Here is a 234222-nt window from a genome sequence, read left to right as displayed (position 1 = left end):
GCTGTCAGGCGATACTTTAACGGCTCCTCTTTTCGTTTTTCCATTTCCACACGCAAACAAAAGTTTTTCGATAAGATAAATTTCACAAAAATGTCGATGAAATCCTTTGTGCTATCAATAACCAATTTTTTGTAACAGGTCGCTGCAACCATCAATGCTAAATTGTTTTACTTATTTCTAAATTATAAAATCTGTAACCAAAAAGAAGAGAAAAGAGAGGGGAAAATAAATAAATGCTCAGAAAAAAGTAACAAAGTTTGATCAATTAGATGACTATATTAGAACAATAATTAAGTTAATCAATTAACATAGTTAAAAGCAAACATCTTGAAAAGCAACTTAAATATTAGATGAAAAATATTTTCCTCCGTGTATAGAAAGCGAATTTCTTGGGGATATTCAACACGACAATGCCAGATTCAGAGGCCAAGTCACACCGTCGCATTGCTTTGGGCGCTATGTAAATTTGCCAAAGTGAATGTGTCCTCCTCTGCATCCTGTATCTCCTTTACTCTCACTCCTTCGTCCTTTCAGTTTGAGGCTTCAAACAGGTGGGCGCTACAATTACTAAATGTTGCTGCAGCTTTTAAATCAAATGAATATTTATTAAAGCACTGCAGCTAAGCAAGCGGACAAAGGCAAAAGCAAAAGCAAAAGCAAAATCAAAAGAAAACGCGAAGGCAAAGAGCAGCTCCAAAGCGGCGAAACCGTAAAAGACGTGGGCACTGTGGCTCAACGCGTTTATGCCTCAATAAGCTCATGATTAATAGCCCGTCTCGCTGGCTTTGTAATGAGCAAAAGGCGAACGAACCAGGCAACCGAGCTGCAAACGAATCAACCGAAGGGAAAGCTGAAAAACTGAAAAATGTAAGGGGATGAGGTGGAGTCACTCCCATTTTTTCCCTGCCCTGGAACTTTATACAAAAATCCCAGCTGGGAGTACGAGTTTACGATGAAATGTATGTGTGGGATACAAATTGCGCTTGGGGAAAAGAACGATGAACCGACCAGAGAATTAAAATCTGGATAAGAATCCTTCAGTCCGATTAAATGCTCTATAGTTAGGTGTTTATGCAAATATAATAGAAAATAGTTTTCATTTTACTGGATATTATTATATAAAAACAATCTTAATTAAATTTAATACATTACTAATACTTCCTTTTAGCGGAATCTAGCTATACAATTTTTGAAAAATAAATTAACAAAATAATTTTGTTTGTCTTAAACAAATAAATCAGCTATGAAATAACATATAATGGATTGGATTGTAGTATTGAAATGGTAATACTTCGATTGGAATTTACATAGCACAACCAACTGATTCGCGCTCCGAACCAACCGATAATTCCCACCCAGAATCTCTCGTACCTCCAAATGAGGCGCAAGGCATTTGGGCTATGGATATTTGGCTGCCGAAGTGCGCGGTGCTTTGAGGGACTTATGCAAATATTGGAGGAGTCATCGCGAGCGTCAACGTCAACTTCAGCGTTATAGCCATCTCATTGGCATCGTCACCGCAAATCGTCGCCTCACATGTGCACATGGTAGGAGAAATAGTGGCCGGGATCGGTTGGTGCTGCGTACACCTTAATGCTTTTACCATTACCATATGGAATATGGCATCCGCCTGCCCAACTTCTGTTCTGTTGGTTTCAGTTTGCCTGTTGATTTTGCGTTTTTGGTTTTCTGTGTTTTGTTTGCTTCGCTTTGGGTGTGGTTCGCGATTCCTGGTCCCCAGCTCTCAGTTCTCAGTTCTTCGGCCGACTCGCTGACAGCAGTTAATGTTACGTGTAAATGCGCATTTCCGCTTCCCGACGGCTGTTTTGCGCCCCCTATAAACCACACCTGGCCCCCCAAGCACTTCAGGATCCCATCCACATCGTCTTCGAAGCCTTGGCACATATGGCATTTGGTGGTTTGTCAAAAAGCCAACTGTTTGTCAGGAAGCTGCGCAAAGAAATTTAACAGCCTGTTTGCAGTTCACTTGAGCAATAACAGCGCAAAACGACACTTCACAGTTGCGCATAATTAAGGTTAAATAAAGCTTAGTGATTCAAATAAAGGCATATTAAATAAAGAATTTAAGGCCATAAGAGATTTTATTTGCTTTCAGATATTAGATTTAGATTTAGCACCCTGGGCTAAGTCAGATAAAGTTCTATTAAGCAAAGAAACATGTATGAACATCATTCTGCAAAGAGTGTTGACCAGGAGTTTTTCAAACTCAAAACATTTGTTTGCTTTTTTTTACTCACTATAGATTTTTTTTAAACTCTTTTTAAATACTTCGCCTGCTAGTTGATTACCTTTTATTTTCTGCCGACTATAGTTCAATGACATTTTCAATTGGCATGATCTGTCTTTCTTAAGTTTTTTCCTACACTTTCCACTATTTCTTTAACTTGGCTGGCCCGTTTATAATGAATTTAAATTTTCTGTAAAAATCCCTTGGAGCGATTGCGCTTTTCTGTTTCTCTGTGCTCCTGCCATACACTGCAATGCCTTTTCCCAATTTTTTTTTCCACTTTCTCCCCGTATCTCGGACATCGTTACTTTCATTAGCAGCTACCACTTTTTTTAGTTGCCTTCCCTTTGGCTTTTGTTGTTGTTGTTGCTTTTGAGCACTTCCTGCGCCTGAAATTGAATTACAATGTTGTCGCTGCAGTTGCCCCAACCTCCTTCCTCTCGTCCTTTTCCCCCTGGCCCTTGTTGTTGTCCCTGCAAATTTTTTTGTGTGTAATCAAATTGCAGACAATTTTTTTTTGGCATTCCCTTTTGGTCCGGTTTTCGTGGGCTTGTCAAGTCATTTAATTTGCTTTTTATAAAAGTTCGCTAGGCTAAATGATGGACGCCTACGATGTTTTTTTTTTTAGTTTTCAAAGGGGTGTGAACAGTGATTTTGTTGTTTTTGCTCAAATTGCACTGACTGTGTGCTAGTTTTTGTTGCAGCTGCAGTTGCTGCAGTTTCATTCGGGGTGCAAAATGAGTTATTAATTGAGTTATTTGTTCAAACAAGCCATATATATTATTGTTGATAGTTGAAAGATATTTTTTTAAATTATGTGCGGTAATTTGGTTTCAAAAATGGTATTAGGGCAGAGCAAAAGCATGATCCAAAGCAGGGAAACATATTTTAAACGTTGTAACACTGGTGAATGAAGAACATAGAAATTAAAATTATACAACTAAATTTTGAAGTAATATCTGCTTTAAGATTTCAAGAAAGAACAATTTTAGGTTAATAATAATTTTCGAATTCGAATACTAAATAGTTTTATGTAGGTTTTAGGAGAAAATGTTTTAAAATTGAACCTAGGTTCCTCCCTGCTAATTATCAATTTTCAATTGCCATTGTCAGACAATTCATATTCTTAGTCCTCATTGTTCGGTCTATTGGATTTATGAATTTCAATTGCTGACAATCGCTAGAAAAAAAAAAGTATTTGGTTCTGGCCAAACAGTTTGCCGCATGCAAATAAAAGAAAAATGAACACGGAAAGCGAATAAATGGAAAACTCATCGGTAGCTAGATCCGCAAGCTGCGCTTCGCTATCGATAAATCTTCACGCAGCAGCGGGGGGCGGGAAATGGGAAAATTTGTTGGCGGGGATGGGAGCAGTCGATGGAAAACGCGAACCGTGCGCTTTTCATTTGTTATTGGCGCAATATGCGCGTAAATCGCGATTTCAATGGCTAAATATTGATTGAACGAATGAACTCAATATGCATGCCAGCCATGCCCAACTAAATATGCATCCCATCTATCTCTGGGCATCATCTATATCCCAACCGTTGGGCCAACTATCCATCCATCTGTGTGTTTCAGTTGCCGTCTGTCGTGAACTGTGCCTGTTAGTTGCCGACTGCAGAAGGGCGTGCTGCATATTTGCTCGCTACAGGCACACACCCACACACCCACACACGCACCACACACACACACACACACCACCACACCCACCAAAGGATCGCAACACGCACTGACAGAGTTGCATTTTGGGCCATGTTATTGCTATGAAAATCGCTTTAAGCTGCCAAATGCAAACTGCATTTTCGGACTATGAACACCGACCCCAGCGACAGTAAGGGGGATGGGGAAGGGGAGGGAGTCCTGCTGGCACAAGCACCTTTAAACGCTCGCTTAAAATCATGTTACCTGCACGTTTCGGCCATCTATCCAAAAGCGCTAAAACCTATCCCAACCACACATTCACTGAAGAAAATATTGCAAATGTTATTTTTAAGTTGTTCTGCTTTTTATTTAATTAATTAATTAAAACCTTTATTACATTTTAATTAGTTTAACTATTATTAGATCATTTATTCGTTATAGACAAGATTAAATCTAACATAAACATAACATATGTCAACTCAAATGCTTTTTCCTATTTTAAATTTAAAAAAAATCAAAGTCATACAATTTTGTTTACCTTTAAAATTTTTGAATTTTGTGCAGTGCATAACCTATGCAGGCTGCCTACTTTTGGCCGCATGCTTTTGTGTTATTGTAGAAGCGTACGATTTATTGAAATGCGCACACAGACGCACAACACTGAAAGGGTGTGCGTGTGTGCTTGGGTTAGGCTTTTGAACAACGTTTGGCAGGCGCTCAGCGCTTGAGCTTCAAATGATGCTGTGGTCACGCTTTATTTTCATTGCAAGCCCAATGGGTGCACCCAGCCCCCCATCCCATGGAAAGCCCTTGAAACCCCCTAAAACCTTTTGCACAAACTGTGTGTTCGGCGGTCCCCGGGTCTGCTTTCCGTTTTTGGGTCGGATGTCTCGGATGTGCAGCCTTTATTAGACCCGCCCCATAAACGCAGCTAAACAGCAATTACTTAAGCTTTGTGCCGCACCAAATCGAACTCAACCCAACCCAACAGTGAAGCTGGTAAGGATGCCATTATGGGGGGCATCCCCAGAGCATCCCGAATAAATGATGATTTCGTTGAGCCCCACAAGCGAAGCTGTCAACCGAACCAAATGTCATCCATCAGACATGGGCATATGCTAAAGTGCATTAAACTGACATCAGCAGTCGGTTTATGTAAAATACTGGCCCAGGATGTCTACACTATGCAATGTTTTCTGTTTTCCTGAAAATATTTGGATTTATTTGGGTAAACAAAAAAAGCTTGGTAGAAAAATAAAACATAATGTGGCAAAGGATACTATTTTCTGTGAATAATAATGTCTTGCCCTTTTTAATTAACAAATTATATTTAAATAATTTAATTCATAATACACTGTATACATATTGTTGCGGGGTGTGTCTTCCTCTCTCAATCAAATTCGATTGGAATATTTATGTACATCAATACAATTTCCAAAAAAAAGTTGTTTGAAAACATTTCTATGACACCTTAACGAGGGCGTCTTCGAATACAATTTATTAATATTGTATTATTTCTACGATAACGAAGCATCAAAATTGAATTCATCAGAGGTATAAATTTAATAGTTTTTTTTCGCAGCCTGAAATAAGAATAGTACACCGGGAAGAAACAACGGAGGTCAAAAATTTGAAATGCAGAATCTCAAGTGATAGAAAAACAAGTAAAGTTACGTATTTGAATAAAAATACCGATACGGTTTTAGCCAATAAACCAAACATATGGGTAGGCAAACACACCTACCTCTGCGCGAAATCACGCATACGCATCATAGGCATACATATACTATACACGCACACACACTGTAAAGACAAACAAAGGCTAGCAAAAGTGTTGCCTTGTGACTTTTTGCTATAAGTGTGTGTTTGCGAATAACGCTGTGTGTGGTTGTGTGTATGTTTTATGCCTGGCTTCCTTACCCACACACATGACATTATATTTCGTCCTTTTTTAAGTTTTCGCTTTCGCTCTTTGGTTGGCTAGAAAGAGAGAGGGGAAGAGAGTGAGAGACGAGGGCAGGGGAATATGTAAAATAAATACAAATATCACGCATCGCTATGTTTTACAACCTGCCATCATACCTACATATGCATGCGGATTTGTATATGTTTTTATCGCTTGGTTTTGATACTTTTTTGTGGTTTTAGAATTTTATAGCAACCCATCTTGCACTCTCCACCAAACGTTTTCCCCCCACTCTTTCAGTATTTATGTTTGACTCTATCGGAGACATGCAGAACGTTCAAATTTCATATGCAACTTAAATATTTACATTCGACTTAAATATGCGTATTTTCGCATAAATTACAAAATATTTCGCATTCTATTCCATTCGTGAGCCACGCAATATATTTGTAAAATTCACATGCATGAGAATATATATATTTATCACGGGTATAGCAAGTTTTATGACATTGTTGTAATAAAATTTATTGGATTTTTTTTGTGGCTTCTGCTGGCTCTATTTTTCCTCTCGCTTCGGTTATGCAGTTGGTAATTTGCTTTTTATAAGAGCCTGCTTTTTGGCCATAAAGCCAAATGGTAAATGCTCTGGGCTAAGGGTTGCAGTACCTAGATATCAATACCCTATCCACAAACAGTCGGATTAAGATGAACACTCTTTGACCAGGTTTAAAGTTACCTTCGGTGAAGCCAATCAAGTGAAAATGTATTGTTGTGCTCAAATCTGTATAGGAATTGAAATAAAAAACCTCCTAAGCTACCTCAAATGCTATTGGAATGAGATTTTTTTTATTAGAGTCGGTAAAAAAAATGGTATAGTTTTTATGGAGTATTACATTTAAAAATACTAAAAAAAAGGTATCGCACTTTTTACAGTTTTGCTTGTTATGTTTTAAATTTCTCCCGAAATATTTTTTATTCCATTTATTTCCATTCCATGTATTCCATATTTCAGTAACTTACAGTTCTATTTTAAACTCCATAAAATTTTTTTTTTTTGTTTATAAAAATAAATATTTATTTATTTATTTATAGCTTAAAATTGATAATAAAACAATTAAAATATATTAGAGTAAATAGTTTACTGCTTTCCACAGCATTTAATAATAACATAGAAAAAAAAATAATTTCCTTAGCAATGAATGCTTTTTTTGCTACCAGAAATTATTTTCCAATTTGGCTTAATTATGTGCAATTACTTTCAGATAACTATCATTCCCACCCGGATTGCATTTGAAATGAAATATTAAATTTTTTGTTGTTTACGCACTCCTAAACCGATTTCCATTAATTTGGAGCTGACAAAACTTTTTTTCCTGAAGCGGCGGGATGAAGTATAGGAAACAGCGTTGAAAATCACGACTAGAGACGCCATTTTTGGCTATTTCGCACTAAAATAAACCCACTTCACACTCAAACAGAGACACATCGAGAGACATTGAGTGGGAGAGAGACTTGGATGGAAAATCAGGGGGCGCGACAGAGACAGCGACCGGGGCGCTAAGCTAAATAAGGCTTTCGCTAAAAATCAAACAAAACGAACCGGGACGCGAGTGGAAATTGGTGGGGCAGAGTGGAGCTGGGAAAAAGGAAAAGCGAAATTGAATCGTTTTGTGCGATGCAAATGCAAGGCGCATTGGGATTCACAACCTGTATGCGGTTCCCAACCACCATCCTTACACTTCGGGAATAAATGGACAATCATTGAATGTACAACCTTAAATGGAAATTACCTTGGTAAAATAGGTATTTTATCTGACAACTTTCTTTAATTGTATTTTAATTTACGATTACACATAGTGAAAGTAGTAAAATCAGTGATGAGACTAAATTATCCAGAGACAAATAGAAATGAAAGGAGTAACAACTGAAAAGCTGTTGTTCAAAATCCAGCTATATTTATCTGAAATTCAAACGCTTGAACATTATATATTTAAGACTAAATATTTTTCCGTGCGTTCCAGACCCTAAACAGCGAGCTCTTCACAATTGCGGTTGCCACAAACGGCTGTCTGAACGTCGGCAACGCATCGAATTCGACTTTTATGCAATCCATTGGGCTGGCAGCAATGCAGCTATGCTGTCACCTTTCTCGCAATTAACTTTTCATTGCCTACTAGGGCAAACACAATTAGGGGCCCTCCTAGGATGAATAAAAAGAATACCAGTAGCAAAAAGACAAAAGGCAGGGGAAACTTTGACAATTATTTTACGGCGACGACTGTGGGACGAATGCAAAAAGGCCAAAGTTAATATTTGGCCAACTGGACAATGGTCCAGTCGAGTTTCCGATCCTCCTACTCTTTACCCTTTCGGAAAACCCCTTTTCTGAACGCCAGCCCCGCTGACTTTCCAGTTTTGGGGGACACATGGCTTCGAAGCGAACTAGAGTAATGTCGTGGGAGCAAAAGATAAATAACACTTAAGGCAGCGATGGGCGGGGCCAAGGGATATGGGGGCTGGGGGCTGGTGGGCGTGCCAGGCGGTTTGGGGTCGGGGGAAGAAACAATTTGCCGTTTGTGTTTTGAAAAATGCATGAGCCAAAGTAAATGGAAAAAGTTCAACGAGCAAGCCAAACACAAAAGCAACACAAAAAACAACCAACTGAACCGGACCGAAAAGCACGGCCGTGGGAGTGCGACAAAGACGAATAGACTCGGCGGTAGAGTGAGACGGGGAGAGCCGCAGATCGCCAGGCAATAGTTTTTCTTTTTCCCTTCCACCGCTTTTCCAGCCCACGAAATATTGCGGTCTGCTTTTAGGCGCAATTTGACATTTTTAACCCAGCGGAGGACTCTTTCCATACCCTTTCAGAGGGTATTTGATCCAGTATACACTTGATGTATCAATTTTGTATATAATATATATATCCTTTATATATAATTTAAGATACTGCTATTGTCTATGTAAGTAAGTTGTAAAGTTACTTTAGATATTTAGCAGTAATCTCTTTAGCAGTAATCCCTTGAACCTTTTATTGATTTTAATTTTGTTTTCAAGGTTTATCTAACAACCCCTTGTTTTTGTCTTAAAGTTCAAATTGCAAACCTTAGAGATATTCCAACTTAAATAGCCCTATTACTTTCCTTTCAATAAAATACAATTTAGTTAGGATATATAACCCGTATAGTATGTTTAAAAATTCGATTTTAAGCCATCGGCAGTGTTCATCTGGCTGTTTGGCTTATTTTTCATTGGTCCCAGTTTTTAGCAGCTTTATTTATTTGTCGCTTTATTTGCTGACAAGAAATATAGACAATATTATGCCCCCACCCGCAAGCACACATAGATACACAAAAACAAGCAAACCAGCAGACGAAGGACCTGCGGAGGGTCAGAGGCCCAGTGCAGACATGACAGGACATGTCGGCGCTGACACTTAACATGCCCGTAGACAGTTATTAGGGTCATTGCAGGAGCAAAACCAACACAGGCCCACGATAGTCCACAAGATAAGTTTTTTGTTGTTTGCCAGGGACTCAAGTGTGTTGGTGTGTGTGCGTTTTAGAGTTTCGGGCCTGCTCGAAAGTATGCTACAATTTATAGAGGCTCCTTGCCCAGTGCCTAAATGTATATATCGACTTTATAGTGGCGACTCTTTGGGGGATTGCTGTTGCTGCTCCTTTTTGCTTTGCTTTTTTTCTATCCTGATAGAAGGGGGTGCAGTCAAGTGTCTTTGTCAATGGCGTCAGGGGAGAATTTACATATGACACTCTCTGGCATCTGTGTGCGTGGCGAGGTGGGAGAGGATAACAGGGGCTGGAATGTGTGTATTTAGTGCTCTTTTGTGCACACACACACGCCCAAGCCTTTTGTGTTATTTTTAGTAAATTGTATTATAGTTTTAGTGCTCCCAGCTTGACATTGTTATTTTTTTTTTTCGTTTGTCCATAGCCAGGCTCTGCTCTGGTCGGAGCTATTTTGATGTTGCAATTTCACGCTTTGGCAACTTTGTCGACTCCAGTGGCACCCCTCGAAGGATGCTGCTTCCGCTCTGGTCAGTGGCTTGGGGTTAAGCTAAAAAATTAGTTAATTTTGCTGAATTTTATATCTGCTTGTTGTCAGAGAAGTGAACGTCATTTGGGAAAAACACGCGCCGCAAATAGGCTGGCAAATTGTATGTCCAAATAAATGGTTTTGTTTGATAAAGTTAAGCTCATTTCATTTTTTATTTGGCAACTTTTTTAAATAACTTATTGTATCGAATTGCATTAAATTTGTGTCATAGACTCTTAAAAAATTATTTTAATTAATGGCAGTATTGGCATCATAAATTTACTCGCACAAAATTTCAACTCAAACTTTCAAAAAACTGCTTGTTCATAGCTCATGGAATTTTGCCCGCATGCCGCACACATTCTGAATGTTTTATTAGATTTGGGTGGAGGGAAAGTTTACCAGACAACTTCACCTCCAAAGTGGATATGTGCACAAAAATGTATCCCTATCAGGGCCGACCAAGTTCTGCAACCAACTTTGGCTTATTTGGCAACTTTTGTTACTTTGGCCAGAGATATTGGCCAGCAAATGGTAACCAACACCTTCTCTTAGGGGGCTTAGAACCCGTTTAGACCCACTCCTTACAAGTGCAGGAATTCATTTGCAAACAAAAATACAACTTTTACATTTAACTGAGTAAATTTTCCAACATTTACGTTGCTTTTTCGCTAACAGTTTTTTTTTTTGCGGGGGTGAATTATTTATTTAACATCGTTTTTGTTGAAAGTTTCAACTGTCAAACACAACATCAATTTGTTCAAAAAATATCCAACGCCAACTTTCTCGCCCCCACCCTCAAATAAACTGTTTTTCCCTTTTTCCATTTGCATAAGTGTTCGTGTGCTCCGATGTTTGTTTGTGTGTGCGTTCTTGTGTGGGTGTGGGAATGCAAACAACAATACAACAATACAGCATTAAAAAGTCACATTGCTGCTGATTTATTTTGTAATTCAAAGCAAACTTTTCGCCTCGGGCAAAACGTGCGAGACAATCGGAAGCATTTATGAGCCGTGGCCTGAGTTTTGCTTTCGTGGGCTAAGCAAACGTAGATATATACTGCATTTTAAGCGAACGCATTTTTATTATACGCTCTATCAATTGAATTGAAAAGTAGTTTTTTCAAGTAAATTTTGATGTATTTTACAAATGTGTACAAAAACCATAAAATATGAATATTCAAACTGAATTCATTGTCAAAACATCTTAAGAATATATAGATGAAACTCATTGCAACGTATTATTATCAATTAATACAGTTTCAAGTGAAATTTAATTAAAAGTCCTGCGAGTTCTGACCCTCGGCCAAAAGTTGGCGTACACTTTTCTGGAAACTATTGCGCAAATTAAGAAAAATACCCAATGCGGTTATCATTTTTTTCCCTCTCCTCGCTCCTTTTCGCTTAGTTTTTGGCTTTTCCCCTGCGGCTTGGGCTGAGCAAAGTTTTTTTTGCTTCCTTTTTGGCCACAAGTTGCGCGCTTGTTTGGCCAAGTTGAGATCTCGGGAGGGCGCCATGTGGATGTGGATGCCTCGCCGAAGTTGTGCACAATTTTCTAATTAAATTCATTTGAGACCCTCACGCACTCAGCGGGGCCAGCGAGCAGTTGCCGCGTGCCTTGCATTCGCGATGGACGAACCCTTTTGTGGATTGACTGCACGGGCTGCGCTTTAGTGAATGGCCGATGTGCAGCCGAGCTTCTACAGACCGCATTACCCCCAGCCTCCACAATTTGCAATTGGAAAAGAAATGGGTAAAATGTCTCTCTTTCTTGCACCAGCACTGAGGAAAAACTATTGCGAAAATTAAACCTTTTTTTCCCAAGATTGGTATTGAAAAAACACGGTATCCGTGGTCATTCAAAATCGTTTTTGGCCAAAATGTGTAAGCTCAAACCTCGTTTAACTCCAAAAAAAATTTCTAAGAAAATACATTATTCTGATAAAATACAACAAGGTGTGTTGAAACCTGGACAATTTTTTTTGTGCATTTTGTCATCTATTATCATTGCTGAAATTTTAGCGAAAGAATAAGATACAAGTTAGTTTTTTAGTTTCGCTTCCAAAAACTCGAAGGAAAAGCCGTTGTTTTTGCGAAAAATTCTTTTAATATCAATTATTGTTTAGCTAAAATTGATAATATTTTTTTTTATGGTACTGCTGCAACCCCCAACCAGCAAAACACCCGGTTCGCAGTCCCGCTCAGTCTGCGGCTGCTGGTGCTGTCTGCTTATGCGGCATCGATGACATTGTGTGTAGCATAAAGTAATTTCCGTCTTGCACAAGCGGCGTTTCCGGTGCGGCAAACGTGCGCCGATTCGAGTCCTGACACTTGCTGCATGTGTTAGAGAGTATGTGTGTGAGGGCTATGCTGTAGTGTGTGTGAGCCATCTCATTCTGGGCTTTCTTCTGCCTTTGCCGCTGCTACTGCTGCTGCTGCTGCTGCTGCTGCTTGGCATCATCATTTTTTTCCCTGCTTGCACACACGCTAACATGGAAATAATCAAAATGTCGCATTGAGATTGAAAATCACTGCATTTGCCAACACTTCCGTTCAAGTGATGAGCCAGTTGTTGCCCCTCTTGTCGAGTGTGTGAGTGTGTCAGTGTGTGCGTGGCCCCAGCAGGAGTATGCGAGTATGTGTGTGCGTGTGCTATCAGCCAAATTGACAATAAGTTGCTGTTAAAGACAGCCGTAAGAGAAATGTGCGGTGTAAGCAATTTTGATGACTGGTTTTTGCTCGTTGACATTACATTTTGGCTTAGCTTCGATTTTACTATGGATGAGCTTAAAGGCGTGGTCGGTGGGCGGGGCTGGGACGTTCCGTCGGCCCAACCAAAAGTGATGAGCGAGCTGTGAGCGATGACACGTGGCGATTAGTGTGGCAGTTAAGTAATAAAGAAACAGGATGTTTCCAAAAAGGATGTTAACCAATTCAATGTTGCCTCTCTGTTGGCCGAATTTTAAAACATTGTATATGTATTTAAATATTGTATGACCTTAAAATGTATTTACAAGATACATGAGAACTGGTTGTGTTTTAATTTACAATCGAAAGGAAAAAACAAACAATTGTCTGACTTTACAGCATTTTCATTCATGTCTTTTAAAACCATTCTCAAGCCAAAATTCGAAAGCAAACAGTGCCGAGGGATACACGCCATAATAGTGGGACTAATGATAAAATAACAAGAAGAAAAGACCAAAATCTACGTTTTTTGGGAGGGGGAGGGGTTCATCAAAATTCGTGGTTCGAAGGCTAATGCAAAATTCGCAGTTGCTTGTTCGACTGCTTAACATATTACGCATACGCCTAGTTGGCCCCGGGCATTAAGACTACGACCCAGCATCAGCCATAAAGAAAACGGCAGGCGGGCTGGGGGCAAAGCAGAAATAATATGGCCAACTAAAAGCCCTACACCCGTCAGCAGAATCAGCAACAACTGGCGGGCAGCTACTTACTTAAAAAGCATTGAGCCTAAGTAAACTTTTACGCCAATCCCCCACGCCCACACAGACTGCACTTAAAGCGGCTGAAACCGCCGCAAGATGATGATGTGGATGGTGGGGAGAGTGGCGAAAGTGGGGAAAGTGGGGATAGTGGGCATGGGATGACAAGGACACGGTTTGGACCAAGGACGCGGCGCTTGGAGAGCTTAATGCAAGCCAAATGATGTACAAACAGTCGCGGCGTCGCTTTTGCTGTTGCTTGTGGGGCATTAAAGTTATGCCAACTGCAAGTGAGAGTTACGCAGGAAAACCCTCCCGCATGAAAAAATATTGACAGGCTCCTTGGCCGCTTGGAAAAGCGGGAAAGCGGGAAATCGGGAAGCGAAAAAACCTTGGCCCGTCGGTGGCAAGCGGCTTATGAATTAATGCAAAACAGATTGCCGAGCGCTGTGGGCGACACTTTGCACCTTTTTCGCAGGCTTCGTCTTCCGTGTGCTCCGTTCTTTTTTTATAAATATATATATATATTTTCTTTTTCACCGCCAGCCCTTAAATATTTACCCAGCTAGGAAAAACTACCCGGCGACTGGCGTTTAAATTGCACGCCCCAAGGTGACTATCCAGCACCTGAGTGGGCTGGCTGTGACAACTGGCCCGCCTCTGATGAGGGTAGCTCCTTGGGTCCGTGCTGTTATCGTGAAGGCTTGATCAGCCGGCCGCTCTCAATTCCAGTATTTTCATTTTCAATTTGAATTTTTATGAACGCCGCCTTGTAAAAAGCAAATATCCTGCTGCCCTGCAAATGTTTGTCGCTGTATTAGTTTATCACAACTTGAGCATCTCCTGGGAGGCAAAAGCAGGATGCAGCAGATGTTCCAGCGCCCATTGTCCTTCATCAGTGCTGTTTCCTGCCACATCTCCATGGCCATCTCAATTTCAATTCCGTTGGCCCGCTTTCTTTCGCACTTTCTACTTATTGTTTCGCCGACTCCTCTTTATAGTCGCTCACATATTTTTTCCACTCGCGCGACATTCTATAAATTAATCAGACGGAGTGCTCTCGACTCAGGCAGAAGCATTTCCTGGCCAGCCAGTCAGCCAGCCAGTCAGCCTGCTAGCCAGCCTCCCGCTGGCAACTCAATCGCGATAAAGCCCCAGGTGAATTATAGTTATTTGATTTTGTTTTGGTGATTTGTTTGCCCGCTGCGAGTTCCAATTCTTTAAAGCCCCGACATCTAATTGAATTGCCCTCGAGTTTAGTATAAGTTTTGCGTTTTCCATTCAACGGGTCTTCCCTTTTTCCTTGTCGAGGATAACATGAAGGCAAAAGAAATAATAGTGGCCAAATTATGTGGCATGCATAAATTTTGCTGGCCAGGAAGCCGCCGACTCGTGCTGCTTATCGTCACGAAAACGAAAACTTTGCATGTGTTAGGTCTTATTGCGCGCGTGTGTGTGTGCAAGAGGAAACTCCATTAGGTTTTGAAACAAGAAGGATTCGTTATCAAGAATTAGGCGGCTTGGTTAATACACTTGTTTTATAATATATAACATGTTAATTTCAATAATATTAAGAAATTCCTTTTTATGTTTGCTTAATATTTATATTTGAGTTTGCATTGTGTCATGAATAACATAATTTAGGGGCAACAGAAAATTTGATATCATTCGCTTATTTAAAACTTAAAAACATTTTTTTAAAACAAAACGATTTATGCATATAAATTTATTAAATTTTTTTTTTTTTAAAGACACTCTGCTCAAATAGGGTTAAAGTTCATCTTTGATAGTGGTGATTTATATAATTAACATTTATGGTTTAAAACGCATGCCTAGTCCTTCAGCTTCTCCTTAAAGAAGAGTATGAAGAAAGAGAATCCTGTGCTGGGGCATTAGGCTGCGGCCAAGAAGGCGGAAGCGAGAGGGCCAGATAGGAATGGGCGGAGAGCGAATGAGATGGCAAGCTCTAACGTTCGCATTCTCCTTGGCAGAATAGCAGTCAAATCTGTGCATACAAGTTGGCGGGATTGAAAGTGCATAAAGTTGAGTTTATTGTCGGCTAAAGTATATGCTTTATGCGCCGTGCTTTATAGTGGTAATGCTGGCCTTCCCTCTTGCTCACTCACACGCTCTCACACAAACACAAACAGACACACACACACACACACACACACACACACACACACACACACACAATGTGCACATGAAGAAATCTTTATCAGGCGGGCCAAGAAATTATGACGGAAATCTAAAAAGTTGTGCATTAAAACTTGTTTGTGGTCGACTTTGCTCCCGACCGGAGTCATAAATATGAAAAGCAAGAAAGGCAAAGAAAAATTGTTGTTCCTTAAATGGATAGCAATTATATGGGGATTTTCTGCCCACCCAACAAACCCCTCGCCTTTGGATTTGAAGAGAAAAAGTTTTAAGAGTACGTAAATTCCAGTTGCAGGTGCATGTGTTAAATGTCTGCCACACTTTTCCAATTGTTTTACGGATAAGTTGGCTTTTAAAATATTTGCTGAGCAAACAAATATATTTTAAATAAAGAATTCTCTCAAATGGTTTAATAAAGTTTTAATTTCCGTCGATGAATATATAAACCGAAAGTCTCTGCCAACTGTCACTCCCTCCATAAAGAAGCAAAGGAAAAAACCTTTGCCTTTGAGGCCAACTGAGTTGAAGCCATTGCAAAATCCAATGACCATACAATATAAATAGAAATGCTCGGCGACAGCTTAGGCTTCACCTGCAGATTCAGCTTTAGTCCTGACATTTCTGACTTTGGCTTTAGCTTTGGATTCCCGGATTCAACTTTGGCTTCAGCCCCACAACCGCAGCACAGAAATATTTTCAATTATGATGCCGGAGTGGGGAACTCTAGAATTTTTCAATTAAGCTGCTTACTGGGGAGCGGCGACGGGGAAACTGCCCAACTCAAAATGGAATTTCTTGGCAGCAACATAAAATAAGTACGAAAAAAGATTGTCTGCAATAGTTTTCGCTGATGTTGTTGCTCGCTGGGTAGTAAAAGTGCCGTACATAAAGGTAAAAGCATTAAAGTTATATGCGATTTAAACTAACAATTTCTGCCGCTGTCGTCACTGTTGTTTTTGATGTTGTTGGTGTTGCTGTTGTTGTTATTCTTTCTATAAAGAAAGAGGGCGGTACTTTTATGTGCCAAGGCAAAAGTTGTCGCAGCTTTAGTGATGCCACCCACCTCCCATTTTGGACCGCCCACAACGTGTCCGCGCGCCATAAAAATTTGCAACAGCTGCACCACTGCACAACCGCCCTGGGGGTGGTGGGTTAGTGGGTGAGTGGTTTTGGGGACGGGGAATTGGACCAAGAATGGGTCTGAGAGTTACCTTGACAGTAGTGAGCCAAAAAGGATTTTAGTTTGGTTTTTCTGCCGGCTTTTCATACCCTATACAAAAAAGTTCGATTGCACAAACAAGTATATCAAATTAGTAAGAAATTCAAGACATCTAAAATTAATTTAAGGAAATAGATTAAGTAACAAATAAAATTTGTTGGTAATTTGTATAATAAGATAATAATATAATGTACCATATTTTACTAAATATAACTAAAACCAAGGATTTCGAAAGAATTTTTCTTTAAACTATGACACATGACAAGATTAAATATTTAGTAAATATGATAAAATAGTTTCCTCTTTTAGTTTAAAAGCCCATATTAAGTTTTTAGGCTTCAGGAGATTTCATGTGCTAGTATAGGGCACACAAATGGTCACAAACCTCTAAGATTTTAGCCGTACTTTCAGATTTTAGCTGGCTTTTGTTTTTGCGGTTGCTTTTGTCCAATAATTCGGTCCATCTAATGGCAGCCCCGAATGCAGCTTGCAACGTATCTTCAGTTGGCAAATAGCCTTAGACGCCCGTCCCTCGAAAGTCTGTGCATAAAATAACAATATAATGCCATGGCCAGAGTGCCAACTGGAAGCTAAAAGACGGTACGGGGGCGGAGGCGATGGAGCGAGTCAGATTGGCAACTGAGTGCTGGCCAAGAAAGCCGGAGTATTGTACTTTGGGCGACTTACTTTGGCCCGGAGGATGTCAAGTTTTTAGTCTCCCATTTTTGAGAATGTTTCGTTTGCTGGAGCTTTGCCACACTGCTTAAGTTGGTTTTGCCTGTGGTCAGCTTTGATGTTAATTTTGGACAGCTGATTCGTTTTGGCCCACGGCCCGATCTATATCTATATATGCGTATATGCGTATATGCGTATATGCGCATCAAAGTAATAAATAACCGAGCAAAGCTTGCCACTTACTTAATTAGTTTCCGTTGGAAAGGGCTTTAAAGCTTATTACTTATAAGTTATACAGATATGTATATATATATATATATATATATAATATATATTTTATATATTAGAGTGTTTTTGAGTTTTTTGGCAACCGAAGCCTTGTGGCTGCTTTGGACGGGCAAATTACGATAATTGTCGCGTTCATTTTTCATTTGACAACGTGCCACAGTTACAGTTTCGGTTACATTCAGTAACCAGTTTCTGTCTTGACAACTCGCGCTCTTGCCAACAAAAATAAAATAAGAGAAAGGAAACGAACCCAAAAGAAAAAATGGCTGTGGGAGTGGCTTTTGTAATAATTCAATGAGTGCTGCTTCATTTGTCACATTGCTCATACGCCATGTGCAGCGGAAGCGGAAACCTCGGCGACCAAGTGAAAGTATTCATTATACTTACATTACTTCCCCAGCTTCCTTCACCCCCACACCCAACTCCTTCCCCCTGCGCATTTCTTTCAGCCATTCCTCGGTCGTCATTTCGGTACTCGCCCTTTTCAGAGCAGCTTTTGCCATTATAATAAATATTTGATTATATATTTTTGCAAGGACCTTAAATCGGCGATGCGATGCGGTGCGGTAAAGCGGGTTGAGCAGCATATAAGCGAGAATTGGCACACCTGCTGAGGGTTGTCAGGATGGCCGGTATGCCGCGATTGCCATCGCCAGCCAGAGACGCGTCGTTGGAATGGAGTACAGTTGACCCAGTTGCCCGGCAGCCCAGCTCAGCTCCGTCCGGATGAGATGAAGTTGGCTCTGTTCAAGGCATGAGCAAATTGAATGACCCCTGCCCTGAACTCAACTCGAGCAGTTCAATGCACCTTGTCTTTGGCGGAGCTTGAGTGGGCTGCCCTTATAGTTCTAGAAATCAAGGCTTAAAAGTACCATACATGATGCGATTTAATCCAGTTCTGTTTACCTTATCAATGCAGAATTTATTAAAAAAAGTTTTAGGTAGATTCAAATTCATTTCTGCTGATATACAAGAATTAGGGAGTCAGACTATGTTCCAGTTTAAATGTCTTCGTAAAAAATCAATTTAAATTATATATATTTAACCATTGATTTTGAAACGCCCTATCATTTTAAAATCGAAACTGTGTTGCCTACCCATTTAATAGGTGATTCTGTGTCTAAGGTCTGCCTGCTCACATGTTTGGAGCCCGGAGCAGAGAGCCCAGTCAATGCATTTTTAAAGACAACAAGGGTTCTCGAACTCTCTGATCAGGAACAGGCAGCTGCACGAATTTGCAAAAGTGCAACGTTATCTGCATGAGGAATTGGAAAGTTGATATCCTCCTGCAGTGGCAGTTGCTGGTGTTGCTGCTGCTGTTGATGTAGCTGCCGTGTTGCAATGGACGTTGCTGCTGCTGCTGCTGCTGCCCTGCCTAATCTCAATGCAATCACTCACAGCAACAAGCAGGGAGAAGGACATAGCTCAGGGGTTGGGCCAAGATGGCCAAGTTGCTCCTACTGCTCGTAGGCTGTTCGGTTTCACATTTGACAGTGGACCGAGAGCAACAAAGTGGCCGCTTGAGTTCAGTTTAAGTGCGGCCTGCTCTTAGCTTAACGCCTCTCCCCTACCGTTAATCCCATAGCCAGACCCTTTTCCTGCCACCCTTTCGATTGCCACCCCCTACATCACACTTCTTGTTGCTGTTGGTGTCAATCACTTGGCAATTTACAAAATGCACTTTTAACCCCCCGAAAAAATGTGGGCTTGAAAGCGAATGAAACTCAGTTTGGAATGTCCTGCGGCTGACAGTTCCATCGTATGATGAATGCCTGCTTGTTTGGGGTTTTGTGTTAGTTTATTGTCTGCCATCCCCTAAAACACCCTAACACTCCATTTCACTATCACTTGGCCGCTGACAGGGAACGAGTGTCGAGGTGTTATGTCGCACTTGAGGCTTCTAGCACGGATTGTCATTGGAAAGGTGCACAGAGAAAAAATAGTATGCTAATGTTATGTAATTTAAGAAGAGATAGCTCAGTTAAAAGCTTAAGACAACTTAAATTTCAAAATTTTACAAATAATTTTTTACAATCGTAATTAAGGTTAGACAGGGAGGAAAATATTTTTGGTTTGCATTTATTTGTGAAAAAAACTAAACATTATTGATTTCTGTCGCAACGAATAAAAGCTAAAAAAAAACCTTGATTGGTAGTTACGAAGTGTGGCTTGGTATGAGAAAAAAATCGTTTAAGAATGATAAAATAAAAAACGTAAGTTAATAAGTAAAGATGACATTTTCGTTTGTGTAGGTGTAAGTTGTGGTCGAAAAATAAAACTGCCAAAGTCTAGACGATCGCCGCTCAGACAAAGCCCTCAAACACCTTTGTATCCGTCGAGTGGATTGGGCAAAGCGGAAGTGCTGTCAAAGTGGGCTTAGATCCCAGATTAGTTGGTACTGCCACCGCTCCTCATATGCATTTAACCCCCTATTGGCGGGGGTGGCAAAAATTAATGTGCCAACAGCTCTCTCGGCTCCATGAACACACTCGTTCAACAATCCACTGCGGGGCGTTGGCATGTAGTTTAAAGTTTGCCGCGTCTCCTGACACTTAGACAGCAACAACTCATCAACGTCACGAACAGCAAAAACACAGCTTGCTGACGAAAAAATGGCTAAAACAAAAAACTACTACCCGGGCACTTGGCAAAAACTGGAAAACAATATTAGTGATAGTCGGGATGGGTTACATTTCATTCCACATGTGTGAATTAAGCGTCAATCACAGTGAACGCCACAGAAGCGGAATGAGCACAAAAACAAATATGAATTTAAGTTTTTTTGACTTTTGGGCTCGTTGACAACTGGCTTGGAATTATAGTGTGATTTTATCAGGATTCGGGATTAGTTGTCCAACTTAAAACTGAATTATTTTGGATACGCTAAAAAACAAGGTAAAGGAATTGCAGAAAGAATAATATTTTTTTACTTCTTGCACTTTAAAAACATGTAAAAACATTTTTAGTTTGATTGTTTTGTTCTTTACATTTAAGCAAAAAAAATTTATTTCCTATAGGTTATGCTGATATTATGGTCCAGCTTCAAAAATATCCCAAAAATCAAGAGTAAAACAAATCCAAAGACTGATGGGTCTGTCCTGAAGGCCAAATGAAACTGGCTTAAAACTTGGCTTACTGGCTGGAATTATTCTGAATGACAGAACAACAGTACGAACGGAAAGCATTACAGAAATGTATATTAAACAATTGAAAAAAATGAGATAACAGGATTTTGTTAGACGGCACTAAACGTCTCAACAATAATTTAAAGCACTAAGTTCTAAATAATTGAACATTTTTAGGGACTATTTGATTTAATTAGCTGTCAAGTGGCAAAGTTGCACACAAAAATAAATAAATTTAATAATTTCGTTTTAGTCTACATGGAGTTAAGTACACTAATCCGTGGATGGCTGTTAAGATAAAAATTATATTTTTTCCGCTCTACTTCCACAAATACATCCAGTTTCCTAGTGAAAATTTAAGCAAGTGTCATCAGGGCTTTAGTAAATGAAATTAATCATGTAATCAAAGCTCCCTGCGAGCTGATAGTGATTCCCTCCCCGTTTTGGCCAGTTTCGCCTGCGGGCTGCTTTTGACGCGATTGGGGGTCTGTCTGTTGACAGTCGGGTCTCGACTGGGCTGTCAACTTATTTGACTCCTGGCCGGGGGAAATGGGGTTACGATGGCCTCCATCGGTTGTCCGGGGGCCTGGAGTTGAGCTGACGGCTCTGGGGGAGTTGGTGTCTTAGTTTGGGACCTCGGGGCCTTCGCAGTGCCATTGTCTTTTCTTTGCTCGCTCGCCGGCGCACTGTCATTAAGTTTTATTTAATTCCGAGTCCTTGTTGACTCGACTCCTGGTAGTTTTTATTGTTGCGACAGTTTTCGCTAACAAATTGCTTGGCGTCAAGTGTCGTGTAATTACGACGGACGGAGCGACGGGCCCACATGTGCCAAAATGTTGTTATTAGATTGTTGGCAGCAAGTCGCTGGGGAAAGTTGCATTTAATTTTTCTTCTCTGCCGACGCTGGCCCACAAATTGATGCCATAATAATAGCTGGCCCCCGTTTGCCGCTGCTAATGATGCCGAACTGGCCAACTCGCCAACTGACCAACTGTGGCCCCGATGCCAGCTGCTAATTATGCGTGGGCTGAACTTTGACCGTACCCATGGGGCAGAATGGCCGTTGATGGACGTCCAGCGATCAGGGGGAATCGAGGTTAAAGCGCTAAAAGAAAGAAAGTTTCGATTCCCTCGCAATTAAATCAACGAACAGTTTAGAGGTGTTGAGTAATCGAAGGGAGGAAAAAACTAAAAAATGAATAGGGTTCAGTAATCACTTTGCTTTGGTGATGGTTAAGAAATCCAATCTTCCAGTCAAGTTTGCTTACTGCGTTGCCAACTTCTGACAGAAATTATAAAACCCTCTGCAAGGGTATAACACCTATAGTTCTTTTTATAAGAAAGGTCATTTTTAATTTCTAATAAACCAAATCACAAAAATGTTCCTTGCCTGCATATATATATATTCACCTGATTACCGCAGCAAGTGTCTCAACCGCAGTAATTTCTTTGGGATTTCGGCCGTCGCTTTTGGCCAGCCCAGCCAACATCCCATCCAATTAACATCATTGGCCGGCCGCAGTGGACAACTGTGGCGGCGAGAGCATTTGCCTGGCCATAATTAAAACCAACTGCAACGAAAAAAGTGAGCTGGTCAAAACCAGAGCGCAGCTACAAATGCAGCACTGTCGTCCTGCGACCTCCGTCCTTCGTCCTCTGCCCCGACTGCTGGCGCTACTCTCCGTGTCCAGTTGGCCCGGCTAAATTGTTTGCCCGTCGCTGGCCGCATAATTACGGAGTTTCGGGCAGAGGCCGCGTGTCAGGCGCCATGGCGACATTTTAAAATTGGCGCATAAAATGTCAATTTGATGTCATTGGATCAACTTAAATGCGCTGCTAGTCCGGCTAGTCCTGCCCTCGCAACGGAGCCTGATGGCTGCCGGTCCTGGCGGGTTAATTTTGGCACCGCGTAACACCCTTACACACAGCACAACATTTTAAAATTAAAAATACCTTTTTTTACTTGATTCAACTTTACTTTGTGTTAAGGTTGGTATATGTATATTTTAATCTTAATTTGTTTAATCAATACCTTACCTACTTTAACTGGTTTTACCATATTTTTTTATAACCGTCATATACTATTTTTTTAGGGATTTGAAATATTTTAATTTAATTTCAATTTGTGGAATGTTAAGTAGCTATTATATTTGCAGTTAGCGTTAAGCAACATTACTTCACATAAGACTAAGTTAATGGAAATTTGTTTCTGTGCACTTGTTCACATGAGTCGACGAACTTCCAACCCCCGAAATGCAAACGATGTGTGTCATGTTGGAGGCAACGATGTGCCATGAATTTTGGGAGGCGATTGGGGGCGGTGTCCTTATGCCTGTTGACATTGATGTTGTCATGTTGTGCTGGGCGTGGCCTTTCGGCCAGCTCGGCAAATACCTGTTTATGTTATGCCTGGCACATCAGGGCCGCCTCACTGACCGGTGTCCACAGTCCAGAGTCCGGTGCTCAGTGCCTGGAGCCCAGTTGCCATCGTTAACTCCGAGCAGATTAGTTTACTTAAATTGATGGCAACTTAGCGCTAATAACAATGCACCGCGATGTGTTTGTAGTAGTTGTTGTTCACTGGAAAAAAATGTAGGTCTTAAGCTAAAAGATTACAAATAAAGCTGTTCAGTTTATTTATGATGAATATGTTATTAATATGTTATCGTCCACATAGTTTTAACATAAATACTATTTCATTTATTTTCCCGGAACTATTAAACTAAAATCAGTATTAAGAAATATTGAAATCAAAATAGGTAAAATGTTTATGAAATTTCACATTTTAAAATATTTTCTTTCCGTAGTGCAACATAGTTGCACATCTTGAGGAAAACCAAAGTGGGTCACCGAGTGGGCGGTGGCTGCTGAGATTCGGTGCATCAATGATGTAGTGGGGCCGCTGAGTGGTCAACAGTGTGGGGCTTAATTAAATGATCTGGCAGGTGCATTAATCAATTTTTTCAACTCTCTGTTCGGCTGTGGCATAAAGTTTGCTTATTTCCCAGGCGATTTCGCCTGCTTCACCTGCCCAGCCACATACATTATTTACCATTCTTATGGCGCCTTTTTGGCATAACTTTGGCTTACTTTGGCTTACTTTAAATAAATCAACGCTGGCCATGCCAGACGCGGCGACTCCCACTTTTGGAACAACTTTTTATGGGTCGCATGTGTGCACGTTTTGAAATATGGCCAACCTACTGGGGAGATGATGACCGCGTTGTAAAGTATGCAACAGTTGATGGGGAGTTGCCAAGGCAGCACACGGAGCTATTGACTGCGAATAATATATGGCCAAGAAACAGAGATGCCTTACCTTACGGGTGAGACCAAATGATAAATGAATGCCTGAAAAACCAGGTTATCTTCTTGAAACATGCCTGTTAAATCTTATTAATCCATTTATGTTTTTAATAAAATATTTCAACTATTAATTAACTTTGAATTTCTTAATATTTAACAGTTGAGATGAAGAACATTTACAATATTTATTGTACATTTTATTTACTAGATAAACAATTTAATCTTTCAAAATTAAATTGGTTGGTCATGACTTTCCACCTCAATAAGTAATGCCAATTCTCAGTACTCCATAATTTGCTTTTTATAGTCAGACAAAATCCGTCGAATTGCATTCTTGTCAATTCTCCAGTGTCAATTAAGAAATATTTAAATTTACTTCGAATACGGCCATTTCCAGTGCACAACTTATTTGTTACTAAGCCACTGGTGACAGCTAATTTACTCAGAGCCAAATCGTTCATAGAACTGAGTAGTCGTTTAATTATTTTTAGAAAATTCACGGGGAAATTATGCAAAGCCGGGCGAAAATGTTCATTAAGTGCTTGCTGCTCATCAGAAATTTAGTGGCAACCGGGCCGAGTGAAAGCTTTTAAAATTCTTGCCAAAAATAAACGAAGAAGGGAGTCGGGCAGAAACTATAGCTATTTTCAGAATGTAATTTTGCCGGCGACGCTGAAAACTTTCCATCCTGACCCAAAAACGTTGGCCAGGTGGAGCAGCTTTAAAGCCTTTGGAGGTTTCATGTGCCGGCGTGTTTATTATAAGTTGCCTCTTGCACCTCGGCCAGCTTTTTCACAGCCACACTGGAAAATGTCTATTCCAAGAAGTTCTATCATTTCAGATATAACAAAAAAATTATTTATTTAAAGAATAATAATTATTTTAAATTATTAAAAATTGTGTTAAATGCCATAGCGACTAATTGTTTTTAACTAGCGTTATAAGCGATTAGCTTAAGATCAAATTTAAATCAGATTAAATCGATTTTATAGTTAATTTTGAAAATATTTTAAGAAAAACACAAAAAAAATATGTTTATAATTTAATGGAAGGTATTTGAGAACAATGGATCGAAAAAGATTACAAATATGACGTTAATACAATTGCGTGAAAACTCTTAGTATTATAAACAATGATAAATTAGTATTAAAAAAGTGTAAGTATTGTAACAGAGATTAGTTCGACTGAAAAAAATAATTGACTGAAAGAGTTGTGTTGAACATGGTATAATTATAAAAATAGGCTTTTGTGTTTTGTTTCTTTATAAAGGATTAAATTGTTATTTTTTCAAGATTATTATTATGAATTTTAAATAATAAACAAATTTTAAGAAAATACTGCTTTTCTTTCTGTGTGCCTTCCTTTTTACTCTCTCGCTCGCTTTTATATTATCTCTCCCAGTCTCTTTAGTTTCTGCACTTGGGTTGAGGAACAACTTTTCATTTTTGTCTCGGGCGCACAGTTTGACACCCGGTGTCAAATGATGTGTCAAAATGTGCACAATTTACCGTATGCTGGACCTGCTAAAAGCTGCCTGATGAGCAGGTGGGCAGCTAGTGAGCAGGGGGTGTGTGTGTGGGTGTGGGTTTGGGTGTTATCTGGGCCGGGTTTTTCGACTGGCCGAGAATATGGGCATGGGCCGGCGCTGTGGGGTTAAGTGTGTGCGGGATTAATAGCCGGCACACGCTGTCGAGTGCCTCTGGATTTGACTCTTGTACCTGTCACCTGGCCCCTCACTCACACCCACTTCCAATGGCACTTGGGCCCCTGTCAACGTGTTTCTTTGGGGGTCATAAATGTTTTGGCAACTTTAATGGAGCATCCGTTTATCCAGCACGTGTAATTGCCGTACAATTTTTCTTATGTGTGCGATATCTTTCGGCACTCAACCGGATCCTTTGGATAACCCATACCACTCACTGTATTATAAATTATGCTTAGCTATTTGGGAAAATTAAAACGCACACGGCACATTTTTAAATGCATGCACGTGCATGTTGTCGTTACTTCAGCACCCTGTTTTCACCCCGTTTCGAGTTTCTCGCACCTTTGTGTTTTGCGCCAACGTCAATTTTTCACATAAAGTTTGCCAAACGCTTGACTTGCATATAAATGACTTGGCCGGAACCGGAAAGCGGAGCCACTGAGGAAGCCGGCGAAGGTGGCAGCCCGGGCGAGGCTCCCAAAAGCATTCGAGTTGTCAACTCTTTCAACGTGTATTACATTTTGAGCTTGAGAACTGGCGATGGGGGAGCAAGCAAGAGAAAAAAATAATTTCCTTTGCGTAATATATGCTGTATGAGCTCCGCTTTCCTTTCAATTTCTTTTTGATTCCGTGTTTTGTTTTTTCAGGCAAAAGTGCACGAACAGAGGTGTGAAAAATGTATGCGGGCTAGAGTTGCAGTTCGGTTAGGTGGAAATTTCAGTGCGGTTTTTAGAGTAAATTGAAAAGCATCCAAGCAATTAAGTGAAGATAAAGAGATAAATAAGAGCAAGTGGAAATGCTTAAGGACTGACAAAATGGCAGCAGTGATAAAATAATGTATTAAGATGCTTTTTATACTTTGGGAACTGAAGTTTTGAAATTTTATTAATATATTTGTTGATCTTAACTTATTAGAACCTATTATTTTATTTAAAGTTATATATACTTAAATATTATTATGATTCTGAGACTCATAAGTGAGATAATAGCATAAGTTATAATTCGAAAACACTTTTATTACTATTATGCGCTTTTCAAGCCAATGGAAGAACCGAATTTGTTACACTACAGTAGGACATAGCTTTAACATGTTAAAAGCTGCTCCCAAAGTGAATAATACTCCCACGACGTGCTGTCATTTTCAACTAAAATAAAAATAAAAATAAAAACACAAATACACTCAAGCACACTGGCACATGCACATTATTCATAAATAGTACGCATATTACAGACAGTCACTAGATGGCTGAAGGGAAATGAGACGGAGATGGAGCACGGGCTCCGCTTCCTGCATTTGTAAGCGATCAAATTTGACGTGCACTTATAAAACAAATTGGCATTCCCCGTGCTGGCACAGGTAACACCCGCTACGTTCAGCTATTTTTGCATAAATACGTTATACAGCCATTAAATTAAATTTTCGTACATTACGCATACGTCATGTGGGTGGAAAAACTGCGAGGCATAAGCGAAACTTCCTCCGAGTGCACAGAATTAAATGTTTGGAAGGCATCTAGACACAGATGGTTTTAGGGGATGCATTAACGGCCTGATCAAAGCCTGAACCAACGCATTTGTCATCAATCAAAGTTAAATCTCACTGTTTATGATTTGTGACAGTGCCACAAACGACAGACAGGATATATAAAACTTCAGCAGATAAATGTGCGTAAAAATTTTTTGTGGTTCCGCGCATTTGTGATTTTTATTTCGACGCGTGTGTGTGTGTGTGTGATGGCGGTGCAAATTATCAATAAATAAATAAAATTACGCACGCTTTGGCTTAATGTTTGGATTTCAAGTTGATGTCTGGCATTTGATTGGTTTTGCTTTCGGCTCCGCTTCGGCCTCCTTTTTATGGCATTCAATGCGATGAACACAAGAAGATAAGTGCTGTGGGTGCTGGAGAACCCGAGGTTCTATTTGATGCCTGATTTTTGGATTTCGATTGAAATGTAATTGGGTAATTATCAGAGATAGGGAGGCGGTAATTCAGGCAGAACATAATTGGGTGGGCTTTTTTAATGGTGGTTAGGAAATCAATACGTACTGCAAATTAAAGAATAAAAGGAATTTTATAAATAAGCCACAATGTTATTGTTTTTTTTTTTAATTTGTCTTCTAAGTTTAAGGCATTTATGTTAAACTCGATTCAGCAGTCAGGAATGAACTTCTTCTCAACTATTTCTCTTATAATCGTCTAATTTAACTTATCTTTAAGATTAAGGAAAATTAGTTTTACCCAAGTATCTATAAATCTCTTTTAAGATGTGAACGCTTCTTCGAACTGAAGACGACCGACAGCGGAGTTCACAACTTGTCCTTGATTAGGCAGTTGGCAGACTCCTGAGCAAGCATATTAATTGCTAATAAACAGCCTCACAATCGCCTCTTGGGTGCAGCAAACTCCTTTCGCAGCCCGGCCATGTTTATTATTCAATGTCATTTGCCACTAAGCAATTACGCGTCCTTGTGCCCCCATAAAAACCAAAAGGCTTAGACAACAAAAGCCCATATAGAACTCTCAGGATGCCAGACTACACCTGTCAGCAAGTTTGGGGCGAAAGTTTGTTTGCTTTTTTACGCCTCTTGTCTGCTGAGTGCGTGTGTGTGTCTGTGTGGGAGTGTGTCTGTGTTAGGCGACTGAGATTTCATGACTTCAACGCAGGCTTTTCAATTTCTTCAAGCGGAGGGAGCGAGGGAAAAAAAACGTTATCAAAATTTATTGAGCGCTGTCATGAAGCTGTCAAAGTCGATATCAAAAACATTTGATTTTTGACTTTATTTTGGCAGCCCAAAAGCAACAAGCAGTCCGGAGTTCCGAGTCCCAAGGCCCGAGGCAAGGGCCCAACCCAATTCCAGAGTCCCCAAAGAAGTCCCAGTCCAACCCCAAAAACCCACCCAACGCACATTATAGCCGCGACCGTATGTGATTCCCCCTTTGTTGTTGTCTCGGCGAAAAGAAAGAAATAATCATAATAAAAAAGCCCATAAAAGAAGCCGTGAGCCATGCAACCATGTCAAAAATTTTCATGCTCTCCCAAGGCGCTGGCACATTGATAAATTAATGATTGCCAAGGCTGGCAAAGAAGGCGAATATAAAGCGACTGAGGTGCAGTCGATGGGGTTAAAAGAGGTGAGCTTGAGAATGGTTGGGTTTTATGGGAAATCAATCTAAATGTATGCATAAGTTGTTCGGAATTCCTCTTTTAATAACGTTGATGTATGATGCGAAAGCTTAAGAGGGTTCACCTTGGGAGGGTGCTTTCAATAAGTTTTTGGAAGTTAAAAAAAAGGAAAACAAATTTAAATATTTATTTGTAATTTATTAACTTTTTGAAAACGAGATATAACAAGAACAAGAATATAAATGTTTAAAAATATTAATAGGCAATACAGATAAGAGATTTGTTGATAATAATAAAAAACACACAAACAATTTACTATTTTCTTTAATTTCAAAAAGTTATAAGAAAGTAGTTTCTTTAAGGATTACTGTTATTTGTTTTTGTATATCTAATATTATTATTATTTTGTATATTTGTTTGTGTGTTCTTATCTCTTTCCGTGATAGATCCTTGGCTTTAATAGGAAATTCTTAGGCCTTCAACCTAATGAATATTAATCGTAGCCTGACTGACTGAGTGAATGCCCAGTGTTCGCCACTCGCACCTGTGTCTATATATCAAGCAACAAAGCCACTTGTCTTATCAGCCGGCGCGACTGTGAGTTCCGATGAGTTGAGTGGGACTATTAACGAAACAAATATAGTTTCAGCATGAGAGGTCCACTGGCGACTGTCGGTTGGCAGCAAGTTTCCATGTTTTTTTGCGGTTTTGCCACTTGAGACGCTGAACATGGCGGATTAATGTCATTTATCACGCTCTTGCTTAGCGGGGAAGGGGATTTTGGATTTCGAATGGGCCTTTGGTTGGCATTGGTATTGGCATTAGCAGGCATTTGAAATGTACAAAATAAATAAGGGACTCGCTGAATCGCAAGCCTACACACTCGGTTACAGTTTAAGCCGTCGATGTTGCTGGCTTTGTTCGCTCGGTTTTGCTTTGTTGCCGCAAAAAGGATAATGACAAATAATCAAGGATAAACGCTTTTGATTGATCTTTAATGGCAGCTCGTTGCCTCCGTTTCCCAGTTGCCTTTGACATCCGCAGGCGAATGTAAATCATATTAACTTAAATGTACCATAAAACAAACCAACGAGCCCATGCGGATTGGGTTGGCTTGCGACGAGAAACTGGGGTGGAGTGCGTGCCCAGGACACTTATCCTTCGGGCCACACACACGGGCTTATGAGCTTGCCACATTCTTTTGCAATTGTACTGTGTAGCGTAAAATGCTTTTCAATATATCAAAGGGAGAGGGCAAATAAATAACAAGCTGAGACGAACCAGCTAATGAAGGAGTCGACTGGGAAATGCCCTTGGGAAAAGAGTATTTGTAGTAAAGTATTATTAAATAAAATTTTCTTTTTGTACAGATCGGCAAAAGCCTTGCTGTTTATTAATTTAAAGATTTTCCTTAGCGAAAAAGTAAATAGATGCCGAAGAGTAGATGTCGATAAGAAATATTTATTAATTAGATAAAGATATGTTTGCTTAAAACCAAGATATTCTATATTTTTGATTTATTGACTATTTTAGAAGTCTTCTTTTATGGAGTAAAAATAAATACCTTGCCCCAGTTAACAGGCTCGACAAAAAACGGAGAATCTTTTGGCCAAGTAGTATCTAGCTAAAATTCAGGGAAAAGCCAATTGGAAAAATCGTTAGATGGGAAATGCAGAGTGGCAAGGAATAGGCAGTAAAAATGGGAGACCAGGGCAGTAAGGAAGAGCCATTCAAAGACGGCGAAATAAAGCAATTAAGCGGCTTACAAATGCCAGCCATTGCAGAAATCCTCTGAGTGTGGGTATCTGAATATCCCAGTACCAAACACAGATACACACACCCACACACGAATGGCACAGACAGTTGGTGCAAACAACTCTGACAAGACTGAAACGAGAATGAAGAAAACATCAGAAAATTAATTTACATGTGCGATTCATCAATCAGCCCCAGCTAGAGTCCAGTTGAAGATGCGCAGCTTTCCTCCGTTTTGGCCAAAAGTCATAAGCGGACATATGTGTGAGTGGTCCGCGCGGGTGTGCGTGAGAGTGTGTGCATGTGTGTGCAGCAGGCCGTGTGTTGATTGATGATAAATACTCCAGTCGGCGCATGGAAAGAATCGCAGTGGTCCTGCTTCAGATAAAGCGTTCAAATATTAAATGATGCAACATGAAAAGTGAAAGGGGGACTTAATGGCATTGAGAGCATGGGATAAAGTGACAAGTACACAAAAAAAAAGGGGAATTATTATTGTATAGAAACACTGGACACAAAATCCACTAATTATATTAGAGGAAATAAGTTAAAAAAATAACTTTTTTTGAAATATGAACAAAACTTTAAAGTAGTTATTTATCTTTTAAATAATTACCCAGAAAAAGTAAAGAGTTCACTTATGTTTATACCCTTGCAGAGGGTATTATAATTTCAGTCAGAAGTTTGCAACGCAGTGAAGGAGACGTTTCCGACCCTATAAAGTATATATATTCTTGATCAGCATCACTAGTAGAGTCGATCTAGCCATGTCCGTCTGTCCGTCTGTCCGTCCGTTTATATGCAAACTAGTCTCTCAGTTTTAAAGCTATCTGCATGAAACTTTCCCAAAAGTTGTCTTTCTATTGCAGGTAGTATATAAGTCGGAACGAGCCGGATCGGACGACTATAGCATATAGCTCCCATAGGAACAATCGGAAAAATAAATGAAAAAAAATTATAACTTTTCTGTTTTTTATTTTTTTGTTTAGTTCTTCGACATTTAGTAATGGTTAAATATTTCCGATTTACGGATTAAATTTCATCAAAGTCGGACGACTATATCATATAGCTCTCATAGGAACAATCGGAAAAATAAATGAAAAAAATTATAACTTTTCTGTTTTTTAATTTTTTGTTTAGTTCTTCGACATATAGCAATGGTTAAATATTTCAGAATTATGGTTTAAATTTTATCAAAATCGGACGTCTATATCATATAGCTCCCTTAGAAATAATAAAAATATATAAAATAACTATCAAATAATTGAGCTGCAAATCATCATAGCTTCAATGTTTTTAAACATATACGAAAGTAAATCATAATTTTAATGTTTTCAAAAATGTTTAATTCTTGCAATAGCTGCAAGGGTATATGAACTTCGGCTTGCCGAAGTTTGCTTTCTTTCTTGTTTTAGTTAAATTAAGTGGCATATTTTAATAAGACAAAGAACAACGGCTGATGATATGTTAACGGACCCTTTTTTTTTAATTTTAACCATAAGACTCTACAAAAATTGAAACGTGTATGTATCTAAAAAGTTTTTTTTACCGCCTAATGAATCCTTTATTGAGTGTAATATTTTGTTGAGTGCAGCCCTTGCCAGTCTCTGGTTATTTTATTATTATGTAATGCTTTGTTCCCCTTCCCCCAGCCGTAACCCATGGCAATCGTTATAAATGACCATTTGCGAGGGTTCTTTGGCTAGTTCCCATTTTTATTCCCGTCCATACACACTCCTACCCCTTTTTTGCCCATTTTTGTAGCCCCTCGTCCTTGTCAGGCTTTTGTATTGTTTGCTAGCGATAACATTTATGCCATTACATAAATATATAAATAAATCAGTATTAGTTGAACTTCAGTTTGTCGCTATTCAAGGCTTAATGTATGGAATTGTGTGAGTATCTACGTGTTTGTGTATGTGTCTGAAAATATTAAATATTTCATTGTATTTTGGGTGGGAAATAAAAATATTATTCGGCTCGCTTTTTTGCCATTGGCGGTTGATTTATGTACATCAATTAATTGCAGGTCAAGATCTCGGTTGTTTAGAATGTGCTTGTGTGTCATTATGTTCTATTTAAAAAATTGGTGAAACTATAAAAAAAATGTGCTCAAAGTAGAGCATTGCCCTTTCACGTATGGTTGACCTTAGTCAAAGATAAAATATGAACAATGTGCATTTATTTAATTCATTTTCTCATTTGTATAATGCGTCTGCCGACTTAAACAATTTGCGACCAAAATACCCAAAGGACTCGTCTGCGAAGGTGTTGCGCCTTTGATGCTCTCCACCCCTTTAAAACCCCCTTAGAGGTCACAGACATTTCAAGCGTTTTGTTGTCGCGACAATTTGCAGTTGGTTGGGCTTGTTGCTGCTATTGTTGTTTATAAAAGGCGGCGCACCCAATTCAGCAATTCACATGCATGCAGCGACCTCAACGGAAAACCCTGTCTGTCCCCCTCTTCCGCTCTTCCCCTCTTCCCCTTTTCCCTTCTCCTTTCTCCTTTCTCCATTTTCGCCTCTCGTCGCTCCTCTTTCAGAAGCTGTTGTTTGACGCGGTTTTCCAACGATGTAGTATTTCCTTTGCTTGTCACCGACAGTTGGCGAATTTCAGTCACATTGGCAGGAGGAGAGAAAATCCTCAGGAGGGAATCAAATAACAATAGCCTCCTCTACACTTTAAAACACTTTAAATATAATAAATCATATACTTATTTGAATAATAATAACAAATTAATGTTATTATTTTATATTTAAAAGACAACTACCAATGCCAATGTCTTATTCTTGTTCTTGATCAAGAACATTTTGCAACTATTAAATGAATTATTATATATGCAATTTCGCAGTAAAAATTATTAAATATTTTTAAATAGTGAATAATTTCTTCTTAATTAATATATGTGTTAATATAGTTGTTGTTAAAAAACTTTTCAGTTCTATTCTCAGTGTAACTCAGCTTCGTGCTAAGCATTTGCATCACCACCCTCAATACTTCCCCAAACCGTGTGCCATTCATAAATTCAGTGTTCCTTCCATCGCTTCGGGGCACCTAATAATAGTCAACCACACCGGAGTGCCACCTGTACCGTCTGCAGCCCCCATACGGGCCTCACAGTTCTGCATGCGAGGCGGGTACAACAAGTTAATTACGGAGGCATGCAACTCGCAGTTGCCGCCATAAATTGTGCGGGCTTCGGGGACCAACTTGATGTGCAGCATTTAATGAGTGTGCAAATGTTGGCTAGGAAAACGGGATAAATTAAAAGGGGGCGGCAACCCCAAGAGGTGTGTCTTTAAAGTTTTTGCCAGCAAAACTATTCGATTGTCAAAGTTGTGCAGATTCTTGCTCAACTTAAATTGTGAAACTCTTCACGGCAAGAACTCTTCTCGACTGAAGCACTGTTCAAAGAAGTTTGGAGCCCCAGAGATTCTTGTCGAAAGTATTTGCGCTCAGGAAATATTCATACATTTTTGGGGGCATCGATACAGGAGCTCATTAGAACTAATTTATTTAAAATGCCTTTAAAATGTTAAGGAAATATAAATAATTTTATTTTCAGCTTAGCCAATTACTCATATTTTATATACTCTTAATTCGGTAAGGCAAACCTGATATTTATTTAGTTCCACATTAAAGTATTTCAATTCATTTCCTCGCTTGTCTTTTGTTTTCCTTATTTCCTTCTTCTTCTTCTTCTATTAATTGCGTATACGCACAGTTAGCCCATCGTCCGGAGAGCTTTTAATCCTGCCACGTGGCAGCCTTCGGGCCGCCCGACTCGTGAGGTGTTCAAATCCAGTCAGCAGCCGGGGAATAGGAATTGAATAATTTAAACGGATAGATTATGTCCGGCATTAAGAGCAGGGGAGATGCCATAGCTCTGCTCATAACTGTTAGCTATCGCTTGCCCAAACTGCTGAATATTCATTAGGTTTTCGGTAAATTACTTGCAAGCATGCAATACAATGCAAAAAGTGCAACAAGGCCGCAGTAAACGGGCGAGGAAAATTAGCGTAAAATCCGACCGAAACTGAACCGTAAACAAAAACTTAACTCAACTCGCAGTTCCCTAACCCGCATTTACTATACATATACCATACATATAGAGTGAGCAATACGGGGCAAAAAGTTGAGAGTGTTTGTCATGTGCCAACACTTCCTTCCAACTGCTTTGGTTTTTTGTGTGTTTGTGTAAGCGCAGGGTAGAGCAGACTAATTTGCGCATAATTAAATATAAATTGTATGCGTCATTGTTTGTTTTGGTACAAGCATTGGGCGTAAATATATTAAAGAAATTGCTGCTCTTCCAGCACGTTACGTATGCGCCATGTATACCGCGCACTTTCAGCTGTAGTTGCATTTGCAGTTTTGTTTTGCTTCTCTTGGTTTCTGTTCTTTTTGCCACCGGCAAGTGACAGGTTGAAGCAAAAGCCAGCAGATGAGGGACAAGTGGGCGGCTAAGGATTCGAGTTTAAGGGGCAGCAGCAGGAATTGCAACGTTTTGGCAACAGCACAAAGAAAATGTAATTATTTACGCTCTTGAGCAGACGACGGCGACAACAACTTCCTCCCCCCTCCACCACCGGTCTGCCACCAAAGCTGTTGTTGTCGCGTCAACAGCAATTTATTTGAGTGTGAAAAAGATGAATTAATTTTACAGCATTGTGCAGCACAATTAAAAATTATTTTCTCTCGGCCCCCGCTTCACATTGCTTTTGGGCCCAATGCCAGAACTGGCCCCGAGCTTAATTGCTGCGAAGTTGTTGTGGCTTAGCCGGTTGGGCGTGGCAGTGGGCGTTGACTGTGGTGGTGATCTTTTTGGGGTGACTAGCAATGCCATTGTCTACACGGAAGAAAGAAATACAAAGAAATGCTGAATTAAACGAAAGTTTATCATTATTTAAAAATTTTGACCAAATGAAATTTTTGAAAAACAATTTTTGAAAAATAGTTTAATTTACTGAAAATACACAATTTTTCGTGAGAATTAACACAATGTATAGAACATATGTAAAGAATCTATCACTGTCACGAATGTAAATATTGAGTACCAACTTTAAAATACATAAAAAGTACAAAATAAATATTACATTTTATATAAATAAAACTTATACATTTTTTTTATTTGTGTGAAATTCTGCTACAAACTTTTCAAATATATTTATTTATTTAAGATTGTTGTTTGACGCTCTTATCCAAAAAAAAAAAAAAACGAAAATTACAAATCTGGGTTTAGATAGCTCTAGTTTCTTCGCAGGTATTAATTATGTTAGCTTACTTATCGCTTACTTTATATTTTTAGGGAACCGCATATTTTTTGGGCGTGGTGCTATAGGAAATAGTCACCATGTTTCAAAGACATTGTTCCCGGTGTTCACTATGTACGCTCTCTCCCTGTTGTCCTGCAGCAATTTATGTTTTGGGCCTGGTCCACCGATTCGGGCTTTAGCTTTTTTCGGGCTCTTTTCGCCCCCTCTCGCTCTAGCGTTTGTCGCCGTCTCACTTGCTCTTCCATTGTTTTGGCCTTTGTTTGTGGTTGATGATGAGAAAAGTTTTTGCCTGGCAGGCAGGCAGGCAGCTGAAGTGTTGGCGACGTTGACGGCGAATGTTGGGCATGTTTTATGCATTTTCTTATGACTTTACTTTTGGCGTAGATTTGTGCGTGGTCCCCACCAACCCCTCCCGCAGCCCAGAGAGTGTGAATTATTATGTACATTTCAAATGTGCAACAACAATAACGAGGAACAACTAAAAGCAATGCCGTAAATTTGTTTTCCTGCCAAGTGGACAAAGTCCATGGGGTCAGAGTGAGACCTGAGACAGGAGATGTACTCTACCATATAAAAAAAACTATGACCCGCTTCCGCGCAGCTGTAAAGTTTTTTCGGAAGGCGTTCTCAATGGTACATTTGTCATTTTGGCTGGCCAAAATTAACCCACGATGGGCGGGGCAAATAACTTAATTAAAGTAAATGTGTTGCGGGACATAAGAAGTTGTAATTAGTTGGGCGTGGCTTTGAACAATATTTACCATCAAGTTGGTCCATAACTTTTGAAAAGGAGGAGCTTTTGTGGACCAGTGAATGTTCTAAGGCATTTTTTGGGCAGGCAAAATTTATTAAGCATACGAAAACCAAAATTAACTAAAATGCTTAAGCAATAACACTTAAAAATATATTTAATAATATTCAACAAGCACGATTTTCTCCTTCACAGAAAACAAAAACAAGTTCTTAAGGTTTTTTTTTACACAAGTCAATACGAAATTAATTTTTTGAACTTAAGAGAGAGATAACTTATTAATTTTATTGCGTGATGAACTATACATTATCAAGAAACTCATTCCTTTAATATTCAGAGAAATTTAAGTATATTTAAAATATAAATATCTATTTATATATATATATATATCTATATTGACTTTGTTATATTATCGTACTTTAAGAAAATGCTCTGTCTATAAATTAATGAATAACCTGTGCCATAAAAAAATCAACATTTCATAGCAAAATAAAAACTAGCTTTTTAATAATCCTACCATTTTATTCACTTTTAAAAATACTATGTGGTGATTTAATTTTCTTCTTCAAATCTTTTAGACCGATTTTGTTCCATAGCCAAATTTAAAATTAATTTACCACTGTCCACATTGGAGCTGAAAAGATGATGAGTGCCAAGTAATTTATTTCTCTCGCCAACTGTTTGATATTTCTTGGTAGTTCCGCTGGCATGCCTTTTGTTTTACCCTCTTTCGTTTTGTTACGTTTTGCTTGTTGTCCGCTCGAGTTGACTTCCTTTGCACTTTGGAAAGAAGTTTTGAAAAACAGGATTTAACAACGGAAAATTACATTTAGCACAGGACGCGACATGCTGCCTCTTCCTGCTTCCTTCGAGGAAAAGGAAAATACAGAAGAGCGCAACGAACGGAGAATGGGAAACTGGGCCTGGTCAAGGGGGCATGAATAAATGAAATGCGCTAACTTTGCTGGCCTCAAACAAAGGCGAACTAAACGCGGATGTAAACGTGCACTTTCCCTCCTCCCGCTTCCGAAAAAGTTTCCCCATGGGAAGTGTAAGAATAAAAACTTGAAATTCACTTCCGTTTCCGGCCAAGGCTGATTGAGCTCTTTAATAATGCATTCGTGCGCTGCCTCTTCCCGGCAAAATGTTAATTGACATCGCAAAACTCGGGGCCCGCAGCTCGCAAATATCAAAGCTGCCTTGGAAAGATTGTTGCTGTTAATAGTTTCGAAAAGTTCGCAAAATTAATGAATCTACCATGACGGGCACACCCACACACATTAACCCATAAATGACGTCATAAAAACCACGTCTAGGGTAAGATGCCGCTTTTGGGACTCATATCCAGGCATTACAACATTGTAAAACATGAAAATGTTATCATTATAAAATAGAAAAACGTCGCGAAAGGGAGCAGAAAATTCTAGCTTTTGTTGTGAATGCCAAGGGGTAGTTTTTTGAGGAGAAATGGGGGTGCAGATTCTTTCATGAATTAGCACAAAATTCCTTTCTATTTACTTTAGACAGACAACTTTCTTTTGCAGCTCAATGAAGATACGCTCAATATGCGTGGGAAGTAACTTTAAAATACATTAAACTTAAGCACAGCCCGCACACAAATATGTGTCAAGTCATTAAGTTCACATTACTCATAATATTTACAAGCATAGAGAGTAAAAGTGCTCAGGACATATGGTATAAAAACCAGAAAGAATGTCAATAGAAAAGGCAGAAAATGTAATTGGCAAAAGAAAATGCAAATAATCCTCAGGACACCTCGTTATCATTCGTAATTGAATTGTTGTTTTATGTTAGTCAAGAAGTTTTTCAGCTGCAGTACAAAAAATATATATTTATTTTTGTATTTTAATCCTAATAAAAAACTTATATGTTTTCGACGTTAAATTATACATTTTTATCGAAATTCCTTTGCTTAAATTGTCAAAGGTGTGAGGAAAATTATTTATTTTATTTTTACTTTTCTATAATAATCTATGAATTTAGTGTTCGATTTAATCACATATGGAAATCCAATGTAAACAAATAATTGTTCGAAATTGGAAATTAAATATGTGTACTCTAATATATGTATTCATTACCCTATACTTTTGATGACAAAATTGAAGTTTTCTACACAAAAGTCCAAGCAATAACATCACCATAATGTCAACTTATATAACTGCAACATTTTGTGCTGTAACGGGAGCTACCTTTTTTGTTCTCGGTGCGCTTGTCCAACAAGATATATCCTGTAGAAGAATTAAGGCTATCATGGTGACTGATCCATATGTTTACCAATGTCGGACACACATTTTTAGGGCCGTAAGTCATATCCTTTTCATTATTATATAATGTTGTTACAGACCCTTTGTATTTCAGCTAGAACTGTTTTGGGGGTCAACTAAAATGTCCGTCGTTGATAATAAAACTGCGAGGAATAGTGGTGTAGAAAATACACCTAGTGCTAAAACGTCTTTCGAACAACCAGATATTGGTAGTGTGTCTTTATTTGAGCAATTCACACTGTGGAGTAGGACGAAGGCGCATAAAATAGTGAGTCCAGACTTAAAAGCCGGGAAAACCGATATTGACTGAATGTTATTAAAGATTGCGTTCATGACTTTTTCCGCCGGGCATCGAGAAGACAACCTAGAAAAGGAAATGGAGCATGTTTCTGGAATTATGAAGTATGGCTTTCCGGGAATGGATGAAGTACGCGTGTATAAAAATTTTGTACTTTCATACGATCGTCGCAACCGCATTGCCCATTGGGTGTGCGAACACATTAAAAAAGAATGTTTAGAACTCAGAGATCCTAAGACGCTGCATAAGCCGAGTCTCTACATAACGGATACTTCCATATTGCCAACATTTTGTGCAACTATGCGGGACTTTAGGAATAGCGATTGGGTTGGAGGTCATATGGCCTCGCCTCAGAACTACAAATGCGACGTGGTTAAATTTACGGAAGCCTACAAATTTCCCAACATTGTACCCATTAATCGGGGACTAAAAAACCACATTTGGCTTCGCTTGGAGAACTATGTAAGGGAATTGGCTCTTAAATTCGGATCGGTCTATGTATATACCGGTCCTCTATTTATGCCACAAAGGATTACATTCAGGAACTGGTCTGTGCGTTATCACGTAACAGGCATGAATACTGTTGCCGTACCAACTCACTTTTTCAAAATCATCATTTGCGATGAGAATGTCGATGGTGCTACACCTCTTATGGAAGGCTTTGTTGTGCCGAACGCTGATGTCGACAAAGAAATGGACCTGCGATCATTTTTATCTGACATTCGAGATATTGAGCACTTTGCAGGACTTAAATTTTATGATGGCCAGCAGCGAGATCAGATAGATATGGTTGTACATGGACCCTCTATGACTGATTTTGAAGAATAATATATCAAAATTTAAATTAAATATTGAAGGGGAATATGAGCTTGAGGTAAGTTGGATTTTTGAAAATTAAAAAAAAATGTGGCAGTATGCACACGTTATATATATTTTTAATAGTTTTTTATTGTGTTGGTGAATTGACCATTAATCGAAGTGAAAAACTCGAGGTCATAACATTATCACTCCCTAGGGAGTGATCCCTTGTCTCAAATTAATTAATAAATAATAATTTATAAATGTATAAATAAAAATATATGCGCATAAAAGTCGTTTAGAGGAATATTTAAATTTTGAAATATCTAAAGGGGAATATAAGCTATGGCTTGTCAAAGTTTGCTTCCTCTGAAGTTAAGTATATTTGTTTATGGTATACCATAAACCTTACGTTCTTTAGCTGACCCGTTATATTTTTCAATTCGATGGAGACAATAAATAACTATTTAATGATACTTAAAATTAATTTAAAGATATGTTATAGTTTACAAAAATTGTTGACTTTCTGAAAAAGAAAGCCTATCGACCAGGATTTTGGCCAGTAATGTCAAGCTAAACGTTATTTCACACGCCTCCTGTTTTACACAGGCAAGTCCCTCCCCTTTCGCTTTCACAAGCTCCTCTAGTGGCTGCTGTTGCTGCTGTGCTAAGCAAAACAAATGAGTTAAAGGGTTTTCACTTGCTAACTGTTGGCGCCACCCAGAAAACCAAAACCACCAACTTATTGTGCATGGTCTGGTGGGCAGTCGGCTCTAGGCTTCAGGCTCCTGGCCCCTTGGCTTCGAAGGAGCCAGAGACCCCGGCATAATGGCCTCAACATAATGTGCACATTAGTGTTCGCACATTTATAGATGTGTCTATGTGGGTGTGCTGCATGTTTACGGCTGTCTCTGTGTGCGCGCAAAGGTTGTGGATGTGCGGCCCAAGGAGGTGGTGGCAGGAGCGAAAAAATCACTGAAAATATGTGGCAGAGAATCACGGCACATGTGCAACAGTAGCAGGAGTAGCAAGAGCAAACAGCAACGGCAACAGCAACACAAGCTTCCACAGCATCCGCAGCATTTGTGAGCTAATGACATTATAAACATGAAAACTCCATTAATATTTTTTTTGCTGTTGATTATGATGTTGCTGCTATTTTTTATGGTCGGTGTTACTCCTTTTTTCCAGATGCAGCAGCCGCCAACAGAAATTTTCACTCTTTTAGTCAGTTTTTTCATTTCTGAATATGTTATTTATTTTCTTTTTGGTTACAACATAAGCATATGAATAGACCAGGGATTGTGGCGGTGGGGCAGGGTAAGCCGCAACCATTTCTCACACTTTACTTGGGTTTTTCCATAATTTATTTGATTTATTTGCACGCACCGCACGCGGCGGCTGACAAGTAACTTGGCCAAGTAACTTGGGTTTCATCTCCTGTTTTCCACTGCCTTCGGGCTGAGAAAAGCTCTAAAAGTATTTTGATGCTTGACAATTTTTTCAAATTAAAGAACAGCAAAAAAGGCAGCTTCTTGCTGCTCAACTCACTTAGTTGGCAGGTGGGGCAGGACCAGGTGCTGCTCGTGTATGTACTGCATCCTTGATGGTGGTTTCTCTGGAAATATGAGGAATGCGATCAACATCGGTACATTTCCAGATTATGGCTTACTATATGGCCAAACTATTTTAAATAAAGCTAAAGTCTGCTCTAACTGCACACATAAGAGACATTTGACTCACTTCAATAAAAAGTGGAATCCAATATACTAACCTTGATTTCACTGCCTTACAAAAATTGTTCCATGTTTTTGTGCAGTTTAATCAATGACTTACAAATCCTTGCAAAAAAAAAAAAATTAAATTGTGGCCCTTTATGTTGTAAACCCATTGACAACAATAAATTGATAATTTGTCAATGAGTTTCAAAATATATGTATATTATATTAATTTTCTAAAAACTTAAAAGTGGAGGAGAATTGCCATTAATATGGACTTTCAATTCTAAAGCATTTAAAATTTGGCATAGTGAATTTGGACCAATCGATTTTAAAAGCTATTCAAAGCTCTAGCTATAACATGATACAAAAACTTTTCCCTTTACATATAGACTTTACCTTTGACCAAATATACGTGCTCATTGAATTTTGATTGCAGGTGGGCCGTAAGAAAAAATCATTGGCGTTTTCATTAAATTTTTATTACAGCTCCTTGCAGTCGGCGAAACTTCTCTGTCTCTTTTCAGTGCACATGCAATAAGTTGCACTCCATTAAGCGGTTTTTAATATCAAAATCCAGGCAGGGAAAGCCAGCAATCGTCGGAGATCCTTGGGCTGAAAGCAGTTACAATTTCATTGGGGTATTTTCATTTCTGCTTTCAAAGGCAACCCTTAGCCAAACTGCCTTCGCGTCGTCGATAATGGCAATTGAGTGTTGCATTTACTTTGATTTGCTTCTGGCTTGAATTGGACTTGGATTTCGCTGGGGCGCATTTCGCATTTGGCATTTTGTTTTTATGCCCGCTAAGCTTTTGTTTGCCTTCGCCATGCTCCGCTTGGCTTGGCTGGCTTGGCTGTGGATGCAGTTGCAGTTGCAGCTACATCTGCAGCTGCTTCTGTTAGCGGCTTACGCCGGTTTCGATGCCCCGATTGGCTACACTTTCTCCCCTCGAGCCCTCGACCCCCAACCCATTTTGGCTGCGTTTGAGAAATGTTATAGCGGCTTAGGGATTTGCGGTTTTGTGTTATTGCTGCTGCCACAACCGCTGAGTGCCTTTGGGCGCCGACTGCTGCCCTGTTTTTGTCAATTTCCTTGGCGCTACCAAAGCCACATTGCACATACGCACCGTTGCCGCAGGACGGCGAAAGCCCCAAATGAATTCGATTTCCGCCAATGGCTGATGCACTTACATACCAACGGCTTAGAACATTTGCTGCGCTCCAACAAAAAAGAGAGAGCTGTTTCGAATTAATCAATTCTGGTTTTGTTTTAAATTGGGGTTGGTAAAACAATCGATAACACTATCGATAATATCGATAGTCGAACAATATTGAAAATGGTATGGGTATGGGTACTATGGTACTTTTCAAAGTATATTGCGGTATATTTCTGGAAACTTGCTAGAATTTTCAATTTTCAGGGGACACTGTTTTTCAAAAGACTTGAGTTAGGCTAAGAAGTTAAAAAAACGTAGTGAGACAGTTGGCAGACCAAGGGTTAAATGACAATTCTATTTTTGAAGTTAATGAAAATATGGATTCGTTACAATTTGCTTTGTTTATCAGTAAAAATAAAAACTTTGGATTTGTTTATTTTTATGTAGTTTTATATTTTCAGCGCCAAAACTATATATAGTGCACACTATTAATGTCTTCCCAACCCAACAAAAGATTGCCCCACCGTTTCCCCTATAGATTGAAAGAATGATATTTAATCTTCAGCCTTAAACAAATAAAGTTAAATATACAAGTAAGTCAGCGCAGTCCCTTTGGCAATCAATCCTACCATAAACTACGAATCTTCTTGGCTTCAGCCAACTTTGAAACCTACCACGCAATAGTCAGTTCAAAAGTTATAGGGCTTGCCATAGTACTGCTTCAGTTTCTATTGCATCGTTTCAACGCCCGTTATAAATCCGACGCATTGCGCTAACCGCAAATCAGAACATTAATGCACTTGAGAACTTGGCAAGCTGCTTTGTTCATGTGGTCAAAGGACTCAGCAGGAGCAACATCAGCAACACTACCAGCAGCAACACAAACAGCAACAGCAGCAACATCTGCTACTGCAGTAATTGCTATCGCTTCTTGCTGCTGCATTGGCATTGATTTTCATGATTTGTGTGCACAGCAAATTGATTTTCATACATTGACTGACTGGCGTTGCCTATTCGACTTGGCAGCAATTTAATATCGTTTATGATGCTTACATGAAATTCTTATATTTATAGAAAGGAGATTATTAGCTATGTGCTTTTGTTACTGTTACCATAAATTTGAATTTTACTAAAATTAAATAATAATTGACAGATTAAACTTTTTAACTGATATTATATTAATATTTTAAATAAATGTTGCTATTGTTTTGTGTTTCTAAACATTATTATTGAAGTCCAAATAAAATTTCGCTCTTATTGTGACTTTGCGCAGTTAAAGCTTGCAGATGCAAGGCAAATTCAATCAATCCGCCAACAATGCTAAAGAAGAAGCCTGGCAGTGGCCCAGAAGCCCCTATTCGAACGTGTACCCCTGAAAGAGCCCCCGTATTTGGGTGTCCCGCCCAGCAGGTCACTTATATTTCACCACTAAATGCTGCACAACACAATTCATTTTTGTGCAATTTCCCGCTGTGTGCCAAGCTGACACTCGCCCACACCAAACCGGGCCCCATATAGCATTTTTGTTTTTATTTTTATTTTTGGTATTTCGAATGGTGCTTTTTTTTTTTCTGCCCGCCTTTCTGGTTTTGGTCAGTTTTGAGCTGCTGCAATAGCTGCTTGAGCTGCGGTTAGCTTTGGTTTGGCTGCCGCTTTTTGGTTTTTATAGCGGGCTCCGCTTTTTTTTATATTTCCCTGCTCGCTGGCCGTATTCATTTGGGTTGTTTTGTTATATATATTTACGGAGCTTATCTTTGACCACACGTATGTTGGCAGAGCAAAATTGTTTTTGAAATTGAAAAATTGCAATACAAGCTGAGTGGGGGGTCCGGTCTCAGCAGCCACTACTGAATGTGCAGGGGACGCTGTAATACAAAATAATGCGAACCGAACCCCCCTCTATGACTCCTGACCCCTGCCCCCAGCCCTCTACACTCTTGGCCAAAGCGCGGCATTTTTCTTTTGGCTTTTAGTTTTGCCTTGCGCCCATTTTTTGTATAGCTAGCCGCTTGCTTTTATTTTCTTTGTTTAGCATTTTTATTTTTTCTCCACTTTTTGTGTTTTCTAGCAGGTTTCTTTCTCGTTTTGCTATGAAATATGCAGTCAGAAGCGGAGAGCAGAGCTCGGAAAAAATGCTTTTGTACGTTGGCATCTTTTTTATACTTATATATTTTCAGCTTTCTTTATTTTTTTATGTGTTTTTGTTTTCAAGGATGCTGCAGGTGCTAGGGGTGCATCTGTCTAGAAGTTATGCACATATTTAAATAAGTACGTCGAATAAAAAGAGATAGAATAATAAATAAATGATGGCCAAAACAGACACAATATTATCATTACTATTGCTAAGCTGGTGTTGCATGTTCGCGTTTAAAATTAAACGCTTATACAAGATTCATGATTAAGTAAAAAGCAACAAAGGTATGTTGTATAATTTTTTTCAAATTAATTTCTAAAGTCGGTACTTATTTATCAACCCCATGTCTTACTAAATACGGTTTTACCCTTTTTTCGAAATCCAATCAAAGTCTATTTGTTATTTATTGGACCTTATCTAAACCAGCTCAACCCCAAGGCAGACCATAAATGGTGGAATAAAATGTACAACGGTTTGGTGTAAACATGGGCACGAACATTTGGTCGACCATGCCGCCAAAAATGGCAAATAAAATCAGCAAATAAATGAAAAGCCTGACAATTTGTTGATAGTTTTTCGATGCCGAACAGAGGCCGAGCTTAGATGTAAATTAAATTTCAATGTTTTCCTGCAGCCCTATCTCGGCGTGCGTATGCGTATGTGTTTGTGTGAAATTAAAATAATTTTAATTACGTTAGCCTGAATGGAAATTCGGGAAAATTGCCGCAGAACGAAGGCCGATGTGAGTCGGTCATAATTATGCAATGCGAGGATTTTAAAGCGGCGTTGGGCTAACCCATTGCGAATAATGCTCTAAGCCCCGACATTTTAGCAAATTGTTACACGAATGACGCGGCGCGGGACTAGCGGCGTGTCAAAGGCGACAAAGCATAACGGAATTAATTGTGCGCATTAAAAGGGATTGCGCAAACATTAAAAAGGGATTTCTGAAAAAGCATTCAAATGCCAGAGACAAAACCAAACCAAATGTGATAATGAGCAATTCACTTGCATAATGCCCGTTCGCGGTTTGCAATACCTCATAAAAAATTCAACACAACAATGCGGCTGCAAAGCAATGGGCGGTAATACTATATAGCCGTATTAATATCTAAATCAATTGAAGGGAGTGCTATTGATTATCCTTCACTTGCACGCATGTTTGCGATGGTTTAGCGTTTGCGGCCTGTCCGGCTTAAATAATTAATTTTCTTTTATTATTTAGACAAGGCCGTAAGTCTCTTCAAATTATCGGTTCAAGGGTTGGAGAAACTGAAATTATTTTATACAAATATTGTCTTTGTTTTTTTAGAGACTGCTTTAAATCCATTGAAATAATATAAAATAATTTGGAAAACAAATTGCATCTCTGAAACAATAATTTAGATAAATATTGGGTTTTTTCCTGCGAAAAAATTAACAAAATAAGGTCTTTCTCGACCAACTGCCCTTATCATCATTACCAGTTCAATTGTTATTTTCGAAAATCGGGTTTCAATTTCGGCTGTGATTGCCTTAACCACTCAGATTCATATTCGATGCCGATTGGGACAGCTCACCAATGCAAAAAATTGGGTGACGGTATTTGGTTAAGTGCCAGTTGAAAATTGAATGATTGTAGCCCGATGTGCATTGCAATTCGAGTGGCTGGGACTGGCGGACTGGCTCTGACAACGGTCGTGGCTTCGTATAATTGCATGTCGTGTTCCGACGCCTTTGGATATGCAACAGTTATCTTGCCTGTCCCGATGTCATACCCTTTTTCGAGAGGCAAGTAATGGCGATTTGTGAATTTAATTTGTCAATTTAAAGACAAATATAAAAATTAAAAAGACAAACAAAACAAAATCATCTTTTGTTCATCTGAATTGAATGAAAAAATAATAATTTTGTCTGACATATTTTTAAAATTAATATAAAGTCATTTTTTTTAGAATTGTAGCTATACAAGTTGATAAATTCAACTTAAAGAATACCCTTTTTAATTAATAGAAAAATTGTCATGACGTTAGGGTATTTCTTCTCTCAAGATCGAAGAAATACCATCCTTTTTTATGGTGCTTTCGCATTCTGTCGAGTTGAAGCGACAAGGGGCAAACGATGAATGCGTGGCATTTAAAACAATATAAACGTCTGCCGCGCACGAAGACGTCGGCAGTTGTGGTCTTGAATGCCAGGATTGCATGGCGATAGGTCCTGGCTATCCGTATCCTTTGCACGGCCAGAAGCATGACCACCAATTAACGCAAGGCGATGCCTCCTTTCCGCTGGCAGCATAATGTGCGCACACACGTCTGTTAGTCTGCCAGCACCCGTCTCTTTCTCCGGCCCTATCCCCCTCTCTTTCCGTCTGCGTGGGTGCATTGTGGTTGTCTCGCACATGTGTAGACGGCGGTGCATTGTGTGTTTTCACAGGAGAATGCAATTTAAATTGCATTAAAATTGATTGAATTCATGGAACGCAGTAGCCTGGGCCGCTTTTCCCGGCCGCTGACTGCATGCATGAGGCCGGGCATCCTGTCAATGGATCTCAGGATTCCCCTTTACCTCGGCATCTCCGCTTACCCTCGACACCCTCCGTCCTGCCGGCTCCATGCTCTTGTGAGTGTGCCATGATTGTTTTGTGCTGCGTTAAGTGGGCAGCCTGCTTTAAAAGTATTTTATACACAGACGTCTCAGATTTTCGTTTTATTGCCAGGCTTTAGCACAAGCTTGTGCACAGTTACTTATTGCAAATTCAATTAACTTGAGAAGAATATAAATTAATAGGATAGAAAAAAAAAATGTATTAATTTAACACAGGCGATATACAATTCACAATCAATGATTGGCTTTGATTATTATTTAGACAAAAAATAATAGTTCAAAATTTATCTTTGCAATAATTACAAAAAATATATGCTCCAAATTTTTGAGTATGGGCTTTAGACAAAATTTCAGATGTTCTATTTTTATTTTTCGAAAATGTACGATAAAGAATTTCCTGAGTTTCTAAAAAAATACATGTTTTTAAGTTAAGTTAACAATCTGATAAAGAATAATTATAAGTAAAATATGTTGGGGGAGAGGTGTGTTAGACATGAACGAATGTCTTTTTATAACACAATGGCCGCTGCTATTGCTATTGTGTTGGCCGGCACTTTACCATCACAATTCCATTAGCGGCTGGTTAAATAAAGCGAACGGCCATAATTTGCGTGTGTGTCACAATTACACAATTATAGCAATCTGGCCAACACGAAGACGCCTCCCAGGGCTCGGACAAAAGCGGACCCATACAATATTTATTTTCCCACGACTATTTCGCCAACCCCCTTACCCCCTGTACTGCTGCTGATGCTGGTTCCTCGGCGGTGGACTTCTTTTTGTGGGCGGCGTTTAATAAATGCATGTCATGTACACGGTGGCGGCAACAAAGGCAGCAAAAAAAACAACGACTCGTTGACCGCAGCACTCAACAAAGGTAGCAATTTAAATGGCCGAAAGCGGGACGAGAAGAGTGGTGTCCTGATGCACTTCGAAATAAAATCGCAATAAATATAAACGATGCTGGCATAAATGCGCTATTTTAGTCTGATTAAACAAAGGCCGCAATTAATTTGCCAGCATTGAGGCGATTATAGAGACTGTTCGTGTGGGAAGTGGACTTATCCAATGGCCAATGAGCATATGCATTTATTTTCAATTTTCTGCGGCAGTTTCAGCTTTCAGTTGCTGCTGCAGCGTAACAATTAATGCGCATTAATGAATTATTAATTTGTGTACGCGCCGCCGTCGCCTTCAAAAGTATGCAATTAAATTCTATTTGTTAATTTATAGCCGCATCCAAATATGCATTGATTATGCAAATGGAATTGGTCTGGTCAGCGGGTCTGGTTTCAACTCTGATTCTGATTCTGATTTTGATATTGATTTCGGTTCCGATTTTGATTCTGGTCGTGGGAATGCCGGCCTTAATCGGGGCCTTAATCAGCGCGGATTTCACTTTTTTTTCAGAGACACTGTTCGCGTTTTATCTCGGTCGCTTTGTTTAATACATGATCTCTTTTTGCTGCACAACAAATTGCTAATTTTTAATTGCATTTTTCATATTTGCCTTGGACCGTTTGAGTCCGCTCTTCAGCCGAAACGACGTCGCACTTAATTTATTATAATTAGAGTTAATCTTACGTTTAATTACATTTAATTGCCTTTGCACAGGCACCCAAAAGGAGGAGGTGGCCGAGTGATTTAATGTAATGAATAAACAGCCAGGTCGGCAGAGCCGCCTAACTGGGCGACAATTGGACAATTTAGCAGAAGGTGACAGCTGTGGGTGTGGACAGCGCCTAGGAGATAAGATACGAGATTGCAGATGTTATCGATTCAGGGGATAAGCACCAGGTAAACTCAGGTGCGAGGACTCAATTAGAAAGGTAATGAGCCTGCAGTAAAAGGGATGATTTACGAAAAATACGAAAAAAAAAAATACAAACCTTTAAAGGAAATACCTGATATATATAAACATATAAATTATATAAATTGAATATTTGGTAGAGCATTTTTTATAAATATAAATATAGTACATTCCAACAGGTCGAAATACACCAGAAACACAAACACCTATATGCACTGTTATAAGTCTAAAAATTCTGATTAATACAGTAAAATTATGACAACAGCTTCATAAGTTGATGAAATTTCAGGTTGAAAGGAACTTTTTTGTTCTTAAAGTAAAGCCAACTCCTTTTGTGAAGTGAATACATCTCCCAGATCGTGGCATTCAGCTTTTTAACGCCATTTTTATAATCTTTGCAAGTTGGAAACTCTTTGGGGTGCGACATCTTCTAAGCTTGCATTCCAGCAAGTGCAACATCAATAAGTTTTCGTTGTGGCTCGCTGGGCTTGCCCCCCCCCAACTCCTTCCGCTTTCGTCCTTTTGGATCCTGTCACCGCGGTCGCGAGCTCGGTGGGTGGTGGTCGGTGAACAGGGGGGTGGAAGTGTCCATTAAACTCAGCCACTTGCTTGCCAAGTTTTTTGGCCAAGTGCTGGCGGTGCTAAAACATCTTTACGGTGTGCGCCGTGGCGTGTCCGATGGCCAGGTGAGCTTCCTCCGCCGTGGAGATACATGTGTATCTATGCATCCGTAATTCACATGCTCACAATTTGAAATTGTAAATTTTGTGTCTTGTTAGTGCTGGGAAAAGGGAGGCTTAGGGGAGCCTGGGAGAAACGTGAAGCGAAATAAAATAACGAACAAAATCAACAAACATAAGGTAAAGTGCTGATTTGTTGTTGTTTTTTTTTATTCTGTCTCTCTTTCTCTCTCTCTCTCTCTCGCTCTCTCTTCTTTCTCGACTGCTCGTTGTTTTCATTGTTTGTCGAGTAAAACTGTTACTTGTTTTTTCAGGCTGCCATTTTTGCTTATTTTAGACCACACACACACACACAAAAACACACGTGAAAGGAAACACAAACACATGCGCGCACAGAGATACATTTGTAGTGCAGGTAGGGAAAGAATAATGTAGCGTAGATAGCTCCTCCGCCCAAGACTTTCCCATTTTCATTTTCCAACTTCAACTCAAACTCCAACTCCAACCGGATACTGGATGCTCGAAATTTATGCCCACTGTATTTTGTTTATACAAATTTAATGAGTACACACAGTGGCAGCCAGGCAGCCATCCCATTGTTGAAAATGTAACATACTATATAAATAAAAGTGTATATTCGGGACCGTAGGCGTCGTCTATACTTTATGCTCCTGTCCCACCCATGCGTTTTACATATGGCGGGAGGTGCCTGCAAGGCATCCAGTAAAATGTTGATGTGATGTAGAGGAAAAGGCTGCCGGGCAGTTCCTCGAAAAATTACACGTAGCCCAACAATGGCTGATGATGTCTGCTCCAAGAAGTGGATGGCGGGGCTCAAGAAATAGGTGGAACTTTCGCAGATCCAGGTAAACTGTGTTTCTCCTTCTAATAGTAATGTTTGTCGAATGGAAGTCGAGTAATCTGTTTCTCAAGGATAATAATATTCCTCTTTAATATATATCTTGCTTGTCATTATGTTGTATTTGTGCGTTAAAATGAAATTTATAGCAATTAAGAACAAATCTGGCGTAGGTAGGTCAAATAGGATATTTATTCGTATTATTTCCTTTATAAATACCGAATAATTCACTGAATATGTTAAGTATTTGGACAAGTATTTCAAATAAATGACTTGCTGTTGATAAAAACTTCTCTAGAAAATTATTTCTCGAATTTTCCGCCAGAGAATCTCAAAGAAAACAAAGAACAATTGTTAGCTTTCCCTGTCTAACTATTTTTAATTTTCCAAACACGTTTTCTTCGTGGAAAAATCCTTTTTAAAAATAAAACAAGAAACCGAGAAAACAAATAGAAAGTCGTGGCCAAAAAGGGAAAAAATTTGTTGTAACTAGTGTAGTTTGTTTATGTTAAATGCGCGGCCCTCATGTGTGTGTGTGTGAGGGTTTGTGTGTAGGGGAATGGCAACAGTGTTTGCAGTGTGTGGGTGTGCCAAAACTTTTGCTTAGCGTAACGCGTGTCCTTGTACGCTCGTCACAGTTGTGTAGTTGTAGTTGTTACTTTAAACAAAGACCGCAGGCAAGAGAAATGAAAGGGGTGGGAGAGATGAAGGGGGAGGGTTGGAGAGAAACCAGAAAAAACCGGCGGGGGAAAGTGCAGTGAAAGGGGCGGCGGAGACAGCCCTCTGACTGACAGCATACTGAGAAGAGAAAACTTTGCGTTTTGCCTAAGTGACGACGTGCGACAAGCGGCGGCAGTTGGCCAAAAAAGAGCTGGCCAACACTGTAAAGGAATTCTATGATCTAGGGCCTGGTAATAAAAACTAAATTGCTCATGTCTGAAAAGAAATATGTTTAATCGTTATTTCTTAACCTGAAGAAAAACATACGCTATTCTATTTTCGATCATCTTTGTTTAAAAATATATAAATCGAAAGGCCGAAAAAACTTATAAACTAAAACTATATAATTGTGTTTTCAAAAAAGGAAGAAATTTCTAATTGGACCCTATTATGATTTAATGTTAATTATGTTATGTTATATATTATTCTTCTAAATTAGATGTTTTCATTAACATTGATTTATTTTAAAACTTCATATATTATTTACTTTCCAGTTAAAATTGCTTTCAATATTGTGAGGTTAGAGAAAAATAATTGGGATCTAAAATAAAATGCAGTGGACTACTTACATTTTTAAACTAATTTGTACCTATAATTTTTTTGTCCGTTTTTGTCGGTTGTTTTCAAATATTGTTCATATCTCACTTCAAATTGCATTCTCATTGTTTTTAAAATTTTGGTTCCTGGAAATTTGTGTTCTAAAGTTTGAGAACAATAACTGGAAACTATATTAAAATTCAGAAGGTAAACAAGGATATGAAAAAAGGTTTGAGTATTATTTGATCGGTTTTGTGGAACTAAGCATCGATTAAATGTGGAAATCCTTTTTACAAAACCATAATTAAACTGTTTTTGTTTGTAATTTTTTTTCACAGTGATCCCACCTCCTTGCAACTTTGTTCATTCTTCTCCTGCTTGGATTTTTAATATTTAAGGAAGCCTGGTCCTGGCCAGGAGGCGTCCATCGTCTATCCGACCGCCGCTGCTGCTTTTGCTCGCGTCACTGGCCGCTAACAGCAACAATAACAGTAGCAACAGCAACATCAACTCACACACACAGAAACATGTGTAGGAAGTTTTTGCTGCTAGGACTTGGTTACACCTCTGCGGCTGGCTGTGAATCTGGATTGCAGCTAGCAGGAGTCGCCAACGCCGCTGCTGGTGTTTCCCTTTAGTTCAGTTTCGCCCTTTCCTTTTAGTTTGTAGCTTTTTTGCAAGTTTCGGTAAACTTGCCACTTGGCCAAAAAGCAGAAGACTTGTCCCCGCCATGCTCCCTATGGAATGTATCTCAATGTGTGGTAAAATAAATTTACAGCTTGACCAAAAGGATGCAAGTTTCAAGGCAGACGAAGGAAGAGAAAGAGTTGGCGAAAACACAACGAGTACCAGAATGCTCTGTAGTTAAAATTTCGAAAAAAAAGCAAAAAACTATAGAATGATTATTTGTACTGTGGGTTGTTATAGCGAATTCTTTTTTAAGGAAAAAAATTCATATTTATTGTGTTTTAAGTGACTGTATAATCAAAAGTGAAAAAAATCTAACACATTTAAGTTTGTTAAATTTTTTACCATAATACCGTTTCTTATACTTCCAATGATTTATTATAATTTTCCTTGGGCAACTAATTTAATAAATTTAACTGTTATTATAGAATGAATCAACCTTAAAGTACTTTTGTATGTTTGCTAGTAAATAATTTTGTAGACTGGAATGAAACTCGTATTTGTATTTAACTAAAATGGAATTACTGTTATTGTAATTGTATGCTATAAGATGTTAACCAGAATTCTTATGCCTCTGCACACACTGCACTCCTACATTCGAATATCTTACCTGATGAATAATTAAGTGATAACTTTTTAGCTCGCCAAAGGACAAAGCATTCCTTTGAGAAACCTTTGGTCAGCTTAATGTGTGCCACGTTTTAACCCAGCCCGTTCGGTTTCTGTGGTTACTATTTGAAGTTCTGATTAATTAATGAGTGAAACCCATCTGAGGTTGGCTAGCCAGGGGTAAAAAAAGGTCTCAATAACTCTGGCAGGTTGTAATTTCGTTTGGCCCCTTATTCATTAGCACTCCATCGGTAACCTTATCCAAAATACAAATTGAGCCCGGCGCTCCCAATTCGATTCGTCTCCGGTTTAATTGAGTGTTTGATTTAATTATAGACCATTTAAATGCCGTTGTGCTGCCGCTGATGGTGCTGCATCATTAAGCATTGATTACGAAAGCTGATTAATTAGTTGTCCTGCCCGCACATAGGCGCATGCCCACGCACACACCTCTAGTTATGGCGATGCATCAAAAGTGCGTTATAATTATGTAATTGTTGCACACACCGCATTGCGATCGCATGCAAATTGAGTTTGTTGTCGGGCTAATTGTGATTGCAGGGCTGTGGATTTTTGGAGGCGGTTGGGAGAATGCAAGCTTGGGCCACCGCCACCGCCAAAAGCTTTTCGATGCACCAGCTCAACTTTTAATGACAAAACGTTGAGCGGCGCTGAGCACTAACTTTCCTCAGCGCACAGGCAGTTAGTCAGGGCACTCAGAGAAATAAATTTTTGATCACGCCAAATTCAAATGTTTAGCTAAATAGATACCCAATAATTAAGTAATTCGAGTATTTAACAGCAATAAGTCCTTAATGACCAATAACTTCGATTCTAGGCAGCAAAATGCAGTTTTTTAATAACAATTGCTTGAATGCCTCTTGTCCGAGACACATTTAATTAGGCGAAGCCAGCCATTTTCGACAGTGTGGGTCTATCACAGAGCGGTGGCCACCGAAACCGCCGTCTCATGATTTAAATTTAATGCAACTTTTGCTCTATAGCCAAACTGTCGCATACACACACACAGAGCCAGGTCCTCGCACACCCGCACGCCATCACACAGATTAATGTAAGAGCTATAAAGTCATGTGCAACACCATCGCCACTTCCTGGCGGTGGCAACAGCAACAGCAGGAGCAGGAGCAGGAGCAGGAGCAGTAGGAGTAGGAGTAGGAGTAGGAGCAGGATCAGCTGCCGGTTCGGGACTCTCTGGCAGCTATTTGGTCACTGCACTTAGTGCACTTCCTTTACTCGCATTGCTGGGGTTTTTCGCCAGCCAGGGAAAAGAGGTGGGCCAGCAGTGGGCTAAGGGTTTTTTAAACCTGCTACTCATTACTGGTAAAGTTAAGCGAAATAGTGGGTTAAGGCAGCTGTAACGTAGGTAGGAAGCCTCTCCTGTAAAATAAAAAAAAAAATAAAATTAGTAAAAAATAATCAATATTTTATTATATATTTGAGTGTAAAAAAAGAAGAAACTAAAGCTACAATGCTTACCAATTTCTGTTTATAATTTTATTTAACGTCTGTCTTCGCTTATCGCTGCTCATTATTATTTTATTTTAAAAATTTTAATATTGAAAAACAAACTTGATTAATTTTAGATAAGAAAGATAAAGATTAAGTTTATGGAACTAACAAAGTTCAAAATAGAATCCTTTATTTGTTCTCTTTTTGCATTTGATTTTTATATTTTACAAATATAAGCAATGTTTCTGGTTTCTGTAAGGTAATTATTGATGGGTTAAATGAAATCCAAATAAAAACATACAACTTTTTAGCATGCAGGTCTTCGATTGGTTATTGTTCATAATTAATGGGTATCAGAAGAGTCCCAATCCCACATATACTTGCTTAGATTTGGGCTGATTCCGGAGCTGCTGCTCTCGTTGCTGCCGCCTGATGAAATGCCATGCTTGGCGGTTGAGCGTTGAGATTTTCAGCTGCAGAAGACCGACAATCTACACCACACACGAACCTGCATGTGGGTGTTTGAGTGTGTATATGTGTGTAATGGAATTTTGCAGTTTTAGTTAATGTTTAGCCAGCGCAATTTTGGGCCAAAGAATGCCGTGTTGAGCATCCAAATACTTTGACAACCTAGTAACATTTCCCTATATCTATATGTAGAACACATCTTTATCATACTGTGAAAAATGGGAAAAATCAATGTGTGTGTGTGTGTGTGCTGGCTAAAGTGGCTTAGTGCTATTTTCATTACGGCATTGGATTTGCCATTAGAGTTTGGCCAAGCGTGTAAATGAAATTTGATAAGATTAGGCTGTGCAATTGTTGCAGTGGAACCTCTGGGCCCATTTTCATCCTTTGAGAGCTGTTTCTTTCGATTCGGGAGCTTTTTTGAGTGGTATAAGAGTGAAACCGTTGGAAATTTTGAAAAATCCCATTCATTGCAAACGAAAGTTTCACAATTCGCTCGCTTTTTCGTTGGTTTGGGGCGCATGTCTGTCGAAACCACTAGTTCGAAATCGAAAAGAGAGCGGGAGAAAGTCGAGAGAAAGCGTGAGAGATTCGAGACTCGGGTCTCGTGGTCCCATGTCAACTTACACGCTTACACCCCATTGTAGTAGACTTTTTAAAAGCGGTGTGCTGCGTGATTTTCATGGTGGTGTATGTTAAGTTGTAGCGGTGCCAGTTTTTGTTCTGCAACTTGGCGAATTATCAAAAAAATCTTATTTATGAGTGACTTAACTTGGGTTAAATCATGGTTAGAGATTTAGTCTAAATATTAAAAAAGTTGAAAACAGATTTTATAAGCTGCTAAGTCCTAAAAAGTTCTTCTATTTTTGATTCGCTATTTCTAAGGACATGTTTAACTATTCTTGTTATTTGGGCTTATGTTGCAGGCACTTTAGCTATATATTAGTGCAATATTCAATGTAATCTGTGATCCTTGACTATCTGCCTTGACCAGCGAGGCTGCAGTAACTGTGAGATGCTCTTGGTAACCGCTTTTTGAAACTCTCATTCATCTAGGGAGAGGCGGCATTAAAGGGAGACAGCAAGAGCCAGTTAGACAGAGAGCGCAAGAGCGGGGGAGGGCAAAAGGTTCCACAAAAATGCGTGGTGGAATGTGTTTGGATGAGGTTCAGGAGGACATGAGGGCGTTGAGGTAGGACCGACCTCATAAAACAAAGAAAAGGTTCAGACTCTTAAAAACCAAACCAATCTTTTATAAGTCAGAGCTTCAAATAGCATTACCTAAAAATATCATCATAATTATCATTAAAAAATCAAACAATACTTTGAGAAATGTAATAACCCTCCAATTAATTTAGATACAATTCTAATAAATTTAAATACAAAACAATAGTGTTTCTGTTAAATTTATTGTAAAGAACTTGCGTTTCAAAGAGTAAAAAACCTTTTTTTTTGTGATCACGGCGCATTCTTTTTGATCTTTTCCTGTTGATAGTTTATATTTCGCTGACAAACTTGACATTTCAAGTTCATGTGGCATTTGAGGAAAGCTTACCTTCCACCGACCCACAAACTAAGCGGCTTTGCTGGATTTTTACCCCCAAAAACTCTTATACTCCTGGTGCCAGTTGTTCGCTTTTCGATGTCGACCCGGCGACTTGCGTTGGCCCACTTACAGGGCTCACACACACGGCAACTCAAAGGATTCGCCTGCTCGGGAATTCGAAAATGCGCGACCCGAGCTCGAGCCGAAGGATCCGAATCGTGGAGGGCGATGGCAAAAGTGGCCAAACCCACGAATGAATGGCCAGGCGCTTCAGTACTGAAAAGGTCGTGGATTTGTGTAGTTGTCGTGCTCCGTTGTCGCCGCTCGTCGTTGTCGTTGTCGTTGTCGTTGTCGTTCTCGTTCTCGTAGTCGTGTTGTCGTTGTCGCTGTCGCCGTCGCCGTCGTATGGGCATCAACGCATCGCCTCACATCGCGTAGCCGCAGTGTTGACCGTCCGCATCCGCAAGCTGGCGAACGAAGCAAGGCAGCTGGAAAATTAAGAAACAAGTGCCAGTCCAGATATTTAAAAGTATGTCCCAATCGTCTATTTCATTTGTTGAATGCTGGGAATGCTTCGAGTGAGACGAGAGTGCACGTGCTAGAAACATCTTAAACGCCTGCGTTAAGTTTCTGGATGTGTTGTTATGCAAATCGCGTCGTTTTGGCTTGAGGCAACAATACAGTGAGTGTGTGTGAGTGAGTGCGGTTGAGTGTGTATGTGTGCCGCAGTTACAGTGTGTATGTGTGCTGGTGTACGCGCCCACAATGCATAAATCAAAATACACATTATTGAGTCATAAATAAAGTTCGCATCGGCTGCTACTTTAAATATTGGCCCCGTGGCTGGCGGCAATTCGAAGACGAGAAAGTCAGTAGAAAGCCAGGAAAAGCAAGGCCGCCGAAATCGAAATTTATGCCTCGCACCCGCCAAATACTTTTCCATATTTTTTGCTCAATTGCCTGCCGCTCCTCCTTCTGCTCCGCCCCCGCTCATTGGTATGATGTGTGCGTCTCGCTGGCTGCATAAAACCCGCTCAATGCCAACACGCCCTCAACAGCAGCAATAAGCAATAAGCACAGCAGCAGCAACTCCATCCCTGCGGGCTGCTTTTATTACAAAGGCCGTAAAAAACGCCAAAAAGCGGAATAAACGCCACAGCGAAAGGATACAATACGGGCAAACAGGGGTAAGTGCATGTGCGGAGTAAATATCTACCAAAACAAACACATTCACATTCTTTTGTACCTATACGACCTTATCTTCACCCTAAAGTATACACTCAAAAGTATGCTAGGAAAAATAATGCAGGCCTTTGTGCCTGGCAGGCGGAGGCATTAAAAATAGAAGTAATCATCTAGAATCGAATGGTAATGAAAGGTAAACAAATCAATACGTAACAAAGAGTCAGAGTATCGTTATCTAAAATCACCCACGCTTTTCTTGTAATAATATCAAGTCCCGGAAGAGAATGAATGAAAATATACAACGAGGCAATACCATTAATAACAGTAGAATACAAATTAGGCATTTTATAGAAATCAAACATCTATGTCTACTCAAAACAATCTTTACATAAATTATGGAACGAATGTAATCCAAAGCATAATTTTGAACAAAGGAATAAAAGGAACACAATTTGTGGGAAATTTTTAAACTCAGAGAAAATACAAACAACAACAGCCACAGATTCAATTAAACTAAAAGGTTTGGTTTCCCCGGTAGTAAAAAATAAAATTCTGTGATGTTAGGTAATAGTTAAAAAAAGTTAAATTGGATTAAAAAATACCTCTTCTTAAATCTCAAACTGCAAACATTTTTAAACAAAAATATTGTGTATTTTTATTAAATACAGACTTGTCTGAAATTTGTCAGTAAAAAGCTTAAAAACAGAGCAAATGGGCTGAAAAACCCAGTTGATATATTTTAAGCCACAGCATGAAAGTGGGTCAGATAAACGACTGAAACTTACAATTTGTCTGCGACTGTGTCACGGATAATATTTCCCAATGCCTTTGATCATTTTGTTGATGCCGGCGTGTCAGTTAGTCAGTCTGTGAAGTGCGTTAGTCTTTCTAGAGGAGACGTAAGCCATGGAAATCATATTAAAATGCTGTCTGTGCATAACCTACTTTTTATTTTTATATGTACATATATATAGCACGCAGAGTAGTATACAACTCAGTGAGTCTCGCACCCGTTTGCATTGTGGATGGGCTGGCAGTCGCATTCGTATTCACACATATATTGTTGCCATTTCACTTTTGCTGAGCACGTCTTCGCATGTGGATATGGGTAAGAGCAAGAGGTATGTGTATGGGTACGGGTGCTGGCAAGGCCGCAGGCGCTTGCCAAATGCGTTTTGTTGCCGCCATTGTCAACATGGCCAGAAAGCAGGAGCGGCAGCAGGAAATTTTTGCATTTTTCGGCTCAGTCAGCGCAACGTTGCTTGGCATCGGGCCAGAGGAACGCTGAGGGGGTGCTATTTCAGTTCTGATTTCCTGCAGAGCTTAAATTATTAAAAGGCTGGTCCAAAAACTTAAGGATCCTCGCATAAATCAAGCCGGTCAGAGGACAACCTGGCGTATGCGCAACTTTAATAACATGAGCAGCAGCTGCAAAAGTTTCGCCTGCCAAGGGGAGCAAGTTTAATGCAGCATGTAAATATTGCCGTGACACACGAAAACTTTCACTGGCCCTTTGTTGACAGGCTCTCGAGGACAACGGCTGAAAGGATACGAGTGTGTGAGTAGACAGCCGAGATTTATGAGCGCAAATGCAAGGCGAAGCGTGTGACTGGCATCAAAACTCGGAGTGAAAAGTTTCACAATTAATTTTAATAGTTAATAGCGGAACTCTTCAAGCTGACTTCTGACGCATCTGATCTAAACATCAGCCTTCTGATAATAAACCGAAGTTTTTATACCATTCGTAAATTTGGAACAAGTAATTTATTTTTCTACAGACAACAAAAACAATGTTTTTACTGGCCTTAAACTTTACAATTAAAATTACTTTTATAACATAAATTAAAAGAAAAAGAATTGTGGTTTCTAGGAAAGTGTTTAATTCAGTAGGACATTTTATTTAAATGTTACTGGAACAGTAATGTTTTATTTCAAAAATTGTTATTCTTAATTATGTAACATTAAGAAACACTCCATTTTTCCATATTAAAATATTATACATTTGCTCGTTAAGGAATTAAAAGGTAATTGATTGTGTTTTATGTAAAGCAGCACCAAAAAAATTGTATTAAATTGTTATGGGATTAAATTACTTAGTTAACGGTTAGTCTGAAAATCAAAATGAAATAAAAATTGATTGCCTAATAGCTTCTATCAATAGAGAAAAAAATATTTCATTTACATCTTAATTACAGAATGTTTAATACGTTTATACCTCCAAGTCAAAGCGCTTTAAAATCCAACCAGGGAATATCAAATTACAAAGCAAAAAAGAACAATCAAAGCTTTGACTGTGCAAAGCTAAATAATCCATCAAGTGGCATTAACTTGAAACAATAAATTTCACACACAGCTGCAGAGGTTAGCCCAACCCAAAGTATATACCGAACAACTCGAGCTCGAGCACTTGAAGTGCTTGACAACTAATCAGGTTTCAAATGCCTAAGCACACACGTTCGCACACTGAGCGAAAAGGTAACAGAAACCCTGGCAAGAGGAAATAAATCCGTACTGAGTGTCGGTAATCAAAGCTGCTTACGACCTGCGCTTGTGTTGTTTTTTTTTTTTATGGGAAATCATACATCGGTATTGCTGCGACTTTAATTTTCCGCCTGCATTCGGACGATGATAGCCGTTTGAATGTTTTTGAAAAATGTAAATATTTAATGAAGTAGGCTAATCAGGAAAATATTTTGAATGTATATGACCTCACTCGGTTTTTCATTATAATTTGGTTTGGTTAACCTATAATTATAAACAGCCGAAAGCAAAGCAAACTTTTGTTCGAAGTTTTACAAGACCTCGATTTTGTTTTCTTACATCATGCCGCAATTAAGGTCTCCCCCAGGTCTCCCCTACAACTTCAATCAAACTTAATACTCATTCGAGTGCAGCACTCACTTTTCTCTCTCGGTTTTCCTTTTGGCGCTTCTTCGATTTCACAGTCATCATGGCTGAAAATTAGCACAAATTGCTTTGAAATGTGAAGCCATGCGTTCGGTCCGGCAAATGCTAATCCGGAATCTGAGCCTCCGATTACGTTGCTCTGCCAATCAGGAGCCAAAGGATGCCTGCCATTTTTACAAAATAACTGAAAAGTCTTGTGTACTTCCCATGTTGACCAGTACACAAAAATAAGAGAAGCCCGACTGGCATAGAGCAATAAAAAGCAAAACTGAACGAAGAAATTTAGGTGAGTCAGAAGGTAGAGTATGAACCCATTCAAACGGTCGACCCAAATCTGCAGGGGCAAGAAAATGGAGAAACAGCATAAAAAATGAAAGACCAACATGAGTTAAAAACCACGGCATATTGCTCTAGCCTGGAATAAAGCAAACTTTGCACTAGTTACAACCTAAGAATACTGCCTTATAGAAAGAAATTGGTACGCGACCTTAGAAAATTATGCACAGTTCCAATGCTTTATAGGATATTTGAAACACGATTTATATTTGTTTTTTTAAATACATTTACAAATAAGGGTCGCCTTACAACTGCATATAAAAGAAAAGGTTTTGTTTTAATTATTTATATATTATGCTGTTCTTACAGAATTTCAAAACCATTTCTCTTACCTTCATTTCATTTACTGCTGTTTTGCATCAAACGGTTATTCCATCATATCGTATAACTATAAAATCCCTGACAGTGAGCTATGCAAAGTGTATTAAAAGCATCGTCTAGCGGGGTAACTTTTTACTTGCTCCCACTCTTTTTGCCTCCTTGGGGCTTTTACTTTTCCTCTAGTTTCATTCTCCGCTTACCGTTGGCATTGTGTGTGCATAATAGCCTGAAATTAAATCAGCGAGCGCGTGGGTAACTTAAAATAATAGCCATTGCTTATGTTTAAGTAAAATATGAACTTTGTGTACGAAATAAGTGACGAGGAGAGAGAATGGGGCGAAAATTCTGCAGCTGCTGCGTACTTTTTTGATTTCAGACTGCTTTCTTATTTCCCTTTCCGCTTGGCCTGTTGCATTTTTTATTAGTAGCTCACCGTTCTGGCACATTTTTTAGATGGCTACACTTTCCCTCCGTAGCATTTTGTTTTACTGCCGCATTTTGATTGCATAGTTTAGTGGAGCCGCTTAAGAGCTTTGCTTAATTCTTAGCTGCAGTTTCGCTAGAATTATCGCTGGCTAATAAAACAAACAGGAATCTTCTACCCTACAATTTAAACCTGTCCAGTGTCCGTTTCTCCGTCTTTATTGAGTCTAGCTAATGCCTGTAATTCTTTGTTTGTTCAATGTCGAGCATGGGGCAATGTCCGTGGACTCAGGCAGATATATTTCAATAATAATAATTAATAAAACGAAACCGAGACTCCGACTGCTTGACCGTATTGATTTATGGCCCTTGGTAAATTGTGGCACTTAGTGTAATTGTTTATGTATATGCCAAGGCTCTCCAAATGGGGAAAGGGTGCCCACTTGATTATCCTTCTCACACCAATATAGCTACACCTAGCTGATATACCCACGTAGATAGCACACGCCCATATAACTGACATATTTTCCGAAAATTGCTTTATACTTTTAATTAAATTATTCATTTTTACTGAACAACGATCACAATAAATACTCAAAGGGAATAATTTCGCAATGATTTGTATTTAATCAAGTCAGGGCGAATTTTAAATCTTTTATTTTAACTGCCACAGAAATTGAACGAAATGTACATTTTTGCATTTATATCATTATTAAGCCACTGTAATTTTAAATAGTTGCATACACGTACTTTCTTTTTCTTTTGCTTAGTGTTTTATTTAATTCTGCTTTCTTTTTAAAATTTTTCTTTAAATGGCTTTAAAACGTGTTTTTTTTCCTAGCCCACTCTCTCTTAACGATTAAAATGTATTTGCTCGTTTTTTGCTTACTTTTAAGTTTCTCATAAAAATCAGGCAGGAAAGTTTTGCAATTCATGTTTAAAAAGCAGAAAGATAAACCACAGAAAACCAAACAAGCATATGAAATGAGCAAATAAAAGAGACATTCAATTATCTAAAAAGCAAAACAAATATGAAAATTAATTTGACATGTTTGACATTTTAGGCAAACACAAGCATGAACATCAAAGGGGGCGTGGTCGACAGTGAGTGACGGAAAATGCCAGAAAAGCATTTGATTAGCCCGGATAAAGAGCAGCGGAGAAGAGGGCACAGGTGGTGGCAAGGGGCAATGGCGTGGCAAACGCTTAACTCTTTAATCAGGGATTCTTTTTGACCCTAACACAGCTTATTTTCAGCGCGAGTGTGAGCATTTCCCATTGCTCTTCTGCTTGCCAAAGTATAATTCCTAGCCATTTTCCGATTTTCCTTTGGTTTTGTCATAATTTCTATGCTCGAGTCACGCAAACTTCTGCGTCTCGAGTGTCCCTGTGTGTTCCAGTGTATTTGGCACGCATGAAGCGCTGACAGCAAAGCAAACAGCAAACAGCTAACAGCAAACATGGGACGAGAGGACTATTAAAGGCATACAAGCGTGCCCACACGTAGAAAACTAAAACAGGGTCCTAGAAAGTGTGCAAAAGCAAGAACACTGTGAAAGGATTTTTTCGCAATAAGCGGCAGAGGCCACAATGTTGCTGCTGATGATGATAGTGATGGCTAAGAAGAAGAAAAACCAGCAGTAGCAACAAAATATTTCCTGTCTGTGCTTAAAGATTTCCCAGACACACACAGACATACACACACACACACCTAGCCTAAAGCCCTGAAATTGAAAGCGCGTTGCATGTCAGCGACCCTCTCCTCGGCCACGCCCCATTTTTCGCCCACATCCGTCTGCTTAGGCCCTAACTTGGCTTGCAAAACTTTTGCGACGCATATGAAAATGATGCCAGCACACGCATGAATGTGTGTTGGCAATCACATCATTTTTGCTTTTGCTACTGTCTTTTGATATTATTTTTTTATTTTTCGTCCACCCTAACAAGAGGTTCTCTAGTGATGCAAAAAAAGAAATGTCTTTGCAAATGTTGAAATATATATTTTTCTCTAGTGATGCAAAAAAAGAAATGTCTTTGCAAATGTTGAAATATATATTTTTAAAATAGAACAAATTAACATACAGTCACCACAAACTTTAATTTTATTGGTCATGTAGGTAAAGGCAATTTAAACGTTGCAATCTACAAATGCAGTTTTTCAAAAATAATTGTCATCTTGATGGAAAAACAGAATACATTTAGGACAAACCGGCCGAAAATTTCAAAGAGACCAACCTCAAAACCGTAAGAGTATTTGAGGTTCATTTAGTTTGCCTTTCCTGCCAGAGATATACATATTTTTCCGCAATTTACCGCGTCATCAAAATAAAGTTGAAGTTGACTGTTGCCTGTTTTTGCCAATGGCAAAAATAAGAAGGATCCAGAGAGCCATCTTCCTGTTGGTTTTTTTGTCTGCCGGGAGCATCATCAGTATTTGCCTTGCCATTTGACTGTCTGATAAATACAAAACTTTTCATATTCCAAATTTCGTGGAAAGCGGGAGAGTTTTGCATTTAAATTAATCCAACCCAAGTGAAATTTGTGCTACTTTTTTCGGGTTCCAAATTTGAGCCACTAACTAAGCTCTAATGCCGACAGAGCCATATACATTTCCCCCTTTGGCTTTCACTTCATATTTCCATAATACACATAAATAAAGTCATTTTGCCCCACTAATACCCACTCTTTCGAACACACGCACACGGCGGAGGAGGAAAAAACCTAGCTGAAAGTTGGCAAAAAAAAAAGTGAAGAGAAAAGTTTTGGTAAAAGTTTTTTACCTAGCTTTCGAATCGAAGCGTAATCAAAGCAGCCGAACACAAACAAATGCTAATGCCAGGACTTAGTTTTCGGGTAATGATGTAGACGTATGTGTGTGTGCTGGTGTATTGGGTGTTTCTTTTTGGTGTGGGTGAAGCGCGTGTGCGGCGCTAAAGGAAACGACAGCCAGTTACGTGACTTTTATATTCTCAACGCATTTTTACCCACACACACACACACTCTTGCAGAGAAAAGGATTTGGGGAATAGAGTGTTTTATCCTGATATGCTGCCCTGACCGAGAGCCAACTTTATATAAGCCATTTTTCGAAGGGGCGCTGTCAAAGGCAAAGGTCAAGTCCGCCGCTTGAGTGCTTCGCTTGCTTATGCGGTGACATGTTCCTGGCCGAAGGACGTGACCGGTGTGAGGATCAGAAGTAGAAGTGCTCAGTGCAGCATTAGTAACAGTTACCAGCAGTCAGAGCCACCCGGGCAAATCAATGTAAATGGCTATGGCTGGGGCTAATTATAAAACTCACCGGCGCAACACCTTCTGTCTCAATTAGTGCAATTTGTCCAAGTCATTAATGTCAATTGGGAGGGCGGTAAGTGCGGCAAGTGGGGCAAATGACAATGAATAGACAAAAACGCAGGGAGCAGCCAAGGATGGGAAAATTAGCGCATGACTTTCAGGCGTAAAATTGAAAATCATTGCAGCAACACCTGACGCTTCGAGTGGGCCGCGCGCATTACGTGATTTTCGTTTATGATTTCTGCTTACTTTAACTGCTTTCCCGCTTTCGTTTCCGCTCCACGACATTTGTCCCCGGGTCTGGCCATAAAAATGAATATTTATGCGCCCTGCCACAGACGTAAATATGTTGATATTCGTGCACATAATACAAGCGATATATGGCCCTCACACACGAGCAGTTGGCATTCATCAAATCGCATCGATTATTGTGTACTACTCGTATGTGGAGCAGCAGCATCGGAAATTTCCCAAACATCTCTCCCCATCATCGTATATTCCACTTCACCCGCGTCATTTGTCATGGCAAGGAGAAACGGCAGAGCAGTGGTGATTTATCATATTTACCTTGGCCGCACAAGCAGTACATGCAGTACAGGTGCACGGGTTCAGGACCCTAATGCAATTTGTTTCGCGCCCTGGCCGTCGAGCATTTTATGGCCCGAACTAGAAACACAACCGATGAAGGAGAGCTGCCGAGTTGCCGAGCTGAAGAGCTGGAAAGCTGGATAGCTGGAAACCCGGAGAATCCGGCTAAGAGCACTCTGCATCCGCACATGTGTGAGTGCCGGCTTCTATGTGTTTGTGCATTCATTTAAGTGCTTTGCATAATATTTAAAAGAAGATGCGACATATAATGCAGCCATGTAATGTCACGTTTTACTGCAATCATTATGCTGTTGAAAATAAAAAATATTGTCATCTCATCCAAGTATTAGAAAGATCAAAGTTCAAGGTTTTCTATTTTCCAATCATAATGGAAAAGTAACGATAGTTTCGTACTAAAGAAAATTATTTTCTCCTTTTTATTTTATAATGTCGTCGTAGTAAAAGATATCGACAGCTCAACAACATAAGGAGGGACCATAAAAAGTTGTAACAATTTAGTATCTTAATAAATAGTAAACATGAAATTGTGATTAAAAGCATCAAAAACAAATTTTATAAATTCATATTTGTGATTTAAATTAGATAAATTGATAATACCTTTACAAGAATTACTTATCCGGAGAGTTATATATTTTTAAGGAATGCTCGCAATTTTCTCCCAAGTTTACGTTCTGCAGCTGAAAGCATCTTGTGCATATCTGTTCCAATCTGATTTGAGCAGTTGCTATAATTCTCATGGTTTTGCCAGCAAATAAAAACAGAACTTAACAGCCGTGGCTGCTGCTTCGAATTCAAGTAAGTATTTGTGCAGAGGACAGAGCACAGCTACATTATTGTTCCCCTTAGAGGGAGTATAAAAGAGGAAATGCCGCAGAAATAAGAAGGAAAACCATGAATAAGTGAGTGCAATCAATGCCTGAATGCTTGCGGGCCAAGAGAAATTCGAGCGTATTTTCGTATGTAAGTGAGTCTGTGTTTGCATACGTGAAGAGCTTAAAACGATTTGTAGCCTTTAATGCGCCCCGTGGCCTGACATAAGCGCCCGGCGAAGGAGACACGTGGCGCACAGCTCCTTCATGCTCCTCGAGGTCCTTTTTTCTCTTAGCGCTCTTGCTTTGTGTTTTATGCGACACGTTTGGTAATTCGATAGCCCGGCACACACATTTAAATGGCAAGCTTACACAATTTACCAAAATACCTCCCCGGCTGTCGACCCACTGCTTTGTTTGCTTTGCCTGGGAATCGATTATTCAATTTATTCGGGCATACTCGGCGATTGATTTTGATTGATACGCTCACATATCGAATGACGCTGTTTGGCTGCTCTGTTAATTTGCATCAATTTCGAGCGTCTAATTTGATTTGATTAATGTGATTAATGTGGCCACTCTCTGGGTTTTCCCGCTCTGCGCAAAAGGGTTGTCCAAAGGCGAAACGGAAATGCGAAAAAGCGGAAAAGCGGGAAAGCGAAAACGAGTGCCAACTGGCTGATGGGTTTGTCAGTTGGCATCAAAGTACTTTAGTTTGTGTTGCGCCCAAATTGGTAAGGCGGCAGGCACTTTGCAAACACACCTCCCTCAAGCATATCAGCGTCTAAATCTGCCAGGCGCTCCATTTTTGCACCACACAAACACTCACACACTCACTAGCAAAAGGCGAGAGCCGAACAATACAAAAAAGCCCAAAAGTGGGCTAACACTGAGTGCAAAGCTACCAAAAAAAAATAGAAGCAAAACGAGGTGGAATAAATGAGAGAAAACAGCAGATATAAGGGAGCCTGCAAAGCATGTTCGCCAAAAGAGAAGTGGATGCGAGGGTGCAGATTGGGTGGGGGCACTTATGTGATAGCTACCGCTTTGACGGCGGCACCTTTTGTCTATCCATGTGTTTGGGCCCAATCACAGCGCAAAAGGGCGGAGGAGAAAGACAAGTCTTTGGAAGCCAGCTACACTCGCCAGAAGTACTTAACATTTTAGCTACATTTTTAAAACCCTTTAAGTTGTCTAACCAAAAAACTCTTTTAATTATTTAATAACGAAATCTTTTAAAAATAAAATAAAACATAGAAATATAATTTCTATAAACAACTTTTTTTTAGAGCAAAAAAAAGCCTTTAAAATATAATAAAAACTGAAGTAAAAATGGATTCAATTAAAAAAATATTTTTAAACTTAGTGCATAATCTCCGATAAAATTTAATGTTAGCCCGCTTTGAAAGCTAAATAATAGCTTTCAAAAGAAAACAGAAGCAACAAAATGTAACACTTTTAATACTAAGCAAGGCTTGTTAAACCTCGTACATTATAATAAAATCTAAGACTATTTAAAGTGCACTCGAGTCCTCCTGTTCTTATTTGTTTGTCGTTGGTCGCCTTTCGCTCGTCTTATCTGCTCAGTTCAGCCACAGGCGACGGCGTCTCAACTCTGACACATGACAAGAGGAATCTACAGCTTCGGGGAAAACTCAAGCAGGCAAAAGTGAAAGCCTGAGAGTTTTCCTCAGCTCTCGGTCGCCTCATTAGGCCGAAGCGAGCTTAATTACGGCTCCTGGAAAACCTTCAATTTAAGATGTTGCCACGACAGCTGCCGGTGACCACTTTCCAATGCCTAATTGGGATTTGAGGGCTCCGTTAAATAATTTCAATTTAATCGGTACGCGAAACTTTCACCTAATTGTTAAATCAATGGAACCAAAATTCAAACACAATGCACTAATTACAAAAGTTGCGAGCGGCGCTAATTAGAGGACAAAGGAATCGATACCGGGACGGAAACTTGTTAGCCGAGCTCAAGAATTACCGGGAAGTAATGCCCAAACATTGCCAGCGCAAATTCCCGGCGTCTTTCGAGAGCTTTTCAATCAAGCCCACAGTCTCAGTCTGGGTCGCAATCCCGGTCTCCGCTTGTATTTCAGTCAAATCAAAACGATATCCTCTCGGCAAACTGGAGAGCAAAACAAAAGCCAAACACAAACACGAGTGCAAAATAAAAATCGATTTCGCCGGCAGCTGAAATGCTGGCAACAAATAAAATAAACGACACATGGCAGGGAAACGGAAACTGTGAAATGCGAGCTGGGAAACAAACAGACACAAATAGACAGACAGACGGGGTTGAGACAGACAGACGAGGCCAATAAAAAAGCGGGCGGAGAAAAAGCGCCAGAGACAGGCAGCAAGGACACGTTAAGTTGCAGGATATTCTGGCCAAGACAGGCGGAAGAGCCAAAGTCACTATTAAATATTGTGTTAAGACGACACCTTACTTTCACGCAACCTTTCTCCTCGCCCCTTCTGTTTCCCCGCTCCAAGTCGCTGACAAAATCCAAAAGTCATGCAATTTATTTATTACCGATTCCAGATAAGCGAGCCAAGGCTACTTACAAAATGTATTAACTAATTGCTTCCCGTCAAGGTCGTTTCGTGTCACCCCGAATTCCGCCTTACAACAGACCCTGAAAAATCTGATTCTCGAGGGCATCGCTTGGCAGTTCGCTGCCTCTGTCTACGTTTCTGATAAATGAGCATATTTCCCTTTTAGTGGAAAAACACAAAAAAAAAACTTTTTCCAAAACCGAAATGTTTCGAAGCTTTTTTCGTGGCTGATTATCTCTTGGTTGGACAGGACTAATGACCAAGGAAAGTAGAAGGCCCTGAGTGACGAGTTCAAATATTACAGTTGTTTATGCAGACGTCTGAAATGGTTAGTTTTCCATTTGTTATAACAATATAATTGAGATTTTGTTTAAATCTTTTTTCAATATGTATAATCTTTTATTATCACGAACGAAGTTTAACTAATTTGTTTTGTGTTTTCGTATTGACGTCTAGCCAGCATACAAGCAAATAAACAAGTGAATTTATTGAACTCATTAATTTTATCTCTATTAATAAAAAAAAACGAGTAATCCGGACATAAAATTAAAAAATATTCGTGCGAAGTGGTTGTAGTCCTAACCATTAACTGTATTTATTTAGGTTTAAAAAGCTTTAATTTAAAAATAAAACTAAAAACAAAATTAATAAAGTCATTTAACAAATTTGTTTTTGTTTATTTTAATAAATTATTCTTTGCATTGGATTGTAAAAAAAAATATACCTAAATAATATATAACAATGTACTCATTAGTAAAAATATAATCATTCAACTAAAACTTTGTTAAAGTTTTCTTTTTTTGTTAATTAAGGTCGTTGTACCGAAATATTTGTACATATTTTTTGAAGAATTTTAGCCTGAAACCATCAATCAAATGGGCTTTAAAAAAAATTAGAGATTAGAGGGATTATTTGAAATATAAAAGAGTGATGAAGACATAATGCTTCAGCTATGAATTTAAATAAAAATTATTGAATTTTTTACACACTCGGCTTTGTTTCCGCTGCTGCTGAAAGCTAGTTAGATCCTGTCATGCTGCGGAGTTGTGCGAATCGTTTTCCCCGAGGACTACCGTCAGAGTGCAGCGACATATTGAAATTTGATGGCGGCAGTGCACCGCTCGCAAATGTCCCTGGCGGCATTAATTTTATCAAAGTCTCGCTGGCAGAGTGTGTGTGTGCCTGTGCGAGAGCCCCTGTGTGTGGCAAGTAAAATTTGATCCGTTGCAACAGGACCGCGTTACAAAGGCTACAGAGCTCCTGCGAGTGTGTGTGCTTGCCCAAAGGTAAACAGCAAACACTGGGCCTTCCCCTGAACCTAGCTGAACTGAACTCGGCGGGTATTATAAATCAAAGCCAGGTGGATGACACGCCCACAAGCAGCGGCGGCTTAGGCGGCAGCATCCTTTTCATTTTGCCTACGTGAAATTAGTTGCGTAAATCCCAACACGAGAACGTACTCGACAGCAACAAATTAGGCAAAAAGCTTATGTAAGAGGGGAATAAAAATGAAGGCAGCTGGTAAACTATGCGCCTAATAGTGGAGCGGTGTGTGCAATAAACCAGCTCAGAGCAAGTGGGATGGATATACAGAGCGAGCGAGACGGAGACGGAGACAGACACAGACACAAGCTCACACACACACACGTTGGTGTATGGGGGGTTCGTCTTTGGGGAAATTAAAGCGTGGCAAAAAGTGCCAGGCTTCATGTTAATTTTCATTAAAATTATATTAACTTGTAACGTGGCTGCCATCGTTGTTGCAGAGCAAAAAGTGAAAGAGATAGCCGCACACATAAGGGGTATATACCAACACATATGGGCGAGTGCGGCGAGGCGACTAATTTTTAGTGTCCTTGCAAGTTTATCAAGGGATAAAGGGCATGAAAGGGGGGCAAAAAGCGAGTTCAAGTCCTGCGGGACACTTAAAATATTTAAATGCGCAAAATAATAAATTAGAACATTTTTGTGGCCCCAAAAACCTCACTCCCCCGTAAAAGAAGTGGGCAGTCACAATGGCCCTGTATTTTCCCCTCTTTGGGGTAATGGGTTTGCCGGGGGGAGGCTGGGACATGAAGACCTTGCCCATGTTTGTGTCGAGGTCCGACACCAAACATGACAGGGCTCAACTGGGTCACTTGGCTTCAGAGCGGGAAAAACTGGGCTAAGCGAAGGCAAAAAGTAGCTAAATAATACAGAAACTGTATGACCGAAGTAACGCAAGTAATCATATGCAGGAATGCAAGATAATGGGTGTTTCGTAATTAAATCTTGTCCAGCTTTGTAAGCTAAATAAATTGGGATTTGTATTAAACGTACTCTCAAACTAAGTGATGGTTATATATGTTTAAAAACATTTTAAGGAGATATCGCAAACTATAATTTAAGGATTAAAGCTTTAATACAAGGTTGAAAAATACTAAAGAACTAGTGAAGAAAATGAAACTAATTTTATTAACTTATTTATATTGGGCTATAGAATTAGTAGATGAACACATTTTTTTTTTGAGTAATATAAATATTAACGAAACATTTTAAATATTAAAACCGAGAATAAGATTTTGTCTAAGTAAATTTGATATAAGGTGTGTACTAGCTCGTATATGACAAATATTTCATGTTATTTCCATTCTCACACCTGAGAGCTGTGGCAGCAGTCATAACCATTTTATCTCTCTTTGCCCAACACAAACATTCGTCTAAACATTTATTTACACTTGAAGTGGCCCAAAGTTTTGCCCCAGCACGTCGGCCACATCTGTCATTATTGTAATTGTCAAGTGTGCAGCCGTAGAGAAACATTCGTTGGGCTCCTATTGACGCTGAGATATATAAACCATTATGAGTTGCTCTCGGTCATAATAATGTCGATGTGAATGTGAATGCGAATGGGAAGGCGAATGGAAATGGGAGTGTCTAGGTGTGTGCTTTACGAGTCGGTTGGCGGCAGTTGGCCATTTATTATGTTGCCACATAAACAATATTTTATTTAACATCATTACCAAAGCGTGGGTGTGTTCGTGTACACACATCTCTGTGTGCTGGAGGGACTATAAAAATTGTCAGCTTCTGTTTGGCTGCTGCGTTACAGTCTTTCGCTTGGCAAGGACCACAAACCATGGACCACATAGCGTTGTGAATTATTTCACGCTTTGCTTTATTATAAAACACTTTTATGTCTTCATATAACCCAAACATTTTGAGTGCCGCACACACAACTCCGCCAGATCTTCCGTTTCCGCTCCGGCATTGTTTCGGCGAGCTTTTCATTGCACATCCCACTTGTGCTGTAAACATAAATTTGACGCCGTAAAGAAATATCAAAAGTATTTCGCTTCGCTTCGCGTGACAATAAAGCGCATCATAATAACAATAAGTGAAGGTTCTGCTTTAAGGAGCCTTTCCGCCGAAGACCTAGAAGTCGCACAAACACATTTCCACTCACGCACATGTCAGCTGTAAAAATTCGCTTCAGTTAATTAAAACAAAACATTTTCAATTGAAACGGGGCGGGGGGCGGGTGTTGGGGTGTTACGGCTGGCGGCTACTGCAGCTGCTGCTGTTGCATAGATACATACAAGTACTCACATTGCAGGCAATATACACACCATGCACCATGCATAGCTATGTTGCAAGGGAGTTGGAAAAAGTGCAGCATACTTATGTGGGCAACATCAGGTATGCGTGGGGCTGCGAAAGGGTGTGTGTGAGTGTGGCTGTCGGTGTGCATGTGCATGTGCAGTGCCAGGAGTTATTGTCATTGCAGCTGTTGCTCTTACTGCTGCATTTTATTATTATTGTTATTTCAGCTGCTTCCAGTGTTGTTCCTTTTCTTGTCAACAGTTAGCGAGGCATCATGAATATATTAAAAAAAAGAATTGTATATAGTGTGGGCGTTTGACTGGCTGTTAACGTTATAATAAGCCCAAATTTTCATAATAGTTCTTAGGTGGAAAAACAATTTGAAGAATATAGTTCTGCAAGAAAAACTACAATTTTTGCAATCAAAAATAAAATTTGCTTCAACAATACATTCTTATCAAGACAATAATTATTTTCATTATTTTAATAAAATTGAAATTAATATAGGTTTCTGAGTTCATATTTAATTTAATATATATTCGATTCATATTGCAGAAAAAAATGTATATGACTTCAGATATAACTAACCATGTATACGTTTTATAAATATTTGGCTTAGGAATAACAAAGCATTTTAGTTTTGCAACACAATGAAAACTTGAACAAAACCATTCGAAACATAATCTTTCGATTACACTTTGCTAATAATCGATAGTAATTAAAATATTAAAAATATTTAAAAATACCTAAGGCCCATAACACGATAAAAAGTACAAGTATATCGATTTTTATTTCCCAAGTTTTTGGCTAATCAATGAGTATGCAAACGCCTTTTCATTCGCGTTAATTGTTGCCAGTGTTTCGCATTTCTGAGACCGAACATGCAATCAATCAATCAATCAATCAGTGGACACACGTTCAACATGATTAGACTCCGTCCCGTTTAATTAGTTCGTGGTCAGTGAGAGCCGTGAAAAAGTTGTTAACACCGGGGCCAACACGGCAATTGTTTGTGCCGTGTCCGAAATGGTTTAGATTAATGGTTAGCCCGAGCTAAAAGCGAAGAAGGTGGATAAGTAGGTCATTTTCACGTGTGCATGTCGCTTATCACACTTTTAGTGGTGGCTCCCTTTTCACTATTATATCTACACTGGAAACTAAGCCAAGAAATGTTAGGAAGCATTGAACAGATTTAATTTTAAAGTTTTAGAAGCACAAAATCAATCTGCAATTAAATTCAACCTCAAAGAAAACCATACGTAATTGACTAGTTGGTTAAATAACCAAGTTTTTTGATTTATCAAGCAAAAGTTCTATTTAAAGGAAAATGATTTCTGTCCTTTGACTTAAATTTAATAGCAAAATTTTGGGAATGTTGCTTCCTTCCCTAACCTTGTCTCAGTGTTTTCCACATTCCATTCTCGCTCAATTTCTCTATTAAAAATCAACTCAGTTTTATAATATACATTTCCCCCACAGCTGAAACCAACCGAACTTTGGGGTAGCGTGGGTTGAATGGAGCCATAAAAGAGGACATAAATAGCTTCCCGGTGGGGCATAGATAAACCCTCAGACGGAGTTCCCCGTCCCTTTCCTGCGACCCCTCTGCGCAAGACGCAGACAAATTATGGACAAATTATGTCGACCTGGAAATGAGCAGCGGGCAAGTGCGAGCCTGGTTTCAGCCTCATTATATAGCTGGCTGCTTCCTACGCTGCCCCACTTCCTTGCACCCACCACCCAGTATCCACCACCCACAACCCACACACCCCCACCATTGTGTTTGCATGCGTTGTCGTCTGTTTGGCTTTTGGCTTTGGGGCTGCGGCTTGGCCATATTTAAATCGCAGGAAGTCAGCGCCAGGTTAGCTACGGGCTATACTATCCCATGTGCTCCTATACACACACTTGTATGTGTGTTTGTGTGTGCCCTAGCGTGTGTGTGTGTGTGTGTGTGTGTGTGCTGGTGGCCACTTCCGGTCGTTTGTCGCCATTTTCATAATGTCTGCCTTTGGCCCGTAGGCGTTTGTTGATTTAGTTCTGCCTTTTATTTCTTGCACTCGCACTGCTGACGCTGGGTTTTATTCCTTCTCTTGCAATTTAACAACATGGCAAATATTTAGGTCGCCACCGGCGAAGCTTGCTCGATTTTAAAAATGCAATTCAAGTTGCAAAAAATTTGTATATGTATTTGTACGAAAAAGTTTTAAATTTTTTTTTGCGTTGAGGGTACTTGCACTGGGCCCCGCTGCACAATTTGCTATATTATTTAGCGAAGTTCACTTGAGCGTGTAGTTGAAATGAAAGTGGGCATGGTCCAGCCGCCGGAGGGCAAGCGCAGGTGGGGGGAAAGACGGATAAGCCGTGTCGGCAGTTTTCCGGAAATTGAGGCATAAAAAAAAATAATACATAAAAAAAAATAAAACAAAATAATAAAAAAAAGGAAAGGAGAGCCAGAAGAAATTGTTGCAGTTGCAGGTGCAAAAGTGGAGCTCGACCACTCAAACCCCCGGGTTATCCCGAAATGTTCCCTACGCTGTAAATATAAAACATAAAATATGCAGCAGGCGAGAGACAGGCTTTTAAAATATTGCTTAAAATTTCATAGCAGGGGGCGGTTGCAGCTGAAGGCGGGACTTAATTGGAGTGCCCGGCAGCGAATTCCACCCGCCCCGTTAGGTGGCTGCTTAAAAATAAATTTTCATTTCATTTTCATTTGGCCAATCAATTTGCAATCTCTTCTATCCATTTTCAAATAACACCGAATCTCCTGACAAACGCAGATGGGAACCATCTAACTGTAGCAGGAAATGCAAATCATGTGCTGTGCTGTAAAAACAAGTGCAGAAAATCTCGATAGAAAAACGTAGTGAAGTGAATCGAAATGAAAAACGTTTGGCAGTTTGAAAAGCATGTCAAGCGACTAAATTACCTTTATGCTGGGTGCCACTCACCCGATCGCTTAAGTTTTCCCCTTTCGTTTTACCTTTTTTCTTGCCCCATACTTATCGATTTCCTTGCCAGGCGACAGTTTTTCCAGCGCAATTTTCGCGGCGGGCGGCTCCCATCCTGTTTCTCCTCCAGGTTCTTGTTGCTGACTTTGCTTTGTTTGGCGACCCCGACTCTTCTACCGCAATTCATTTTATTTCAATTGGCCCGCCAAAAAAAAATCACTTACGTGTGCTTGTGCTGCACTTCCGGTTCCTGCACTGTCATTCGTCCTGGCTGCGTCTTTTTGCTTCGTTTTCCCTGCTGTTCGCTGGCCAGGCCTGCATTATGCATGTTGCTCGCCAAATTAATGTGATTTACAATTTAGACGATGTGCAGACATAAACGACACACAACACCGAAGGAGACAGGACGGAGGCCAACCAAAATGCTCGAGGGTCATGAACTAAGTTTATTGTGCACATTTAAATGAAATTGCTGCGCTCAATTTATACGCTAAGCGCCCAAAGGCATTGCCAGGTAACTTGCTATGAAAAAGTGAATAACAAAAAAGCTCTACAAAAATAAGATTTTCCTGGTCGAAGTTTCGAATACACTTTAAATAGATGATTGAGAAATACAATAAAATCATTTTAAAAATACAAACATTTTTAGGATTTAAAATGGTTAAAATCACTTTAATAATTACTTATGCTTTTTATAATAAAGAAAATTTTAAAACTCTTGTTTTAAATCAAATTCGGCATAAAAGATTAATAAATTATTTTCTGTAGTGTGTTAAAATGCATACAAAATGTAAAGCACTTTTAATGGAATAGAGAAATTGAGGAAAGAAAAACTATCGCCACAGGCAAAAAACATTCAACCAACTTCACACTGACTACTCCATTTCCCGGACTCCACTACCACTACCACCATCGCTTATTCATTTCATTTCGTTCGGTTCGGTTAGGTTTTGTTCCCCTTCTGCTTTTTGTTATTGTTTAACAGTGCCATAGTTTTATGGAATATTCGTGTTGTCCTTGCCAATGTTGTTGTTTTTACTGGTTACTGGCCTGGCATCGTTTTTGAAATGTGTGCATATTGTTGGAATAATTGACTAGGTTTTTGTCAATGGTTTTTGTTTGCTTGCCTGGTTTTTCAGCCGCTGCCATTGGTACTAGGACCTAATGTGCCATTTGTTGACTGTTTCTATAGGCATAGGCAAATGGGTTCACTGACTAGCCAAGTGACTTGGAATTTGTCGAGCTATGCATTTCAGAGAAAAAGCAGTGGAGAATTATGGCCTGTCTAGATCCAAATCGCATCGTTTTATATTTGATATTGGGAGTTTTAAACGGATTTCGGAAGACTTTAAGTATGTGCTGAATGGAAAACTCCAGAATATTTAGAACTCTTAAGCTTAAATTCAAAATTCTGATTGCCTTTAAAAATTGGACAATATTTTAGATATAAAGTAAGTGCTCATGAGACCAGGTACGCCTATTGAGTTATGTGTTTGTAGTACAAATGATATCCTAAGAATATCAACGAAGATGTTATCACCGCTTAATCGTTATTAACCGTTGAAGTTCTTTCCTTATGTTTCTGTTGGCGTATACTCAGCTTGGAAAAACTAAACTTTCCCCCACAGAAACCCACTCACACAACCGAAGACACTCTCCGCCGTCAATCTCTCAATAAACACTTGCACAGCTCTTAATTACCCAATGCAAACTTGCTCAAGTAACACAACTTGTCCTTGAGGTGTGTAGGTGGATGGGTGTTACTGCTGGTACTACTTGTACCTGCTGCTCAGGTGGATATGCTCCTCTGACCCATCGCACCTGCACCCACTTCCTGTCGCGTCCTCCTCTTCCTTTTCCTCCTCCGGAAGCCTTTTTTCCCAGGCGCTGGAGAACTTCGCTTGACTGGCTGTCATACAAGTTTGTCAGCTTGTTTGGCTGCGTGTTAAACAAAAACGTGGTAACAACTTTCAAGTCAAAGTTTTCATGACTCTTTTGTCAATTACCGTTAGTTAGCAAGGGGGTGTTGTGGGTGGCGGAGGGGAGATCCAGAGTTTTGGCTGCTTAAGACCATTGCCACACATTAGGCCATTGACAAGGCGATTGGGAATGTTATGTGGTAGAGATCTCTCTCTGTCTTTCCGTGTTTGTATCTTTATTTTTGCCCCTACTGCTGCACTGAAAAAATAGCTCAGAGAGTATAAACCTAAATTAAGTTGAGCAGAAAAGTTGCAGACAAATTGTATTCTATTTGTATTATATTCATATTAAAGCAGTTTAAATTCGAGATTTGAAAATAAAAAATCAAAAATTTACCAGTCAAAAATGTACAGCTCAAGAAGTAAATAGTCGATTTTAGAATGGATTTTTTTTCCAGTGCTGTTTTACTCTGTGCTTCCTCAATTAATTCCCATCTAAGCTAAACTTGGGCTATTCGTTTGCGTAATCGAAGCAGATAGATGGAAGTTCTCCTGTGTGTGTCCCGGGCTAATCCATCATTATTGATTGGCATTAAGTTGTTTTCGGTGTGTGTCCTGGCATTATGTAATGGCCTTCGAATTAATGAGCATTTATTTATGGTGGAGCTGGGTCGAGAAATCCCCCAAAACGAACTGGCTTAGTGGGCAAATATGCGAGCGTTTTAATTAAAACGCAACTAACCACATGAAACGACCGCTATTCCTTACTCACTCTAAAACTCTGTCTCTTTCTGTTTAATTGCAGTTATCACTCGGAAAGGAAAGGACACGACTAAGCCTCAGGATGCGAGGAAAAAGGATTTGAAATTACATTTTTAATGCAGCGCGGGCAAGAAAAAGAGCGCGAAATGAGCAACACGTGCGCGCTTTATTTTAAATATTTATAAGCAAGGCAAACACACACACAGCGAAACGCGCACCAACACACCGGCACAGGCACTCACACATATTTAGGTGACCGAAGTTAAGCCTCTTCAAATTCTATTAAAAATTCATCTTAACGGTTATGCGTTTTGTACAAATAGCAGCTAAGGAGCCGAGCGGAAAAAATGTTTGTAAATATTAAAATGAATTTATGTGCAGCGCAAAAGTTTTTAATTAAGTGAAAAGCGAAAACACGAGTGCAAACGATAAAACGCGCCGCCAACAAATCATTGCGAGAGCGAATTCGAGCAACAAGCTTAAATATTTGAAGCGATGTTCGAGCAGAGCGAGCCCAATTTATTTGCATATTTAATGCTCGTTCAGTGAGCCGCAATCAAACCGAGCGCCGAATACTAACTAAACAGTAATCACCATCACCATCACCATCGCCATCAGCCAATCGGATCGGATCAACCATGTCCATCACCGTCTCATTCCTAATCTGCCTGATCATGGGAGCCATAACCAACGCAAATTCGCACGAGCATGCCGATGGCTTCAAGCCAGGTAAGTGATTAAATCAAATATTGTCTTTTCTGGCAATTTCTTGGCTGTCGAAAATATCCGAAGACCAAATGTAATTAAAAATGGTTAATTTAATCCCGAAAATCTATAATTTTCCTGTTGTTTTCCCTGCTTTTTATTTTTTTTTTGCAATTATTTGCTGTACCATTTGGCATATTTGCCTGGGTTCCGTTTCATTTGTAATGGCAATTTTTCATACCCACATTGTTTACTCGTATTTTTTTCCAGCCTTCAGCCAGGCTTTAAATTGCAAGAGTTTTTTGTTGTGAAACTTTTATCATACGCAAAGGAAAAATAAAATTTAATTATGAAGCATTATACACTTTTAATTAGTCGCTTGTGACTTTGTTTCGAAGAATTCAAGTCAAGGAAAAGTCTGCTAAGATAAGGTTTATTTGGCTAATTAGGCAGAAGACAAACATTTTCTGTGTGACATTTAAATGCAAATGGTTATACTATATACATGTGTTTTTTTTTAAATTATCTGTATTTCTCCTTAAACAATTTATTCATTTCCCTCGACGCGCCGCCCTTAATTGAACATTTAAATCCATTGTTTGAAGTTCAGTACATATTTTTTCCGACCAAACATTTAAAAATGTGGTCAACCAATTTTTTATTCCGAAAGTGTCGTTTGCATAAACGAACAAAAGTTTTTCCAGCGAGAGGTAAAAATGTTTATATTAATGCGGAAAGAAAGAAATAAAATGTTGCAATTTTTACAACTTCATTATGGATACTGGATACTTTGTTGCTGTAGCTTTTTTCCTGGGTGACATGTGCGCACTTCCTTCCCCGCCGCGCCATCCAGCAATAAACGCCAATGCTGGCCACAAATCCACAAATGCGTCACCTGTGTCACCTCGGTTGCTCCTGGATGCCAGGATGTCAGGATGCCGGGATGGTGGGATGCCCACCCCAGTGAGCAGGATGTTGTTGGTCCCGCTCCCTGCGGTGGCTACTTTGGCCGACTGTTCTGCCTCACCGGTCTCAAGCTCCAAAAAAAATGCATAAATTCTCATTTTTATGTGTCTACGTTGGACTTTACATTAGCTTTGCCAGCGATGCTGCTGCCCTCGCTGATTATCCCCGGGGAGCTATAAAAAGAAATATAACATGGCACTATATATAGTATGGTAAATATATGTGCATTTGCTGTTATTTCACTGGATATGTGTGTAAAAATATATTTTGTTGTCCACTTTTGGCCAGGGGAATTTCCCCGGCGTTGGCATGCGAAATTGAGTTAAACCCTGAACATTATCATATTGCACACCGCGGTGTGGCGGTGTACGATGCAGGAATTTCCCCAGCAAGGTTAACTTTATTTTACGGGTATAAATTATCGATCATTTGCGCTCGCTGCGCTGCGCTAGGTTTTAAAACGTGCTAGACGCACCTGGCACATAAATTACGTAATGGAAATTTAAAGGAGAGAGAGAGAGGTGGCCGTGGCCCTCTTTAGGAGCGCTTTAATTTCATTAGGCAACACTTGGCGCTTGAAGCTTCAAAGCACCGCCGCTTACATAATAATTAGTAAAATAAATTTCACCTAAATAAACAGAGCGAGAAAAAGGCAGCATCGCTGAGAAAACAAACCATCTCTCGTCCCCCCTTCTATATGGTCCTATATCTCCGGGAAGGTGCGCCAAATGGCCACGTCAAACGCACGTTCACGACCCACTTACTCTGCGTCCTTTTCGCCAGCGAAGGACAGCATCCTTGGCAAATTATTTCCCATCATTTTTCACGCAAAAAAGCGCACAGAGTTTAGCGAGCTGGAGAAACATGCAGAGTGGCACGGCGCAGGACAGCAGCCAGTTGTCAACGGGCGTCGATGTCCGGGAAGAATAATACCAGCAGAATGGCTGGTAGGACGATGTCGTCGCTCGAATGAAATCTAATTAAAGGCCGCCGAACGTGCAGTTCCCGGACTGCAGTTAACGGCTTCAGCTGAATGCTTTGCAACAACAGAGGGCCAGACAAGGGCAAATGTTTTGGTAACCAAAACGGCCGTTCTTGGCCAGAAAACGTGGCCATTGAAATTCAGCGGAGAGGTTAAAAAGACCATTAAAGGACTTGCTTTGCTTTCAAATGTAATCAGGAAATTCGGAAATCAGAATCGAGGCTTGTAAACGGGGTTTCCCTTAAACTAAGTATGGCTTTTGAGCTTTAAGAAGTATAACTACCCTTTTTTTCTAGTAAATTATAGAATTCAAAAACATAGTTTAAATGTGTCATCGTAAATAAGGCAGTTTAGCTTAACTTGTTACTGAACACTTAACTGTCGTAAAAAAAAAAAAATACATCAAATACTGATTTATGAATAAACGTCAAATCTTATATATTTCATTGGCTTGTTTTCTATGAAACTATAAAAACGTAAAATGTATGTTTTACTCTTTTAGAACATGTGATCTAAAAATGTTGATATTTTAAGAATGTGAACGTTCAAGTCACACGTTTTCCTGAGCTATGGTCCTTTTCGACCGCCAGCATGGCTGCCAACACAAGCGATTTCTAATTCAATTTCGGTGACAGCACATAAATAAAAGAAACATTTTGAGTAGAAGCAGTCAAAACAAAAAAACTGTAAAAGCAATTCCTTGGCAAAAACGAGGGAGAAAACTGTAAGGATAAATACAGACGAAGTGGGGAAAAGGCGCACAAATGTCAGTTTTCCCAGGACTCGACCGGCCGCAACTACAACTGCCACACCGAAAATAACTCCCTGTGTTTGTGTGTATAGTACCCTAACAACATTTCGACGAATCGTTTACCAATTTTTCTGACTGCTGCAAATCAAAAGCGAGAAACGACAGAAATTTCTCTGCAAACCAGGATCGGGAAAAAAAAACTTTTTAAATTAACTAAAAACAGCAAACAAAAAAAAGTGGGTTGGTGGCTTTTGGGTGGGTGGGACACGTTGTCGCTGGTGTTGGCATTCGGTTTGAGGATTTTAGAGCAAAGTGGAAAACTTTTAGTGGCATGTTTACAAAATAAACTTCAGCTTGCAAAACGGGCAGAAATAAAGAAAAATGCTGATTGCTACCAACAACACAGTATGGCCGAAAAAAAATGATTATGATGCGTGGGTGGTTGGCGGTGGGTGGGTAGCCTTCTCCTATGTATCAGCTGACACACATTTTCGGGGCAAGGTAAGAACAGCGAAACCCGGCTTTGCCAACTTTTGTTTTGTTTGTTGTCACTGTCACTGTGTGTAGGCCAGAAAAGTTTTTTACACCACTTTTTATACTGCTCATTTTTTTTGGGGGGAGGGGAACGTTTCGTGTCCCCACTGTTATTGTTGTTGCTGCTGCTTTTTCTGCTGACAGTTGGGCAAACAAAGCATAATTTTTAATCTGGCCGGGCAAACATTGTTACATATGCGACACACACTCACCGAGTCCGCCCCACTAAAAGGGGAAACTCCACCTGAACGTGGCTTTTAGCTTGATTGTTGATGGGCCACAGCAAAAGCAGCAGCGGTAGCAGCAGCAGCAGCAGCAGCAGCAGCAGCAGTGGCGAAAAAAGGAGAAAATTATGTTTATTTGGCTTTGGCCCCGATTTGTTGCGCACACGCAGCGTATGATGCCGTACGTGACAATATCATCAAGTGGGGCTCCGGGAATTTGTTGATTCAGCGTTTTTCAACTCTGTGCTTTTATAAAATGGTTTATGCCCCGTATGAAAAACTAATTAACAACGTTGCTAGCAGATAAACTTGTACCAAAATATTGTTTATTATTTTCGTTTGAACAATGGAACCCTAGGAAGTTCTTAATTTTAAGCGATTGTACCCTGAAAAAAGAGTAAAAATTGTAGTTTTACTCTTAGCCACAGAAATTAAAAGTATGCTTCGCATTAAAAAAATGTATTTAAAAATAAAAGTCGAACAATATGAGGAGCAGAGTATTTGCTTATAAGTTGGATTTATTATAAAATTCATTTTAAAGTTGTGTACTTTACAATTTGCTATGTATTTAATTTAGTTGTTTGTTATGATTACCTTAAAGTTGCCTAGAGCTGAAAATAATGAACCTGTCTGGGGATCAGGGAGCTCGGAGGTAATGTCAAATATGACAGTTATTGGCGTCATTCAGTTGAAAATCGTTCCCGGCTTATTAATGCGTAATATGCGGTGCTCCGAGGGGCTGTTAAGCATTTGATTTTTCCCTGTCTGCAGTTGACATTTAATGACCACAGACAACACACACCGCACACATGTTATTTGCGGTTCGGCGTTTAAAATTCAAGTTCAGGGCGGTTCTGACAGGCCAACAAACAGCTGCCACTGACAGGCAGACTGGTGTGGGTGTGGGTGTGGGCGTGGGTGTGCGGACCCTTGTCTAGACCGTTTCGTTTGCCTGAAAACGCCGCCCGTTCAGGCATGACAAATGGGTCCTCTGAGCTGGCGAATAGCGGGCTTTGAACGGGTTGTTTGCAAATTTCTTAACACGAAATTAGTCGCCATAAACAAATGGCAAACAAACTGCAGCAGACGAGAGACAGTTAGTTGGGTCTAATCGAAAGCAAATAAAATGCATGCCATACCTGCATGCCATAAACTGTCACTTGCATTGTGCCAAAGACACTCACACAGCCATGGCACACGGGCCGAGTCCGTCAGAACACTGAAAACAAATTTTATTACAAAATGCCGAGCAAAAGAAATATGGAAAATACTTTTAAATACTGAAAACACGTTTGAGATTATGTGACTACACTTTACGTAAATAAGATTCAGAAACCAAATAAACAATTATATATTGGAGGCTTGAAGATTTTATATAAATCTTTTATTGCGAACAAATTTACAAAAATGCTTCTTAATATAATAATACAATTTTCTTATAGACCTAAAAAAGTAATAACTTTGAGTATTTGATTATTTTGTCTGAGAGCTTTTGATTTTATCTCTGAGTGTGGAGATAGACAAACGGCATGCAAGGCTTGCCAGTCTGGCACCGTCCCCTTTTCTACTTTTCTACTTTTCTACTGAAATAGCTTGGCTTGCATGCCAAGTTCTCGTTTCACATGCCACCGCCTCCCCGGCCACGCCCCCTGTATGTTTTACCATAATTTGCCACCAGTTAGAATTTGTGTGCCCCAAGTTGGTGCCTCAAACCATTCGGCGGGGGCTTGTCGGCTCTTATCGAATGCGAATGCAAAACTTGCTGCAGTTGTAGGGAAATTAAAATTGTTTACGCAGAGGGACATTAATGGCCCGAGCCCCATTGAAAATAGTTACAACGAATTGCTTTTAGGCGCTAACAGGCCACGTACACTTGCGATGTAATGAGCGGAACGGGAATGACGGCAGCCCCCTAATGTCAACAATGATAATTGCACAGTATGTGGGACAATTGCCGAGGGAACATAAGTGGGCCAATGATGAATTGCCTTCGCTAATGGCAAATCAATCTATGTTTGGGTGCTGCCATATAATCATATATTATTGGGGCGGAAATATCGCCTTTATTAAAGGTTGTTCAAGAGAAACAGTAGGTAAATGTGAGACTGTAAGAAACAAGTTCAATTTGATACAGCCAAAATCCTTTGGTAGTCTTTGTTTTAGGGATTCAACAATTACAGGATTTGAAAGTTACGAGTTAGCTGGAGCAAAGCAAACACACCTAAATCTAGGGAAAAGCCAAAAGCCAAAACCCAACTGCATAGAGAAATAATTGAAAAGGTTTTACGGTGTGTGTACATTTCAGAGTTTTCCAGCGTGGGTGAGGGTGTGTGTGTGTAGGGAAAGGGCTGGGGGGATCTACGTAGCTCGTTTTTTATGGGGCACACACACATAAATAACCGACGGATCTCGAGTGCTAATCCAATGGGGAGAAAGCAGCAGAAGGACGCGAGTGGCAGTGGAAATGGAATGCTGTCACAGGCAGAGCCGCAGCGTTGGCGTCGTTTACATTGTCAGCGCATGTCGCGCCTTAAATGCTTTGATTTCATTTTTCATTCGGCTTGTCAGACACACACACACTCACAAACAACAATTGCCAGGTGAACGAAAGGTAAAAGACTTCGGTTTGCTGGCTCAATTCAATCACTAGCTACTTACAGACAAAGCCATTATTCGATGTTGTTGCTGTAATGAATTTGTGTTTGTTTGCCAGTGTGTGTGTGTGTGTGTATTGTGTCGCACACGTGAAAATGTTTAAGACACTTTCCCCTTTGACCCTGAATTCCCCAAAACTGCGGCTCTTGCCATAAATAATCCAATTGAGTTTAGACTCAAAGCTAGGAAAACAGGAAATGTTCCCTCATTGAGAACCTATGTCAGGGTACAAAAAATGAGATGTGAACCCTTGGCTTCAAGTCGCTTTCACCCCAAGCTGCGGTGGAAATAAGCAGGATTAAGGATGCTTAAAAGCAACTCTATGTGACTCTTATACAAGGAATGTAGGCTCCTAAAAAAAATCACTCAGAAAAAAATCTCTAATTTATCTGAATACAATTCCTTATAAGAAATGGCATAACTAAATAAATCTCTAGTGCAGTATTGAAAATTTAAATTTGTATACTTAAATTTTGTTTGAACTTTTTATAAATACTAAAAACCGCAATAAATAAAATTTGTATGTAGGAAAATAAAATTGTTGTTCAGATAAGGCCATAATATGTTTATTGTAAGCCAGATTCTTAAAGATTTTTCCTCACTGAGAGCTCGAGTTCTTCCAGGTGTCGTCGTCCTTGCCAAGGACTCGCGTATATGATTACAGAAATTAAACGAGTCTAAACGATTCTAGCAGTTGACGGAATTTTGCGAGCTGTTTTTAACCTTGACTCGCTTCTGGTGGGGTCATTATTAAAGGTTCACGATTTGAATGGCCAGCACTTGAGGTGCGTGGCGTGGGCGTGGCACAAAAGTAAGTGCAAAATAAACTAACAAACTGTAAGCATGCGAGGCTCTGCAGGTGCTTGTCTATGCTTTAAGGAAAATGAACACCCACGAACAAAAAGGGGGCGTGGAAAGCCGTTTATTTAGTTAGGCGGCCAAGTGATTTTCCTCGGCCTGCTTAACGCTGCTAATGCGCAGGAAAAAAACCAAAAGGGAGCAGGAGGGGAACAAACAAGCAGCGCAAATTGTCGTTTCGCGCTTCAGTTGAGCAGCTTAAAGCCAGAATCAACACACACAACAAGTAAGCCCCGGAATTCCTTGAAGCCTTTGTAAGCAACCGAAAAAAAAAAAAAACACATTAAATTGTGTAAATTTTTTCCATGCCTGAGCGACCAACAAAAAAAATTCAAAGAAGAACCAAAAATACTAAGCATCTTAGGCATTTTCCTTCTGGCCCTTTAAAGATGCTTAGCCTTCCCTCACTCGCTCTCCTTTGGTTACCTTCTCAAATTGTTTTCGGGTTTTTATTTTATTTATTTACTTTCGCAAAAGGGAGCAAGCGAACGAGAAAGGTGTCCTTCCTCCTTAGTCCGCTGGCTGATTGAATTTTCCGAGCGAGTAATTTTTAAATTGTGCTCTGGTCAGGGCAGATAATTCAATTTTAGTGTTTAGGTTTCTATTACTAAACTCGACGCCCCAAAAAAAAAAGTTTGGTCTTGAGGTTTCCTTTAGACTGCCTTCATTTACATGCAACTTTATGATGCTACAGAGAAATTGTTTCGTGGAATTTATGGTAACAAAATAGCTTGAGCCTGAAACTCTAGAAACTATGGACCAATATGCTTTTGACTTCTATGTTGATGCCAAGACTTTAAGTATAGTTTAATATTTATTTGCTTCATTGCAATACCAACCAAGCAGTCAAACAACTAGCTTCAAAGTTATTCACGCAAAACTGAGCTTTAATCGATACAAAAATGTTCATTAACTCTGAATGTTCCTAACAAAAACTGAACTTATAGGTATGACTTACATAAATTGTAAACCTAATTTCGCTGTGGTTGCACTAAAAGAGAGGAAGTCAAACCTTTTGAAGTGATTTCTTCTACACCTGACCCCTCAAATTTGAAGTGGAGTTTAGAGAGTACTTTGTTACTGGGGGCAATGCCACGCCCGTATCAATGGGCAATCGTTAAATGTCATGTTCAATGCCCTCGCAAAATGCCAGGGAGCAGTTGAGCTGGCACAGAAAATGCCACAATTTGTATGCATTATGCTTGCTACGAGTAACAGATACTGCCGGAGATATGGCCAAGGCTTCATGGGGCTTGGCTCTTGGCGCTTGGCGCAGCAGAACTAAGCCAAAAATGCCACAAAACATTTACCATATATCATGCATTTTTACGTACACTCTCAGCCACTTGTCGTCCGTCCCTCTCTGTCTCTCTCCCTCTAAGCCCCTCACTGCACTCTGTCGTAATTTACACATGTAGTCAGCGGGACCGGGACTCGTACAACTCTTGTGGCTGCTGCAGTCCATGGTCCGTTTATCTGGCAAAAGCTGTGTGGGTAAGCTGGCCTCAACTGGCTCTATCTCTTTTTGTTCACCCCCCTTCCCCTTCCCCTTCCTCAACCCTTCCCACAATCTCCTCACTCCTTCTCTGTTCGCCGCACACGCTGCGTATGCGTACTATTTGATGCTTTAAAGTCATTTTGCTGAGCGCCTGTTGTGTTTACTTTCGCCTGGTTTCGACCTGGGACAAACAAAAAGATTTTTAAGACTTATCGATTTATTTTGCTTTTGTGAATGCCATTGTGCGTCTACGTTTTTTTGTGTGGGTTGAGCTGTTTATGGTCTCGTTGTTGTTGCGGAAAAAGTATGCTCTAAACAATTTACTGCTAAATTGATGAAATAAATTTTCCAACACACTTATTTTTGGATGTGCTGCCACTGAATGTCTTTTTCCCATGCCTACGGGCTTATTATATCTTTTTTTTTGAAAAAGTTCGTTGTGGTGGTTTGTGTTGACGACAGCTAAGCGCCAGGCAATCGGATTTCAATTGGAGTTCTATTTTTCAGATGCCTTTAAGAAACTTAACAAAATGTGTCTATAAATAATACCTTTTCGAACCAATTATAATTCCCAAGTTCATTATCCCTCCTGCCAAGGGCCAAATATGGCTTCCCATGTTTCTTAGTTCTTCAGGCCAAATTACTTTCCTTTGCCGCACAACAATATCCACTTGTGGCCACAGTAAACACGGAAAGTTCATGCAATTAAAGTACAAATGCTAAGCCTTTGCCACACTTTATTACGATGGCCAGGATTTTATCCCAGCTCATGCACAATCCGCTTGTGTTTGCATCATACTTTTTCCAGTGCTTCTAAATTACACTTGAATGACATTTAGTCGTCATCAGCGACGGAAAAAGCAAAGTGCAAGCCCGGACTAAAGTAGCTTCCATTTTCCCCTCTCCACTGGATAATCAGAGTCGTTACCTGTGCAGCGAAAAATAACAAATTACAATTTGAATTTACAAAACTTATAAAAAATGTTTTTTTTAATGACAATATTTTAAATATTTATTTAAAAAGATTTCAAATACTTAGTGTTTTTTTAGTATTTCCCTAAAAATTAATTCAATTCCATAATTTGAAATTTGTATTTTTTAATTCAATATTTATAAAAAAAAAAAAGATTTACTGTTTATAGTAAGTCGTCTCAAATATGTTCATCACGTTCTCTAAGGTGTACTATTTCTTATATATTATGCCATCCGTGTCTGTATCCCATCCACTGACAATTGTCAGCCATACATCTCTCTCTCTTGTCTCGTCCTGTCTGTCTATTGTACCATTTTCGTCCTGGCAGACATATCAATTTGACCTCGGCTAAATACTCAGCATGTGATGAGAGTCCCGGGCCAGGTATATTGGCCTCTGGCCCAACTGAATGTCTCTGCCTTGGGAATTTTTAATGATTTTTTCACAATTTCTTGGACCTTTTCATTCGTTTCCTTGCCTTTCCTTTGTTGGCAAGGATTTTTCTTGTCCTACACTTTAAGCTGGCCATTATTAAAATGGCTGATAACAGTTTTGGCTGCAAGCACAAAGTCAAACACAGTACAGGACCCAACCGCACGGAGACACACACATGGATACGGATGTGCCTGGGAGCTGTCTGGACCTGTCCTTTTGGTGCGTTGAACTTGTCCTTTTTCTCCGACTCTGGCTTTTTTGCATAGAGTCTTGGCTTTGCTGCGCCGGCAACTTTCGACATGCGGATGGCTGTGGCTGTCTGAAGAGGCTTGGCAAGGTCAGCTACATTTTGTTTGGCCTGACACACCTCCCCTTTGGCTCCTTGTCTGCCCTGTCAATTTCGGCCGACCACAAAACGTGATAAAGTCAATAACTAAACAAATTTTTCGTAAAATTTCCATATAAAAAAACTATGGTAAAAATCTTTGGCTTCTGCCGATATTGGTGGTCAATTAAAGTGGCGGCCTGATTGAAATTCCATTTACAGAGATAACGAACGGGGTGTATAACTAATATGCATATTGCTTTTGAAGCTGGCACTGTTTTTGTTTCGTCATTTTTCTTGGGCAACCACAACAAAGTGTTAGAGAGGCAGGCTAATTGATACACAGACACCGCAGATTTGGATATCTACCCTAACTTCCGACCTTCCCACCAGCACACCCCTCCATTCCTGGCGTGTGCGTGAAACCTTTTGAAATATTCATGAAATCAATTTCGAGGCGTGGCCCGGCAGCCCACTAATCTCGCCCGGATCGGGTTTATATATGCGTGCGAGTGTGTGTTGGCGATTATATCAAAATATTGCTATGGTTATGGCTTTTTCTGCAGAAGGGCAACTTTTCCTACACTTTGCCTAAGCTCTAATGGGAAAATGGAGCCACAGATGGCCCAAAAAGGGAGGTATATGTTTATATATATGTTTGGCTCTTTTAGACGAAACCCAAATTAAAAGCTTCCAGATACAGGTTAATTTGGCTTGCTCTCTATAATATTTAACATATTTTAGTATCTAAAATCTGACAAGAAAATTAAATGGTTTTGTGGTCGAAAAAGTGCATATACTCAAAATATTACTAAAATTAATTTTCCAATGGTAAATTTTAAGGAGTATTACTCTTAGATTTGATTAGATTTGAATAGATTTTGCTTGCATCGGTAACATGTGTCTCTTTTTTAGATTCCGAATATAGCGAAACCTCCGAAAACAATTAATCAAAGCGTATATCCCACATCTCGCAATTCATTTAACACATAAAAAAGGCGAATTCCCCAACATCTGTTGCCACATTAGCCAAAGCCTGAGAATGGCTCAGCGTGGATTTTCAGCCCCCTTTCCGACTGTAACGCCCCTGACACTCAGCTTTATCCTTTCGCTTTCAAAGTAGCCTCTGCCAGCTGCTGTGGCTAAGCGCAAAATTAAGCAAATTAAAAGCCACACCGAGAGCAGCTGCATAGCTCGTGTGTGAGCCTTTTTCTATGCCCGGCTAACGTGCAAGAAGAACAACAAGCAGCACTGGAAAAAAAAAAACAAAAACAAAGCCACAGCCGCAACCCTCCGCCCATCTCAGGGTCACCTACAGAAAATTTTTGTACCATGGCAAACAAAAAATAAGCGGGAAAAAAATATACTGGGTTGTTGAACAAAAAAACAAAAAGAGAAAATGCCATTGAAAAAAGCCCGCTTGGCCGGGCATTTTGCAGATTTTCATCAAACTCAGCTCTCGCCCACACAGTCGCCCGTTTTCCCTGTCCCATCACATACACAAAATCAGCGCATAAAAGCCGCGAGAGCGGCCAGAGGCTGCCAAAAACATTTAAATTAAAATTTCTTTATATATACATAGGTTTATATTTAAAGGGTACGAGTACGTATATTATTTGGGAGTGCTGGTCTATGCGATTCGGCAACGTGAACGAAAAATTTCATGGCCTCCGTTGGCATTAACTGTTATGGTACTTTTGGGTGGGCGGTGGTCGTGCTCGACGCTGTGGGCGTGGCCATGTAAGCCGTTTAGCGCTCTTTGATGGCAGCAGCAAAAATTTATAGCTTGCTTTTAGTCGAACCGAATCGCAATCGGAGCCCAGACAAGTGGGCAATATCCAGAAACGCTGGCGACCAAAACGCAAGGCAAACACAACCGGCAAACAAATGACAGTTTAAAGTGTCTCCACACACAGAAGCGTAAACTATTACGCTTACCAAGGCCCACACGCACACACATGAATGCGGAGCTGAAGGGCTGAAGGAACCAGCACTTTGGGTGCATGTTTAACGGCATTTGTTGCTAATCAATGAATAATTTAAGTGCCAAGGTTTCGCCGCTGGCCAACGCACACCACCACACGCTCTTAAGCGGCTCTCTATTTGCATACCCTTCAAGAAGGCTCCTTGGTTTGGCGTACCTGAAAACAGAGATGAATTTTGGATACATTGAAATGTTAATTTTAATGGGTTCTTTGTAATTAATTTATTACATCGTTTTACTCTAATTTAAATATATAAATTCCAGACTTCGTAACTTATATTTGAGAGGGCATTCTAGCCTTCGACTTTTCCAAATAACCCGAAAATGGCTGCTTTATGCCAGGGCTTCAAAATGTTGTTGGGCGTCAGCTTTACACATTCCCGCCACTTGTTTGGGGCCGAGTGTTGCACGTTGCAGGTCGCCGGTTGCAAGTTGCAAGTCGTGTCGCATTTAATATGCAACTTTTAATAGCGCAATTATTATTTGCATGTTGTAATAGGGTTTTTACATACCCGCTCGGCAGGGGTGTGATCAAAGAGTTCCGTCAAAGAAAACGAAAACGATTTCAGGTGAAACGCACCTGCCGTACGGAAAACTCGACGTTCTACCCTCTGGATACGACTTCAAACCCAATGCGGTTTTTCATTACATTAATGTAACGTAGCGAGCGTGTGAGCATATCGATCGATTCGTCCATACTATTTGGCCATTCAAGTATTTAACATGCTGGCTCAACAACATGGGGTCGAGTAGAAAAGACATTAGGCTAAAAGTGTCGTTGGGGCATAACAATTTTCCAGCAATTAATCTTGATAAAGGCTTTTCAGCCAGTGCCATAAACACGGCCATAATCATAACTAACACAAGGCTCTTGCCAACTACGAAACACAAATAAATTGGCAGGGAAAAACTTTTAGACAATGCCGAATGCGCCCACAGATACGATGTGTGATTGTGTGGGTGTCTTGTGTGTGAGTGTCAGTGTGAGAGTGCGTCTGGTATTTAACCGTTAGATAAATGTTGACGAGGTCAATGGGTGCCAAGCGGAAGTTATAGTCTCGAAGTCGGGGCACAAGTCGTTTGGCGACACGTACAAATAAACTGGAGGCAGCTCCTGAAGACGCCCCTCCGGCCAGCAGTCAACTTTGGCCCATTAGCAAAAGGCAAACGGATCGAAACGCCGTAATGCTTTAGCTGCATTACGTGCCCGGACCAATAATCTCTGTCAACATCAATTTGCCCCGCCGAACAAGTGAAACTAATTAAATGGTGTCCCATAAATTGCGCATTAAAGCAAATTTATTGCATTCCCGAGCCAGCGTCGAAATCGAAGTTATTGCCAAAGTCGCGAGACGTTTAATAAACTTTCTTGCAGCGCGAACGTGTAGCGATCGTTGCCCAAATACCGTTTGTGATTTATCGAACAGGAGATGTGACCTGAAGCGGGATTGGATTTCTAAGAAAGAACTGGTAGAGTTTTGGAAGAGTCATAGGCGGTGTTTTTACATCCGAAACGCGTAGATAAAACTGACAAAAAATTTATTTATTTTGACTTATGGCTTAACGAAAAATAACCTAGAGTAATCAGGGGTGTGTGGATCTTTACCTCTAAAAAAAAACAACTTTTGGAACTCCTTGCCATTGACTAAAGTGGCTGAAATTGATTGCTTCAACTAGTTAAATAATGCTTTTGAACTTCAGATGGCGAGGTTTCCCCTCCACCAACTTGCTTTCTGGTTGCCTTTGATTTTAGGTCCCGGCATTAGCTGAGCATTTGTTACCTCCTTCTGTTTCCGCTGTTTCACAACAATTTGGGCTAACGATGTCCGTGAGCAATGAAAGAAAAATATTTCCCAGACACACCAGCACGTGTCTGCAGCGAACCATAACGTTAGGTTGTATTTGACTTTCGGCTCGGGCTTATATTTCACTCATATGTCGCTGCAGGCTTTGCATTCTTGATTTCCATATTTCTCTGGATGATTTATATATTTCTGGTGAGTTTAAAAACGCCTTTAATTTGGTCTAAAATGGCGAAACCGCAGGAAACTTGTTTGGGTTGGCCTGCGGTGAAATCGGTTTGACATTATCATTGCAAGTGCAGGCCGAAACTCTACAAACACATTCCTCTGAGCGACTTCTGTCAATTACTGTTGGATGTCAACTGTCTGTAACTGCAGCTTGTCATCCTTCCTCCCCTCACTATCCAACCCCCAACCCCCCTTCTCTGCACGGAAGAAACAGCAAGGACTCTTTTTTGAGGGTTGCCTGTCTAACTGTCTCTGCTGATTGTATGTTATTTTAGCTGCTAGCCATGCTGTTGTTGTGAGTGCTGTCTGTCCTGTCCTGTTATTGGATTTAACGAAGTGCACTGCATAACGCGCATACGCCATGTGCTCCCATTCCCAGCAATGTTTTTGTAAAGTCATGCACATCATTTTTAAAGGGGTGTGCGAAAAGTTACTTTAAAGTGTAATGTCCTCCGAAAGAGCCCTAAAAGGAAGCATATAATATGTAAACAAAATAAAAATAAGCTAGCTTCGGCAGGACGCAGTTTATATATAATGCAAAAATTAAATATTTCTGAAAACACTTTTTTAGATTTCGATTTTTATGTGTGTATGTTTAAAAACATTGAAGCATGAATGATGATTTTCAGCTCAATTATTCGATATTTTCTGTGGCAGCTATTTGATATTGTTTTCCGATTTGATTTAAATTAAAATCGTAAATCTGAACTATCAAGTTATTACTATTTGGTTTCAAATATAAACATATTTTATGTTCAATATGTATAAAATATCTACAAAATTGTTTAAATGATTGTAATAAATTACATATTGATTTAGAAGTTTACCACAATTTTTTCAGATGTGATATAAAAACCAAAATGTTGAAACATTATTAAAGTTCATTTATAATTCTCATCAGTCAAGTGTCATGACAACCCAGAATCATTAGTTTCCACCTCTGAGGATTATGTTTCCCCACCGCTTGTCGATCCCTTACGCATCACGCATTCGCCCAGTTATCCAGCTTTGCAGCGTTCGCCAAATGCTTTCAGCCAAATGCTTCTCACAGCCTGATGCACTCCGTGCGGTTTTCTTTCTGCGAATGCGACACAAACTCCTGCTGGCTGGTAGCAACACGCATACATCCAACTGCTGGGCCGCCCCGGTGAAATGTCTTCTCCTCAGCCACCACTCGTCATCGGAGGGGGAACACATTGTCACGTGGTTTTTGTATTTAGTTGTGTCCTCCACGATGGCAGCCTGCTGTTCTCCACCTGTCGCCACAGCAGCTCCTGCAGTCTTTTCTTTGCGGTGACTGCAACCACTCGTATGACTTCCCATTCACATTGGAGCTCACACCAGTGCAATAAATTCGCCAGCCCGAGTTACGTTTTGTGTGCCATTGTCGAGGGCCTTCCATTGTGCCACAAACACAGATACAGACACAAGTCGCCTGTGTGGGTGTAGTTATCCCATCCGTGTGGTTGTTGAGCTGGCATTGTTTTGTTTGCCACTGCGACTACTTCGCTCCTTTTGTTGTGCAGGGAATTTGAAATAAATGTACGTGTAAATGCGTCAAAATTAAGTTTGTTTCTTTTTCGCTGGAGCTTTTTAAATGTCTTTGCCAGTGACAAGTGTCAATTAGAAAAGTTCAATTACATTAAGCCGAAGAAGGAGCAAACAACAACAAGTGGCAGCTTTGTTATAGGCATTTCCATGAAGGATATCTAGAGAGTCATTGTCAGTGTCGTTGTTTGTGCATTATCAGGCAGATGTACGAGTATGCTAAGTTTCTAGCGTAGTTTTGAGCACATTACGTAGGCGTATACATTGGCTAATAAATTTTTTGAGGACGTGTAAACATCCGTCCCATAACAAACGGATCTTTTATTTAAAAAACAAATATTGTTACTTTGTGTACTGATTTAAAAGATTTTAAAACTTTTAGTTGATCGAATACCTTAGCGAAATAAGGAATTTTTTTTAATGTATATGTATAGTTAATAAATAAAAGAAAATAAATATATTTTAAATTAAGTTCCAATAAATATATATTCGCTCATTGTTCTTTAATAGGATTACTTTAGATTTATGAAGAAACAAGTTTATCAAATTCGTTCAAGACGTGATAATAATAAACTTACCAAAGCAATGTGCTTCAGTGTAGCAAGTTTTAACAAATCTTTGAATAAGGCCAATTACCTCTCAAAGTATTTTCAACAGCTCTTTGGACATGAAACAATTCCAATTTCACCCATAATTTGTCATGGCTAATAAACTTGGCATTTTCGAATCTATTTATTTCAAAATGTTTAGCTGCTCAGCTAATTTCCTGCTGTGGTTTAAACTCTGACGGGATCCAGTGACGACACATGTCATTTCATGACCAATCTGCTAATGAAATAAAATATTAATTAAGAAAAAACAGACAGCAGACAGTAGACAGTAATAGTGGTAGAGATAGAGTGCATGGCCAGAATGTCGTTTCATCAGTGGACATTTGGAGCTGTCGTTTGGGTAATTGTAATGTTTGGCATGCAATTAAGCAAATGATGAATGAATCATTTAGCAACGGATAGATGCGGCTGAGTTGTCTGGAGACCAGACAAGTTGACACTGCGCCAAGTTGGCAAAGTGCGTTAACATGGCGTATGCGCAATAATTTAGTGTATAGCCAAATAATTCCCTCGTAGCAGCGACGTGTTTAGTCAGCAGACAGCGGACACTCGCCGGCGTTTATAATTCGATCATTATTTATATTTAAATAGGTCCTTCCCCCACGCACCCGTAACACATCTGTTCGCTGTCTTTTTTCTCTTTTTTGCGTCGTATCGCCCCGTTTGCTTTGTTGTTTTGCTGGCCTGGCTAACAACAAATTGAAGGGAAATGATTCCATTTCATGCTAGATTAAACATGTGTCCACATAATTTATCGATTATTTATCATGTGGTCTGCTACGGGTGTGCTCTGTGTGGACAAAGTGAAGTGAAGCCAGAGGCCCTAGGCCCCCGACATGACTCTCTGTTTGCGGCTGGGCGGGAAATGTGGGAAAAGCGGGCGATTGCCCTATTGCGTAGGCCTTTTGCGGCCACATTGCGCACACAAGTGCAAAATTAGAAACAAAAGCTCTGCCAAAGGCGTTTACCGTTTACCCTCTGCTGCAGCAAGTGAATTTCGATGTCGTTTGCCATCATAGGCACTTGTCGCTCCAATCCCGAGTACCCTAAGGATATGACTGGGGTATGCTGGCAAAATAAGTCAAAGGCAGCTCCCCTTGGCAAACGAAAACTCTCAATTATGCCAGAAAATGGGTCATTGCATCTGTTACCATAGCCACTACTTTGATGAAAGATTTTGATTTTAATTTTCATAGTTCAGTTAAAGAATGTCCCCATCAGTCTATATTAAAGCGTACCAAAGGCAAACATTGTTCCACTTTAAAATATTTAAAAACCATTTTTATACGATTTTTTTTTAAATTATTAAGCAACTTGTAAAATAATTTAAAGTTTTTGCTGCGCATATAAACACATCTTTATCTTAAATAAGATTATTTAAGCCAGAAATAATTAAAACATGTAACATTACAAGCAAACTATTACTGAACAATATTATGGGACAAAGGAAGAGTTCGTTACAAAATTTAAAATTGGACTTAAAGTTATGAACCACCAAGTGACTATAATTGAATCTTCATTAATGAACACACGGAAAAGTAACTTAACCACTAATTGTGTATAATGATTAAAACAATTTCTTGTGTTTGCCAGTTTTAAGGTCAGGGTAATTGGATCTTCGATCAGTATAGTTTTGTGGTTTATTTTTTTCCTATGTATGTATGTGTTTTTTTCCGGACTCTTTTTTTACAAGCCAGACGCATTTGCCAATGCATTTTTACCGCATAAGCACACACTACCACTGGGCGGCGAGCCACTGGGCAGAACAACACGAAAATGGCGGCCATTTTGTAATCCGCATGTGGCTGGGTAATCACCCCTAAGCCCCGCTTTTCCACTATCCCCTGGACATCATCCCTTCAGCCGCCCCTCACACGGCTTTTGCCGGGTTTTGCTGTAGTGTTTCTTTCCTGTTTTGTTTTGCAGCATTATGTGGTCGCTTGTCGCTGCATTTTCCCCCCTTTTTCTGGTTTTTCATCGCCATCGCCATAGCCCTTTCCCGGTATTTCCATCTCTCTGTGAATGTTGTGATTTCGTTTGGTGATTTTCGGCAATTTTTTGTTCTCATTTTTCAGATCTCAAACAGCCGCAGATCGATCGATATTTTAAAGCTTAGCCAAATGGTGCGAGTGCAGGCAGCTTTTGGTCAGCTTTTGGCTAATTAGAAGGGGAGACCTTTGCCAGCCAAAAAATAGCAACATTTATCAGAGAGAATTTCCGTGAATGGGTGCCAGAAAATATGAAATATCTTCCTAGTTGCTGGCACAAACAACTTTATCAAAATTTAAAGAACTTTATAATGCTCCTTAACTCCTGATGTGTGTGCGTGTGTGGGGATGTGCTGTAATTCAATTGTTGAACACTTTTTGACAAATTCTCGCGGCAGCCACTTGGAAATCAATTTGCCAGCTAAATTGACTTCCATTCTCAGCCAAGAGACTGCTGCCAGCACAACAAAAAAAACTTAGAAATAAAACTTGCCAACTTCCAGCGACGACTCCTTTCTCACGACATTTCTCTTCACCAATCTCCTTTTCAGATGGCGAAATCCTTCGCGTGCTGGTGAACAGCTCGGCTCAAATCAAATGTGATGTGGGTTCCAGCCAGGCCGACGACAAAGTGCTGCTGGTGGTTTGGTACAAGAATAATTTACCCATTTACAGGTAGGTCAATCTGGGCGCTACGAGCTCGTGCATCTGTATCTGTATCTATATCTGTAAATGTATCTGTGTCTGTATCTCAATTCCTTTGACAGCTACGACACACGTGGCGCCCACGCAGGCACCCCATCGCACTGGCGGGACGAGGAGGTCCTCGAGGATCGGGCCGTCTTTCGCACGCACAAGGAGCCGGCGGAATTGATTATAAATCCGGTTAAGGTAACAACCAATCCCCCGCACCCCGCCACTCGCGAGTGTCAACAGCGCGGCGCTCTATAATTGGAATTTCATTTCAGGAAAAGGATGCGGGCAACTTTCGCTGTCGCGTGGACTTCAAGCTTTCGCAGACCCGCAACAGCAATGTCAATTTGGAGGTTGTCGGTGCGTATACCCAGAACCGAAAGATGTCAGGAATCCAATATACTTCGGGTGCCTCACACACGAATAAATATTTGATAAGATCTAAATACGTTTCAATTAACAAAAAGTCAAACGGTTTGAAGGAGAACTATGAGCAACTCAATATTTATAAGCATTTTAGTTTAGAATTGAAAAGGAAATATATTTATTTTATAGATTACTAAAAGCGTAGAAAGCTAAACAAATTTGCTGGCAATGAAAAAAAGAATTAATGAAAAAGAACAAATTATTATTTGCATTTAGAATCAAATAAAAAGTAAAGCTTACGCAGTTTACAAAGGACAAAAGGACAATATAAACAAAAGCGTCCTTTGGAGGTGTTAGTATCTCAAATCGAAATGTTTTCTCATTTTATATACAAAAAGATAGCCAAACTGCAGAGACAAACATCTAAAAATCAGATCCATTTCTGTTTAGCCAACTCAACTCCCAACTAAAATATTTTTTTTATTTTGACCGTTTTAAATATAAAAACCACTAATAAATACATAAACAATCTACGTGCATACAAAATCAACATTCGCATAAATAAATAAACATGGCCAGACAGAAACGATTATAAAAGCAATTAATATTTATTTCGTCCGCACACATACTGAAGCAAACGAACTGCACATAAATTAGCTGAAATGATTTTTCGGTTAGCCGCAAAACTTACAATTTACAATTTGAGTAAAAGCGATGTATAAATTTGCCTTTGCATTGCTTTTGACAATGTCAAATTGTTTCTGATTTGGGACTGTTTAAAATTTTAAATTGTTAAACAGTCGTAATAAATTAATTTTATTTTGTTTTCAGTGCCGCCGACGGAGCCAATTATCTTCAACGAGCGTCGCCTGCGAATAGATTCAAGGGCAGGTCCTTATGAAGAGGGTGGCAGCCTGGAAGTGACCTGCGTAGTCTACGGAGGTAAGTCACAGGAATACTGATCGAAAACTTTTAGAACTGGATGTGGGGCAGTATTATTTCAGCGAAATAAAATATTAATTGCTGGCTCTATAAAATGCAATCGATAATTAAACTTTACAAGTGGATGTAAAAACATAAAAGTATCCGGCACGAACACAATCAAAAATTAAAATCGCGCCAGTGGCCGGGAGTGGGTAACTAAGTTTTGTTGGCATGCAAACAATGGCGCGAGCATAAACAAAAACAATAAGTAAGGCGGCGGGTGGGGAATGTAAAGTTCAATTGTAAAGAAAGCGAACAGAAAAGTCTGAGAAACAGAAATTGAAAGGCTATTTGAGGCAAAAAGCCAAGTACATTTCGCAAATGTGTCGCCTTAACAAAAGGATTAAAAATGCTCAAGAGTAAGAAAATGTCAATGGAAAACGGGAGGGGCCGCCATCGTCAACAGCCTTTGTTATCGCTGATTTCCAGGGCGATCCGTTGACAACGAGGAAACGGAGAAAAAAACTTGGAACTTAAACTTAACTTAAATTAAATGGTTATTGTTACGGACAATAGTTTTTAAAAAGTATTCATTTCCAAGTGCAGCTTTTATTATAACCCTTTATTTCCTTAACAAAGTTATTAAAAATCTCTTAAATAAGATAAAATTTATTTGATATATGGACAACTAATGACAAAATAACTGATATACTTTTAAATCCTTTTCTCGTTGTGTATAATCAGAAAGTCGCCCACAAAACCCTTAAGTCAATTGTTGTTGGTGAGAGCCAAAATAAAGATTGGGTGATCGAATTAAATCCCCGAGAAATACAAGGCTGCTAGCGGACTCAGTCAAGACCGAGAGTCGGAATTCGAGAATCCAGAGCTGTTTTTTCTCCAGAAGCCGTCACAGTGCTGGACATAAGTATGTCAGCAGGCAACGACAATCGCGTGCTTTATCGCTGCGTACTCCCCTTTGTTTTCTGGGTCTGGGCGGAAGTGAAACCACTTTGAATGGTTTGACATGTCAACGTTGACATAAAATAAATCACCAAGCAAGCAAACTGCACTTGAAACTGCCCGGCAACTGTTAACTGGTCAGTAGTTTTTTGGCCGGAACTGTTGGGTGGTTGCCGCGAAAGGGGTAACTGTGGGATGGAAAAAAAGAAAGCACGAAAATTGGGCACTCAAAATGTTGTATGTGCCAATTAAATGGGGGCAAGGAAAATGTTGCCAATGTACAGATGTGAATACATACGAGATGGGGGGGCATTTGGATGTGGTGGGCGGAAGGGTGGATGGGACAAGCAAGTTGTTGACAAGGCAAAAGGAAGTCTGTTGATGTTGGCAAATGAGCGAAGGAGCGGAGAAAGCAATTGGAGTACATACTTAAAACTCGTAGAAATTGAGGGGAGCATGGTAGTATGTGTGGTCAGGCTCGTTGACAGTTTAAACGAACAAATTGATCCGAGTTGTAAGGAAAAGGGCTGCACTCTAACAAAATTATATTAGTAAAAATATACAGCATAAACAAAGAAAGCTAAATAGCTTAAAATATTATTTAGTTGCACTGTGTGCCACTATTTCTTTCCATTGTTTAGGTTGAATAATATTTTGAATCTTATTATCATAGCTTTAAACAGTATAAATCATCATTTAATAAAACAAATTGAAAAAAAAAAAATTGAACAAAAAATTTTGACTTCCAAAAAATATTTATAATGTTACAAATTTGATAACTTATAAAGCTATAACTGAAATCATTAAAAAGGTTAGTTTAGAAAATGTTATTTTTGTTTTTTTTTTTTTTGAAAAATTCTATTAGAACTTTCACCATGTCCTAGGAAATGGTTTGATTCAGTAAAAATTTAACTTTTCCATGAATTAATTCAGTTTCTTTTAGTGCACAAAGAGACTATTATTTTTTAATAGAACAGGTCCTTCCCTAAACCGCTGAACATCCCAATTATGTTGGAACAACTTGTTAATGGTGTGAAATTGAAAATGCTTGCCGTCCTACTGAAATCTTAAACAGCGGGCGGAAATAAATTGCAGGCCAATGCTGACATTATGCTCAGTCCGGCACCATCTCCGTTTCCATTCTTAGCAGTGTTCTGTTTTGGGTCTGGTGTGGTCAGGGCTTTGGCATTCAACATGCAATGTCCATTACAGAAATTGCAATTCTGTGGCCAAAACAAAAGCCAGCAGCAAGGAAGGGGCTAGGGCATAAAGTGCTGAAAAAGTTGCCACTTAAACAAGTGCAATCAGCAGAAGTAAGTCAAAAGCGGCAGGCGATGAGAAAGGAGCGACCCAGGATGGTAACGGCCGGTGGATGGATGGCGGGGAGGTTTTAGCCAGTTTGGGCTTAAGAGTGTGCGAAATCGACAAAGGAGCAGTAAATTTTATTGCAGCCTAGGAGGTGGGCCACAATTGCAAATGAGCGCGACACGCCAGTCCCGAAAAACGCCAGGGAAATGGGGAGCGAAATGAAGTTATAAACCAGCACAGTCTGTGTGGGTTGTAAAAATTACCAATCTTCCCCGAGTTTCCCCATCCAAATCATAAAGAATATATACATTGGAACTGGGGGCAGCCATTGTGCGCTGGCATTGGAAGTCAGGGGGAAAATGGGCGAAAGCCCCGGGCTTCCGTGGCCACTAATGCATAATATTCAGCGTTGCCTTCTTTTGCACGTCATGAATTTTACACACGGTGGTTTCTGCCCCTGACTCCAATACCCCATCTCATCCTTTATCCGGCAACTCTCCGGAGCACATAGTATATTGAAAGCGCCAGTTTGCGGTCGAAAGCATCAACTAAACCGAAGAGGGACATTTTGGTTTAGCATATCGGTTACCCTCTGATCTTCTGAAATTTAAAACACGGTCCCTTGACAAATTATTTCATATAATACAGCAAAAGAATATTATTATGCGGAATAAAAGCTTGTTATTTTCGAAAGTATGAAAATTGTTTAACTTGGAAACTTTTCTTTTATTCCTGGCTAGAAATTATCGTCAACCAAAGAGTTCATATACCCTTTAAAAATTACTGCACAGCAAAAGTGTGCTAAAAATGGCTTTTAGCCCCTTTTCTATTTTTTCGCTCTGTGTGTCAAACGGAAGTGCAGGCGTTTTCCGCTTTGGCCAAAGTGAGCGTTGGCCATATTGTTATTGTGCTAGCTGTTGTTGTTCTAGGCAGGTTGGCGAGTACAAAATTGTGTGCATTTTTATAAAAATTTCTCTCCTCACTTTTTTTCTGTTGGTATTATTATTATTACGACTATTGTTGTTGCGCTGTTGTGGCGCATTTTGGAGCACGGAAGTGCAACAACACAAGTTATTTACTAAAGCAAAATAGGAACCATAGGACGAGGGAAATACTTAAGAAGACGGCGGGGACGAAGAAAAATGTGTTGTCTGCCACAAAAGCTTGCATAATTTCCACTTCATTTACTTTCCAATTATGGTTTTTCTGAAAAGGTGCCGTAAGTGGTATAAACCTTGAAAGTATCGGTAATTACCTTTGGTTCGTTTTAAAGATTTCACAATCATTAGACAAATAAGTTTCTCTTTCGTCTTATATTTTTTTACTGCCCTACTTTTAATAACATTCAACGGCTTACTTCATAAACAAAGTACAATTGACGATTGAAGGTGGAAACTTCTGTTGTTTCATAAAAGGACCCCGAAGCCAGCAAGTTTTAAATTTATTTTACAGCTTCCTCTCTGGACAAAAGGTCAAATGCCAAAGAGCACACAAAGGATCGAGTCCGAGGAATTGCGAACTGAATAAACAGAAAGCGTACCAAAGACAACAACATAAAATATATTTATGTGGCATGGCAGAGCTTCCTCCTTTTACTGTTTTGTTACTATCACGAGTCCTAAATTTTTGCTACTGTTTCTTCTATTTCTTAGAGGCTTTGTTTGCGTGGTCCCTTCACCGCACTCGAGTTTTTAGCAGTGTATCTCTTTCACCCGAGTCAAATCCAAAGCCAAAGCAGATGCAGGAGATGTAAAGATATGCAAAACTAAACAAGCAAATATTTCAGCATTGCATAACTAAAGCACATGGTCTATGTTTTCATGTGCATGTTGAAGGGTGTGTCTCTGGCTCTCAGTTGTTTGTTCCACAGGAAAAAAATAAATAAAAACTTTAAACAGTACTTTTTTATCATCTGTGTTTGATTTAATATATTTGTTATAAATCAAAGTAAATCAATAGAAAGTTTTTTACATTGCATTATATTTAATAACACTATCAGAATAATTTCCCCATTAGATATCATAAGCCAAATAGTATCATATGAGAAAACTACAATTATGACTTGTTTTAAACTTTTTTATAGACTAAAATTTCAATTGATTAACATAGGTATTTGGAAATACCAAGTGGTGTATTTTCTTCCCGCTGTGCATTTCTGAGTAATGTCCGTGAACAGAACAATGCGAAACCAGAAATAAGGACTTTTTGAGCTCTGGTAACGTGTGTGCAAAAGTGCATAAGTGAGTCGGACTTGGCTTGCAGCGGCTTAAAGTCTCCGCCGAAAGGAAACGCTAAAAACTGGCACGCATTTGAATGCTGCTGCTCATTAGGAAGTGGGTGTGGCTGTTGCTGGTGGGCAGACTGGCGGGTGGGCAGGAGGGCAGGAGCACGCCAGGTGGACATGGCAAAGAAATGCTAATGTCGCTCTTGCCGCTACGGCTACTGCTTTTCTGCTGCCTGGCACAAAAACCCGTTTTTTGATGCCTGCTCTAAAAATGGCAAAGCACTTGGCAAAAAAGCAAAAAGAAATAAAATAGAGGAGCGTGGTTTTTTGAGGAATGTTGGCAAAAATACTCTGTAAAAGGTATAGTTCTTATTGGGTCTTCGTAGTAAGTAAACCATTGTTTAAAATTCTCTAAAGTTGTATTAAATCCGCACTATAAATCACATAATATTTTGATAAAGAAAAAACAGTTCTTAGTATTTAATTCCTTGATAGTTTTAAAAATACAAAAAAAAAAATAAGAAGTGAAATGTTTAATAAATTTCAAAAATAGATATTATATTTGCTTATATCGCAAGCAAAAGTCAGTTTAAGTCCAGTAAAAGTAAGAATTTTAGTGCTTACTTTTTGGATATGCCATTGGTAAGGGTAGGAAATGCAGGCTAAAAGAAAGGAAACCAAGGCGAAAGAGTAAAAAACTAGTGCAAACTTTGTGTTTGTTTGTGTGGAGAGTAAATGCAAGTCAGCTTCTGGTGTGTGCGTGGGAGTTTGCGTTGGCTGTGGCACCTTATGTTGACATTAATATACAGCAGACATCACCTGATTCTTGCAAGCAAACTTGGTCTGGGTTTAAAGTGAAAGCAAGAGTCATAAAACTCTGAAAAACAGCAGGGCTTTAAATGCTTAAAAGACAGCGAACTATTGCAATGCACAACCGTACTTTTTGTTTGCGTTTTCCCTGGCTCTTCAATTGTTTTTTGTGACGTTTTTTTCGATGTATTTTTGCTGGAGGAGAGGCCAATAAATCACAGGCAACCATTAAGCCGCCTTGCTACATATGCGCTAATCTACTCCAGTACAAACACTCACACACAGAGGGCCTTCTGCTAGTATGTGAAATATTTTCATAAACAACATAAAACTCTACCAAATGGCAGTTATTAATCAAAGTAATGTGCGTTTACCTCTCTGTATATCCGCATACGTATATGAAAATCTATATGTGAGTGTGCGACACATTTTTCAAACATATCAAGTGCAGTTTTTGGCCCATCCGTGGCTTAGTTTTAGTGAATTTCCAGGTGGATTTAATGGCACTTGTTCAGTCGCATTGCTCTTTATGACTACTCATCAAGCATTTTGCGCAATAACTAAGTAATAATATAAAAATATACAACAAGCATGTCAGAGAATTTATTTGTGTCAACTTCTGACACTGGCAGAAAAGTATTGAGAACTCTTGTTATTATATAATGTTTAGTTAAATGACATCCTGTTTAAAATAAAAAATGGAACTCAATGAATCCCCTCTATTTATCCTTTAAGTTGCAGTTTAAGTTTGATAAATTATTTTTGTTCAGTGTATTATTTTCTCTCCTTTGAGTTGTGTTAGTGACCGACCACCCGTTGCTATTAAATTAATGTGCGCTCATATACGCACACAAAAGCTAATTTCAGCGCTTGATTAAGTTGAAGTCGTTAAAAGCGGCCAAGTGCCGCACGCTGCGTATGAGTAATGTAGCTGTACGTCTGTGTGTTGATTTAAGTGGACTCCACTCCTCAGCGATTGCAGCACTGTGGTTTCAAGTTAAAATTGCCCACCAGCCAACTAAATTAGAGGTTCTAAGGATAGATTATAACGAGCTCTTTAACCCAGGTAGGATAGAGTTTGAGGAATGACAGTTGTCTAGTGAATTTATTTTCCATGGAAAAGTTCCGTAACTGAAGAATAACCTGTTTTATATATTATAAAATATTATATAAATTATTTGAGGATTGGGAACAAGCTAAAGCTTCTGAAACACTTACGAAATAAGCACTAAAAAATTGATAAATTACAGTATATTTATAAATAATTTAAACAATATTTTTGCAGGCTCTCCGCCACCGACTGTCATCTGGCTGATGAATGGGCAGCTGCAGAACAGCGTTGTCGATTACACATACGACGGCGCCATCAACAGCAAACTGGTGGTTCGCAACCTGTCACGAATCCACCAACATGCGGTCTACACCTGCCAGGCCAGCAATTTCCACAAGAAATATGTGGCCACCAACATAACCATTGAGCTCTACCGTAAGTATAAGACTGCTGTTTGTAAAATTAAAACAAAAATACTTTTCTTTAACGCTAGTCAATCAGTGAGTGAGAGTCTTGAGAGTCTAGTTTGTATTCATGGAATTTATTCAAAATATAAGTTGTGTATTTCTTTTCCAATTTAAAGGTGTTAGTGAATTGAAAACACTGTCTGCACTGAATCGAGTTTAAGCGACCCAAATATGGTGCTAAAAGCGTTTTGCCAAACAATTTATTTATTTATTGTATTTATTTCACTTTTTTTTTTACCAAAGCTCTTATTTTTTTTGGTCGCTTTTAAGCGTTGCGATAAAAGTTTTAACAAATAGCTGTGCAGATAAAAACAAACTGCCAGCCACCCCAAAAAAGTAGGAAAGAACCCAGAGAGGCTGAGTAGGAAAAAATAGATAATAAAATGGCTTATGCAAATATAACAAAATGCAAGCGGCAACAGCAGAAACATTGCATGCGATACCCGAATGCCAAAAAAATATGCACAGAATAGGGAAAACAGAAATTCCTGTGCGTAGCTTATTCCATTTACCATGGCCTCTGACCTGGCACATATTGTACGCTTCCGAACCATATCGAACTCAGTGTTTTTATTAATATAGAAGTTACGTTCAGGTTAGTGGACTGCACATGACCCGAATGGATTTATTATTTTGTGACAATTTTTAAAATTCCCCTTCTGTACGCTTTCCACGGGCAGGAGCAATGCAAATTGTTAAATTGAATTAAGTTGTTGCCCATTTTGTGTGTTTGTCAGCGAGTGTGCGTGGCTAGGAGATTTGTATTAGGAAAATCTGCTTTGCTGCAAGTTTATTTGTAGTGACAAAAATTAATTTTCAAATGGGTGAAGGGGATAAATAAAATGCATTGGAAAGTTAAGCTTTCGATACGAAAACCAAATAAATGGCAATTATGATGCCCCTATTAAATATGTTCATAATTCGGAAAACGAGTTTATTACTAAATATGTTTAACTTCCATAGAAGGCTAATTATCGTTTAATGTTCAATTTAAGTCTAAAAACTTTAATCGATTTTTTTTTATACCATCAGGTCCAAAAACATCGAAACTCGTCTTTAAGTTCCTTCTCATGGCGCCAACTTTACTAATTCTCCTTGTTCTTTAATATTATGTTGGATGCTAGGTTATTAGGCCCATGGCATTGCGCTAACAGCCAAAGATTGGCCATAGAATTTTATGGCACTTAGGCGCGTCTGTCATGGCTCTCAAAACGCCAAAGCAATTGGACGTCAATTCCTACTCAGGCTCCCAGTACCCGAAAAGTAATGTTGAAATGTTTCCGCGACAGCAGCTGGTGATGCGCAAATTTGATATTATTGCCTTGAGTTGGGGCAAATATTGGGAGCATAAGAATATGTCGCACTTGCAGGGACATAAAAGTTAACACGCCAATAAGGAATGCTTAAGATGAGGCTGTGGAATTTCGATAACTTAGTCAACTAATGTGGCCACAGCCGCATACTGCGTTTAACAAATGACCTTGAAATGAAAATAGTAGTTGTGGACTTAACCAGGTTTTTTCACTTTTCCTTTACACAAATTCTGCTATTTTTTGTTAGCATTGCGTGTAATGACAGAATATGGGCATGGGAAAGAGGGCAGTTGTATAATAAGTACGACCGTAATTAGTTAATTTTATGGCCACTAACAATTAGATTACGCCCGTCACGACACTCAGTCCCCCTCACAATACAGTTATGAGAGTTCCTCATTAGCACTCAGTTTCAGCTCCCAAAAGGGCTGGTTGAACCCGAAATGCAGCATTAAATTGAATTAAAATGTTCCCTCTGCATTTATCATTTTCTTGCAAGCTTAGGTTTCCTTGGGGCTTGGAATCATAAATTTTAAATGCAAAACCATCGCAATCAAAATAGAAATTTGGTATTGAAAATATTTAAACTTCTTTTGTATTTGAAAGTTCTTCAGGAAATTTGAATTTACAATTTAAATGATATTTTTGCATTATTGGTCGCGAATCAGGGCCTTGGGGCTGGTCCTCTATGCTCTCTGGTGTAGTGCTTTTAATTAAACATTTAAATGATTTTCCAATGCAAATGTGCATAATTAATTTAATTACAATAAAGCGTTTCTGCAGCAGCAACAACAACCGCATTGCCTCCGAAAACAATAAAAAGTAGAATATTATTGTAATGTATGCACGGGCAAAAAAGGCATTGAAATAAATAAAATTGTAGATAGTTGCATGTTTCTCTTTCTCATTCTGCCTCTCTTTTGGTTTTCCTTTTTTATTATCGCATTTGGGCTTAACTGAAATGTCATACGCCTTTAAATTAACGCATTAAATTCGCTCCAACCGCAACAAATGTAAAAATAAGCAGAAGAAAGTAACAACAGTTGGCTTAACTTATTAAAGTACAGGAAATGTATCAATATATTATTAAAGGTATCTGTAAAACGTTACCCTTTCATCAGTTTATGGGCTTGTAAATATATATGTCTAATATTAATAAGTCTCTTAAAAACCAGATATTAAACAGTTTCAAAAAATAAATATATTGCAAAAGAGTAATATCAAACGATATTTTAGTATTTGTTAGCACTTTCCAACTGAAAACCAAAGAGCGTAATTTATAATTTTCCATGAATGCGCCAAAACGCAACAAATAAATAAAGGTGGGAAGCACAAAAACATTCGCAATGACAGTGATAATGATGGAAAATTGTGTAATGCTGATAATGAACCTGGACTCTAAAGCGTTACGTGACCATATTAGGGTGGCAAAAAAAGAATTACGTTTGTTATCGTTTATTTGTTTGCCCAATTTTCAATTTTGTGGACAAACAATTTGCTGTCAGCATTATTATAAACAAATATTCAAATTACATAAATGTAATTGCATGAATATTTATTGGCTGAAATGTAATGCATTGTTTGTAAACTACCAATTGGACAATCGCCCATAAGCCAATTATATATTAAACAGTCATTCATTGCAATTCGAAAACGATATATTCGCGTTAAGCTTTTTAAAGTTTTCAGTGAACTTAGGCAAGCGGAACGAACGACCTTAATGAGATTTTTATACAATTATAATTGTAGAGGTCTCTTGTTTTCCTGCAAAAATATATATTTAAATAAAGTTGAAAATGTATTGGGTGATGTGGACAAAAATTTCAGATGCTTTTCCTCGATTTGTGTCGGTTGCTTTGCCTTTGCCTTATTCCACTGACATTTATCATTTCATATAATGCGCCCCTTTATGGAAAACAGAAATATTTGCTGCCCTATACTCGACATTGTTGCACTCTCCAGTTTTTCTTGCTGCAATTGCTGTTGCTGGTGGCGATCGTAATTTGCTGCAATTAATTTTAATTGCATTGCCTGTCATTTCCATTTCCATTTCCATTTCGATTTCGATTTTTCACACACAATTTGAATAAATCAACAAAAAGCTGCTGCCGCACCAAACAAAACGCAGAAATCGTAAAACAAAACCAAAAAAGCGTCAGGGGTGGAGAAAGTAAAAACCAACCTTAAATGTCATTTAAGCAAATAAATTACGGATGGAAATTAATGTGCGTTTATAAACAAACTGTTTGCATTGCAGTGCGTCCTCTTCTGGTGGAAATCAGCTTCAACAACCAGCCGATGTCAGCAGATCGAAAGTACGAGATCGAATGCCAGGCGATCGGATCGAGGCCGCCGGCCAAAATCACCTGGTGGATGGGCAACCTCGAACTACATGGCCACAGTCAGAAGGTAATTGGTAAATATATTTTCTTATTTACTCACAAATTAATTGATTAATTTTAAAAAGGTCTCTGAAGATGGCAATGTAAGCACTTCGGTGCTATCGATCACACCCACAAGAGAGGATCATGGCAAGGCATTGTCCTGCCGAGCAACCAATGAGCTCGTACGGAATGGCATCCGAGAAACGGCCATGAAGTTAAATGTTTTCTGTGAGTATATATAACATTGAAAAAAATATGTTTTTCATCAATTAAATAATGGATACTGAAACATATTATTTAAGCCTATTAAAAATCCGTTGTTACGGTTGCAAAAATCTTAAGCGAAAACATTTCATAAATCCTGATTTTATTTAAAAGAGTAAAGATAGTTAAACTGGCTATTTGCTGACCATCAGTTATAAATGCGGTAATTACCAACAAAGTATTTACACGTAGAGTATTTTAAATATAATCAATAATTATCAAACTCTTGAGCAACCCAAATGTATTTGTTGTATGCAACAACTAATAAATTTTTAGAGTCTTAATTCTGTTTTCTAGATTTAGGTAACCTACCTAATTCCTTTTTCGGTCTTAAAATCAATTTAAAACATTGTATACGGTTCTGCCGGAATATTTTGTGTACCAGGAACAACCTGCCCATTCCGCTTTAATAACAGCCCGTTTTGACATATGCCGCTGCTTTATGAGTGCCCCATAAACCATCGATGGGCCCTCGTTCTGGTTCTCGTGCGATCCCATAAACTATGTCAACCGCTTATCGCCCATGTCCTTTGGGGAATCAATACTGTTTTGCATACCAATGCCAAAGTGACAGGACGGGCTGGAAGCGGGATTTCGGAACTCTGTTCCAAATATTGGCGGGCTTTACATAATACAATTCATTTTTTTTTTTTTTTGCGTTCCAACGGCTCGTATGTCAAACGTTTGTTTTATGGGCCGCGTCAACAATGTGCTGGGGGTAAAGTTTGTTAATAAAATGTCTATGGCAAAATATTAAAAACGCGCGTGGCCAAGAAACTTGTGCACACACACCCACGAAAAGCCGGAAAGCTCACTTAAAGCCACACCCACACACCGCACATATGCGCGGATAGCCCTTAATGTTTCAATAGTCTTGGGGTCTCGTGTCCTCATCTTCTGGGCTGTGACGACAGCGTCTTGGGCAAACAGTTGCCACGTCTATTATCTAAAAAGCTTGCCGCCTCGTTGTTCCCCAATGCCATTGAAACTTTTACTCCTTTCGGTGCTGCGGCGATGATGGGGATGCTCCCCCGTTTGGCTGCAGATGATGCACTGGGAGAAATGCTTGCCTTCAAATCAGGGTACAACATTTTTCTGCCTTATATAATATAAAATATTTTAATAAAAAATTATGTTTTGAAGCAGTGAATTTACACTTTTTTTTTGTAAGTATGATTCTACAGTTTTGTAGTAAAATTAACGAGACGAAATTCCAGTCAAAACAATTATGGCTTTTGATTTTATGCTAAGATTTTATCCCAGTGCTGTCTTGTGCAAAAGAATCGGGCGCAGCTTCTGCGCGAGCGCTGATATAAAAAATTAGATAACAATTTCAATTTCCATGCTCATTTACATGTTTATAGCGTGCTTAAAATATTTTGGACCCCCTCCGTTTTCCTGCTCCTGACACTTTCTGAGATTTCATATTTCCCGGCCCCCAACCTTTTTTCGTTGCCACGAAAAGATTTTGTGTCTTTTTTAAGCGCGTTCTTTGTTTGCCTCCTGCGTCGGGGGTAAATTGAAAAGTTGATGCAGTGTCGACTGCTACCAGAGTTGAGATGGGGCAGGTTGAAGTTGACGCTGCCAATAATTTTCTCATTATATTACATCACATTTAGCCGGGGCCATAAAAAAGTTATCTCTAATATCTTAATCCGAGCACCTCAGCGCAGACAGCCCTCTTATTTTCCAGACAATCAACTCCGGTTAGGCTCAGCAAAATTAAATCAACAGGAAAAGACAGGCCTACAAAAATGTTAGACATATCCGCAATAAACTTAATGACGAGGCAGATTTTGATTTCAAAAAAATTACGGACTGGAGACTTTTTAAATATCAGGGTTGAGATAAGCATTAGCATTTATTTTGTTTTATTAGGTTGTAAAAATTAATATTTACAAATAAATTAGGATTTTTTTCTAGATTTGATTATAAGTACTCTAGAATTTGTTGGTTTTTTTTAAATAGCTTGTGTCTTCATTAAATAGTCTCTCCGTTTTTTATTAAACCTAAAATGATTTTCAAACTTTTCGATACAACTAAATTACCCCAGGAAGGATATAAAGGAATAGAAGTGGAAAATAAGCTTTAAGCTTAATGCAATTTATATGCCAGCAGAGGCTAGTGGAATCAATTTAAAGACTGCTAACGAGAACTGGTTCAACTTTGTGCAAAGGACAATGACAGAGTTCACCCACACTCATACACCCATACACAAGCACCCACACAGTGGTAAACACACAGATGCAGTCCTTCCTATTGCAACTGCAGCTGAAGCATAATGTGCCACTGGCACTCAAAAGTCGTTACGTTAAGCTGCAGTTACGACTGGGACGGGCTTGCTTTGGTTTTTCCTCTGGTTTTCGGGACAATCGCTCCACGAGGGATCGGTGGGTGGGCTGGGTCAGGGGTCACCGAGATGGAGGACCATAAAACGCATTAGCCCGACGTAGTTGGCCAGCTTGGCCAGTGACAGTTATTACCACTTAAGCCCATCCTAACCGCAACAGTGTGGCCTGCCAGCCACTTGGAGCTTCCTTCGGAGAACGTCTAGCTGTCATTATGCAGATGAAAAAAATATGCGGGGGTTATATAATTTAATTTTAATTATTGTGATTTAAGCAGGATATTAAGCGGCTTGTTCTATTTTTGTTAGTACTTTAGGCTATTTAAAATAATTCTAGTACTTATTTTAAACGGGAAAATGTTTTGGTTTTCTTAACAAGTCTACATTACATTATTATTAAAGTATAAGTTTCTATTAATATTTTAGAAGACACAAATTATTCCTTTTAAAATTATTTCAATCAAATTTATAAACAAAAAGTTTATATATTTATTAATAAATAAATACTAAATATTTTTACACCCTGAAATTAATGTTAAACCTTTGAAATGGTTTAAATTTAAATCACTTAAAGACAACCTCATTTTTCCGAGTGCAAATCCTCTATTTCCTTCGTCCTTTCGTTTCTGTTTAGTTTTCTGTGCCGGCTTAAAGTCATCGCTAATGAACTTGTTGAGCGGGAAAAAGATAGACACAATGAGTGGGACGGGACGAGGCTGGAGCAGCGAGAAAAGTCTTTAAATTATGCAAACAGCTTTGACTCGTTCTTCCTGTCCTCATTGTCCTTGCCACTCCCCCTTCCATACCCCTTCATTCGGTTTACGTACATTCTCATTCCATTTCTGGGATGGTGTGTGTTAAAGCACTTTTCATTTTCATTAACAAGTCTTTTCAAAAGACAAAATCGGCTTAAAGAAACTTGCTCATAGAACGTGCCACCCCAGAAAGCAAAAAAGAAATAGGCAGAAACACTAAGCGGCCAGAGACCCAAGACCAAAACTAGGACTAGGTAAAGTTGCCAAAAACAATGTGCAAAATAATAATAAACAAGTGGAAGGTGGCAAAGAGCCGACAGATAGAAGGCGAAGGCGAAGACGAAGCGACGCTAATCACGGATAAGCCGGGATTAACCCCCTTTTCCCACCCATTTTATGTCTGTCTTGGACTCGAGTTGAAAAATTGTCCAAAACAGCAAATTACGTTTGATGGACTCTCCTCCGAGTGAATCCCAATCCAAGTTTAAGTCTCAGCCTTAGTCAATGAAATACAATGTTTCATTCAGTGTTTCGTTTTTCTTCACCACTTTCTTTGCAGTCATTCCCACCTTGCAGCTGGACCTGGGCTCCAATCTAAATCCGGAGGATATCGAGGAAGGCGATGATGTTTACTTCGAGTGTAAAGTGCATGCAAATCCGGCTGCTTATAAAGTTGTATGGAAGCATAATGTAAGTGAGCAAACAAAAACTTTCCTTGACTTGCAATATTTATGAAGGGCTGTTAGAAATAGAAGAGCTCTTTTTATTGAGTCAGATACAAAGCGAAAAGGAAGAGTGCGGTCTAGAGTGTAGAGTAAACTTTTAGCAAAAAATACCTTTTAGTGTCATATAAGATATATATTTTTTTTTACATTAAGCTATTGTTTAAATACACAAACAAAAATATTTTCTATAACAGTATTGATTTTAATTTATAATATTTTGTAGGTAAAGATAACACTTATTACTAGTTATACAAGAGATCTTTAAACGAAAAATAATGTAAAAATATGACAAATATATATAAATATTCTATTATATATTATATAATGACTATTTTTCTCTGTTTGCTGACCTTCAAACATACTTCAAATGTTGCACTCAAGGCAATTGAGCGTACAATTGCCAAACTTCCGGCAATTCCCAAGACATTGGCGTGCTTCTCTTACACACGAGCCTCCGTCCGACTAAATATTATGAAACCGAAATTAAGTGGTCATTTTTACTGAATTATTGGCCAATTATTTTAAGGCAATTGAGTCAAGTGGCTGGCATAAGACAGGGCTTTGGCATGGGAAGAATTTCGGGAGTCCGTACAAGTTTACAAGGCAAATCATTTGTTTATTAGTAGAAGCGCAAAAACCTCTCACCACAGCAGCAACAATGGCTGCCAAATAAATGTTATTCAATGCCGTACAAGAAACGAATCAAGTGTATGAATAATATGAATGCTAATTGAATTCATTCGCAATGAAGTACATGACCAAACAAAGAGCTAAGCTAAACAACGGCAACAGCAAAACCCACAACTTAGCCATAACTTTTACCGAAAACAACAATAAGCAAATACAAATACTCGAAGACGACCAAAAACTTTTACGTAGTAGGGGGCGGCCAACGAAGGATATTTAGTACAAAAGAACTTCCACAAGACATGAGCGCAGGCTTGAGGGTAGGTAGATAAAAACTTTATATGAAATAATAATTTAACCGTCATACAATGGGATGGCTTGGTTCGAGTGCTGATTCCATTATAGTCTATCTTACATCGAACAAAATGGTAATTATATAGGGGGTACAGGGAAATTGAACGTCTGGGAGAAGACAGGGGCAATCAATGAGCTTTAGAAGTCAATGTTAAATGCAAATGAACTGACAGCAGAATTTTCAAAAGAAAACTAACTTTAAACCGTGACCTAAATACCCTAACAAAATGAAAAACAGTTTTTAAATAGAATTCTTCAAAACAGTTAATAATAGTTAATATTTATTTTAAATTATTTTTGAGTGCTAAAATTGATAATGGCAAAAAAAAAAACAGATTTAACAATAGCTCTAGTTTTGATATGGTTATAAACTTAACAGAAGCAGATTTTCCATTTAATATTTATTTTTAATGTTCAAAAACAACGGCATAATACTCTTTAAACGGGACAAAGAAAATGAATGACTGGCTAACAAGCCAGAAAGCGACAGCAGCACAGTTAGTTAGTTAGTTGGCAATCGTCACTTACATTCAGCCAGCTCAGCGTGAAATTCCCGACACTTTCCCTCCGTCCTCCAACTTTTCCCCTTAACAGAGTGTCATAACAATAAAAGTTCACTGCGGCAGTGCAAAAATGGAAATGAAATGGATACGAAACTAAGCCAAACACACACTGTGAAAACAGTAAAACATGGACAAAGGCAGAGAGGTTAGACAGACAGCCACACTTGGTCGAGCTGTGCACATGGCGTATGCGTAATGAGTTCAAGGCCAAGTAGAAAATTGCAAATGACTTGGACCAAGTGAAGGCGAAGAAGCCAAGTCGGGCGTTCATTAAAAGTCAATTGTTAATTGGCAACGACGTCAGAGACAGAGACAGAAGCAGTGCAACCTGCAAATGCAATTAAAAGTCAAATCAAGTTATATCAACTCGGTTGCACACAGTTAACAAGTAAATTAATTTTTGTTTTGCCACCACATCGATTCGGTTTGAACCATTCTTCTTGGCAGAACAGCCGCAGGGCGAAATTGGAAAGCAGGCAACTTGTCTTCGTCTGTTATTATTCAATTAGACAAGCTGACAATTAACGACGAGCTGGCAAATTAAATTAACAATTAGTTTTATTAAACTTACACACACTCTCACACACAAGCAGCGGAGAAAGTTCTCCAATGAGTGTCTGTGTGCGTGCGAGTAAAAGTTTTACATGTTCATTAACAACAACAGCTAGTGGGAAAGGGAAGAGAACTTCGATAGAATCGTTGCCAGAGCAACCAGCTAGCTTCGAATGAATCCGAGTCCCGTCGGCAGCAAAACTTATTTGGCCCACACACTGGCATTTATCTGAGTTGCGTCAGGAACCGCAGAAATAGCAAACATAGCCGGAAAATTTGATTAGAGAACAAAGTCGGTGGAAACGACTTTAGTGTTTTCCAGCAACTTGAGCAGGAATATTTACATAGTTCCACAAGGCAAATGGCAATGCTTGGTTGGACCATAAAGGCACTTGGAAATTTACATTGATTTAAATAAATGTTTTCATATCCTATACTCAGTTATCAACTGCAAGTTTAAGGCTAGCAAATACATGTGTATAAAATAAAATTGATAATTGAATAACAGTTTGTTCATGGTTTTAACCTTTTGTAAGCTTACAAATTAAAATTTGTTTATTTGGTTTGATTTTTATTATATTTAAATTTTTATTTTGTACCGTTGTGATCTGCAACTTATGTTTAGAAATTCAAAATATCTCAAATACAAATATCGACAGTTTTATTTATTCTCTAATAATGATATAAAATCAGTTGTTTATCTTAAATTGCAAGAGATTGTGTTTTATATATCAAGAGATTGTCTCACTAAAAAACTCAGATTTTAGTGAATAGAAAACAAAAAAACATACGTTCTTTATGAGGTTATAAATTGTTTTATAATTTATTATTTCAAAAACGTTCAAGAAAAGTATAAAGTAACGCTAAGTTCTTTAGAGAAACTTTAAGGAAGAGAGGCCGTGTAAAAAGTGCCCAGGGAAAAGCTAAACCAAATCAGTTCAATCAGGCCGAGCCATCAGATAAATTACGGACACTAATTGGGTATTTATAGTCGGAACAAACATCACCGACAGACGAACACAAGGGGCGGCGAGGATTGTGATTGTGGCCCTGGGCTCTTGGCGCTTGGCGCTTGAGTAGTGGCAGGCAAACATGTCGAAAACACGGCTGAGAGACAGACAAACAGAAATGGCAACGCATAAAATGCGCCATTAGCATTGAGGGGTACTAAAGGGTTGTGCAGACATCATCAAGTCAGCGGGAAGTGGGTGCTGTTAGGGGTGGTGACCTCGAACGGGTGATGGGTGGCGGCTGCGGGCGGAAATTCTGCAGCGGATGTGCCCCAAACTATTTGAAATAATCCTCTGCGCCCACTGGGGCGGAACGGCTTTGCTGGCCCACCTTCTGTTTGCTTCTCCTTTTCACGTTTTTTTTTTATTTTTTGGGTTGCGACAACCTTGAACTTTATTTACTTTTCGTATATGCATGGCGACATTTTTATTTGTTTTATGACAACAAGGTCGCTGAGCCAAGCCACAGTTCGCTCTTCCCCCTTTTGGGCTATTTAAGCTAACCCTACGGGAATTGAGGCTGTGCGGAAAACGAGAAAGGTCCTTCGTTGGGGCGGGGCTAACAATGCCTTTGGGGCTCTTCTGCACTTTAAGAATCTTTAAACAAGTCAAGAGAAATGCTAATTGCGACAAAGCATTGCACATAATATGGGTACATCTGTTACTGCAATCTGGTTTCGTGTTACTCTTGGCCAATAGTATCAATCATTCCGCCACAAAGGCAATGGAATTCAATAGCCAAAATGTAACTAGTGGGCAAATATTGTCATGCCTCGGTATTCACCGCCTGTCTAACCATCTAAATAATTGTTTACATCTGTACAATGGAGAGAACACACACCAGTGGGACAACAAACAAAAGACGCGGCGTGGTATTCCCAGGATCTACGACCCCTACCCAATGCAATCGGGTATGAACTTCTTGCCGTTCCATTTTCTCAGCTCTAGTTAGTTCTATCCTGGCCTATTATGTACACTTACAAATAGCAAAACTGCTTAGCAAATAAATAAATAACTTAACAAAACTTTAAAAGATTTAATTATCTTTTAAAAATATTTATTTATTTAAGTGCAATACTTTCAAACTCTTTATTAACCGATCGATTTTGTGTAACAAAATTATTAATATTTTTGAAACAAGTTAAAAGTGTACAATAGCAGGAAAATCGATTGCCAAACTAACAATTAAATGAATATTCTAAGAACCAATTTTTATTATTTCGACTTTTCAAGTGTAGTCAACAACACTATTATCTAAGTGTTGGGTTGCCGGGCTGCATTGTTTCTATTTATTTGCACACACATCCAGATATAGGCATCACAGTATGGATGTGTGCTAAGGTCGTCCAGGCTTTGTTCGGCTGTCTCTGGCTTTTTGACTTTTGTCGACCATATTTATACACATTTTTATTTCTATTTCTATTTATTTCAATGCTTTCATTGTTGCCACGCCCTTTTCCCGCCGCCCCCCAGTTGTTTGTTTGCTGAGCTCGGCCAAAGTGCGAATTTGTTTTGCTGCTAAATGGCACAAGGCTCTGGGGAAATGCGTCAAAATGTTGTTTAGTGCCGGCCTGTTGGGGAAAAGGCTACAAAACCAAAAGGCGAACATCGGGCTTCGAGCATTATTTCAAAATAAGAGCGAAAGTGCGGAAAAGGCGGCAACAAGGTCAAGCCTCTGTAAGCATTCGGGTGTGAAGGCCTCTGTGTGGGTGGCCCTACGTTAGTGTGTGCCTAGGAAAAAACTTAAAGTAAATATCTGAAATAGCTGATTTTTCAGTACCGATGCCAGGCACGTAGCCAGCCAAGGCGCAGCTCCTTAATGAAGCTACGAGTTCAGTGATGCGCGCATTTATGAGTGCTTTTCAGGGGGTCGAAAAGTGCCCAGATAGGTGACCTTGTATCCGAGGGATGTATGTGAATAAGTGCTGTCTAAGCAAACTTTTAAGGGAAGACTTCAGATATGGGTAAATTCAAATCATCGAAGGGGAACCAATTTTAAATGAATTTGAATGAACCACATTTTTAACTGCGGAACTACCTTTTTAAGCATTACAATTGTTTTGCACTCTGGAACTACTGCCTATCTTAGCTTTATTTTAAAGAACATTATTATTGCTCTGATTGTAGAGCCTAGTTCAACAATGATTAGGATGATTAATAATTAGGGTATATTAATAAGTCTAATATTGGAGGGCTTACACCCACATTATTAATTTTATGAACATTAATTCATACACGTATTTCAATTTTAAAAGGTCTTTAATAAATCCACAAAGAAGGAATGTTAATACACATATTCAATTAATGAAAGGGTTTTTAATCACCTGTGAGGTATTAAATGCATCTAGATTTGGTTTGAAAAGCTCACACAAAGGCAGCTTAATTAAATTCAATTAGCTTTGGCCAACGGCACTCTTCCTCTCTCAGGCTTTAGAGTTCCATCTCGAATTTGAGCATTTTCCCCCTTAATAACGACTTAATCCCGCCATTGCAGCACCAAATCATCCAGCACAACCAGCGAGCGGGCGTGATTGTCAGCAGCGGAGATCTGGCGCTCCAGGGAGTCACTCGTCACCAGGCTGGCAACTACACCTGTACCGCCTCGAATGTTGAGGGCGATGGAGACTCCAATGTGGTCGAGCTGAAAGTGATGTGTGAGTATCGGGTTGAGTGGGCGGTATATGTTGATTTGTGGCACCTCAACACACACGCACACCACATTGTGTGCCGCGTATTGTGTTGGCTGACCCATAAAAACGCTCTCGAACGGCTGAGCTCGGGCCATTAACGAATACTTCGGCGGGGGCTTAAATAGAAAATCGAATTGTGACCCACAACCACCCACTGAAATCCTTCTTCGGCCATGCTGCTCCCGCTGCTGCTGTTTGGATTCTCGAGTGAACCTTTGACATACAAAAACGAGCATTATTGAGTGTTCGAGTATGGCCCGAGATGAGGATGGATGGCCAACAGCGGGGGATCCGGGGTTCAACGGGGCACTCCCAGCATTGTGCGCTCGTGCGGGCCTCTTGCAGTTTTATTGCGTATACGCCCCGTTATTGTGCGCTGCTTGAATGCTCCTTTGTGTATCGCTGAGCTGTGGACAGGGCGAAGAAGTGGATCTGGGAAAGAGTAAAAGCAATCTCTCGCTTCGAACTTTTGTGGCACAATAGTGGAAAATAGCCCAAGTTATTGTCAAGTTGGACAAGTTGATATTTAAATTCGCCAATTACCTAGCTATGGATTATGGTAAAGTCCAACTGAAATGTATTAAAGTAGGTAGACGATAAAATGTTGGTAACAGCTACTGAATAAAACTTTATAAATATTGAACTGAGCAGACAAATCTCCAGAATAACTTTGTTAAAGGGTATACAAAAACCATTTACTCAACGATATTATTTAAACTGCTTTGGGTCTTTTGCTTAAGTTTGTTGAGGGGGCTTTCCTGCTTGAAAGACAGGACCGCAAATCTTCTGCTCAATTTGTGCTGGATTCCTGAACTTGGCCCTGTCTCGAGTCAAACTTTGGTTAATTAGTTTGCCTTTTTCGAGCAATTTAGCAGGCCAGAGAGCCTTCTATTCATTTTCGCCACCGAGACCTTAACCACTCCGTCTGTTGTTGCGGCCCTATGCCTTTGTTTTTTCGGCGCCATTTTCCTTTTATTACTTCCACTTCGTTTTTTCTTCCTGTGCTGGCCGGGCTTTTGTTTAAAGCTCAGTGTCCAACTGGCAACTGTGTATTCCCCCGCTGCCCGAGATGCGCTTAAAATTTGTTTACGGTTTGGCCAGCTTGGCATGCAATATCGACAGTTGTCAAATGGCACAATAAATGCGCCACTTGCAACTTTCGCAAGTTTTGTGGCTGGGACAAGAGACAGTTGAAAGATTTTCCCCGGCCAAGGATTAGAAAACTGAATATTCCCCTGGCCTGCGCAACTCAGATTTTCCTTGCACTTCTCGTAGCTTCTGCTAAAAGTTTTCGCTGAAGAAAGTTTTTCTTTTTGTCGAGTCTTCTTTTTGTGGCTTTATAAAAATGGATATATTGTTTAACGAAATAATGTAAACGGGTCTTACTTTAAATTTGTTATTATTAATTTAATAATAATGTAGCTGCTGTTATTTGGAGTTCGTGTTTAAAATTGTTGCGTAATTAAATTGAATTCATAAATATATAGAAATTGCTTATTAAAATCAAAGTGTGGGGCAACTGTGATACATGCCACATGGGCCACAAATTTCCATTACTTTCGGTTTAAAGTTGAGTTAAGCTTAAAGATCCGCAAAGGTAATTAAGCCCTTCCGTACTAGCCCTCTACGCAGTTTCTTGTTGACCAACCCGTTTCGGTTCTGTTATTTTTCGGCTTTTGTTTTCTGTTCGCCATTTTCTCTGTTTAGTTAGCTGCTTGAATGGGCAACAAAGGAGCTGGGGCAGCCGAATAGAAGGGTGAACTTTTCTACTTGGGATTTCTGAGCCTGCAGAGAGGCAGGGTCTCAAACAAAGAATACTTCGAAAAGAGTTTGATGCGATTATTGATTCCAGCTGCAGATGCAAACAGCAGAATGCACTACAGCCACAGCACAGCCAACTTTGTTTCGATCTCCGCACTCACCGACTCTTTTCTCTGTTTCCGCCACACAGATAAGCCAATTTGTCGGCCCGATCAAAAGAAAATCTATGGAGTGGCGCGGAACGAGGCGGCCGAAATCGTTTGCGAAGTGGATGCCTTTCCGCCGCCGGAGAACTTCAAGTGGTCCTTCAACAACACGGCGGAGACCTTCGACATGCCGCAGAGTGGTTTCCGGCCCCACTCCGCCCAGGGCTCCACCCTCACCTACACGCCCGTCAAGGTAAGTCCCCAAAGTCCGGAAAACCCGGAAAGTCCGGAAGGTCGCCTGGGAACGGACAAATGTCGGCGGGATCGTGCTCTGGGGATGCGTGACCCGTTCGTCACGTTAAATGCTAAACAATTTTTACATTCGATTCACTCCTAGTGGTAGATAGTAGCATGCGGCGTACTGATACATTTTTCATTTTAAACTTTGCTGCGCTCGCCCTTAATGTGAAATTGTTATTGACACATTTGAAATTTTGGACGGCAGAAACACTGACCAGAAAAAAGCATAACGAAATTGAATCTATACAAGAAATAATGTGGTTTAAAATTCTGAAATCTATAATATTATTGGTATACATTTAAATTCAAAATGTATGATCATAACTTGATACTTTAAGAAATTTGATTATTACCGTAATATAAAGAAACTGAAAGTTAAAAAATGACAAGAAAACGTTGCATGCATTTTTTGAAAGTGTTGTTAGCAAATTTAGGCACCCTGTATTACCACTTTTAACAATAAAATTCTTTTATAAATTTTAAAATTTTCCCAATTATGTTTTAAGTCATATTTTTTTTATATGTGCACGGTAGTAACCATTGAACTCCACGGGGGTTGTCTGTTTTTGAATAGCAAAAATTTTAATTAATAGGCGGGTCACATGGTTGTTGCCATTTATTTGGCCTGTGTGCGTGTCATGTTGTCAGCCAGCAACAGGGCCAGTAAACTGGAGCAAAGTCCTTCCTGGTAGAGACAACAGCCAACCATTCGGGCGGTCGAGCGATTTTAATTAAAAATTCTATTAGCACTGCTTTCTAATTAAAAATCCAATAGCAGAAGCGCCACCACCATCACCATCACCATCATCATCGACAACAACATCATTGAATGACAAAGGTTATTTGGGGAAAAATCAAAAAAGCTAGCACAAAAGAGCTGGAAAAATTATTGGAAGTAAATGCCATTGACTTTAATAGCTATCATCATTGGCCAAAATGAAGAGGATAAAGCTAAGCACCTTCCACCTCTCTGTCTAAAGTTCTGGGTCCGTGTCTGTCGATTTTGGTAACATTTTCGCATTAATGGTCGCAATGGCCAACAGCAATTGCGATTGCAGTTTTCGTCGCTCCTCCCCAGCAATTCGCCAAGCAAATTGGCCATCAATGAGCTGCACTCCCATCGAATCGTTCGGATTTCGGTTTTTGCATTTGATATTCCCCATGTCAGCTCTCCGACAGCAGATGTTGCTTTGGGTGATGTGTAAATTTTAACGGTCAGCCAAAACATAGTTGCATGCCATGCTTGCACATCGGAATTGGCACTCAAAAAGATTGAACTTGTTGTCTTCGCCGGTCAGTAAAGCTCAGAAACGAATGGTGAAACCTAAAACCAAGCGTTATGAAAAGCAACTGATAAAATCGCTGTTCATTTGCTTTCTTCTTTTTATAGATTTGAAATGAATATCTAATTATTAATTATTTTTCTGAAAGATTTCAAACTTGTGTTGATATAACTATAAATTAAAAAATAAGTTTTTTTTAACAGCGGCTTCTGGAAAAATTAAATTGAATAATAAAATATCTCATTTCTAACATGTAATTTTGAGTGCACAAGAATATTAACTATGTTGTCATAGCAAAATACATACAGTTGTGAATAAGCTTGAGTTATATTTAAGTGTGAAAGAAATCTCTGCAACATTGGAGCGCTTTTTGGAATCTTGAAGACCAAGGCAACTCCTGTCGAGGATTTTTCATGGCTGGATTTGCCCATCAACCAGTCGGCACCTACATTTCCGCCTCGCTGTCTGACCACAAACGTGTTAAGTTTTTCGGACTGGGCTTGCGGTCGCTTGTAAGCCAACATGGCTGCCATTATGCGATGACAGTGGAGGAGCTGCAACTGGATGCTGCAAATGGCATTGGACAGCAAGGGGGTTTACGAGGGAGCTGCTGAGAAGAGGCACTCAACACAGTTGTTCAAGTTGCATGGCACCCAGTTGGTTTGGTTTTGGGTTAGGGTGTCGGGTCCTTTGCTCCGTCTGGTTTTCCAGCTGACCCAGTTTAAAATGTTGCGGCTTCTTCTGCACTTTGCCGTCCATTTCCACTCTTTTTTTCACTCTTTTTTACGTATTTTTCTTTATTTTCGCCACCATTTTTTGGGCTTGGAACTAATCAAACTGGTGGGGAGAACCTCAGCAAACATTTCACCGATCAAACGAACAAATTTCGAGGCAGTCAAACGGCATTCAAATGAGTTCCGCTCACAAACACTCGTCCATCACACTGATTGGACACACACACACACAATTACAGCCAACCGAAACACACACACACACACACACACACACAGACATAAATCATTTAGCTCAATTGAATATGAAAAATCCCTTCCGTTCTGTTGTCATATATGCTGTTTCCGGTTTCCGCCAACCGCAACTCAAACGTCGTTGTCGTCGTCGTCGTCATCACATTTTGGTTGGGATTTTTCTTTTCGCTTTTCCCCCCTTTTCTTTTTTTTTTCCTGCCTAAGCGACTTGCTCAAAGGCAGCCAACAGCTCATTAATTTTGTTTTGTGCATGGGCATTTCTCGTTCTCCATTTCCCCACATTTTTTCTCGATTCCATTGCTATTTTCTATGTGTGGGCGGAGCAATTTTTGCCAGGCTTTCATGTCAAGCAATTTCCGCTGCTGACATATAAATTTCTCAAATATTTCACGAAAATAAATTTCGGTCTCTTGGCTTTTTGGAGCACAGCCATCGCAGCTCTGTGTGAACTTCACTGCAAGAAACTCATTAAAATGTCACTTAAATGTTTAAGTTTTTAATTAAAATGCATAAATAATAACAGCAGACTTGACTTGAAACGAAATGCACAGAATGCCATGCCTAGAAATGGGATCCTCTTTAGATCTGGGGCCCCAAAACACGCAGATACACACATGGAAAAGTATCCAGTATACGTGAGTATATTTATTTTATGGATTTTGGTTTTCCTTCCTATGAAGAAAATGTTGCTGCTGTAACAATATTTACACATTTGCTGGCGCAACATTAGGACAATATAAACACAATAAAATAATCATAATAAATAGAGGGGCATAAATTCAGGGGCCCCAGGGCACTAGAAATTATCAAGGATTGTCGGGCGGGTGATGACAGTTGCAAATAGAAAAAGCAGAGCGTTCTGTGCATCTCCCACATTGATTATTACCTTAAATGCCATGCAATTGTGTGCGAGTGACTGTCTGGCTTGGTGCTTTTGGTCCTGGCAGCTCCATTATTATATTGCCGTAGCCGTAGCCGAAGCCGAAGCTCCTGCTTTCAGCCACTTTCCCTTTAGCCCGTAGGTGTTGATGCGCAGTGTTGGCAGCTGCCAACTGGCCGCCTTTGTGCCGACACTTTTGCCACACACAACAAAAACTGCAAAAGCTATTACACACTGGGCAAACCTATTTTAATTTTCATAAATTTGTCATAAATTTGCATAAGCATTGTTGCTTAAAATCCAAGTCAAAGGATGCTGAATATTTGCAATCTATTTTCGTCTTTAAACATCCTGTCGGCAAAATAAGCTAGTTATTCACAACTAAAGATTTTCGACTTAAATTTCGTTATAAATGCATAGATAGATAGTCGAGTTTAAGTCTTAACTCTTGTCTAACTAATTGGTGTGAGGCATATAAATGATATTATTGAATTTCTTGTGAGAAATGTCCATAAAACTTAACTTCTAATTAGTAATACTCGAAGAAATTTAATAATTGCTATCAATTATTTATTGGAAAGTTATCTCAACATCAATATTATATGATTTTCTTGGGCTTGTATAAAGTTTATAGAAAATTAGTTAAAGCTTAAAAGCTTTTGAATATATTTTGTTGGACTATAAGAAAGAAGAATTAAAATGAATTTAAATATTTCGAAGATTATTCATTTTACTAAATTATCATATTATATTGTCTCTGAGAAAACAAACAGTTTAAAGTAAACTGACCTACAATTTAAGCCCTAATTTTAATGAAGAATGCTGACGACAGGTACGTAAATAGTTTATTTTTCAAAAGTGGAATTAGTAATCGGATCGTTTTAGCTCATAAGCACCCAAAATGTTCTCTATCGATTTTTGGGGGAATGAATGTATTAGGCAAAGTAATCAATCAGTTCTGCTAAAACCCCAACTCTTTTTCTAGATGATTGGAGTTTCATCTACGTCGGCAGAAAAAAACCGAACTCATTCCCCGATCTCCATAAATCTCGACTTTCCCCCGGACTGATGGCAAACTTTTCTTTTGGTATTTATTTCTGTTTTTCTTTTCTTGCCCTAATTAAAATGACAACCACGCCCAGTTGCGACTTAAAAGATAGCGAAAGCAAAGAGACGAGGTTGAAACGCGTGCCGACTGATTAATAAGCTGCAATTTGCGTTGACATTTCGACGTGCACCCGAAAGTGATTTCAATTTTTAATGAGTCCGGGCCGCCTGAAGTTGATTAAGTGCGTTGACTCCAGTGCTCGCAGTCAACGGAAAAGGCCAAAGGTAAACACGCCCCGCAAAGATACAAAGATACGCAGATACGCATATACAGAATATAAAGGCGAATCAATTGTGGGGGACGTGAGCGAATGGTCCGATAGTTTGGTGGGTGTGTGTGTGCTCTTGACCGAAGACGAAGGATTTCATTAGCACAACATTTGACAAAATGCAAACAAATAAACAAGAGCGACAAACAATGGCCAAGACCGCAGGCGGCCACTTAGCACTGGGATACAATGGGATAGACAGGCATTAGGACCATGTTAACATGACTTCCTTCCTCTCCCACAGTTCTCACGAGCGAACATACATAAACGAGTATGTAATGGCCCGGGGGTGGAGAGCCACAAAATGCTTCATTTGTTTTTACTGCCAGGCATTTTTCTGTCCTTCCTTGGCCTTTCTGCATTGACATGACATGAAATTATATTAATGAAAAACTTATTGACAGCTGCAATCAATCAGGAGCAACTCTGACAACACACTGGCCCGTATCCATATTGATTTAATGAATTAAGTTCACATTGATGTCGTGTGCGGCTGCTTGAATTCCATTTAAATGTGTGTCCAAGAGATGAATTCAAGTAGCAGCACTGGGAGAAAATTGAGAAATAATTTAGTGCTTATATAATGACGTACATTTATTTCATACAATTCTTAAAAAAAATTCTCAGGCGTTAATTAATGACTTTTGGTTTTAATTTTCCCAAAGTTCACACAAAGTCCTTAGACGTTAGAAAGCAAATGTTTTGTTGTTTATTTATCAAGTCAACAATATATATACAACTCGTTTAAATTAGGTTGTATTGGAAGAATATTCCATAACGCAATTCTTATTTTCGAACGTTTTTCCATGTGTGCAATCTATTTTTAACCCATGTTCACACTTGAGTATTGATGAAACGCCTTCTTCTCCGCATTTTCCAGGAAATGGACTTTGGCACCATCATGTGCTGGGCCGACAACAATGTCGGTCAACAGAAAGAGCCCTGTGTGTTCCATTTGATAGCCGCTGGCAAACCGGAAGCGCCCACCAATTGTACGGTGGTCAATCAAACGTCCGACTCGCTGGAGGTTTATTGCATTGAAGGTGAGTTATATGGCCCACACACTCATACTCATACGCCAAATTGCCAGCCAATTTGTTGCCCTTTTTCGTTCGGTTTGGTCTCTTTTCCTTTTTGTTTCTATAATTGCTGATGAGCCAATCAATGGCCGAAAAGGCATTGGTCATTGGTTGGGGCGGAGACGGGGCCGGGGGTTCCGCAGGGCTAAAGGGGGAATGGTCATGTCCTGAGACTTCCTTTGCAGCATGAGCATGAGTGTGCGAGGAGAGCTGTAACTTGTATATGTTGAGTTTCCTGCAACGCTTTTCAGACTCATTTAAAATACATGAGCAACTTAAGTGCACTTTGGCAGCCATCTACGAGCATGTCTATCCACTCATACAGACACGGATTCGTATTTACCCCTTTCCCTTCCCCTTCCCACTCCGCCATACACACTCATACAATCGTAGAGCAAAGCCAACTTCCTTTCGTGATGCAGACACAAATAATAAAAACGCAATGAAAGCATAAAACTAGAAAGGAAACACAGCGTAGAAGGGGGAAATAATGTTGCTAAAATTTCAAATCCAGCTTAAAATTTTCAGTAATAAATAAAATAGAGGCAGTCCAGTGATGAACTGCGAGCTGAAGGAGCGCACGGCCCAAAGTTAAGCGAAAATTTGTACATACAAAATGTTTTGGCTTGTTAGGCAACTTGCTGCCTGCGAGTTGCCGAAGAAGGAAAACGGAAACTTTAAATACAAATTCAATTCGCATATTTTATGCGCAGCACAAGAGCGGAAAGCGCAAAGACAGAAAAATGCCAGCAAAGCGCAAAATAAGCAGCACAAATTGCAGTCCCAGAGTTCAAAGTTCGCAGCGATAGAGTTGCACATTAGCGCAGACAGAGAAATGTCCTTGCAAATTGCAACAGCTCCTCCAAGCTTATGATGCATTTATGCAGCCCCTGAGTGCCGAACCGGAGACAGAGGAGGGGGCCAAAACAGGGGAAAGGCTGGCGGATCCTGCGAAAAGGCAACGCAAATCAAAGCGTTGCATAACGAGGCGGCTGCTGCAAGAAGTGCAACAAAAAGCGCATAATAACTGCATACTTAATGGCGCTCTTTTCCCGTTACTGTTTCTTACACCCCCCTCGTGGCGCTTTCCACTGTTTTTTTTTTTCACCGCTTAAAGCGCTCAATGTTTTTTCACCAATTGCTGGCAATCGCAATTGTTGTGCTCACTTAATGTTGTCTCAAGTGCTCGCCCACTCCGCGTATGCGTAATGTGTAATTGCATTACTACGCGCTTCAGAATGGAGGGAAATTCCGTTGCAATGTCTTTATTGTTGTAATTTACGAAGCTCCTCGGAAACGTTGTAGCTTTTTAATTTTTATGTTCGAATTCAAGGCTGGGTTAAGCATCTGTGGTAGAAAATAATTTATGCCTATTAACTAACGATAAGTTTTACGAATTAAATAGTTACTTTTTTTTAACTTTTATTTTTTTTATTTATGAAATCAATCGATCTTAATAGGAAAATTAAAGCTGGAATCAAATCTCAAAAATGGATGTACCATTATACTGCATAAATAATAAAGTTGTTATATATTTGTTTGCTTACTTACGTTATAGCGTCATGATATAAAATTTAACTTAAAGCAGTAATAATTTTAAATATCTCAACTTTTAACATACAAAATTATTAATTTTTATGCTTTGTTAAATACTGGATAATAAATATTCTAAAAAGTACAAAACAATTAACACAACTTTAAAAACGTAGTTCTTATCAGAATTGTACACACTTCTATCTATTTATTTAACCATGCCTTAGCGGCCATTGTGCGTATACTTGATGATCTAACTTTAGATATCATTACGTATGCACTGCAACGATGGTATTAAGCTGCTTTAGCTCTATATCACCCTTCCTTGTTGCAAAGCCATTGTTCGCCTTACTACCACAACACCCCCACTGCCATTTCCGCCCGTTTCCCTTCGACCGTTCTTCGGGCTGCTAATTTAGTGGCTGCACATTATTATCATAGTCATCAGCATCATTAAAACTTTAACGCAAGTTGTTTAAGCACAACACAAGAGCAGCAGCATCAGGATGGGGGTACCGCGCACAATGCGATACTTTTTATATTGCACTCTACATTAAGGCAAACGACGACTGAAATGCCACGCCCCATTCTACCCACCATCCAACAAGCAACGCCCCCAGCCCTTTGGTCGTTTGTTTTTATAATAACTCAACTTTAGCTGCGGTCGACTTTAATAAGCCAGCACGCAACTTGGCCAACTCAACTCGACGTGGCCGTCGCCGCAGCTCAACTTGGCTCAAACTGAACCGAACTGAACTTAAACCAACTCTGCCCGACTCGAATTGAATCCAATGTACGCTGCTGAAGACAACTCTCTACATCTTTGGCTGGCTACTGCTGTTTTTTCTCGGAAAACAAAAATAAAACAAACTGGCAGGCAGCGGCAACAGCAACTAACCAAACTCATCAAGCGTCGGTTTAATATAATAAAATTTCAGTTTATAACATTTTTCTTCGCTGCTGATGATGCTGCTGCACTGAGAAACCAATTTAACTTATAGAAAGGGTGTATACAAATTAAAATGTTATATTTTACAATTTAAAATAAACTTGAACTGAAAATACTTTGAAGAATATATAAGACCTTTGTTTGCTCTAATAAAAAGAGTAACTGAATTTTTCTACCATGGATTATTGTTATCGAAAAGTCATAAAATCCATTAAAAATTTCAGGGCTTGTAAAATCACTAGTCCATTCTGATTTTGATTATTTTCTTACCTTACTATTTTATTATTATAATTATATAATTATTTTTCTGAGTGTTTCTGCTGTTTCTGCTGCTGGTCGGTCTTGTTTTATTATTTTACTCCACTTGGGCAGCAGCCATTGTTGCTGTAGCCAAGTAAATAAAATTAACCCATTACAATGAAATTTTTTTGTCTCGCTCTGACAACGGAGCTGCGGCAAATTTCATTAGCTAAACGTTTTAAAGTGCGCACAAAATGGCCGCGAACGAGCAGTGGGAGTGATCCCTTGAAAGGGAGCAGAAAATAGGAATTGAATAAGCCCGCCGACCACCCGGCCAACAATGACGCTTTGAGGCAAAGGCCAAGCACATTCTCTTAGCTCTATTTCCGTGCCCTTTTCTTTGTGTGGGCGATTTCGGGTAGCTGAAAAAGCTGGCCAACAACAACTAAAATTCATAGCAACATATAAAACATTTTCCACAACAATTTCGCCTCGGGCTCGGAACCCGCCCTAAGCCTTTTTACTAGCCGCTGTCTTTATTACAAAATATTTTAACATTTTTCGCAATTGTTTTAAGTCGGCTTTTGTGTCTACAATGAAGTGCCATCTGAGCTGCCAAAGCTAGCAAAAGCAGACGCTGAAGAAGTGGTCCAACATTAGCCTCTTACTTTTGACCAAACCGCTTCTCCCTCCTCTTAAAGGGGCGAATTCGTGTGGGTTTGGTCAGTTCTTTTGTGGTGTGATTAAATGGCATTTAAAATGTAACTTTAGATTACTAAAAATACATATTTCAATGACAGTCGATAATGAGTTGAGGACTCCTTACCAGTAAGCTTTTCTTAAAACTGGAATGGAAGGGTGACCTTTAGTTGACCGGTTCTGAGTAATAAATTATTTTTAAAAGGCTTTAATAGAAAAGTGGGAAAAATTAAAATAGAACGACACCTTGACATTTATGAGATAGTTCTTTGGTTGTTCTATGTAGTTTTTGCGTCGTTTATTAGTATTTGTATCAGATTAAACTATAATTCTAATGGTCATGTTAAGAAACCTTTGCCCTTGTTTTTACCTTATATATTTCTGTTTTTTTGTTTCCCGAATTATTCACAGCTTATTTGGTGTTAGTCGTGAAGCTTAAGACTTTTGGGGCAGCAATACAATACCTTTGCTGATGATAATTCCGTTTGTCTGTTGTCCTTGGCATCAAAGAAATCCTGAAACAAATGTCTTGTCCACGCAATCTAAGTTGTAAATAAATCGTTACCTTCCACAAATCTCCACCAAAACCATTGGCAAAGTGTAAACAAGAGCCGCAGTCGATTCGCAACTACTTAATATTAATAAGCTCGAATTCCCGTCTTCTTGGCCAATGCCAATCCCATTCAATATGCTAAGTAAGCCCCAGTTCGTGCCAAGTTATGCAATCGGAGTCTCCCTCTTTTTTCGCAGGGTTCGATGGCGGAATGCGGCAGTGGTTCCTCATGGAAATCTTCGATCAGCACAGTGGCCAGCTGCAGGCCAACATCAGTGCCAAGTTCGCGGCCTTGAGCGTTACGGGATTAGATGCTGGCCGCCTGTTTCGCATTTATGTGTATGCCGTTAATGGACGAGGCCGCAGCGATGCCATTGCCCTCGATGGATACACCCTGAAGGCGGCCGAGAAACAGACGGGTAAGTGACGATATAGCCCATGAATTTTAATGAATTTAGCGATGGAGCAGGTGTGCACTGTGGAAAAATGTTGAATAAAGCAATTAATTTAATAATTTCGATTACTCACGTTCTTACAATACTCTTAATTTTTGACCAAATTTTTTTACAAAATCGATGCTTTGCAATTATTTGATTAAAAATGTGCGTTTCCAATGAACCAACAATGTTAGGAATGTTGATAATAATAATAATAGTAATTAAAATTAATGAGTTAATAAAATAATATAATACCTTTTCATATACAAAATTATAGAAATCAAATTTGTAATAAAAAGCCGTTTTGATTTTTTATTAACTATACTTAAATCAAGAGGTCTGAAAGCAAATTAATTTTAAGATTGCATGCCTGAAACTGCTAGTCTTTGAAGACCTTTTTTCTCGAAGTGAATTTTATTTTTTATGAATTTTTTATGCTAATACTGTAGACTTACGCTCTCTTTTGCTGAAAACGAAACGAATTGCATAACTTTGCATTCGGCTCGGCCTCTGTATCAGTTTCGCTCCAGAGATTGCTCAGGGTTTTATGATTATTATGCCACCTCGCAATTTAATTACGCTAAACTGCTCAATGAATTGTAAATTCTGCGACTTAAAACTTTCGCCTGCAGTTTGGGGACAGTAAACGCCAAATTTTATGCAGCCTTCCCCCACAAAGTAGCGCAAAAAATCTGAAATGATTAGCATTAATGAATTGGGGTTGAAAGAATGCGGAAGGAGCGTTTCATTATCGAGGGTAAGGGGTCTAAGCGAAAAAGGAAATTGTAATGCTAATTAGCCAAAGGAGGACCTGACAAGAATTTTATTTTCATTTTTGTACATTTCCCTTTTGAGGGAGGCCAGGAAGTCGAAAGGCGGGAAGAGGATCTAGAAGGGACGGTCACATTTTGTGTAAACAACTTGAGCCGACATTTCAATTTTTCATAAAGTCAGCCGGAGCAATGGCAACGGGGAAAAGTGCAAAGTAAATAGCAAACAGCAGAAAAGCCAGACAGAGACAAAAATCAGAAAGAAAATCGTCTTGGCAAAGAGTCAAAGAGTGGATGCTCTGAGCAAAGAAAATAAGACTGAACTAAAAAAGCGTTTTGAAGGTATTTTAGCAAAGCAAAGTTTTTTAATAAACAAAAATAAGTAAGGAGAATTGAAACAGATATAAGCAAATAATTTTAAGGTGTAAATTATAAACATTTTTAAAATTGAAAATATTGAATATTGATAAATTACAAACACTATACAATTTCTTAACAGTTTCATTGTATTATTCTTGAAGATCTAAGAACCTAAAATATTTCTCTAGACCATTCTTATAATTATATTATTACTTACATTTGCAGTCGCCTTGACCTCGTACAAGGGCAGTGCCCAGAGTCCGGACAACTTCGAGCTGACACCAATCCTGTCGATTGGCATCTTCGTGGGCATCCTGGTGGCCATCGTGTGCATCGGGATTGGCACAATTGCGGCACTGAAGCTGCGCTCGCACAAACATCAACAGCAGCAGAAATTCGTACATCCGAACGCGAAATTCTCACGTCCGGGCAATTTGCAAATTAAGGACAAAATCTCGTTGCCATTGAGTCATTCCGAGGAGATGTACGACGAGAAGAATCCCGATGTGGTGCCCTACAATGAGGGTAAGTTGCCCGTTCCCGGTTCCCGTCCTCAGGCCCCTAAGACCCTCGCCTCTTTCCTTCGGCTTACCCTCAAGATAAATGGTGTCTGCCGGGCTTCTGCCCGTCTGCTCGCAATTTATGGACGCTGGCTTGAGGCTTTCCTTTATGCAAATGCATTTGACAGGCCGTCCGGCTCATGCAGGCAAAACAAACAGGACTCGGCGTCCTCAAGAGCTGGCTGCATTTTTGTGCCAGTGCTGAAATATTTAAATGACAGCTAATTGCTGTCAGGTCCTCGCCGGTTAGCTTGTTTGCTCGTGTGTCTGCAGTCGAGGGCCTTAAAGACCCTTTTAAACGTGAAACGGGGAGAGCGTGGCTAAAGCAGCAGCAATTTCACTCACTGCACGTGCTCGCTTGATTAATGGCAATCAAGAAATCAGACGGCAGCCAAAACCAGAAGCAGCTCCAGCATAGCACAACAATTTAATCAATTTTCCAAACGTAAAGCAATTTCATGGCCAAAAAAAAAAAAAACATAAAAAAATAATGTAAGGAAGCTGGCGGAGGGAAAATTGGGCTGGAAGAAAACTTGCTGCCGAAAATCACCAAAAGATTTGAGGGCGTCGGCCGGGCCAGAAACTTTTGCCTTGCTACTTAACAACAAAAAACAGAAAAACAGAAACGACGACGGCCAGCTCAAACTTTTCGAACTAACTAAGCGTTCTCCATTCTGTTCCGTTCTCTTCCCCCAATGTTTCCACCCAGTTGATGGTGAATATAAACAAAAATCAGCAACACAAACGCCATCGGGACATCTTTCGACGACCAGCGAGGTGGAAATCAGCTGCAAGCCGGGCTCAACTTCCGGCACCGGAATCGTACCGGCCAACTCGGCGGACAGTGGCACCTATCAGAGCAGCAAGGTGAGTCTGTCGGCCAAACTTTTGGTTTGGCCACCGAAAAGTTTTAATTACAGTCGAACAACTCTATGACGAACTCCCCCGAGTGCCGGCAACATTGCCATGACAAATGTTTTGATTTGATGTCGCGAATTTCTTGCGAACATCTTAATGCTCTTGAAAACAATTTGGGCCAGATTAGAAAATAAACCTGTGATTATAGCCAGTTTCACCTTGGGGAAGGATGCTCCCGTAAGGAGCTGTGCTCTTCTGTTATTTCTTAGAAGGCCAAATTGGTTGTTTTTAAAAGTAATTAAATTTGTGTTGCTTGTAATTATATTGACAAATGCTTTGATTTAGGTTACGCATTCCTAGAAATATTGGAAATTTATTGAAGCTTTAAGGCTACATGAACAGCTTTTTAGCTATTTATTTTTATAAAAATGTGTTTTCCTATTTCCTTGACTATTTTTGTTGAGACCAACCATTGTCTCTTTTATAATTCAAATAATTGGTTTGGTGTTTTAATTTTTATAAATCCACTCAGAAAAGTTTCTTTTATTTCTTACATAGACTGAGATTTACTTAGCTATAATAATTTGCAAATCATATTTTGCTGCCAGTTTTATCTATGCTGGTTTCCACTGTACACCATAATCCACTTTTTTCAAGTCCCCGATCCCCGGAAGTTCTCTGATGACAGTTTATTAAATGCCTGGCCATTTTCTCCCCCTCCAGGACGATGAGCTGCACTACGCGGAGCTGTCGCTGGCCAACATGCCGTCCGGCAGCAGTGGCGCCTCAAAGAAGGGCCAGCCGGGTGGGGTGGTGGGCGTGGTGCATCAGCAGCAGCAGCAGCAGGTGCAGCAGGGGCAGCATCCCCACCCCCTGATGGGTGGCACCTTGCCGCACGGGTCGAGTATGAGGAAGCTGCTGCCCACGATTCCGGCGACAGCGACGCTGCAGCGCCACAAGCCGAATGCGGGCGGAATGCAGCATCCGCACCAGCACGCTCCGCCGCCCACGTACGACTACGATTACTTTGAGGAGCCGACGATATACGCGCAAATCGATGCGTACAAGACGATGCAGGTGGACACAACAGGTGCTGGAGCAGGAGTAGGAGCAGTCGGGTCAGGGGTCACGGGCGCCGGGGCATGCATCTCCTCGCCCGGATCGCACGGCACCCCCTCGACCGTTTCGCCTGGCACCGTGCAGATGTACACCCTGCCCCAGCATCCCGGTGGCTACCACACTCTGCCACACAATCACCACGCCGGAGCAGGGGCCGGGGGGGCAGGTCCACAGAACTCCGCTTCGATGATGCAAATGATGCAGCAGCAGTTGCACCACCATCCCGCGCCCAACATGCCGCCCTCCTACCAGCAGCACCAGCAGCACCAGCAAAACCAGCAGCACCAGATGACCCACGGCCAGATGCTTGTCTCGAGCAACAGCAGCGGACTGGCCTCCACCACGGCGGCGGTGGCCAGTCCCAGCAGTTCGCTCTCGGGCCTCTCGGGCGTGGGCAAGTCCTATTCGCGCGAAATAGTCACCGTTCGCACCCCGCTCATGTACTCGCAGCAGGAGAGCTGCGTCTAAGCACTACCCTGCCCCCAAATATCCCCCATTTACTAGGCATCTAAGTCCTGAGCTCTTCGTGGTTGCTGTCTAGGCTAAGTGTTGCCAAAACGAATTGAACTTAAATGCAGCATTCAAGAGAATTGAAGTGAATCGTTTGTGTGCTCTTGGAGGAACTGATTATCTATAAATAAAAAGGCTTGTCACAAGGCTGTCCTTTTCATTTCTGAGAAGACACCGAAAAAGAATTTATTTCATGTTTCGTCGTGGGCATTTTCTGAATAAGTGTCTTGTACACGTTCAATTAGAAAATATTTCTTTTTGCTGCGGCATTCCACTTTTAATTTTAACTAAAACTTAAGTTTAAAAGCATTTGACTAAAAATTACTTAATATATTAATTTGTTTAGTTAAAACAATATTATGATTTACTATAATTAACAATAGAACAGTTTTTTATCAAAATGTTTTTAAAATTTTATTCTTTTAATGCCCTAATTGAAAAGTTCAAATACTAAAAATCATTAATGTGGCAACAGTGTTAGTAACTCAAAATTTTATTTTAATCACAAAAAAAAGATTATAATTTACACGTCTAAACAAGCACGTTTAATAAATACGGCATAAAAATTTCAAATTACTGATAGCAGTAATTATAATAAATCAAAATTGTTTAGTGAAAATAGGCAGAAGAAAAGAAATGCTGATTCGGGATTTATAATTTATATAATTCCAGCCTAAACGACAAAATGCTCAAAAGGAGACAGAAAAATTTAGTTTTTAAGGTCTACTTTTGAACATTTATAAGCAGAAGAAGAATGCTCCTTCCTTACAGTAAGTACTCAGATGGACACACAGTCATTGCAATATTTTTTCAAGATATTACTTAACAAATACATATAATTTATCTTCCCAAGAAGACTTTGTAAATGTTTGTAAATGTCAGCTGGCGAGTAAAGAACAGCAATTTCTAGCAATTAGGCTCAAATCTAGTATATATAGTTAGTAAGTATATCCTTGATATAATAGACTTAAGGCTCACTCTCACTCAACCAAAGATAAGCGAGCAATGCGAAGGCGCAACTTCTTGGCAATTATATTGAAAATAAATTACATTATTCGTATCTATGGTAAACAATATAAATAGTACGAACACATACACACAAACACACACACGCAAATTAGCTGCAATTAGCTTAGCATAAATTAATACTAAGTATTAATGTGTAAATAGCAAAATCGTAAATCAAATTTATTTTACAAATACCAAAAGCAAATCAAGCTGGAATGCTGCAAAGTAATGAATGTAAATTAGTTGCACATTCGATGCGAAAAACTCCAAAAGACTATAAATAACAAAAAGAAAATACAACATGGACCTATCGTTGGTGTGCAAACTTTGAAAACGAAAAAATAACAATGCTAGTAAAAGAAATACAAAAGGGATAATTGTTGTTTGTAAATTGCATTTATATATCCATTCGTATTTTTTCTCTTCAATGTATAAATCAATGTTTGAACTGTGAAAAGATATAAAAATAAAAAAAAAAATGCACCTTGTAAATTATTGTTACATTTTAATATTTGTGTTTAGTGAATGGAGATTTGAACACACAAACAAAACGAAAAGCGAAAGTATGTATGAAACAAAATGTTGAGCTGTATTTGTAATAGACAAGAATAATGGCCAAGCAAGGCAAATGCAATTTCCATTCCCAAACTAGTTAAGCGGAAAAGATCGAAAATTAAATAAAAAGAAACAAGTGATTTCTCTTACATCAATTAGAATAAAATACAAAGAAACGTACACATATATGTCGGTCATCATCTGCGTATATTTCTGCATGTAAGTGTTCCAACCAATATGAATCTAAACTAAGTGTAGCTAATTTAACATCTAAACGAAGCCATAAAAGATAATTGTAAAATATATTAAAGATTTAGTTTAAAGCAAGACATATACTCTACAAATGAATTATGAATGTATGTTACGATTAAGCACTCGAAACGATATGGAAAATACCCCTCCCCTATCCCAATGAATACAAGGAATACAATAATAACTTGAGACACAAGAAATAAACTGAACAGCAAACATCTGAATGAACTCAACCAAATAAATCCATACAAAATTTCAATGAAAAGCAATGTACTTTGTTTCTTTGAGAGCGGGCTTCCAGATATTGTAGATTTCAGATGTCTACCCTGGTAATATTATCCTTTTTCAGTCAGCGATGAGGACTGAAAAGAAGTCTCGGCCCATTAGCGACGAGGCTTTCACTGATGCAATGTTGCAACCATTTTAATGCACACACAAGTTCAGAGAGAGAAAAACATACCGAGTGATTTCTAAGATTTAAAAGTATTTTATTGTACTGTAATTATTTAAATTCGTCTAAATTTATAATTTAATATATAACAGATATTTCAGTTTTTTTGCTAGTATAATATTTGATGATGAAAAGCTTATATTTATATGACTGATTTATGCTGAAATATTTTTATTTGTGTATAAAAAGACACATACACCCAGGCGGACATAAATTGACAATGCAATGTTGTTGTCATCTGCTTGCAGCAGAGGGCCCAAGGCCAAAATCGAGGCAAGTAGCCTTTTCAAATTGTGCACTCAAATGGACACAGGCGAGGACAAGCGTCGACATGGCGTATGAGTTATTTTGGCATGTGTGTGAGTGAGCGGGGCCCAAACATCGCTTTCTTCATTTTTCTTCGTCGTGGGCTATTTTTTTATTTTTTCTTTTTTGGCAACCGTTTGCATGTGCAGCGAAGCGTAGATCTAAGAGAAATAAGACGACAGCAGGAGGCATCACATGAATTTGTGGGCTGGCAATGGCAATGGTCATGTTTGACAAGCTACCCATGATGCTCCTGACTGTGCTCTCTTTGGCATTTCCCCTGACTTTCACAGTATTTGTTTCGCTCTTCCAAAATTAAAAAGCGCACAAATACAATGACTCGGAAAAGCGGGAGGAATAGAAAACAGAAATAGAGATAGCTAGACGGTCAGAAAATGAAGCAGCAGCCCAAATATTACTGTCTGTGCAGAGTTACACTTACAAACGTATGCTTTGAATGTTTGAAAGAGCTTAAATGAATTATATAAAGTGGTTAAGTTATAAGACTTTGAAGTGTGTACATTTATATATATTCAGTTTTCCAGAACTAAAATCCTAAAACTATAACAAGAATTTTTTCATAATCTTAAATTAAAAGTCTTTTACATCACAAAATATATTTATTAAACAATAACATTTTAAAATAGAGTAAAGCGGGATCATATTTTTTAAAAGTAAAATGAAACAATATGCTTGTTTTGGATGCCTCATATTGCCACTTTGGAGTCCGTCAGCCCTGAAAGTCTCCTTCCGGAGTAATTTATCTCCCGCCCTTTATTGGGCGAAAAATATCTTTGGCTTTCAGACTTGCCAAAATTTAAAACTGAAAAGTCTACGCTTAATTTAACATAGTTTTGACGCTTTCTGTCCCATTTGATTGTAAAGCTTTAAGAAAGATTTGCCGATGAAAGAAAATAAATACATCAACTGAGAAGCCGAATTTGTTTAAATTTTTTCCCCACATACCCATACATATTTATAAGCGCCATCGATCCATTCTCAACGGGATATGACAGAAACTTCAATCAGGCTCCCCCGATGGCTGGTTGGCTGGCACTTGAACAAACCCTTGAACTGGTTCCACTTCGCTTTTGTACCCATCATCCATTGTTATCTGCTGGCCATTTGTTATGCGCAGACCAGGCACCAACCAGGCACCAGCCAAGCACCAAACACCGTTCGATGGCAACCAGGTCAGTTTATCCTGGCCAGGCAGCTCGTCCGGGGGAGGATTGTCGGGCAGCCATTCATCAGAATCGAGGCGCATAATGCAGGCGTATTTATAACATTTGACAGAGCATCCACAAAGCACAACGAAATGCAGCCAGGCAATCCATAATCGCACTTACGACCCGCACTCTCGAGCACTATTTATAATTATTGCTCTCGGGGATTACGGGGCTTTGAAACATGTGTGCTGCATCTGAGCAGTGCGATTGCAAGCAAAACAATCTCATTACCATTACTTTTAAGATGCTCGAAACTTGCAATCAATTTCCCTAGCAATATCCGCCGGGGCACTCGGCAGAGCTTGGGGACCTCGAGGAAGTCTCAAGCACTCGCTCCGTGTACTAGAAATCGAATCCATTGTTGCAGCCTCCTTACACCCAGTACTTGGTGATAAAAATGGCTTCTTCGATTGAAAAAGATGATAGAAGTGGCCAAAACTTCAAATTTTTTAAGGTTTTATACCGAAACTTAAGGTTTATTACAATCAAAATCACGAGTTGTTGTTCAAAATATGGTAAATTAAATTTATTTCCTATTTGTATATTCTTTTTTGTTAAACAATTGATGAAATCAGTCTTAATAAATTTGTTTGGTAATTCTTAGGTATTGAATAAATTCCGTTTTTGTAAAAAAAATAATAAAATTCAAATAAGTAAAATGGTTTGGTATTTGATATATAGTAAGACCATTATAACTTAATTTACTTAAATTAAAACAGATGGAAATCTTACTTAATAAAAGCCATAAATTAAAAGGAATAAATATCAGGCACTCAATTTTATTTCGGACTTAAAGATGAACTTTTACTAATTGCTAATAAATTTAATCGTTTTCACCGAAAAAGTTTATATTTAAAAATATTTCTTTAATTATGTGTCAAACTAAATCGAAATATAAATATTTTTAATGGTTATCTGGGTGTCGTTACGCTGCCTGCAGTTCTTCCATCAGCTTTGCCCCTTTTGGTGCTGATGGCGCTGTGCGATGGCAGAGACGCCGAGGTTGACAGCATTGTTTTGCGTCATGACGCAGCTGATGCTACAGGAATTGCTTGCTTTGAAGTAAACAAGCAATTTTGCAAAAGAAAGCAACCCCTCGGCTGCCGGGGCACCCTTTGCCCTCCCCAGACGTACTCGTATGCATAACTCGGGGCCTGCTCAGCCTCTTTGCTGTCAGCTGTCAATGCACTCGACGCGTCTGCTCCCCATTTCCCATTTCCCCAGTCCCATTTCGCATCTCCATCTCTATTTCCCATATTCCGACCCAGGCCCCTTGCACACCCATTGCAGCATTTTTTATGCTGCATTGCACTTTGACTTGGCGGGGCTTTGTTTGCTCGTTCGATACTCGTACTCGTAGACTGCCTTATCGCCGCCCAGTGTTGTTTTTTGTCCTCTGCCGTCGACGATGTTGTCATCAACATTATCATCAGCGGAAAAGTTTTGGCATCCTCCCCTCGATGTTAAAATGTCTTTGAAAACAGTGAGTTCTTTGGAGTTGGCTATGGCATAATTAACAAATACTTCGCATGCAGAAGACACTCAAAACGAAGTACAGTACCGAAATCTTGCAGCTCGCATGACAAATGTTGGCCAATAAATTACAGTTACGCCTGCAATAAATATTCAAATAGCCCCGACCAAGCCAGAGGAATCCAAGTCAACCCCAAAAATGGTCACAGCAGCACAACTGCTAACTAATGATCTATTAGCCCAGCACTTGTGTCCTCTCTTGCTGTGTATCTGTATCTGCTTCTGTGTCTGTCTCTGTATCCGAGTTTCTCATATCCGGTGCTCGTCTTATTAGTTCACAAAAGCGACCACGTTTGACTTTTATTACACTCACTATGCCAGTCGTTGCAAAAGTAGTTTTCTGACACAGAAAACATTTATCTTGCTTTTCGGGTTTCCACCGGATGTTGGCTAACTTACAAATGAGCTGGGTATTCAATTTGTCTAAACTGATGCAAATATGATTGAACCCATTTGTTTGCGCTAAAATGGGAAAAGAATCCATCCCGGAGCGGATGGGCAGCCAACTTTTGAAGGGTGGCTAAGGGTCGAGAAAAAGCTAAGCTTTTTATTCCTTAAAGGGAGAATCAAAATCACACCAGAAATATTTATGCGGCTTTTGGTATACATATGTATGTAGCTAAGAAGGGTGATTTTTGGAAATAATAATTTAAAAGGTAATAAAATATAAAATTTATTTTAATTAAATGATAAAATGACGCCACAATCCAATTATTTGAAAAACTACTACCATTCGTGGCTTATATTCCAATTTGCAGTAGAAGCCTTCGAAAGTTTAATGGACTGAGAATCAGGCAACTTTCAAGTGAATCAATTGTGTTTCCCTCATCATCAAAATCTTTCAAACAGCAATTGCTTTGGCTGCCGAACGAGTTTGCCACCTTAGTCAAACTTCGCAAGCCCGAAAACTTTAACTGCCATCTGGATGCCATTTATCGCAGTGGCATTGGGCGAAACCGAGGAAAGTGTCTTATGCGCGTTTTGGCGACACTTTTCATATGGACAGACGGACAATAGGATGCGACGAGTGCCGGGCGAAACAAAACTGCAAATCCAACTAAAAACTCAGCGGCAACGTAAAAGTATTTCCCAAAAAGAGTTTTGCCTGGCAGTCGAAGCTGAAACAAAAGTTTGCGAGCACAAAACATTTTATTGCACTCTTAAGAAGCAGCACTACACATTTCGTATACGCCATGCAGTACAGCTAAGAGAGCCCGTAACTCCCCGAGCCCAAGTAAAATATGAAATATATTTCAACTTTTGCACACACCGAAATATGTGCGGCATTATGGAACTTTGGGATGGGTTTTGTTGGTGTTTCTGCTGGTGCAGCTGGAAATATGCGTCCATGTCGCTGCCAGGAACAAGCCTTAAGCATCTGGGGCATGCTACAAACGAGAGGAAAGAATGCAGAGCGCAAAAAAAATTGGGAAAATATGCCATGACACAAATACGCGCTGCACGACGCAGCGAGGTGGAAAAGTTTGCCTTGGAAGTCGCTGGGGGCCGGGAATAGAATCCAAAATCCGAGTCCTGGCCCAGGTGCAAAAGTATGTGGAGGGCTGGTGGCGGTGCGATTGCATTTCAAGGCCATTCCGGCCAAATGGAAAATTATTTGCTCCCTGTCATTATTTTCCCCCAGCTCAGCTTGGCTAAGTCTGAGTGCATTCCGTGCCGATGTCAAAATACCTGTTCAAGGTCCAACGGATTGCTATTATTTATTTAACTCAACACACTTTCTGTGATTTATTTTGTTCATTGCCACGCTGCTGCCGGGATTTGTCAGATTTGTTGGATCTCTTAAGACGTATCTTACATACACTTACTGCTTTGTTTCGGCTTGTACCCCCTCATTAGTATTATTGTTTTATTAAAATTATTATGCATTCTGTATAACACGGATAACAAATAATTTTTTAGGTGCTGACACAAATTCTGTATTAAATTTCTTTTGTAGCTGTAACTGATTTTAACAATAATTTTATTAATATTGTTTAAAAAATGGTTGGTTAAACTAACTCATTCTCCGAACATACAGTAAAGAATTTCCTCGTTGGCCAATCAGTAGGCTATGACCATTATTATTATTATTATTATTAAATATCTTGCTCAAAATTCATGTTTAACATTTATGAGCTGTCACGCCTCCCTTTGCAAAGAGCTACTATTTATCATGCGTTGCACTCCTCCCACACTGACCACAGTGCGTATGCGTGACAATGTTTGGCATGGGATTGGGCATAAAATGCACTTTTAGCCGCAGGACCCGCCGCTTTGCGCAATGTTTAATTAATTATCAATTAATGTGTTACAAACCGCAACGGCATTAATTTCATACGCCGCGTTGCACTTCCGCAATAACGCAGTCAGACGATTGAATTGGCTTGGATTGGCTTGGATTCGATTGGAATGAATGGGATTGGATTGGGGCGGCTGCAGCATCATCATCGTTATTATCACGCACACCGCCTGTAAAGCTGTCATAGCTTTGATTATTATCGATTTCTTATTAAGCTTAACGGGCTTCATGTGTGAGTGAGCCAGTTGCACTGGGCCAGACGTACATATTATTAGTGCAATTCTGTGTGCGAGCTGCACTTAGGCCATCAGCAAATAGGCAAATTAGTGGGTTAGCGTATAAATATTTGGGTCAAGCAATGACTACATTGACCCAAAGCACACAATACGCCATCGAAGGCACATTATCGAGGCAAACAATGGGGTCGAATCCACTGTTATCTGGTTAGAAGCTTATGTTTTGGTTCAGTTTAGGTAAATGTTTACATTATATAAGCAGCATTATCTAACTAAATGATTCCTTAAGTGGACCATAACGATGGAGGTTAAAACTTAAAACAATAATTAATAAGACTTGTTGAAGTACTGATATAAGTTTGCATTGCATTGCCATTCTAGATGATGGTCTTTTTTGGTCATACATTTTTTTTTAAGATAGTAAAGGTACGGACATACAACTTCAACTTTGATATTAATTAAATTTGAGCGCATCTAAGTTGTTTTTCTAATTATATGTCTAGGGAACTGCAAGCCAAAGTCCCCAACTTAGCCTTCTTTATAGGAAAATGTTCCCATACATATATGATACACTCAAATATGCCTTGCATGTCAGATGTTACGTATACGGCTCCTGGCATTCTGCGACCTATCTCAACATAAAAACCTTTCGTAACGACCCGGCAGATGGCTATCTCGGCCAAGTCGTTGCCACGGCCCTATTTGCTAGATCCTGATATTTATGAATAGCCCAAACGTCCAGGGCCGAGTTCCCAGCTCGACGCTTTGTGACTGCTTCTCGCTTCCATCTATGCCGTTTCGGATGCTCCTTCGGTGGGTTTGCTGCTCTCACTCAAAGTCAACTCATTTTTTCTCATCTAATGCACGCTGGGGATCAATTTGCCATGTAAACAATTTATTGACTGTTTGGTTTAGTGTGCTTTTGGGATACTTTCGCTCAAGTTTTGCTTCTGCGCAAGCTGGCAGAACATACAAAATGTTACAAAGGCCGAGAGCTCCGCTTGCCACTAGGAATTTTAAAGCGTGAAAATTCATTAGCGAATTTCCGGCAAAGGGCGTGTTAATTAAGGTACAGTGTGAGCCCGGTTCAGCCTGACCACAGTCAAAGCCTCCAATTAATTTTAATTACAGTTTGGCACCAAAAAGAAGAAAAGTGATAGAAAGTCCAGGGATAAGCGAAGAAGATGCAGAAACCAGCAACAAACTGTTTGTGTTTTCACACCTTTTGGCCAGCAAATGCCCCTTGAAGTAAAAGAGCCGAGAGACATCAACCTGAGCTGGCCGCAACTTTGTGCTCAGTCCGAGTTTGCCTTCAACTTTCTCATACTTTTAACATCCAGCTTAGGAGTAGTATTCATTTCGTTTGCTCTGTTTCACTAAGAAAGTATTTTGAAACTAATGAAATTAAAAAGAACACAAATTCGGTATCAGGCTTAAATTGATACACAAAAATTTTAAAATTTCGTAGGATTAAGTGGGAAAATAAACATGCTTTACAAATTAGATAGCGAACTTTCACCTATATATTGTAAGAACACTTAAGACGGATTATATAATTTTGTAGCACTAATTGCATGTTGTTGCATTTTTTTCAATTTAAAGAAAAATAATTTGGAACCGCTTTCAAAACATTTTAGTTTTCTCTACTCTTATATGGTTTTAATGATAATCTGTTGGTTAAAGCGTAATTGTTGAGTATTCGAGTTTCTTTCTTTGTTTTCCAACCAAGGGATTAATAAAAAAAAATAGTTTATTGGGAAAGCTCATAGCCTGAGGTATCCAAAAGTCTCAATACCTTAATCACACTGCTCTGCTCTTGCTTGTTAAACATTTTTTTCTTCGCGGTTTTCTTGTTACTTTTCCTAGTTGTCGCTTATTCGCATTTCATCGTGGCCTCGTCTAAGATTTCTTTCTACATTTGCTTACACTAATTATGACCCCAGGTGAGTTGGCCCGTCCCGCCTGACACTGCATGTAATTAGTGGTTAAATTGCCGCCCAGAGGTCAGCGAAAGCCAAGACATCCCGGTGCTTGGGCGGCGTAGCCCTTGGCGTCAAGGTGTCATTCTCATTAACAAGTGGTTTACATTCGCAGGGGATCCAGCCCAAAGTGCTTCGACACGAGGCTAAGTTGCCACCCTCGCGCTAATTAGAATGCGAATTCGGATCGTTAGTCGAACGTTTGACAGCTGCAATAAGATCGGACACAATTATCAGTTGGATTAGATACTCAAAATACCACGACTGACAAATAGAACTAATTTTGCGCAAAACAAAGATAGACTGAGGCAGAAATAAAATCAGCATCATAAGGCATTTTAATTCATAAGCTGACATTTGTCTCGCTGGCCAACGTTGACTGCCTGACTGGCTGACTGAAATGGAAAAGATATTTCATGCTCATTTACATGAAATTTTCATTATGCGCCGCACGCTGAAACGCTGAAACTTATGCAATGCCAGCCAGCAGACGGATTTGGCTAGAAAGCTGTAGGGAATGGGAATGAGAAGGGGAATGGACGGGAAAAGATGGTGGGACCATTTGACGGAAAGACAGAAAGCCAGCAACAAAATCACGTTCGTTTATCATCGCCGGCGACATCGTCCCGACTATGATGTTGATGCTGATGTTGATGTTGATGAGCACACAGACAGCCAAGGACATGATAAAGAACGGCAACGGCAATGGCAACGGGAATGGGAACGGGATCGGGAATGGGAACGGGAACGGGACGTCGAGCGGGATTGGTTGGATGATGATGCGAAGGGGCGGACAACAAAGCGTGTGACAGCATTTTGCATACGCTGATGAATCCATCATCTTTACTCAACGTCACATCATCAAATCCGCAGCGCTTAGTTATACTTTGTGAGCGTTGGCAGCGGAGACGACTGCACTTCTGCATCCTGAATCCTGCGGATTCCCAACATCCTGTCGCAACCCTGGGTCCTTTGCAGCCACCTGCATATTCCGCGTATGCAAATATATGCGGGCCGGGTGCATTGGCAACTGGAAGCACGACACATCAAACACTTATCATCAGACAATGCTTTCGCATTGGCTGTCCGCTGCTGCTACCTATGCACCTTTGATTGAAGAACACTGGGCGGAAAAAATGGCATTAAATAATGACATTCAATTATTGCACCTGTGACTTAAGTTGCATATACTGCAAAAAGATTTGTAAGCAAACCTATTCTAATTATCAGAATATCAGAATCAAACCACAAGCTTTCTAAATATATTTTTTTTATTTTCAACAATCCCTTTTAGATACGGTTATTTTGACAATGAACACATATGAACACTATATACCTCACTTTAAATTTTAACGACTTAATTCTTAATTCCTTAATCAAAATGTAGACATAAGTTGGTGACATTTTAAGGCAAGAAAAACTGCATAGAAACTTTGGTTTTTTTTAATAGGCCTAATGGCAAAATTTGAAAGCCTTCAATCGGTTTTTTTCAGTGCACTCCCCACGGCTTCCTTTTTTGTTTACGCGGCGTATACGTAATGGCCTTTTTTCAAGTGCATTCCTTTAATTGTTTAACGCAAAGATCCCAGACTCAGTCTGTGTTGACACCACCCACCCCCTGCACCAACCACCCCCTCACCTAAAATAACCAACCCCACTCCCAGCCCCCACCACCACTGCACGTACACTCGTTGGCACTTAAGGGGATTTGTTTAATTGAAACGAATGCAGGGCCAAAAGCAAGGGCGGCAAGCAAAACAGAATGAACCATCCAAAAACGAAACAAAGCGAAAAAAAGACGTTGGCAAAATGAAAAGCGAAAGACAAACTGCTGTTGGCCAAACGCCGAAGGGAGTGGGGAAACTTGGGTTTGAGTAAAGATGTGACAGCAGCTTAGTCCAACAAATAAACAAAAATGCACTTGGCTTTCGGTGGGTGGAAAGTGGGTGGATCTGTTGCGAACGTTACAAACACTGTCCATTGCTGAAAGCTGTTACTGAGGCTCCTAGAAAGCAGCTGTAACAATAAATGGCCATTTGGGTAATTAGAAAACGTTTTCTTCCCCAGCTGGCCAAGGTCAAGTGGTTGGTGCTGATCCCTTTCTAAGAATAGAGTCGAACTCTGGCCCGCCCAAGAGACAATTGGCTATGTCAAAGGTCGAAGAGCTAAGCTCTGATTGAAATAAGTCGAGAAATATTTTCAAAGTGGATGCGAAACAATGCGGCACTCAAAGAAAGCAACATAAAAATTGCTTCAAAATTTTGTCTATATAAAATGAAAGGGTTTCTTGTTCTGATTTCTAAAGAAACATTAGTTTTAATAATAATAAATTTGTATAAGCCTGTCTCCTAATATTTTTTTTTTTACTTTTTATTACCCGTTAAATAATTTTTTAAACTACCTTTGATATTAACATGAACTTTATGAACTTTTAAGATTTTATGGTCTTAAACTTATTTTTACCTTACATTTTTTTTTAGTGGCCAAGGAACTTAAGCAAGTGCTAAACACATAGTTAAATAGAACAACAATGCCAGTGCAGACTTTTCTATGCTCTCCTTGCAAAGTTCATTGTAAATTAAAATGTCAACGAAACCATCACCAAGGCAGGGCACTTACTGCCAGTTGGATAATACGACAAAACAGTCGCAGGACAAGCGACATTTGTAAACAGTCCACTTGATGACTGAAAATTGAAATTGAATCCGAAAGACGAGACTGCAGAGACAAGTGGAAGGAATCAGGCAAATAGCCAGCTTAGTCACTTGGTCAGCGGCAAGGAGAATTTTGAGTGAGCCAGAGTCTTAGGACAAAGGGAATGGTCTTTAATTAAATTACGGCCGGTCAAAGGCAACTTTGATCCCTTTTTACATTGCTCTCTACTGCAGCTTCCTCGCTCAGTCTATCTGTCAATTTCCCCTCCGTTCCCTCAAACCAGTGAAAAACTTGACTTGTGTTTGTAATTGCGTTTCTTTTCAGTTTCCAAGCCAAGTTGATTTTCAATTTTTGACCTTTTTCTACACCCTTAATTTGGAAGCTATGTACTTTCGATCACTTGACCGAATTTCGAAATATGTATTGAAAATTTCACAATTAAAAAATCGTTGTTTAAAAGTATTTAAATGCTGTTACGTAAAACTACCTATAATACTTTTGAATAAAAATCTTTAACTTAGCTCTGAGCTGAAATTATTTGATTTATATAAGCTTAATGTATAACAGTTAAATTTATTTTAAAAATATAACAAAATTTAATTTTATGAGAGTATTTTAAACTTTGATTTTGCAACCTTTTCTGGTAAGATTTTTTTGCCTTTCGTTTACTTTGGCTGGCTTTTCATTACTTTTGCGCTCGTCAGTTGGTTGCTGCTTCTGTTGGTCTTGTTTTTCTCGCTACCGTACTTTTTTTGTTTTAACTTCGGCCAACGTTGCTTTCGTTTATGACAAACAAAACTTTTGCCAGCCAAGGCTGACGTGTGCAGGCTTCAAGAAAAGTGCCAAGACGAAGTGAAATTTCTCCTGCCCCGGAAAGGGAAAGTCAAACGGCATAAGTAAACATTTGGCTCTGGGAGCGGGGTTTTCTCAAATGGAAAGTGTCGCTTGGCCGGAGCCAATTAAACTTGCAATGCTAATTAATAACCTGCAATCGTGTGCAAGTCACCTTAAATATAAAGCAAGAGACAGCAGTCATTTGCATAATTTTCGTTTCGTTCTGTTATTTTCAGAAAATATTTCATTGCGCTTGTGCATATAATTAAAATATTTTTTCACAGCAATTAAACAGAGCATAAATACAAAGGCAGGAAAAGTTTTAGAGGAAGAAGAGATGGAAAATTTGGGGGAGTAATTCAAAGACGGAAAACCGCTCACCTCTTGAAGTAGAAAGTAAAAGTAAAACGATTAAAAAGCTTTCAATTTAATTGAGGCAATTCTACTTGCTTTTCCTCTCTCTCTCTTTCTCTCTCTTTTTCGTTCCCATGATTTTAATTGGCCCCGAAACTTTCAGGCAATTTCACATTAATGCAACAATAAGAGCGATAATTGCTAAAGTCTGGCACATACGAGCAATCCCCATCGATGATATACGATAGATTGATTCCGGTGGATATAGCAAAAGTTATTTTTATGACGTCCGCCTTTGATGTGGTCATAAAAATGTCGAACCAACCTAGGGGCGAGCACCAAGCTGCACATGGCCTGCAGTGGCGGCTGCCACAGGGCGTATGATTAACATAAAGCCAAGAACAGACAGGGCAAAGCAGCAGCAGGCTCAAAAGGCAAAGCTGATTGCAGCATTAAATGGGATTGGGGCAACAGAAGCAACAGTAGTCAAGCCATAACATGCATAGACATATAAGGTTATATGTGGCCATATACCGTGTACTGCAGGCCAGCAAAAGACCAGATTTCCCGACTAACAGACAGACTTGTACGGCGAAAAAAGTGCAATTCGAAGTGCAAATGGCCGGGTTGGCAAAAGGCTGCCAAATGGACATTAACCACATGCACAATTCATTGAATTTTTCTCTGTATTGGCCGGGCCCTTATCGTCTTGACGGCTTTTTCTTTTTCTTTTTTTCTTTTTCCCCATTCACCAGCTATCTGCTTTGTTTCTCATCCTTTCCCATTCTCCTTCTATATTACATATCGTTTCCAATTTTCGCGGGTACCACGATAAACAGTATACCCTAGTATTTAAGTATAATAACCTTTAACTTCTTTAAAATTTATATTATTCACAAAGAACAATTTGTAGCTTCTAAAATTCTAATAACACAATGTAAACACTTTAAATCAATTATTTCACAGTATGTGAAACGTTGCTTTAAAATATTTTGTAATTTAATTTATATTTAGGAAGTTGCATAACCTGTGACCATGTTATACTCAAAATGTACTAGTTTTGAGCTTTGATGTGATCCTATCCAAGGGTATTTATGTGTCGACTAAAAACTTTTTGTCTGGGTACGCCTTTTAATTTGCCAGTTTTCAATTGCAGCTTATTGCTTATTGCGATGTCTGCCGGCTGACTCCTCCACCGAAAGCCACTCTCCATATCTTTAAGGTAAGCAACCATTTAAAGTTAAGCTAGTGGGCGGGTGGGATGTGGAATGGCTGCGGTCACAGAACAGGCAGCAAAATTTAAATAAAGCCGGAGGGAAAAAAATCGTTGCACATAAAGGCACATAAATCGAAATCTGTCACAAAGAACATGCGCAGCCAATAAATTTCCTTATCTCAATAGCAGCGACAAGTGGCAAGCAGCTGGAGGGGAAGGTACAGTGGAGCCTTGGATCCCTCGAAGGCGTGTCCGTTGCAAGGAATTCGAACATGTTGCATATGCAATGCGGACGCTACTTTCGCCCGCCCTATACCCTTGTCTCTGTGCGGTTTGCATCCGTGTAAGTATCTGTGTGTTTTCACAGGGTGTGTGTGTGTGTGTGTGTGTGTGTGTGCGCGGGCTGTGCTTTTGCCTTTCATCTGCCGCGCTATTTGTTTGCCTTGTTGTTGCCGCCTGTCACATTGCAGCGAAAATTGAAATTATTGCCGCAGTAGCAGCATCCTCTGAAACATTTTGATTAATATTTCTTTTTATATACAAATTTAATTTGCTCCTTTCGTTGCCCGATTACTGAATGCTCTCAAGACGAGGCAAAACATGTTCTATTCAATTAACATCCAAAAACACTGAAAGACAGAATAGGCTTTAATTAAAACATATAATAAAGAAGACTTTTTGACCTTTAAATAAAGCTTAATAGTGTAGAATTCAAAATAATATATATTAAAAAAAGTTCAAAAAAATCGTCTCGCTTTCGTTTAATTTCCAAGCAAAAACACAAATAACTTAAACCCCAACCAATTAAGCCAGCTAACCGAACTAGCAGAGGCCAAAAAACTAACAAATCAAACAAACCCCACTGGAGGATGGAGATGAACAAAGGCACTTAGGGAACGAAGCGTATTAAGTATACAGTTTTAAATCCATAAATCACACATATAATTATGCAAATTACAAAAATATGGCCAGAACAAGTTGTAGGCTCCAGCCCAAAAAAGCGGTTGCTCCCCAGTCCAATGCAAACTAAGCCATCATCAACTTGCTCAGACGAAAATAGAAGCCGAAAACTGAAAACGAAACTCAAGTTGGATGCGGGCACGTGTTTGGCTTGCTGAAATCTACATAAGCTGGCTGGCAGCCAATTTGGTAAGGGACTAACTATCCGAGCCAGGGAGTCACTCTGTCAGCCAGCTGGCCAAGAAATCCTTCCGGGAGAGGAGCAGCCGAAAAAAATAGGTGGTTAAAAATCTGTTTTGCCAACATTTGCATGGAATGCGTTGCCCCTCCGCCGTCCTGGCCATAGTTTTCCGGGTGCCATTTTGCATAACTTGGCCCAAAACACACACACTGATCCGCATTTCTAGAATTTCGAATGGTCATATAATATATATGCTGGCGTATATATCAGCTTTTTGGTTCGTTGCTTCTCCGTGATTTTGACAGCCAGCCTAACGAAACGAAACGAAAAGCGAGTCTTCACCGTAAAATATGCATACATTTAAATAGGAAGGTAAGAGGAAAATAAATAGAGAGCCTATGTTGTGCCGCACGTCAACTTTTCAATGTACATATATATATATTTTTTTTAGGTCCCAAATCAAATCCCAGATCCAGGCAATATCCGACCATCTTAATGTGGTCAAGTGTGCTTAAGAATTCATTCAACAGTTTGGCTGTCTCTTCATCATCGTCTCTCTTTGTTTATTACATTTGCATAATATATATTATTTATACACAGACACATATTTGTGTAACTTCTTGTATGACTTCCACCACGTGCGCCCAGCACTTAAAAGTAAAGAAGAAAAATATATTTTCTTTTAGTGGGTGCCTATATTTTGGCCTGCGGTCCAATTGACATTGCGCTGTTTATTTCATTAGCTATTCTTTTGAATAAGAATGCAAAGTATACAATATACAACAACAACAAAAAATGAAACGAAAAAAAAATATTAAGAACGAAAGGAAATTCAAGAAAATATGCTGGGAAAGCTGAGCAATCGTTGGCAGCGCTTTAACTACCGGAAATTCCTTTGTGCTGCTGGCGCTCATTTGCTGGCAACCACGCCCCCGAACAGGACACGCCGCCCACTTTTTGAGCCACCTCCTCCACCGGCGAACTCACGCCCGCACAATTTTTCGCTGTTGACAATTTTGGCGGTTGTTGTGGCAACACGTGACTTGCAAGCCAAACGGGAAAAGCGAGTAAGATCAGAGGAAAAGCGGGGGAAAAGTTCCTTGGAATGCTAAAGAATGTTTGCTGCTGTGCCGGGGATACTTTAAACTGGTTGTCGACCGCCCTTGACCCACCCCACCGATCGAATTGAAATCAGTTTCAAAATAATTTGCTGTTGAAATTCAATTTATTATTTCCACTTGCCAATCTCTTCCGCAGACTTGCTTCTCCTCCTACTCCTCTTTTTGGTGTCGCATTAATGCTTCAATGGCTTTATTCGCGGCAACGTTTTATTTAGTCGAAAAAAGTAAATTATGTCATTAGGGCTCAATTTGCCGATGAATGCAAGCTACGATTTCGAGTTCTAGTGCCTCGGCACACATGTCGAATACGCAATTGTCTTGAGTGGCCACTCGGGGAAATAGTAGCAACTAAGAGTGAAGTGGGCCAAAGAGAAAGGAAAGTGAGCCAGTTGAGTGCTAAGATGAAAGGATTTTAAACTTTACTCAAGGATACTTGGCAGAAATTTGCAGAGTCCGATGTCACCAATTTAGTCTTTTAGTCTTTCTTACTTTTTTCCATGCTTTTGCTTTTGCATGTACAGATGTTTGACATAAAGACATATTCTTCAAAATTCTTGAAAATTCCACTTCTAGTTGTGCACTCATGAGAAGGCACTAAGTTCAAACGATTGTCAAAGCTTGAAAATTGTTTCCATTTTATGAAGGTACATTAAACTCTTCTTGAGTTCGCGTTGATACCTTGAACTCTTGTATTTATGTGCTATTTTTCATTATCGCCACCTGCTGCGATTTGGCATACGAAGGCGATGAAACACACGCACCAGCTTCATTAGCCTTTTCCCAACTTCATCATCAAGACCCGAATGGCTGTGTCTAGACGGGCCTTAGACTTTTCGTGCACTGGGCTGAGAGTATTTCTTGTATATTTATTATATCGAGACATTTGCATTTTGAAAGTCAGGTCTGTGCATTGAACCAAGGCTTTGAGGTTGGAAATCGAAAGACAAATCGTTTGTCATCTCCAGGGAAAACCCTATCCCTTCCAGTTTGGCTTAGCTAGGCAAAGCAAATGAAGTTCCAAGCGTTATTCTGTACTTGGCCACCAACAAATTGCCTGGCAACTTTATTAAAGGAACTCAAGTTGGAGGAGAACACGAAGAAAATTTCGATGTGCGCATAATTTATTGTTGCGTTTCGCTGTCTGTCTTGCTTTTGGGACATTGCAGATAACGAGCCACGTCAATGTTCGCTAATAAACTCAAGAAGGATTAATTTTGTGATTTATGATATGCAATAGAGCCGAAGGGAGCAGACTGACCAACAAAGCTCAAGCCCAGGAAAAGCTTAGAGGCTGTACAGAACAAAATCCCTAGCATACATTTCAGCTGTCGGTGGATCTACGGGCATTTATAAATTAATTTTTCCTATCTCGCTGATAAAATAGCCGTCCACGTAATTCGATTTAGAAAAATAATAGGTCTGGTCTCTGTTTTTTAAATTTGAACTTACTAATTTATTAACATTATAAATTCACACAAATTTATCCTAATCGCTAGAAGCAATACAATCTTGCAAGACTGTATAATTTAAAAAAAAAAACATATAAAATCAATTTTGGGAAGGTGCGCAGTACAACAACAACTATATACCTTCTTTATACATTTTTCTGCCTAATTTTATCCAGTAAGTGGAGAAATTGGAAGTTCTTTTGAATAATTGACTTAAAGTTCATGAGGTATCGACTTGCTTCCAGATTCAAACAAATCTTTTCAGTTGCGTTATGTCAGGAGCACTCCTCAGTTTATTTATTTTCCATGAGCATCATGCTGCTTTGTTTTCCGCCCCAAACATTTTGAAGTCAATAACTTGCTGCACACAAAGTAGAACCAAACTGAGAGAATTGCGGCAGCTTGAAAGGGTCCCCGGTTAGACTCCTTTGGCAGACAACTTTGCATTGAGCCATTTATGCTATCATGTATGAAATGGGCGCCCACATAAAATGTATTTCCACAGGCACATATAGTACAGGGGGTACATATATCCGCATATATAGTATGAACCAGTATTTGTATTATGAAAGAGGCCACAAAACAAGCTGTTAAAACAGATGCCAGCAGCTCAGAACTCTGACTGCAGCCAAGTCCTCTGACAGTTTGTGCCCCGACTATAAAAATTGTTTGCTGAGGCATTAAATTGAATGAAAATTTATGATCCTTTCATATTTGCCTATGCGGCTGAGACAGGGCCAAGCGGCTGGCAGCAAAGGAGCCACTGCCACTGCCAGTGGCTACAAACCTGTATGTGGTCTCAGGCCTCGCCATGTGTGTGTGTGATGTTTGAACACGAGGCAGCTTTAAATTCGCAGCCGCACCGTTTGCAAATCAAACAAATTCCGCCAGAGTCAACAGACCATCAATCAAAGTGAGCAGCGCGCATATTTGCAATATATCCAATAACTGACCTATGACCTGCAGCAGCCGCCTTCGGCGATTTATCATCGCAAATGGCAAACAAAATGGACCGTGTGACAAAGAGGCGATGAAAGCTAAGCCTCACTCTGGCCACCAGTTTAGACGCCCCGCTAATCATGGCTAACAACTTGGAAGGAGGAAGATGGCTTTGTTTGCTTTTTTTTTTTTCTGGTGAGCAATCTCCCCCTCAGGTGACAAGAAGTTCCTCTGGAATGCCGAAAGGAATTTTCGGGCAGGTCGCGATGCCTTGACAACGGCGGGCACGTGCTCAGACTCCAGACTCCGTTTCCAGCTAAGAAAGATTAATGATTCCGATGACTGTGGCAGCAGCTAAGAGCATTAATATTTACACAATATGCAAAGATGCAAAGACAATTCAGTACAAGTACCGGGGCCTATTTGTAGTTTGTCTTTTGCTGGCGATTTGTAACAATTTGAAGTCCATTAATGGTGAAGTTAGTAAGGCAAGTGATGATAAGGAAATTCCTTGAAAGATAATGAAGTTTTAAATTTACATTGAAGAAGTGTTTTGTTTACGAGTATTTGAATCTTTTGAATTTATTAATTTTTCTACAGTTTGTATTGCAAAGCCAAGCAGTAATTAATGACTTTTCCCAGAAACTCCCCTTGTCACACGGCTACCCAAATATGAGACCACTTTCCTATTAGGATTTCCGGTTGACTGTTGCTTCTGATTATGCAAAGCAATATTGATTTGTGTGGGCAGGAAGAAAATGAGTCTGACTTCACCGTTTCCTGCCGCACCTGACATGAAATTGACTTTCAGCCGAGCGTTTCAGTGTACTCATTTGGGGGGCGTACTTGGAGCCGGGCACATGCATAAATTTTGAGTAATTTAAGCAGCAGCAAATGTCTCAAGTTATCCCGGCCCACAGACAAGCAAATGGCTCCATAACTCTCCCAGTTCCTCGGCTTCTGCTCCATGTGTGTCATGTCGGACATGTTGGTGGAATCAGCTCGCCCAAACGCCCGCCCGCCCGCATATTGCATGAATGGCTGGATCCGGCTCCAACTCTGTCTCTTGGCCCTGTGCATGTCCACTTGTCAAAATACGTTTGTTGCATGTAACTCAATGTCGGTTTAGAAGCAGCAGCAGTAGCAGCAGCAGTAGCAGCAGCAGTAGCAGCAGCAGTAGCAGCAGCAGTAGTAAGAGCAAAACCAAAAGCAAAAACCAAAACCAAAAGCACCAGAACAAGCAGCCAGCTGCCTTACGCGGTCGCTGACACAAATGCACTGGGACTCTGGCTAAAACTGGTACTGGGACATGGCAGACAAGAGCAATGTCAGGCGAAATAATAGCACAAGACATGAGGCAGAGCAGCAGCTCAGCTAAAGAAATGCCCCTCAGTGATTTATTGTAGCACTCAGCCAGCTGGCGAAGGCATCGAAAGCACCAGCTGGAGGATCTGACACCACGAACAAATGCGCGAGCTTGTAACCCGATCATCAGCAGCTGGGGGAGCAAGTATCCACCTCATAACGGGTAAGTGCAGACTTGGATGTAAGTAAGCATGTGTATCTAAGGGTAAACGGCCGACTTCTAAGGCTCATCTGCATAACCTGCCTTTAAAATGGTCAGATTTTCGTATTCGCTTAATAAAAACTCATTCCGCTTTAAAGACAACTTCCTGCCTTCACTAAGTGTTTCCGAATTAAGCAATTTAAGGACTAAAATAACCAATTAGGTGCTAGAGGTCAAAAGTATTTTTGTGTTTAAATATATTTCAAAGCTTACATTTTGTCTTAGTGATTTTAGAATTTTAAAACGTAGGATCCTTTTGCCAGTAGTAAGCCACATACCTTTCACTTGAATCAAACTTGTTTTCCAAGAAAATAATTTTTTTGTGACAGTTTAAGACCTGATCTCGATGTGCATCGCAAATATTAATAATATATAGTTTGTGTAAATATTTGTCTTAACAATTTATATATAAGTGAGTGAAACCCAAACTAGGAAGATTGCCATAAGTCCGTAGTTTCCCGATCTGGAGAAGGGTCTATAAAAATTCCCCCACGTCTTAAAGGTTTTACTTAGTTTCAAGGCAAAACTCTCTGAAATGTTCGTTTTTTTTTTGCATTGCCATGTGTCAAGGCATATTGTGCAGCAGAGGGTCATTTTTTAAGACTCAGCTGGCCTTGCATATGACATATTGAAAAGTTTCCTTACCCATTTGCACAGTCAGCAAATTTGTGTAAGAACAGTAAAACACGAAACTAAAACTTTATGACCTTTTCAAATGGTACTTTATAGTTCTCAGAGAGGCAAAACAGTGATTTTAGATTTTTCGCAATGCCGCAGTTATGTTACAATTCAAGTCCCAAATTGATAAACTTTCTTCAAAACCACAAAAACATGTTTTGTAAAATTGGAACATTTTAAATTATGATATCATTTAACAAAAATCCTTGCTTATTTTGGTTAAATATTTATTTTATTAAAGTTTTGATTCCTTATTTGTACGTTAAAGGCAAAACCGAGTTATGGTTAAGAAAATACGTTGCGCCATTTATTTTTCTGCCTCTTTTTTCGGTCTAAAGCTACTTTCAAGTCTAATCAACAGCATTTCATCAGCGTAAATTTTAATTAATATTAATTACGTCAACTGACGGACGGAGAGGATGAAAAAATGGCATTTGGGCGGCTCGAAAAGGGTTTTCTGCCATGGCAGGTGGCGAATGGCGGCTAATCATATTTCAAGGCTTTTGGCCAAGACACAACGGAACAACAACAAAAGTGAGTAATACTTGGCCACGTCGGAAGGCTCTGTTATTAGCAATGTCATAATTTCATTACTGTCAACGACCGCCGCACGGCTGCCGATGCCGTCGCACTCCTTTTTTGCCGCTCCCCCTGAAGCTCCTTTCCCCGTTTTCTGGCCCGTCTAAATTACACACGCGTGGCAGGTCTATTTATTACCGTTAGCGGTAATCCTAAGCCACGTCGGCGGCATCAGAAGACAAAAGGCACAAAACAGCAAAATATTCTTAAGCTAAATACAAGAGTTTCTTTGATACCCTTTAAAATGGCTTATATTAACTGAATTTATAAATGAGACAATGATCTACAGTATTAGTATTTTAATATTACAATACTTAAAATATTGTCCTTACTATAAGGAATGAATTGAAATGCAACATATGTTTCTAAAAAAATAAAATTAAAGGTATGTTAGATCTTATATTTATTAATGTTTTTTTTTACTTTTACCCAAAATAAAAGCCAACAAATTCACGATTGCATAGTTCGCATTCCAAATGATTCACATTTATCATCAAACCAACAATCTGTAACCTGCACCCAGCTTGAACCAATATGCCTTAGATATCCATCTTTTATGTTCTAGCTAAGCGGTAAGTTCTGCCTGAAAAGTTTCCCCCAAACCATTCTCATTTTTATTTTTTTGGGCGGGTAGCTGCTGTCGCGCAAATTTTTCACAGCCAATATATCATTATAATTTGCATATCCGGCGCTCTTGGAAAATTGAGTATCCTGGGCATAGGATGAGAGCAGACTGGAACCGGAGTCGGAAAGGAAGTGGTAGTGGAACTGGGTGCGAGAGTAGGAATGGTACTGTGACCGAGAGGAATCCCTTTCGCTGGCAGCTGTTGCCACACAAATGTCTCAAGTGGCAATCAAGGCGCTTCCATTCAAATTTACGTCGCAACAAATTACCGCTCATTTGTCAACTTGCCACGCCCCCACCTTCCATCTTGCCCTTTTGGAGGTTCTACACTCTCGGAACACCCCTATATGGTAGTGTGAAAAATCTATGCTTGGCAGCAAACGTTCCGGGAAATGTGACCAGAAAAGCTAAACAAAATTCACCCTAAGGCTAATTTTCACTCGTTTTTATTTTTCCTTCTATAATTTCATTAATATTATTAACCGTTTTCACTAAAAACTTTTCAGAGACAACAAATTTTTTAGACTCGCAGTAAGTCACTGATTTTTTCAATTTGTTATAAACTAGAAAATTAGATGTAAGTAAAAAGGGAATTAAACACTTTGATAAATACGAGAAGTTAACTTACTAATAACAATATAGAAAGCAAACTTAATATACTGTGCAGCTATTGCAGACATAAAATAGACTTTAAAATATCTAAATTTGTATATGTTAGAAAACATTGAAATAAATTAAATTGTTCGATTGTTCCTCTGGCAGCTAAATGATACCGTGCTCTCAATCGAATGAAATTAAAAGCGTAATTCTGAAGTATTAGACAATTACTATCAAAATAGGATTTCTGTAAGAAATGTTATGAAATGAGAACAGCAGCGTTTTAGTCACTTTTCTGCTAATCCATTTTTTGAAAATTAAGAGAGAGGTAAGTTACATCATAAAAAAATTCGACTCAATTTTTAAACGCCGATTTTAAGAGACTAAAGCTATAAGGCCAGATCCAAATCGGATGTCTGTACGAAAAGTTATGAAATTCAAACTGCAGGGTTTTTATACCCTTCCCGCAAACCCATGTTTTGAAAATTAAGAAAAGGTAACATCATAAAAATGACAAAAATTGGACCCAAATTTAAAAACCAATTTTTAAACGCAGATTTTTAGAGACTGAAGATACAAGCTTTTTAGGATATACCACTTCGAAATTGAAAATCTCAAAGAAAAGTTACAAAGCTAGAATTGCATTTTTTGAAAATTAAGAAAGGGGTTACATCTTAAAAAAACACAAAAATTGGACCCAAAATTTCAAACCAATTTTTAAACGCAGATTTTTTAAGACTAAAGCTACAAGGCTTTGAAGATATACCATTTCCAAACCGGATGTCTGTATAAAATGTTATGAAATTAGAACTGACGGTTCTTAGTCACTTTTCCTAAAATCCATTTTTTGCAATTTAAGAAAGGGGCTGAGGCAGCTATATGATAACGTTCTTCGATTCGAATAAAATTAAAAGCGGTTTTTTTTTTTAGTTATTAAACCATATCTGTGTCCAAAGGAATGTATAAAAAATTGAAAAATATAAAAGATTAATTTTTTTATATAAAATTTTTTATTGTCCGCTGTTCTTGTGAGAGCTCTATGATATAAAAAAGCATGAACTCTTGATTTTTTAATTTACTTTAATAACTGAAATTCCTTTTATTGTTATAATTTTCCAGTTCTAACTAAAAAGTACGTAAAGCACGTCCTACTTTAAAAACTTTGTTGAGAATTAAAAGTCACGAAAGAATCTACAATGTAGAATCACGAATTTGAAGCTAAAGGTGTAGGTAAACTATTTCATCATTTGCGGCCAGTTTTAAGTATCTCAAAGAGAGAAGCAAGAAATATTAAAGAAAATTGAGTGAGGCAACAAAATTGCAGCCAAAGATGAAGCCCAAAGAAAAGTTGCTACCTCGACTGAAGCTGGAAAACAAACACCGTAATTTCTCACCCATTTATGGGCGTAATAAACGTTTATGGTAACACCCTGGGCAGGATCCACATTTCGCCCTTTCTATATGTTAGACTATGTGAACAACAATGTTGTCGAGCGCAAAACTTTAAGCATTTCTGTCCACTTCTCAAGCAACATATGTTAGTCCAAACCTGAGCTTTATTAACCTTCGACGACTTTGTTTTCCACCTTCTACACTCCTCTAACAATTGAGAAAAGGTAATCGAGAGCCAAAATTTTTTTTGTAGCTTTGTCACCCTCTCAGCCATCAAACAAAGAATGTGCGTTAAGAACAATTTACAATAAATATACTGAAAAGCCTTTAAATCTTAAAAAAAGTAAATTACTTTTTTTTTATTACTTTCTAGTCAATTCTTTAACAAACAATCTACTATTTCATTGCCAACACATGGTTTGTTTGGCTTTCAATATAAGCTACTAATAAATTTAACATATGTTTAATAATTGTTAATAAAGCATTATTCTGAAACTCAAAATTTCATTACAACAGTTCTACGTATCTGAAGAAATCTGCCACAGACATATTTTCAAGCCTGTGCCGCAGGGACAAAGTGATTTACTGATGCTGTGCCACATTGCTGAAGATATTTTATGTGATTTTGCCGAAACCAATATTCCAAAATGTTGCAATACCAAAATATGCCCCACCGATGTTGGACAAACATTTGTTTTGGTCAGAGTTTCTGCTCCTTGACCATCTGCAAACCTCAGGGGCAATCTAGTGTGAGCAGGGCGAAAGGGCAGATAGGCAAGTAGTCCGACATTGTGGTTAATGCACATTACGTGAGAGTTGGACACAAACAATCTTTAATTAATTAAAATTCATTGCAGTCTGTCTGGGTCAGCTCAAAATCACAACATTCAAATGGCATATTAACTTACTTAGGCAAGCATGAACCGAGGCAAAGGATTCCTGCTGCTCAGTGTTTGGTCAGTTATTATTACTCGTGTTGTCTGTCCTGGGCTCTGTCAAACTGCTTGAAACAATGTTGATGTCCCAGCACAATATTTGGCCAACCTTAGTCTGCAGACTCTGCATTAGATTATTATTTGATTTGCCTTAAATTGCATGCGTTAAACTGCAGGACAAGAAATCTGTTGAATTGAAATGTGTCTTGTTATAGAGATCACGGCAGATGCAGACTGCCAGCAATTTGAGCCCTTTTCAAATATATATTTAGCAGAATTTATCAAAATTGGAAAGTAAAAGAACACGAGAGGACGAGCGAAAAGAGGAGTTATTCATGAATCAAATGCAGAAGTGAAGCTATTTGAGTTTGCAGTTGCCCGCCAGTCACAGAGATTTATGGGTTGCCCATGTGTGCGAGAAAGAGAGAGACCGAGCGGGGAAGAAAGAGAAGGCAACATGGGAAAGAATGCAAATGCGTGTTCTTGGTATTGGTTCTGTTCTGCTTCTGCTACTAAATGGTTAAAATATTACTTGTAGCTATATTTTATGCACAGATTTAAAGCAAAGGGGGTCGGTACCGACAACTATTCACCCATTATAATATATTTCATTTAAATTGATTGGTACTATTTGGGAACGAACATAAACCAGAATAAAATTATTGGAAAGTCTAGAAATATGTTAGACTGTTAAATTTGGTTTGGACATCTATATACCGACAAAAAAAAAAACTTAAATTATCAATGAAATTAAATGAATTAACCCAACACGTTTGAGAGTATAAAAATAAAAACAAACACCACAGAACAAATAATTAAAGCTTGTCAGCTTTAAAATTAAATTACTCTCTTTGGCGGATAGTTTTTAAGCCATTACTGTTACTGTATTTCGTTTACGAGGCATTTGAATGTTTGAAATGGGTGCACAACGAAATATTTTTAATTTTAAGAATGACGCTGGCTACATTCGTATAAAAATTTGTTAAAGTGAAATGATTAATAACTCAAAATAAAGTCTTTTTAAAGGCGAAAAAGACAAACATACCCTACATAAATAGTGGGTATACAAATTGGGGATGGATTTCGTAGAGAAGCAAGAAAGAAGCTAAATAAAGCATTTTCGAGTTTTTGCATAAGTATACCACAGTCTCTGGTAAATTTGAGTAAGTTTCAATCTATTTTTGATTGTTTCCATAAAAAGAATACAATATAAATGTCCTTTCAGTTTGATTTTTCGGCTTTTTTAATCAGGGACTCATGGTCTAATCCAATCACAACATTTTTCAAGCCCGCAATGTTACCTTAACCATGCCAATAACAAAATCTACACACAGCCAAAAGGGAAACACAATTTTCGGAACCCCAACATAAAATTGATCAATCAAAATGTAAACATTATTTACGGTTTCTCGCCCAGAGAAATTCAGTTAATGCTGAAATAGATTTTAACAATAATTAAAATTGAATATGCTAATCAATTGCCTGTATCGGTGTGTGTAAATATGCGTGTGCCTATGTGTGAGTGCGTGTGAGCTGGAAGTAAACAAAATTTTGCATTTGCGGTTTCCAACGCAATTGTTTACGTCGAACATTTTGACAACTTTTGGCACGCATCCGCCCTTTTGCAGAGAGAAAAGGTAATTTTATTAAAGTACAACAGAAATGGTAATGGTAACAATAACAGGCAACATTCATTTCAATAATATCAACAAAAGCAACACAAAAAACGAGAAGGGGGACCATTAGAAAAACCCCATCTAAACCTCGACATTTATTGTGATTGCGCTCAACCGTAAAATGACCCTTAAAAACAAAACAAAAACCAAAGCAAAAACGCTCCGAAAAATGAAAACAAAAACAGTAGGACTACAAAAATGGCGAGCAAAAAGAAATGAAAACCAAAACTAAATATCGACAGGGCGTAAAGCAAATAGGCCAAAAATTGTTTTATTTCAACTCTAATTTGGGCCAAAATTTTAATGATGATTGGCCGCCCTCAACGCCCGAACACTCTTACAAACAAATAGAACTCGTAACCCTTTTTGCGGTGGTTTGTGTTGATTATCCTCAAACGGGAAAAGGGCACAAAACAAACCGATTTTCTCTGTGATTTTTAAGTGGAAAATTTTAATTATTTATGCAGCTGTTTTGTCAGCACATTCTCCTTTCGCCCAGGCAATTAATAACTTGCTAAGCAAATATTTTAGCATCAGTTATTGGGGATATGGGGCATGTTGTTGTATGGGTCTCGAAAATACCTTAACCAGTTGATTGCGACACTTTGCCGAAGACTCGGGTTTATGTGGCTGGCACATAAATTGCGACAGGCGAAAGTTTTGCAGCATGCGGCTGCGGTTAACCAAAAGTGAAAGGGAGCAGGGTGGAGAAAGGAGAAAGCAGAAAGAGAGCTCCATTCGAGTATTCAACATTTATGAGCAATATGTGGCAACTGTTGAAAATGCCAGGGCTCAAGACGTGCCCCGAACTCATCTCCCGGCAACACATAGCACATCACACATATAGCACCCAAGTCAAGTCGGCGTTTGACATGTGATTGAAAACTTTGACTTTGTTGCATGTGGTTGAGCAGAACAAAGGCGCCGGGTACAAAAAAGGAACAAAAAGGCGAAGGTAAAACATAATATGCGGATGGCTGGTGGCAGGCAGTAGCAAAAACATGAGGAAAGAACATAAGCTCCAAGGGGTTCGAATAAAAAATATCCATCATGGTTATATTGAATACATAAATTAATTCAATTTAAAATGTACCAATTTTTTTTGGTTTAGTTTTACTTGTTATATTTTTGTTTGTAAAGAAAGCCTGATCTTTAAGACTCGATTAAATGATATCCTGTATCTTTAATTTGAAGATATGAAGAAGACTATTTAAACTATTTAAGGTATTCTAAACTAAAAACTAAACTAATTTGTTAATTAATTTTTTTGTTTAGTTCAAAAAAAAATTTTAATTTAATTTTTTAAAACCAGTTAACAAACAGCCCTAATTTGTATGTGCTTTTGGCACAAATTATAATTACATACATTAAATCAAGCATACCTCAATTTTCGCGAGTACTGCGCATTACTAATAGTATGGGGAAAAAAAAGATAGATGAGAGGTTAGGAAGTTGGAAAGATTTTAATAAAAACCCGCTGGTACGCTGTCAGCGTCTTATGACAAATTCCAGGTTAGTTGCTGTCACACACAGCTCAAAGTTACCAGTTTTGAGAGCCAGCATCAGAAGCACTAGCCGCATCTGCTGCCAGGTGTAATAAAAAAGATATTTTTAAATATTCCAACCCTCTTTAGATGGCTTTAGAAAGTGCAATAAAAAACTAAAGCAATTAGTGGGGCACGGTTGAAGTTTTTAATTGGCTTTATTTGATTGCTCTGAAACTCTCTCATTATTTCCCGTGAAATTTTTTCTTCCCCAGCAATTTGTCCAAGATCAATCTGCTATTTAATTTGCTTTTCCCCTCAATTTGTCAGATATTTGTTGTCACTGGCTCGTAAATCCCGCTTTCGGAAAAGATGAATTAATTCATTACAATAAAAATGACATAAACAAAGCCGAATGCATTGTAATGTCAGCGACTTTAGTTTAAAGGACTTACATGTTAAAAAAAAATCAAGACATACTGGTCTGTGATATAATTTAAGCCTTTTTGTGAAAAAAGCTTTATTTAAACCAAAACAGAAACATTTCAATGTTTTGTTTTATATAAATTGTTTTTTTTTATTCTAATAAAATTCTTATACATTTAAAATTTTTAAGAGATTTAAGTTTAAACTTTTTTTTTCATTTGATTTTAATGTGAACTTCATATGCTTTGAAAATGTATTTTGAAAATTCAAATTTAAGACAACCTCTCTTTTTAGATAAATAAAGGTATATTCTGAACCATAATCATCATCATGGCCAAGCATTAATAAATCCATATACAAAGTCACATGAGTTTTCACCCATATCAAAAATGATTATAAAAAGGCTCTGTGAAAAACGAGATCAGGAGAGACTGCGAGCGTGGGGAGAACTGTGTAATTACAATAAATGCGACATTTAAATGGCTTGCTTATCGGACGCGCAATTACAATGACAACGATGCTGACCGACACGGAAGCGAATCGAAAAGGGAAATAAAAGATGGGGCGAGTGAGCCCGGCCAAACCAAACCGATTCACATTAATGCGCATAAATATGAAATCATGCGTTAAGATCAACAATTCAACAATTAAAACTTAATTGCATTAACATGAAATGTGCATCATCAACAATGCGAATGGATGACTGAATGGCAGCGAAGGATGGCACAAGGACATGGCCACTGGCCATGTGACAGTTTTCAGTTTTCCATTTCCAGATTTCCGCGAAAAAGTCCGATAATATGAAGCGGCCAGCATCTGCAAAAAGGAAGCGTTATCTTCGCGCTCGTTTGCTGCTCATCAATTTATGGAAAATTGTTTTGAAGCAATGATTAAGTTTGCGTTTTTATATTTTCGGTGTGTTACCTGCATTAAAAAGGGATCAGCGGAGCAGTATACACATCTGTGAAGCTCCCCCTCCTGGAGTGTGGAGCCATTAAATGGTTAGGTTCCCGCAACGATCCCCTCCTTATTCTTATGCTCGCCGCCGACCTCAAAATGCTTAAATGGCTTTTTTGTTACACGTAGCAAAATACTTTGTTGTCTGTCCGTGGCAGAAGGGGAAGGATGAGGGATGTGGGGGCTCGGTCTGGAAGTCTGCAGAGAAAAGAGGATGCTGCCTTTTGTGCGTTTTTAGCGTTGGCATGCTGGTGTGAATTTATATTACAAACTATTACTGTCAAAAAACACGTTTACATAGCACAAATATACCAAAAGCCACACTCGCACATACGAACACACTGCCATATAAAGGTTTCTCCCTCCTTAACCCTCTGTTACCCCCAGGGATGTAAGTGTCCTCCCCCACGAAATGTCTTAGCCTTACCCTTATATATGTGACTGTGCGTGTGCCTGGGGTTTCAGGGTAGGTGGAAACATCTTGCTCGGGGTCACACTCATCCACCAGGAATAAATATCACTTTAAGGTAAGGGTGAGCAGAGCAATACCCTTTATTTACGAAATATCGAAAAATAGCTTGAATATTAATTTTGTGTTCAAACAAAATGTAGTCATGGTAATCATATATTATTGCTTACAATATATACTTATTAAATTGCATTATGAATTCCCTAAGAATTTTGTTTGCATACTGAAAGTTATAGCCATAGAAAAAAAAATCTTAAATATATAATATAATATAATAATAATAATAATATAATATAATTTTCAGTATTTTCAAAATTCTTCAAGCACATACCCAATATTTCTTCTGAAATGTCTAGGGTATTAAAAATTGCTTTGCTGACACAGTTTGTGGCAATGGCTCTGAGCTTTGGCATTAGGCAACTTGGACGTGGCTGCTGCTACAAGGTGTTAACGGTCGGCCTTATGGACTTGTCCATAAGCTCGTGTCTAAGACTGTCTGACTGGCCCTCTCGCTCCCACTCCCTGCTGAGGCGCCGCATCAGCATTAGTTTTAATGCGTCGCCCAACCGAGGGCAACAAACCGCTGCCAAGAGTGCACCACCACCCACTGCCACGCCCCTTTTTAGGCCGCCTTTATAGTAGAGCAATTATTTACGGAAATTTCATTAGCACAGCTGGCAGACAGAAATGCTGGAATGGCTCTGCAACAGTCGGCCCATATGCCGAATATGAAATTAAATTTAATTTAATTTGCAAGTTGCTTAATTTATTGCATGTCTACAGTTCGCAATTTGTACAATTCGATTTATCAACAAAAAGAAAACAAGTTGGGTAGGAGAACGCACGAGTTGGGAAATTAAATTAAATACTAAAACATTGAAGGAGCCCCCGAAAAATGAAACGCGGCGGCTCAACTTTGTGCTCGTTGCGTGTCAACGGACAACGCTTCCATTTAAATGTCTGTGTCGCTTTGGGGTCACGCCCCCATTACCCACTTTTCTGGCCAGCCTTCCAGCCACCCAACCACCCACCGCTGTTCCCACTCGCCTTTTGCCTTTGTCTTTGGCTGTGGCCTTTGGCCTGTCTGCCAAACAGCAACAGAAACAGAACCAGAACCAACAGGCAAAACACTTTAACTAGTTTGTCTGTTTGTCCCCCTTGTTTGTCGTCCCTCTGCTAACCACTGACCCCCGTAGCCGGTATCTGTGTGCGTCGCATGCAATTTTTGTGCATGTCCTCTTTTATGGTAGCAGCACAACAGAAACGTATTTACCTCATGTTTAATTAAATTGCCAACGCAACTGAAATTTCAATGCTTTATTTGCATTGTTAAGTATTTGAGGGTACATTTTGTTGCACGCTACCGCACCCTCTTGGCTACTTCTGAATCTTGGGAATTTTTCGATATCTATTCGGCGAAACAAATTGGATGGTACTGGATTTTTAATGAAACTATCTACAAAGATATAAATTAATAAAATAAACCAGTAAAACATAGATAGTTTTTTAAATATAGTTTAGAAAAATTCACATTTAAAGTACATATAGTATTATATAAAAAAAATATTTAAAACAGCGACATAATGGTTATTCCAATTTAAATTCCTGATGTATATCTTTAATTTAAAACGTTTATATTAAAATATTTTTATATTTGGCCTGCTTAATTTCAACCATAACTTTTTAATTTTTTTTCACTTTATGTCTATGTGTATTTGTTTCCCACAAGCCCCCTGTAAATCTTTAATGCAATTTTGTTTCGTTTTGTAAATTATAGCACCATGTTTATTTCGCGGTCCATGAGATTATTAGGTTTTACCATAGCAAAGTTAAAATACAGCAAACAGTATTATTAAAGTCAAAGAGCAAAGGATATTACGGCCCCAAAGAACAAATTTGATAGCATTTCGGTTGGGAGACACAGCCTAATGATTCGCATTTCGTTGTAATTTGGCTAATTTAATGGTACATTCGGCACACGAAATAGATGCCAATCACCAACTTCCGCACACACTCCTACACATAATTATGCCTTGTGCTTTGAACTTTTGGCCCCTGACTCCTTGGATTTATGTGCACGTATACGTAATTTATTTATTAACCCCTTGAACGGTGCGAGGTTAGAGGCCCAAAAATGTTCTCGGCTGCCATTGAGGCATCTTCAAATCACTTGAAATAAATTTAAATTAGTTTTAACACATTAAGCGCAAAAAGGCAAGCCCTAAAAGTCAGCAATCGACGTTATTGTTGTCCCAACATCTAGGCAAACATAAACTTTAATGAATTTCACCAAATCCAAATATGCGTCGGTGAGCATATGAAGTTATTTTGCTAACCTTTTGCCATCATTTCGCCGTTGGTTGGCATAGAAGCGCCAGAGTCAACCCAAATATTTGCATGAGTGCGCGAGGAAAACCCGGAGGATGCTGCTGTGCCACCAAAAACATTTTAGTTTGGTGAGAAAATTAAACGCGCACACGCACACATAGATGCGCGCACCCTGGTTTCAGACTAGACAGTTATATTTTTTGGTTAGCAGCCTCAAATTGCAACTTTTCGCACTTGAATATGCCAAAAACTTCACACCCCACATCCGCGGAGCGAAAGAGACATCTGGCTAGTGCTAGAGAGAGTCGGAGCTAGGGATCCTGAGACCTCTTGAAACTTGAAAGCCGCAGCGAAAGGGGGTCGCCTTGGTAACGCCCTCACATTACGCATAAATTTTGCACTTTACAAATTTGCCACGCACACGTTTGCGGCATTTTGTATAACATTTACACAGTCCGCCGGAGTGAGGGAGATGGAGCTAGCTATAGGCGGTGGGCGGGCAGTCGGGGAAAGGTGGAAAATTAGGAGGGTTTTCGAGGTAACTACATATGTAAAACGTGCGCCATTTGTCAGGCAGACTGGCGGGTACAAGGTGACACTGCTCGAGGTCCTTGCAAAACTACTGCGCCTGGAGCTACACTAGTCTTTTTGGAAGACCCTAAATAGTTAACAACAGATTAACATTTACATGCTTATTACTAAAATCAAAAGTCCCCGCATGTATAAATTTTGGATATTGATTTAGTTGTGTAATGGATTTTTGGCTTAATTAAATATGTAGATTTATATACTAATCTAATTATTTAAAGATACATATTAATATTTTTGTTATACTGTTTTTAAAATACTTTTAAAGTAAAAAAAAGTAATGAGAACTTAATTCCTCTCTATGGTTATCACGTGTTTTTTTTATTTTGGGAATTTTTTTATGATTGGGAAGAACAAGCAAGGTAATGTAAACCAGCACTACACTAGTAATCAACTGTCTTGTATGCCTTTCAACTAGAAACTCACCAAAACTTCACGTTTGCCGCAAGAAGCATAATGAGGTGGGTCAAAATGCTTGAAGCGCTGAAAACTCCGCACGTTATAACATCACTTATACGGCTTTCTACCTAACGCAAACGCCCGCGCGCACAGTTACATTACAAATTAGGATTGGGTCTCGCACACTCACGCCCCCGGTTTTAGCCTCGCCACGCGGCGTATGCGTAATGCGTTCCCATGTGCCGCCATTTCGGTTGCTGTTGTTGCTGATGATGTTGCCTCTTGTAGCCTGCGGTGCTTGTAAACTTGTAGCCCTGTCAAAATGTCAAAAATGTTCTAGGATAGTCAGCGCCATTTCCTGCGCCTCCGCCCACTTTTCTTCGCACACTTTCAACGATGAGAAGGCGTAAAAAAAAAGGAAAACGGTAGCCGAAAGTGAAATTGGGCGTCGCTCGGGTTAATAGAGGTTACGGCATGGGCGCGATATTTTCAACGATGTCCCGCCCCCGCCACTTAGTTTTAATTAGGGGCTTACATTTCATGCAAAAGATATGACAAAATTGGTTGCACGAAATGGAGCAGCCTCAATCTCGAGGATGGGTGCTTGTGCCTCTTGCAAATTGTTTTTCCCCGCTTTCACGACTCTCTTATCTGATGTTTAAAGTAATATTGTACAACATTGACTGAAAATAAGGTTAATTTAAGACAAGAAAGTTATTTTTTAATTGTAATGGTTTTTCTATAACAATTTTGGAAAAACATTCACAAAATACTGAGCAGTTTGGCGTTCCTTACTTATTATTTTGATGGAAGAAAATCTAATTGCTTAATAATGATGCAAAGGAAATTCTTTAAAATAAATACTTATAAAAGTATGTAACTTAGTGGTGGGTGTTGAATAAGATAAAGTTTAAAAATAGATGTTTCCATATTTGTTAAGTGAACCACATGAAATCAATGCTGCCATACATTTTTTAAAGACCTTGATAATTTTTAATGGTCTTCTCAGTATTGTTCATTTAAATGATGCTTTTCCTTACCCTCTATCTTTGGCACAATAGAAGTGTACCCTTTGCTTTTTTACTTTTGTCTTGCCTGTCGACCTATTCCACTTCCCCATAAATTCAAGATGGAAACCCATAACGAAGCCGCGACAACAATGACACATACATTTGTAATTACATGCAATTTATTTAAGTGTAAATACAACATAAAAAAAAACTTGTTTATTAACAATTATAAGTGGTGTAAAGGACTCGACTAAATATTGACTCATTAAAGTGAATGTAAAATTTAAATTTCAAAGAACAGTTAGAACATGTTAAAATATTGTTTACAAACTTTTAACAGCTTGATAGTAATTGTCTGTTTGACATGTTTTCCGTAAAAAAAAACTTTATAGAAACAGTACTTAATAAGCACTTATAAACAAATACATGAACAAAAGCTGTAGTTCTTGGCCTGAAATTTTTGTAGTCTGGAAATACGATCAAAAAAGATGTAATTACAATTTTCACATCATCTAACGTTAAAATATAACAGTGAAAAAAAATCGAAATGTTTAAGTCATGCTTAAAGATGTATTTCAAATAATGAAAATGTCAAATCTTAAACAAAATTTGTACAACTTTAAAAGTAATTTAAAATGTTTTGTCACTAGCTTAAGATGGTCCAATGTATCCACTTTGCTACCCTTGATAAGATGGAAAATGATTCTAAAGGAACCGCAGCTAGAAGCGGCTATTATTTTCTCAGACCTCCTTCGCCAGTTAGCTCACCCCTTTTTTGCACAGGATGTACGCAGACAACAGGCATTTAAATTGTCATGGCAAGCAGCCTAGACGACAGCCGACTACAAGGACACGCAGAAAGGCTTGTCTTTGGTCTAAAAGTGAGAGAGCGGGACCGAGTGGGCAACAAAAATGTCTGCTCGCTTGGCTGTGCTTTTTGTGCGAACTGGGAACAAATATTACAGCCTGACGGAGCAGTGGCAAACATATTTACACCTTGTTGCCATATGCTTAATGAGCAAAAAGGCAAGATGAAGGATAAAAAAAAGGGAGGCGTACAAGCAGAAAACCGTAGGAGGATGCCTGGCTGCCGTGCAATTGTAATTTTTGTTAAATTAACACGTTTGCCAACTGTTGCCAGACAGAGGAGCGGTGCCTGTCGTTTGATGCCGGAAGTTGTCAAGTGGCGTCGGAATAAATTCAATTAGCAAAGTGCCTTCGAGTGGCGTTTGCCGGCGAGCAGCTTTAAGATGCCCAGATCCTGCACAATGTATTAGCTTCTGTGCATGGGCATTCGCATTTCGTTAGCCTTTTTCGACTCACAATCAGCGCAGTGAAGCGCACATCCTGTCAGCCTGAATGATTGTCCGGATCTGTGTCCCGCTCTTGATTTAAACCGAAACTGAAATGCACACAAATGGATTCCGAACTTGACCTCGGCAGCCCTCTCCCTTCTTTTCTGCTCACCCAAGCCTGTTTCTATTATATTGGGAGCTTTATTTATACACGACTGAGAGGGGGAGGGGGAGATGGGTTCGGAAAAAATCACTGGTGGAAAAATCGATGTCTTTGTATAAAAATAAATATCTCGATCTTGGGTAAACTGTAATATTTTTGTAAATATGTTAATATGTATTTTTGCACCTTTTTTTTCACCATAAAAAAAAAACCTTTAATGGAAATTTTTTTATTTTTTCTTCTGGCATTCCAAAAGTGTTCTCAAGTTAAGAATTTTGCACTGATAACAACGTGATTAACCTAACGGTTTTGTCAGTGTTTACATTTTTGTTTCATTTCATTCAAGTCAACTTTGGTTTGCTTTGCCATGATTTGATGCGTGTGGGAGTGGTTAAGCCCTGGGTGGTGGTTGATATTTTGGCTTTGGAGCACTCGGCACTTATGCGCGACCCGTTGGCCTGGCGACAACATCTTTCGATTGCACCTGCAATTTGCTCGCGGCAACCACTAAAATGTGTCACTAAATGCTCAGCTTGCGAAAGAGCTCTGCACTCTGTATGCAATTCTACCCACTACCCAAGCAGCCAGCAATCAACCAAACAAAACTTAACAATGCCTCAGGGCTAGCTTAGGATAGGGTATTGATTCAAGAATTATATGTTCGCTTCGCTACCGAACAAGTTTTGATAACGTTAGTAGGAAACCTATAAAAATTTAAAATATATATGTGAATAAATATATATTAAGACCAATAAAGTCATGATCAGTATATTAAGCTAAAAAAAAGTCCATTCTTCAAAATCATTATTAAAATAGTGAATCTTTTAATGTGGTTATTGTATTTTTATAATAACTTCGATTTCTGACAAAACAAAAAGGTCTATTTTTAAAATAATTTAAATTTATAAAATTGCTATTTTGAAATAAAAAGTAAATTAATTTAACTTGAATTTCGGATCTGCATTTTAAGACCTTAAATAAATAAAAAATAACTTAAAAAGTAAGAGTAGAGAAAGCACTAGTTAGGGTATTTTTGAACTCTCAGATTCCGCCTGTTCTTAGTTGGTTATGCATTTGTTAAGCCAGCGAAAAGAAACTGGAAATTGCAACTCTAGAAATTCCCCCTCGCTGGGCTTGAGCTCCTGCCTTACGACTGCTGCTGCTACACGCCCAGTAATTGCCATCGCAGTAGTTGTAGATGTAGTCCTTGTCCAACGCTTGCCACTCCCACCCCCTGGGCCCACATCCGCCCACCGAAAGCCCGCTTGCACCCGTTGAGCCACTAAAAACAACCGCAACACAAAACTATTTTGTTCACGCAATGCGAAAATGCATTGTTGTTGGCGCTCTTGCCACTGGCATTTGGCGTTACGTATACGCAACGTATGCCAGGGCGCAATTTGCATTTGTATGCACATTGTTGTTCAGCAGGCGTCAGTGGGCGTGGACTTTGGCTTGGTTTCGCTTGTAATTGCTTTAAACGTCATCATCACAGCCTCTTGCTCCACAGCTGAATGCATTCATGGTTGTTATTGTAGAACGACGGCACTTTGCTTGGACCCACGGCTAAAGTTTATTAAATTCGGCTTTGATTTAGCAATCAATATATGATTTGGTTTGGCATTGTTACAAAATTGAAGCTGTAAGCTTATTAGATAATCCAATGAAATGAACGATCCGTGGCGGGAAATCGGCTTTGTCAGCAAGCGAAAATCGAAGAACAATTTGCAAATCATTCAGATAAAGAAGCGCATTGCAAAGTCTAGGAAATTATTTGAGCAACGGCGAACAGAATTGATACAGCTTCATTTGAGGAATCGCATCAAGTATTTAATAATCGAAAATCTCAAGTACAGACTAGCAGAAAACAAGCGCAAGAGAAAGATTCAGAAAAGCTTAAAGCAGTATAATATCTAACTAACGTCAAGAGTCATAAAATAGATTTCAAGGCAAAAGTATGAAAAAGAAGTATTTGCTAATTTGTGTGGAACTATAATCAGCAAATAGGCATTTTCGATTTAATTAGACAACCTTCGGATCTGGAAGAGAAATATAAGTACTGTGGCCCCAACTTGAAGAATTTCAAAAGATTACTGCCCAAGGCTTAATAAGTCATCTCCAAATAATGCCTACCACATAACCCAATTTGCAAATCAAACAAGAAACTGTTCTATTATCTAGAAATTACTGCTTATCGTATTTCAGCAAATTTATCACATAAAATAAGAAAATTTTCTAATTTAAACCAAGCCAAAGAAATAAATGGAGTTTCGTTTGTTTGGCCCTCAGTTTAGATTATGAAAATTTGAAATAAACTTTTGTTGGGCATCGACCACATAATCATTTCAAACTCAGCTCAATAAAAATCAAAGCCACTGAAGAGTCATCGCATTGGATACTCGTGCTCAGAGAAAGCTCGGAATCCGAGACAAATGGAAAGTTTCACAACATTAATAAATATTTACAAGCACGTCGCGTCTTCTTCAATGGAATGGCCTACTGGGCAGTTGGAGTCTCAGTTCTGGCAATGAAATCAAATCAAATATGCGCGCTGACGCTTTATATATCGCACCGAGAAGGCAGCAGCAGCATCGTTCGCTTTGGTGTGCTCACAAGAATTTAAATCATCCGACTTACATGCTACTTACAAGCCAAAGCGCCTATATGTATGCCCCATAAAATGCGAGAAAGACCCGAGTGCAGAATGGGCAAAGGAAAATATCTGGCGAATCACTGAAACATTTTTGTGCAATTTTCAGAACTTGGAAATAGCTCATTTTGGGAAATTCTAAATAAGGGATGCTTAAACCAGAGCTTAAAATGCTAATCATTTCCATTTTACAATATTTTAAAAATAAATACGATTTAAAACATGAATATAAGTATTTACAAAATATTGAACTTTTGGTATTTATTTTGTTGATTATCTAATTCACATTTAAAAGTTAGAAAACTCGATTTTCTACTTGCTTTATTACAAATATTTTTAAGCGATAAAGTTAAGCCCCACATAAAAGCACCTGAAAAGATTATTTTAAATATTTGCACAGAAACAGGTTGTATCTTGGTCTTGCAAAAATGTCTATTTTATAGAGAAAAAATTAAAATTATGTTTTATATGATTATAAATAATTTTTTTGAGATATATATTTTTTCTCAGTCCTTGAAAAGGGAAGGAATGGAACGGAGTGGCGAACGGTCTCTGGCGGGCAGTTTTTGGACAACGCAGCAGCCTGAGACTGACATCGGCCCACTTTGCCTTCTTGGCGGGCTGCAACAAAAACAAAGTTATTATTCGGGTTCCGGACGGTCGGCGGAGGAGGGTCCTTGCCTTTCTATGCACTCGGAATTTTTATGAGTTAATTTAATTTATAGTTTTATTATTATGTTCTGGGCATAATAATGGGCAATGGCGCGAGTATTGGGACCCTTACTCCTTTGAGCAGTCGTTAAGCTCGGCCTTTCATGCACTTTTCAAGTGTGAATCGCCACACAACGATTGCCTCTTCTCCCATTTTCTAGCCCGTTTTGTCTTTGGCTTTCGTCTTCGGGCCAAACAACTTGTAAACAAGTCGAAATGGCGCATAAATTTAATTTAAACGCCGGACTTCTGGAAGTTTGCTACGATTTTTGCACTGTTGATTTATACGCTAATAAAAGCAATTTCACTGAATGCCAAATGAAAGCAGCTCCACAATCGGAGTGGCTGACAGATAGAAGGGGCGAAAGTGTGGAGAGAGTGGAGAAAGTCGGAAGGGAGGACGCCAAGGGCCTGCCTTTGACATTGTAGACAAGCTGCTCAAGTGGTTCTTTCAGCTTCTGGTTCGTACTCGGCCATTTTGGCGGCCACTCCAAGTTTTATTTACGCAGCAAATTTAATTATTTATCCTGACTTTTCGACTTGAGTTTGTGGGCCAAACTAATGGATTGACCGCACCACCCTCTCCTTCAGTCTAGCATTATGATTAACTTTGCCCTTAGCTCTTGTCGGCCGAACTTAAAGCAAGCCCACCTCAAAATTGATTTTTTAAGCGTTATTTATTAAAGAGAAATCAACAAATTTAGGTTGCATTTTACATTTTTTCAGCTATTAATGTATACATTTTACTAACATGAATACCTAACATGCATTTAACATGCACATTTTCGGGGCAATTTTATTCAATGTTCGCCTGGCAACAAAACATTTAAATTACAAATGGATTAATTTTGCAGCCGCTATAAAAACATTACCATCGAATTAAGCGTTTGGGGACTATTGCTGGCGGACTTTCAAATGTTTTAAAGCCCCAAAAACACAGAGCCAAAACATTGTTAAACAGAAGAGGAAGTAACCAAAAACAAGAGCCGAAATAAGTGAGAGCCAGATCCTGAATATTTCACCTGATACATGAATAAAGTGAAAACGCACACTCATGCCGTTGGATATTAAGCTTTAATGAAGCAATAAATTTAAAATCCGCCTTGTTTATTATAAAAAAAAAAATCACACTCAATGTGCGGTAGAGAGTGAAAGAGAGGCATGTCAGTTTGGCGTGTTCGTTTGTATAAATACATAAACCTTTTTAAGCTGTCAAGTGATATGTCAAAATTGATATCCGAGTCATTTAAAATGCATGCAAATATGGCGAATCGACAAAAAACCAACTCAACCTGAAACTCGGCGAATGAAAGAGATACATAGAGTAGTTGGACAAGGAGGAGGGCTGAAGCCGCAGGACTCAAACACGTAGAAAGCAGGACTCGCAGCACATTTGCATAAATACGTTTATGTAATGTGAAATGTCAGCGACAGCATCAAGAACTTTACATGCCGTCCAAAATGGGAGCGAGTGCCATGACTTTCTTCTTTCGCAAAAACGCACTCGATGCCAGTAAGCCCCACTCACTCACTCGCTTTTTTTGCAGTGCATTTTTTCAGTGCGAATTTGGTCTATATTTTTTGCATGCGTTGCATTGAAATTCATAACACATCTGATGCATAAACGCCCCCAAGCTGGCTATGGAAATTTCACGCATTTTATTAACACTGCACGGGGCGTGGCACTGCCTGTCGCCGACATGAGTAGCGTGTCAGCAAATACAAAGGAAGAAAATCAAAAACAACACCAGCAGAAAGGGCATAGCACCAGCGGGAGCATAATGATGGACTTATCAATTTTAATTTTACTTTCATTCGCCGGCTAAAATTGTTATGAATAAGGTTTTTTACGCACTTTTGACCGCAGAAATGTCAACACATGAAATTGTTATGTTTTGCCTGGAATTGCCATAATATGATTACGCAATCATTAACAAACGCACCATAAATTCTGTACTAAGCACATAGTAAAGTTTAAACGAAAATAATTAATGGATAATCATATATTTACCATTATATATTACTCTTGAGAACAAAAGGAAAATAAAACAGTTATTATTTAATTTTAATTGAGGGAACATTAAATATTTCACAATTAATATAATTTTCACACTTACAAAAAATGTTGTACAAGGTATTAAAAAAGCTTCGTTACCGCAGTGGCCCCACTTTAAATCCTATTATATATTTCGGATGTCCCTATCCAATCGCCTAGAGTTTATCTTTTTCATTTATGAAGCTCCTTTCACTACTGAATCCGCAAATCGGTGGCAACTCCTTAAAGTCGCTGCCTGCTGTTTGCTTCGCACTTCACTTCATTTTCCCTGGCCGTATTTGGCTTCAGTTTTCACGTCCGCTGTTGCAACCTCATTTGCTCCTTCATCTTTCAAAAGCGTTGGTGCCCTCATCCAGTTGCCTATGTTCACTCCATCCTTGTCAGTCTGTCTGATGGCAACATATGGAGGCAGATACTTCGCTTTGTTGCTGCTCGTGTGGCTGGTGTTTTTGCCATTACACTTGTTTGCAATCTTTTTACTGAAGGCTTAACCTTTCAAAAAATTTTAAACAAGAAAAACTAAAGAATAATGATTGCATAATACAAATTTTAAATTTAAATTTGAAATTTTTATTTTAATTATTATAATTAATAGAGGAACTTGACTTATGTGATATACAAATTTTGTGTAGGCTAGTGTGATTTTTGGTTGCATTTTTGGGGAGCACGCAAAACGTTGATGCATTACTTTCAACTTAACGCGTTTATGGTGCAATATAACGCGCGGCACAAACACACACATACACAAATACACGGATAGAAAAACAGGATGCGGGGAAAGCGGAAAAGCTCCTCTGCCATCGCAAAATGTTGCTTATGAATTATTATGAGACCCATGCACGCATTTTGCATTTGCCAACATTTTATGGCACCGAATTTTGTTGTTGCCCCTGTCTGCCAACCATTTGCCAGCCAGCCGAAAAGTTTCCCAGCTGCAGTTTGTAGTGCAGGCCGTGGTTGCAAGTTGCAAGTTGCAGCCATGACCAGAGAGCCCCAGTTTTTGGGCCATTTATGAGTGATTTGCCAACTGGTTTTGTTGGCCACCGCATCGTCGCGCGCTCCAATTTAGCCGCTGCCGAGCTCCAAACTTATTTCCAAGTGCATAATTCATTGTTTCGCCCACATTATTTTCATGTCATAAGTTGGGCAGCTGTTTGCCAGTCTCCTCCACTCCGCTCCGCTGTCTCTTTGGCAATTGGCTACAAGGCATATGGAATTAGTTCTATTTTAGTTTGGCAACTGCGACTGTCACTGGCAATATTCAACAAAACTTCTCGCGGCGTGCAATGGAAATAGCATTTTGCCGAGAATTTAATTGAATTGTTCCGCATTCAAAGTGACAGAAAAAAAAATACGCATTTAAAGAAGCTAACAAACATAAATTGAATTGAAATTACAAAAGAAATAAATGTGCTTAAACTTAGCAGACACCGCTTTGGATACAATTCTCCTTATATCATATTTGTAATAAAAAGCTTCTTTGTATATTTTATTTTTAGTGTAAGAGCTTAATTTACTTTCCTCCGTTTGTTGCTTGAAAAAAGCCACCTTTTGCACATTTGGCCTGAGCCAAATATATTTTTTCCTGTTCTCGCTCACGCTTAATGCATTTGGCAAATCTAGTTAGTTGCTGCTGGCACTGCTCTTGCTCCATTTCCACTGCTCTACTCAACCGGCCGGAAGTCCGGGGTCCAAGGTGCTATACATTCGGGAGTACTGGTACTGGTACTGGCGCTGTGCACCTTTAAGCAAATTCAAACTCGATTTGCACTCAAACTAAATGTGTTTACTTTTCACTCGCAGGCAAAAACTATTTACGAGTGCAACGAGACTTCAGTGGGTCGGGCAACCTTGCCGGCGGCTAAGTTATTTACATTTGCGAACGAGCAGCAGAACCTTCGTTTTATTTGGGAACGTGCGCCATTTTGTGCACCTTTCAACGCTGTCAGGCAAAGATGCTTCATCAGCCGCTGAAAGCTCCTTGTTTTTCCCATCGGACTGCATCAATCGCATTCAAAATAATCGGCAGCTGATTGTTTTTTACCGGAAATGTTATCACACGGAAAGAATATTCATAGTAATTTCAACATTTTATGAGCATATTTACATAATTAAAGTAGAAAGGGTTTCTAATAATGTCTTATAGTCGTATTACAGAATAATTTTGTTATGTAAAGGAACAAAGGATTCTTGTTATCTCAATAACATACCCAATCAAAAAGTGATATTGATATTAAAAGAGAATTTTGGGAATTATTTGACTTTAACAAAATAAAATGATTGGAAAATGTAAAACTGATATTTTTCGATTTTTCCTGTGCACTTCTCCGCTTCTTTTGGGAAAATTTCAATTGTAAATAAACTGAAATAACGTGGCATAGTCGAGCACAACTTTTCCTTACATCTCGTTGCAGTCTTCAATTAAATCGATTAATTTGAGATACAAAAGGGAGAAGAGTCCGACAAGAACGAGAACAAAACTTTGGCATTGCATCGCCCCGAAAAAAGACTGAGATAAATGGCAGCAGTTTGGGTCTCTGGTCGTTGATTAGCAATCCTTGCTGAGGAGAGAAGCTGAACATTTTAAATGTTGTTCTTCCACCGGAGAAACTGGGCAGGAACTGCAGCAGGAGCACTGAGCAGTTTGCCATTGTCCGTCCGCCTGTCACTTTGTTTGTCTTGTGCAAAGTTTGTTTATTTAGCAAAATTGGAAGTTCCAATGTGGAGGAGTTGTCTAATTGCCATTGAGCTGTGACAAGGCAATTGCTTTAAGGAAACTGATAGCAAGATAACAGTTTGTCGGACTGTCATTATTCAACAAGTTCAAGCGGCTTAAAATTAAAGCACCGTTACATTATGTATATTATGCGGAAAGCAGTACGTTAAATTTATTGAGGAAAAGCCAACATTTTTCGAAAGCAAACTAACTTCGAGTTGTATAAATAATTTTTAAAAGTCAAAGTAATAATTTCAAAACAAACGGTTAAGATCTTATTTTAAAATTTAAGCACACATTTTCTAAAAAAAAGGAAAGGAAATACATATTATTTAAAAAAAAGTCTAAATATTTATTTACGCAGATAACATAAACCTTTTGCTGAATAGTTACGCAAATAACCTGTTTATCAAGTTTGATACTGTAGAAAACAAAGCAGACAAATGTTAAATAAACAAATGTTTTTTTTTTTAATTTTCATTTATTTTGTGCAGAGTTATGAACGTAAAAAAAAACATTTTAAATTTTAACTCAATCTTCAATATTACTGCCGTTTGGATAATTTCCATTGGAAATTCCTTTAATTCGAATTCAATTTAATTGCCTGCCTGATTTCATTTCAGCTCACCGTGCTCAATGTCATTTTGGCGAGATATAAGTGAAAAACGGTGGGTGGGCATGAGAAATTGTGTTTCCAATAGGTTGGTTGTTGTAATCGTACGTTTATGTTAGTGCCTGGTCAGGCAATAAATATTTTATGCATTGACACTTTTTTGGCACTAAGCCAATAATACGCACACGACAATGAGTCATTGTTGTTGCCGTGGTGTTGCGATTGTTATTGGCTGTTGTTTTTGTTTTTGTTTTGTTTTTGTAGTACCAATGCCTGTTCTGTTTCACTGCAAATAAATTAAATGCAGTGTGGACCTTTGTTGCCGTCCATTGTTGTTGCTGTGTGTAACAAATGACACTGTTGCAATTTGTAAAAGCTAATCAGAGATGGAATGGTGGCCTCCAAAGGGCCATGGGCGTTCAGAGAGATTGGCGACTCACGATGGCGGCCATAATCAAAAGCTTTCATGCGCATTACCAATACAATTAGCCGGCATTCAAAGCCGGTCATTGTGTGCGTGCCCAGTGCGTTTGTGTTGGTGCAAGAGGGGTGGCTGTTTTGGGGCTTTAAGTGGCGCACGTTGCTCGCATTTCGCAGATAGGGTCAAAATCCTATCATCTGGTTGGGCTCTGCAAAATGCAGTTAATTTTGCATTTTGTTTGCCACAAATTGTTGTTTCGACAGTAAAGCAAATGGCTGGGACAGAGATAGCCTATTTCGACTGTTAATCTGTTGGGGCACTTGCAAATTTATGGCAATTGCTTTGATAAATGCCCCTGAGCAGCGAAAAATTGTCAGAGAGCGAACGCCAAGCGAAAGCAATATAAATTGACAAATGTGCCGAGGACACGACAATAGCCAGGACTACTTCTCATCCCTACAAAACATTTTCACAGATAGATTAACAACTACCCACCCAGCCTTTGATTTCTTGGTAAAATTTTTAATTAAAACGAAACATTTTGCGGGCCATGCAGAAATGCTTTTAACCTAAGCATTTCATTAAAACGCCCATAATTAGAAGATGAAACAGAAAACGAGAAAGGACTTTGACCAAAGCACATAAGCGTACACAAACAAAAAACTCTCTGCATTTCAATTTACTTAAATGGCACACACCCATCTGCCCAACAAATGAGACCCCAAACAAGAAAACCGAAATAAAATGAGATTTTTGGCAGATGTGTAAGTCCCAAAAAATAATAAGGTAAATAAAAAGCACCCGAAAATCATGTAGGCAAACATAATTTAGTTTCAAGGTCAAGGGAATGGGGGAATCATGTTTAGAAGAACAACCACTAATCTCATCTTTATCCCACAAATAAAAAAGAAACTGGGAAATAGGAAATAAGCGACTTCTAAATAACCTACGACATTAGACATACAAGAAATGATTTCTACTAATGACAAAAGAAAGTGCACAAACAAATTCATATTGAAATAATTTTATTACAAATTACCTTTAGCCAAAAGCGTAACCCTTTACTTTTGACTTCACCTTTTCACCACTCAAATGCACACAAGATGTATATAAAAAATGTAGGAAAAAATACCCATTAAAGCACCTCAGTCTAAATAACAACAAATATTGGAAAATCTACGCACAAGCTTGTTTGTCAGACACATACTGGCTAGGAAAAAAGTATGCTAACATAAAAATCAACAAGAAGAAATCAGAGAAATGTATATACATGCACAGGCAAACATATGACCAGCACATAGATACAAATCACTTGGCCAAACATGCCAGACGTGCCACGCCCCCGCCTCCACCACAGTGAATGCCAAGAAGCAAAGGAAAATCTTTATACACACACAGAAAATAAAACTAACTTGACCCGTAAACTACAATGAACAAATAGCAAGGCCAAGACTCAAGGCAACTCGGACATTCTGGGGATTTTTATCCTTTAAGGGGATGGGGTTGGATAAAAAAAAACATATATATGTAAAAACAGGAAAAATCCAAGAGAAAGCTGAGCAAGAGGTTGAGTTCATATTTTATGCGCATAGCGGCACATGTTTAAATTAACATAAAGCGAAATTGAGCTGCTGCCAGGGCGGTGCCCAAAAGTTGACATTAGGCACACACACTCTCTCACGCACACATTACGACCTTCACCGCCCATCCCGCCCCCAGATGGACTCAAAAATTCCACACAAATGTTGAATTTTATATGTCAAATTTTGGGCTAGGGTATAACGCAAGTAAGAAAAAATGGAAAAGGATTTTTGCGCGGCCTTTTTACATATTTTTCCGTTCGGGTCAGGCACATAACTGTGCATGGCATAATAATGATGCCCCACTCAACCGCAGAGTGGGTGGACACGAAGGCGGTGGCTGGGGGCGTGGCACCTATAAAGCACGATACCAACTGTCTGGTCAATCCAACGCCGGACCCGCTCAAATAAAGTGGAAAGTCGATAAATGAGAAATCATGGCGTGCGACAAAGCCAACGGAAATCCGATTCGAAATGCATATTCCCCAGGAAAAGGGGACAGATTAAAAAAGAACAAGTCGGAAATAAATGAATGATCAGGCTTTATTATTATGAAGGGGAAGCAAAAGTTAATCATAATCAAATTCCCTATAAATATAATAACCATTTAACAATAATACCCAACATAATACACAAACGAATATGTTTTTCTGTAAAAACTCTTAATCTAATTTAATTAAGTTTCCTTGGAAATTAAACAGTGAATTTCAAGTGCTGATCAGCTTTCATAAACCAAGCCTCTTACTGACTTGTTAATTAGTTATAACCAATGACAAACCATGAAATTTTCATCACGCAAACGCCTCCAACACTATATGGTCTACGGCAAATTTAATGCCGCTTGGCTCGTGATTTATTCACTGCTTCAATCATCGCTATGTTTGCATCCGATTCGGTGCTCAAAGTAGGTTTATATGTGCGCAATGCCATAGACAGATAATGCGGCCAAAGCGGTATAGCATTGCCAATCGCCGACGAGCTACATTTGAAAATAGCCAAACGCAAATACTCGCACATGACCTAGGTCGGAATCTGACCTGGCCTCCTCTTTATCCATGCTTCTAAATCTGATATGGAATTTCTCCATTTGATTAGGAGCGCTTCAATGGCACTCAACTGAAAGCCTTTACACTGGAAAAAAAAAGGAAAATATTTTATATATTTTAGGGATGCCATTTATTCCTTCCTCTGTTTTTTAGACTTTCATTAAAATTCTCGTTTTTAACCATTTTTCATCACCTTTAAAAAAAATATAAAGTATTAATGAACATAAGGTCTGATCAAAAGAAAATGTTTTTGTTTTTAAAATATGTTTATGAACATTATGAACAGTCAAAAATGTATTTTCTTTTAGGTGGAGTAGACTTGGATAGAAAGGCATTTGTGCTATTAAATTATTAAGAAAAAAATGTTTGGCAGGATAATTTTATTGTTGACTTTAAAAAAAAGTTATCAGTGCAGCATTACTTGAGATTATAGGTTCGTGGCAGCTTCCTGATCAGAATGAAAAAGGGACAGCCCATAAATTTATGGTCCGTCCTTCTGGCCTCAATAATGAGTAAAAATTTTCGATAATTCGGGGTTTGTCGGCCGCTTTTGTGTCCCTTTTTTGACTGCGCTTCGCTGGACACGGCTCATTTGTAATTCACTTTCACTGTCTATTTATTTGCAATTTATTATGGATCGTTTGAGAGCGAACGGGAGGAGAAATGGAATGAGATACCGACTTATTGGATTATCGAACCGACTTTGATTTTGGAGCCCGGAGACATAGACCCTAAAGAGGATGGGCCGAGCAGGAGATGTCTAAAAAAATCCCATAAATGTTAATTGCATTGCTGGCCCCATTGTCTCCTGACAGCTGAATGGAATGAGGCCGACAATTATGTGAAACCCGCACAGTCACACACCAGCCAAAAGGGGAAGGAATTTTTCGGCCAGGACATCAAATTCATTAGAAACGCTTTGCACTAGGAACGAGATGTGCGGAGTGTCCTGGCGCTCGGACTGCTGATGCTGCTTGTGTTCCTGCATGCAAAACGATGTTTTAATATGAAATTAGTTGAGTCCTTTGCTTTTTGGCTTCGGTGCGTGCGGCAATCTGGCTAGCTGGATAGCTCGAAAACTGAACAGGACTCAGGACTTGGCAAAAGTAAAACAAATACAAATTGCTTGCCATGTACTTATTTGGTCAACACATGACAGGACACTCACTCACACACGCTGCTAGAAGCGAGGGGTAGGGGACCAAACGTATGACCAGCATTAACACAACATTGCGACTGTTGACTTACGCAGCAAGAAACAGTTACGACCAACTGCCAAAGTAGAAACAGTAACAGCCACAAAAGTGGGAATCCCCTGGAAGCTGAACGGAAACCATTACCACTTAAGTCCTTGGCTAACGACATGCGTGGTCTATAGAACATGGAATGCCTGTTGGCCCAAACAATTAAGACTAAGTGTAAATGCTTTTTCCATTGACTTTTAAAATGGAAATGAGTTAACTCTTCCCGCTCAGTCATTATAAAGTGCATAGAATTTGATATATAAATAGTGCAATATATATAGTATTTGTTTTGTTTGTACATTTTCTTCAAACTCATTCAGAAAAGCCATTAATATCTTTAAGGCCGTTTCCTATTTATAAGAAAATATTGCATTGGCAAATATAGAGATAAAAAACCGAAAAAAAAACCGAAAAAGAAAAAAATCAATTTGTGAAGGTCTAAAATAATTTCAAAGAATGTCAGAGAATTCTATTTGAAGAATATGTTTGAAAGGGAGTCGTTACAGCTGTTAGACTGGTTTTGAAAAATTTTTAAAAGTCAGCATTCTTAATATCTCATGCAAGAAATATAATGTCAACTTTTTCGTTACTGCACGAGGTGTATAACGAAGAACAGAAAATAGTAAGGTGTTCAATTTATGAAACTGGATCGAATTTGATTGAGCTTCAGTAAATAACGACCCACTATTTTAATTCTCATTCCCTTGCCATTTTGAGTTGATTTTGCCAGCGCACTCTAATGAACGTGGTTCCCGTTTCCAACCAGCACCACCGACATTCTACCCCCTTCGATTTGACATGAGGCAGGCTGCCTGAACTTTTTCAACTGTCAATTAAAAGTGAAACTAATTAAACTTTGCAACATTGGCACAGACGAGACGCGTAATTAATCGACACATATACCAGCCGCAAAAAACGCCCACGAAATCGCTCCGAATGATTGAGAGTGAGTCTGAGAAAAGAGGCAAGGCAATGCTAATGCAAGGAACGCTTAAACTTTAATTAAACTTTGATATAAACAAAGAGTCACGGCCGCCAATGACGATGACGACAATTATTAATCAATTTGGTGATTTAGTTAAGTAAAAAAGGATTTAACCATGAGCATTGCGTCGTAACAACAAAAAACTTCCGCGTGCAAACAAAATTATATCCGCTTTTCCTTTTGTTAAGCCCACCACAAAATCCGCCATCCTGCACACAGGAAGGCCGAGAAGAAGAAAACACACTGTCATGGTTTGGAAACATCAGGTGGTAAATGACAAAGAAAAAATATATAACTGATATTGTAATCGGGGATCGAAACTCTTAATACCCTTTCAGTGGAAATGTTTTCTCTTTTTCTCAAGTGGATTAAGCAAATTTGAGTTGTTTAAGCTACATTGCTACATTGAATAACAATGATTTAATTTTGATTTTATTTATCTTTTAATCAATTAGGGTTTGTAAACTTTAAATAGGTTTTTTTTAAACTTAACATGTAAGCCCTTTCAATTTTAAATTATTATTTTTTTACAAGCTACCAATGATTGTATCGGGGTACTTTTTGTTGAGCAGACTTAACAGCATTTGTTTTCGAATCAAAAAGTCATTAAATAGAACTAACACAACATATGTCAACAAATTGAAACAAGGCCAAAAGTGGCCATATAAAACTTGATATAGTTTTTGGGTTGTAAACTAAATTTAGTTGCACAGATATTTTGTGACGTCTCAGATAAGTAGGTTCTTTTATCCACAAAGGGTATAAAAGAGAGGAAAGCACTGAAAACAATATGGCGTCACTTCCGGTCGCGTATTAGCAGCAGGCAGCACCATCGGGTGGAGTTCGGGGCCGAGGTCACATTGCATTGTCATGAAGCGTGCCGCAGCTTAGTGGGTGTCATTGTGGCTGTTGCCCCATTGTCTGGGCGTAATCATCATTAACGGTGGGGCCGGACCGAATGTTTTGATCGATATACACCTTGGGCCCCAGGTCGGTCGGGAAATCATTTTAAACTCGCCCAGCCCGTAGGCGGCTTCAAATATCAAATTAGATTAATGACCTGGGCGGCGGTACTGCAAAGTGGGGTAACTTCGGACCGGGACAAAACCCCAAACCAATCCAAAGGGAACTGAGCACTCATTATGCGCCGCACGAGTTCGATTTGATGCTCATTTACTTGTTTGTCTGCCCCATGATTTTTCTTTCAGACGGGATTTCCTTTTTTTCCATTCTTTCTTTATTTTTTTTTTTTGTGCACCCGCCTGGTGTCTTGAGCTCCCCGCCGCTCGGCTCACCGCAATAATTGGAAAAGTTTTCATTTGAACGCCATCAACGACAGCGGCAACACCAGCAACAAGAACAATGGGGCGTGTTACTACAACAAGAAAATTGCGGTTCCAGCAACAACATCTCCAGTAGCTGTGCCAGTAGCATCAGCAGGAGCAGCAGGAGCAGCAACAACAGCGCAGGCAAAAAGTCATCAAAAGGCTACTAAAGGTTGACGCAGGCAATGGCCAGTGAGCGTCCGCATTCCCCTTCCTACACCGCGACCACATCAGCATCAACGCCAACCCCATCGCCAGTAGCCCTTCTTTTTTACTGTTCTAGACTGAAAGAAAATGCAGAAAAAACTATTAATAATTCATAATTATATATTTAAAAATCTACAAACATTTGATAAATGTTTTATCACAAATGCAGAAGTAATAGAACAAATTAACATAGCCAAAAATTTAAGGCTTACTGGCAAAACAGTCATAGAAAAACAACAAAGGATCAATCAACAAGGCCGATGGAAAAGTTGAAAATGAAATCGAATTCTTAAGTATTTATAGTTTTACCTTTTATAACCATCAATTGGAAGAATCTTCCCTAAAGCAATGATTAATGTTCTGTTTTATGTAACCCTAACTTAATTTTTGTAAATATGTAGTTCCCTATGAAATTTGATTTTCCCAATTAAGCTAAAAATTACATTTTAAGCAATTTTTTGAGCAGTGTTCACCCATCTTTAGCCAGGCATCCTCGTTGTGTCCGGCAACTTTTTGCGGCCATTGCACGCTCTCATAGATTTGGCACGCAACGGACCACGAAAACGAAACGAAAACACTTTACACACAAGGAGCGAGGGTGAGAATGCGAGGGCGAGAGTCCAGACAGAGATGGAGATATAGTCTAGAGGCAGGGTTTAGAGTCCAGATCATTTTGTCCAGTTGGCCAGATAACTCGCCTGCATTACCCAATGCACTGCCGCATAAAAATGGTTTGCCAAAAAACGCATAAGTTGGGCCTACAAAAAAATACCTACACATATAAGTAAACTAAATGGAAAAAGAAATGATCGAAATGAAAAATATTGTCGAAATTTTTTGATCTGTAAATGCAGAAGTTCCTTTAAAGCACTAAAGCAGTTTACCGATTTACCTTCAGTCTGGTCTATATATGTAAAACTAATCTGGTTATGTATTTCCTAAACTCCATGGCAGGGACATTGCGCATTCGCCTAGTTACCAGCTTTCCGCTGACTGTCCATCCAGTGCAGTTTGCCTACAATGATTCAAGTTTTCATTATCAAGCCTGGCATTTCTCACCCTTCAGCGGCCAAGTTTGCCTGCTGGCCGACCACCTTTCAAACCTTTCCCTCACCCAATTATCCATACCCCCACCTTTGAAGCCAACGTGAGCATGGAAAAACGGAGCAAAAGCAGCAGCAGTTAAATGTGAAAAGTTCCATTTCGTGTGGATTACGTCGTTTATCCTGGCAAACAGGCACACACACAAACACGCACACATACACACACTCGCACACCACGCAGTCATACACCAGCAGCCGCACAGAAACACTTGCACAGGATAATCATCCAGGCAGGCAACCGCTTTCGATCGCTCGCTGGGTAAATGCATTTTCGACGCGCTTCAAATGCGCCGCCAACCAATCCGATCCCGCTTTTCCCCCGCTCCTTTACTCGGCCAAAGGGAAAACCAATGAAAATGTTTGCGCCGCTCACAATGCACTCGGCTTCCACTTCTACGATGCCAGTGTGCGTGTGGGCGTGGCATTTGGGGGGTGGGCGGTAAGGAAGTTGCCAGAATTGCAAGCAAATGCTAATGAAAAGTTGCTTCTTACCAGTTGCTGTCTGTGGCTGCGGTTTGGGACCGACATTTGTTTTTCAGCTTCATTTTTGGTCACCAACTGAATAAAAATAAAAAATTCGTAAGCTTCCGCTTTGATATTATAACTCACTAATTTTCAGAAGCATTGATAGTTTGAAATCTCTAAAAAGATGAAAAGGCACTATGCTGAGTTTATTTAGTTCACTATTAAAAGCATTCAAATATGTGGGTATTGAACATAAAGCGGAAAAAATTTTGTTATAACCAAGCAGCTATGGAACAAATTGAAAAGTGAATTTCGTTAATTGAATTTCTTTTAAAATGTCATTAGTCATTATCATTATCATTATCAAAATATCTTAAAAAGGTGTCTTAAAGCATGCAATTTCAAAACGAATCCCAAAATATATTGAACAATATATATTGAATACTGTGGCAACCTCCGTAAGATTTTAAATGTAGATTTTTAGGTGCTTTGGAAATATGTTGTTTTGAATAATGGAGTTGATGCTTAAGTGTCAGCTTAAGTTTAATCCTATTTTCCGCAATCTTTTGTTCAACATGGCCAAGGAGCTGAGAGGTTTTAATCAGCTGAAGCAGAGCCTTTGTGGCGTTCTATATCCTGCGCAATATCCTGCTGGCTTCGACCGAAAATCAAATGGAAGCCAAGACCACACAAGTAACACTACTCCTTCTTCACAATGCCCTTTTCTAGTTCTAATTCCCTTCCAACTCATTTGTTTCCACTCGCTACCGCTGCCAGTTATCTTTCAGCACTCAACATCCACTACTGGCACCACCTACACTTCCTGCACTGGCACACATTGCTAGAAATGTTGTACCAATAAGCCAGCCCGAGTCCTGAATCCCGAATCCTGAATGGCTGGCTGGCTGGTTCAGGGGGAAAACTGAGGTAATGGTGGAGCTGTTGGAGGATGTTGGAGCTCCGGTAGATTTGCTTACAGCTGCAATGCCATGCAATTTAGTTGAATTACCAAGTGAAACAATGGCGTCTGTTAATTGGTTTCCTTTGTCCTCGGCCCTCGGTAATGGGGTTGCATCCGCTTTGGACCCGATTCCTGTCCCCGATCCCCTCGGCACTACCATCTCCGGCCGCCCTTGGGCTGTGGCTGCTGTTTGCCATTGCTAGAAGAATTTAAAATTGTCTTTGCCGAGGCAAATTTATTAAACAAACAAAAACCCAAAGTCAAGAACTTTTGGAACGGAGATGGAAGCGGGCTAGTGGATCTCTGGTCTTCAAGCTCGTGAAGTGCAGCCATGAAAATTTGCATTTTGCACTAACTAACCTAAGGACAGGAGCACGGACCATGGGCGACAGCTGACAGCTCGACCAGTGCTAATGAATGCCAAGTCTAAGCTGCTTCTAATGCACTCAGAAAAGCAGTCATCACAGAACTAGGAACTAAAAGATTAGTTAGTTAATCGATAACATAGTGTGATCGTTTTCAAGAAATACTCGAAATCCCACAATAAAGAAGTTTTTAAAGAATTTCGATAGGTACATTCTTTTCATATTGTGTTTGATCCCCTATGTATTTTTGTGGCAGTCCTTTTAATAATTATTTATTTATTTATTAAGTTACAAACAATTAATTTAGATGAAAACTAGTAAAAAAAAAAGAGAACATTTAAAAAATATAAAGTTCATAACAAATATTTTGCTTCAGGACAGCAATCCCCACCATAAATAAGTAACTTTAGTATTAATAGTTTGAAGAACTTAATTTTTTAGAAAGTGCATCTGAACTAGAAATTATAAAAGGATTTATTGTTTTTTTCTTTTCAGTGTGCTCTCTTCGAAGCTCTTATGCTGGTGTCATTTTCTGCAGACTTATCCGAATGTGACGTGGACCAGCTTGCTTATCTTTATGACGGCGCATAACTAAATGGCCAATCAGTGGAGCTGCAGCTGACAAATGATTGTCTTGGCTGGTCTTCACAGTCTCCCTTGATTTTTGCTTGGACATTTTTGGTTATGTGTTTTGGGAAATTTAAATCCAACGTTCAGCAGGAATTAGTTCGTTATTTGGATTAATCCTGAAGCTGGCGTAACTTAATTGTTCTCAAATGTCTTCGGGTATTTGTAAAGCAGCTAAACCATTTGCATAGAATCTAAGCAAACGTATGTTAAGTTCAAAAAATAAATTTAAAAAGAAATACATACATTGTAAGTTAATTTTTAATGCATACTAAATATTACTTTTATAGTACATTTTCTTATCATGTACGTTAATCCGTCTATTAAAAAATCCATAACTTTGTTCTATTCAAGAAAAATAACAACATAACTAAACATAAGACAAAAACATACTTTTCAATACTATGTAAATCAATTTAATAAAACATTTTTGCTTTGTCAGCCTTTTTGTATGGAAACTAAATCGCATTACTATTCTGGACAAAAACTGAATTCCTCCGACCAAGAAAATCTATCACCAAATCCGACGAGGCCATATCAATATTGCGATTGATTTTAACAGTTGTTAAAAGCACACAACGCTGAAAGACGAAGTAGAATCCCTCGCATTTCCATTGTAAAAGTTTTCCCTGGCTGGAAATATTTGCATACACTCGCGCAGAAAAGGAGCGAAGAGTGGAAAACTTTTGGCTTTTGTAGAAGGCATTGAATCCGTTTTCCTTTTTTTTTTGGGCTCCCGGCTTTTGGCTTGGCTATAAGTCAATAAGCTAGTGTTGAGCTGCAAAGCGTCCAAACTTTTGGCCGTTTGAAAAATGGACTCAGCAGTCAAGGCAGATTGGTCCGACTTGCTGACTGCCGTCATAATTTGTCTGGCAAGTTTATTGCAGCGCATAAATCGGCTGGCATTGATGACAACTATAGCCAGGCAGAAGGGCTCACTCACTAAATCAATTATGATTAAAGCTCATTACACTTGCAACACACGACTTGGGGTCCGTGGCAGCCACAAACTTGGGCGGAAATTGCATGGAAAGCTTTAGGGTTGAGGTTTGAGTTCGGGTTGGGGTATTAGGAATTTGGGGTTACGGTTTCAGGGGTCCCTAGAGTCCAGGTTGCGCCCTGCAATGACAATCATTTGCATTGCCATCGAATGCCCGAGCGCTCACTAATGCATGCGCCATGTCACTAATTTCCAATGTGCCGGCCAGCCACACAAAAGCATCGGGGGAAAAGGGGTGGTACTTCTGTAGACTCGGTTTATAATTGAGAGCATAATTAGATGAGTGTCATGAGTTTTGGTGACGGTCTTCGGAAGTACTGCCTACAACAGAACTATGACGAATTAATTGACAAACATATTAAACATAAAATAAATAAATATCTCAAGTCAGAAACTAATCACTTACAAATTATTTGAAAGCACAGAACAACAGTTAAAAAAGTTAAATTATAAAGATAAAAAACAAGACTTAGAAAGTAATGGTCATTTTGAACTTTACATTTTAAAATGGAGAAATTGCGAAGCTCAATTTATATAAACGCCTTAAAATTTGTTACATGTATTTAAAAAAAAATGTAAATTTCAAGAAATTTGCTTAGCCGACTGCACGAAACAAACAGAATTGCGAGGCCAAGTTCTGAGGGATGAATAAAAGTCTATCGAAGTTAATGACAGCGTCAGCTTTCTTTAGAATCAACTTGGCCTGACTGGCAAATGTTTGGCAAAGGGAGGGGAGCGTTCTGTATTATTAAGCTTGCGTTTATTTCTCATTCAATATTTGTTTTGTGTGTTGAAAGACAAACGCCCAAGCACTGACATGGCACAGGGCGATATGGCTTTACATGCGTGTGAGTGTCTCGCTTTATATAGCGACCGTCTTACTCTGTATATAAATGCCTTCTTATAACGATATTTAATTTCAAAGCACGCACGCACAGTACGAGCCTGCAATATTGAATATTGAAGCGACTTCCACGGATGCCTACTCAGGAGACAGGGTCGCAGTTGGGATGGCAAAAAAGGGGCATATGTTTATTCAGCTAATATTCAAGATCATTCTTTAACCAAAGAGTAAAGTTTTTTAAAAATAATTAGATGAAATTAAAATAAGTAGTTTTATTCAAGATCATTCTCTGGCATTAAAAAAAAATAAATCTTTAAAAAAATGATTTTAAAAACATAAACAAATAAAAACGCAGACTAATTCTAGATTAAATTAAAATAAGACAAAAAAAAAAGTAAAATTCGGAACTTCTTGAAGCATATTCTATTTGAGATTTTAGAAAAAAAGTATAAATATTCGTTTTCTATAATCGTTTACTTTAAAATGAAAGTTTTAAATACAAGGGATATTTGACCAAAAGGTGCTTGTTTTGGTCAAATATCCCTTTCATTTAATACTTAAGTAATATTATTACTTAAGTAGTTATTCATTATTTTTAAAACTTCCCAATTTTCAATTGATATTTAACTTTAACTTAACTTAAAACCTTTGAATTTAATCTGTACTAATTCCTTTCAAAGTTATAGATCCTAGAGCTATCCTCGCCCAGCGCAAGCTCAGCTAACCAAATTCGAAAAACGAGAGAAGCCAACAGTGATGAACTCTTCATCAGCCAATGAATGCGAAATCAATGTAGAGCCTGTCAGAGAGCTGCCCCCTTGAAGCTGCGCCCCTGGCACGCATACCAAATACCTTCGCACACCCATACAGCGACCCATTTGCACCTACACGATCCTGCTTATTTAGTGGCCGTGGCCCATGGACAGGAGGTCCTCGTCCTGGTCGTGGGTTTTGGGCCTGGTCTGCTTTGTTTGCTCATCGCCACAGACAGTCAATTTATTTGCAACACATGCAGCAACAGCAGCAGCAGCAGAAGCGGCCGCGGCGATGGCGGTGGCTTTCATCCGAAAATGGCGTCTTTGCACCTTCTAATCCTGGGCGGCTTTACGTTGTGGCCCCGAACTCCGTGTTGTTCGAGGCGCTCGGGGGCCCACTGCGCATAAATCTCGCACGCACAACATAATTATCCAGCCAACAAACGCTGAATAACCGGGCGAATGAATGGACGATGCGAGTGAGTAAGTTAGTGGCGCCCTGTGGCAGCGACTACTTAGTGGCAGGACCACGCTGCTAATGCCGCATTTAAGACCGAAGCGAATGGTAGTCACTGAAACCAATGAAGGCTTAAAGTACCCAGAACTAAGCATTTTATTCGGTATCTGCTCCACGCTTACTGCTTAGTAAGTCCAATAAGTTCTAAACGGAGCTAACTTGGCGGAGAATTTATGATTTCTTTTATTTGCTGCCAAATTTTAAGAAATAGTTTATGACCGCTTTTAAATAATGAGTTAATGTTAAAAAAAATAAGTCTTTAAATGTTTTCTGTGTTGAAGTTAAATACACTTTTCATACAACTAAAAATTGCCTTCACTACTAAAATATATTTTTGGTTGGAAGTCAACCAATTATTAAAAAGTAGTGCTACTTATAATACATTCTTGTACCACCAATATATTCTGACCCAATAGGATTTGAAATTTTTAAAATTAAAAAAAAATGAGCTCTTGACATTGGACCTTCCACAGGCAAAGCCGTGTCTTACCCATTCTTAATTAACGTAAAAATGAAAGCTGCAAACAGGGCAACGAAAAATGTCCACACGAAAGTGGGTTGAAGTGGCTTATGGGTCGTCGGCTTAATACGGATTGTCGACAGAGACTTAAATCCTTTTTTTCATTATTATTATTATTGTAATGTAGTTTTTTTTTAACTTTTGAGTAAGCCTTTCACTCTACTTAAAGTTATTAGAGCGGAAAATCACATAAACGCAAATGAAGTAAGTTTCATACCCGCGCAATGCTTAAGAGCGTGCAAAAAGCAGCCAAACAACTGTGCACACTACTGTAGCAACAACAACAACAACTAGAACTAACAACTGTTAACAACACAAAAATAAAAACAAAAAAACCTAAAAAGAACGTTGTATACCGATGGTTTCGACTGAAAAACACCTGACACTCAGTGTGTTAATAAATGAAAGTATATTTTTAGGTGTTTCACTATTTATGAAATATGTTTTCGATTGTATTAAAATGTAACTAGGGAAAATGAAAATTAAATATACAGCTGGTATTCTCCTTTCCACCCACATTAACACGAATTCAATATTCCCTTGAGCTCTGCAAGTACCGGGTATTACAAGTAAGGATTCTGCGAGAGGAGGAACAATGGGAAATGCGCGAAAGGTGCAGGAGAGAGGCTTGGAAGAGAGAGTTTTTGCCATTGCCAAAGCAAATATGCAAATTGTTGATTACAAACTTTTGTTGCTGCAGCTTGGCCCCACTCCACTTGCCACACCCTTCGGTCCCTTTGGTTATATAAATATTTAAGTATCTGCGCATTGTTGCTGCCGTTGTTCTCTTCCACGGACGGCATTGAGAATTGTCTAAATTAGACTTTTGAGTATTTTGCATATTTAATTGAAATTGCATTTCTTAAATAACTCATTGTCATTTGCACAGCTCACACACAACTACATGTGCAATTTATTTGTGCATTTGACTACAGTTTGTTTCTTCATGTTCCTCTCTGCTGCTGCTGCTACTCGTATTTGTTTAGTTTTATAAGAGTTTATTCAAGTGCATGTCTTACCCAATTCTTTGTTTATTTACATTTACCCGGAACAAAACGAAAACTACAACAGCACCAGAAAAAATCCGAAACTCATTTGCAATTTGTTTAATCAACACTCGACGCACAAGCAGCTGCTACACCCACACAGACCAACCAACTCTCTAGCACAAGCACTCTCACAACCCGACACTTACATTACACATACGGCACGTGTGCCCGGGACGAAGGCTCAGCCTTTAGTCCCCTAGAAAACTTTCCGCTTGCCAGCAAAGTCAAATAAACATGCTAATTAAAGGGCGTCCAAATAAGGAAAGAAAGCGGTGCCGAGCACAAGAGTGATAGTGGGGAAATGTGGAATTGTTTGACCTAATTTAATTGGCTATCCACTAAAAGGTCTTCAGTCCATGTCAATCATCCAAAACATTTAGCACACATAAGGTACAATAAAAAATAAAACTATCAAAAAAATCTTTTAAGTATTTTTTACGTTGTTTAAATACACAGATTTTACTTTGAGTTTGAGATAGTAAATACCTCATAAAGTGCATTTCAAGACAACTGCAATGTAGTTTTAAGCTTAGCTTCGTTTTCAGTTTCGTTTCAATTTCGTTGTGATGGCTATCTAAATGTGGCTAATGAATGCCATTAATTCGCCAGGGCAACTGCAATGTCCCACAGCTGGGGGTTTTGGGGATTTCTGGGCCGATTGAAATCGGATTAATAAATGAGCGTTGCGCAGAAAAATTCAATTAGGCGACAGGGGCTGCCAGGAGGAGTGGCAGCAGGCATTCGTGTCCTGGCTTAACTACCTGTAATTTTTCTACCTTTAATACAATTATACGTTCCGGACACGACGGGCACCTTAATGGGCAAAGGAAGTCGCAGCTGCAGCCGATCATTTTTAAGGCTGACATTTTGTGGTTTTCCCAGCGGCAGCTACTGCAGAAGCTTGTGGCCCGTCTGATTTATGTCTGCAGTAGTTCAATTGGCAATGACGAAATTGGCAATCATTGCAGCCAAAATCATTGAATTGGAGAACAGAAAAAGTCACTTAAATGTCTCTGTCATTCATTTGCGCCTTTGGAATTAATTAGTTTCTGTGCCCTTTTTAAAATTAAGTTCTGTAAAGTGCTTTGAGAACTTTATAAAATATAAAAAAGTTATGTAACATTTTTATAAGATTAGAAAATATGATTTTGTTAGTCAATAATTTTAAAATGCTTTTAATTATTAGACATACATATATTTTTGGGGAATTTAACATTTCTGAGTTTAAGCGTTGAAATACTTACAGCTCAGGCAAAGAAAATCTGTGGCTGCTTGATTATTTATTTCAAAATACAGACATCGCTTAATCCCTGACAGTCATAAATCACACATGTGTATAAGAAGAAAACCCGTCCACCCGCTCGGACCAAACTTATCGTTTATTCTGGCTTTTAATTAAAATTTAAAAAACCAATTACAACTGCGACAAGATTTAATAACACCAGCAGCAGCAGCATGGCAGGGAGCGAAAAAAATGGGTTAAAATTACATAAATTTTGCAGAAAATATGAAGCAGCGCTAAAAAAGTGAAAAGAGTGTCAGAGCTGAAGGATGCGAGAGAGGAGACACAAAATGGACATCGTGGTCGTAAACGTAAAAGGGGAAAGGGAAAAGGACAAGTCCAGCTCACACATACTCGGAAATGTATGAAGGATGAAATTCTTGCGGGTACACGCACATATAGTACACACACACACACACCAGCCAAAAAATGAACATCAATGTCAGCGAGAGAGCTGAATAGGAAATGGTTCCTGGTTCCTGGGGATGCCAAGATTGGGTTGTGGCTCGCTTCTAGGGCCGCTTGTCAGATGTTGGCACCAGTTTGAGCTTTTCGTTTTGGCGTTTTCCTGCAGTCACTCGACTGATTTAAAATGTTACCGTTATTTATACACGTAGACCAAGCTATATAAACAGCAGGAACAGGAACAGCGGGACCAGCTCCCTTTTCCTTTTCCCCCAAGAGCGGGAGAATATCGCGTATATATATCTCCTTTCCACCATTTTTCATCGTTTACGTTACACGACTGTGTATGTGTGTGTGTGTGTGTATGTGTGTTTGTGTGTGTAGCTGCAGGACGACAGCATCCTGCAAGTGACTGACTTGCGAAGCGGCAGTAAAAGCAGCAGGGGCTGCAAATAGAACCGAGGAGCTGTAACAACACCTCGCATCCTTGGCTGTTGCTGTTCGCTGTCAAAAGAGATTTTTTCAAATTAACTTTTCATATATTTATGTACGTTCAAATTTTCAGCTCAACCCCTATTTGCCCAGAAGTCAGACAGGACATTTAGGTAAAGAAACGTATCGCAAATGAGAACTGATCTCCATAAGCTATATGCAAAAAAAACATTGAGCAAGCTTTTACCACAAAATAAATGTATTAAAATTAAATAAATTAAATTAAATTAAATTAAATAAATTAAAATAAATAAATTAAAAGCAATTGCGTTTGTTTCATCTACACTAATATATTTTCTTTTTTTTTTACGTAAACTTCATATATAAAACTTTTAAATGTAAAACATTGAACAAGCTTCTATTCAAAAAAATATTTTTTTTTTGTTTCGTTTGCTTTTGAGCAGTATCTTGCTTTTATTGTTAGATTTTACAAAAATTGGTGTTCTAAAAGTTTGCTTCTTTGATTTTATACTGTAGGTATTTATATTTTTACAGAGCTTTTCCCTACCCCATATGCTTCCTTTTAGTCTTTGCCTTCGGGCTTCTGTCTGAATGTGTTATAAACGCTTGAGATGCAAAAAAAAATAAAAGAATACGAATCATGAAGTATTTTTTTATGTATCGTAGACCATGTATGCAAAGCATGGGACTTCTCAACTGCAAATTTTAATAAAGCTAACATTTTTCCATAGCAAATAGTCAACATTTTGATTCTAGTTTCTACTGGTCCGTTTGTGTATGTATTCTAACTTAATATTAGCTTGTGTTATATACTTCAAATACCCTTGACGAGGACATTAAACGTGTCACTTTGCGCTACACCTCATTTGATTCAAGTGCAAAATTATGGGCAAAATTAAAAAAAGGAAAACGAGCGGACAAAAACATTAGCAAAGAAGTAGAAAAATAAGTGAGGCTATAAATAGAGAAAAGAGCTCACAGCTCATTGGACCCTTGGCCCCTGTCTTTGTGGAATCCATTAACTTTATTAAGGATCTTTAATTAGTTACCCCCAACTGTCCCAGTGCCCACTTTTCATTAATTACCGGTGCGTCTTGGGGAGAGGGGGGAAGTCCTTTCTAAGCCATGAGATGAGCCGAAATGAGTCGAGCCATGGCAACCACTTAAGGACACTTCTTACCTTTTGATGGCCGCCTGCGGCCAAATAAATTACAAACAGCGACAATAATGGCGGAGACCTCGGGGACTGACTGGCACTCCAGAGTTTTGATTGAACACTCGCATCCGAACTTTTGACGTTAATCTTTGATTATAGGGGGCGACGGCGTCATTTTCGCTGACACTTCATTATGTGATTTTAATATGAATATACATACAACAATGGCCTCCGACCGGAGGGTAGTTTCTGGCCCGGCAATGGAATCCCATTTGGACCCCCGAAACGTTTGATCTTAATTAGTGTACTTGAACGTCCTCGTCCTCATCCTTCCCCCACGAGTTCGAGTGTCGGCTTTGCATCAGCGAAAATGACAAAATGTCGCAAATCACTCGGGTTTGGGTAATGGAACGAGAGGTCCTTGATTGGCATCGTTTTCTCCCCGATTTCGCTCTTCGCTTTTCCTTTTGTTTAAGCGGATTTAATTTTCTTATTAATTGAACCTTACACAGCAGCAAAATGTAACCAACCCGCCGAAAATAATTATACACAGTTTCACACTGCAAAATTTTCAAAGAAATTCATCTTTTTCTTTTAATAAAGGTGTTATTAGACATAAACTTTTTTAATTAAATCAATTTCAAATTTTCTCAATAAAATGTGATTTAGTAGGACAAACAAATGTATTAACGAAAATATATCGAACATTTTCTTGTACCCTTTTGAACGTTTGTCTTTGTTTTTAAAAAGATATTCCTAGTTTTCTCAGTGAAATTACAGTGAAATACTTAATAGACGGTGGTGAGGTCATCGAGTTCCGCGTCAAAATGTCGAGAACGCTGGAAAGCTTAGTGTGGGTAAATATTTTTCAATTAAAATCGCTGCCTGGCTATTTGCTCAGCACTTTAGCGACACGCATAAAAATTAAGTGAACTCATAGTCGAAGGTATTTTAATAGCCACAATGGAGGAGGTTTGCCTGGATCTCATTAACGAATTTCGAAAGAGAAATCAAGTAATACTAAGAGAGCCAAATTAAGAAAAAGCAATGAACTCTTGATGAGGGCAGACTTAACTTAGCTAAATATACAAACTAATAGATTTATTTTCTTGAATTCAAATAAAATGATATTGGAAATAGTGCTCACTGCATCACATTAATGAACCCGAAAAATAATCGTGCCTATTGGGAAAAAACTTTTGGGCAAAGTAAACTTTTCATAACTCATTTTACAGCTGGGCGAGTTCAAGTGGCCACCTCTCTGTGGACACAATATCAAGCATACGCCATGTTATCAACATTTAAGGCATATTGTAGCCACACACTTAATTACCCGAAAAGCCAAGTCGAAAAAAGTAGAAGCTGTTGGGCCATATCTTTCGCAAAATGGAGAAGACCATGCCCCCCAAAAATGCGGTGCTTAACTTTTCAACTGCAGCGCCAACTGGAAACCTCGGTGGCAACAAGAACAACGATCAAGCAGCAAATGCCCTGCAAAGTGTCGATAATTACCTGTAAAAGTTTGAGCCAAGCCATTAGCAGCATAATGAGGCCTGTCTAGCATAGATTTCCCAGTCGGACCCATCGTGTGGCGCATTCGGCAAATCCCTCTGTCCCTCACCTCAAATGAAACAAAAACTGAAACGAGAGCGAGTTGAAGGGGGGGCAAAAAAAAATACCGAAACACAACTAAAACTTTCACCCATTTGAACTTGGGGCCAAGTGCGGGGGCAGCAGCCAGAGAAAAGCAGGAGCCGGAGTTAAAATAATGGCAACAACCACACTTGACTGGCGTTGAGTGGTTCATAATTAAAGGGGAAAACCCCAAAAAAGCCTTGAACTCATTCAACTGGCTCTGGCTCTGGCTGCATTGCGTGCAGTTTGGCTTAGAAGTTGGCCAAGTTGCCCAGGCCGCACAATTGTTGCACGCACACAGTCCGACCACACTCAAGTGAAGTGGAAAAATGCCTATGGGCGTGTCCCTACCCGAAGGCTAACTGCACTTGAAAATTAATACGGAAAGTCTTTGGAAATCATCAAAAAAGGGAAAGGAAGGGAAAATTTCAAATTTATGATTTTTAATCATCTTTATAACGCTTAAAAACTGCATATCTTAACATTTTTATGAATTTTAGGAAACCAAAAACATAATTTCTTAATAAAATTTTACAAAAAAAAAACAATAAGTTCGCTTTAAGTTCATGGAAAAAGCTTCAGCAAATAGTTATTCTTTCTTATTTATGTACATAAAAAATATGAATTTTTCACAAATAATTTTTCATGTGTAGCAATTTGTTTGATTGCATATATAGACATACTCCTCAACACATATTCATATTTTCCCTGGGGCCTGGACAAGTTCTCTATGGACTCTAATTACAATCTTTGACTTTTAGTTGGCGTGGTCGAAACAACTTTCTCCCTGGCTTAATTTCTTAATACTGCACTTGGTTGCTGTTGCCTACTTTAGAGTGAAATAAGAGTGCAGGATGATTTTGTGGCGTTTTTGAACTTGAAAGTGGTTAAGGATTGGCTTCTGACTTTGTGTAGTTTTAATATTATATAAAGAAAACGTACTGAACGTAATTAACTCAGGTCAGGTAAAATTCAGGTCATCTTGTTTTCCAAAATAATATTTACAATGTCTAATTATCTTTAAAACAAAACTTGCCATTAATTAATGAATATAGTACTTATTTAATACCATTAATTTTAAAAGCACTTTCAAAAACCATAGCAAGAGCTCGTTTATGTTTTGTTGTCTTGGTTTGAAATGTGTATGAAATTCCCTGATTCGCTCTATTTTTCAATTAATCTTAACATTTCCATTACGATCATTTAGCAGGCTTGCCTTCGACTTCGTTATTTTTTCCCTTTGTATCCTTCTTGTGGTCTTGCTTGGCATCTTTAGGATCTTTTTTCTTAGCATCCTCCTTTTTTTCGTCCTTCTTTGGTGGTGGTTTTTGTCCCTGGTTTTGCGGCTTGGTAAGATCTACCACCTGCTCCTTAACTTTCTCGCCAACGTCCACGATTAGCAAACCGGCAGCCACTGCAACCGAGAGGACCATAGCCACATAGCCGGTGGCATAGACCTCCGGTATAGTGAGGAATTTATTTAAGTACCAGATCAGGTGCCGAGTGCCGGCGACCAAGTGGTAGGCAAATGGCATTACAACAATTACCTTGGCCATTGTCACAAGACCGTGACAGTCGCAGTCCTCGACCCTTTTCACAAATCCCTCCATATCGCCCTGCATGCAGAGTCCGGCGATTCCCAGGGCCCAAACGAAAACACCCAAGACAAAGCCGCTAATGCGCAGGCATATGGACAAGCCCGAAGTCAGTTGCAACTTGTAGATGGTCAAGTGTGGCGACAACTGCCGACCCAGCAATATATTGCGATCGTCGTAGGGCAAATCGGGCTGCATTCGAAAGGGTATTACTTTCAGGGTCACGGGCGGTACCATGATATTTCCTTCAGGCCCTATTGTCGTGGGTCCACTCGCTTTGATTTCCTTTGATCCTTTGGTGGCCAGAAAACGATCCCTGAACAGTGAGTGTTTTAAGAGCATCTGCCTCAAGAGCGGACTCCTTCCACTTACACTTCGGGCCAATGTGCGACTTAAACGAAAGGGTTAGCTATTAAATAAATATTATCGCTGATATAGTTGACACACTCACCAAGCGTACATTCTGAACAAACAAATTACCGTGTGGTCGCTTTAAAAAACAAATTTGTGTGTAGCAAGTGTCACCAGTTGGTAATAAATGTATTGAAAAGCCTATTTGTTTTTTTTTAATGTCCGTTAAGTAAGGAAATCTTTACCACGTGTAAGACAAGGATGACCTATGAACTATGAGCACAAATTTAGCTTTCAGTTAAATAAAAATATTAAAGGAATCCTACTCAATATTTCGTATTCTAAATTGTTTATTTATTATTTCTGTAAATTTTTTTTTAACTTTCTCTGCTTGATTCAAGAGATTCGAATTACTATTTGGGTACATTTATGAACAGAAATTCGTATATTTTTTTGTTACCTTTCTTATATGTCGAGTGAACTGATGGAAAATTCGATTGCCGCTGTTATTCTATTACCTGGCGAAGGACTCGAGAACCACACGAATATCCTGTGCATATGCCATAATTTTCTGGGACGATTGGATGAGCATATATTCGATTTGTCGATGGCCGGCTGGCCTTATTAGATTTCTTTGGAATTATTTCCTTCCTAGCGTTAATCTACCGCTCGTTATTTTCCTTTTTCCCTCATTCACCAACTGAAGTTAACATTGAGCAAGCCTCGAAAGCATTCCTTTAACCGCTGAATTTTCATTTGCGGGTCCTTTTGCAATCATTTGCCTAAATAAATACGTCGCACACAACAAAGAAACCCAGAAACATCTATACACACTCTCAAAATCATTTTAATTTAATAAAATTCATTTGAGTTGTGCGTGGCTGCGGTTTTCCTTTGCTGGCTTGACATATTTCATGTTCGTTTTCGTCTTTGCTCGCATGAATTTGCGGCGCCGTAAAGCTGGGAAAACTTCACGCTCAATTAGCATCTGATATCGTTGCTTTCGTCCCAAAACCAAAATTTATTCTTTGCCGCACATCAAAGGCATGCACTCAGTCACTCTTTCGCCCATCGATCAATCAATCAATCCATCATTTGCTGGGAAAACATTTCATAAATCAAACGCATACATATACGAGAGCGTATACATATATCGGCAAAGCACACATAAGCACGCGGTCAGAGTGCAGGTTAATAAAATTAAAATTAATCGAATCAGAAGAATTGTAAAATGAATTAAGGCTTAAAAGAAGCCAAACAAAGTTGGCCTTGGCCAACGCAAGGAAAAGTTAGTGTACTGAAAGTTACGTGTGTGGAAAAGCATGCCAAGGAGTCATTAAGCCTATATATGAAGGTATACTCAATGTAATGATGAGGCACAGGCGACCAATATTTCTTGTTAAATCCTTTTAATAAAAACATTATTCATTGGAGCTTCTAAAAATTATTTTTAAAACTCTAGTATATTCAGTTTGCATTACAATATAGCACTACTTATTTTTCATAAAAGCAACGGATAGGATTTATAAAAAATTCATTCATAAGGTTATATTTTTAGCATTTTAATTTGTCCATAATCATTTTCATTTTTACCTTTATTTAAACTCGTTGATTGAAATTACATTTATTTCATATAAATTTTTTGTATACATTTATATTTGAAAAAAGTTCTATATTGCCTGCTATATTGCCACATTTTATGAATAAGTTGGGTATACTTTGTTCATTTACGAATGAAAAAAAGATTTCAGCTGAAAGGCAAAATCGAAAAAGCAAAGCACTCCCCACCCTCGGCCCCTTTCTCCGAAACTCTCCTGCTTTCTCCTCCATGTTCGCTCTTACACAGACAGAGAAGTCAGGCCATTGCTTTTGCCTTTCAAGCAACTCAATATGCGTATCCGTGTTTAATTAAGATTCGAGTTGGTGTCAGTGTGTGAGAGCTTGTTCCGTTGTATGCGTCTGCGTCTGAGGCATATGAATAAATGTATGAGCGCATGCATTTAATTTAATTTTCATTTCAATTGATTCGATGACTTTACGTTTCATTTCACGTCTCGATGCGATTTCAATTACAACACCCCTCAACTCTCACACACACACCCAAATGAAGGGAAAGCTTTCACCTAGGCACTGGTAAGTGTAAATATGTGCGACACGCTGACGGATTCGCATATTTATTTATGTACGTCATGCAATCTCAGCCAAAGACGGACAAACTGCGACTTGACAACGAGACAATGGTTCCACTGGAAAACTCGGATAACTTCAAAGTTATATGAAGTAAAAAAATATATAAAAAAGTGAAAAATCAAACAATTTTTTAAATAAAACTTGTAAAGCTTGGAAAAAAAGCCGTATCAATTTGAAATACAGATCGAAAAGTTGATTTTTATTTTTTAAATTAAAAACAATGAATTTAAATTGCTTTGGGTGTATTAAATATCTATTTTTACATCGGATGATTTTTGCAATTTATTACAATTTTCAAAGCATTACAAATTTTATCCATTTGCAAGTCTACATTTATCTCTAGCGTTATTGATTGTGGTTTTCTCTTATATTCAACAACTAAAGGGGTACAAATTTTGTAAAACTTTCTCGCCCCCGCCTTTACAGCATTTGTATCTTTTTTTTACTGTGACCATGGCTTCACACCTAGGCTTAAAAGTTTAACATGCATCTTTTCAGAGCAAAACCAAAAACTGAGAGCAAAAGTCAGCCGCAAACTAAACGCATCATCTTTCTCCTTTTCACCATTAAGGTAACTTCTATTTGGGCATGCATACATTTAGGCTGACATATAAGTTCGGTGAAATTGTTACGCATTTTTTGTGGCACTTTGTGGCTGTTGCAAGGCTGCGACGTGATTTTCTTTCCACATTTGGCAGCCTAAGCTTTGGTTTTTGGAACTGCTGCAACACAAAGCCATTTTTTGTCCGCCTGCAGTTTGCTTTTCCCTTTGCCTCTCTACCTTTTTTTTGGCACAGTGTGTGCGCTTTTTTGTAACAAATGCAACGGAAAACCTATTTCCTTTGTGGATATGAGTAGGAAAATGCTTGTTAGCGCAACATTTGCCACAAACCCAAATGTGTGTGTGGGGTGGCAGAACCTTGAACTTGTTGCAATGGATAGGAAAACTGTTAGCTTTCCTCTTACTTCCTTTTTTGTTCCTTTTAACAATGCTAATTTCATTAGAGAAACTAAAAAGCACACACGTAAATGAGCGCAAGGACAGATCGTGGCTAACGTTCAACGTTTCCTATAAAATGACAATTACATTTTCGACAGCAGGGCAAAATAAAAAGGAAACCAAGGAGCATCGAAGTGAAAGCAAACTTTTAATTGCGCATACGACAGGTGTGACACGGCCAACGCAGCTGAAGTTGAGAGAGGTTGTGTGAGTTTTGGAGAAAGTTTTTCCAATGTTTTCATCCCAATTAGTGGGCCAGAGAAAGCACAGAAAAACATTTGCAGCTGACAAGCTTTTTGACAAACATCGCTTGACTAATTCTAAACACCTTTTTACAAAAACCGTAAGCTGTGCATTCTTACACATATCATAAAGAAACCTAGATATTTTCAATTATTTATTATCCTGTAAATTAGATTAAATATTTTGTTCCTTACTGCAACTTTCGGTCTTTAAAATGTAAAAATCAAGCTCCACTATTTAAAAAATATTTTGAGAAGAAAAGACCTATAATGCTTTTTTTAGTAGCGAATGATTACTTTGGTTTTAATATTTTTTATTATATTAAGACTATTTTTATAAAATAAAAAGATTATTAAGATTATTAATTACTTAATATTAATAATATTAATATATTAATATAATATTATATTGTTTTGTATTAAACCCAAGATCATATTCCTGGAGCTGCTGCTCAATTGGCACCTAAGTTGGCGAGTGTTACTTGCGGTCTGTGCCTTGTCTTAGTTGTCAGTTTGTAAAATTGAATTCTTGCCCGGTTTGTTTGGCTTTTGAGAGATTTATAACACGACCATGGTGGTCAGGGGAGATGGTGGTTCAAACGGCAATGGCCGCGTATCGATAAGCACATTGCCCGGCACAGAGTGTGTGTCTGTGACAGTTACACACACAGACAGACCGGCACACACACACACACACACACACACACACACACACACACACCCGTCGGCGGCGACAAACTTTTTAATCAAATTTTTTAACGCAATTTCTTTGACTACTTTTTTTTCAGTCCTTCTCTCCATCGCGTCCTCTTTCTCCGTCTGCTGTTGCATATGCATGCTCAATTGTGTTTGTATTGGCAAAGGACATGCTTTGTGATTTATACACACATCACACAAACGCACAACAAGGGGGATGGTGCCAGAAGGGGGCAAAGCTGTTGGTTTGCTGCCTGTGAGCAAACAACAGCTTTTTTTGATTTATGAGCGCTTTGGGTGCCGCCATCGTCACACAAAAAATATAAAGAACCAACCGAAACAGCAAAGAATCGACAGCTGAATATATTGAAGGCAAAACTTTCGTAGAACTTCAAACGCGCAAGTTAATAAAGCTAACAGAATTGGAAAACGTTCATTTAATGAACGTTTGCTTAAAAGCGCCTTAAAAGACCCTTGAAAATTTAATTTAAAATCGATGGTGTTTTTATATTAATATATATATTAATTTTAAGGCTTTTCATATTAATTATGAATAACTGAAAGCTAAAAAATAATAAATATTTTATAAATATCATTGAACTTTTGCGTAAGGCATACTACGCGCAGTTTAACATTTTCCATTGCCACTTTTAAAGTTTAATCACCGAAAAAATTAAACTAAATTAAACGCAATTATTTTACGCAAATATTTTACGATATTTATATTGGTTTTTCATACTTTACGTTGCTAGGTCAGAACTTTTTTAACATCATGTTGGTGGACTGGGCCTATTGCCTATCGATTTTTATTAATCCCTACTGACAGCAGCAAAATGTTGTTTATAAATACGAAGCGCATGAATTTTAATTAAGCGCAGCCCGCAATTGCTTTGCCCTCCCGACTCTTCTGGCTCGATTTTGGATCGTTGGTACGGTTCGGTGTGTGGCTTGAGCCTGGACTCAGGCAGGGCCATTGTCCATATGAAATTTTGATTGATGACTCCCCGAACAGCAGGGCTTCGCCCTCCAACTATCGATTGTCGCCGTCATAAAAAGTGAGGGGCCAAAAGCGCACATATATGCATAAAGAGGGAATGAGTATGCAATGCCGAAGCTTATGCAAATCAAGACATGCCGCACACATCACTTTGTTTTACCAGCGGCCCCCAGTCACTCCCTTTTTACCATTCGCCCACCGCCCACCAGCGAGTGCAGAAGCTTGTCAAAACTTGGTTTCATATTTTTTGTTAAGAATCTGCTCTAAAAAAGCGAACTGGCAATTTCGACTGGTAGAGCGAAGCATCGATTACCCTTTAAATCGGAATTTTTAATTTAACAACATTTTTATAATAGAATAATAAATGAGACAAAACTGTCAATAGTTGCCACAATAACTGCCACATAAATACCTACCTTACCTAGAGTGCTTTTAAAATAAAAATTATATGTGGGTATCTTAAAATTGTATAGGTTTTGACTATTTTTGTTGCAAGGCCAAAACATTGAATTTGGTTAGCTGGGAAATATTGAAAAGTAAGGGAATCTAAAGCTATTCAAAAAAAAAAAAAATGGACACTGCATGTTGTTTCCCGTTGTTTGGTACCCTAAAAAGTAGAATCCAAGGGCCGAAATCGTGATGGGACTGGCAGTGGTACTGACTCTTGGTTTGGGTTTGGGTTTTGGGCTAAGGCTGCAGATTCCGCTGGCGATAAAGCAACACTTGCCCGGGTTGATTTTTGCATATTCCTGATAGCGATGGCATTAGTCTCCAGTGAACTGGCACATAAAAGCACAGTTATGGACTGATTGTCGGGGCCGCTATCCGACGTACGTGTAAATTGGCAGCCCTCTTCCCCATGCCACTATATTTGCCAGCCCCGTGATCCTGTCTATTGCAGGCAGCAAGTGTTAGTATTTCAAACTTTTGTTCAATAAGATTTATATGACTGACAGTTTGGGGCGACGGTGAAACCCGGCACAGTGCGGCAAAAAACAAGTTTTGATTTTCGAATGCTTTTTTACTTTTTCTGATACGTAGTTTCAGTTCTCGCAGCCTCTTTCTCCTTTCTGTCGCTCACTTTTTTCGGGATTGTTTTTCCTTGTTCACAGCTTAACTGCGCGGCGTTTGAAATCCTAGTTGGTCCGCTAGAAAGGGCTTCTGAAATGTTGCATTTTTGACTAACGATTCTTTCGCCTAAGAGTTTTTTGGTTGGGTATTTTATTATTCGGCAAATATTTTTAAATTTTAAAATAACATTTTTTAAAGTTCGTTTTTTAGGTGTTTTAAGCCGGATTTCGATAAGCTACGGTTGTCAAAATAAGAACAAATTGTAAGCTTCAAAATAGAAAAGAACCAACAAAATTAAAAAGAATTCACTTTTAAAACAATTTTGGTACCCATAATCAAAAAAGTTAAATAAAATACCTTTTTTTAATTGGGCTTTAGGAAAGGTTTTTTTTACTTGATTAGGGCTATACAGAAGGCTTATAGAAATAACACTATAATCATTTTTTAGGAACGCTATGGTTTTTCTTTCAATGTTTCTGTAACAAACCAGAACAAACATCCTATTATCAAAAGCCCACCTGGAATATCTGTAGAATCTCGGCAAACAAGCCGGAACAAGTGAATCGCAACAATCTGCACAGATATAATCCACTACAGATACTGAAGAGGTACGCAGATACGCCGCTGAGATGTTATTTTGCCCGGTGGCATATTAACTGCATCACGAGCTACTCGAAACGCAGCCGAACCATCCATTCAACCTCAGCCTTTCCACTAAGCCGCACAGATACAAACGCACTCCGACGCCAGGATACGGACACACAGTCACACTGACAACAATGCCGGGTGAAGGATGCAGGATGAGACGAGGGATGGGCAGGGGATGGAAGGGGAAGAGACATGCAAGCCAATACATAGAAATTCCTCGACTAGGCGGCTGTTATTGAAACCACTCGAGCGCTAACTGTGAGTGCTAAAAGCGGCAGGATCTGTAGTGGGATATAGGTATATTGAATGAGCGGATTGGAGGCAACGAGGGGAATAGCGAGCTGTGAGCAAATGCACACCTTGTCCGCATAGGTCTACAATAATTGCCTGCACTTTAAGTGCGCCATTAGTACTAAATTACAGACAGCCACCCAGCCAAGCGGCAGCTAACGGCGCGGTCTAATTACGCGCTCACCTGCAGCTACCCTAAAGCCCCGCGTTTTTTTTTGCCACCCCATCACCCCACCAACCACTTTTCACAGCACCACCATCCACCCACACACACACACACACACACCCATCGAAGCAGCAAATGCAGGAAAAAGTAAAGTGCGCTAATGGCAATTAGAAGTTTACCCGAGTGCAGTCAAAAATTTTGTAACGGCTGCGCAGCTGAAAACGGCGAAATGGAGAATGGAAAATGGAACCGATGCTGAAGCTGAAGCTGGTGCTGCATTATTGAACATTTGGCTAATTGCCGTATAATTATTGCCGTTAAAAAATTTAGCACAACGCCGGGCGTTGGCTCTGGTGTCGGCAATCCTTGACCGTAGCAGAAACTCCATTTGGACAGGTCATTGTTACGCTTGAAAATGCTTAACTACGTATACGCAACGTTTTCCCAGCAAAGTTCGAGCAAAAGCCACAAACATTTACATTGCATCGGCCAAGTAGACAATCAGAGAAGCTAATGCACTGGAGTCAAAAACACCATTTCAAACATAATTTAAACAAGTCTTCTACGATCTAATTTCATTTTCTTAGTGTACATCGGAAAGTACAAGCAAGTCATACTTTAATAAATTACTTACTACTTAATATTTAGTTTTATATATTCTTAAAAATATAGTTTATAACGACCAAATCACTATTTTTTATGACACACAGCTTAAAAATTATTTTTATTGTGCACCTCTAAAATATAAAGTTTAACTAATTTCCTTAATTTTCTGTTCCTGTTATTACAGTGCTCCGAGGAGGTACAAGTGGCTATACTTCAGCAGCTGAGATGCTTCGCCGCATTATGCAGTTGCAGTTGGTGTTTAGCAGTTGCATTGGCTCCCATCTAATGCAAATATTATGGCAAAATCTCATAATTAAGATAAGCAAATCGGTTGAGTGGTTTTAATGAAAATCAAACATAGGCCAACTGCAACAATAACGGTGACATGCCAAGAGCCAAGATGGAAAGGAATTCGATGCACCCAACAATGGCAGCCGAACCCTTTATGTCTGCTACGGTTACTGTTTAATTAATGCTCGGACCGTGTTTACTAATGGCTGGGCACGGCTACATCCATTGCCATGGCTACCTGCATAATTATTTCGCCAGTATTTTGGCTTTGTTTTAGACCCAAAACCGGACCGTGTGTGCCACTTTCAAACAATTCCAAGAAAATTCGATCTGTATGGCAAGACCTCAAAAATGTTTACAATGTCCATTAGATAGACTAACGAGCCCTGTTGTTATAAACACAAACTCATTGCTTTTATATTTACTATTCTTTATAGCTAGACATTGGAATGCTTTAAGGATTAAGAAAGCTTAATCAAGCTAATGCAGTAATTCAGCTTTAATTTTAAAAGTCTTAACTACTTTTGCATCACATTTATCATTAAAAGCGATATTTTCCAACTGCCAAGTGTAAGGCAAAGTTTCTTGCAGAAGTAGCAGCCAGAATTCCTCATCTTTGCTCTTAATTTGCCATCATGTGTAATCAAATCGCGAAACTGCGACGCGATAATTGGGAGGAGAAAACGGTGTCGCCCCAGAAAATATGCAACGAGGAACTCGAAAGGGTTGTGCTTATAATTAAGGCTTAATTGAACGGCCCAGTCGCCACGTAAGCCAGTTAATGATGCACACGTTACTCGCCTTTGACACGGCATGATTTCACCGCAAACAGCTCGCTACGCTGCCCCACCCACCCAGTTTAAACCCCTCAAGCCCGAATTTAGTTTTTTTTTGGGTACGTAGATTTTCGCCTAACTCCATTAAAACATTTGCCTTGTGGAGTTGTGAGGACATTGTATAACTCACTTGTTTGAGGTCCTTTTGTGTGGCCCAGCCCGCAGACAGACCATGAGCATTGTTTGAGATATACTTTATTACATAGCTACCCTACCCGAAAAGTTGAATATGGAATTCGGTGTGCATATTAACCCACAAGGGTTGGGCGGGTACCATGCGGAAAAGTTGCCATTTTTTGGCCAAACTATTTAGCATAACGACGGGCACTCATTATGAGGCAATGTCCCCGACAGGCGGGCGTACTCCCAACTTTATTTGCCCAGTGTATTTGACCCCTGTTATTCGAAGGCAGGGAACAAGAGCAGAAACAGGACAAGGCGGCAGTTAGCTGAAAGCAGCTACCAAAGCACCGGGCACGTAAAATATGCGCAGTTGTACACCGGGAGTGTATGCCAGAGATCACTTGACTATAAACGAGATTAAAAATTCAATTACGCTGGAGTTGGAAGCTGCATCGAGTAGCAGCAAAGAGCGCAAAAAACACCCAACGAGGGCAAAGCAAGGCAAAAAACATGGACAGCCAAAGTTGGCCCAAGCTGAACTAGCGTTAAAAAAAAAAAAACAATCATGACGGGAAGAATATCCTTTGTAAGCCGAAGTTTAAAATACTCTAGTCAATCGATCAACCACAATTATCCAGATTTCTCGGGCAATAAAAATATACTGACTGCTTAAAACTAAAAACTAATATAATAACTACTAAAACTAAACATTTTTTAAATATTAGGATCGTTTCTGCTTTTAGGTTGCATAAACAATTTTGCATAGTAAAGACTCAAGAATACAACTTTTAAACCACCTATACATGTACTTACAGCTCGAGAAATGCGGAGACAAGCTTGCCTTGTTCCAATAATTTGTTCTATTATTTGTACTGTTAGTTCTAGATTAAAGCTGTAAAATAATCCATAAAATATATTATATATTTAGCTTTAAAAATGTGAAAATAAAATTGCAATACCCCAATTAAGGACTCTAAAAAAGAGAGGCAGACAAACGCCATGGAAATGGAGTACGCTCTCAAGTCATAGCTGGCCATACGGTGCTGTAACTGGCTCGGCCAAAGAGTTCCTGGGGGTCAAGGGAATCCAGCGGAGTGGAGCAGGTGAATCGCTGGACACAGAAGTGGTCAGTGGCGGCGCCGTTGTCGCAGCCAACGGAAGTTGACAACAATTTATGTGCCTGAAACGGATACAATTTACAAGCCGGCCAGCGATGGCCCGCTGACTGTGCACGTGTAGTCGTGTAGAAGAGGTGAGTGCCGTAAGCAGGGTGCCCACTGTACAGGTGTGGCCATGGCCGAAAGAACAGGGACCAGCACCGGCCCAGGCACCCAAAAACTTCAAACAGAATTTTGTGTGAGTACTTAGTGCAAAGTGGCTTGGGACAGGTTTCCTTTTTGCGTATGTGTAGCAGCACTTGAAAAAAAAATATCGAAGGCTTAAGTTCCTGTGAAAATACCGATATAATAAATCTAAAAGAATTCAATATACATTCTAGTTAAAAAAGACCCGATGGCTTACCTAAAATAGTGAATAAGTCTATCAAGTTAAATACGAATTTTCCTTGTATTTAATACTTACTACTAGTACTATTAGTATTTAATACTTAGAGATTAATTAGTTAGAGAATTTTTCAAAAATATTATTTTTCCAAGTGCCAATGTGAATCGCATTTTTCACTCCGATTTAACCCCCAGTACCATCTCATCCCGTTGTTAGGGGCAACAGCCGGAGTCGAGTCAGCCTCAGTCGCATTTGCAGGCGGAGAAAAACGAGCGAAACATTTGAATTTCGTTTCAAGTTGAAGTTGATAAAAAGCCAGTGATTTAGGGCGTGTCCTGGTGCTAGCAACGGACACAAATTTGGGTTCACTTTTTCCGCCGGATTCCATTTGCCCCCTTTGCCCCGCCCCACAGACGGCTCTTTTATTCCAGCCAGGTAGCTGGTAGACCACTCGAAAAAAGTAACCCGCAATTAAGATAAAGTTTTTTTTCCATGCGATATTTTTAACTCGGTAATTTTTGTGTACTTTGGCCAAAGTTCTTGGGAGTGGGGGAGTTGGAGTTTTAAAAAAAAAATGTAACTAAATGGCTTTCATTTAATCAAGCAACTGAAGGGGGTGTTAATAAAGCATTGAAAGAGAAAAAAATATATCAGAAAAACAATTTTCAATGCCATTTTTAATACTGTGGCCTATAAGTTGTGTGGGACAATGTGAATTCTAGCTATATTAATATGGCGTTGCCTAAGCCCACACTCTTTATTTCTAATTCTCTGTTGCATTCACAGACGTATAATTTGTATGCAAGACGAAACTAATTGTAGCTGCTTACATGACAAATATATATAACAAAACTGTTGTGAAGTATGTAAGCGTATACGAACGTTGTGGAATTTTATACCTAATAGTATCAGATGAGTACACTGACGGATTAGTATAAATTTAGCTATCATTTGGCAGAAAAATTTATATTCAAGATTGCTTACAGGTCCAAAAAGATTCGTGTTAAAATACAAGTATTTAATATGTTTTGTTTGTTGTCTTAAAAGAAATAAAAAATTGTAAGCAATACCTATAATGGCAAAGTCAGTTAAGATAAGATAAACGTGTTAAGTTTATAAACTAAATAATAGTATTAATCAATATTATTTTTTATACCGTAAAGGAGTAAAGTGAATGGTTACAAAGTAAACTGGTGCATTCAGTAATCAACACACATTAAATAAATTTTTTAAATCGAGGTGTAATTAGTTTAGTATATATAACCATACATAATTAATTTTTCTTAAAAATACTTGAGTGAGATTATAAGGAACGGGTCTCTTATCTGTTTGATTAGGCAACCAAAGCGTTGAATACTGTACATTCCCACCGTGCAAACAAAAACCTGTTTCCAGCTGAGTGCTAACAGAGGCAAACTCAAATTAAAACACTCAGCTAGTGAAATGTTGATAGCCAAGCGAAACAACAATATCAACCGGCAATGGTGTTCCCCAGCTATTCGACCCAGTAAACGTCAGACACTTAAAAGAAATAATACATCAGCTAAGCAATAAAAAATATAATTTTAACAATCGTATCACTTGATAAGGCTGATAAGAAATCTATGTACTTGGGACTGTAAACAACAACAAACATATACATAGTATATTGTTTCTACTGTTCCTTTAGCTTATCAGCATGCGGGCACCCTGGTTTCTTCTTGCCCCCCAGTAGTTTGCTAGATACCTTTAGGATGACAAGGGCAACCAATAGAGGTACGCCCAGCAGGACAGCCCACGTGTCCAGACTGTGGAGTTGAATGAAGTTGAGATCTCTGGCGGTTGCACGCAAGTGGGGAGCACCTTTGTGTCTGATAACATATTCCGTCCACCAGACAGCGCGATCGACGGCTGATTCCGGCTGATCGCGATACCGCTCCGAAATGGCAGCCGATGCCCGGGCGTAACTGGGATCGGTGAGCAGCGTTTGGATGGCCTTTTCCAGTTCCTCCTGCTTCAGATTCTGCATATCTAAGCCCAAACCGAATCCCGCTCGCTGGGCGCGCTGCACATTCATGTGTTGATCATAGAAGCAGGGCAATCCCAGCACCGGCTTGCCAAAGTACACACTCTCTATGGTGCTCAGCAGGCCACCGTGAGTGATGAACAACTTCACATTCGGATGGGCCAAAATGTCTGGCTGGGGATACCAGTTCTTGATCAGCACATTCGCTGGCCTGCCCGGCATATCGTCGTCTTCGAATTTCCACAAAACTCGCTGCTTCAGTTTTGCAAAGGCTTTCAGCAGCGTTTCGCGAGTTTCCTGGGGCAAATCCTTACTCTTCACATTCGATCCCATGGAGAAGTAGATGACGCCATTGGGCGAACCCTCAATGAACTGCTTAATGTCCTCGGGAAGGGGCTTCGGGTTGTGGGAAATTTGCATTCCACCGACTTCGATCATGTTGGGCAAATAGGGTCGAGGGTAGCTCAGAGAAAAGTGCTGACCCAGCAGAATCAACGAAAAGCTGTCCACTACTTCCTCCATAGTTTTCTTCGCATTCGGGAAATACTTTTTGTACACTTTCTGCATATTTGGCAGGTGAACAAAATACCGATGAATATCCTCCACAAGGGCATCATAGTGATTTTCCAAACGTTCTAGGAAGGTCATCTTGTCGGTACGCGGAGAGGTTATCAAAGGGTTATACGATATGGGCGATATATTGCCAGCATGTTCATCAATCTTTCGATCTGTTCCATAGCTAGAAAAACCAACCAAAGTGGCATTGAAATGCTGTGCAAGGGCATATAGAGGTTCCATTTGGATCATCTCCGCCAGCACCACATCAAATGTTTCTCCAGAGCTTAACAGCTTCTTGACACCTTCATCTTCCAGCGTAGTCTCAACAAATTTGGTTAAAATGTAATCCATTGCATTCAGTTGTTGCCACAAAATGGGCACATTCAGCAAACTCATCATCTCTGTTAGATAAAAGATATAAATAAATACGCAATTCAATTAAAAAACTGCGGTAATTTAAAAACCAGCAAATCAATCATTAGTTAAACGAAAAAAATGTAAAGTTTTCTTATATTTTACGCTAAATAACTCACTACAATTAATACAGTAAACTAATCACACACCATCAGAGAGTTCATGAGCTCCAAATGCCTCGATAAAGCGCATGTTGGGCGTCGCCTTATTTTTGAATGCGTTAATCACTGTCACCTGGTGACCCTTTGAGGCCAGGGCCTTCAAGTAGTTCTCCACAAATATGTACTGCGAACGACCCGGAAATGGCAGGGTAGCCAAAATCTTGGCACTTTCCGTTTCGAGCGGTTTGGCGCTAAAAGCGCAAATTACAAACGCGAACACAGCCAATAATCTCATGTTTACTGAACGAGTCTTAAGCAACGACTATTTGACTAGATCGCCAAAGCTATTCTTTATATATATGCTGAGCTTTTGCTGATAGCGAACGAGCTTTACAGCAAGTATCGCTCAATCATGCTGATTAAGGGCATTATCTTTTAAAATTTTCATCGTTGATACCCTCTGGAGGAAGCAGTAGGTACTTTTAAGCGAACAAGATTAGAATTAGGGTGGTCCAAGCTATTATCTTGCTGTGGTCCCTAGGTTTGCTGTTTAAATAGCACTTTCTAAGAAGACTAGCAAACTATTTCACGTTTGCACATTACCAAATGTGTTTGAGCGAGATTTCAAGATGGAGCTCCTGGTACGTGGTGAAACCAGCGTGTTGGTAAAGGTTTTTTATTTTAAAATCCGGCACGTATCGGTACGGAAATCAATTCATTTAACATACAAAATATCTAAACATATTTTGTTTTATTTTCATTCATACTTATTGAACAAACACGAGTTTTAAATTTTGGTAAAATACAGTTTTAACAGTCAAAACAATGACAGTAATAAAAGTTATTTTTTTAGTTTTTTATGTTATTTTTCAAAGTACTAACCTGCTATTAAGAATTCATATGTTGCTTGCACATTATGTTAAAATATTTTTAAAGACTTGGTAGTGGAGATTTGTAATACTTTGAGTCAAATGTAGGGATACTTTCAGGTTAAGTTAAAAACTAATAATTGGGCAAAGGAGTTTATAATAGAACTAAAATTCTTGATTTAAAAAAATCCAATAGCCAAGCATTCAGACCTTCCTTGCGGCTCATGAAACCTATCCAATACAAATTGTGTTCAACCGCTTTGGGTCCTGTTCCGATATTTATACCTTAGCTTGTGCAAACCACTTAAAAAGGGCAAGCTGCCAACAGGCTTTTAAAGATCTTACCATGGAGCGAAATCCAGCGGACTGAGTGCTAGGCAAATTCCCCAAAGAATGTGCGTGAGAAGTGCAGGCCAAACAAGCGGAGGAGGCAACTAAAAACAAAACGCACAACAGGGAGCAGCGCCAAAGGACGAGAACAAGGCTCAAAACGAGTACCAATGCAGCTGGCCAGTTGGGAATTTGCCGGTGGAGGCGGAACTCGGCGAAGCATAAAAGCCAAAGCGGTGCCTAAGAAAAGAAATTATTTGCTTAAACGACGGCAAAGGACCTTGTCCGGAGCTTCCTTTTTTCCCGGAACAAGGCACCCTCACACACACACCATACACACACACACACAGCCAGACAAAGAACAACAAGAATGGAAATAAGCAAAATGAAAACAGCAGGAAAGTAGAGGAAAAAGGGAAAACTGAGTGGGCAAAATATTAAACTTTTATGCACGAAAATTTTAAGTGTATGTCCGGCGGGAAAAATTGTTACTGTTAATTTATAAATAAGGTGGTGTTGTTATCGTGGGCCTCTGACGGAATGTCCGCCGGTCCCTTCGAAAACCCCACATTGGCACCCCTTTTTAACCCACCACATCCCGGGCTATTTGTTTTCACTTCAATTTATTTGCTTTCCTGCGCACATTTTCACTCCTTAAACCTTGTTTACTCCTTTCATTCACCCCACCAACATCTTTATTTATATTTTCTTTTTTTTTTTTTGAGGGTCCTGAGCTCCTTTGCCCCTCTTTTCTGTGGCCTTTTCTTTTTCCGTTTATTATGGGGCATTTTTTCTATAGTCGGCCCCGGATCACCATGCAACTTGATTCAATTAAGTTGCCTGATTATTTTAGCTACAAAAAATGATACCAAACAAGACTGGAGAAAGTGGAATACCCACCTTTTTTCTCTTCTTTGGTTAGCCATTTTAATTTTTTAATAAAAGGCATGTGTAAGGCGATATCTGTACAAGTGTTCAACTGAGGGCTATCTTGTGGTTTCTGCAGCCCTTTGTATTGGTTCATCATCATCTTGGAGTGAAAGGAGTCGGCTCAAGTTCATTGAAAGTCAACAACTGATCCAGGGTTAAGAAAAGGTCAACAGCGCTCTTCACGTTTCAATGAATATTCCAGGGAAGTGGGACCTTCCTAATGGTCAAGTGAAATGCAAGCAACTAAACACAAGGCAATCAGACAACAGGATGAGGGGCAAAATTTGTATAATTTAAGAGTAAAACAAGAATATTTTTGACAAAATTATGTAATAAATTGTCTCCTACGTAAATCCAAATAAAAACTTTAAATATATCACAGAAACTGCTGTCATTTTCTTTAGCTCACAATAACAATACGATAACATTGAGTTGGAAATAGTTATTCGAGTAATACTTACTTTTATTGAATTTTCCTTAAAGTAATCTGTTATAAGTACGTAAAAATAAATATTCTGTAAGTTTTCCCTTTATAAAAAATATGAATTTGGGCTACTGGTGAGTATTATTGCCTCCATTAATTGCAGTTTTTAAATCTCGAAAAGCGATAAATTAGTACTTAAGCTGTCACAATAAAAAACATAATCTCAACTGGTAGGAAAGTGAAACAACTTGGCTTTATCTCTTTTGTGCACTAAATGCTCAAAACCTTTTTATTCGACTCGTCTCGTCAGTGAAAATGTCTGAAAAACATTAATCAGGCTTACCTTTTCGTGTATTTTTCCTCACCTACAAACATCCCACACATGTCTGACTAGCAAGGATGAAAGGAATTATCCGTAGGGCTGAAGAACGAATAGCAACAGCTGCCGCATTGACGTTGCTTAAAGTGCAAATGCAATTTATTTGCAACAAGCACTTGGTGCACATGCAACAATGGCTGGCCAGGAATCGAGATTGGAAGAGCTGTGGAACAATTTGCCCATAAGTAAAATTCATTTTTCATTTGTTTTCATTTCCGTTTTATGAAGCATTTTGATTTCTGCATAGTTTCCGCAACTCAGCCGTTCCTCCGACTCCTACACAACACGACCCTATCCTTTCTATATTCCATTCTCCTTCAGACTGGGGACATTAGAGTTTGTTAAGTGACGGGCAGAACTGAAGTCTGGCACAAGGACAACGGCTATGCCGCTCCTGCATACCTGAAAATCACTCGGCCAGGACCAAGTTGAATCTTAGCAAGATGCAACGTTGGAAATTCGCAACACACTCACTCGCTCGAAGAATGCCAGTCAACGTTGACAATCGACTTTTATTGCTGTTGAAAAGGACCAGTGGCAACGCAAAAAAACAAGAGATCGGAAATATCTGAAACGAGTCGAAAAAGAAACGCATGGATTCACTGAAAAAAATAAGTCCTTAGTTCCTCAAGAGGAGAGGTGTTCTTGCGGTTTAAGGAGAATTTTTGAAACGTTTTTTCATGAAGAATATTGTAAGGAACTGATTTAATTTTTGTATAAAGATTTTAGTTTTGTATAAAGTCTGAACTAGAATAATTTCTAATATATATGTTCTTTTGTTCTTATGTTCTTTTAGAGATGTTCTCATGCTAACATTATTTCCCAAACACCAATCAAATTGATTTTTAAAAATTTTCTCTGTGTGCCATCGACTTTGTCAACTCCCAGTTATTACGTTTTGTTTAACATTTCAGCAAATTACACTGCATTGTCTAGAGCTCAGCTCCAGAGTGAAGTTGAAATCCTCGTTTTCTTTGGGGTTATTCCCTATTCGACAACTTTTTGACAGTTTTTTTTTCTTGCTCTTCGACGTACTGACCTCGTCCGGTTTTCGACGAGAACTTGTGCAATTGCATAAGCACAATTTCCGGTTGGCACTAAGAAAATATCTGTAGCAGAAAAGCAAATGAAGATGGTATGAGACTTGGTTTCGAAGCTTTCGTACTCTGTTTAAAATAAATATGTAATGAAGAGTGCGCTTCATTTCATTGGGTTTTAAATTTAGATAATTTTGTATTTCAGAATTGACATTTTTTTGTGACAATGGCATTACAAAACTCTTATAATTACAATAATAAATATAGCAACATATTTTTTTCAATTTACAATACGGGTAAAGTTTTTCGTGTGGCTTATGATTTTAAAGCTTGTTGTATATATATTTTCTATACATGCTTGTATGTTTAAAACTCCTAAAAACAAAATTCTTACCGTTTCTTGCTTGCGTTTATATTCATCGTATCCTGTACCCAATATCTTCATCTCACTCCCGAAAGCGTTGTCCCCGTTCCTAGCAAGGATATCCAAAAGTATGTTACACTATTTTTGAAGCCAGTGACAGGAAATTGAAAAAGTGTGGGGCGTGAAAAGCAATTTCAGGAAATAAAGCAAAATAAATAGTTTTCCCTAATTAAGTGCGGGTGTTTGAGTGGCCGGAGAACCGGACTCCCACAAGTAAGCAAAAAGTGCATGAATCCTGCGCTCAACGTAAGGAAAATGGTTATAAGTAGCTCAGAAAACCACTGTGCTGGTTCGCCGCCAACCAGTAGGTCAGATGGTCAGTAGCCAGGTATTGTTTCGTGTCCATTTCGCTGCGCTTGACTGCCCTGCTCGACGACCTCCGACCTCCAACCTCCTATTTCCAACCTCTCGGGGAGTTCAACAACATTACGGCGCACAGTTGAACAATTTTTTCGTGTTTTGTTTGCTTTGCGTTTACAGCTGCTTCTCCTGGCCAAGTTCACATTGTAATTCATCCGGGGAATAATTATTGTGTACATATTAATAAAGGAGCCGATGAAGCCAAGAGGGTTTATCGTTTAGCCGCAATGGACGGCATTATGATGCCCTCGAAAGTAAATGGAAAATAGATGGCCCATAAATTCTCGCTCTATGTTTTAAAGTTGCTAAAAAGGTTGTTTAAGTGGATCGTTGAGAGGTGTACGAATGGGTTTTTTTTTTAGATTTCCTTATGATTTACTGAGGCTGATTTATGGAACTGGGATCGAGCATCAAAACACTTAGCATTTTTATCCGGGAAAAAATGTATTTGTATTTTAAATTTCAGTACAAAACTAAATTTTATGGAAATTTAAGCAATTTTATTTCAGTTAAACATAAATACAAGTCATAAGCCTTAAGCTGTTAATATTTTTCTAAAAGTCATGTATCAGTCTGAATCAAATGGTTGCTTAATTTGAATTGAATATTCTTTTCTACTCTATTAAAAGCAAAATAAATTTATTATCCAAAGCTGAATCCATAATGAACTACAACTCATTGACCAATATTAAAGAGCCAACTTTATCCACACACGCACACCCACCAGAGGATTAAGCTGTCAGGATTATGCCACTATATTGCTTTGTTGTTAAGCATAATTTATGCATTAAAATTGCATGCAAAGGAGGAGTTTAGAGCCAAACTTAGATCGTACCGTACTGCAAATTAAATCTAATTAAATCTAAGTTCGGCCAGCAAACGCTGGGTAAAAAGGAGAGTACAGATTAGGTTTAGTGAAAGGCTTTTTGGGTTGGGTTCGGACATGGCTTTCTTTTTACCAAACTGACCCGCACAAATGCGTCTATTGACGGAAACAATGCAGACAAAAGCGACGCAGTAACTGAGCTGGGATAATAGGGCGGTTGGTGGAATCGGGAGTTGTTGCACCTGAAGTTAAACCAGGTGAACTAGGTACAGCGGGCTGACTCCCAAAGGAAGCGGCATCATTGAGCGATGAAGGCGGTGGTGGCGCGCAATGCACGGCAAATAGCGTGCAGTTTATGAAAAACAAAAGATCTCAACTACACTGCAAACATAAATGTTTCTTAATTCTTACTTAACTTTAAGATGGCTATAACATTTTGTAATCTTGTATACTAGCTTATATAAATTGAATTAATTAAGTTTAATACAGAAAAACTTGAGATAATTACAAATATGAAAGTCTACGTTTAGACCAATACTTGTAAGTATAAGTATTAAAGTTTGTGTTATTCTCTTAGATAAAAAATATCTTTAAAAATGTATGGAAGAAACTACTGTGTAAATAATTACTTTTTTTGAATTAAAGGGATCGACGGAACGAACTTTATGTATTTCTAAAGTCCAATTTTCCGCAGTGCAAATAATAGAGAAAAAATTGGCTGAGCTCGGCTTGCGCATGAATTGAGTTTATGAATGGATAGTCAAGAGGGCTTATAAAAGGGGCGGGGCGAGCGGAAGAGCGCTCAACTTATGGCTTAGACGCACGGCAAAAATCCATATTTATATATATGAATGGGACACGGTCAGGGGACATGGAAGTGGTCAGGGGATTGGGTCCTGGGCACTAGGTCCTGAGTCCTACGTCCCGGCTCTTGGCTCCTGGGGACAAACGAACCAGACCGGATCGGGTTTGGGGACTGGAGCGCCGTTACTTATGCTTCAATGGCGTTCTGAAACTCGGTGCACTAGTATGTGCCGCAATTGCGGTAAAATATGTTTGCACAAAAGGAAATCGCCAAAGCCACGTGTGCAGGAAATGCTGAATTTGTCTGCTTGGCGCGCTAAAACAAAGCCAGTCTCGAATGGCTGGCAATTCCCGGAAACGCATTCGATTGAATTGGCAGATGTTTATATTGGTCAATTGCAGAATTTCGGTCCTAAAGGATATTTAAATGTTAAGCATACTTGCGGATGTTAATCTACGACAAGTTTTATATTGTAACAAAGCGATTTTTTAAAAAGGTTAAACCTAAACGCAAAAAAAAAAAAAAAATTATTATTCTAACAAAAATGTTTCACAATTTAATTTATAGAAACAAATCAACAATACTTGTTTATCAAATAGACTTTTTAAATATATCTTTAGCTCTACAACAATCAAACATATCGTTTAATATAAAGTGTTTTCACAGTGGAAACATTGACTTTTTAGAAATCGTATAATAATTTATAAATCGTGTGTCATTCCAAATCGAAATTAATTTAGATTTATTAATTGTTTTAATTGCGGAATCCATTGACTTTTATAGAGAGAATAAAACATTTGAGTCAATAAATTAAAATCGCATTAAAATAGTCAGAAAAATTATTACTGCAATGCAGTGAATGCAATTTATTGCACACACTTTGTCGACCAATCAGGACCATTTGAAAAATGTTAATAAACGTCGAATTAAAGCTAACCAAGTGGAACCATTTTTGAGAACCGGCTGCCAAATGTGCGCCATTTTTTCGGGTATTATTGCAATATTGCTGCCTGTGCGCCAAAAACTGTGCTATTCCTGGCTAGATGGCCAAACTACGGCGGCACTTCCGCTGCCACTGCCACTGGCACTGGCACTCCGGTGTCTCTCGCCTTCCTGCCCATCGTCGTCTGGACTGGACTTTTGGGAATATTATTGAAAAGTTTTACCGCAAGCTGTGCAGAAGCGCAGCTCCCTGCAAAAACAAGCAACGTATTGTTCGCCAGCGGATGGTAGGTAGCCCCATAGCCAGACCCCATTCTGGCGAAAAGATTCAAACAAAAAATCTGAAAAAAGTAGGGGAATATTAAGAGGAGAAAGAAGAAAGCGAGGATTAAAAATTTTTGCCCGTCCAAAGTTTCAGTTTTGTTGCAACTTTGGCCACCGACACCACAGCAGCCACACCTACTGCTACTCGCACCCACCACTTTTCCGAATCCCCAGATCAGCTTCTACATATGGTCATAGTTCGTTCGTCCGCCCACATTTTCTCTGTTTCCCCAGGCAGTACATAAATTTTGCCGGCAATTTTCGGGCAATGGCCCAATCAGACATCAAGTCACTAAAGTATAAAAAGGCAGTACCAGCTAAAACTTTGAAGCGTACCGGTTGTATTGGAGTTTTTTCAATGCTATTACTCTGTTTTATTGCTCGGTCGATTTTAATGCAGTATTATGGCTGCTTTTATTTATGAACTATTTTTTATGTTGGGTCTTATTCTTACACACTAAGATAAAGACAATTGTCAATTTGATAGATTTAAAAGAAAAAAATAAAGCTTTTAATATAGCTACATACAAATCTAAGTACCCACATAAAGAGTAGACAAATCTATAAATTGATAGGATTCTCCTTGCTTCCTTACAAGTAATAGCTACTCTAAGGTGCCACAGCATCCTTTTCCAATCACTGGCAATAAGTTTTCATTATTGATGGCGAAAGTTTCAAATGCAATAATTTAAGCGAATTCGAATGAAAATGAGAATCGTCGGGGCAAACCGATTGACCCGGACTCTTTTCCGGCCAAGGCCAGTAGGGAAACGCAAATATATTTAAGCTAATTGCATTTTTCCTTTCTGAGAGAGAAGCAAATGATGTCCAGTGGGCGACGGTGGCACGAGGTTGCGAATCTAATATGCGATGGCAAATGACAGCGCACAAAACTGAAAGACCATGTGTTTGGGATGCAATTTGCACAACCTTGACATTTTCAGTCCGCAAATCAAATTGACCCAACACGCTCCACCAGAGAGAAAGAGAATGCTGAATTGGATGGATAGATCGTTTCAAATTTGCAATCCGATGGTGCTGAAAGTGGAACAAACCAATCCATCAATTATACAAATTAATAATCAACGTTTGCTCGACTCACAATGTATAAATAATGCTTGCACTCTGAAAAACCGATTAAGCAGTTTGTCAAGTATGTAGATTTTTTTTAAGTTTAAAAAAAAAAGGTGAAATAATTTTAAGAAAAAGAATAAAAAAATGATAATGTAAAGTCCCTTTAGATATACAACAAAAAATAACAATACAACATGAAAGAATTTTTATATATATTGCTTTTCCAAGCATCCGATCATATTTACTGTTTTTAAAACTAGATATATCATTAAATTTCATTAAGCCGAAATGAACGTTCAAATTTATTTACTATGTGTATTATTTTGACTCTAAAAGGTTGAAATTCAGAAATCCATATTTTTAAGTGTAAAGTGCAAGTGGTAGAGGAGAAAAAGTTTTGCGGTCGAGAGTGTGTGCCAAGTAGTTGCCAATCAATTTTTGGCATAGTTGCGCCTCCCAGCAGCCTACTTATGGGGCGTCAAAGGGAGGACATCACCATCACCAACACCATTACCATCAACCATCGGCCATCGACCATCGACCATCGACCATGGCCAGAAGCCGTCAGCAGCGAGGAAGCAGCCTGAGCTGCAGCAGGATCGTCAATGGCATTGTGGCCAACAGGCACGTCGATTTCAATTGAATGTGGTGCGGCCAACTACCAATGTTCCCAGTCCAGAGTCCAGTTGCCAGTTACCAGCTACCAGTGTCCTCAGTTCTCTGTCCCACATCCCACATCCCACATCGCCCATTATGACACGCTGCCAGCAAACCAAACACAATCACAGGAGAATGCAGAGCTCACCGTCACACTCCCTTGCAGTTGACACTTTGGTAGCCAGCTCGCATCCTGGCATCCTGGCAACCCTTATCCTTCAGTTTGTCAGTCGTCCAGTTTGCTGGCCTTCGTCGTCTCTAGTTGTCTGTCACTTGGCCTATGCCATCGATGGGTAGTCCATCCTCCTTCCGTCTTCCGCCGTTGCAATCCCGTGATTCACTTGCAACATCAATTCCGATGACGTGCCCACTCACCTCACTCTTTGGATTCAAACTTTGCAAATGTTGGACTGTTTCCTCGCATCAAATGTGCACAGAACAATGAGCCAACCAAAGAAATATGAGTAGAATGCTGCCAAAGGTGAGGGGTTAATTAAATTAATAGTTACGATTAGAATTGTAGAATTAGAAGATTAAACGGATTGCATTTTGTTGAACGTAGAAATTAAATCTTAAGTGCCTTGTTTGCAGTAATTAAATAGAATAAAAGCAAGCAGTTATCCAACTCCATATTAAACAAGTTAAAATATAATCGGAATTAAAAAGTAAGCTTATTTACAGGCTTCGTGAATCGACAAATATGTTAAATTAAAAATTTAATTAATTTACAACGTCAATAAAAATTGTTGAATTGTGTGACAAAAATAGCAGTGTGCAAATACACACTTGGTTATTGATGCACGAGTAAGAAACATTTTCTGTTAAATGAACTCATCAATTTTATTATTAAATACATGTTTTTGTGTATATTCCATTTGTGTAGAGCAAACAAGGCAGGCTACGTTTAATGTGAAACATTCCAATAAAAGCACCCAATACCTGACACTCAGCTTTCATTCTCTCCGATTTTAGCGACACAAACTGTATACCAAATTTGTTCAATTACCAAGAAACTTTGAGATGGCTCAGCCAACACAGAGGTATATATGTTTGGCGGGTTCCATGGTGCGCAAGTTTCATGTGGCCCGATTTCCACGGTTCAAAAAGGTGTCCATGTCGAATTTTGACTGCGGCATTCCACTGCCCTATGAAAAAATGAAGGAGAAACTGAATTGCGTGAAGACTCGGCTAACTGGACCTCTGACGCTGTCGGAAAAGGTGTTATATTCCCATTTGGATGAACCGGATAAGCAGGAAATTGAACGGGGCAAGACCTATTTGCGACTGCGTCCGGATCGTGTGGCCCTGCAAGATGCCACGGCCCAGATGACCCTAATGCAGTTCATCTCGTCGGGCTTGAAGAAGGTGGCGGTTCCCTCCACAGTTCACTGTGATCACTTGATTGAGGCCCAAATAAGTGGCAAAAAGGACCTGGCCAGAGCTAAGGATCTCAACAAGGAGGTCTTTGACTTCCTTGCCTCCGCATGCGCCAAATATTACTTGGGTTTCTGGAAGCCCGGCAGCGGAATAATCCATCAAATCATTTTGGAGAACTACGCCTTTCCGGGCCTGCTGATGATTGGCACCGATTCCCACACTCCGAATGGCGGTGGCCTGGGATGTTTGTGCGTGGGTGTAGGCGGTGCCGATGCCGTCGACGTGATGGCGAATATTCCCTGGGAGCTTAAGTGCCCGACTGTGATCGGTTGCCATCTAACGGGCAAAATAAGTGGCTGGACCTCGCCCAAAGATGTGATTCTAAAGGTGGCCGAGATCCTGACCGTCAAAGGCGGCACCGGAGCAATTGTGGAGTATCATGGACCTGGCGTCGAGTCCATATCCTGCACGGGAATGGCCACCATTACCAACATGGGAGCTGAGATCGGAGCCACAACTTCGATTTTTCCGTTCAACGATCGCATGGTGACCTATTTGAAGGCCACGGGCAGAGGTGCCATCGCTGCGCAGGCCATGAAATACAAAGATATGCTGACAGCGGACAAGGGCTGCAAGTACGATCAGGTCATCGAAATCAATTTGGACAAGCTGGAGCCATTGGTAAACGGCCCTTTTACGCCCGATTTGGCGCATCCCATTAGCAAACTGGGGGCCAACTCCGAGAAGAACGGCTATCCGATGGACATTAAAGTCAGTCTGATTGGATCCTGCACGAATTCCTCCTATGAGGATATGGGCCGCTGTGCCAGCATAGCCAATGACGCACTGAGCCATGGCCTGAAGTCCTGCGTTCCCTTTAATGTCACGCCAGGATCGGAGCAAGTTCGAGCCACCATAGCCAGGGATGGCATCATCGATGTCCTTGAAAAGTTCGGTGGCACCGTGCTGGCCAATGCCTGTGGTCCTTGCATTGGACAGTGGGATCGCAAGGATGTGAAAATGGGCGAAAAGAACACCATTGTCACATCGTACAACCGTAACTTCACCGGAAGAAACGACGCCAATCCGGCCACGCATTGTTTTGTTACCAGTCCGGAAATGGCTACTGCCTTGGCCATTGCCGGACGTTTGGACTTTAATCCCTTGGCCGACGAACTCCAGGGTGCGGATGGCAAAATGTTCAAGCTAAAGGAACCGCATGGCGAAGAGCTGCCTGCCAAGGGCTTCGATCCCGGGGAGGATACATACCAGGCTCCCCCGGAGAAGGGCGATGATGTCAAGGTGAATGTGGATCCCAAGTCGGAACGGCTGCAAATCCTGCAGCCCTTTGAGAAATGGGACGGCAAGGACTACATTGATTTGGTGGTTCTGATCAAAATCAAGGGCAAATGCACTACGGATCACATTAGTGCCGCTGGACCTTGGCTAAAGTATCGCGGTCATTTGGACAACATATCCAATAACATGTTCATTGGGGCCACCAATGCCGAGAATAATGAGATGAACAAGGTGAAGAACCAAAAGACCGGCCAATTCGATGCCGTTCCAGCGGTGGCTCGGGACTACAAGGCCAACAAGATCAGGTGGTGTGCCGTGGGTGAGGAAAACTACGGCGAGGGATCCTCCAGGGAGCACGCTGCCCTGGAGCCCCGTCATTTGGGTGGAGTGGCCATTATCGTCAAGTCCTTCGCCCGGATCCATGAGACCAATCTAAAGAAACAGGGCATGCTGGCCCTGACATTCGCCAACGCCGCTGACTACGACAAAATTCAGCCAACGAGCAAGGTCTCACTGCTCAACCTTAAGGATTTGGCACCTGGAAAACCGGTGGATGCCGAGATCAAAAACAACGGTGGCTCCGACAAAATCAAGTTGAACCACACTCTGAACGAACAGCAAATCAAGTGGTTCCAAGCCGGCAGTGCCTTGAATCTTATGAAGGAACTGGCTGCCAAAGGTGGTAACAAGAAATAGATTCCATCCATAGATAATGTCATCCTGGAAACGAGTTTTTCACTCGATATTCATTTAACTAAATTAATTGGTTGTTTCATATTATGAACGTTATTAAAAAGCATTTAAAAAATTATTTTCCACTTCATTGTGTTAATTATAAACGGGTAATTGGATATATTTTCTATTTTATATAATAGCAGGTTATTTTAGGCAATTATAAAGGTTTTAACTATATTTATCGCAATATTTTTAAGATTTTAATAAGGATAGATAACTCCCTGTCAGTCTTACAGAATAATTACTCTATTTTGTTTTTTCACTATTTTGGTAAACATATATTTACTTATCTGCAAAAAGAGATTTTAAATTTCAAAGCATCTCGTACCTTCGACTAAACGCTGATATACACTTTTCAATCTGACACACATTCAGCTCATACCAGCAGACCATAAATTCACTTATTTTTTGGGAACTGCAAGATGAATATCCCCTTAAACAATTATTCCAAAAATAACTCAACTTTACATAAACCGCAGGATACTATAATGGGCCAAAGTTTAATGCCAAAATGGCACATGAATTGCCGAAAAACTAAACCGAAAGCCGAAATAATTCAAAACTAATTAAAATCCATTTAAAATAGCACACAGCCTGCAATGCAGAAAAATAATAATAAATTTTCCGACTTAAGCTGGCCAACTTTTTGTCAACTGGGTGCCTGGCATTGGGTGTCGACTGGGCGAGTGGGTGAGTGGGTAAGTGGGTGGTCTGATTTTTGGGGTGGTGCAGATGCAGAGCGGGGCAGAATGACAATAAGCGACGCTTATCAACGGTGCCAACCGAAACTGTCACATGCATTGTCATTGTCAGAGGGGCGGGAAAGGGGGTTTTCCGAGCAGAGGCCGTGCCATATTTGCATTTTCCCTCTCTATCCAACACTCGTCCTGCTTGTGCGTGTGTGAATGCGGGCGTATGTGAGTTGGCATAGAAAATTATTTGCTACTTTTAATTAGTGCCAAAAAGTCATTCACAAAATCCTGAGAGAGAGACAGAGAGCACCCAGGAAAAGAGTTGGCTGCGAAGCAAACGGGACGGATATGGGGAAAGCGAAAGAGACAGGGAGAGATATGGGAGCCACAGTGCACAAGTTCAACGAGCATATACAAAAATGTCTATATATATATCTGTATTTGTCTCGCTCTTGCGAGAATATTGCCACTGCTTTTTGCGGCAATATTTGCACAGCCTCCGACAGAATGAGCGGGTCATGAATGTGGTGCATGTGGCAATACAGTGCGTTCCAGCATTATAGAGTAGCAGACATTCACACAGAACCAAACAAAATTTAAAATTTTATTAAATTTCCCTGTTAACATATTCTAAAATATTAAAAAAAAAAAATGCTAAGTACAAAATAATAATAGCAGTGGCCAATTGATTAACAAGACTAACCATGATTTAATTATTTAAAATAAATAAATAAAACAGCCACATGCCACTAATGTGATATCTAGATTCAATAAATCCGAAGCCTTGAGTGTTTTTGACGAATCTGCTAATATATTGCGTGCATCGGACCAAGACAGACAATAAAAATCATTTTTGCAGCAATATTAGTTTTTTTTTTATAGTAAACAAATTATGTCATTAATGAACAAGTGAGGAAAGCTATACTAATTTAAATTATCTAATTGCGGTAGGTACAGGTACTAATTTTGGTTTTTAAAACAAACTAGTATTATTTGATAGCTTTAATTTTTAATTTATTGATTGAGAACAATGGTAATTTAATAAAACTGTATTGCAATTATAAAACGTACTGTTCACTGTTCACCTAAAAGAAGCCACAACCCCAATCAAAAAGGCCAACAAAAAATGATAGCAATTAAGCTCTGCCTAAAACCGAAAATGTTCAATTATTAACTCGTAATAGTAGGATGTGTGTGACTCAGGGGGAAAGAAGGCAGCCAGATAGAGGTCCAGTTGGTAAGAAGTCAGCTAAGTCTGTGGCCCGAAATTATAGACTATGATTTTTGTCAAATTGCATTCAATTTTGTCAGGGCTTGAGCAGGACTCCTTTGTATCTCGGCTGCCACAATCCTTTGTATCTCTGTATCTGCTGGATGGCTCTCCTCTCGCTCTACCCATCTCTGTCGCTCCAGTTTCTACCCATCTCTTTCAGTGGGCGCATACATGGCAAATGTCACACATGCATTTCAATTTAAATTTACAATATTTCTAGCTTCAAATGCAGGCAATGTGGTTGAGAGTGTTCAACTTGCCAGGCACTTCATATATGTCTAAGTCTGTTCCCTTCTCTTTCTCTGCCCCTCTGTCTCTATCTTTTTCTCTCTATCTCTCTTTCCACACTCTGTCATTTGCATACTTTGCACTTAAGTGAATTTAATCTTTTCTCCATGCTCCTCTTCGATATTTGTCAGCTTCATGTGTATATGTACTGCCCTGAGCTAGCTGAAAAATGTGTTTATCTTTTGTATGGATTTTTAATGTCATCTACTGTATCGAAGTCCCCGACCATACCACCATCTTCACCACCCAATCTTGTCATTCTGGTTCCTTGCTTAGTTTATTTTATTAAAATTTTAATTGCTTTTTGGAAAATGTTTTGTCAATGCGTAGACACAGCCAGAACGAGTTCATTGATATACAGCGACGAAAACGGAAACATTCTAGCTATTTTTATGATACACAAGCATGTATTTTTCCATTTTCCTTTTGCTTGGCCTAGTAATAATGGATTTTTCAATTGAACCCACATTTTTTGAAAGTTTGCCGGTTTGCCGGCTTGCCTGTTGTTAAAACGTAAGAATGATGGGGAAAAAAAATGTAAATGGAAGGAAAATGTTTAAGGGTTAGAATATTTCTAGAGCCCTAGCGGAAGCATACAAACTAAAATTTATAAAAATATTTTGTTTGATTGATTGCTTTTAAAATGCGTTGTTATTTGTGTCTTAAGTTTTGAAGTTTTCTTTTGAAAAGCAAAAAAGAATTAGATTTAGATTATGTGTTTTGGCTTTGGTAGTTGGATAAATATTTTGTGAATACATTTTTTAATTTACTTTTTGGATAGGTAAAATGAAATTCTTTTTAAAAATATTTTTAATTGCTTTAAGAAAAATGTTGGTATTAATGAAAGTTTCAAACTGTTTTGTATTTCTTTAAACTTTTGCCTAATTGGGATAACTCGTGTGGGGTTCATTTTATTAGAATTCCTAGACATACCTCAATAACATTTAAACAAATTTCTAAATTGGCAGTGTAAGTCAAAAACGTTATATTTTACAAATATGTTTACGTTCGTATGTAAAAATATAGTCTTTAAATTCGTTGACTGTCTCCTAAATTACCTAAAAACAGCTAACACAACCCCAATACCAAAATCCCCTCCCTAGACTAGCTTTTCGTTTGCCAGCTGCAATAAGAAAATTACATGCTTGAATCACACCGATAAACGTAAATCACACACAAATGACAACTGCCAATAACCTCACACGAGTATCCAAAATAAAAGCAAACCGCAAAAATAAAGGAAAATTGAAAGAAGAAACACAAACAAGCAAAAATCAAACGAAAATAAAATGAAACTCGCTCTCAACACATAAATTGCATTTTGGCCGTTGGCGAGGTAAACAGCCAAAAATGCCATTCGAAAATAGAAGAAAACACAAGCTATAGAGCGGGCGGGAAAATAAAGCAAAACTTGACAATAATCGAAAAATTATTTCCACACATTGTGTGCTGGGCGGTGGAAGCGGGGCGTGTCAAATCAAAGAAACAAATAAAAAGAGGAAAACAAGCGGAAAAG

The 234222-nt window shown here is 39.2% G+C and overlaps 6 protein-coding genes and 2 long non-coding RNA genes across 9 annotated transcripts; 6 read left to right on the top strand and 2 right to left on the bottom strand.

Moving 5' to 3' along the window:
- The first annotated feature begins 28865 nt into the window (after positions 1–28865).
- On the top strand, positions 28866–30218 carry LOC128266527 (uncharacterized). Its single transcript, XR_008269062.1, has 3 exons — positions 28866–28910; positions 29349–29499; positions 29546–30218. It is a non-coding gene; the product is annotated as an uncharacterized LOC128266527 (long non-coding RNA).
- An 8433-nt stretch (positions 30219–38651) lies between these two features.
- On the top strand, positions 38652–78891 carry LOC128266519 (endonuclease G, mitochondrial). 2 transcript variants are annotated; one of them, XM_053003092.1, is made up of 4 exons: positions 38652–39006; positions 39064–39237; positions 39292–40141; positions 78753–78891. In XM_053003092.1, the coding sequence occupies exons 1-3, from the start codon at positions 38848–38850 to the stop codon at positions 40093–40095; spliced, it is 1137 nt and encodes a 378-aa protein (XP_052859052.1). In that variant the 5' UTR covers positions 38652–38847; the 3' UTR covers positions 40096–40141; positions 78753–78891. The 2 variants fall into 2 exon arrangements, with proteins under 2 accessions (XP_052859052.1, XP_052859053.1); XM_053003093.1 differs by lacking the exon at positions 78753–78891 and adding an exon at positions 52605–53065.
- A 414-nt stretch (positions 78892–79305) lies between these two features.
- On the top strand, positions 79306–138640 carry LOC128266512 (hemicentin-1). The gene is made up of 16 exons (XM_053003084.1): positions 79306–79438; positions 98328–98451; positions 98544–98667; positions 98745–98829; positions 99667–99777; positions 106347–106547; positions 110150–110301; positions 110360–110504; positions 114202–114332; positions 119968–120127; positions 122115–122323; positions 127776–127938; positions 132146–132367; positions 133741–134040; positions 134785–134942; positions 135657–138640. Exons 1-16 carry the CDS (start codon positions 79348–79350, stop codon positions 136518–136520), a joined length of 3240 nt encoding a protein of 1079 aa, XP_052859044.1. The 5' UTR covers positions 79306–79347; the 3' UTR covers positions 136521–138640.
- A 36254-nt stretch (positions 138641–174894) lies between these two features.
- On the top strand, positions 174895–176121 carry LOC128260280 (uncharacterized). Its single transcript, XM_052993144.1, has one exon. The coding sequence runs from the start codon at positions 174955–174957 to the stop codon at positions 175201–175203; it is 249 nt and encodes an 82-aa protein (XP_052849104.1). The 5' UTR covers positions 174895–174954; the 3' UTR covers positions 175204–176121.
- A 26988-nt stretch (positions 176122–203109) lies between these two features.
- LOC128259264 (uncharacterized) lies at positions 203110–204158 on the bottom strand. Its single transcript, XM_052991558.1, has 2 exons — positions 204024–204158; positions 203110–203963 (listed from the first exon to the last, which is right to left on the bottom strand). The coding sequence occupies exons 1-2, from the start codon at positions 204032–204034 to the stop codon at positions 203177–203179; spliced, it is 798 nt and encodes a 265-aa protein (XP_052847518.1). The 5' UTR covers positions 204035–204158; the 3' UTR covers positions 203110–203176.
- An 11964-nt stretch (positions 204159–216122) lies between these two features.
- On the bottom strand, positions 216123–217972 carry LOC128266210 (UDP-glucosyltransferase 2). Its single transcript, XM_053002560.1, has 2 exons — positions 217710–217972; positions 216123–217547 (listed from the first exon to the last, which is right to left on the bottom strand). Exons 1-2 carry the CDS (start codon positions 217954–217956, stop codon positions 216238–216240), a joined length of 1557 nt encoding a protein of 518 aa, XP_052858520.1. The 5' UTR covers positions 217957–217972; the 3' UTR covers positions 216123–216237.
- Positions 217973–220209: 2237 nt separating this feature from the next.
- Positions 220210–221287, top strand: LOC128265781 (uncharacterized). The gene is made up of 3 exons (XR_008268911.1): positions 220210–220348; positions 220609–220778; positions 220841–221287. It is a non-coding gene; the product is annotated as an uncharacterized LOC128265781 (long non-coding RNA).
- A 6654-nt stretch (positions 221288–227941) lies between these two features.
- LOC128266338 (probable aconitate hydratase, mitochondrial) lies at positions 227942–230529 on the top strand. Its single transcript, XM_053002795.1, has one exon. The coding sequence runs from the start codon at positions 228063–228065 to the stop codon at positions 230412–230414; it is 2352 nt and encodes a 783-aa protein (XP_052858755.1). The 5' UTR covers positions 227942–228062; the 3' UTR covers positions 230415–230529.
- Positions 230530–234222: the final 3693 nt, after the last annotated feature.

Source organism: Drosophila gunungcola, chromosome 3R (genome assembly GCF_025200985.1).
Source record: "Drosophila gunungcola strain Sukarami chromosome 3R, Dgunungcola_SK_2, whole genome shotgun sequence".
In the NCBI taxonomy this organism is placed as follows: Eukaryota; Metazoa; Arthropoda; class Insecta; order Diptera; family Drosophilidae; genus Drosophila; species Drosophila gunungcola.
Note: the sequence above shows the minus strand (reverse complement) of the source record. Positions and strands in the feature narration are given on the sequence as shown.

What these genes read in the sequence shown, in the direction of transcription:
- LOC128266519 (XM_053003092.1), top strand. Translation starts at nt 38,848, where the DNA reads ATGTCAACTTATATAACTGCAACATTTTGTGCTGTAACGGGAGCTACC. An exon ending in GGACACACATTTTTAGGGCC is followed by an intron (nt 39,007 to 39,063) that starts GTAAGTCATATC and finishes TTTGTATTTCAG; the next exon opens with CTAGAACTGTTTTGGGGGTC. An exon ending in GGACGAAGGCGCATAAAATA is followed by an intron (nt 39,238 to 39,291) that starts GTGAGTCCAGAC and finishes ATGTTATTAAAG; the next exon opens with ATTGCGTTCATGACTTTTTC.
- LOC128266512 (XM_053003084.1), top strand. Translation starts at nt 79,348, where the DNA reads ATGTCCATCACCGTCTCATTCCTAATCTGCCTGATCATGGGAGCCATA. An exon ending in TACATGGCCACAGTCAGAAG is followed by an intron (nt 110,302 to 110,359) that starts GTAATTGGTAAA and finishes AATTTTAAAAAG; the next exon opens with GTCTCTGAAGATGGCAATGT. An exon ending in GGAGGTTTATTGCATTGAAG is followed by an intron (nt 127,939 to 132,145) that starts GTGAGTTATATG and finishes CTTTTTTCGCAG; the next exon opens with GGTTCGATGGCGGAATGCGG.
- LOC128260280 (XM_052993144.1), top strand. Translation starts at nt 174,955, where the DNA reads ATGAACGATCCGTGGCGGGAAATCGGCTTTGTCAGCAAGCGAAAATCG.
- LOC128266210 (XM_053002560.1), bottom strand. Translation starts at nt 217,956, where the DNA reads ATGAGATTATTGGCTGTGTTCGCGTTTGTAATTTGCGCTTTTAGCGCC. An exon ending in AGCTCATGAACTCTCTGATG is followed by an intron (nt 217,548 to 217,709) that starts GTGTGTGATTAG and finishes TTTATCTAACAG; the next exon opens with AGATGATGAGTTTGCTGAAT.
- LOC128266338 (XM_053002795.1), top strand. Translation starts at nt 228,063, where the DNA reads ATGGCTCAGCCAACACAGAGGTATATATGTTTGGCGGGTTCCATGGTG.